Here is a 288,358-nt window from a genome sequence, read left to right as displayed (position 1 = left end):
AGTTTTCCAGGTCAATCTATGTTGGCTTAAAACCTTCCATATTTTCATAAATTATAATGGTCTGGTACCATGAAGTGAACTGGAGAACAAGGACTCTTGTTCTACGCAGGGAAGAGTTCATTTCAAGGGGACATTGACAAATACGGTGACATCTTGATTTTGTCAAATGTCACTATTTATTTTTCAACTATTTTAGCTCAGGAAAACCAAATCTCTCCCTTCCTGGACTTTTTATGACTTTACTGTGACTGTTCAATTTCATGTGTACTTTAGATGAAATATAACCTCTATGTTTCTACAACATTTGCACTTAATAAAACTGACTATTGTTTTCTTAATGTCCAAGAACACTTTCAAGAGATTTCAATAAGTCTCTTTTAAAAGGCTTTCTTCTGCCCAGGCCCCAAACCAGGGAACTATATTTTACTAAGGGTAAACAAAATTTTATCATTTCCAAAACTCAAGTGTAGCCTCCACACCAGGCACCCAACATGATTAAAGAGCCTGCTGAATTTGACAAAATGTGTTCTGTTCTCTTTGGTTCAAAAATGTGTGCATGTGAAACTCCCAAACAAGTTTATAACCACTAGATACATCCATATATATATATGTATATATATTAAATGATAAATATATTCTATAATTGCATTATATATCTCTATATCACCAACTTAATGCTTCCATTCAAGTTCTGATGCAAAGGTCTGTGAGTGGTTATTCAATCTGCATACAAGCACAATCAATAAAAGGTTTTATATTTAAATCAGGACATGCTCAACCTGGCATCGCCAGAAGCCTTCTCACATGGCATCTCTAGACCCTATTGCCTTCCCACTCGGAGGCTCTCTGTCTACCATCCTCTCCTCCACCCAAATGCCATCCTTGGGATTTTATAGCTAATTACTTCAGTATGTTACCTAAATTGGTCTCCAAGCTCTTAAAGAAGTTGCAAAAGCTCATTTGCAATATGACTGCTGTCCTCTTAAAACTGGTAAATACCACCATTACTTTCCCTCCCACTAGGCTGGGCTTGCAGCAGAATGTAAGCGGTATATGTGTGTTGCTTTAATGGGAGACACTCCTTTAGACCTTGAATGCTCAGAAGCTCAATGCTTTGTCTCTCTAATGATTTCAAAATTCTGCTAAACATGCTACAATTGCCCAGGACCCATGCATCTCAGACATCAAATTAACTGTCTTCATGTATAGATATGAAGATCTTGTCAAAATAGTTGACCCTATTTTCACCTTTCATGGTGTCACTGAAGAACATAAAAAGCACAATTATCAAAGGAAAGATGTATTATCACAGACAAAGACCTTGAGAAAATCTCTAAAGCATTCTGTTGAGTCTGAGGCTGTCTCTTGATGTTTCTTTGCTCCCTTAAATATGTGCCTTGAGATTTTTCTGTGCATTTTCTCCAAATGGGTGGGTGTCACTGTGAGCTCAAAAACCTGAAACCAACCTTTTCCCTTACTTAATAATTCAGATCACCATCTGGTTTATTCCCCCACAATTTATCTCTGCGCTACACATGATAGAGTGTCTTCAGTTCAGCCCAGTCGGAAGATTCTGGGGGTGCTCCAGGAATATACTTTCCTGCCATGATCACTTGGCTGCTAGGTTTGATCCTGGTCAATATGCTCCCTTTTGTGTGTGCCCACCACACACTTAGGAAAGGGTTCACACCTAATTCACATCCCTTGGTACTCTGCAAGTAGACACACGCACACATGCACACACTCATGAACACAGACATGCACATAGAGGCACACGGGACTTTCTTTATTCCTACATATCCCTGAATCCAACAAGCTTTCCACTCTCATCCCAAAACCAACTGTAAAATCCCAAGCCCCAATGTGCTGATATTAGGAGGTGTGTTTTGGGGAGGTGAAGCTTGTTAGATTCCCTGAATCCAACAAGCTTTCCACTCCAGGATCCAAAACCAACTTTAAAGCATAGCTTTTAGCACAGTTACTCCAGTCTTAAGCAAGAGGAATTTCAGTGTGTGACTAGGGACACAGGACTATTCCCAGGTGGCTTTGACTTGGTAACCTCAGAAGGATGCTTGTCCTGTAACCAGCTGTCTTTTGTGGTATGGCCAACAGCCAGGTCTCTACTCTCTGACGCAATTGGTAGAAAAGACAGGAGAGGCAAAGGCTGGAGGGGATGGTATTTGTTCACTGACTCAAAGGCAAATCATTCACGTTAATGCTTCTTTATTGGCATTTGTTTCCTGAATGCGTTGATTACTGGCTTTCCTGCCTCCCATGTTGTGTGTCCATGGCACTGCCCTGAACACAAACACCCTAGCTAGAAATTGGAAGAAATGAAAATATAGGAAGAGAGTGACTGATCCTGATGATTGCTATCTGAGGGTAGAAGAATGAAAGTGGAGGTTTACAATTTAAAAAGGAGGTAAACAACAAAACAGGAAATTCTGACACAAAGTACAGGAATAGCCAATTAAGATAAACTTTTTTTAATAAAAATTTCTTTTGTCCAACCCTAATCCTCAGAGTTGTTGGAGATCCAATGGCACATAGTTCCAGGGTTGTGGATCTTGGATTCAGTTTTCTTTAAAAGGCTTGCCCACCTGCTGCCTGACTTCTTTCAGTCCCAGCCTAATGTCATGCGGGTTATAGTTTATTGGCTGTTGGCACTTGAAGCATCTGTGTCGTGTGTGTAAATCAGTGACTATAGTCAGAGGAAGAAGTTCAAAGTCTGGAATTAATGACTCATGTTGCTGGGAGCCATTTGACCCAACTCTCTGATGTGCCCCAAACCCTAGTTTTACTTGGCCAGAGTTCTCATGAGTACTCAGTGAGAAACTGGAATTAGAAATCAGTTCTCCTCTTTGAAGTGCAAGCCTGATGGCAGTACAATGATGGAAAGAGACAGCATTATCCAAGCACAGAACCAAGGCTTGCCCTCTGGTTATTGAAATGTTGAAATACTTCCTTATTTCTTGGTAAAAGCAGCCTCACAAGCTCCCCCAGGCGGCCCCACTATGGCATGAAGATGCCTAAGTCCCCCCACACTCTACTGGACTGCTGCCTGTTCCAGCAACCTGATTGTTACCCCCGTACCTGCACAGCAGGAGGCCTCTGTGCCCACCTCCATTCCGATTGGCCAGCATCCCATCAGTAAAATTCTTTGAATGTTATTCCTGCACCAATCATCACTCATTTTCTCTTTGGGAAGTTCTGGTTGCCACAATTTTAAGAAGACTCAGTGGGACTGAAGTTAGGTAACTGAGACGTTGCCACAGAAAGTCAGAATACAGTTGAGAATTTTTTGTCAAGAGAGACAAAAGCCTGGAGAAGGCGATGGTTGAATAGGATGTTCCAGGTGAACCAGGGCTCAAGCTCAAACCCGAAGAGCACCTCTTACCAAAAGTATAAAACAGATGTGCTTAGACAAATGCAAGAAAGTACTACTTTGTTCAGCCTGTTATAAACTTAGGAACACTGCATAATATCCAAGATTGCTGAAGATGCAAACAGGTTCAAAATGCGTAATCAGTTTTTAAAACGTGAACGTCTGTTAGCTTGAATGTGCTCACTGTAACCTCGCCTCCCGGGTTCAAGCGATTCACCTGCCTCGGCCTCCTGGGTAGCTGGGATTACAGGTGCCCCCCACCACGCCTGGCTAATTTTTTGAATTTTTAGTAGAGACAGGGTTTCACCATGTTGGCCAGGATGGTCTCGAACTCCTGACCTCAGCTGATCCACTCGCCTCGGCCTCCCAAAGTGCTGGGATTACAGGCGTGAGCCACCATGCCTGGCCGAATGTGTATTCTTAAGGGGTAACTGGAATCTCTGCTGTAGGATTATAACTGTTTGAGGCTGCTGCCAAGGATGGTCATACCTCCAATTATTATCTTGGTGCTTCTATTAAAACAGAATTTTGAACTGAGAGTGATGTGTCCACTTGGACATCAGACACTTTTGTCACTGCTGTCATTGTTGACATGGTGGGGTTCAGAAGAGGATGTGGAAATTCTTCACAAATGGATGGGAGAGGAACCTGAGAACCTTCCTATTTCTTGCCAGGGAAGTCTCAGAAGTTTCTAATGGAGCATCCCCTGACTCCCACCATACTGCTACCCACGGACAGAATTTACAGTTTGGGATTGCTGGTGCAACGTACAGCGGCTGCACAACAAGGTGGGTGAGAAGAGATTAGACAGAGAATCCTGGAGGTAAAATTTTAGTTCCAGCTGAGTCCTTGAATCTTTGTGGAAATTTATTATTTGATTGAACATAACTTACCTTTTTTCTGACTAAAAATGATACATATTTGCTAGGTGAAGTGGCTCATGCCTGTAATCCCAGCACTTTGAGAGGCTGAGGTAGGATGATTGCTTGAGCCCATGAGTTTGAGACCAACCTGGGCAACATAGCGAGACCCTGTCTCTACAAAAAAATTAAAAATTAGCTGGGTGTGGTGGCATATGCCTGTGGTTCCAGTTACTCAGGAGGCTGAGACAGAAGGATAGCTTGAGCCCAGGAGTTTGAGGCTACAGTGAGCTGTGATCATGCCACTACACTCCAGCCTGAATGACAAAGCAAGACCCTTCCCCCCCGCAAAAAAAAGAAAAAAGAAAAAAGAAATATGTTTATTATCAAACATAGTAATCCAGAAAAGTATAAAGCATAAAATAAAAACCCAATTTTTCCCACTACCCACACATGAGCCACTGGATCTAATGTTAACATTGTACTAAATGTATTTCTGGATGGCTTTCTCCATAATATGCATATACGCACAAGTAATATGCCATTTACATCAGTTGAATCATACTATACATGACACTTGTGTTTTTTTTTTTGGGGTGCGGGGGGAACAAGTTTCGCTCTTGTTGCCCAGGACGGAGTGCAATGGGGCAATCTCAGCTCACTGCAACCTCTGCCTCCTGAGTTCAAGTGATTCTCGTGCCTCAGCCTCCCAAGTAGCTGGGATTACAGGCTTGTGCCACCACACTCGATTAATTTTTGTATTATTAGTAGAGACAGGGTTTCACCTTGTTGGCCAGGCTGGTCTCAAACTCCTGACCTCAAGTGATCCACCTGCCTCGGCCTCACAAACTGCTGGGATTACAGGCTTGAGCCACCACACCCGGCCTATAATACGCTTTTTAAACTCACTGTATAGTAAGTCAATAAATATAGCTCTATTTTCATCTCTTTTTTTTTTTTTTTTTTTGGAGTCAGGGTCTTACTCTGTTGCCCAGACTAGAGTGCTCGAGTGCTGCCATGTCTCACTGCAGCCTCAACCTCCTGGGCTCAAGAGATCCTCCCACTTCAGCTTCCTGAATACCTGAGGCCATAGGTACATACCACCATGACAGGCTAATTTAAAAATATATATATTTTCATAGAGATGCGGGTCTCACTATGTTGCCCAAGCTGGTCTTAAACTCCTGGGCTTAAGCAATCATCTGCCTTAGCCTCCCCTTACCATTACTTATAAAAATGGCAAAAACTGCAATTACTTTTGCACCAACCTAAAAAACTGTAGGAAAGCATTTAGTTTGTTTCCATTTTTTCTACTATATGTTCATGATGAAAATTCTTGCATCTTATCAAACATATTATTAGACCAGAGTTCTAGATATGGAATTTCTACATCAAATGGCATGCTTATTTTAAATTTTAACAAACATTGTTAAACTGCTCTTAGGGACCTCTAGATTTGTATGCATATATATATATATATATATATATACAGATATATGTATATACACACATATATAAATATGTATATGGAGAAAAAGAGAACAAGGGAAAAATGATAGATCTATTTACCTATATACAAAAAATGACAGAGAGATTTGTAAGGAATTGACTCATGCAGTTATGAAGGCTGATGTCTAGTTCTAGTTCAAACACCAGCAGTCTGCTGTACAGCCAAGAAGACCCAATGATTCACAGCTGATGAAGACCACCAGGGAGAAGGATTCTCTCTTACTTGGGGTAGGGCCAGCCTTTTGTTCTATTCACACCTTCAACTATTTGGACGAGGCCCTCCCATGTAGGGCATTCTTCTTTACTCTGTCCACTGATTCAAATACTAATCTCATCCAAAATCTCCCTCACAGAAGCACCCACAGTACTGTTTGACCAAATATCTGGACCCCTTATGGCCTAGTTAAGTTGACACAAAATTCACTATCATACTTGCCCTCCAGAAATCTGACCTAATATATACTCACACCGACAGTACACCAGAGTTGCTGTTTGCCTCCAGCGGCACCCGCATTGGCCTCTGCCAATTTCTAATTTTTACCAATGTGGTAGGAAAAAGTGATATCTTGATATTGCTGGGGTTTTTCACTTTGCACTTTTTTTTTTTTTTTTTTTTTGAGACTTTCTCCTCTGTGGCCCAGGCTAGAGTGCGGTGACACAATCATGGCTCTCTGCAGCTTTTACCTCCTGGGCTCCAGCAATCCTCCCACCTCAGCCTTTCCAGGAGCTGGGATCTCAGGAGTCCACCACCACTCCCGGATAATTTTTGTATTTTTTGTAGAAATGGGATTTCACCATGGTGCCCAGGCTGGTCTCAAACTTCTGAGCTCAAGTGATCTGCCCACCTTGGCATCCCAAAGTGCTGGGATTACAGGTGTGAGCTACTGTGCTGGGCCTGCACTTCTTTATAACTAGTGAGGTTAGGCACATTTTCATAAGGCCATTGGCGTCTTTTATTGTTGCTTGGTAAATTAACAGCTTTATGTACTTGACCAAATTTTCTGTTGGATTGATTACTTTTGTTATATTAATGTATAAAAACTCTGTATTAGTAATATTAATACTTCGTCATATATATTATAATATTTTCTCCAGTTTGTGTTTGGTTTTTAACCCTTGTATGTTATGTGTTATGTTATGCCATTTACTTTTTAGGTGGTCCAATTCAATGTCTTCCTGCATAGTTGCTATTATTGATGCCTTCCCTTATCTCAGGCTTCTGAAAATATTCCATTAGGTAAGTTTCAGCATCTGACAATTAGGAGGACATTCAGCTTCCACGTTCAAAAATCCTATGTGTTCTGCTTGTTAACACTCACCCTACTCTTTGCCTACAGAGCCAGTTTCTACCCCCTTTCCTAAATTCTCTTTATAGTGCCAAGATGATCAAAATCAACCCATCCCTCCCGCTGTAGTTATAGAAGCTCTCCATCAGCACTGGGCCAGCCCAGTGCCAGGGGTTAGGTTACCAGTTAGGTGCCAGGAGTAACTTTGACATGATCACAGAAAATACACATTAGTTAACACAGCAACAGCTGTGTGGCTGTGCTTCCAAGACACTTAGGTCCACATGTCTTCAATGGTGCCCATGTGCTGAGCACAAGCTAATGCCAGTGACTGCAGTCTGAAAAGTTAACCCCTTGTGGGACTTTAAAGCTCAGAGTGATTTTTGTTTGTTTGTTTTGTTTCTTAGCAATTTCATCTACAGAAGACAAGAGTTTTCAAACTGTACCAGCCTCAAACTTTTAATTCTATTACACAAAGCTAAAGAGTGGCTAAAGACAAAACAGGGACTGATTGAAAGTCAATTAGGGGGCCAGATATGGTGGTTCACACCTGTAATCCCAGCACGTTGGGATGCTGAGGCAGGAGGATCACCTGAGTTCAGGAATTCGAGACCAGCCTGATCAACATGGTGAAAACCCCTCTCTACTAAATACAAAAGATTACGGGCATGGTGGCGCATGCCTGTAATGCCAGCTACTTGGCAGGCTGAGGCAGGAGAATCGCTTGAACTCAGGAAGTGGAGGTTAAAGTGAGCTGAGATTGTGCCACTGAACTCCAGCCTGGGCAACAAGAGCAAAACTCCATCTAAGAAAAAAAAAAAATTTCAATTAGGGGATCAAGAATGAATCATTAAACATGAATTTTATTTGGACTTCTCCTCTTAATATGGCAGAAGCATTGGGTTTTAAAGGTAATAAGAAGCCATTACATTAAGGTAGTGTGAAATGAATACCCAAGGTTGTGTGCAATAGCACCTATCCCTTAAGCGGTAGTCTGTAGGGGTTTGTTGAATGAATGTATGAATGAATGAAACTCAAAATACATTATTGTTGGATCAACTATGGTTTAAATAATGTATCTATGGTAAACCATGATAAAGGAACATACAAAAATGATTCTGATCTCTAGTTTCTTCATATGCCATTAAGAGAGGATTGTTGCAAATATCTTTGAGGGTAACTCTCAGAGAGGTTGGAGGTGGAGGCAGGGATTCATTAGAACCATCTGAGCAGCTTTTCTAAGCTAAACATACCCCACTTCTTCCCACTATAATGGCATGCATGGCCCACCTCCCCATTCTTGGGCTCACTTGGAGTTTCATACTCTAAGTGGAACTCGCTCCTTTGGTGAAATGTGTTCCACTTACAACGTGAGACATGCCCGAAAGAGCCCATCCTTTGTTTGTAAGTTTCTCCACATGTCTTCTCCCGAGCCAGCACTAGCCATAATACCAAGGGCTGCTCCACCCCTCACCAATATCAACCTCCTTTGCTTGTTGATGACCTCACTGTGATACTTTAAAGGGCAGAGTAGCTGATAATGCACCGAGCTTCTGTCCTCAGGAAGTCTTGGGTGCTTAACATCTGTTGTATCTCTGGCTCAAGTGGGTGATAGTGCTGTAAATCAACAGGTGTTCATGAGTTCACTTTGCCTCACGTGCCTGGGGCCCTGGGTTCATGGAAGGAAGCCCTGGGGACTGGCCCAGGTGCTGTAGTCCTGCCCCTCCCAACCTTGCCCTCCGTGAACAGGCACCTGGGCAGGGCTCTGTTACACCCTCAGCTGCCCAGCCCAGCTCTTGGCTCTCCTGCTGTTGGATACACAGTCCCATGAACTCACTGATTTAATCCATTTTATTACCACTAATGAAATTTAAGACATTTTTTCCTCTAATACAATACATTTTTCTTCTAATTAAATACTCATCAAAGTGATTAATTAAATGAAAGGCTAGTGTATTTATGCTCCATTTTCCATGTCCACTTTGCTGCTACCCTTTGTAGTCTGGACTTTCCCGTTTTCTAGCTGTCAAAATCCCTTCTTCCCTAATTTGGAATGTATTTAGCTAATTCCCTCTGCAAAATCCTATTCACTGATGTAGGCTGGTTAAGGAATTCCCCTTCTCACATTCCGTCACTCTACTGATCTTAGAGGACACCGAGCTCACTTTAACATGAAAATATAAAATAGAGAGCCTCCGAGGATAGGATTATATTTCTAGTTAATTTGTTCAGAACTTCATATATAGTGACACTTTAATTTACATAAAATCTGTCAACCTCCAGAAATGGTTTAAAAGGTCTAAATAGGGCCACGCACAGTGGCTCACACCTGTAATCCCAGCACTTTGGGAGGCTGAAGCGGGTGGATCACCTTAGGTCAGGAGTTCAAGACCAGCCTGGCCAAGATGGTGAAATTCCATCTCTACAAAAAATACAAAAAAAGGTGGCAGGTGCCTGTAATCCCACCTACTCAGGAGGCTGAGGCAGGAGAATCGTCTGAACCTGGGAGGCAGAGATCGCGCCATTGCACTCCAGCCTGGGCAACAAGACCAAAACGCCATCTAAAAAAAAAAGGTCCAAATAGGGAAACAGAGTCTACTTCAAACAATTTCAACAGAGGGAATTTATGCTAGGAACCAGGTGCACGGATGATGGGGGTGTTGAGAGGCTGAATTGGGAGAGTGAGGAGGAGCCATTGCCAGTGGCCCAGGGTCACCCAAAGGAAGCTCAAACCATGGCAGGGGCCACAGCTGTGCCAGAGACACCAGCATAGGCACAGAGAGGGGACCACCCAGCTAAGCCCCAGAAGCTGGGAAAGGAGGCTCCAGGGCAATGTGCTCTGGCAACCCGGAGCAGAGCAGGCAGGAGAAGGGCTGAGAAGTGGACCGGAGGCAAAGGCCCAAGCTAGGGTCCCAGCCTTCCTTCTCCAGGCTCCAACACAGTCCACATGATGTGGGCAGCTGAGGCTACTCCATGGCTCCCTGACAGTGAGACGTGTGCCTCTGTCCAATGGGACCCACTGCATGTCCACAGGATTGAAGAAAATAACTGTCTCAACCCCCCTTCCAGCTGCTTACTCAGGCAGAATCTTAGCCATAGTGCCTCCCACGTTGCATCTTTTAACAGCCTGGCTTATGTTCCCAAAATGGTGTTGGACAACTAAGGAAATAAAGAGAGTGACGCTTCCTGCAAACTTACATTTCTAGGCTGGGATATGCACCTGCTTCATGAAACACCCACTCTTCTGACATTTCTCCTAACTGAGTCACACAGGCTGAATTTTTCTCATGCTTGAGTTATGTCTGTGCGAACTTATTCTGAAAGGTATTTGGTGATTTAATGAAGAAAGCAAATATTGACCTTGTACAATACAGGTGTCCATCCACGGGTAAAAGAATAAACAAAATGTTGTGGTCTATTCATATAATGGAGTATTATTCGTCCTGAAAAAGGAAGGAGATTCTGCCACGTGCTGCAACATGGATGAAACTTGAGGGCTGTATACTTACTAAAATAAGCCAGTCACAGAAGAATCAAATACTGTATGATGCCACTTAGAGGGGATATCTAGAGTGATCAAGTTTACAGAAACAGAAATTAGAGTGGGGGTCACCAGGTGCTGGGCTGGGGGGACAGGGAGTGGAGAGGTTTTTAATGGAGACAGAATTTTAGCTGTCTAAATGGAGACAGAATTTGGGGCAAGTGAAAAGAGTTCTGGAGATAGATGGTGGTGACAGTTGCACAGCAATTTGAATATACTTCATGTCACTGAACTGTATATTTTAAATGGTTAAAATGATCAATTTTATGTTTACCACAATAATACATTTTTAATTTTAAAAATACCTATTTATCTTGTGGTTTTGTCCTGAACTGGTATCCAGGGAAGACCTGGGCACCTGAGGACCTGACCTCACTCTTCTCCTGCATTTGGTCTCTGGCTGGTTCTACCCAATGGCTAAACCCAACCAGAAGCCAGACAGCAAAGGAGGCCTTTGATGCTTGTTCACATCAACCACCCTAGCACACAGCAAGGGTGTGTGGGGGAGCAGCAGAGTTGCCCAGGGCCCCTTCCACCCCAGCTTTTCCAATGATCCGCCACATGGTGGTTGTAGATGGCTCTAGAATTAGAGTCTTATTGACCAGATTACAGCCCATTATTTACAGTAATTGACAGGGCACATCTGGGAGTGGCTTCCTATGTAAACTCAGGGGCTAGCAAGGCATTTGGTCCACTCCATGTTCTACCTCAGCTCCTATTTGAGGCTTGGCATGTCACCAGTTCATGTTTCATCCCTCTAATTGAGGGTGTCGATGGCTGCTAGAGTACAAATAAGTTTAGCCAAGGGGTCACCAGCTGTCATCGATAATGTAAGTTGGTGTGGATGAAGACTCTACGCATAAATTTGAGAGAGATTTGAGGGAGACAAAACAAGGGTTCACAGTATCCGGAATGTGCAGAGTGATACTGACCTGTTGGTATACTGTTGTGTTCCATTTTTTGTGTATATTTTTAGCATGTGACTTGAGACAGAGTGAAGTCCTGAATTTAGCGGATATTTGAAAAGCCCAGCCCAGTCCTCAGCGTACAGTAAGCATGCTTACTTTCTTGCTGAAGATATGATAGCGTAACATGAGATGCTGATCATAGTCCTGGAAAGCATTACAGTCCTGAATGCTGTAATCCCAGATGCTGAAATCCCTAAAGATCAAAATTCCTAAAGCCTAGAACCGTAATGTTTAAAACAAGGTGACACACAGCGCTGTTGCTGTTTGATCACCAGTGTTGTTTCCGCCAAATTTGTGGTCTGTATAGGCGTGCGTGCAGAATAGATTTCCCTGTACCCAAACAACTTAGACGCATGGCACAGAAGATGGGAAAATTTAACAAGGAATGCTCATGTCAGTGTACACGGACTCGTAGAAGAATTTCGAAAAGAACAGCATCATATAAAAAATGGAGGTGAATGTATTCTCTGAGGAGGGCCATGTCCTAAAAGAAAATTTGTGATGCAAGACTTTAAAATAAAATTAATGATAGTGAAAGTCAGCCAGCTTTTGTGAACTATCTCTGTGCAATCACCCATAATCCGTCCCTGTAATACACTTTTTCACATGCTGATTTTTTTTTTTTAAGATGGAGTCTCACTCTGTTGCCCGGGCTGGATGAATTTTCTTTTTTAGTTTATTTGGGGGAGGGTTCTTTTTAAATGTGTTTCCCACTATTTTAAACTGGCAGCATTATTTTTTACAATTCTCTCTGCTATGTATTTCATTATTGCATCATTTCCAATACTGGAGGTTTAAATCGTGTAAAGACTTTGAGAGAGTTCTAATTTGTTTTACGCATTTTTTTTTTCAAATTTGACTCCATGAAAGTGCATTATCACAACGTTATTTTGTATGTAAGCATTATGTGTGTACCTTCTCAATAAGTGAAGACATGTCCTTTTTCTATAACCGGGTTTGTGAAAGACAAAGTTTCTCAAGGTCTTGATTCTTTGGGTGACTGCATATGTGGTAGTGACCATTATGTAGTTTTGTTTTGTTTTGTTCTGTTTTTTTGTTTTTTTGAGACAGAATCTTACTGTCACCCAGGCTGGAGTGTAGTGGTGCAATCTTGGCTCACTGCAACCTCTACCACCTCCTGGGTTCAGGTGATTCTCCTGCCTCAGCCTCCCAAGTAGCTGGGATTACAGGTGGCTGCCACCACGCCTGGCTAATTTTTGTATTTTTTTTTAGTAGAGACCAGGTTTCACTGTGTTGGTCAGGCTGGTCTTGAGCTCCTGACCTCATGATCCGCCCGCCTTGGCCTCCCAAAGTGCTGGGATTACAGGCATGAGCCACGCCACCCGGCATCATGTAGTTTTTGCTCAATCTCATCAAAAGGCAGGTTGCCCATGGTAGTTCACAAGACCACAGTTAGCAATCTGGCTCACCTGCTCATAACTGTTATACCTGTGCAACTATCATTAGTATACCTAGAGTAGTTATGCTTGTAAAAAGATGTATGTTATTATTGCCTATTTTATTGCATTTAGTGGCCTATGAAGGGATCTGTCATTTTTTTGATGTTTCTCTAATAAGTCCCCTTTTAAAAATGTAAATAAATGTCTTGTAAAGTATTTTCCATTATTTTTTCTAGAATTATATTTTGGGGATTTTGATCTTTAAGGATTGAGATTTTAGGGATTTAAACTTTAGGGAGTTTGGTCTTTTGGGAGCTCAACATTCAGGGTTATGGGCTTTGGGACTGTATCTTTCCAGGTTATGGCCCAAACTCCTTAACATCCTACTGAGATTATTATTGGGTCAGTTCTCTGATAGGATCACATGGTTCATTTCAACACCCAAACTAAGTCAGCATAAGCCAAGTTCAAAAAGAAGAGGTGCCTGGATTCTGTATACCAGCAAATGGTGGTGCTATTTTTCAGGTTGAAACTTCCCAGAGCTGATCATAAATGTATTTACACTTACTGGACATTTATGCAGCTGTTCCTGCCTGTTTATTGTTCTGGGAAGTGCAGAAGGAATGTTTATGCAGAGGTTTCAGGAATAGCAAATGGAGTGGTTAGGCAATGAAAAGTATTCACTTGAAAACGAGGCTGGGCTTGTCCTTCCAGATTCTGCAGACAGGCGCTTGGTAGGCAACGCGGTTCACAAACCACTCATCCTCTGCACCCCAACACACGCTGGTTCTGCATTTGAGGACTTTCCAGTCCAGAAAAACAACTTTCGTTGGTCTACACTCTTTTCAGCTTGCAAAAAATGATATCGGTCCACGCACTCCCTCCTAAAACCCTATTCTCTCTGCCCCAGAACTAAGTGCTTCTCCTCTTACCTCTCTGCTATCCTTCTCTGGCTCCTTGGCTAGCTGTCTTCCTCTGACATGCAAACCACCAAGCCAGCAAGGAAAAGCCTGCCCATGGTGAAAGGGATCCAGCTCCCTCCAGCCAGGGGCCAGGTGCATTACCCCCAACCCCATGGCTTCTCAGCTCAGGGAGGGAGAGGAGGGAAAGGCAGTCCCAGCAGCAGTCAAGCTGGGTGGGATACAGGAAATGGAGGGAAACGTGGGCCTGGCTGGCCCTTGTGACAGATAAGAAGCACAAATACCCTCCAGCAGGCTCAGCAGCACTAGGCTTACAGCAGTGGCCTGTGCAGCATGCAGGTGGCTGAGCTTTGTACCATCCTATGTACAAAGCTCCGCTCTGGCAGGCTCCAGGAGCCACAGAACCAGGTTCACAGAAAGATTAAGGCTGCCCACCCCAGAGCAAGAAGCTGTAGTGACAGTGACTCCCCCAAAGATGAGGGTGGTGGCAACAGTGGTAAATGGCATCTACAGTGACTATAAGGGAAAGGTGCTCCAGGTTCAAGGTGAGAGCCTCAGGCTATGGCAACAGTGCACAGTTAGTTCATTGCAAGCTCCTTGAGCTGAGGTTTTTCTCTTATGTTCAGGGCTGAGGCTCCAAGACCTAGCACAATGCTTGGCACATGGAGGAAGCTCCATGGACAGTTCTTGGAAAAAATGAATGAACAGCATTGATGGATGAACAAGAAGATTTTATGTCCCACGGGCAAAATGCCTTAGTGCATGGGCCTGGGGGTGCTGAGATTTTGCCCCCATGGTGGGGTGCCCTCACCCAGGCTGGTAGCTGGGGATAAACTGGAGGAGTTCATGGCCATCTGTGAGTCTCCGTCCTGTCGATCTTTGTGCCTGCCAGTATCTGGTTCCTAGTGGAGGGTCAGTACGTATTTCCCAAATTGAATAAAAAATGCTTGTTTCAGACCTATCTGTTTTGTAGTTTTGGTCTCCAAGTTTTTGAAAACATGACCAAAAAGTATCTGTCCACCTTTCCCCTATGATACCATAAAAGACAGGCAAGTGCCACATTCATGGGCAGTTCCCCTCCTTGGCACGCCCAGTCCTGACCACAGCCCCAAGTCCTGGCCATGGCGCTCCCTGTAGATATGGCTCCTTCCTACAGTGTGTGCTGTGGGTAGTGAATGTCAAGCAGGCACCCTCCCTCACATCTCACCCATCCCCAAGACTGTGAGAGTGAGTCAGTGTGGAGCGGGAAGAATGTCAAACAGGGCTGCGTAGAGGCAGAAGCGTACAATACCTTTCCTTGCCTTCAGCAGGATCACAGCCAACACTTCTCTAACAAAAGACAGGCCAACAAGAGAAAAGCATAATAAGCTTGGTGCAATGGCTCACATCTATAATCTCAGCACTTTGGGAGGCTGAGGCAAGAGGATCACTTGAGCACAGGAGTTTGAGGCCAGCCTGGGCAACATAGCAAGATCCCTGTCTCTACCAAAAAATAAAAAATAAAAATTAGCCAGGCATGGTGGTGCATGCCTGTGGTTCCAGCTACTCAGGAGGCTAAGGCAGGAGGACTGCTTGAACCCAGGAGTTTGAGACAGCATTTCGTGAGCTGTGATAATGCCATTGCACTCCAGCCTGAGTGACAGAAAGAAACCTGTCTAAAAAAAAGATTATTTCATCAAAGCTTTATGTGACATGGGAGCCTTCAGAATGAAGACCTAAAAGGCCCAAGGAAAGCTGTCCATTATTATGCTTAGATTTGACGAGGGATGGACAGTCACGTGGAAACATGATGAAAAGAGAGTGATCTAACTCTAACAGGCTGAGTGGGAAAACTCAGCAAGGCCTGTCTGCTCAGATTCTTTTTGGCCTCTCTGTGTGGCAATCCTTCCTCCCAGCTATAGAGCAGAGCCCTTCTGGAATGAAGATCTTATGATCTACTTTCAGACTTGGCAGCTCAGAGAATTTCTTTACAGCCAGCTCTTGCCCAGAAAGGTAGGAGAAGGGTAGAGTAAGACTTTCAGGTTTTATGGCTGGCTTTGCGGTAGAGTTCTGATTTCTGTGACTCACCTTGGGAAGAGGATTCTGGTTTCTTTGAAAGCTTCAGGGGAGGAAAAGAGGTGGAAGATAGGAAGGCTGGAAAAGGTCAGAGGGGCTTGCTGCTGAGGCTGCTGCTGAGGACTTCTGAGTAGTCAATTTGCCAAAGCATCATACTTAAGAGTATTGTTTCCTGAGTCCCAACAGATGCTGTTGTTAGAGACCAAAATACACCACCCCTAAATATGCTGGAAAAGTTACCCTTTTGAAGAGGATTTACATCTGTAAAGGAAATCTCCATTCCTGCACCAGGAAGAGAAGGATGACTAAATCCCTCGAGATGTATCTGTGGAGAAGGTGCCAACTTAACATGATCCACTTTGTTCATTTTCTGTGCTTTTCCTGGGCATTATTCTCCCCCATAACAGGGGTTTCCCACACCATTCTTTCTGTGTTTCAGAAAATGATATTTCAGCCCAAAGTTTCAACTCCCTCTTGGACCTACCTCAGGGATTTGCTCAGCTCGCTGTGTGACTCCCTTTGATATAGAAGGTATCCATGCTATTTAATATTCAACTTGTTTGTTTTTCTCCTGTTGATCTGTCTTGTGTTCCAGGGCATCCCAGCTAAGAACTCATGAAGGGTAGAGAGAAAACTGTTTTTCCTCTCGTTCATTTTGGGGGGGCTGTTCCCAGAGATCAAAGATGAGCCCTGCAGACTGGTGAGCCCTTTCAGAAGTCCTTTATTTGGGCACCGCAATTCCTTGTCCTCCAGCCCAGCTTCCTCCAAGAGAGGTCCTTCCTTAGGACTCTCAGTGCCATCTTTTCCTGATCTTGTCCTTCTCTTGAGAAACTCTACCTTACTCCAGAGGCTGACCTAAGACTGGAAGTCCCCCGTCTTCCCTGGACACCTGCAGGATGCATTCCATGGTTCAGCTGGCTAGTCTCTGAGGTAGGCAGCCAGCACTTACTCGAGAGGGACTTTGAATAGTCTAAGCAGGGCTTTGGCACCGCAAATTCAAATAACAGTCCAGAGGATGGGGCTCAGCCTGTAGGCTCTGCCCTGGGCTGTGTCTGTCATAGAGGCTCTTCTGGCAATAAGACCCAACACAAAAGCATTGAAACTACCCCGTGCTATGTCTTAGGCCAGGCCCTATTCATGCGAGAGGCAACCCCATGCTGGTGTCTGTAGATAGAAGAGGGAATTAAACGATTTTGGACCCTCTGTACTGCAGGAGCCAGGTCAGGAGAGGGGTCCCCTCTTCCATCATACATATCACTGAAAATGAGTTGGAAGTAAAAGAAGAATTCCTCTATATCACACAGTCAGATCAGGAGGTCATTACTTAAGTTAAAAACAATTTTTAAAAAACAAAATAATCATCAGAACATGCACCTCCTTTAAATGAAAGGCCCATTAAGTGCCTTTCTAATGTCCTGATTGGAGCATAAATTGGGGCATGTTAGGTCAGATAAAAGTGACCTGTGTGATAAAATTACACATTACGATTACGTATATTATATAAAGTTTATTTTCTGTTTCCTTCTTTTTCTCTTAGTGTTTTTTTTTTTTCTTTCCTTTCTCTCTTGCCTTGCCTTTGCCTTGACAGGGACACTTGGAGGATTCGACAGGTCCAGCTACATCAGATCATTGGAACTGGCATGAAAAAGAGCTTCTGGGCCTTACATAGATTTTTTCCAAAGAGTGGGGAAACCCCAAGGAATTCTGTAACCTTAAAATAAACTGAGATTCATTAATGCAGAAACACAGAAAGCTGTCTTCTGATTCTCAGAAACTAAGATTTTAGATGAAGTTAATTTTGTTATAAAAGGAATACAACATTATTGTAAATAATTTAGAGATTGCATATAAGACAAAGAAGAAAATAAAATCAGCTATATCCGTTCCTCCAGCCATCACCACCTTCCATATTTGTGGCACATCCTTTCAGGATGTATGTGTGTGGGGGGGAGGGGGGTGCTTACCTGTGTGTAGTAACTTCATATTATACATATGCCTTTTTCCCTCAAGGGTGACCACTATTTTTGCCTAGGCTGGAGTGCAATGGCGCGATCTTGACTCACTGCAACCTCCGCCTCCTGGATTCAAGCGATTCTGCTGCCTCAGCCTCCCAAGTAGCTGGGATTACAGGCACCCACTACCACGCCTGGCTAATTTTTTTGTATTTTTAATAGAAACAGGGTTTCACCATGTTGGCCAGGCTGGTCTTGAACTCCTGAACTCATGTGATCCGCGCCCCCCTCCCCGGGGCCTCCCAAAGTGCTGGGATTACAGGCATGAGCCATGACCTGCTTTTTATTATCAATATATTATTACATGTATTGTTCCTACACCATTAAATATTCTCCTTTGACATTTCTAAAGGTTGCAGCATGTTTTGCTTTGCTTTATTTTTTATTTTATTTTTAGAGACACGGTCTTTCTTTGTTGCCCAGGCTGGAGTGCAGTGACATGGTCATAACTCACTGCAGCCTTGAACTCCAGGGCTCAAGTGATCCTCCTGCCTCAGCCTCTCAAAATGCTGGGATTACAGGCACAAGCCACTGTGACTGGTCTGTTCTGCTTTTTTATATACTATTTCTCATTTAATCAGCCCCCTTTTTTTTAGCCATTTAGGTTGTTTCCAACTTTTCCTAATTCCAAGATAAAAAGAGCTTTGAGAAATGTCCTTGCAGCTATATCTCTGCCCACATCCACTATTCTTTCCTTGGGATAAATCTGCAGGCTTAGAATTGTTGTGGTAATGCAGACAGCTGTCACCAAATAGTCCTCGGAAGAAGCTGGCCCTCGCCGCGGGTGAGTGCCTTTTCAGCATACTCGTAAGTAAGACATTAAGGAAGAATCAGGAACTGTTGGTCCCCCAAATCAGTTTTCTCTTTCCTCTCCCAGCATATGGCTTTAAAAAGACTCTGGGAAGATTTCACTGTTTTAATTCTATAGAGAAAACAGTGTGTGGCTCAAGAAACCCTTATAATCATGCATGAGCAGGGAGGATAGGGAGGGAGAGAACTTTCTGCGAATGTATTCCACTCTATGGCTTCACAAATGCCTGGCATTTATTAAGCCGATTGTTTGATCTTCCCAACATCCTCTCACCCAAGCAAAAGCCCTTGTAAGCTAGAGAGAAGGTCAGCGAGCTTGTTCCAAAAGGCAGCACTAGAAATCCACATTTCCCAGCTCACAGAGGTGCTGTGTGGCCTGGGGGAAGTGTCCTTCTGCTCCTGGGCCTCCATGCCAGTCACCTAATCTAGCGGGTGCACAGAGGTGGAGCTGAGCAGCCTGTTGGAGGCTCTGCCTCTTGTATGACAAAGTGAGGTCCCTTTCTGGTGCTGGTAGCCTTCCCAGTTCAGCCACCCTTTGGATTCCTGGAAAATATGAGGCCTGGTGTGTCCTTGAAGCAGGCAGGACAAACGAGGACATGGCAGCCCCTTCCCATCTGGGAGCTGAGGATCCTTTAATCTGGAGACCTTAAAAGGCATGTGGGAGCCAGGGGCTGGGTTCTTATCTCCTGGGCCTGGCCAATGTCCAGACGTGCCTTATTTATAGTGCCACTGACAAGGGCAGCGCAGCTGGCTGGCAGCTGCACAGAAGGTTGGGGCCATCCAACCAGGCAGTCTGCCTGCACGGCCGCTGTCCCTGCTCATCAGGCTGGAGGACAGAAGACAGAACCCTAACACCGCAGGTAAGGGCCACTGGTTCCCCCGTGCCCTTCTCTCACCCTTGCCATCCTTCCCAGCCTGTCTCTGCAGCAGCTCTGTGGGCATCTTGTTCCATGCAGAGGGAGTGTCCCAGCCCTGGGAGGAAGCTCTCAGGCACTGGGAGCTCGCCGACCCCAGCAGAGATGCAGGTGGTGCTGGCAGCTGGCTCCCACCAATGGCAGAGCCCAAGAACAGAAGTCACCCTGCCCAGAGCTACGGGGGGTGTAAGCTTGAAGATAGAGAACCCCTGCTCATCAGGAATGAGGAGAGATTTAAATAAAATTGAACCTGTGCCCCCTCTCAGTGGGAATCTGTTTTGAACAACGGAAAACATTTTTTAAGGGGAAAGCAAAAGAAGAAATGTTATAAAATAAACATTGGAAAGGGAGAAAACCACAGTGCACTTGAACTTTTTCTCCCTGACAGAATTTCCGGAAAGCCTGGGCTGAAAAGGCAAATTACTGATGAGTCTGATTACTCTGGGAAAGTGTGTTTATACAACATGACTCTTCGCAGCTGATGGTTTGAAAGCCCAGAGAGCTATTGCATGCTTCAAAAAGGAAATGCATGAATATTTTACAATTTCCAGAGCAGGGCGAACTCCAAGATGCACAGTCCTGAGTACGCCCTGGCCAATTGTGTAATAATCTCAATATTGATAGGATGCCATATATATGATAATAGACATCATATATATAAACATCCTCTAGCCAGACTCCATGTAAGACACTTTATCAAGTCTAATCTAAAAAGAAAAACAAAGTTGTCCGTCCAGTTTTTTTTCTAAATTATTCTGAGATTCAAAGGTAGTGTTAATAAACACCTGCCTTACAGATTAATGCTATTGTAGCTCATATTTGCTGTATGCAAGTTTATTATAGTTGTTTTATTTGTTTCTTGGGGAATATTATTTGAATTTTATTTTATTGCTAGGCTTTTAAAATTTTATTGATACATAATATTTTACATACTTATGGGGTACATGTGAGTGTTCAGTACATACATAGAATGTGTAATGACCAAGTCAGGGTTTTGGGGTATCCAGGATGGGCTGGAATAAGGTCTATTATATGTTGAGATCCATCAGACCCTTTACACAAGTTTTTGTATTTAACCGAGTAGGTGACTAATCCACTCAAATGATTAAATTTTGGAGTCATTTTCTTATATTAAAAAATATTTTAATGCATAACTTCCATGAAAAGTTGCATATTTTCCAATACAGGGTTCCCTGACTCCTCACCCACCATCTTGCCTTTCAGTACATTTTGTACTTTTAGGTTTCATTGTTCTATTCAGGGCTTCCAGAGTTCTCCATTGATTTCAGATCCCCAAGGCCAGGCCAAGCCATGCCTCTCACTGCATTCCCACGACCTAAAGCACAGGGACCTGCACTCTTTCTACTGATCTCTAAAATATTTCATATTTACAAGATATGTCCCAGAGACTGATTCTAATTCATTCTCTCCCCACCAAAGAAAGAGGTAAAATTATATTGATTGTTTATATTTTTTTCACTCTACAAATAATCTATGTTTACTATAAAAATACAGACCAGCAAAAAGAAGAAAATGGAAAATCATATATAGTCTTACTACTCAAAGATAACTATTTTTGCAGTTTATTGTTTATCTTAATTATTTATTGATTCTAAGATATCTTTGATTGGTTATTAAGATAACCATTAACTTAATAGTAGTTTTTTAAAAAAAAATACCACTATGAGATATTTTAAGGTGAATCCAAAAACATTAAATTATGTGGGAAACTATAAACAATAATTAACAAAACATATATATATATATATATATAAAAATCAAGTTATTTGGTAATCTTCTTTCTTCCAATTTATGGCCAATGTCTTTTACTGTTGATTCAAAATCTAATTCCTTGAAAACTGGTTATCTCTATATATCATTATGACCAATTTGTTTAGTCAACATATTAAAATATTCATAATAGTTGGATAGATGAGAAGTAAAAAAGGATAAAGATTTAGATAAGACATTTTATTAGAATATAGCAATATAACATCAGTTCAAAGTATGATCTGGTAATTGACTTCTACACTATTACTGGTCCCTTTTGAATCATGAAAAACTCAACCACCTTGTGCCTTGATCTGCATGCCCTCCACGCCCCACAAAATCTAGTTTACTGATTTTTTTATTACCATTTTATATACCATTTTATTACCATTGATTTGTCAGCACCTCCTCACTTAGTCTCTAATACACTAAAATGTGGATGAAAAATAGAAAAGAACCCACATAAGTTCTGAGCAATTTAATGTTTTACAATTTGGTACTTCATTTGAATTTAATGGATACATTTTAGATAGAGAAAAGAGGAATAAAAATCCATTTTAACACAGGACTTTTGTTGTAGTTAAAAACTAATACTGAAAAATTAAACTGAACTAAAACCATATCAAGGCAACAATGCATAAAACATACTTGATCTGTTTTATTAAGGAGGAGCATATAATTAGATACTAAGAAGAAAGTGCAAGAATTTCATTCTAGTCTTTTTTTTATTGTTTGTTTATTTATTTATTTATGTTTTGAGAAGGAGTCTCACTCTGTCACCCAGGCTGGAGTGTAGTGGCACAATCTCGGCTCACTGCAACCTCCACCTCCTGGGTTCAAGTGATTCTTCTGCCTCAGCCTCCCGAGTAGCTGGGATTACAGGCGCCTGCCACCATGTCCGGCTAATTTTTGTATTTTAGTGAAGACAGTGTTTCGTCATGTTGGCCAGGCTGGTCATGAACTCCTGATCCCAGGTGATCCACCTGCCTCGGCCTCCCAAAGTGCTGTCATTCTGGTCTTTAAAGAGTAAGCATGTCTAGATGGTATCTGAAGCGGCTGTGGGAACCACCAATTTTCATGTTAAGTAGAAGCCATCATAGTGCTTTTTGCCTGGGCTTAGTTCTGTGCAGATAAATCTAGAGTAATTTCAACGTATCAGTTCATGGTTTCGTATGAACACAAAATAGAAAATGACATGATTTGAATATTCTACTCCAAGTCATATCCTTTGTAGGAAGATGAAATGGTTAAGATGAAGGCACAATGGGTTATATGAAAACATTATATATATGTAATAATATGTAATAACTAAAACCAATAAAAAGTGCAATAGCTCAAAAGTGAAGTATGGTTAAATAAAATATGATATAGCCATAGTATGAAATATATGCAACCATCAAAAATAAAGTTTGCATAGAACTTTTAATTTTTAAAACTCAAACTAGAAAGCAATATTCACAATATATGAACTGAAAAAATACACCAAAATATATAAAATTATTGATTCTGAAGGATAAGATTGGTAGTAATGTTACATTTTTCTCTACATTTTAAATAGTTTACTAAATTTTCTATACTAAGACTAATCATGAAAGTTTTGGTAATGCAAAATTCTATGCAAACATAAAACAGTCTAATTATTACCACCAATTATAAAAATCATAAATAACCAACCAGAATAATTTAGTCTATTAAAAATAATAGCTAGTTTTGGAGGCTGAGGTGAGAGGATTGGTTGAGCCCACGAGTTTGAAAACAGCCTGGGCAAGAGATCAAGACCCCATCTAAAAAAAAAAAGTTAAAATTTATTGAATGATCATTATATCCATTAACCATATTTTAGTTCATTTAACACAACAACACTATAAATAAACATTATTATTAATTTTATTATTATTCCTATTTTCAGAGAAGGAAACTGAAGCTTAGAACTGTGTTATTCATTGCCGAGGGTGCAACCAAGTTAAGATAATGTCTTTTTTGTTTGTTTGTTTGTTTGTTTTGTATTTTTCTGAGATGGAGTCTCACTCTGTTGCCCAAGCTGGAGTGCAGTGGCAAGATCTCAGCTCACTGCAATCTCCATCTCCCGGGTTCAAGTGATTCTAGTGCCTCAGCCTCCTGAGTAGCTGGGATTACAGGCACAGACTACCACTGCTAATTTTTGTATTTTTAGTAAAGGCAGTGTTTCACCATGTTTGCCAGGCTGGTCTCGAACTCCTGACCTCAGGCGATCTGCCCGCCTCAGCCTCCCAAAGTGCTAGGATTACAGGTGTGAGCCACTGTGCCCGGCCAATGTCTTTCTTTCCAGTACTTTCCAATCCAGGTGGCATTAGACTTGAATTGCAAAAGAGCAACCCTGTTGCCATATGCAAGGGACAGCATGGTTTGAATGACATAAATGAATGCTTCAGATATTGAGGGCAAAATCTATGAATGTTTTTAAATACTTGGGATAAAGTTTACAGAGAAAGGGACGTGGTGCCTTAAGGAAAGGAGAAATTGGCAGAGGCTGAGAACATTACAGGTGAGAAGGAATGTGAACAATATGGAGAAGGAAACTGATAGGATTCCTTCGAAGGTACCAGAAAATATGCTAAATGTGTTGAGGGGTGGGTAATGACTTAAGGACAAGGGCTACCTCACTTCTCTTTGTTCTCTTTTGGACATTTCGAAAACTCAACATTTTGTAAGATGAAATAAGAAAGTCTCTTGGCTCCCCAAAGTAAAAGGGGAAAAAAGAAAAAAATCATTTTCATAAAGAATCTGGAATAGGACTAATTTGGATTCCAGATTTAAAATAAAACAAAGCTCTGAATTAGGGAGATAATAGTTGTTGGCGTTCGAGTGCTCAAGGTGTGTGCAGCAGTGTTGTGTATGCTGCACACACACTCAGGATGTACAGGGTGTCTCTGTGAGGAGTGTTCCTGGTTTCCTTGTTTACAGGTGAGGATGCCAAGGCACTGAGACGCAAAGGGGCACAGAGGCAGTACAGGGGAAGCCGGATTTAAACACAAGCAGTGCAATGCCAGTTTCACACTAGTCCCACTAGAAATTTGGAAAAGTCCCCACAACAGAGAAAGGACCTCATCTTAAAAATGAAGCCGGGCGCGGTGGCTCACGCCTGTAATCCCAGCAATTTGGGAGGCCGAGGTGGGCAGATCACCTGAAGTCAGGAGTTCAAGACCAGTCTGGCCAGCATGGGGAAACCCTGCCTCTCCTAAAAAATACCAAAATTAGCTGGGCATGGTGGCGCGTGCCTGTAATCCCAGTTACTCAGGAGGCTGAGGCAGGAGAATTGCTTGAACTTGAGAGGTGGAGGTTGCAGTGAGCTGAGATTGTGCCACTGCACTCCAACCAGGGTGACAGAGAGAGACTCCTTCTCAAAAAAAAAAAAAAAAAAAAAAAAAGAAGAATGAGGACTTTGAACTTATTTTTATTTTTCATTTTTAATTCTCCCTTTAGTTTCAGCACCTTCTCAAGAGGCTGGGAAGGGTATTCATCCACCCTAGTTAAACCCCAAGAGCTAGCACTGTAACCTGCACACAGTGCACAGCTGCCTAATAAATATTTGCTGAACCAAACTGTTGTGTTTAATTCAGTTGAGTTCTAGGAGTGTTGAAATCCAAAGGAAAGAGCTAGAAGTTTTTCTTCTTGGCTAGTACTTTTCCCTTCTGCAATCCTGGCTGGGAACCAGGTTTCATATTCACTCCCTACCTTTCAATATGTAGCACAAGGACGTGTTTTTTAAATGGAATTTTTTGGAGGCAATAAGTATTAACATTTGATGACAATGTATGCTTAAGGAGTAGATTCTCTGACTTGGAAGCTTCCATTTACTAATTTATTAGTTTGTGTGGGTGTGTCTGTGTGTGCACACAGATCTCCGTTTGTGTACACATGTCTCTGCGTGTGTCCGTGTGTGCCTCTGTATGAGTCTGTGTGTGTTGGGGGAAGAGAAGAGGATGGAAATGCTGAAACAATTCTAAACTCTGTAAACTTCCTTTTTGAAAAGTGTCCAATTTTCTTCAGAATCTTTTAATTAACTTACTAGGAAACTGTAATATTTTGCTCTCTTTAAATATAATTTAGGAACCAAAAAAGCAGGTGAGAGAGAATAGTCTCTTTCCTTCAACTTTATTTACATTGAATAGAGAACCAATGGCCAAATGTTATGCCCTTCCAATCCCAAAATCAAAGACAGAGGTCAAACAAGACATTCAAATCAGTTAGGTTCAGAGAAAAAATAATAGCGAGTGTAAGACATAAAGCTGAGATGTGGAAAGTGCATGAGACAAACTCCTTTTAGGTCCCTGTTTCTCTACTCCTGCAAATTGAAAATGCAAAAATCTACGAGCAGGTGCAAATGTGTTGACACTCAAATTAACCAGCATGGGCGATCATCCAAGTGAGGGGAGAAATAAGCACACCCACAATTCCACGTCTACAAACACTCTCAGAAGGAAAAACTCTGCAGGCAGCAAGGAAAAGTGGGATGAGGACCTTCTAATTAAGACAGGGCTCTCCACAAGTCAGACAGTTTGGAAACTCATAGTGGCAAGTTCAACATTGTTTAAATAATGAAAGTTGGATAGGAGGACTGATAAACCCTTCAGCTACTTTTATTAAGCAGCAGCAGCAGCAGCACATCCTCCACTCTGGCTGCTGATGAGCTCCGGCAGGATCCTGGCATGCTGCCCCAAGCTGCTTCTACTTTTGTCTGCTGTGCTTCACTCTTTCCTGGGAAGTGTCAGCAAACCTCCGCCAGCCTCGGGCAGGAGCAGCCAGGCAACCCCAGAGGCCAATGTGAGCTCAATGTAACCACAGGTCTCTGTTTAAAATTTGCGATCATATTTGTAACTTAAATTAGACAGTGTGTCTCCTTTTCCCAAATGTTCCAATGGCTTCCCAAGACGAAATAAAATCCTAACTCCAACCATAGCCGACAGAGCCCTACATGATCCAGGCCCTAGGAATCTGACCTCATCTCTTCCTTCTCTCCCTGTCCATCTAGAGGGGCTCCAGTCACACTGCCCTGACCCAGCTGTGCCAAGCACTGCCCTGCCCCAGGGTCTTTGCACCTGCTGGCATCTCTGTCAGACTCTTCCCCAAGACAATCACATGCCTTCCTCCTTCCTTCATTCATACCCAATCTGAGAGCTACCCCTAAACACTTCATCTAAAATGACACTCCTTATCAATCTCTAGCTCCTTACCCTGGTTTACTTGCTATCTCACACATATACACATCTGCCTACATATGTATGTTTATCTCTCCTCCAATAAAATGTGAACTCCAATGAATGCAGAGACTCTATTTTGTTCACTGAGATATGCCCAATACTTACAACAGTGAGTGGTGTCTAGTAGGTGCTAAATAAATGTCTGTTGAAGGATGAAGGTGTGAATAATCTATTTTTGTATATTTAATTTGAGATCTTAGAAACTTTTTGACTGTAATTCATATTGTAGAGGTGGAATGTTATAAAACTCTTCCTCCCCATCATAAGGGTCATGGCTGGCATTCCTATTACAAAATCTAGATTAACAAGAGAAAAGCATAACTAATTTATTTCATGATATGGGAGGCTTGAGAAATGAAGACCCAAAGATCCAAGAGAAAACTGTCCATTTTTATGTTTAGAGTCTATGAAGAGTGTATAGTGGTGTAAAAATGTGATTGGACATAATGGGTATGGCCTAATGGCAACAGACTTAGTGGGGAACCCCAGCAAGGCCTGTCTGCTCTGATTCATCTTGGCATCTGTATGGGGCAGTCCTTCCTCCCAGACACAGGACAGGACCTCTGTGGAATGAGGTCTTAGGATCTCCTTTCAGACAAGGTAGGTTTGGGAATTTCTTTATAGCCAACTCCTACACAAAAGGGCTGGGGAAAGCTTCAAGTAATATGTCCAGGGTTTTGTTAGACGGAGTTTCACTCTTGTTGCCCAGGCTGGAGTACAATGGCACGATCTCAGCTCACTGCAACCTCTACCTCCCAGGGTCAAGCGATTCTCATGCCTCAGCCTCCGGAGTAGCTGGGACTACGGGCGCCCACCACCACGCCTGGCTAATTTTTTGTATTTTTAGTAGAGACGGGGTTACACCGTGTTGGCCCCACTGGTCTCGAACTCCTGACCTCAGGTGATCTGCCCACCTTGGCCTCCCGAAGTGCTGGGATTACAGGCATGAGCCACCTCGCCTGGCCTATTTGTAGGTTTTATTTTGGAGGAAGAGTGGTGCTGGCTTCTCTGACCTGCCTTAAGGGAGGAAAGGAAACAGGAGGAGGACAGGAGAAGATCAGACACAGACTTTGCTTCAGAGGCCTTTCCAGTGTACTTTGATTCAAAGCACTCAGCAAGCCACGGTGCCACACTTTGGGGTGTCATTTGCTAAGCCCCAACAATGCCTATCACTGGTCACAGTGTTCTTGTTAGGATCCAAGTCTAATGTCCCTTGTTCACCACTTAAACTTCATTTTAAAAATTTCCACTACACTTGCATTTTGTCAAGGAAGGGAGGTGGGAGCTGACGAATCAGGTTGCCAGGGCACAAGGTCCTAGTTCTGCTGCTCACACTGGGCCCAGGCAAGATTTTAACTTCCCAGAACCACGTCTGTAAAATGGGAATAATAACAGTAACCTTGTCCATCACTTGCAGGGATTCAAGGAGGCACTAACAGCCATGGCTACCGTCAACTGAGCCCACGTTGTATGGCAGAAAGTACCCCGTACGCTTGACTTGCTTTGCACTGCCCCATCTTCACAGCAGCCACCTGGTGCAGGGACAATTACAATTCTTAGGCTGCAGATGAGGGAACAAATCTAGAAAATTATCTGAACTAAGGAGCTATAGTTGCTGTACTAGTTTCCTATGGATGCCGTAGCAAATTACCATAAACTTACTGTCTTAAACAACACAAATTTACTGTCTTTCATTTTTGGAGGTCAGAAGTCTGAAATGGGTCTCACTAGGCCAGAGTCAAGGTATCAGCAGGGCTGCATTCTGGAGGCTCTAGGGGAAGAATGTTTCCCCACGTTTTCCAGCTTCTGGAAGCTATCTACATTCCTTGGCTCATGGCCCCTTCTTCTATCTTCAAAGCCCAGAGCACAGCATCTACACATTTCTCTTTCACCCTAGCTCTCCTGCCTCCATCTTTCATATATAAGGACACTGGTGACTACATTGGGGGCTGTCCAGATAATGTAGAATAATCCCCCTATCTCATGATCCTAAACTTAATCACATCTGCAAAACCCCTCTTGCCATGTAAGGTGTCATATTCATGGGTTCCAGGAATTCAGATGTGCACATTTTGGGAGACCATCATTTTGCTACCAATTACTAAGAGGCAGAACTGCGATTTGACTCCCAGCTGATTTCTTGACCATCATATTGTGGGGTAAAGTCTTTGGTGTTTATTAAATCCTTTTTCCCCCCTTGTGGCAGTGGAGGGAGGGTGGAAACCTCTGGACCCCAGATTCAGGTTTTCTATGCCACATTAAACAGGACAGGTCATCCCCTTCTGCCCTTCTCCTCTGCAGTATAGGATGCCAAGGCTCACAGTTAACTTTCAACATTGTTTTATCTTATGAAGGTAAGGTTTAAAACAATCCATTTCACCCTATCTCCAAATATATTATTGACTTTTAAGCAACCACAAACGTTTGATAAAAGTAGGTTACAAAGTAAAAATGAAATCCTAGCATGGGAATAGGCCATGACATGCCTCCCGTCCAACAGGGTGTCTGTACAGAGTACAGAGCAGCCGCCAAGGGCAGACCTGGAAGCAGGATCCCCACAGTAAGAGGAGCAGGTAAGGAAGAGCTGAGGCGCCTAGCTCAGAATGTTCCAGTGAGGGACACAGGGTCAGGCACACAGGTGACGAGGGAGAGGGTGGCGACCCAGGCCACAACAGATAGAAGCTCCCGGAACCAGCCTAGCAAGGTGGCAGAACAAGCTGACCCACATGAAGCCAAGGGACAGAACAAGCATGGTCATGGGGCAGCCATGGGCGGGCCTGTCCGCAGGAGGGGGTAGTAGACGGGCCTCCGAGTCAGGCTGGCGGCCTATGAGGAGCCCAGCCTCTCAGGGATGGAAAGATCCCGAAGGTAATTCCAAGGCCCAGCAAACCAGCCAGCTTTGATCCACCAGGGAGGGAGCAAACCAAGAGGACATGAGAATAATTTGGGTACACAAGAAGTGGGGTTGCAGGGAAACTAGAAGCTGGAGATGAGCTGTAGTTTGGGGAAAATGGGGTGTTCACAGCTCAGCAAGCCCCTGGCTCCCAAATCTGTGTCAGCTGAGCTATGTCTAGACCTCACCTATGGGTGGCACGGGCCACCCTTACACGGTATACACATACCTCCAACCACTTGGGGATGGCTCAGGGCCTCCAGGACTGGAATCTAAAAGGAGCTTTGTTTCTCCAGGTGGGAAAGACTAGGGGCCACCCTCGGCAGGTTTCTAGTTGACTGGGACCTTTTATGACCATGAGTTCTCATAACAGGATTACTTACCTGGTACCCGGTTGCTTTGATCCTTTCCTTAATGTGAGCATCACAGTGTTAGAAATCAGAGGTGAATTTACATGGGCTGTGTGTTTTTGTGACAAAGCAATAAGAATAAAGTAGATTGCATACTCTAGACATACTTTCCTCAGTTATTCATACTTAGGGTGACTTGAATTTATGGTCCAAACTGAGGCGCTTTTGAGAGCATTTTCAATAAGTATGTGAGGTCCACAGGTGTAACTGCAGGTTCTCGGGGCCCTGTCAGAGGGGGGTCCCTTCTCTGAGCCCAAAGCCTCACACTCAGGCACCCAGGGCCTAGTGAAGCTGCCTTAGCTGTAAGCACAATGGTTTAGAGGGATTAGTCAACATTTAAATACTTGCCTGCAACCTCAAACACTCTTATTCCTTTCACATGCAAGACAAGAAATGCCGAATAAAGTTTCTTACAAGGCAGACCAATGATGTAACTCCCTCACAAGGGCCTCTGTTTGAAAGTCAGGGACACGTTTCTCCTATTGATTATTGACATCTGAGAGTTGCACCTCCATCCCCCAAGCCCCGGAGCTCACTTTTCTTTTGTGACATTGTTCTAAATTGGGGTGCTTTTCTGCTGCCCTCTCCACATGTTCACGAGACACCCTCTCTTGTCCAGACTTCACTGAAACAGAAGTGTTTCAAGCTCGGGGTGAGTTTCATAATGCGTATCATGGGTCATGAAATCAGTTCAGTGGATTGAGCTCAGTATATTTTTAACAACAAAATGAAATTGACTAGAGCAGGAAAAAAATAGAATTAAAGGGAATAGAATGCTTTTCACATAGTAAGAAATTCCAGAATTTTTTCATGACAGTATATTTTTCTAGCATTAAATGTGAGGGTGTTTGATGTGGTTATGATGTAAAAAATGTACTTCCTGGTGTGGGCAGCCACCAAAATTTGCAGTCCCCTGCTATAAACCATGTTTGCAGGTTTTCTTTTTCCTTTCGCCTGGATTCTTACAGTGCCAAGGGCGGCTCTCTTACTCCTACACACCCCTCTCAGGCATCCTCCATTCTCTGCAGATGGCTTAGTTTGATCCTTTAGGCTAGAGCCAATGAAATGCCTTCCTATTTGATCAGTTCTATAAACATAAGTCTTTATCAAAAAAGGAAAAGAAAGAAAAAGCCAAAACCTTGCACCATTCACCAAGGAGTGATAGGGCCATGTGAGTAGAGATCTCTGAGAAGCTTCAAAGCAGCTCGGCTAATTCTCAGCAACCCCACACCTCCTCGGCAGCATCTGCACCCCAGCACTATTTGTGCCTAAGTGTGGGAGTGCCGGGTGTTGCTGTGTGTGTGTTCTCATGCACCTCCCTTCTGTGCCACAAAATAAGTGGAAAATACCTCCGCCTGAGTGCCTGGCCCCCCTTCTGCATTGTTTCGGGGTCTTTGCAGCAGCACAGGGGCTTCCAGCCTCTTCCTGTAATTTTGCAGAAGGTAGATGCAGGAGTGGGGAGCCCTCACATCAAAGATTGCCTTCCAGGACTGCTGGCTCAGGGAAGGGAGGAGGGTGACCCTGGTGCAGAGCAGAAGAGAGCGAGCCTAGGCAGGATGTCTGGAAGGAGAGATAAAAGCAAACTGCAAAGGTATTTTAATAGACCATGCTGTTTCCATTCTTTACCATGTGTTTTTCATTCCGCTTTTGGTTACTTTTGACTTGAATTATGGAGACTGGTTAAGGTAACTTAGATGCAATTACTTTTATACATCAAAAATGAATACTGACTTTTCCTGGTGGGGCTGGGGGTGATGGGAAGTGGCTAAGACAGAATGCACATTGCCTTTTAGAAAGCTGGAGAATTCTTTTCTTTTCACTTCCTTATGGGAGCAGAGAACCTGTTTTTCCAAGAGCTAAGAGCACTTTGACAAATGCACCGGGTAAAAACTTGCATCCAAGATAGAAAGACACCTCCGATGGTGACATGGTGTGGCCGTTACATTGCCGAAGAGGAAGCAAATACCAAATATCTATATATCGATATATAGATATATCGATATATATCTATATATCGATATATATCTATATATCTTTATATCGATATATAGATATATATCTATATATCGATATATATCGATATAAAGATATATATATATACTTTAAGTTCTGGGGTACATGTACAGAATGTGCAGGTTTGTTACATAGGTACACATGTGCCATGGTGGTTTGCTGCAACCATCAACCCGTCATCTACATTAGGTATTTCTCCTAATGCTATCCCTCTCCCAGGCCCCTACTACCTGACAGGCCCTGGTGTGTGATGTTCCCCTCCATGTGTCCATGTGTTCTCATTGTTCAACTCCCACTTATGAGTGAGAACATGTGGTATTTGGTTTTCTGTTCTTGTGTTAGTTTGCTGAGAATGTTCCAGCTTCATCCATGTCCCTGCAAAGGACATGAACTCATCCTTTTTTATGGCTGCATAGTATTCCATGGTGTATATGTGCCACATTTTCTTTATCCAGTCTATCATTGATGGACATTTGGGTTGGTTCCAAGTCTTTGCTATTGTGAACAGTGCCACAGTAAACATATGTGTGCATGTATCTTTATAGCAGAATGATTTATAATCCTTTGGGTATATACCTAGTAATGGGATTGCTGGGTGAAATGGTAATTCTAGTTCTAGATCCTTGAGGAATAGCCACCCTGTCTTCCACAATGGTTGAACTAATTTACACTCCCACCAACAATGTAAAAGTGTTCCTATTTCTCCACATCCTCTCTAGCATCTGTTGTTTCCTGACTTTTTAATGATCACCATTCTAACTGGCATGAGATGTTATCTCATTGTGGTTTTTATTTGCATTTCTCTGATGACCAGTGATGATGAGCATTTTTTCATGTGTCTGTTGGCTACATAAATGTCTTCTTTTGAGAAGTGTCTGTTCATATCCTTTGCCCACTTTTTGATGGAGTTGTTTGTTTTTTCTTGTAAATTTGTTTAAGTTCTTTGTAGATTCTGGATATTAGCCCTTTGTCAGATGGCTAGATTTTAAAAATTTTCTCCCATTCTGTAGGTTGCCTGTTCAACTCTGATTATAGTTTCTTTTACTGTTCAGAAGCTCTTTAGTTTAATTAGACCCCATTTGTCTATTTTGGCTTTTGTTGCCATTGCTTTTGGTGTTTTAGTCATGAAGTCTTTGCCCATGCCTATGTCCTGAATGGTATTGCTTAGGTTTTCTTCTAGAGTTTTTATGGTTTCAGGTCTTATGTTTAAGTCTTTAACCCACCTTGAGTTAATTTTTGTACAAGGTGTAAGGAAGGGATCCAGTTTCAGCTTTCTGCATATGGCTAGCCAGTTTTCCCAACATCATTTATATAATAGGGAATCCTTTCCCTATTTCTTGTTTTTGTCAGGTTTGTCAAAGATCAGATGGTTGTAGATGTGTGGTGTTGTTTCTGAGGTCTCTGTTGTGTTCCATTGGTCTATATATCTGTTTTGGTACCAGTACCATGCTGTTTTTGTTACTGTAGCCTTGTATTATAGTTTAAAGTCAGGTAGTGTAATGGAAGCAAATACCTTTAACCAGAAAGACAAGACACAGAGATAAACATTCTTCCTACTACAGAAATATGGTGGATTCCTCAATGGCTATGATCTTTAAAAGAGAAGCAATTGTTGTCCATCAAATAGCTAAAAATACTGTTAGAAGTATAAATATGTCCCCTGATTTTGTCAGAAGTTTCATCGAAGCCTCAGGCAAGCATAATGTGTCCTCTCTTTGTACCTCAATCTCTACTTCTGCAAAATGCAGATAATTATACCAGTAAAGGACTATTGTTAGAGTTGATGCAATAGGTTTATGAAATCTTCAAGTGGCTTGCAAATAATTCAAAATCAAACTGTAATTTCCAATCATTCTAAAAGCTGCATATTTCATTTTTTGGAGACTTTATTGCTCTGTTGGCTTTTTCTAACATATGGGTATCACTGACAGCCCCCATTCTGTACTAAAATCTGGAAGAATCTTCATTCCTCTGGGGGCAAACATCAGAGAGAGGAAGGGAAGAGCTGCCCCAGAGACCTGACGCTTGACACCACTTCCTGAGTCAGGCCCAATGCAAGCATCCTCAGCTTGCTTTCCACTATGAGGGAATTGTAATGGGTTCCCATGCCGTCTGAGCTGCAGGAAAAGGCAAGAAGCAGGAGAATAAATTAGTGTTCTGACATTATTGATGGAAGCCTTTACTCTGGTTTCCTAGTTATCTGAGAGGTACAGTGTCTATTGAGTAAAACTGTCAGAATGAAAAACAATGGTTCTGCAATGATTTTGGTATCTTGGCCAAAGCAACCTATAGTATAACTGATCCAGACAATCCTTTTCTCAATCAAGTAATCAATTGATAAAATAAACAGGACAAAAAATCAACCTAAAGATGCAATTTTGTGGCAGTATTAAACTGCAGACAGTATTTAATTTTGATTTCTTTCACCTGGAGCATTTTTTTTTTTTTTTGCCAGAGATGAATCACATCTGTCACAACAACAACAACAACAACAATAAATTAGCAGAAAATTGATTTTCATGGTCCTGTTGTCTCTAAGTGGCTTGTGGTTTGGTTTGTAGATCATGTCCCATCTAGAGCTATAATCCTATAATGAAAAAGTAAATTAAACCAAGAGGAAACAATAAATAAAAAAAAATTTCTCTTATATGTGATCCATTATTCCCATCACAGTTTTGCTTCCTAAGTAGGTTTGTCTTATCCGAGAAGCACCAAGGATCCATCCACATGGGGTCCCTGCAATCCCCATGCACATGACATGCACCTCCATATGCATCTTGCCACCAACTTGAGAATGCCAGGAGCTGATTTTTGTTCACAAGGCATAGGAGTTCTTGCCATTCTCACCAATAACACCAGCATCTTGAAAACCCAAAGCATAAAAGCAAACAAATTACAAACATAAGCAAACCAACACATCTTCAAGCCAAACAGCTGTTTCTTACTATGACTTTTCCTTTCTGGTCCACAAAGTGGCCAAGATTGCTGCTAGACATGCATGGTGTTAGAGGACTTGCATGTATGTGGGGAAGGACTGCCCTCCACTGTAATTCTTTCCTAGGGCAACTCCTCTGAACTACGCTGCCAATGCACGCAACAGGACCCCAAGAGGGGCAAAAAGCTGATGGGAACAAAAAGATGTACCAATGAACTCTGGTCTCAATATAAAAATAGCATGGTGGGAAATAGAAATATCTTTTCCATTAAATCAAAGAAACAAATCTGGAAAACTAAATCCTAGAATGTTGAGTCCCTGATGGCAGAGACTGTGCATTGCAAGCTCATGCATGGAACTGTGCCCTCTGCATCACAGAAGTGCCTCCATTTGACAGTTATGACATCAGTGTCATGAGGCTGGGATACCTCTCTTGGTCAATGCAAGCCATAGTATAACTGAGCTAGACAATCACTTTCTCAATCAAGCAGACTTTTGATAAAGAGGACACAAAAATCAACCTAAAGATGGAATTTAGTGGCAGTGTTAAACTGCAGACAGTATTTAATTTTGATTTCTTTCATCTGGAGCATTTTGTTGCCAGAGATCTGTCACAACAACAACAACAACAAAAAAAGGCAGAAAATTGATTTTCATCATCCTGATAGCATTTGTCCTAGAGACAGCATTTGTCTTAAGAGAATAGTGTTTGTCTTTTTGATCAGGAGAGTCGAGCTTATGGTCTTAACCTCAGGCATTGGGCCTTCTGTAGAGTGCTTGGGAATACTCCATCCAGCATCCACACTCCAGTGACCAGGCTTTTGGGTCGCTGGTCTTTGAACCTTGGCCTGTAACCTCAAGCAGGGCAGAACATTGCCACAAAGCCCCAGATCACTGACACCAAATCAAATTTGTGAGGACTCGGTCCCAGGCACTCCATGTGAAACTGGCTGTCCTTACAAGCCAGAGAGAACCCAGTGACGATGGGACTGGGGACAGTTCACTTTCTTCCCATTGGATTACCTTCTTTATCAAGGGAGGACTGGACCACATGGAGTCTGACCATAAACTGCATCTGTCTCATGAGCTGGATCCAGTATAGGACAGGGACACAGGGACACTGGGCCACCACTGGCTTTGTACAACCCCAGTGCCCCATTCTCGTGGTGTGGGTGGAGCCCCTTTTTCTCCTAAACCTTGCCCTACTAGTTCAGGGGTCCCCAATGCCCAGGCCATAGATCGGTACTTGGTCCGTGGCCTGTTAGGAACCCAGCCGCGCAGCAGGAGGTGAGCAGCAGGCGAGAAGCATTCCCACCTGAGCTCCGCCTCCTGTCAGATCAGTGGAGACATTAGATACTTATAGGAGCATGAACCCTAATGTGAGCTGCACATGTGAGGGATCTAGGTTATGTGCCCCTTGTGAGAATCTAATGCCTGATTATCTGAGTTGGAACAGTTTCATCCTGAAACTCTCTGCCCCCCACCTCCCAATTCATGGAAAAATTGTCTTCCACAAAATGGGTCCCTGGTGCCAAAAAGGTTAGGGATATCTGCACTAGTTCCTCCTCACCATCCCTCTCTCTGCCCCACATCTATTAGATTCTTCCTCATGTTACTATTAGTTATGAATAATTTGCTACTATTATTAGTGAAGGTGTTATGGGTTGAGTGTCTCTCCCTCAAATTGATATGCTGAAGCCCTAACTCCTAATAACTCTATGGCCTTATTTGGAAATGGGGTTGTTACAGAGTAATTAGTTAAGAGGAGGTCATTAGGGTATCCCTAATCCAATATGAGTGGTGTCCTTGTAAAAGGGGATATTAGGGGGACATTTGGGCAGACGCACACACAGGGAGATACTATGTCCACTTGAAGACAGAGATCAGGGAAGTGAGTCTACAAGCCAAGGGATGCCAAAGATTGCCAGCAAACCACCAGCAGCTAGGGAGAGGCATGGAGCAAATGCTCCCTCACAGCCCTCAAAAGGGACCAACCCTGCTGACACCTTGATCTTGGACTTCCAGCTTCCAAAACTTGGAGACAATAAATTTCTGTTGTTTAAGCCATCCAGTCTGTGATACTTTGTGATGACAGCCCTGGCAGACTAACACAATGGGGCATTGGGTGGCTTATCTTTGAGCAAATGAAGAACTGAATCCAAGCAGTCAATTCTCCTCTTGAAACCTTGGCCAATGCATCCCCTCCCACCCTCAACTGAACACTTTCCCTTAATGACAATGTGTGTTCAGTCATACTGGACTACGTACTATAGGGGAGGAAAATAAAACTTTTCCTCGACCTTCTTCTGTTCCTTAGCTGGGGTCTGTTAATTACACTGGCAAAAGTGAGACCATCAGGAGAAAAGACATACTAATCTTATTTTATGTTATTATTTTAATTTTTATGTGAAGGGACATTCATAGAAAAGAAGTGAAGAACCAAAGAGGCTGTTAGACCCAGGAGTTTATATACCATTTTAACAAAGGGTGATAAATTTGCAGAGAAGTAACAAAACAAGCAAAAAGCAACCTGGGCTTCTAGGAGTGGGAGAGTAAACATATAGGGGAACCTAATGAAAGGTAAGGGTGATATTGGTGAGGTTTGTTTGTGCAGACCTGTCTTGGTGCTGACTTTCTGTCTCCAGTGACAAGAGTTGGTCTCCTCTTGGTATGGAAGAGGGGAGGAGAAACGCCTTCACAAAGGGAAATTTATGTCCTGCTTTTTCTGCATTTGCTGCTTCTTAATTGCCTTCACCTCAAAACAATTCTTATACGAATGATATGATAGACTTTGGGGACTCTTGGAGAAAGGGTGGGAAGGGGGTGAGGGATAAAAGACTACAAATTGGGTGCAGTGTCTACTGCTTGGGTGATGGGTGCACCCAAATCTCACAAATCACCACTAAAGAACTTACTTATGTAACCAAACACCACCTGTTCCTGAAAAACCTATGAAAATAAAAAATTTTTAAAATATCCTCAGGCCAAAGTGGCATATTCTGGTGTGACATAATATTCTGATTCTCCAGTGGCCTTCTATAGATCTACATGTCTGTCTTTCTGATGTATGGATACAGGAAAGCCTACTTTGTGGACAGACATATACTAAAGAAAATACTCGTATACAAATATTACACAGTAGTCCCCCCTTATCTGGTGGGGATAAGTTCCAAGACTTGCAGTGCATGCCTGAAACTGTGGATAATCCCAAACCCTGCATATACTATGTTTTTTCCTGTGTATACATACATATGATAAATTTTAACTTATGAACTAGTCACGGTAAGAGATTAGCAATAAATAATAATAAAATAGAAGAATTATAACAATATGCTGTAATAAAAGATACGTGAATGTGTACTCTGTCAAAATATTGTATTGTACTGCACTTAATCTATTTTCAGCCCCGCAGTGGACCATGAGTAACTGAAAGCATGGAAACAGAAACTGCAGATAAGGCAGGGTGGGGGGAGGGCACTACTGTATGAATAAATATACTTTATAGAGAGATATATCCTTGAAGAAGAAATAGAATATTCTCTGTCTGCGCATACTTTATCCACAGTTGTATTCATAAAAATGTAAAGTGCAGAATGGAAACTGCTCACTAAATCAGCTCAACTGAAATATCTGGATAATTAGTGGTACCTGGTCTTTTGGACCCAATTCTCATGAAATGTGCAACTCTGACCTACTTATGAGATTAAAATGGGTTTTTTGTTTGTTTTTGTTGGTGTTGTTTGACCGCCTGGGTCTCTGAGGCTTATTTTCAGTAGGAAGAAAAGAAGTGGTTTCTGTTTGGGAGAGTGTTTCCCTGTGGCCCAGGTGACTTGCCCTGGTGCTTATCTGCCTGGCCCCCACATCTTTCAAACCAGAAGGCCCAGGAGTTAGGACATCCAGCTCAACAAGCCCAGCACCATCTCAATCATGAGCCCTTGGCAGCCTTGGGTGGCCATTCACAGAGTCAAAAATAAGGACAGATATGAAACACTAGCTATACAGACTGTGTCTGAATCTCCACCATTTACCCACATGGTGGAAAATACACTACCTCCAGTTCTATTACAAAACATAATGACTTCCCCAGCCTAAAGTGTTTTAATTCTGTGGTTCTCAATGTGTGGTCCCTACACCCCTGAGTCCCTTTCAAGGAGTTTGTGTGGTTAAAGCTATTTTCTTGATACTATTAAGATATTACTCGTCTTTTCACTGTGTTGACATTTATGCTGGTACAAAAGTTGTGGTGGGAAGACTCGTAGTGCCTTAGCAGGAATCAAGGTGGTGGCTCCAAACCAAACTAGTAATCATGATATTCTTCACCACCAAGCAGTAGGGGGAAAAAGAAAAGCCCAGTTGCATTCCAGAATGACCTTGATAAAACAACAGTAACAATTATTAATGTTATTAAATCTGGAACCTTAAACACACACATCCTCTTTTTTTTGTATTTATTAAATCTGGACCTGTAAACACACACATCCTCTTTTTTTTTCTTTCTTTTTTTTGGAAATGGAGTCTCACTGTATTGCCCAGGCTGGAGTGCAGTGACACAATCTTGACTCACTGCAGCCTCCACCTCCTGGGTTCAAGCAGTTCTCCTGCCTCAGCCTCCTGAGTATCTGGGACTACAGGCACACGCCACCACACCTGGTTAATTTTCTGTATTTTAGTAGAGACTGGGTTTCACCATGTTGCCCAGGCTGATTGCGAACTCCTGAGCTCAGACAATCTGCCCGCCTCAGCCTCCCGAATTGCTGGGATTACAGGCATGAGCCACCGTGCCCAGCAACACATTTTTTTTTCTTTTTTGAGATGGAGTCTAGCTCTGTCGCCAGGCTGGAGTGCAGTGGCAAGATCTTGGCTCACTACAACCTCACCTCCTCGGTTCAAGCGATTCTCCTGCCTCAACCTCCTGAGTAGCTGGGATTACAGGCACGTGCCACCATGCCCAGCTAATTTTTGTATTTTTAGTAGAGATGGGGTTTCACTGTGTTAACCAGGATGGTCTCAATCTCCTGACCTCGTGATCCACCCACCTTAGCCTCCCAAAGTGCTGGGATTACAGGCGTGAGCCACCGCGCCCAGCCGCAACACACATCTTTTTAATATTCAGGGTGATGAAAGGGAAGATACATGAAGCACTTCTGCTCATATCAAAGAACTGTGACTGTCTTGAGGAAAGGTAGTTGTGCAGTGGCCCAAGTCGTGAGTTCAACAAGATGTTTCTTCCATTTTCACTTGGAAGAACAACTGACAGACAAAGCATACTTAGATTTTGGCACTAGATATTTTCCCAAAAATGAAGAGCGGCCTGTCATTCTAAGGGAAACAACTGACAGTATTTGTTTTTGTTTTCAAGGATAAAATTTGAGTTTTCAGGTGAAAATTAGCATTTTGGGAAACTGTGAGTGTGGCAGCTTCCCAGTGTGTAAAAACTTTTCTGATTAGCTGGATGGTGATATCAATTACTGTAATTTGTTAATATTGTATAATGAAATGTATCAGCATTTGGAAGATCTACAGAAGCAATATTTTCTAAATCTAACAAAATAATGTTTAGGTTAAAGATCTGTTTAAAGCTGAAGATAGACCAAATGGGTTTTAATGTAATAGAATATGAAAAGTTTATTGATGTGATTTCAGATTCCACATTGCAATCTTTAAGCAGTAATTAAGAAACAACTCTTTGTCAAATTTTGGTGTAGAATCTGTCTATCTATTTATAGAGAGAGATGATGATCTGAGATGGCTATCAAGATATTTCTCTTTTCCAACGACATTTCTGTATAAGGTTGCATTTCCTTCATAAATTTCAACCAAAACCACATACTCAACAGATCGAATGCAGAAGCAGACATGAGAATTGAGCTTTCCAGCTGTCTTCTATTAAGCTCAATGTTAAAGAGATTTGCAAAAATTCAAAACCACACCACTCTTCTTACTAGTTGTTTTGTTTTGGAAAGTATAATTATTTTTCATGAAAACATTCTATGTTACATGTTATGGATTTAATGTTAATTTTAAATGAATTAATTTTTTAGCTTCTAAGTTTTATTTTCTAATGCAGTAAATATAATAGATATAACCCACATAAACAAAAGCCCTTTGGGATTCTTAATAATATTAAAGAGTAGATAGGGCTGTACTCTTTGAGGCACTCTTTAAGAACAGGGGTTAAGAGTAGCTGGCTTAATTAAACTTGAAATTGATTGAATATGGTTCCACACACAGTTTCAATTCTTGTTAATATTCCCCATCTATTCCTATTGTATAAAACACTGAGTCAAAGACGTATTTTTTGCTGAAATCATCTAGATAATTGTACCATATGGGCCATTTTCCCACCATGGGGTACCATTCGGTTCCAAGGAGTCCCTGGTGCTTAACTTGGGGTTACGGCCACAAAGAAATAACTTAAAAATGCAGGAATCCCGGTGCTTTTAAGAAATTTGCATTGCTTACTTTATTTGTTTATTTATTTATTGTTGGTTCTATTTGAGGAACAGTTTTTCTTCAGGCTGTTTCCCAACACATTTTAATGTGATTTTCACAGACACGGTTTTTGTTCTTGCAAACTGTGTCACATATTATTTCCCTGCCCATTGTGAAGCCACCTTCAATCTGTTTAAAAGTGTTATTGAATTTAATTGTTTAAAGACATTATTTAAACCACCTTTGGTGTGGTAAGAGATGCCGATTATTTATTTGTTTTATATTATTTTAGTTATTAACAGATAATCAATGCACACGGTGCAAAATTCAGAAGGAACAAAAAGAGAATAATTAAAAGTAATTTTCCCCCACCCTCCTTTCTCAAGTCTTCCTTAGTTCTCCCCAGAAGCAACTACTATTGCCAACTCCTTGTGCATCCTTCCAGATATTCCAAACATGTATAATAGCCACACATCCTTTTCTTACAAATGGTAGGATACTCCACACAATGACTTGCACTTTCCTCTTTCACTTAACACCCTGTCTTGGAGATTGTCCCAGAGAGTGAAATTTTGCCTATTTATAGCGGTGAAGTGCTTGCTCCATTGTATGGACGAATGACTTGACTTTGCCCCCACCTATAAACATTTAGATTGTTTCCCAACTTATGCTACCTTAAAGAATGTTCTAGTATATGTATACATCTGCGTTTGTGTACAACAAACATATAATAATATAACTTTCAGGATCAAAAGATATGTAAGCCAACATTACTTAGACAACAGTTGTATTAGAGAAAATTGTAAGTCATAGGTTACTGAGGAATTGTAAAGAAGCTGGTGATATTGTGAAACAGATATTTGGTCTTCTTTCAGTTTCCTGATGTACAGCTCCTAAAATCCTTTAAATCTGGCCAGGCACAGTGGCTCACACTTGTAATCCTAGCACTTTGAGAGGCCAAGGCAGGTGGATCACTTGAGGCCAGAAATTGGAGACCAGCCTGGCCAACATGGCAAAACCCCATCACTACTAAAAATACAAAAATTAGCTGGACATGGTAGCGTGTGCCTGTAACCCCAGCAACTCTAGAGGTGGAGGCAGGAGAATTGCTTGAACTTGGGAGGCGGAGGTTGCAGTGAGCTGAGATCCTGCTACTATACTCCAGCCTGGGTGACAGAGCGAGACTGTCTCAAAAACAAAACAAAACCAAACCAAACAAAAACCTTTAAATCTCTTGAGTGATAAGAGTACTTTTGTATGCTAATGAGATAATGGTGGCTGAGCGGGGTGGGGGTGGTCCTAGGTAGCTTCAGGATGGGGGTTGGTCACCGGAAAGAACGAGTCATGACTAGAGGGTTGGGACTTTCAGCCCCAACGCCAACCTCCCAGGGGGGCAGAGGGGCTCAAGGTTAAGTTGATCACTAGTAGCCAATGGTCTAATCAATCATGCCTATGCAATGAAGCCTCCATGAAAACCCTAAAGGACAGGGTTCAGATGGGTGTCCAGATGGCTGAACATAGGGAGGTTCCTGGAGGGTGGTGACCCCAAGGAGGAAACAGAAGCTCCACATGCCTTTCCCCCATGCTTTGTTCTGTATCCCTCATAATATCTTCACAATACATGGGTAAACATTAATAAAGTGCTTCCCTCAGTTCTGTAAGCTGCTCTACCAAATTAATGGAACCCAAGGAGGGGTTCTAGGACCCCCTCTCCAAATAATATCCTGTTGGTCAGAAGTATAGGTGACAACCTACTACTTGCAAGCGGCATCTGAAGTACAGAGTGGCAGTCTTGTGGGACTGAGCCCTCATCCTGTGGGATCTAACTCCAGGTAGATAGTGTTACAATTGAATTTGAGGACACCCAGCTGGTGTCTTCTGGAGAATTGTTTGCAGAATTGCTTGGTATGTGGAGGGAAAATTACACCCATTTGGGGTCACAGAAGTGTTCTGCGTTGTGAGCATCCAGTAGAAGAAAAACAGCTTGGGGTTGGGCGTGATGGCTCACACTTGTAATCCCAGGGCTTTGGGAAGCCAAGGCAAGACAATTGCTTGTGGCCAGGAGTTCAAGACTAGCCCGGGCAACATAGCAAGACCTTGTCTCTACAAAAACAAAAATTAAAAAAAGATTAGTTGGGTGTGGTGGAGCACCTGTGGTCCCAGCTTGTCGGGAGGCTGAGGTGGGAGGATCACCTGAGCCCAGGAATTTGAGGTTATAGTAAGCTGTGATCATGCCACTGTACTCCAGCCCAGGTGACAGAGCAAGACCCTGCCTCTAAAAAAATTTTTGTAAACTGTTTTTTTTTTTCTGATATCTTACAAAGTTCTATGGTAAGTAGCTCTTAGCTTTGTTGTTAACTGCTAGAGTAGCTCCAGGGAGAGGTGCTGTTCCTCTTTTCTTTAAAAGCGAGTGGAAAGAAAATAAATCGTTTCCTTAGTCTGACTAGAAAAAGAAATCAGGCTTTATGCTTCCTGATTTTGGAAATTTTTCAGTCCATTTTTGCCAGGAAAGTGAAGAAATAGGGAAGAGGGTTGCAGAGAGGCTTTGCCTTTCTGTTTTGACTATTTTATTTCTTGTGCTGGTTGAGAAGGAGATGCTGTAAGGATGGGTCATGAGAGCTCAGAAACTGATCACTGCCTTGCTTCAGGAGGCAGCCTGGTGGAACGGATGGAACCAGGAAACATGAGAAGTCACACCAGTCACACGCTGTCCTCATTTGCATCCTGTCCTTCTACACCATTAACTGACTTTGAGCACATTATTTGCCCTCTCTGGGCCTCAGTTTCCTTACTGAGCTACGTGGAATTTCTTCCTTTTTTTCCCATCAGACCTCTTACATCACCATCTCCACACCCTCCATTGTCACTGACCCTCAGCCCACTGCAATGTGCTGCTGTCCCCATCATGCCACTGATCACATTCAGACGTCACCAACAGCCACTGTGCTGCCACGTGCAACACACTCTCAGCACCCCCTGGCCACCACTCCTCGGCTGTGTCAGTCACTGGCTTCACTGCCCCCGCTTCTGGGTCTTTCTCCTCATCCTTCCTTGACGCTGCCTTCTCGGCCACCTCTGCAGATGCTGCCCCCTAAACCTTAGGCTCCCCTGGAGCTTGACCTTAGACCCACTCCTAACCATCCACGTGCTTTCTTGCATGACCTCACTCACTCTCCTGGTTTATTTATTTGCTCTTTTGCTCTACTGGTTTTTACCTACCATTTGGCTAATGGCCCCTATGTTCATACCATCAGCTCCAACCTTCTCCCTGAATCTCATCCTTCTACAAGTTTGGGAAATTTTTCTATTTGGATGGCTGTCCCCAAACTGCTTCTGTTTCAATAAGTCAAAATTGAATTCATCCTCCACCACCATTTTTTTTTTCTATTTTCCTGATGATTATACCTTTTGGTTATCCAAGCTACCTCTGCCTTCTGGGTTCAAGTAATTCTCATTCAAGCTTAGCATAATGACCTCAAGGTTCATCCATGTTGGAGCATGTGTCAGAATATCCTTCCTTTTTAAGTGTGAATAAGATTCCATTGTATGGATGTACTACATGTTGTTCACGCATTCACCTATCTATGGAAGCCTGGGTTGCATCCACCTGTTGGCTATTGTGAATAATGCTGCTATGAACATGAGTGTGCAAGTATTTCTTCCAAACCCTGCTTTCAATTCTTTTAGATATATACCCAGAAGTAGGGTATACTTTCATATCTTAACCTTGACCGGAACTTATTGGAGTTTCATCTTTACTCAGATGGCTCCCTCCCTTCTGGTCACACTGGACTTTAACCCTTAGAAGGGATGGAGTGAGATTTATTCATCTTGGTGGCATTGTGAGGATGAGTCACTTAGCAATCAACAAGTTTCTGCTCAATACTTTCTCTCGGGCTCTCCACTCAATCCAATTACTAGGAGAAGGATGCCACGTGAATTTTTTTTTTTTTTTTTTTTTTGAGATGGAGTCTTGCTTTGTTGCCCAGGCTGGAGTGCACTGGTGTGATCTCGGCTTACCACAACCTCTGCCTCCTGGGTTCAAGCCATTATCCTGTCTCAGCCTTCTGAGCTCACCACCATGTCCAGCTAATTTTTGTATTTTGAGTAGAGACAGGGTTTCACCATGTTGGTCAGGCTGGTCTTGAATTCCTGACCTCAAGTGATCCGCCCGCCTTGGCCTCCCAAAGTGCTGGGAACCATGAGAACTTTTAAAGTAAAAAAAAAAAAAAAAAAACCCTAAGTTCAGGACCATTTACAAATTCATCATTTCAAAGATGAGGATTCTGGGTGAGTAGGAAAAAAGAATTCCATCTAAAACCAGGAGTAAGAGACAAGGTTTATCAAGCTGTGCTTGAAAAAGAATGAGAAAAAAAAATTGTACATTATACTTTTTTTAAAATTTGCTTAGTATGTAACAGCATTGACAGTTCATAATATTCTTTCTAAAGCTATAATTTGTTTTTATCTTAAAAAGTAACATTTTAAAACAAACTCAAAGATAATACTAGGAAATTGTGCTAATAACCTTTTAATGCTTCTACAGTTTAGGACGCAGTGGGTGTCAGTCTGCCTTAATTTTAGAATCAGTTTTTTGACTGAAATGAGAAAGAATGAATCTAAGGATTAGAGCGATGGTGGTTATGCACACACCTGTGTCCACAGAGGCTCGCTGGTACTTCTCTTATGTTGGGTCATATTACTGTTTCCCTCTCCCCTTCAAATTTCACAAAGATTCAATAAGCAAGCTGTAGATTCAAGGTGGACGTTTTGTAAAGGATGAAATGGAACTGGAGAATCTTAAAAACCTTCTGTGTACTGGTGGTCCCAAGGCATCTCAACTGAGGTTGGCTCTATGTGCAGCACTTGGCTTCCTAAAATAACTAAGTCCATTTTCGAATGTTGGCAGCTGTAACTGCCACCTCCAAGGTCCAGCACTGCTAACTTCTACCTGAAAGGATTACTCATGCCATTGGTCCTCACCTTAAATCTGGCAGCATTTTTTTTCCACCAGTGCGGACACCTCAGGTCTCCAGCATAACAGAAACACAAGCTGATACAGGAAGACGCACGTACCACACACTTCCCTCTGCTTGCCTGTGCCAAGAATCCTTCTCATCTGAGAAAGACCAATGTGTTGGTTTTGGACACCACCACCAAATAATAGCATAGGATGTGACACGTTTCCCAGAGATTAGCAGTCAAAACTTTAGACTTCAAAAGGCATCACCCTGTTAAATCTGCTAGTAGGTAGCTTGGCACCATTCGAGTGATATCTACTGAGAGACTGGTGCTGTTAGAGACCCTCCATTAAAATGGGTCATGTCCCCTGACACAGGCTCACATTCAGTTTAACTCTCACCTCTCCAACTGCCAATAGAACGGTCATGGACCCTCTAGAAGCAGAGAAGAGAAAATAATTCATTCTGCAGCTGTGTGGGGTTATCTGCTTGGGGAAAGCTGGTGTGCAAGTGAGGCCACTAGAAGGTGAAGCAACTGCCAGTAACCTGCCTGGGTTTAAGACTGCTTAGGTGTTCTAGCTGGCAAGCTGCCTCTCTGGCCTCCGCCTGATTCCTTTTGGGTGACAAAACTGTCCTGCTGACCTCCTGCTCTGAATCTGAATCTGATTCTGGGTTGGACCTAGGTTAGCAAACTTCTCCTGTGTCCCGAACTCTGTCTGGGTCCTGCCTTCTGGATGGCAGACTCAGCTTCCAGCTCTGCTTGAGTGTGCACAGTAATCTCGGCATCCCCAGCTCAGCCTGGTAAGTGGGCTGAGCTCCTGGTATTCCTGATCCTCGGCAGTGTCCCTTCATTCCAGTGTACTTGGCACTGGCCCTCGTGTGGGAGTCCAGGCATGAGTCGGCTTGTTCTCCTGGCGGAGATGCTAGGGCAAGTTTCCCAGGCATGAACTGTGGCTTTGTTACCTACTTCATGGAAAAGTGCAGCCACGTGGTTTTCCAGTCTGATTCACACAGGCAGCTCCAGGTCTTCAGAGGAATCAAGAACAACCACCCCGAGATGGCTCCAAGGTGGATTTTATATCACCCCTTTGCGTCCTCTTTCTGGGACAAAGAGCCTAGATGGGCATGTGAACAATAATACCACATTATTTACTAACATATCAGAAATGGGACTCTCTCAAACAATAATCAAAATGGTAGCATTGATCCTGAGCACATACGCATATTTAAACTGGCACCAAGCTGTTAATTATGTTAATGCCTTTATTGCACAAAAATGTAAAATTTACTATTAACTTGGGAGCTGACCTAAAGAGCTGGCAAATCTCCCCTATCCTTCCCTATCTGGCTATCTTGCTGGGCTTGCAATGCCAGGGCCTACTTAGAATAGCCACAGCCACACATGAGCATCATGGGAGACTTCTGGGGGCAACTTCAGCTTCTTCCTCTGAAATGATTCCCGACTCCCATAAATCAGCAGGTGAATTACACCCAGCGCCCTTGTTTGCACATATAAATTGCACAGCTGCCAAGTAAAGACTCCTCGACTATTTCCTCAACAAAAACTTCCTTTGCCTTGCTCTCCCCATAGTCTCTTTCTTTCCCTCGCTTGCCCATTTTTCCTGCAGAGGGTCTCCTTTTGTTCTCACTGGGCCTGCTCCTCCCAGCTGGTCTATGAGGCTCCCTCTCTGTGAGCTACAGCCTCAAGGCATGAAGGCTTTCTCCTTCTTTGGGCCACAACACCCTCTCTCAGCCATTCCTACCCCCACCTCCTGCTGCTTTCTTGCACCCACAGAGAGGACACCATGACCTGGTGCTGCCTTGGCTCAGCCTGGTCTCCCTTCTGCCCTTGCTCTACTGCCTGCTACATCACGTTGGATGTAGGGTCCCTCTGAAACTGCCTGTCTTCTGAGAGCTACAGATGGAAAGGGGAAGAAAGTAATCTTTCAAGACTCTTAAGAGTAAGATCCACTCTGGGTCTCACCTTCCTATACCAAAAATGTCACCCTATCAGCAGTCAAAATATGCGAATAAATAAGATGAACATCATAGTGGCAATCATGGTGGTAGCAGTGATGACGAATGATTGCTCCTCCAAACTCTGCATCTAGGATCAGGGCTATCAGGTGTATGCTCACTAACTGTCTGCCTCATTAGTTCTGCTCCAGCCAGGAGCTGCTGTCCTTTCTCTGCATCCACGTGCCGGTTATAAATGAGGAAGAGTGACCTGTCCAGAATAAACGAATTCTTGATACAAAGCCAACCGGCTGGGTGAAGCCATACTTTCGTAAGGGAAGGCTGTGATTTTGCAAGTGCCAAAGTGCTGGTTCCAGTCTTGGTTGGAAAGTGTTCTAAGACAGCCTGTGGATGCTCAAGTCAACATTAGGATTACATGACTTGGAAATTCCCAGTCATCTCTGTGGGTTTGGATGGCGATAGTCAAGGAAAGTGTGCATGTATTAGTCGAACTTATCTTTTGAAAATATTTATACATGCAAAATATGTGCAAGTGTTGGGAAAATATCAGTTTCTCAATCCAAGTGAGTCCACCTTAAAATAGGTAGGGTTGAAAGGCAGTGGTCCTATGTGGGCCATCTCTGCCGGCTGCCTAGCAAAAGCACACAGCAACTGTGAGGGTACCTCTGCAAAGCCACAGAAGAGTTGTTGTCATGGCAAGTAGGCCTGCTTCCACAAATGACACATGCTCATGCTGGTAGAGAAAGAACCTTTACGGAATTTCTGTGGGAGACAGAATTTTTGTTTAACTTTGTATGTTACCATTTATACAGACAGAAATTTTTTAAAGCATTTGATAGAAAATCAACAAGCTTCAAGCAGAAACTAAAGACATGAATTCCCCAGATAGACTCCTAAAAATTAAGATGGTAGCTTCCGTTTGCAGGATGCAGATTTCAAGGAAGTCCCTCAATGAGTGACCTTCTCTGCGATTAAGGCCTAGGCTGGTGGTGGTGGTGGCAGCGGGGGGAGGATTGGGGCAGGAGAAGCAGCCCCTCACTAGCAAAGAAAAGACTCTGAGAAAGAAGCACCATCCCAAGAACGTCCACATGCACACTTCCCTGCAGCCTCATTTTCAGCTCTTCATTGTATCTGTGGATGCTATAACCTGGGGGTTACTTCCTTTAATTCAGGCAGAGACTCCCAAGTTTGCATCTGCTGATATCTGGAAAGCCAAGCTCTCGGCTTTGCTTTAATTCAAGTTATTTGCCAACTGGATCTCGGGGCAAAGCCCAAATAACTCGACTGCCTAAATGGGAAATGGGCCTGATGTGTTTGTTCTGAGCAGGGTCATATACAGCCATTGTATAGCAGCTTTATATTGGCTTAGGCATTTTCGTTTCTTCTTCTTTTTTTGAGACAGAGTCTCGCTCTGTCACCCAGGCTGGAGTGCAGTGGCGCGATCTTGGCTCACAGCAAGCTCCACCTCCTGGGTTCATGCTATTCTCCTGCCTCAGCCTCCTGAGTAGCTGGGACTACAGGCGCCCGCCACAACGCCCAGCTAATTTTTTGAATTTTTAGTACAGACAGGGTTTCACCGTGTTAGCCAGGATGGTCTCTATCTCTTGACCTTGTGATCCGCCTGCCTCGGCCTCCCAAAGTGCTGGGATTACAGGCCTGAGCCACCACGACCAGCAGCTTAGGCATTTTCAAGAAAAGTGAATTAAATTCAGTAATACTGATCAAGTTCCAAAGTGCTGTAAACACAGATTCAAATGTCTCAGTTCTTGCCCCTAAGGAGCTCACAGTCTTTCCTCTATTGTTATAAACATGGGAAAGGAGTGGACTGGTCAAAAATGAGGCTATGATGGCTACCCATGCAGCCTTCCTAGTGGGGATACCTTATTTGGTCTAAAGATAAACAGGAGTCCACCAGGCAGAAGAGAGTGAGGAAGGGAGTTCCAGGAGTCACAGGATGAAAGGCTCTCTCCCCTCACTGGCCGCAGGTAGAACATGTGAGGTGCAAAGAGAGTGAGCAGCGAGGGCTCTCAAAGACTCTCTCCTGCACAGGATCGCAGTGTCTGCTTTCCTGACCTCATCACTTTCCAAACATATTCTTAGAAAAAGAAAACCTCTCAAGCATTATTTCCATCTGCTTCTACCCTGACCTGGAAATTCAAGGGACAAGAAGCAATACGGCAATACAGGCAGACCCTCCATGCAAAGAGCGTGAGACAGAGAACTGAGCCCAGAAAGTGTTAGCAAGTCCGGGGAGCTAGATTACATTACAGCCACGTGCCAAATGGAAATTGAATTTCAAGTTATTAAAAGGAAGGCAAAAAAAAAAAAAAAGAGAAAAGAAAAAGCCCTCGAGTTTAAAGATGGCTACATGAATAGTTCAGATATCCGATGGTGATTCACCGCTGGAACCCCTCCGGCCCTTTGCGGAGACAATGACTCCTCTGGTCTTACTGAGGAGTAATTGCTCAGCATCTCTGACTGTACACACGATTCCAAGTATATTTATAGTGTTAGGATGGCCCAGAATTTCTGAAGGTTTTTTATTTTTGCCAAACAGTCCTGCCAGGAGATGCTGAAGGTCAGATATTTTAGAAAATCTGTTTCCGGTACTTCAGCAGTCAACTACTATTGCAGTGACGGAGAAAGATGCTTGGTTGTTCCAGGAAGCTCTGTCATGACTCCCAGGTCCAATTTTAAAGTACCTTCTGAAATAGGTGAAAGGTATTCCTAAACATGCTCTCTAGAACTTAAAGCATAGCTTTTCATCACACACAAATCTGCACCATGGGGCAGAATTAGCCACAGGAGACATTCTCAATTGTCAATTAGCCATAAAAGTGGCTTGAGGAAAAACTAGATAATGTGAAATAACTCTTTAAAGGAAGAAGAGAGGTGGTACATTCTTTATTTCACAGATAATGTAAAGAAGACACACAAAAGTGAAGGGTGTTACCTGTGGCCACATACACTGCTCCATAAGAGCTCCTGGACCTGGGGTTCACCCCCTGCCTCCTAGAGCCTGGCCAGCCCAGGCTCTTTCTAGTTAGACCATTTGGATTTTCTGTTAATGACCCTAATCAAAGTGGAAATAGCACAAAACGACCTTGGTGGCAGTGGAGAGAGAACTTGGGATTTCAAATTTTTAATGTTGACTCATAAAGTTAATTCACAAAGAATAACAGATCTTGGTGTGGTTTAAAGTAAATACTCTTGCCAGGCATGGTGGCTCACACCTGTAATCTTAGCACTTTGGGAGGCCATGGCAGGAGAATCGCTTGAATCAGGGAAGGCAGAGTTTACAGTGAGCAGAGATTGCTCCACTGCATTCCAGCCTGGGTGACAGAGTGAGACGCCGTCTCAAATAAAATAACATAAACATTCTGAGGAACAAGTGAGGCATGAGACTCCTCCATTTCAGAAACGCCTGGAAGAATCTCCCATTTCAGGTATTTTAGGGAAGCAAACCGTTCACTCAAAAGAGAATTTTGCCAGGTTTGCACAGACTTTAGACATTAATACTTCCTTTAAATGGATTTTGGAATCATTGACAGACGAAAAAAAGAGTAAAACTGCAAGAGAAGGCAGGCAGAGAAGTGAATGGATTGCTGCTGAAAAGGACTGAAATCAGAGACAAAGCGATCTCAAATAAGAAGCAAAGTTTTTCAGAGTCTACCTTACAAATACTTTTCATCTGAAACCATCCAGCAACATTTACTGGCCCAAATGAACTATGGGTGTGAATAGTTTCATTCTATTGGTCATTCATGTACCAAACAGAGTCTTTCTTAATGAGGTATCAAAGCTACAATGGAAACTGTATCCAATGCTCCAAATAAACTCTAACCAAGGATGGGAAACTCGGAATCATGGAGTTGTTTGTGGATTTGGCTCAAAGTCAGGCATGTTTTGAGGCTTTAAATACGGACTATTTGCATCCAATAAATCAGTCTGCAAAAAAGGAGAGAGGGAAGAAACGGGATATGGAAATTTTGGATCTCAAGAGAGAGCCAAGCATTTTCCCTCCTAACCAGAGCATGGCAGAAGGGAGAAGAAAAGGAAAAGAGCTTGCCCTTTGTGGAAAGCTGAGCTTTTCCTGAAAGTCTGACAGGCAAAGGAACAAAGTTTGGATCCTGCAAGAACGTTCCTGTAACCAGATCAAGTTCCTCCTGTTTGCTGGAGGCCCTTGGGTCTCCCGTCACAACTGCACCCAGCTCATGGGCACAGGCAGGTGCACACCCTGCCCGTAGAGTCATCTTCCACAGACTTTCCTGCTGGATCCGGGCAAATAGTGTTTTCAGAAAAAGTGAATCCAGCTTTCTGTGCCACCACCCTGGGATCTGGTACTGTGTCACGGGAAGGCATGCAGGGACTTGCCTCCTGACCCCACTGCCAGGAGGGGAGCTGGTTTGATCACTCCTGACCCCTTCCCGCCAGCATTTATGATCTTAGACACTTACTCACCTTCCAGCCATGTGAGGCAATTAAGAATGATTGCCTCTGAATCAAGGGCAAATCATCCACCAGTCTCCTAGCCAAAGTTTGAGTGGGAGGAACAGCTTGTGTGAAATCCTTTAACAGTGACAAAATGCTTAACAATCTTGATGGCAGTGGTCAGTTAGGGTAACGAACATGGGGGGGGTCTGACCTCCAGCTCATGTTTTCCTGTGTTCACTTTCTACCTGGTAATGGTGAGCTCATCCTAACCCCCCTGGGGTAGCCCCCATCCGGGTAGGAGGCTACTGTTGGCCCCTGCACCGATGGGTCCAGCCCACCAACCTCCCCCGCCACGACCCCACCACAGGGTGGCAGTTGCGAGCACACGCCTAGAAGTCCTGCCTTTCTTTGGCCTCTCCCAGAGAATGAAATTTCTGCATTTGTACAGCTCAGACCCACTGGCTGAAACTTTTCTACCTCCTGCTTCCCTGAGTAAAGTAACTGACAGAGGAAGTAATACTTCCAATTGGATTTTAGAGTTCCTGACTCTAGTCTATGTTTAGTCTATCTCTATTTCACTCTCCCTCCCCCACGCCCTAAACTGACATTTCGTAGGTTTCTGGTAAATTACCGAGCCCAGAGTTGGAAGCCCTAAGTGGTATTTATTTTACTTCAAATCACCTTTAGTCATCAGAATCACCTGGAGGGCGTGTTAAAGCAGGAGCTGGCCTGAGAATGTGCACTTCTAACAGGTTTGCAGGGGATCCTGCTGCACTCTGGGACAAGGCTTTGAGACCTGCTAGCCACAGGAAGTCTTTTCCTTTCTTTCCTCCCTTCCTAGCTGTGCCTCTCCCTGAAGCCCACCTACAGGAGAGACGGGAGACGTTATAGGCAGTGTTGTCTCAAGAAGGAATGTCAGGATAATTGGAATAAACAAAAGAAGAACTTGAATAACTGATCACAGTCACCGTTGATCCTTTCCCCAGGAAATAGTACTTCTTAATTTTTTTTTCTTCCATGAACTAGCCTTTTATCCATAGTAGAGAGGTTTTCTCTCAAGAAGATAACCTGTCATCTTTAGAACAGGATCTGAACCTTAATTCTTCTTCTGGTGGGAGTTCAGTCCATTTCCTTCTTATTCTGGATTAATTTCCCCTTTGCCGTTGAATAAAACAGAGGACTTTACTAAGGGCCTACTTCTTTACTAAGTGCTAAGTGGTTTATGTGCATCTCAAAGACCTTCGCCACAATTTCACAAACTATGTTATTAGCCCATTTTACAAACTAGCAAACTGAGGGTTAGGGAAGTTTTGTAGTTACTGGAGATCACAGTAGTCATAGGTAGAACAGAGATTCAAATCCTGGCTTGACTTCAAAGATCAAGCTGTGCTGCCATAGACAGCATCACACTTTCTATAGTGAAAGACTTGTCACAAACAATTCTATGATCTGTCACTTATTCAACACATATATTTATTAAGCACATACTATGTGCCATGCTCTATAATTAGGTCCTAGGAATATAATGATGTACAAGATGGATGGAACTTTTCAAAACACATTTTCCTAGATTGTCTCATGAAAATTTGTTTTTAATACTTTGTCCTTCGATGGAATTGCTCATGAAAGCATATATGTCATTAAACCCAGAAATTGCATTCCCCTCCTCTATTTCTTTCCAACCTCCTTTGACTTACTATTAATCTCAGTTTAACAGATTTGTTTCCTATTTTCCTTAAAGGGGTCTGTTGCTTTTATTTTTTAAATATATTTAGTTTTTGGGCCAGGCATGGTGGCCCACGCCTGTAATTTCAGCACTTTGGGAGGCCAAGGGGGGCGGATCACAAGATCAGGAGATCAAGACCATCCTGGCTAACATGATGAAACCTCGTCTCTACTAAAATTACAAAAAATTAGCCGGGTGTGGTGGCACATGCCTGTAGTCCCAGCTACTCAGCAGGCTGAGGCAGGAGAATCGCTTGCACCCGGGAGGCGGAGGTTGCAGTGAGCCAAGACAGCACCATTGCACTCCAGCATGGGCAAAACAGAGCGAGACTCCGTTTCAAATACGTATATATATATGTATGTATATTTAGTTTTTGAATGAGTACAACATTAACATAGCTCAAAATTTACAAGAAATAAAAATATGTACAGTAAAAATTAATCTCCTTTCCACCCCATGACCCCTAGCCACTCAGATCTCCCCAGAGGCAACTGCTTATAAGTATACATTGTCTTTCCCCGTCCTTTCTTTGTTCATGAACACAAATAGTTGGTTTCTACCTACAAAGTGTTCTCTACTTTTATTTTTCTCAGTTGATTTATCTTGGAAATCATGCCAAATAAGTAAATATAGTTACCTCATTCATTTTAACAGCCACATATGTAAATAATTCTAAAATGCACCATACTGTATTTAACTAAGCCCTTGTTGACGAACACATAACATGGCCCAGTATTTTTCTATTACAAACAATTCTACAATGACTACTCTTGTGTGTATATCGTTTTACACAGGAGCAAGTGTATCTACAAGATAATTTCCTATAAAGGGAAATGCTGGGTAAAGAGCAAATGGTATGTTCATCTGTAACTTAAAAATATTTTCATTATGGAATTTTTCAAGCATTACAAAAGGAGACAGACTAGTAAGATGAACTGCTGCGTATCCATCATCAAGCTTCAGCAATTATCCACAATCCATGGCTGATAGTATTTCATATATATATAGGCTGTATCCATTTCCCCACCCCAAATTATTTTGAAACAACTCCAGGCATAATGTTATTTCACTAGGAAATATTTTGGCACTGTTCTTGAAAAGCAAGGACTTAAGAAAAGAAAAATATGTGTGTGTGTGTAATCACATTATCACCCCTAAAATAAATTGTTCATTAATACTAGAAAATATCCTGTCAGTGTCATATTTTCCCAGGTTGTTTCATAAAAATTGATTTTCTACTAGTTTATTCTTTGATTAGAATCCAATAAGATCCAAAAAAGAAAAAAAGAATCCAATAAGATCCATACATGGCAGTTGGCTAAGTCTTTTTTTAATCTCTTGGTTCTGTCTCCATCTCTCTTGTTTTTCTTTGTGCATCGTTGTTGTAGAAACTGGGTATGTTTGTTTCCAGAGTCTGGATTTTACTGACCCTATCAAATGACCACAGGGTCATTTAAAATGTTCTGCTACCCATTAGGTCAAAAATTAAACACAAAATTAAATTGCAGAATTTCTTAATAATAAAACACAACATAGCTGAACCTATGTGACACAGCTAAAGCAGTTATTAGAAGAAAAATAACAGAACTAAATAACTCTATCAGTAAAAAAGCAAAGCTAAATGGATGACACCCATAAGTCAGAAAGCTAAAAAAAAAAAAAAAAATTAAAATGTAAGACAAAAGGAATCAGAAAGAAGATAAATGCAGAATTAATGTTTCATCATTTTAGGGCTTGTTTTCACAAACTGAAGCTTGAGGCTCACCATTTGAGAACTAGGAGACCATTTCCTAATTTGTAACGATATCGACAACACATCTAGGTAGCTGTCAGGGGCTGGGAGCCTGTTCTACACAAACTTTGCTCTGAATTTCAAAATACTAGCCTGCCTTGACACTTAGTGGAAATTCAGGTAGGGTGGCCTTAACTCAGGTTCTTCAGGAAAGCGTCCTGTTTCAGGGACACAGTGGGGTGGGGTCGGGGGAGGGCTGTATTCGGCACATCTAGTTCTGGCTGGGCTTATGGCAAGTCTCAGTCCTCTGGAGTCACCTGAGTGACTGAGGGATGAGAGGCATTTCTGATCCCGTAATATACTTACATGGCTTTGCCATCTACCAGACCCCAGTTCAAATCTCAGCTGGCAGAGTTACCATTCACGTGGCCTTGAGCAAATCTCTCTGAGCTGAACTTTCCTCACCATAAATCTGGTAAAAATCTTTACCTTAAAGGAGTATGGATCAAATGAGATACCAGGTAGAGCTAGTGCTCACCACGTGGAAGCTAAGGTGATGAAGCCCCTTTATTCTCAAGTTCTGTGATTCCATGATGGAGATCCATGAGGGCTACCAGACGGAGAGTATCAATTAAAAGAAAGCAATCACGGAGTTCTTCCCGCCTTCTCTGGAGGATGTATTCCTATGAGCTGCCCTGAATGTTAAAAATAATACACCTGCCCCCCAAAGTGCCTAGGACGCCTTTGTGGTCCACCTACTCATCGTCCACCGGTTTCCGCAAGTGGACTGGTTACCTGCTCAGGAGCAAATGTTTCCATCACGACCCACCCTCTCCCAGGGATGGGCTCAGCCTGTGCTCTCCCTGCGACAATGCTGAACAGTGCCATCTGTCCCTACCCAGCGTCAGCGTCACGCAGAGGGCCCGGGGTTGGAATGTGGGAGGCACGCTCCCAGCTCACTTTGGTTTTCCCGCCCTGGAAGGGAATCCAGGATGTCTAACTAGTTTTCTGGCCCCGAGAGGGACAGGTGGGGATAGGACCTTCCTTTAGTCCCCTCCCTAGTGGAACGAAGGATTCTTTAAGGTCATCTGCGGTGTTCATTTCGTAAAGAAGCATCTGCAGGGTAAGAAGGAAAAAGTCCACCGTGCAAATATGTCCCAGGCACATGCCTCCTGAGAAGTGACCCCCTTCTCCCTCCGCCGCCCCCGGCACGTCCTTGGGCTTCTCCAGCCTCCCGCTCCTGGGCGCAGGCAGAGATCCCGGTGTGGGCAGACCCCTGCCACTACGCCCAGGCCTCGTCCGAAACTCGCGCCCGAGAGCCCACGCCCGAGGCGACGCTCCCGATAACCACTGTGCTCCCAAGACCCGGAGGGCACGAAGAAAAGAGCCCTGGCAAACAAAGAGCACGGGCCGGGACCGCCGCAGCCCGGGGCGGGGGCACGGCAACCGCGAGGCCTGGGGGCGCCCGCCCCCCGCGCCCCACGCCCGGTGCCAGCGAGCCGAGGCGTGCATCTCCTTATATGGTCAAATGACACGGCGGGGGTTCTCGAGGGCGGGAGCCGCGCAGCGCTCCACTTGGCCGGCAGCGGAGCCGCAGCCACCAGCCGCCCGCGCCCGCCAGCCCCGTCCGGGAGTCCCCGGCCCGCTGCGGCGCCGTGAGTACCTCCAACCCCCTGCGCTCCGGAGGGAGGCCGAGGGGCTTAGCCACCAGGGCTCGGAAGAGGGGGCCGAATCCGGTGCGAGACCCAGGGAGAGGGGAGCAGAGCCGGAGTTGGGGAGACTGGTGAGAGGAGAGCAGAGCTGTGGGTCCGGGAAGACCACTGGGAGAGGGGAGCCGAACCGTGCGGGGAGAAGCCGGGAGAAAGGAGTTGAGCTGTGGGGTAGACCCGGGAGAGGACAGCCGATCCCTGGGGGTTGGGGGTGGGGAGACCACGGGGAGAGGGGAGCGGGGCAATGGGAGGGGTCTAGACCCTGGGGGCGCTGGAGCTCAGAGGAGCCCACCGACCCATCCCCAGAGGGAGGACTGCAGCCCGCGTCCTCACCAGGTGGGGCACCGCCATGCGGGCAGGGACCGGGCGAGCCTGGGTAAAGGCTGGCCGCGGGTCCTAGCCGGCGGCTGCGGGGAGGTGACGCTGTCCGCCTGCTTCCAGGCCCGATTCCCGAGCGGGCTGTCCTGGCACGGTGGTCTGCGCAGGGGTGTCCGGGCCATTTCTCTTTAGTAGAAATAAGTGGAGTTTGCAGTGTGACCTCGCTCCTTGACTCAGGTAGACATTTAATAACTGAGCCATTCGGTTAAAACAAAAATGGCTTATTTTTAATGAAAAAGATTCTAAGTGTTTCTTAAGTCGCACTCGTGTGATATCTTAGCATACCAGAAATTGAGGGAAGAAAATATTGACTGTTTTTCTGATTTTAAATGAATCAGTCATATTTATTTTCATATCCTCGGTCGGGTTTTAATTGGAAGTAGGCTAATCCGGTTAGCTGAAATGTGTAGCTGGCCTCCAAGCAGCAGTGTGCTTAGACATCCCTGAACTTAAGGCCCGCACTCCCTTCCACATATTTTGGAAGGTAATAAATCACAATTTGGGTTTAGAATCAGAACTGTCTTCAAAACACAACTCCCAATACATCTCACGTTTTTGCTGCTGACTCTACTAATGAGTGTTTTATAATAATATATTAAAGAAAAGAGGTTTTGCGCTATCCCAAAGATGTTTTAGACAAAAACAAAACAAAACAAAACAAAACAAAAACCATTTGCAGCAAGTCTTAGAAGTACAGGAATTCCTAGTCTATCAATTAAACTTTAATAAAACCAAACTCAAACAACATTTCATTGTGCATTTATATAAAATTTTTTCAAGTGTTACTGGATTTAGATCACCCCCCAGTTTAGAAGATCATCAGTTAATACATAGAATTGTGTTTCCATGGTGTTTATTAGCCTGCCATGGTTTAAAATGCGTTTACACCATCACATGTCGATGAAAGCTGATGATGGGCTTACTACAGACCAGGAACTGTTCTGGGCACAGAGGTTCTGTCTCATTTTAGCTCACCGTCTCGCAAATAGCCACAGGCAGATGCAGTAGGCTAGAGGATGCGGGGGACTGCATCTAGGCTGCCTAAATTTACATCCGGGTCCCTCAACTTGTGCAGCCTGGGCCGAGTCACTTAATCTCGTGGTGTCTCGATTTTCTCCACTGGGAAACACGGACAATGATATTGTCTTTTTGTTAGGGTTGTTAAAAAGCCTGGACATCATAGACAGTGTATACATGTTTGATAGCCTCATTTTTACAGGTAAAGACACTGAAAACAGAGATCAAAGTAACTTTAACTCAGGGTTTCCCAGGCTGTAAATGGTATCCCTGAGATCTGACCCCAGGCAGCTTAACTGGAGAACCTGAGTTCTAACCACTAAACGCACCACGGGAGGAACATTTGAATATTTATTTATTTTTTAACATTTGAATATTTCTATGAGGCCTTATGATGCATACTTTGACCCAAGATTGCGTGTTAAACCATTTCCAGTACTGAAAGATATTTAAATTGCAGTCAAAAACGCCCAATAGAATATTGCAAAAAAAAAAAAAAAAAAAAAAACCAGACTAGATATCAGGAGTAGTTTACTCCTGTCCTGTGCCGAGGGCCAGTTACTCAGCCTCTATGACTCAGGCAGCCTCCTTTGTCAGCACCGGGCCTGAGTTGCTAAGTGGCTCTCTGACTCAGATGCCCTGAGGTACAAAGTTCCTTGAGGTTGGGTGAATGGAAACATTAGACATTGGGTTCTTCTGTGCGGTTTTATTATGAGAATTTGATCAAAGCCACATTTATTAAGTGTCCATCTCAAGTTGCATTATACTGAGTTTGCTTCCTCAGGATGACCATCTGAAACAAAACACATGTGTTTTCTCTAGTGGATAGAACTGTGTCTTCCTGGAGACTAGGCTGGCATTTTGACTTTGGGGTGAGTCAAGTGAATTTCCTCTGTCATCCTAAATTGTGGATTTCAGTTTTAGCTCCTGTGATGGTTACTTTCATGTGTCAACTTGACTGGGCCATGTGGTGCCCAAACATTCAGTCATATGTTCTGGGTGTGTCTGGGAGGGTGTTTTTGGATGAGCTTGACATATGAATGGGTAGACTGAGTAAAGCAGGCTGCTCTCCATAATGTGAGTGGGCCTTGTCCAAACAGTTGAAGGCCTGAATAGAACAAAAAAACTGAGTAAGAGGGAAGCCCCCCTGCCGGACTGCTTGAGCTGGGACATTGGTCCTTTCCGCCTTTGGACTCACACTGAAACCTCGACTCTTCTTGGGTCTATAGAGTCTGCTCTTTTCAGACTGCAACTTGCACCATCGGCTCTCCTGGGTCTCCAGCCTGCTGACTGCAGGTCTTGGGACTTTTTCACCTTTGTAATTGTGTGAGCTAAATCACTGCAATAAATCTCTCTATGTACATCTCTTGTTGGTTCTATTTCTCTAGAAAACCCTGACTACTGCAGCTCTCTGGTAACATCTACTTAAAAAGTCTCCCCACCAACTGTCATTCTCCCTTTTTTTAAGATTTGATCACTACTTTGCTCCTGGGAGTCTTGGCTTTCCTCTTGCTGTAAAACATACTCTTTGCATGGGGATGTCACGAGGGGTCTGGAGCAGCATCTGGTCTCCCAGGTCCATCCCAGTGCTCGTGGGTGGTGTCTCGCCTGATGTGAACTTAGACTTCACACTCATCCTCAGCCTTCGTGACCCACGCCTTTACTACCCTGATTCTGTCTGCGGCTTCAAGATCCTCCAGGCATACGGTCTTGAGTGAGATGCGGGATGTCTGTGGCAGAAGCAGCTGCTCTGTTTTCATGGGTGAAAAGAATTAATGCCAGAATGACCTTGCAGTATGTAAATATGGAGCTTGTCAGTCAACAAGGAAATAGACCTGTCTGTTTGGGTTAATACAACTTTTGGAGCCAGTAAGAAGCAGGCAGTCAATGAATGAAGCAGAAGGAAGTGTGCAAGCCTCTCGGGACAGAGTCCTGTTGCAGTGTGCCGGAGAAACCCCACAGAGTGGCAGGACTGCAGGGAGAAGGAGGTGGCCAGTCATTCATGGAAGCTGCTGGACACCAAGGGAAAGGCCAGCATGGGGGTGGGGGTCATAGGCACCTCAGATGGGGGCTGGGAGAGTGAAGAATGAGCCGCACTTGGGAGGTGAGAAGAGACCCCTGCCATGAAGAAGAGTGGGTGGTTTTCGTTTTGTAGGTGTAGAAGTGTTCGTAACTTACTCAGGGAAGGCATGGTAGAGCCATAGCATACAGGATGGAGTCTCCCTTGGTCCCCACACTGGTGTGATTCATGGGCCCGAAGCCACCCGCCATTCTAGCCTGTGCAGCTATGGTTGTCCTGCATGGCTGCAATTGACGTGTTTTGAGATTAAATGACAAGATGGGATCTTAAAGGTGATTTAAATTATTTGGAGCTAGAACGAGACTGGAACTCCTTCATAGACTGTGTGTTTTATCTCAGCTTCCCAGTGCCTCACGTAGCACATGGAAAACAGTGGTTACTCAACACATTCTTGTCGGCTGGGTTCAAAAGGCTAAACGACATCAAAACAAATGTAACTCCTCTTGTAGTCATGGACTTCAGATCAGAAATTTGATATTTATTGTTTTCCCATTTATTTTTAGTATTCAATATTCAAAAGATAATTCAGAAGACAGCAGTTTACCTTATTCAAACATTGCCTCACACAGAACCACCAGAGATGAATGAAGATGTTTATTTTTTTTAAGTTGGAAGTTACCGGTTTATGTAAACTATAATACACCTCTGACACCTGCCTGTACATGCATGTAGTAAAGGCTCATTAAATTAATCCATAAATATATTATACAGTGGTAAGCATAGTCAGTTTTATACCTTACAAACTAAGATTGTTTAAAATCCAACAATTTAAAAATAGATTTCAAGTGGATGCTAGATACATTTTTTTTCTTTCTTTCTTTTTTCTCTTTCTTTCTTTCTTTCTTCTCTTTCTTTCTTTCTTTCCTTCTTTTCTTTTCTTTTTTTTCCAGGGTCTCACTCTATTGTGCAGGCTGGAGTGCAGTAGCTTTTCACAGGTGCCATCATAGCTCACTATAGCCTCAAACCCCTGGGCTCAAGCAGTCCTCCTGCCTCAGCCTCCCAGGTAGCTAGGACTGCAGGCACACATCACCATATCCAACTGATATAAATTTTTTTTTTTTTTAGAGACCGGGTCTTACACTGTGGTCCAAGCTGGAGTATAGTGGCAGCACTACAGCTCACTGCAGCCTCGAACTCTTGGGCTCAAGAGATCCTCTCTCTTTAGGAGCTCCAAGGCTTGATCCATTGTTCTAGTTTATAAAACAGCAACTTTCCTTGACATGATGGCCCTCTCCATTTTATCAGAATTTCTGTTTAAAACAAACCGTTTAGCTAGACAAATGAAGAGTGTTGGGGGTGAGCAGTTTTTGTGTGTAGATACTCCCATCCATAGGAAAACAAAATGGTGCAGAGTATTCTCTGAGCACATTTCCAGGTGTGAGAGTCCCGTGCCTTTGAGTGGAGGATCTTTGATTATAGGCACCACATGTCTGTAGAACATCAGGGCCTTCTGCTGACACCTGGAGACCGTGTTGGGGATCTGTGCATTCTTCCCAAAGCGGGCAGGACTCCCAGCTGGCTTTTTACTTTTTGACCTGGCCAGGCTGCATCCTGGACTGTGCAGCTGTGTGTTCGCATGGGATTGGAGTCCAAACACAATAAGAAGAGTTCTATCCGCTGCGGAAGCAGCAGCTTATCTGGAAGGAGGGACGAGGGCAGCCATGGAAGCTCATGATGTCGTATGCCAAACTACATTACATGTTGGGTTTGCTATGCAGAATGGATTGTTCACATAATATGTTTCTAATTTTTCATGCTTGATTTTTGCCTGTATGTTTGTACTCTGACATGCTTGTATTCATCCACCCGTCCATTTATTTGTTCATCCATTCCACAAGTATTCACAAACCCCTGGGTCCTGTGTGTGTTCCCTGCTGGTGAGGTCTCAGCGACAGGTAGTGGGCACCCTTCCCAATGCTTACGGTTGGTAGAGGACAGGGCAATTGCATGAAAACATTGCATTTTTATAATATATTTTTTAAAAGAGCCCACATAGACCAGTTTTCCTAATTGGCTCTGGAAAGCTCTGGTTGATTATTGATAAGCAATTGAACGTCCCACGTGGATCCCGGTGACATCTAAAGATCTAGGGACTGACTTACCGAAGCTGCTTTTGCATGTGTTGAAGGGCTGCATACAGGAAGGACTCGGGAACGTTCACAGATTTCTCCTTAGGAAATGACTATGTTAGAGGAGCCTCCTGCAGCGGGGTTGATAGGGAGAAGCACTTGGGGTTTCAAAGGGGGAGGAGAAAATGGGCCCATTGGGGTCAGATCAAAGTAGGTAGTCAATAAAAGGTGCACTGAAGAGGATGCTTAAATAGACTTCTTTTGCTAATCTGACCTCTTCAGGCTTTACCTGTAGGGATCTGCCAGGCTTCTGGAACTCCAAGGCCTGAGCCAGCAAGCCAAGGGAGGCTGTCTATCACGGCAGCCCCTCCTTTGATTGAAATCTTTCTGGTTAAAAAAAAAAAAATTAGCTGGGTGTGGTGACGCACGCCTGTAATACCAGCTACTTGGGAGGCTGAGACAGGAGAATCGCTTGAACCTGGGAGGTGGAGGTTGAAGTGAGCCAAGATCGGGCCACTGCACTGCAGCCTGGGTGATAGAGTGACACTGTCTCAAGAAAAAAAAAAAATGAGCTTCCTGGCATGTAGGGTCCTTGCCTCTCTTCTGCCTCATTTCATTTACCCTCCTCCTTCCTTTTTTTGTCCTGTCACCACCCCTCTCCCCTTCTCTTTACTCTTTCTGTTTCCTTTTCCCTTTATGTTCCTCCAGCTTTGACACTTTCCCCACTCATACTTTGTTTTATAGTTTTTGAATCTGAAAATTTAAAGATAGATCACATTGATAAGCTTGTGAACTTTTAAAATTAGTATGAATTGTGAGTAGTAGCTGTGCATTGTTGCTCCCTGGCCCTCTGAACCTTTATTCTTACATCCTTTTTATGTTGTTTTTTTTTTTCTTTGGAGACATGGTCTGTGTCGCCATGAGGCTGTTTCCTTGAGGCTGGAGAGCAGTGGTGCTATCATGGCTCACTGCAGCCTCGACCTCCTGGGCTCAAGGGATCCTCCCACCTCAGCCTCCTGAGTAGTGGGGACTACAAATGCATGCCACCACACCCAGCAAATTTTTTGTGTTTTTTGTAGAGATGGGGTTTCTCCATGTTGCCCAGGCTGGTCTTGAACTACTGGGCTCAAACGATATGCCTGCCTCGGTCTCCCAAAGTACTGGGACTACAGGCATGAGCCCCTGTACCCGACCTATTCTTCCATCTGAGTCAAAGCTGGGCTAGCGAGAGACTCAGAGATCAAAGCCTTCCCTGGGCCATCCCCAGACCTCCGAGCTGCACCTGGCACCTGCCTCACCCATTGCAGTTCCCTTGGCCTGGAGTCAAGCCTGTACCCTAAGATCCAGCTTTTTCAAATACCCTGTTCAGGGCCAAAGGGGTAATGACATCATGGAATGATTTAGCTTGGTGAGGAATAAGAACTCCAGGAAACTGTGATTTGGAATTTGATTCAATGAAATAACAAGGAGGGGTTGCGCCTTATGTTTGGGCATCTCCCTGCAAGCTGTTGCCTGATGCTTTCAGCATTCCTGTGTACCAACTAAGGAGCAGGAATTATTGATAACCTATCAGGAGGGATGTGGAGTTCAGAGAGAGTAAATGGATTGTACACAATTAGGTTAATAAGTCCTTGTAGAACCAAGATGTCCTACTTTTATTTGAAGAAATCATTCAGAAATGGACTCTGATACCCTGATACATTTTTTAGGAGTCATTGCCCCCCGTCTTGCATAGTAAAGGCAGGCTTCCATGCAGTAAACTTTGACTTGGCTGTCCATCTCCCCACTGCCTGCGAGGCACATCCAAGTCCATGAACAAGGCACGCAGGCCCTCATTGCCTTGGCTGTTGACTGGGTCTTCCATCTTCCTGGGCTCTCTGCCTACCCTACTCTGTCTCTCATTTCTCTGGCTTTGCCTACTCCACCCCTTGACCTGACCTGCCATATCACCTGGCTGACCTGTTCCTAGCACAGATAGCATCTCCTCTGGGATGCCTGCCTGCTCTCTCAGGGGCTCCTCCTCTGCGTGCCCATCATACCTGTGCACCTCCAGCACGCACTGAGTACGGGGCTTGGTAGTCTGTTTGGTATATATCTCTTTTCCTCACTAGATGACAAGTTCCTTGAGGGGAGGGGCCTGCATTTTATTCATCTTTGTATCTTCCGCACTTTTCATGACTTTAGACACATAGTTCCAGCTCAACCAATGTTTATTCAGTGAATGAATGAGCAATCAGGTATTTATGGGATTTAGAAAATGCAAGTGGCTCATGCCTGTAATCCTAGCACTTTAGGAGGCTACGGCAGGCGGCTCACCTGAGGTCAGGAGTTTTGAGACCAGTCTGGGCAACATGGTGAAACTCCGTCTCTACTAAAAAAAATATATATATATATGTATATATATATACACACACAAAAAATTAGCTGGGTGTGGTGGCGCATGCCTGTAATCCCAGCAACCCGGGAGGCTGAGGCAGGAGAATCACTGAAACCCGGGAGGTGGTGGCTGCAGTGAGCTGAGATCATGCCACTGTACTCCAGCCTGGGTGACACAGCAAGACTCTGTCTCAAAAAAAAAAAAATGCAAGTTATAGGAGATTTCTAATATAGGACAATAGGTATACTTTTAAACACGTTGTAATAGAAGGGAAGCTCTGAGCTTGCTTATTAGCTCATGGACTGTTTATTCTGATGCTCAGGGCTTGTGCAGTATGTAACTGTGTGGAACTCCTTCAGGGGCCTGCTTTCACACAGTGCATCCTGCTGTGCTCCTAGGTAGCAGCAGGTGCTCATTTTATGTTCTGCCCTGTTGGTTGGAGTAGAAATGCTCTCTGCTCATTGTAGAACTCTAGTGACTTCTTAGAAGATGAGGAACAAGGTAGAAGAGGGATCCACCACTCTCAGAAAGAATTCTGTAGAATTAGGAGCTGAACCACAGGGCCAAGTGCCTCCTCCCAGGTGGACCCACTGAGCAGATGGCAGCTGCTGCTGTTCCTGCTGGGAGCTGGTATCACTGATGATGATATTCATCATATCACTGATGATGACATTGGTCATGATGACATTCATAACCTTGGTCATACTTTGAGCAAATATGGAGCCCTACTTATTTTCAGAGTTTATTCTCTTAGGTTCTTTTTTATTTTTTTAGACGGAGTCTCGCTCTGTCACCCAGGCTGGAGTGCAGTGGCATGATCTCAGCTCACTGCAAGCTCTACCTCTAGGTTCACGCCATTCTTCTGCCCCAGCCTCCCAAGTAGCTGGGACTACAGGTGCCCGCCACCACGCCCGGCTAATATATATATTTTTTTTTTTTGTATTTTTAGTAGAGACGGGGTTTCACCGTGTTAGCCAGGATGGTCTCAATCTCCTGACCTCATGATTCGTCTGCCTCAGCCTTCCAAAGTGCTGGGATTACAGGCGTGAGCCACCGCACCTGGCCAGATTTTTTTGTTTTTGTTTTTTTCTGTCCTGGTCCTGTAGAATCAGAGGCAGTGGAAAACACACATCAGGTATATGAGCACCATGATCATGATTATTACCTCAGAGGAAAACAGGTCTACCCCTTTCACCAGCTGCCAACATAAATGGAGCTCTGCAGACATTAACAGAGGCTGTAGACTGTCTCCCTTCCCTAGCAGGGCTGGTGCTTGTCCTGACCCACACAGATGGCCTTTCAAGTTAGACTGGGAGTTCATTTTCTGTAAGTCAGATGGCTATTTGAGAAAGCTCAGTGGACCCACTTTTTCATAAATATGCCTGGGCTTCAGTTTTTCCATCCATAGAATGAGGATGTTGTCATAGATAATCTGGGGATTTGTTTCCAGCTTTTACAACTCCACGATTTATAGTTCTCTGTCCTTTCATGGTTCTTATTTCAAATTCCCAAATTATCATTCTTATGTTTGTGGGCACAGAATGGGCAGCGAGCCTCTTGTCCCATAGCTAAATCACACCCTTTATTGGAAAAAATATATATGTTGGAAAAACAGCTCTCAATTGTGATGAAATAAATGACAGCAACTTTCAAGGCCAATAACTGAACAATTACAGGAAAGCATTGAATCTTGTGCCAGCATGGCTGCTCCAACCCGAGATGGCTGCGTTACAAAGGATATTTATACGTTGGGTTTCAGAATAATAATTCAAGTGCTCAAGAGCCTCATCTTGTGATGTTATCACAAGAATGTCCAGACAATGTTTTCTTTAACTCCAGGAAGAGTGATTTAGAAGGACGGATCTTGCCACATGTGTCCAGCTGCATATTTATTGCTCTTGGAAGAGAATTATTCTGTAAACACAGAAATATCCAAGAATGAATTCTTGAAAGATGATCTTTTCCTTGCTTATAGTTGTCAGGATCATGTATACGCAATAGTACAAAATTACTGTAATCATAAACCAGGCGGCAATATTTTATTTGCATCAGAAGGTCTGATTCTGGGATTTTACTCTCCTATCTTTTGAAGACTGCAAATTGAACCAAGTTTTCTTAGAGCCTGTGAACTCTTGCTCAGAGTTACATAGCCAACCAGTGTACCTATTTTTTTTTTTTTTGAGACGGAGTCTCACTCTGTCGCCCAGGCTGGGGTGCAGTGGTGTCATCTCAGCTCACTGCAACCTCCACTTCCTGGGTTCAAATGATTCTCCTTCCTTAGCCTCCCGAGTAGCTGGGATTACAGGCATGTGCCACTACACCCGGCTAATTTTTTTTATTTTTGTATTTTTAGTAGAGACAGGGTTTCACCATGTTGGCCAGACTGGTCTCGAGCTCCCGACCTCAGGTGATCCACCTGTCTCAGCCTCCCAAAGTCCTGGGATTACAGGCGTGAGTGACTGCACCCAGCCCAGTGTACCTATTTAACAACAGAGAAAACTTTCCACTTTTAGCAAATGGAATATTGCCATTTATTCCTGAAGAAAATTGTCTGTGTTTTTATGGCTGTTTCTCCACACCAGCTATTCCTGTGGTAGGCTTTTTCTCTCCAGGATCATTCTAACATAATTTTATAGGAATGGTCATAAGAGGAGGGCCCGTCACTTGCTGCTTATGCACACCGCATATTCATCCTAGAAAAATGCAGTGTGCCGGGCATGGAGATGCCTTTTTTTAAACTTTTATTTCAGGTTTGGGGTACATATGCAGGTTTATTGTATAGGTAAACTCTTGTCACAGGGGCTCGTTGTACATATTATTTCATCACTCAGGTATTAAGCCTAGTACCCAAGTGTTGTCTTTTCTGCTCCTCTCTTTCCTGCCATCCTCCCTCCCCGCTCAAGTAGACCCCAGTGTCTCTTGTTCACCTCTTTGTGTTCATGTGTTCCCTCATTTAGCCCCCACTTACAAGTGAGAACATGCAGTATTTGGCTTTCTGTTCCTGCATTAGTTTGCTAAGGATAATAGCCTCCAGCTCCATCCATGTTCCCGCAAAAGACATGATCTCATTCTTTTTTGTGGCTGCATAGTATTTCATGATGTATATGTACCACATTTTCTTTATCCAATCTGTCATCGCTGGGCATTTAGGTTGATTCCATGTTGTCGGTATTGTGAAGAGTGCTGCAATGAACATTCATGTACATGTGTCTTTATGGTAGAATGATTTGTATTCCTCTGGGTGTATTCCCAGTAACGGGATTGCTGGACAAATGGTAGTTCTGTTTTTAGCTCTTGGAGGAATCACCATACTGCTTTCCACAATGGTTGAACTAATTTACACTCCCACCCACAGTGTATAAATGTTCCCTTTTCTCCGCAACCTCGCCAGTGTCCTGTTCCTGTTGGAAGGGCTTGAGGTATTGCCCAGGGAGCCACTGACTGCTGCCACTGCATTTCCGACTATTTGATATCGTCGTTTTGGGAAGTGAGTCTTTCCCTTTATCCTGCGCTCAGGGTACCTGGGCAGCTGCAGGATGATCTTACCCACAGGGAGCAATGATTCATCCTCAGGGACTTTGGCAGTTTTTCTTGTGCAAGGTCAGCTTGCACTCCCAGTGCAATACCGAGGTCAAGGGTAATAGTGCCCCCATTGCATCTAATCTCAGGTTTCCCAGGTCAGATCTCCCTCCCTTTTGCCACTGTGATTTCTTCCTATTCAAATCATGAATCATAAAGAGGAGCTCACGGAAAATCTTTTTATAGAAATGGACATATTATTTCTATGCCTGCCTTTCTATTTTGGAGGCAGGGAGAAGGGGAAGATGCAAGGCCGGGTCACAGCCGGACAGGATGGGGGCTCTGGTGCCAGCGCTTACCTGCATTTAAAACTGAGATAGCTTTTTCTGACACAGTAAAAAATAATTTGTGCTTTTCAAGAAGTGGAATGTGACCAGGTGTGGTGGCTCATGCCTGTAATCTCAGCAGTTTGGGAGGCTGAGGTGGGCAGATCACCCGAGGTCAGGAGTTTGAGACCAGCCTAGCCAACATGGTAAAACCCTGTCTCTACTAAAAATATAAAAATTAGCTGGGTGTGGTGGCAGGTGCCTGTAATCTCAGCTACTCGGGAGGCTGAGGCAGGAGAATCGCTTGAACCTGGGAGGTGGAGGTTGCAGTGAGCCGAGATCGCACCACTGCACTCCAGCCTGGGCAAAAGAACAAGACTCTGTCTCCAAAAAAAAAAAAAGAAAAAAAAGTGGAATGCATTCAAACACAAAACTGCCCTAGCTAATGAAAAAAAGGTGTTATCATTGAAAATTATGACCGATTAAAGGGTGAGTTTTAATTATTCATCCAGAGGAATTAGCCACCTTTTGGCTAAAGATGACAGACAGTGGGACAGTTAATGCCTTTGCCTGCACCTCTTTCAGAGAGTGCTTAATGGGACCTGGATTTTCTCTTCTTTTTGATAGGCTGCTGAAAAGCCAGGAGTCAAAATGACTGAGCGCTTTGACTGCCACCATTGCAACGAATCTCTCTTTGGCAAGAAGTACATCCTGCGGGAGGAGAGCCCCTACTGTGTGGTGTGCTTTGAGACCCTCTTCGCCAACACCTGCGAGGAGTGTGGGAAACCCATCGGCTGTGACTGCAAGGTACCTGCTGCGGGCCTCTGCTGGTCCCCAGCGCTCCCCTAGGAAACACGGGTTTCTCTGTGGTTTGTGCTGAAGCCCTGATCCACCATTGAAGTCTGTCTCTTGAGCCCCCTCTGAGGGGTGTGGACCCTGCATGTAGCCTTTCGGAAGCTTCTTCCCTCTAGCGAATGTGATCTCTGCCCACAAGCACTGGGTGAGGGCCTTGCCAGGACTTTTGTGTTTAGTGTCTCTAAGTACATTTTCTGTATTCTAGCAATTAGTGCCCTTATCTAACTACCCAGCTGCCTGCTAATACTGGAACTTTCTTAAGGGCAGTGCTCTCTTCCTCTTGTCTGTTTGCCCGTGGTGAGTAACGTGGAGCAGGTGCTGTGCTCAGTCAATATTTGATGAATGAATGTGTACATGAGAGAACCAGAGATGGTTCCTGGATAAATGGGTGCATAAAAGCACAAAGTCCTTGGAAGATTGTAGGCTCTTTTCCTTTAATGAGAGAAGGACAGGATTTGTATTGTTTTCTTTCAATGGGGAAATGTGTTCACGGCTCTCCTGGTATGGCACAGCGTTCAGCAGAGACCACTGGTCACTTGTACCAACTGCCCCATGGTTGAAGGTGGTGAACCCTCACCTGCACTTCTCAGCAGAACCTTGTTCCAACCTGGATTGCTGACGGACACCCTGGGGGACCCATCCGTAGCTCTGAGCTCTCTGATACCTTCACCTGCAAACGGCTTCTAAAACACACCAGTGAAACCCCTCACGTGGCTATCATCCTGAGTGCCATGAAACTGGCTACAAAATGGGGTTCCTTTGGCATCTCTAAAGGGATTCCCAACTGAATGGGCACCAAGTCAGTTCATGGCATTTTACTATCTCTTTTCTGGTCTCGTTGCTTTGTGCTCTGTAGGAATTTTTGCCGCTCTCCTCCCTGGTTGGTAATATCAGCACATTGCTGCTGACTGATTGACTTAGGCCATGCCTGCAGTTGGATCATTCTAGCACATCCCACATGTGTTCCTTCTATTTCCTTCTCTGATCACATCATTCTTAGGAAAGACAGGCATCAGAAGGCTGCACCATCACTTTCTGTTCCCAGGGATTTAGTGACAGTTGAGGGATGGTTTCCATCTTGTAGCTAAAGAGACCTCTGCCCTGAGCAGAGACGAAAGAGGTACAGCAGCAGCCCCCGAAACCAATGCTGCAGCCCTGTGTCTTTTGGCTTCAGGGCAGATGCTGTACTGAATGTAAAAGAAATGAAACTCAACAGTGGTATTGTGCCAAACCTTTGAAATACCATAAGCAAAAATAGCTGATCTGGCTACTCTAAAAGTTGTGTTATCTTCCTGTATCCCATCTTGCCTGCTGCGTGTCTCACTGTACCTGACGACCTTTCTCAGTCCCTTTTCGTGTATTTAACAGGCCAAGCATGAGAGCTCAGCCACCAGACTGCCCAGTTCCAGCCCAGGCTCTGTGTCTCACTTGCTATGTGGCCTTAGGTCAGTTACTTGACTCTTCCGTGTACATCTCCACATCTATAAAATGGGGAGAACCAGGCCAGGGGCATAGGCTCAAAGCCTATAATCCCAGCACTTTGGGAGGCCAAGGCGGGTGAATCACTTGAGGCCGGGAGTTCGAGACCAGCCTGGCCAACATGGCAAAACCCTGTCTCTACTGAAAATACAAAAATTAGCTGGGGGTGGTGGTGCATATCTGTAATCCCAGCTACTTGGGAGGCTGAGGCACGAGAATCACTTGAACCTGGGAGGCAGAGGTTACAGTGAGCCGAGATCATGCCACTGCACTCTAGCCTGGGACACAGAGTAAGACTCTGTCTCAAAAAAAAAAAAAAAAAAATACTGGGGAGAACCAGGGGTCTGCTTCATATGGTCTTTCTAATACGTAGATACAAGCCCTCGCACTCGCACGCGTACTCTTCTAGCAGCTGACAGGGTAAGCTCCAGACTGCCACCTTTCTGCTGACTACTTCCTTATTCTTTTTGTAACATGTCCCTTCCACACAGCTTTCAGAAGCTTCACCCTCTCTCTTTGTCGCTTTTCATTTTGGAAACATCAATAAACATGTCCAGTTTGAGGAAGAACTAGATAGCCCGAGAAAAATACAATTATAAAAGCTTTACCTGGAAAAGAAATACTTACGTAAGTGAGAGGTTCAGATATCATCTGGCAAAAGGTAAGTCTCACTTTCAAGGACAGATTTTGGATATTTGGGGCTAATCATCCCTGACCAGTGGCTGAAATAAAAACAAAACAAAAATCACTTGCTGTTTCTCCAGTGATTTAGTGGAAAGACCCTTAAAAGCCGTCATCCTTCTACGCATGTTTTATGAGCAAATAAACAAGAGTCTCCCAAATGGAGCCAAAATCATCAAGGCTGCTGTCAAGCCAGGAGTGAATTGTGCTGAACTTTTCAACCCGGATTAATGTTTTGAGATACGTGGGGTTACACTGTATGATTTTCTACATTTTGGAACAAAAAGAGACATTGAATTGAAGCGAGACCTTGGCATTTGGGGCTTTTGATGCTTTAGGCGTGCTTTTCTTGACTTTCAAAAATAATCAGGTAGTTGGGTTTGTAGTGGAAGCAATGATAGAAAAAAATGTTCCTGTTTTTTTCTGGAAGTAAAGCCCACAATCCTGGCAGGCGGGGAGATACCTGATAGAGGAATTGTGCTCTTAGGTCTGGTGGCCAATCTCTTCTCTTAAAATAGCACAGCCACCACAGGCCTCAGCTACTTCCCTCTGAAGGACGTGTTCATGTGTGTGAATTTTAAATGTTGGCATGCCTATGGGAATTAGGCTAATTTTGAGAGTCTTGACCTACTTAAATGAGACAGGCAAGACTTCAGAGCCTGTTCTATAGTTTGAACATCCTCTCTATGTAGCCACTGAATTGTAATCTTTATTTCTATTAAGTTACTCTGGGAAAATGCTGTGATCTCAAAGGGTAAAGATATTGATTTGTATGGCCAGTGTAATAGTGGAGAATAGGCAATGCTAATACAATTTTATGATCCTCTGGCATTACACACTTCCTGAACGTTTTCTTGGATACCTGTTAGTATTAACAAAATATTTTCGTAGACTGATTACAGAGTTTTTGGGGGATCTACCTACGTTCTGGGCTTCAAAAATTCAACAAACTAAAGAAAAAATAGGGCTGGGCACAGTGGCCCATGCCTGTAATTCCAGCACTTTGGGAGGCCGAGGCAGTTGGATCACTTGAGGCCAGGAGCTGGAGACCAGCCTGGCCAACATGGCGAAACCCCGTCTCTACTAAAAATACAAAAATAAGCTGGGTGTGGTGGCATGCACCTGTAATCCCAGCTACTTCAGAGGCTGAGGCAGGAGAATCATTTGAACCTGGAAGGTGGAGGTTGCAGTGAGCCTAGATTGCGCCACTGGACTCCAGCCTGGGTGACAGAGCGAGACTCCATCTTAAAAAAATAAAAGTAAAAAATAGGCTGGCCAATAACTCCAGAGATGGCTGCTAATACTGTGCATTTAACAAATTGGTGATTTTAAGCCCTGGGCGACACACGTAACCTAGACTTTGACTGTTCCATGGGTCTGCAAGCAATGCCATGAAATTGGACAGGCCACCGTACCCACCCATGTGCTTAGAGGGTGCTACGAAGAGAAAAAAATAACAATAAACAAGAACAAAAGATCTGCAGGTCAGAAACTAGCATTCAGGGTTTAGTTTCCAGTGGCAGTCATCGAAACCATTGTGTATCGCCTGATGACTTGTTCCAGGCACTTGTAAATGCCTAAACTGCATGATCTAAATTGCTCCTAACACCCTATAGGTAGGAACATTTTTCATTCCATTTTATGGGGTAGCCGCTGAGGCCTAGAGAGGATGAGGATCTTGCCAAGGGTTAAAGGGATTAGGAAGTATCCGAGGTATCATTTGAGCCCAGACCCGGAGGGTCTTCACCTAGCATGTGATGCCACCTGCCACCTGCAGCTTCGGGCAGGACCCTGTCTATGCGACTGTCGGGCCAGATGTGGTCAGTCCTTATGAGTAAGAGATGGTGACCACCTGGCCTCAATCAAGTGACCTTCAGTCAAAGGCCCCTACTCTTCTCATGGGCCCCTTTAGATGGTGATGATTACATTGCAGAATTGAGGCTCAAGTTGTTTCACAAACTCTTTTTCCAGCTTTTGCAGTTAACAGGAAACATTGAAGTGATGATCAAATTGGCTGTAAAAGTCTCAGTTAATGTTTGGTAATGGACAGAAATGTTCAGTGATATTTTGGCAGAAAGCAACCTGGCAGGGCTCTGAAATAGGAGACGAAGGTTTTCACACATACAGGTTAAATCTAGATGCCCCTGGTATATTTTGGAAGGTTTCTGACCAAGCCTGGTGAAAGGTGTAAGGTCAGGTTTGAAAAACCCACCCTTCTGTCCTCAGTGTGACACAGGCCTCCCTTGCTGGTCTTTCTGGACCCTTTTCTGGGAAGAGCGCCTACTCCAGTCACATTCTTGGGGTCCAGCCTGCCAACCTGGTGCTTTTTTATTTGTTGGGGTGGTTTTTAAGTTCTCAATGAGCAAATTACCTTTTTGGATCTTCTTCCATGTAGAATTTGTCCACAGAGTTTGTAACGAGCACTGAAAACGCATATTTATTTGGATTTCCTCCTACAAGAGAAAAATCTGTTTGTGAAGGGAATTTAATCAAGCAGGGTCCTAGGATCAGGAGCAAAGCTGTCTGGATGGATTCCATGAGAAGGGCCTGTCAGTGCATGAACTTGGCCTGTCAGTGCATGAAACCAAAAGTTCAGCCACAAGACATAGCAGCAGAGGTGCACAGCACTCAGCAGTGACCTCGCATGCACCGAGGCTGGACCCCGGAGCCAAATCTCCCTGGCTCCACCTTTGACAACCTGCGCGAAGGGGCAAGTCCTGCCACCTATAAGCCTCCGTTTCCATGTCTACAAACTGGGATTCCTAGCTCACAGGACTGTCGGGGTAATTGAGTGAGTTAACGTCTAGGGAGCACCTGTGACATGCCAACACAGAGCTGTCATTTCTGCTGTTGTCCATTTTTCTGCATTTTTATTTGTAAGGATTTGAAAGAATGTACAGTTAGAAACCTGATGATCTCAAGCAGAAAATATCTTTTCATAATGCTGAGCATGAATGACATGAGAATCCATGTCTGAAGTGAAATCGTATAGATCTGAAGAATGGTTGGTGCCAGCCCTGGTGGAATGGGGTGCGAAGGAGGGAGAATGAGAACCAGACATTTCAGTCTGGGTGACCCTGCCACCCAGAGCCACCTTCCATTAACTGAGGGGTCCAGGGCTCCCTCCAGGCCACTTGCCACTAAAGCTCAGCTAAAGTCTCAAAAAGGACACATTCGGAGCCAAGCAACAGGCACAGCCCATGTTAGGAATGTTTCTGAAATGGAAAAATACAAAACCAGAAAGGAAGTGTGTGGGCCTAATCTTACATGTTTATCAACATTTTACTGCAATGTATGACATTTCTGTGAGCACAAGATTAGCCTTGGTATTTTTTTCTGGGAAGTATAAAAGGCTTTTTTTTTCTTTCTTTTTGTTTTCAATTTCTCTCTAGAGGAATTTAAAACCGGATACTTCCATCTTAAAGTTCTTGAGCAAGTCTGTCAAAGTGTCCATATTTCTTACTGTGTTGCCTTTCAGCATCTAAGTGCTATCTCTGTTACACTCACGTTTGCTGTTCACAATGGAATACTAATGAAATAGCAAAATTAAGCTACTGGCATGGTGCTAATAACTGAAACTAAAAATCAGTTTGGAGCTTTTCTGTTTGGAAAGAGTCACTTAGCCGGGCATGGTGGCTCAAGGCTGTAATTCCAGCACTTTGGGAGGCTGAGGCAGGAGGATCACTTAAGGCCAAGAGTTTGAGACCAGCCTGGGCAATATAGCAAGACCCCTGTCTCTAAACAGATAGATGATAGATAGACAGACAGAACAGATAGACAGAAGAAAAGAAAAGGGTCACTTGGCACTAGGTCTTCGCAGGTAAAGATTCAGAGTGTGGTAGGAAGCACAGGCTCAGGAACCCGGGTCTAATCAATGACAATCTCGCTTCTAGGCCTTTTGGTGGCATTTTCTAGTCTACCTCTAAGCTCTAGCGAATCGTGTGGCTAAAATCTTCCCTCCTGCTGAGACTCAGAGAATACCATATTGGCCAAGATCTCTAAAACAATCAAACCTGGCAGTATTGAGTTACCTTCCTCTTATCATAAAGTCTTTCCTCACTTCCTCCTTACTGTGAACTTTCTTAAGAAGCGAGTCCAGGAGGAAATAGTGACATGAATTTATTAACTTGATTCAGACTTCTAAAGACAACACAAACCGGGCGCCCCATTCGGAGAGTGACAGGGAAACCCCATGGCATAATTAGTTACCTACGAGTTTCCAAATAGGATTTGGAAAGAGACATACAAGCTAGGTAGCCGGCGTGGCACATGGCTTCCCTGAAGCCAGCATTGCCCTGGCCAAGGAAGCTTTGCAGAACAGATGAGATTTCAGCTGGGACTTGCAGCCAAGTGGGATTTGGCCTTTTGGGGAGAAGGGAAAGGGCATTCAAAGGCCAAGGACAGAGTATGGTCAAAGGCATGGAGATGAGGAAGAGGGGACCAGAGCAGAGGGTCAGGTTGGAAAGTGAGTTGGGGTCAATCTGCAAAGGGGCTGACGTGCCAGGTAAAAAAACAGGAGCACAGTTTAGTTTTGTCGGATCATTTCAGGTGGAAGGGCAGTGGGAATGTTGGAGAAAACACTTTTTGGTGTCGTTACATTGAATCTACTCATCTATAAGAATAAAACTTTATTTCATAGAGTTATTGTATGGCTCAAAATAGGTATGAAGAATTAAGAAAAAGAATTTTAGATTTAAAAGGGCTGAGAAAATGAAAAAGCACCTACAAAAGTAGAGTGGTAGAGTTACCAACGTGGAGCTTTGAGGTGGCAGATATTCTCATTGTTAGGACTGTCTTCATAAGGAAATGTAGGTTCAGCAAGTGACACATTGAGGCAACTCTTCTCATTATTAGCTGTGGTCTAAATAGTGACTTATACTAACATCCATTGAGCAATTGTAATACATACCAGCAACTGTTATACATGCTTGTTACAGCCAGTAGTGGGTCCATTATTCCTGCTGTACAGGTCAGAAATCTGGTAAGAGAGGTTCAATTACTTGCCCATGGTGATGTACCTGGCATAGGGAGGAGCCAGGATTTAAGTTTAGTCGATCTGGCATTTGGGCCCTTGAATTGAACCCCTAGAGTGAAATAACCAAGCAATTTAATCACATATTCCTGGGATCCCAGAGGGGCAGGCGCTTGGCCCACAGTGATACAAGAGATGTGGACTGTGGGACCTCACGCTCTCCCATCCTGCTTGCATGCAGCAGGCATTCAGGCATTTCTCCCTGTACTACAGCAGGGAGGTGGGCCACTTCTGTTCCCACGGAGGACCCACCAACAACAGTGATGCATGCTTGTTTATAGAGTATTTTTAGTTATTGTACACCACAAAACTTAAGAACGTGAGCATAGGTTGATATTTATCTTCAGGGAAAAGAGCTTCCTTTAGAAGGTTTTAGAATTAGGAACTGCTGCATGCATATTCACTCAGGAATGCGTATGTGGGCAGTCATAAAGGTAGGCTGAGAGAAACATTGTGGAGCTGAGTGCAGATGGCCCCAGGGAATGATGCCGAGATAACGCAGCCCTGGGCAGGAAAAGGCACTTTGTGGAAGGCACTCTGTCTTCTGTTTCTTAGGACAAAACCTGGATCTCTGCATGCCCCAACCCGAATGGGATGGGGAGCACTTTCAGGTATCCACTCTACACCAGCCTGAAGGGAAAGGGCAGCATCTGGCAAGGAGCCAAGGCGAAATGGTTCCCAGGGGATATAGTAGACCAGGTTGTCCTGAGAGAATGCAGCCTGCACCTTGCGAGGTGGGATCCGATAGAGCAGGGTGTGGGGGGACAGGCTGCGCCTGCAGAAGGTCTCCAAGTCTTGCGTGGATGCTTAGTCGAGTAACATGTGGATAATATCCACATTTAGAGGGACAGTTTCAAGTGTCACATGTCAATGAATCAGTCTTAAACTGTAGCTATTGCATTTTTGTGCCATAAATATTAACTGTAGGAAAAATGGAATTCTGCAGTGCCTTGGACCCATGTGCATGTCTTAGCCGGCTTTTCCATGTCTGTCCAGGCACGCTGATGTGCTCTTTCCTCCATCTGGGGACTTAATGACCAGAGCACTGGCTGTGGTGACATCTAGTGGCTTCGTTTTCCTGTTGACCTTGGAGATTTCTCTCTCAGTTTTTCTTGAAGGTCAGTCCCAAAAGGCAAATTTTCTAGAAACTGTATTTCTTTTCCCTCTCTTGTCACTGATAACTTGCCACCCCTCTGTGCGTAATGCCTCCTCCCTGGGCAGGGCAGCCACCGTGTAAAAAGTAACTATCTTCCCAGAGAGAGGCCAAGGATCTCCTCCCCTCTCCCTGGCGCCTGCTCCTCCGGGTCTCTTGTCCCAGCCAGACAGTGACTCTTGGGTCATGGAAAACATTCTGCAGCTTTTCCCCAAACGAGCAGTCCTCTATGAGGTGGCTCGCCTGCACAGGGGGACAGAGATAACTTCTGAAAAGGTGTTTTTTACCTACTACATAACAATGAAAACTTACTTTTTTTTCTTTTGGAGACAGTTTCACTCTTGTTGCCCAGGCCTGAGTGCAATGGCGCAATCTTAGCTCACTGCAACCTCCACCCTCCACCTCCCGGGTTCAAGATTCTCCTGCCTCAGCCTCCTGAGTAGCTGGGATTACAGGCATGCACCACCACGCCTGGCTAATTTTTGTATTTTTAGTAGAGATGGGGTTTCACCATGTTGGCCAGGCTGGTCTCGAACTCATGACCTCAGGTGATCTGCCCGCCTCGGCCTCCCAAAGTGCTGGGATTACAGGCGTCAGCCACCTCGCCTGGCCAAAACTTACTTTTTTATTCTTTTAATTATGGTAAAATACACAGAACATCACACTTACCTTCTTAACCACTGTTAAGTGTACTGTTCAGTAGTAAGTGCATTCAGGTTGCTGTGCAACCAATCCCCAGAGCTTTTGCTTCTTGCAAATCTGAAATACTACCCCCATCAAACCCATTTACGCCTAGTATTCCATCAGTGGAACGCTAAAGCATGTGGGAGTTATGTATATCTTACTGCTCAAGATCATCGCCAAGGTCTGATGGCAGAAATTCAAAAAATTGCAACCTCAGGCATGAATGGGTTACAGAACGCATTGGGTTACAAAACACATTCTCACTCCCATTCCCCTCTCATCCCAGCCCCTGGCAACCACTCTTCTACTTTCTGTCTCCATGAACGTGACTTCCCTAAGTATCTCACATGTGTGAGATCATGCAGTATTTGTCCTTTTGTGACCGATTTGTCATTTCACTTAGCATCATGTCCTCAAGATTCATCCATGCTGTAGCATGAGTCAGAATTCCTTTCCTTTCTAAGGCTGAATAAAATTCCATTGTATGTACAGACCACATTTTGTTTACCCCTTCACCTATTGATAGACATCTGGCTTGCTCCCACCTTTTGGCTATGGTAAATAATTCTTCAATTAACGTGGATGTACAAATATGTCTTTGAGACCTTACTTTTAATTCTTTCGGGTATATATCCAAAAGTACAATTGCTGAATCATATGGTAATTCTACTTTTAATATCTGCCATGGTGTTTTCCATACAAAATTTATTCTTAATGCATTTCTTCCACAATCAGCATTCTAACAGTGATAACATGAATAAAATCTCCATCTCTTCTTAAATTAGGCTGATTACTGTTTTGGGTGGATAGGGCTTCTAATGATTTGTTCAATTTTATTCAAAGTCTAAACAAAGGCAATACTGAGCCACATTCATTTAGGTACAAAATACATTCTAGAAAGTTGCCAGAGTTTGGTTGTTTCTGGATTTTTTTTTAATGGACACACACACACATCTCCTCAAGGCTATCTGTTTTGAAAGCAAAGAGTAACACAGACCCGACCAGGATTTTGCCTGGGCTGGTTCAATGGAAATAACTTTTGCATCAGGAGGACTTGAGCTCGAAGCTTGGCTTAGCTCTGTGCCAAGTATGTGACTGGGCAAGTTACAGAACTTCTCTGACCTTCAGTAATAACATTTACCTTGCAAGGCTGTGCCATGCCTGGAGCTCACAGATGGGGTAATGACGGTCATCACTAGTGTTTCAGATGTCTTTTTGAAGCCGGGGCGTGTGCATGGAAAGAATGGAGACCATGCCTGTTCCTGAACGATGATGATGTCCATGTGGATTGTGGGCTTTGCTGTTTCTCATGAGTTCGCATGTGTAGACAGCAACTCAAATCAAAGCAGTTTGTCCTCTATTTCACTTGTCAAAAAATAACCAATAAAGCACAGGTGATTTTCCCCTCAGATTTCTGAAAATACTTTAAGCTAAAAATACAAAAGATAGGTTAGCCCTCTGCCCCCAACTCCCAGTGCATACCCAGTTTGGGTTCTCAAGGATGGAGAGGGCTTGGGCATTTCAGCAACCTGCCCCCGAGTCCCCCTGAGAGGCAGTGCCTATCCCAGGGGACCCACGATACCCAGAGGTGCTGGGCTCAGGTGAGAACTAATTTCACAGAAGCAAGGGCGTTTAGTCCGGCTTTGAGAGCACTCTATGCTCCTCTCACCTTCATTCCTTTTGTTTTGAGACAGAGTCTCCTTCTGTCACCCAGGCTGTGCAACCTCCACCTCCCAGGTTCAAGCGATTCTCCCGCCTCAGCTTCCCAAGTAGCTAGGACTAAAGGCATGCACCACCACACCCGGCTAATTTTTGTATTTTCAGTGGAGATAGGGTTTCGCCATGTTGGCCAGGCTGGTCTTGAACTCCTGACCTCAGGCGATCCTCCCGCCTCTGCCTCTCAAAGAGCTGGGACTATAGGCATGAGCCACTGTGCCCGACCTCTCCTTCATTCTTTATCATCTTGCGTCAGCAATAATCCTATTCCCAGATGTTCTAGGAAGCAAACTTCCAACAGGGATAGCACAAGAGGTCACCTCTCACAAAGGCCATAGTCATGACTGTCTTCAAAGTGCCTCAGCGTTCACATTTTTAAAATTCCTTGAACTAAAACAAAATGCGCAAAGAGATCACCAAATCAAATAACTTTAGTTTGGTTCCAGGTTCCGGGAAAACACACATACCCGCACACACGCGCGCGCGCACACACAGATACCTCAGCAAAAGAGAACTGTTTGTTCTAGTTTTGGTTCCGAGTTAGTTGGTGTTTTAGGACTTTCTAATCAAGGCCAAGATCCATGTCTTCACATCCTACATTCAGCATAACTCCAGCTTCGACTTCGGTTTCAGTAACAGAGACATCGTGGGCAGGCTCTTCTTCAGGGCCATCGTGTGAACAGCCCTCCTGCGCCCTGTTCAGGATACCTACCAACTGGAAGCCTGCCCAGGAAACCGTGCAGAGCCTAATATTCTGTTTCTGCCTCATGAATAAATGGATGATGATTTGGGGTCAGAGCTGGGAACACAAAAGACAGCAATAGAAACATATCCTTCCTAAGATAAAGCTGGGCATAAAGAGATTGTTATTTTAATTTTGTATTGGCACTTTAAAAATGCTGTATGTCATTTTTAAAAGGCAAATATGGAAGGTTCTCTTATTCCTCAGGCAAGATGAAGCCAAGTGTGGAGTCGAGTTTTCTGCAGGGCTCCTTTCTCTCTCATCTTTTACTCAAAACCACGCGTCTGTCTTCTCAGGGCCTCTCCCACGTGTGCTCAGTTTTTGTCTCACTTCTCCCACCCTCACCCTGCTCCACTCCCACATCCTTACCCATCCCCCAGTCTGAGCACTTCACCCTCCTGTTGAAAAGCAGCTGTCCACTGCCTTCAGGATCAGCGGAATCTCTACACAGACATAAAAGGCAAAAAGGCAGCCATATGTTCCGGTCCAGCCAGGCCGGGGGGCCCTCCCACCTCACCCCTGGCCTGTGGTCCCTCCAGTCTGACATGCCCCCCATCCCCAGATCTTCTGTGTCTGTGCTCTTTCTCTGCCTGAAATTCCCCTCCTCCCCCAGCTCACTGCCACCCACAAAGGTAGCACCCACACACGCAGTCTCTCCTGACCGTCTCCCACCAGTCTTTGGGCCTCCTTCTGTGAACATCCCGACACCCAGAGCCTCTCTGCCATGCCGGTGACCACATTGATCTGAGTTGGGCAGGGCTCCCTCAGCCAAGGACGTACTGCAGTATGTTTCTCTGTTGCCGGATGTGGTGTGAGATGGATTGATAGGTGTTCATGTTTTCTGTTTCTCTTTCTTGCAGGCAATACATAAGGGAAATCCCTTTGTTTTTTAGAAGCATCTCTCACACACAGACATGTACATACATGCACATCTGTCTAACCTGTTGCTCTAAAATGCAGCAAGAGAAAAGCAGCCTAGTCTTAATTGATTTCAGCAGTTAGGTGGTCCTGGGGCATGAATGTGGGTGCGCCAGCGTGCCTCGGCCCAACTTCTTTCCTTGTTTGCCCTGCAGATTCGCAAGGGGCCCCTATGCTGTGGGTCCAAGCCATCCTGTCCCGCCTCTGACTGTCTTGTGTGGTCTGGCCCCACAGGACTTGTCTTACAAGGACCGGCACTGGCATGAAGCCTGTTTCCACTGCTCGCAGTGCACAAACTCACTGGTGGACAAGCCCTTTGCTGCCAAGGAGGACCAGCTGCTCTGTACAGACTGCTATTCCAACGAGTACTCATCCAAGTGCCAGGAATGCAAGAAGACCATCATGCCAGGTCAGGAGACACTCCTTTCTCATGCGTGAGCCAGTCTAGCTTCAGGCCTTGTGCACGTTCCTCTGACCCCCCTGTTCACATTGACTTGGTTCCAGACACTCATGTTGACTTTCCAGTTTGACCTTGAACTACAGAGGAGTATTTAGAGTACTTACGAAGCAGGGACATACGGGTTCTATCATGGGCAGTAACGGGATCTTTTTGCTGTGCACATGGGGCAGTGTTATGCAGTCAAATTGTTAGAGTAAGTGAATGGTGGGCATCCCCCTTAAAAATACATCTCCTGCATCTGCCCCCACTTTACCACCACCAGAGATGGTTTCTCTTTTCTTCCCTTCTACCTGCTGAATTTGTACTCACTCAGTTATTTCACCAAGTGTGCATGGCGCCCGCGCCCTTGCATGCCAGGCACTGGGTTCGAGCTGAGCATTCGTAGGGTGTGAGCCGAGGTGCACCTGGTCCTCTGCCCTTGTAGAGTTGGTGTTCTAGACGGACAGTCAAAAAGGGCACAGCCACAACTGGGCCAGGTGCCAAGGATGGCAATAAAAGTACCTTGTGTGTTGATGGGACTGTGTCCCTCATGGTTTTTTTGTGTGTGTATGTTGGGGGGAGTTATTTGCTTGTTTTTTTTTTTTTATGTAGGAGAGCAGAATCTTTTATTTTAAAAAGCAAAGTGGACAAAAATATGTGGAATTTCAAAATACAGAAAGAAGCTGGGTGCGGTGGCTCACGCCTGTAATCCCAGTACTTTGGGAGGCTGAGGTGGGTGGATCACTTGAGGTCAGGAGTTTAAAATCAGCCTGGCCAACATGGTTCAGTGGTGCAATCTTGACTCACTGCAACCTCTGCCTCCCAGGTTCAAGAGATTCTTCTGCCTTAGCCTCCTAAGTAGCTGAGACTACAGGCGTGCACCACCACACCTGGCTAATTTTTGTATTTTTAGTAGAGACGGGGTTTCATCATGTTGGTTTGCTTTGTTTTTGATGATAAAGAAATACTGAAGAGACTGACATATAGGAAATAGTTTAGAAAGATGTAGGATGCCAGGTGTGGTGGCTCACCCCTGTAATCCCAGCACTTTGCAAGGCTGAGGAGGGCTGATCACGAGGTCAGGAGATCGAGACCATCCTGGCTAATACGGTGAAATCCCGTCTCTACTAAAAATACAAAAAATTAGCCGGGTGCGGTGGCGGGCGCCTGTAGTCCCAGCTACTCGGGAGGGTAAGGCAGGAGAATGGCCTGAACCCGGGAGGCGGAGCTTGCAGTGAGCCAAGATCGCGCCACTGCACTCTAGCCTGAGCGACAGAGCGAGACTCCATCTCAAAAAAAAAAAAAAAAAAAAAAAAAAAAGTTATGTAGGATAAGGAATAATCATTTTTTAAAAAGGCAAGGAGGTAATTTGACCTTTGGTAAGATGATTTCTTACTGCTACTACATTTCTCTGGTTAATATAACTTTAAAACAACTGTGACACACTATGACAGGGAAGAAAAATGCCCAGGCTGACACAGCCCCAGCCCTGTTGGCAGCTGTAAGGGAAGACAGCTGGAAGGGCTGCATGGTGACTTTAGATGGGGCAGCTCCAGGCAGGAAGGCCTCTTCTAAGGTCATGTGGATCCTGCAGAGACTGGAAACTCTGGCAGCAGTGCTGTGCGACAGTGCAAATGAGAACTGAAGCCCGTAGAAAGCCAGGCTGACCTGTGTCCTGCCCCACAGGGAGTCACTGCAGAGACACAACACTCTCAGTAACAATAAGAACCACAACATTAATTGAAAAACAAATTAAACCCTTACTAGTTTCCTGAACAAGGGCCCAAGGAAGCTTCCACTGGGGACTCTAGGGGCTGTTTAAAGACTTTTAACTGTTAGCACCAACCATGACATAAAAACTATGCATATTTCCCGGATTTTGAATTTTTCACCTGTCTTGACTTTCTGTGTTAGTCAGGTTCTCCAGAGAAACAGAATCAATCAAAGAAATGTATACACACAGATACATACATATGGAGAGAGAGAGAGAGAGAGAAAGATATATTTCAAGGGATTGGCTCATGAGATTGTGGAGGCGGTAAGTCTGGAATCTATAGAACAGGGCAGCAGGCTGGAGGCTCAGGGAAGAGATGATACTGCGGTTCCAAATGGGAGCATTTGAATTCCGTAGGGCAGTAGGCTGGAAACTCAGGCAGGGTGTGTCTATTGCAGTCTTGAGAAGAATTAGTTGCCCTTAGGGAAACCTTAGTCTTTGCTCCTAAGGCCTACTACCGATTAGATGAAGCCCAGCCCTGATACGTGGGTAATGTGCTGCACTCGAAGCTTACTGACTTAGATGTTAATCACATCTAAAAAACGCCTTCACGGCAACAAGTAAACCTGTTTTTTGACCAAACAACTGGGTACCAGAGCCCAGCCACGCTGACACATAAAATTAACCATCACACCTTCTCTTTCTCATGGTGTTTACTGGGGCGGGGGGAAAGAAAAGAAAAACATGATTAGATAAGAAGTAAAAACCTAATTTTCAGTGAGAGGTAACCCATACTGAATATTTGAGAATTAACTGGCCGGCAGCCTCTTCTACTAAGGAATGAGGGAAGTTGGAATTCAGGCTCTGTGGTAAGAAATGCTGTGTAGTAATAATAACAACACAGCTACAGCTTCCAGCCCCTGAGCACACACACAGGGGTCAGACACTCTGTTGCTTTACAGAATCCCATTGAATCTTCAGTGTTCCCTGGGTTGGATGGCTTCATCCCCATTTTACAGGTGCCTCTGCCAGAAGAAACCGACTGGGCACCAAAGGCAGGGCATCTAGAAGAATCCTGGTGTATGCAAAACAAACCAGCACCAACAAGACACTGAATCAAAGCACTTGCTTGCCTGGGTTTGATTTTTAAAAGTGTTAGAACCCATTCAAGATGAATATGGGTTACAGCGTCAGTGCACAGCTTTTGCGGTGAATTTACATTTAGAGGACAAGTGAAAAACTCACCCACCAGCTCCACACCCCCACACAAGTCAGTTTCCTGATGACTAATCAGGAAACTGGAATACCATCAGTAACCCCAGTGCTGGGGTTTACCAGCTCTCGCGCCCGTATTAGCAGACGTTGCTTACAGATGCACCACAGCCTCTGAGCAGACTCAAGTAGCGAAATTCTGTCTCCAACCCAGCAACCAAATTTCTGGCTCCTCATTTGACTCTTTTTTTGAGCCAGGATCTCGCTCTTTCGCTCAGGTGGGAGAGTAGTGGTACGATCACTGCTAACTGCAGCCTTGACCTCTCGGGCTCAAATGATCCTCCCACCTCAGCCTCCTACGTATCTAGGACCTCAGGCACACACCACCACACCTGGCTAATTTTTTTTTGGGGGGGGTAGAGACAGGGACTCCCCATGTTGCCCGGGCTGGTCGCCAACTCCTGGGCTCAAGAGATCTCCCACCTTAGCCTCCCAAAGTGCTGGGATTACAAGGCTGAGACACCACAGCCAGCCTCATTTGACTATTTGAATCAGATTAAGACATCCCTTCTTCAAGTCTGCGCTTCCGTCTGCGGGAGACTCGGTTCAGAGTGTGCGATTCAGTTAGGAGAAGGAACGCTCCTGCCACCTGCCGGTATTGCTGCATATGACCACGCAGGCTTACGGCCACTGCTGTCGCCATGCCTCAGAGGTGCACGTGCCATGTCCCTGAGGCTCCAGGTGCTCTGTGCATTCCCTGCACGTAGAGTTGCCCTCGAACTGGTGTTGATCTGATAATACTTATTTCAGAACTCGACAAGAATGCCATGAGAGTCATAATTGCCCCATATTCATTGGCAGAATCCTTTGGCTTCTGGGCTGCTTGATCAGAATGAAGGTCAGAGATCCAAAGAGCAAGTGACAAAAGTATGCATGGAGGTTGAAGAAAATCTTTGTGAAGTCAAAGTCCTTCCACTATTTTTACTTGAATTTCAATTGCTTCATGTAATGTTTGTTTTAGGATTCATCACCCCACAATTGAATTCCATAGATTGTACAGCTTAGTTTTCAATTATAAGATTGCCGTGTGTCACCATCCCAAATTCCCTCTCACACATTGCCCCCCAACACACACCCTGCTTATTTTATATAATCTCAAATGTCTGGTCTTGGAAGTACAGGAAGCTGAGAAAATGATCCTAAATAACAATCACGTGATAATTCCCAGCACATTCCTAATTACTGGAGGACAGACATTTCATGACCAACTTTCTAGCCACCTAAAATACAACCCCTAGCTTTGTCCTTGGGACCATAAGATTTTGGGGCTGAGAGCTACGGACTAGTCTATAGACTCCTGTAAGCCACCTGTGTTACTGCAGCTGCTTCCACCTGGTCTGAAGCGGGGCAGTCCCCCTGTCGGCTTGATTCCCCATCACTCCCTGACCCCCAGTTGAAGTCACACGTATGTGACCCTCATGCCACAGTCCCCAGGGATTGGCAACATTTTTCCTTCAAAAACCAGATAAATATTTGGGGTTTTGTGGACCATACAGTCTCTGTCACAACTACTCAACTACTACAACTACACAACAACTGCACAACTGCACACAGCTGCACACTACTAGGCCGTCTAGCGTGAAAGCGGATATAAACAATGGAAGTAAATTAATGGGTGTGGCTGTGTTCCAATAAAACTTTATTTGAAAAGCAGGCAGCAGTCTGGATTTGGTCTTACACAGTGGCCAGGCCCCTCAGCTAGTCCGGGCACTTACAACACTTTCCTGTTTCTTTGTCCCTGATACTCACTTCCCCAGATTATTCTTTACATTTGCTTTATGGGAAGGGTACTTGTTTACACGCCTATCTGGAATCATCTCTTGCTATAAATAGATACACTTCTTTCTGGCAAACAAAAATGAAAAAAATGTCAGTCAACAAACACCGAGCATTTGCAGTGAGTCCAGCTTGGTGGTGGCAGGGGTGACCCATAAGTGTTTCAGTTCTCTAGAGCTCCTCAGTTCACTTGGAGAAATGGTAGAAACATATCAAATGCTAATAGTTATTCAAAAGACAATGGATGGCTCAGGTTTAGGCAATTACTAAATGGGATGTACAAGTAACAAATGAAGATTTCAGCCAGGCATGGTGGTGCGCACCTGTAGTTCCAGCTACTCAAGTTGAGGCAGGAGTTTCCCTGGAGCCCAGATGTTCAAGGCTGCAGTGAGCCAGGATCACACCACTGCACTCCAGCCTGGGTGACAGCACGAGACCCTGTCTCGAGAACAAAAAAAAAACTACATGCAGGTTTTAATTATAGCACTTAGTACAGTGCGTAAAACTACCAAGATACATCACAACTTGGTTCAACAGGCAGTATGTAAAGTGAGTGTTGTAGAGGCTGCTCACTGAATCAGGTTTGAGGTTCCAGGTTCATTCACACTCCAGCCATTTCCATCCTGCTGCGAACCAGACAGGGTGTTCATTATCAGGTGTGCAGTAGGTGAATACAGTCCCCAGACTCCAAAAGTCATGCTCCATGGGAATTCATCAGAGCTATGCCACACTTCTCTTTATACTTTGCATTGCTGAGAGAGACTTAACTTTTTTTAGATTTAACATTCCTAACCAAGATATTCAATAAATAAATGTTAAGTACCTAAAATGTACACATGTTGTTCTAGGAGCTGGGTGTACAGTAGTGAACCAAAAGACAAAGTCCATGCCCTGCACAAAATAGGAATTACCTCCATTTAGAGGTGAGCCTTCAAGAGCTGAAGTGACTTGCCCTGGTCATAAAACTAGAGGGCAGCAAGCTCTGAAGGCAGATTGCTGGGACTCCACACCCCTCTAACCATAACTCTGCTGTGTTCCTCTTGACCCTGATGACAGGTACCCGCAAGATGGAGTACAAGGGCAGCAGCTGGCATGAGACCTGCTTCATCTGCCACCGCTGCCAGCAGCCAATTGGAACCAAGAGTTTCATCCCCAAAGACAATCAGAATTTCTGTGTGCCCTGCTATGAGAAACAACATGCCATGCAGTGCGTTCAGTGCAAAAAGGTATCTCAGATTCCCCCTTGGCCCTTGCACGTTCTGGCCGGTTTGCCTCCATGGTCCATGTCTGTCAGTTCTCTTTCCAAAACCAAGGATACCTGTGATACTTAAGTGGTGTGGGAGCTGTGCCTATCCTGCCTTAGATTCTGAGCATTCATCCGTTGGGTCTGGGTGTCCATCCTTCTTTCAAAGACATCAACTCTGTTGAGCGATGTGATCAAATCGTTTAACCCTGCCTTCTTCTAGACCATTTCTAAATATGTTCTCATGTCGATGACCTAAGGTTAGAGGGAAGGGGAGCCACTATCCCAAAGCTGTCTTGTTCAGCTTCTCTCCATGAATAAAACAAGAAAACAACAGCAAACTTGAGAGGGAGAGAAAGATGGAAGGAAGAGGGGGGAGAGGAAGGGAGGGAGCAGGGAGGAGAGAGAGACGGATGTGAGAAGAAAAGTAAAGGAGAAAAGTCTGCCCCCGTGGATATGGGACAGATCATTTATTAAATGTATCTACTCTGGCCGGGCATGGAGGCTTATGCCTGTAATCCCAGAACTGTGGGAGGCCAAGTCTGGTGGATTACCTTAGGTCAGGAGTTCAAGACCAGCCTGGGCAAAATGATGAAACTCCATCTCTACTAAAAATACACAACTTAGCTGGGCATGGTGGCACATGCCTGTAGTCCCAGCTACTCGGGAGACTGAGGCAGGAGAATCACTTGAACCCGGGAGGTGGAGGTTGCAGTGAGCCAAGTTCGCACCACTACACTCCAGCCTGGGCGACAGAGTGAGACTCCATCTCAAAAAATTAAAAAAATAAAAATAAACTTATCTACTCGATAATGTGCTATTCCAGTCATGGCTCTGTTAGGGTTAAAGAAAGAAAGGGAACTGCATATCCGTAGGAAGCCATCTGTCTGCCCAGTTGCCCCCGAACTGCGCCCTTCAGGGTGTAGCTTAGTTTTCTGCTGTGCCCTCTGACTCTTACACACACACAACTCTTATTATGCTGTAGCTTCCAGCGTCTCTGTGCTGTTAGGATTTGCGTCAGCCTGTTGAGTGGCACCCTCCCACTGCTCACTCACCCTGGGCAGTGCCAGCTGTGAAACTTATCACAGGTTCTGTTTGCTCTCATCCTCTTACTGACTTTGCTCACCCAGCTTCTGCTGTTTTGCCCTTGGGGCCTCTACCCTTGCGTCTGGGCCATGGAGAAACATCCCCGATGCTGTTACCTGTACCTGGCTGGCCTGGGCAAGAATGTCCCCACCTTGTCCGCACCTTTTCTAAGTGCTGAGTATTCTTGCCAATTTCCATTCAGCCTTTCTCTCTTGTTTTCCATTTTTTGTTGTTGTTTTTTTTTTTTTTTTTTTTTTGAGACAGAATCTCACACTGTCGCCTGGGCTGGAGTGCAGTGGCTCGATCTTGGCTCACTGCAACCTCCGCCTCTTGGGTTCGAGCAATTTCTCCTGCCTCAGCCTCCCAAGTAGGTGAGATTACAGGCGTGCATCACCGTGCCTGGCTGGTTTTTTTGTATTTTTAGTACAGACGGGGTTTCAACATGTTGGCCAGGCTGATCTTGGAACTCCTGACCTCAGGTGATCGACTTGCCTCCACCTCCCAAAGTGCTGGGATTACAGGTGTGAGCCACCACGCCTGGCCCCATTTGTTCTTTACTGTTATTTTAAATTTTATTTCTCTTTATTTCCTCTCCTTTTATGCTTCTGTTTTTTCTTTTTTTTGAGACAGTTTCACTCTGCCACCTGGGCTGTAGTACAGTGGCATGATCTCAACTCACTGCAACCTCTGCTTTCTTGGTTCAAGCGATTCTCCTGCCTCAGCCTCCTGAGCAGCTGGGATTACAGGCAGCTGCCACCACCAAACCCACTTAATTTTTGTATTTTTTTTTTTCTTTTTTTAGTAGAGACGGTGTCTCACTTTGTTGGCCAGACTGGTCACGAACTCCTGTTTTTTTCTTTATTCTTAGATTGAGCTCTCATTCCTGCTTTTATTTTAGGAACCCTCTTCCCTGTTCTCTCCCCTTTTTATTTTTATTTTGGTTTGTTTTTCTCATCAAGACCTAACGGAAGTTCATCCGAATTGCTCTTCCTCTGTCATCTTTCCAACGTGTGCTTTATTCATTTGCAGAAATGAAAGCAACACATCCTTCTGGGATGCATGCTTTTTATGTGCATGTTCATTAAATACACACAAAAACATTCATGCCAGAAGCATCCATTCCTCGACATGAACTTGGCCCTCTCAGGCACTGGGGATGTGATGCTGGACAAGATGCAGACACTTAACTGTAGTCTAGGTGGAAGTAAACTCCAGGGTCAAACCCATCAGTAGTTACTGAGCAGTGTGCTATGGAGGAGCAGAGTGTGGAATGGAGGGACCTCAACTAATCTGAGGAGTTGGGGGCCAGGGTGGTGTTTAGGGAAGGAGTCGCTGAGAAAGTCATGCTATGCTCAGAGGCATCGAGTTAGCTGATATGGATGGGAAGCATGGAATCCGGAGAAAGGGAGGACTGAGGATGTATGTTGCAGGCAGAGGAGACATCTGACACACACAGGCTACTGCATTCACATGGATACGTTGCAGCCAGGTGTGTTTTGTGTTCATTCTCTTGTGAAGTGGGGTGGGTTATAGGAAGATGCTTCATGATTTATGGTTTAATGAAAAGAATACAAGATAGAAGGGAGTCCGGAATTCTAGTTTCTGCTTTGTCATTAACCAGCTATGAATTCTTCGGCAAGTCACTTTTTAATTTCTCTGAGTCTCAGTTTACTCATCCATAAAATTAAGATAATATCTTTCTTACTTCACAAGCTTTATTTAAAAACCAAAGGAGTTACTGGATGATACCGAAATGTGCAAAAAATAAAATGCAAAAAAGTGTGATTGTGAGGTGCTTGCACTCCATCTTCCATGGCCTTCGTTTGCCAAGCTGAGGCCACCTACACTCCTCTGATCGCTTACTCAGCTCCACCAAGCACTCATTTTAAATAGAATGTGAGATGCAACATTTGGAGAAAAATACCAGGTAAAATTGAGGTACTGATGGCCAGTTCCACCTCGTGTGGCTTTGCAGCTTCACCTCACAGATGTTCTAAGACCACAATACAGGTGAGAATGAAGGCATCTGGCTTATTTTTCCCAAAACTTCCAAGATGCCCATCTCTTCTTGTGGCATCAGCAGATGCCAGTCCCAGCTGTCCTTTAAGTCTCTTCCTTCTTTCACCATAAGTGGCTGGAGAGACAGGCTTGTGAGTGGCATTGGAGAAGTTACCACTTGCCAGGATTTTTGTTTTGTTTTGTTTTGTTTTGTTTTTGAGACAGAGTCTCACTCTGTTGCCCAGGCTGGAGTGCAGTGGCATGATCTTGGCTTACTGCAACCTCCGTCTCCAGGGTTCAAGCGATTCTCCTGCCTTAGCCTCCTGAGTAGCTGGGAATACAGGCGTACCATCACACTCAGCTAATTTTTTGTATTTTTAGTAGAGATGGGGTTTCGCCATGTTGGCCAGACTGGTCTCGAACTCCTGACCTCCAGTGATCCACCTGCCTCAGCCTCCCAAAGTCCTGAGATTACAGGTGTGAGCCACCGGCCCTGCCAGGCTTCTAAGTAAGGACTCCTCATCACCTTGCCCATTTAACCTCATCACTCTCACTTCCTGGATGAGAAAACTGAAGTGCAGAGATCTTTATTATAACCTGCTCCCAGCCACAGGGCTGGTAAGGAGTAGGGTAATGATTCAAACCCAGGTCTCCTTGATGCTGTATTGAATCCCGACCCCTCCACTGTGCTGCTTCCCTGCTCAGGAAGGTGGCAACACTACTGAGGCATCCTATGCCTTAGATCCCCAGCATCCCTGGGAAGGGTTGAGGGCAACCCCCAAGCTCCAGTTTCACTAACGGGAAAGCCAGGGCCTATCACACTGGAATGAAAGCGTGTGGCGAGGGTAACGAGTGACTGTGAAGTTTGTAAAGCAGCTTCTTGGTGACTTAACAAACTGGACGTTTCTGGATGAGGATCTTGCATCGTCCAGTGGCAGTAGCTGAGACTGAAGATGTCTGCCAAGCACAGAGGCCACACTAACTCTCCCCCTCGTCCCTGCAGCCCATCACCACGGGAGGGGTCACTTACCGGGAGCAGCCCTGGCACAAGGAGTGCTTCGTGTGCACTGCCTGCAGGAAGCAGCTGTCTGGGCAGCGCTTCACGGCTCGCGATGACTTTGCCTACTGCCTGAACTGCTTCTGTGACTTGTATGCCAAGAAGTGTGCTGGGTGCACCAACCCCATCAGCGGTGAGTGTCCTGGGGTCCCCACTTCGAAGAACGACTGGAAACTTGAACAAGGCCTAGCATTTTAGCATGTGACCCTGTCTACATCCCTAAACTCCCCAGACCTCCCTAAGGCTCTGAACACAGCAGACTTTTCTGCCTATCTGCTTTCCTCTCCTTGGTGCACTGGCTATGCTTCAGCAAGTAATGATTACTTCCTCTGCAGCCCACCCAATCACAACCATATGGCCTGTGCTACGGTTTAGTTTCTGCTTTGGGTTGGATTATCTCTAAAACTGCAGTCTGTGAGCCTGTGACACCACAAAAGCACAATAAAAACTGGCCTTTTCAGGCTTAGCAGCCATGCTGTGTTCTTAGAAGTGTCCCCTACCATCTTACTGGGACGGTTGTACTCCAGAGCATCTGAGTGGGAAATTTCTACCACAAGGCCATAGCTATATGAGGGCAGAGGGTACATTCTAAGGAGTTTTTCATATTGTATTCCCCCAAAGAATCTGCCTGAGAGCCCAAAATCTGGCTGGCTGGCAGACCAGGCTTCTGGACTAGACTATTAAGCAGGCTGGAGAAATTCAGTGTGGAGAACAGATGACTTCACACTAAAGTCCTTTAAATGGTCACCACATATCACTACACAAATGAGTGACTGGGTGGGGAGAGAAAAGTGTGTATTCTATAATAACAAAGGAGAAGTTTTATGATGTGCGATTTGCAATCCCGTTGCATTCAGTTGACTGGTTCGTTCCTATCAGAGGAAGGTGGCAGACACTTGGAGTACCCTGTGGCCTGGCTTTCCTATGTGGCTTTTCAGTGTAACTACAGAAACACATCTATACACCCCGTGTGCTTGTCCTTGACTTTCTTTTCCCTTAGGCCTAGAACCAAGTTCACCTAACTCAGCTAACTCACCTTCCCAGGTCACTATAACAGTTCTCTCATGTGTAATGCAGAGCTCATTACATTTCCATGTGAAATTAAAATATGAAGAAAAGCATAGTATTTACACTTTACCTATGTTAAAATATCTGTTTCTGGTCATTTATATACCAGATTTCCCTTGGAATCATTTAGGGGGAAAATGTAATCTTTTGCCAGAACATATTCATCTTTAATGCTGTTTTCAGCAGTAACTTCTGTTGAGGTAAATGTTTATAACATTAACTTTTATAAAGTGATACAGTCTATATAAAGCACTTTTAAATGTAAAATGTTAGATATGAATGTGAATTGTGGTTATTGTAGCACTGAGAAAAAACACTAGGTAAAAACCAACTGTATTATAATCAGGGACCAATGTACCTTAAATATTTGATTCCATTCTATCTGTCTGCAGCTTTCTCAGGATCTTCCCGCTGCAACAATATCCCTCTCCCCTCATTCCCACCCACGTTGCACTTTATCTGTGAGGCCTTTCCTGGCCATCCCAGGGAGGATTAACCTTTTCCTCTTCTACACTCCCTTCAGTGCTTCAATCATTAAGTCATAAAAATTTGAGCACCAGGCAACATGAGGCACCTAGTGAAGGCATAAGAGAAATCTGCTCCCTCTTCTCACAGAGTTTCATTTTGTGGGAAAACACATAACAAATACACAGTCAGCATTCTTTGATGGCACTTACCACATCGTTTTGGAACCAGTTTATATATCTCTTCTGACATTCACGAGATCCTCCAGGCTGTGCATAGAATCTGATTTATATATGGATTCCCAACACCCAGTCACTAGAAATTCACACTATCCATATTACACAATCCAAACTTTGAAACGGATCAAACCAGAATTCCTTCTTCAGTCCCAGTAGCCTGATTCTAACTTTCTTCATCTGGTATTATTTTCTCTCTGTTAACAGGACTTGGCGGCACAAAATACATCTCCTTTGAGGAACGGCAGTGGCATAACGACTGCTTTAACTGTAAGAAGTGCTCCCTCTCACTGGTGGGGCGTGGCTTTCTCACAGAGAGGGACGACATCCTGTGCCCCGACTGTGGGAAAGACATCTGAAGTCAACAGAGAGAAGTTGCTGCTTGTGATCTCACACACAGATTTTTATGTTTTCTTTCTCACCCAGGCAATCTTGCCTTCTGGTTTCTTCCAGCCACATCGAGACTTTCTTCTAGTGCTTTTCAGTGATACTCACGTTTGCTTAAACCCTTTAGTGCTTTGTGCTAGTTCAGTCCCAGGGAAAGAGAAAACTCGCCCTAGGGCCTAGGTGGGAAGATGGTTTGAAATTTTTGTAATTGAGTAAGGCACACCCAAATGTAAAAATCCTTTTGAATGATGCCTTTATAAATCTTTCTCTCACTGCCTATTTAAGTGCAATTAACATATGTCACGAACTTGAAAGTTTTCTAAACTCAATAAGGTAATGACCAGTTGGTATTTACAGCTCTGTAACTTCCTGTTGCGTCAAGTCTAAACCAAGATTATGTGACTTGCAATAAAGTTATTCAGAACAGAATCTTTTGCCAGGCACAGTGTGTGAAATCATGATTAAAGGTTGAAGCACTGAGTCTAAGTAACACTTTATTGCATGGTCCCATGGTCACTGTATGAAGTGCAGTTCCAATGGCCTGGGGCATTGCCAACTGGAATAGCATCACCCCCTTTAAAGGAAGCCTTCGGCTGGGCGTGGTGGCTCATGCCTGTAATCCCAACACTTTGGGAGGCTGAGGCGGGTGGATCACGAGGTCAGGAGATCGAGACCATCCTGGCTAACACGGTGAAACCCCGACTCTACTAAAAATACAAAAAATTAGCCGGGCATTGGTGGCGGGCGCCTGTAGTCCCAGCTACTCGGGCTACTCGGGAGGCTGAGGCAGGAGAATGGTGTGAACCTGGGAGGCACAGCTTGCAGTGAGCCGAGATGGCACTACTGAACTCCAGCCTGGGAGACAAAGAGACTCTGTCTCAAAAAAAAAAGCCTTCAGTCAGCACCAGGCACCTCTTCCTTGCTACCTTCTTTTTTTTTTTTTTTTTTTGAGACAGAGTCTCGCTCTGTCACCCAGGCTAAAGTGCAATGGCATAATCTTAGCTCACTGCAACTTCCGCTTCCCGCGTTCAAGCGAGTCTCCTGCCTCAGTCTCCTGAGTAGCTGGGATTACAGGCGCCCACCACTATGCCCAGCTAATTTTTGTATTTTTAGTAGAGATGGGGTTTCACCATGTTAGGCTGGTCTCGAACTCCTGACCTCAGGTGATCCACCTGCCTCGGTCCCCCAAAGTGCTGGGATTATAGGCATGAGCCACCGCACCCGGCTACCTTCTCTGTCTTTCCCATACTCTTTCTCTTGGAATGGAATCCTCTACATTTGACACAGTAACATAAACTGACAGTGAAGCCAATTTTCAGGTCATTTTTCTTGGCAGAGCTTATCAGCTCTGTCCCAGTGTTAAGGATCCACATCTTACACCGACTTCCATAAAGTGAAAGATTGCACAAGGACATAAGCAACTTGAGGCCAGAGATGACATCCTGTTCATCTTTATGTTCTCAACACCCTCGCAATTGAGGGCACACTGGGAGCCTTCAGTGTTTCTGAAAAGGGCAGTAAAGCAGGAGAGACACACAGCACAGTCATTACAGTAAAAATAACATTCTGAGCTACTAGTGTGGCAGTAGTCTGTGAAATAATCTCAGATAGCAGTATACAGTTGGGAAGCATGGAGCCAATGTATGGGATAGAACATTGCACAGTTCTCTTTAGAATGGGAGCATCAGTGACCTTTTTGTCCTTAGTTTTCTAAGACAATGCAATATAATAAAATGATACGCTGAGCAACAGAAAAATTTGGTGGAAATCAAGTCTGATATATGCTGAGCATATGTGAAATCAGTTTCTTAATCTGAGTGGTAGTCACTGTTAGAATGTTTGATAATGTCTGGAATGAGTCTTTTGGATTTATAGTTGACTTGAGGTTTTGCTTAAAAAGAATAATTTCATCCCTTGTTAGTTGTTTTGCTGTTTTCTACTTCATAATATAAAAGTAAAAGCACTCCAAATTTCATTTTGGAACATCTTACTTGTTCCTCATTAAAACCACAGACTCTTCCAACCTTAAATTACCCATTCTAAAATTAATGGTTAGGGGGAATTCCACTTCTAGTAAATAGCTCCAATTGGACTAATTCTCCTCCAAATTAACAGTCATTCCGGACAAAATATTTATTTAATTGTTGAGAACACTGGAGCACAATCCAAAGCAGGCAGATATTGGAGGGGGGTAGATACTTGGAAGAAGAGAATGACACTGGGTGATTTTCCTGTTTCGGCCTTTTATCCAATGGCAGGCCCCAGCCAGGGATTTAAAACTGTTAGGAAACTGCAGTCTTACTGGCCTGAGGAACCAGAGGCCAGAGTTTGGGACAAACAGCCTCTGGAAAGTGAGGAAGAAAATCCTGAAAAGGAGAGCCCCAAGTTCGTTGCATGAACTTAGAAATTTCTGGCTGACAACTGAACCGTGTATATTTAGGCCAGACTCCAAGCAGCCCAGCCAAGGCTAAAAGCATTGATTGACAGGACTTTACGGATAGTGGTTTGCAGGGCTTAGCTGACTGACCCTCTTCCTACTGAAGGAAATTACTTGTATATAAACCACACAACACAAAGTCTCTGAAAATTTCCCCAGAAGCATACAACAAATAAACATTCATTCAGGAAAATCCACTACTAAATCTTAGAAAGAACAGTGATTCTGTGGCATTTGAGCCACAGCCTCATCTTATCCCATCTCCACTCCCCAGCTTCATGTGACAAACTCTACTCTGGACCAATGCAGCCAAAAATTAAGGGGTCTCTCTTCCTCCAGCTACCAGTCTAGGGCTTTGCCCCAGGTGTGACAGGCTGAGAATCATAGAGCTCCAATTGCCCCTACCCTAGCCTGCTTAGTGCGGAGGCTCCACATTGGGAGGGGCAATCTGAGAAGACCAGCGGCTATCAACCCACTCACAGAGAAGGGATGTCACTCCTGGAGAAGCAGGCCGCTGTCCAGCCCCCAGAGGAGATCCAGGCTCTGAGACTGGTAACTCAGCAGTTATGCCCAAGGGGACTGGTATTTGGTACGGAGAACGAGAAATCTTTGCCTAAGGGGATAGTCAAAAACACTAAGACATCTTGCCAGTGAGCCATTAAGGAAGGGGCTGGTAACTCCATGCTATTAGTAGCAAAAAGCAAAATGACAGACCAGCCAGAAGTTTAACACAGAAAACCAGAGAAAGAGATAGCCAAGAAGAGCCCTCCTGGAATCTGGTTTATCCTTGAGGTTCGGGAAATATGTATGGACTGGGCTGTATCCACTTAGGAGCAATCAGATGTGAAACAAACTTGAAAGCATTCTCTAAGGCATACACAGATCCATCAGCAAAGAGCAGAAATCTTATTAGCTCAAAGTGCTTAAGCAGAACCTCTGACCAAACACTGGCTGAACATATAAACATGTTTGTTCAAAGAACTAAAGGAAATCATATTTAAAAAAGGAAGGTAAGAGAACAATTACAGGTGGTCCTCCATATCCATGGATTCCTCATCTGTGGATTCAACCAACTGTGGATCAAAAGTATTTAGGAAAAAAAAAAGTTGACACAGTTCCAAAAAGCAAAACTTGGATTTTCTACATGCTGAGTACTATGTTGAATCCATGCAAATGAAGTGATGTGTAGGCATTGTATTAGGTATTATTATAAGTAATCTAGAGATTTATTTAAAGTATACAGAATGATGTGAATAGGTTATATGCAAATTCTATGCCATTTTATATAAGAGACTTGAGCATCCATGGAGTTTGGTATTTGTAGGGGGTCCTGGAATTAATCCCCCACAGATACCAAGAGATGACTTTACTCACCAAACAAACCAATAAAGAGATAAAAATTATTTTTAATAAATCAAATGGAATTCTGAAGTTGAAAAGTATACTAAATGAAATGAAAAATTCACTAGAGGGGCTCAATAGTAGATTTGAGTTGGGAGAAGAAAACCAGTGAACTTGAAGATGGAACAACAGAAATTATACTATCTGAAAAACAGAAAAAAGAGTGAAGAGAAATGAAAACAGGCTCAGAGAAATGTGAGAAACCATTAAGCATACCAACATATGTGTAATGGAAGGACTAGAAGGCTAGGAGAGAGAAAAAAGAACAGGAGAAAATATTTTTCAGAGTTCATGACTAGCCAGGTGCAGTGGCATGTGCCTGTTGTCCCAGCTACTCAGGAGGCTGAGGTGAGAGAATTGCTTGAGTCTAGGAGTTTGAGGCTGCAGTGTGAGAAAACAGCACCTGTGAACAGCCACTGCACTCCAGCCTGCACGACATAGTTAGACCTTCTTAGAAAAAGAAAAAAAGAGTTAATTGTTGAAAAAGGACCCAAATTTGATGAAAAATATTAATCTACATATTCAAGAAGCTCAATAAACTCAAAGTAAGATAAATGCAGAGACCATACCCAGACATATTACATTCAAAATGCTGAATGCCAAAGATAATGAAAAAACTCTGGCTAGATGTAAAATAATATAGCTATATGATTAAGACTTTTTATTAAATTGGGAAATTAAACATACCTATACAAAAGTACACAAAACAAATGTCAACAGGCAAAACTAAACCAATGAGATGTTGGAATATTCTGTATCAGGGTTGTAAACTATGGTCCCTGGGCTAAATTCTGCCAACTGCCTGTTTTCTTTCCTATTTTATTTTTTTAAGACAGGATCTCGCTCTGTTGCCCAGGCTGGAGTGCAGTGGCATGATCACAGCTCACCGTAACCTTGAACTTCTGGGCTCAAGTGATCTTCCCACCTCAGCCTCTCAGGTAGCTGGGGCTACAGGCATGCACCACCATGCGTGGCTGTGTGTGTGTGCCTGTGTGTTTTGTTGTCGTTTTGAGATGGAGTTTCGCTCTGTCACCCAGGCTGTAGTGCAGTGGCATGATCCTGGCTCACTGTAACCTCTGCCTCCTAGGTTCAAGTGATTCTCCTGCCTCAGCCTCCCGAGTAGCTGGGATTACAGGCGCCTGCCACCACGCCCAGCTCATTTTTGTATTTTTAGTAGAGACAGGGTTTCACCATGTTGGCCAGGCTCGTCTTGAACTCCTGACCTCAGGTGATCCACCCATCTCGACCTCCCAAAATTGCTGGGATTACAGGTGTGAGCCACCACACCTGGCTGATGCCTGACTATTTTTTAAATTTTTTTTTGTAGAGATGAGGTCTCACTATGTTGTCTAGGCTGGTCTCAAACTCCTGGGCTCAAGTGATTCCCCCCATGAGTCATCACACCTGGTCTGTTTTCTTAACAAAAAAATTTTATTCAAACACAGCCATGTATGTTCATTTATGCATTGGTTTGCTGGCAATTTTTTACTATCTGGACCTTTACACAAAAACCTGCCACCTGTGCTGTACTGTGTATCTTGATCTGGGTAGTGATACACACACACACACACACACACACACACACACACACATACATTTTTTCTCCTGAGCTATATAACTTAGAACTTTTCTAACTTTACAGCATTATAACTCAATAAAAATTTTAAAAGTTTAAAATATGTTACACTTTGAACTTGAGTTCACTTGAGTACACTTTGAGTTACTTTAAAGCTTGTCTTTTTTTTCATTAAACAGCAAGCCAACTTGTTTGATCTTTACTTGATTATTACAATATGTGAAACCGTTGGGGGTCAGTCTCTACTGCCTGATGTTTCTGTTGCAGCCCACACTGGGTCCACTGTTTTCTTGTATGCAAGGATAACTCTGACTTGTGTTAATCACTACCTTTAAAAAGTTATCTGGGGTGTTTCTTGAGACTTAGAATAAGGATGTCTTCCTGCAGAGACGATTGTCATTGTCTTTACCAGACACCTTCCCAGTCATTTCCAGAGTTACTTTCACCTTCCTGGGGATGTAAATCTTAGCTACAAGTCTGTATGAGAGTCGGCTTGCCTGCCTCCACCCCACTGTGTCCCTTCCCTTTCCTATTCTTCCTTCCTTCCTTCTCCTTCTTTTTCTTCCCTCCCTCCATCCATGAAAAGGAAAGACGTATTTCTAATTCACACTTATTTGTGGTGGTGTTTTTTGAGGTCATACCTATTAGGTTCCCCTCTTGGAGCACTTAGAGATTTGTCTTCTCTCTCCCTTACATTACAGTCACCTAAACTACAGCTGAGTTTCAACAGAGCATCAAACAAAATTGCCTGCTTCTCTGGGTTCTTGCTGGCTCTTAGCCTGTGAGCTCTTCTGTGCTTTTATGTTTAAAAAACCCATTTTTTTCCCCAGCACAATTGCTCCTTCCATTTAAGAAGGGCAAGCCTTTTTCTCTAATGTTTAGCAAATGAAAAACCTAATTAAAAATATTGTATTAGTTACTTCTACTTTGTTACACATTCTACAATGTTAAGATTTACATCGATTACCTCTATTTCATTGGCTTAAGCTTTAATTTAAATGCACAACTATCTTGTAGAATAAATTACATACTTAAACTTTGTAATAATATTTAATATTTAGGATATTATAAAATTCTTTTTAATTTTTTTTGAGATGGAGTTTTGCTGTTGTCGCCCAGGTTGGAGTGCAATGGTGCCATCAGGGTTCACTGCAACCTCTGCCTCCAGGGTTCAGTTGAGTCTCTTGCTTAAGCCTCCCGAATAGCTGGGATTACAGGCACCTGCCACCATTCCCGGCTGACCTTTTGTATTTTCAATAGTGATAGGGTTTCACCATGTTGGCCAGGCTGGTCTCGAACTCCTGACCTCAAGTTACCAGCCCACCTCGGCCTCCCACAGTGCTGGGATTACAGGCGTGAGCCACCACATCCGGCCAGGGTATTATAAAATGCTTAATAGAACTGGTCTACCCTCAACCAGAACAATGAAAATTTAGTCACTGAAGTAAGTGAAAGACACAGTTTCACTGATGAGGCAATCATTCTACATGAACCATAAACAAGGCAAGAAACTCATTAAATCTATCTGCTGTGGTGCAGTGTGCCCTGGAACTACAATGGTTACTACTCCCTCAATATTGCCCTTAGTGAAAGCTTTATCTCTGCAAAAACTTTAGAGAAATGCCTGCAAAAGAACTCAGTGGTGTTAGTAGAGCAGAACTTTAGAAACTAGCAAAGAAATCCTTGTGATCACAAAAACGAAGCCCGAGGTATATGTATTGAACGTCGTGGACTTGCTACAACTAGACACTATCCAATTTGTAAGCAGAGGGCTGCCCTCAAGTCTTTAAGTCAGCCCAATAAATAAACCCTAACTCCTTTGGACAAGACTTTGTAAAACTAGTTATATTAAAGCAAAATAAAAGTTATATTAACTTGCATATCACTTAATCATATTACTTTAGGAACTTAAAATATATACTCAATTCTCAATCATTTTTAGTGATGCCCATTCAGACTTGAGGGCACCTCTCATTTTCTGCCTAGTTATTAAATGACAGATTACAGAGGCTCAGGGATAAGCATAAGGTTAATTCTAGAAATATCAAGAAAGAAGATCTGGAAGAGTCTTAAGGATAAGAGTGAAATCCATCTGCTTTGCAAAGGAGGAAGTGGAAACCCAGAAGAATAAAGCTTACTCAAGACTGCAAAGAGGCCAACACACTAGAAATCAGAAATCTTGACTCCTAGCCCACTGTCCCCTAAAACATGAGCTTTTTTCTTACACATAGAGATGAAGATGGGGTAAGTGCCATCTCTAAATACATGAGTTTTTAAACACTTAGAAGGAAATGTCCAGGTGACATACATGCCAAAATGTATGTAGTGATCTTTCAGTGAAAAAGAAAAAAAAATTGAGACTAGAACTCCATTATAAAAATAAGAGCAGACTGACTTCATTCCTGACATCTATTAGCATTTATGCATTTTACTCACTACGTTCTGAGGGTGCTATGGTTTGAATGTCTCCCCCAAAAGTTCATGTGTTGAAAACTTAATTGCCATAGAAACAGTATTAAGAGATAGGGCCTTAAAGAAGAGATTAGGCCATGAGGACTCTGTCCTCATGAATGGATTAATACCATTATCACAAGGGCAGTTATTATGAAAGTGATTTCTTGATTAAAAAAAAGAAAGATGAGTTCAGTCCAAGTTCTTCTGTGCTTTGCATACTCGCTGCTGTCTTTCTGCCTTCTGCCATGGGATAACCCTCACCAGGTGCCAGTGCCATGCTCTTGGACCTCTAGAACTGTGAGCCAAATAAACTGGTCTTTATCAATTACCTAATCTGTGGTATTCTGTTATAGGGAGAGAAAATGGACTAAGACAGAGAGGATCGTCTACAAGAAAAATCCAGTCGTTTGTTTTTGATGGGTTTCTCTATGCTTCAAGGAATTAAAAAAATGTAACTAGTAAACTACCTAGTGCACAGAATACTGTGACTTTAATTGTTAAATGTTCTTCAGATTCCTTCTCAAATTTTTATCTAGATTGAACAACTGGGATTAAGAAGAAGAAAAGGCCCAGCCGGGCATGGTGGCTCACGCCTGTAATCCCAGCACTTTGGGAGGCCGAGGCGGGCAGATCACAAGGTCAGAAGATCGAGACCATTCTGACTAACATGGTGAAACTGTCTCCACTAAAAATACAAAAAATTAGCCGGGCGTGGTTGTGTGCGCCTATAGTCCCAGCTACTTGGGAGGCTGAGGCAGGAGAATCGCTTGAACCCGGGAGGCAGAGGTTGCAGTGGGCCGAGATCCTGCCACTGTACTCCAGCCTGGGCGACAGAGCGAGACTGCATCTCAAAAAAAAAAACGAAAACAACAACAACAACAACAACAAAACCCAAAGAAGAAAAGGCCTTTGAGGACAGGGACCATGTTTTATTTACTCCATTTCCTTATTTAGAGCCTAAGCACAGACACCTTAAAACTGTTGAATGGATGTTTGTCTAGGGATTTATTTTGTTGTTGTTAATAGAGAAAAGTCTATTTGACATTCTTTTTCATTAAAACAAAACTGTGAAATGATCTTAAATGATATGACTTAAGCAACATTAGAAATGAGTGGAGTCTGTAAGATTAAAGGCAAAAGGAATGAACATAATCACTCTCATCTAGCTGATAAAGTCGTTTTTCACATGGGTACAGGCTAACAATTCTGCAACCTCTATACATGTGTATTGGAATTGAACAATTAAGTAAATGGATGGTGGTTGGTAGGAGCCATGTTTCTCACTGTTGGAGTGGGAGGTTCCAGACATGCAAGGGAAGTCTGAAATGATCAATATGGTAATAGATTAGAGTCAGAGACATGGTATGAACTCATGTTTTAGTTACTATAGATACAGATGGCTAAATATAGAAATATCTATAGAAATGTACACCTATAGGGGTTAATATACGTACATATATTTCCTTGCTCTGTCAGTTGAGGAGGCCTAAAAACAATGACACCCCAGTAGCAATCAGCATACTTAGTACCCAGATCTCAGTTTTTAATAAAAGGAGCAAAGGCTCCTTAGAGAAATGGCTCATTCTAGAGCTTGGGCAAGAAATATACAAAATGACACTAGAGCATCCTATAGTACCAGAAAGGATGTGTTCAAAGAAAACGCAATGATGGGATAAGTCACAGGGAAACGGGAGAGAACTGAAAGAGCTTTCAATGGCCAAAGAAGAAAGAACTGGAGTTAAAAAACAAAACAAAACAAAAACACACATTAGACTTTAACCCAAAATATAAAATAAGTATCCATGAGTCATACTGACATAAATCATTGAATAAAATTAATGGTAGAGAATAGTTAAGTCTCCTGTGCAGAATTCCAAATACTTTAGGTACTTCACCAGCAAAGTAACTCTGCATTCCTTAAGTGAGTTTCTTCCAAAGAGCACAGTATGTATGAAAAGGGGAAACAGAAATAACCTTTTTTTTGGGGGGGGGGCAGTGGGCAAAAATGACATTTAGAAGGGAAAAGCAATAACTATAGTGGAAAAAAATGACAAACACTATGTCGGCCAAATGAGGTTAAGGTTAACCTCAAAAGTAGTATCATGTTTACAGCATGTGTCCTCAAAATAATGTGATGAAAATGGCAATTTACCTCTGTAGTCTTCCCCGCAAAACACATAGCCCCAGTCTAGTCATGAGAAAAACAGAAAAATCCCAATTGAGGAACATTCTCCAGGTATTTACCTGACCATTACTCTTCAAAACTGTCAAGTCATCAAAAACAAGGAAACTCTGAGAAACTGTCACACCCGAGAGAAGCCTAACATGACATGACAACTAAATAACATGGTATCCTGGGTAGGATCCTGGAACAGTAAAGGGTATTAGGGAAAAACTCAGAAAATCGAAAAAAATTAACAACTTTAGTCAACAATGAGTCATTTCAACAAACGTACCATACGAACGTATGTTAGCAGGGAAACAGTGTGGGGCATGTTAAAAATCTGTACTACTGTGGCACTTTCTCCAGAAATCTAACTGTCCTAGTTTATTTTTTAAAAGTTTATTTTAAAAACTTATATAGCAAGGCAGAACAGACATAAAAGAAGGCTTCGAAAGATAGGATGGTTTTATGTTTATGAAAAGCATTTGTCTTTCACCATAACTGGTAAAGCATTTTACAGTCTCCTAAAGGTTTAACTGTTAGTCAAAGAAGTAAGTTTTAAACTATTTATCTGAAGATTAAAAAAGAAAACAAAACTTGGCTAATTTTACTTGAGGATAAAAGATAGGGCTATTATAGACTTACTCAACTAGTCTATTTTTGATTAAACTGAATGCTTGGTTAAGTCTCAACAGAGTTAACAGACAGCTTCCAATTGGTATTAGAATCAAATCCAAAGTCCTACATTCATACATCATCTGGCTCCTGCCTACCTTCTTTGACTTCATTTTATACTACCACTGCCCCTGTTTTCATTCACTTGAGCCACACCAGTCTTTCTGTTCTAAGAACCTAGTAAGCCTTAGGGCTTTCATGTTTTGTCCTTGTCTGGGACCTGTTACCTACTGCTGGGTAGCAAACTACCCCCAACACTTAGTGGCTTTATGCAACTCTCATTTTATTCACTCATGATTCTGAGAGTCATCAATTTGGACTGATCCCACCAGGAAGCTCATCATGCAGCTTTAGTCAGCCGGCAGCTAGACCGGGGGGGATAGGTGATTAGTGGTCAATGTCTGGCAGTTAGTGCTGGCTGTTGGGTGTTGGGTGAGCCATGTATTTCCAGTGGGTATGCCTGGGCTTTTTCACATGCCTGCAAGCAGAGGTCCAAGTGTAAGAGTAGAAGCATTCACTTGATCAAAGCAAGTTACAAGGCCAGGTCCACATACAAGTAGTGGGAAGCTGACTCCAGCCTTGATGGGAGGAGTACGCAGCCGTCTAAAATTGGACACATGTAGAATGCTTCTCCTGAAAGCTTTCCATAGCTACGCCTTAGGCAAGCTCTCTTCAAAACATAGTATCTTCAGAGGCCTTTCCTAACCACTGTATTTAAACTAGCTTCTCATCCTACTTCCTTCATCCCTCACCATTTCTTGACCCTGTTTTATTTTCTACCATTACAATTACCCATGATTTCATGGTTCACTTGTCTGTTTTCTCTACGAAAGCAAGTACTTAATCTGCCTTGTTCATTCCCAAGAAAGAGCTAGCATAGTAGGTACTCAACAAATATACAGGCAATTCAAATCTCTATTTTTTATTCCACAATAAGATGATCAAGTTACTAAACAACTGAAAAAGTGATGCACTTTAGTTAGTAAAATGCACTTTAGTAAAAACAATCTAAGTGGAAATAAGATTTTTGTCTCTTCTGTCCAGACAAAAAAAAATGAAGAATCTACGTGTTAAGTACAAAGTAGAAGCTGGGTGTGGTGGTGCATGCCTGTAGTCCCAGCTACAGGAGGCTGAAGCAGGAGGGCCGCTTGAGCCAAGGAGTTCAAGGCTGCAGTGAGCTATCATCATGCCACTGCACTACACTCTGGGCGACAGAGCAAGACCTCATCTCTAAAACAAAACAAAAGACAAAGTAGAAAGTTACCTGAGTTTTTCCAAGTTATTTAATTTAGAGCATCAGTCTCCAAATATAATAACATTAAGATAGCAGTTTAGAAATTAACTTTTTTTCAGATCACTCTAACATAAAATCTCTCAACTGAATCTCTAGTTTGTCTCATTTTGTTAAGAGCTTTAATATTACATGGGAAGTTCGGAGACTTCTATTTCCATCCCTCAACATGTAGTGACAGTCAACATGTCAGGCTCTGTAGCACCGTCATATCCCAGCACCAGACCACTCCAGCCACCCTCTCATTCAAAGAAGGGCTACAAGATATGGCTGGACTACTCGAATCACATCTGATCTTAATCAATCCAGGTATAGAAAGTTGTACTATAAAGAATACTTTCCAAAATGGTTTACTCAAATAAAAACAGATCAAGTCATTGCAGAGCATTTTTCCATTTTAATAAGAATAACAGACCTACTCAAGGTAATTTTATTCTGTTTATTTAAATAAGGATAAGGCTACTTAAAAGACTTTTTACATACAAAAATGTACAAGGTTAAACTTTTCTGTACTGAATTACAAAACCTGCACAAGCATGTAATAAAAGAGCACACTTAAAAACATTCTGACCATTATTTAGCCTCTAAAAATTACTGAAGTTCAACAGTAGTAAATAGAGGAAGCTCTTACACACATATATATATATATGATTTAATCTACTGGCAGTTTTACTTAATGTAAGTTTTTAAAAGGTCACATTGCTATTGAATGAGTCTCTAGATCAATTTTAGAATTGTCTCTCAAAACTTAAGTCAACCAAAATATTATTTCAAATAGTAATTCCAATTCTGAAGAATTTTAATACTAGCAAATATATTATGGCCTCACAGTAGTAACTGAACCAACTTTCCAAAGTGCCTGGTAGCTGTCCAGATGAATTAAGCTACTTTGGAAAACTGTACTGTCTCTACAGCCATTGAGAAGCCATTCAGTGCCCTGGTGCTGTAGGGTCCTGAGACTTTCCAGAATTCACACAGCAGTCTATGATCCCTCAAATATAAGAGGACAGGGGGTCAGCCCATCTTCACCTCTCAGTGAATGAGGAGGGCCAAGCAATATGACTTGCAAACCTAAGCTAGAAGCTTGGGATCTACAGTAAGGAGGAAGGAGAATTAAAGTAGAGAAAGAAAATGTGTAAGGAGAAAGGGAAAAGAAGGAACAAAGAGGGAAAGGAAGAAAAAACAAAGATGCCTGCTAACGGCAGGAAGTGGTAAAGTGCCTATAACTACAACTTACAAGCCACCCACTAACTCTAATGCCATTCATTTGCCTACTCCAATAATAAGAAAAGCTGGCTTTACTGGAATATAGAATCAAGAGCAACATTACCCGCCTCATGTTAGTGAGTAACTAGTATTCTAAAGTTGTCTGCCATACATATCAAGTTCTTCTAACCTTTGAAGCAAACCAAAACACTTCAAAACATAGGGCTCCCAGGGCTGCTGCTCCAGATTCCCAGCATTCAGCATGCTTCATTATGTGGAGAAAGACATTTCAAGACAAGCTGTATCCATACACCTTCAGAAGGAACAAAGCTCTAAGAAGGTGGGATTATGTTAACACATAGTACATGGTTTAGCGTTTCTCCACATTTCAAACTCAAAATAGCTCAATAATATGCTGCTACATGAGCATTGATTCTGAATGTTCATAATATAAACTTCAATTTGAAGCAACAATGTTACACAGTTCAGCTGTTATTACCAACCTACTCTGTAAGTTAAAATACAAATAAAATATTAATTTTATTGAGTAACTAAAAATAAGTTCCCACTGACTTAAAATCGTCAAATGGCTAACTCTCTCTCAACTAAGAGAGAAACACAGATGGAAGCAGAAAGGACAACTGAATATAAAATAAAATTTGTCAATCTACTCTATAATCTGTACTTTTAAAATCTCCTTTTGCATATATTTATGTATAGGATTACAGTTGCCCACCAACATTATGTCTATCAGCCCTGCAGATAACAATTTACTGTAACGTTAACAATTTATGCAATACTTAGTATGTTTTATCTTATGTGTACAGATTTACAGTCTGGAATAAAGGCAGAATGATTAAAAACTATTGGGTTAAAGTCTTAGTATGGTACTTACCTGCAAGGCTGAATTAATTTTTTGGAAGGCTATTCAATAGCTGAACTAAAATGCTTGTTTAACAAATCAAAAGAGGAACAAGACTACTTTAAAACATATTGAAAAAGGTAAATCCCAATTTGAAGATCAATCATATAACGAAAAAAGTATGAAGTATCCTTTGTTCTTGCTTAGAAACACATAGCAGAACAGTAGAAATTAGAACTCATGAATATAAGGTAAACCCTATCTTCCCACTGATTTCCATTATACAATTGGAGTGAAAATACCACTCGAACAAAAATAAACAAAAAATCTTAGCAGGTAATTCTGTGTGGAACAGCCATGTGGGAATTGTCTATATTACAGCTGCAGGGAATCTCATGTAAGCTAGGAGTCCATCTTCCTATGTTGCACTCTGCAGTGACTTCCGACTCCAGTAGCTCCTCTATTGCCTACTCCATATTACACTAATTTTTGCCCCTGACTGCTATGCTTCCTGGACTCTTATAAATTCTAGAATTCTACCCCCACTCCTAATTCTCTAAACTTTCTTCCATCGAATACCACCTCTAACATGATTACTCTGCCTGAAGACTTTTTTAAATCAACTTCATTTTGAAAAGATTAAGCTCCCACGAGCGAGTAATAGCTGAACTCACAGAGTGAGATCACAGACTGCTCATGAAAAGAGTAGGTAGGACTGCTACATGACAAGAACATTCTAAAGGATGGGCCAGGTACAGAATCGACCAGTCAACTCAATATATATATCAATTGTTATGACTTCAAGGAAAGGAGCAATAGCAAGCACTGATTCCTTTTTGCTTTTTATGGGAAAAAGCAATGTAAGCAATTAAAGAACAGCATTTTTATCTGTATATTCTGAATCGTTTTCCAGCACTACTACAAACATGCTTTTCTTGGTGAACCTTTAAGGATGAATGTTGCAATATTTACTAAAATACTGTGATAAACTGTTATATGCTTCTGCTTTGTAAAAGAAATAAAAATGGCAGGCAAACTAGTAAAATATTTGAGTTTTTAAAAAAAATCTCAAAAATCTCAAATTTCCCCCAAAGACTCTGAACAAGGCTAATGAGAGTAACTCCGAAAATTCACTGAATGCTTTTTTTTTGAGATGGGGTTTCACTCTTGTTGCCCAGGCTGGAGTGCAATGGCGCGATCTTGGCTCACCGCAACCTCCGCCTCCCGGGTTCAAGCAATTCTCCTGTCTCAGCCTCCCGAATAGCTGGGATTACAGGCATGCACCACTATGCCCAGCTAATTTTGTATTTTTTAGTAGAGACGGGGTTTCTCCATGTTGGTCAGGCTGGTCTCAAACTCCTGACCTCAGGTGATCTGCCCACCTCAGTCTCTCAAAGTGCTGGGATTACAGGTGTGAGCCACTGCGCCTGGCCAATTCAATGGATGCTTTATAGCACACTTGTAGCTAATGATTTCAGTAGGGTCAATATAAATGATATATACTAAGCCATTGGTTTAAAAAGATATTCTTTCCTAATCAGGGCAAGACAGGCAAGAATTTTAAAAAAGGAAGGGAGGGAGGGAAGAAGGGAAGGAAAATAAATCCTTTATTTTTTTAAACCTATTTGAAACCTCTTAAGAAAATTCCACAATAATCAGGATTTCTGCAAATATTTTCAATATATATGAACATATTTGAAAAACTACAGTTACAGTATATTTACATTTTTGGAAACTTTTCTTCAGGGCCAAGTAACATGTTGTATCTTCCTTTTTGCTTGTGGGGGCTTCAGGTTATTCTGAAAGACATGAACAGAAATCAGTTTATACTTGCAGAAATACCAGAAAACAACTAAAATGAACATTTTAAACAACCAAGGTTTACTATTAATGTATTAATGGAAGATCACTGCTGCCATCTGGTGGGAATATATTTAAAGAAACGGGTGAGTTTTCTAGCTCTGTGGTTCTCAAAAGTGTGTAGTTTAGAATAACTCAAGAGCACTTAAAAACATGCCCCAGGCCTGGTCTTATCCCAGAACCAATTAAACCAGAATCCATAAAAGGTAGGGGGATAAGGCTCTGACTTCTTTTTGCTTTTTTTTGGAAGCTCCTCAAGTGATTTTAACATACAATCAGAGTTGAAAATCACTGACTGCTCCAGATCTGCTTTCTCCCTGTCCAGCCCATCTCCTCCATCAACTTTACAATTTAACAATCCAAAGTCAATGCAAATAGGCTGGGCAGGTGGCTCACGTCTGAAATCCCAGCTGAGTCAGGTGGATCACTTGAGGTCAGGAGTTTGAGACCAGCCTGGCCAACAGGTTTGGTGAAACCCTGTCTCTACAAAAAAAAAAAAAAAAATTAGCTGGGTGTGGTGGCAGGCGCCCATAATCCTAGCTACTCGGGAGGCTGAGGCAGGAGGATTGCTTGAACCTGGGAGGCAGAGGTTGCAGTAAGCCGATATCTCACCACTATACTCCAGCCTGGGAGACAGAGCGAGACTCTGTCTCAAAAAACAAACAACAACACAACAAAAACACAAAGTCAATGGGAAATGTTAATAAGAAGAAAAAGATTTATATGTGTGCATACATAAAAAAGAATCTTTTATCCTTAGTGTTTTACATATAGCTCTCTCACGCTCTCTCTCTCTCTATATATATCTCATATCTATAAAAGAGTAAAATTTTGTAGGGTAGAGAAATGCTGTTTAAGAGCTTGGAAAAAAAAAATTCTCTGAGGCTTACTCCTTATGGCAATATTTGAGATGTGGCTTTACTGTTCTAACTCTTATCCCACACCTTCCTCCTCTCTCCCACAAAGGTAGCTGAAAGGAGGATGGAGGAAGCATGGCCTCCGAAGTGTGTGCCCTGGGATCAAACAAACCTAAATTCAAATCGCAGCCTGGTGGCTTACTAATAACTCTGGAATTCTGGACAAACTTATTTAAATTTACTAAGTTTCTGTTTCCTTATCTGTGAAATAGGAATAACGAAGATGCCTACTTCATAGAGTTACTGAAAGGATTCAATGAACAAATAAAAGTAAAAAACTCATGACCAGTCAGGTGGTTTTCTTTTTCCAGTGTCTACTATTTTAGAATGTTTGAATTTTCTGAGTTTTAATCCCTTTGACACATGATTAGATGATAATAATAATAAAGCCAAAGTATTCTACAGGAATAATGGCTATTAAACTACTAGGTATTTAAAAGTAAAAGCACTTTTCTGAAGAGCCTATATATATTTTATATATAGATATATATATCATCTCACAAATTAAACTCTAATACATTGTGTTAACTGCACCAAATGTGCCAACAAGCATCCAAATGATTCAACATAGTGGAGCACAACATAATAGATTTCCTCAACTTCTGCTATCCCCACAAAGCTAGGTAAATTGAGCAGTACACGAGGCAAGTGGTAAATCTTAAAAAGATTCTGGCGTCTGGTGTGGTTTTAACGTATGCACAAACAGACAGACTTAAGGTCAGGCCCCAAATGCTACTTAATAAATGTGTGACCCTGGACAAATTACTTAATGTTCTAAACCTTGCTAATAAAGGAATATTTATCTGTTTTAGTTCCAAGACAGTTAAAGGAACTAAATGAGAAAAATCTAGGAAAACTGCCTAACAGATCCTCTCTCTACGTATTTTAAGAAGAAATAACTTGAGTGAACTTTTAAAAACATTAATCACCATGGATTTTAAAATTCCAGGATTCAAGTACTGGAGTAATAAGTTGTATTATACAAATCAGACAGACCATCAAAACGGTTCAAGAACAGAATGTAGCACAGTCGACCCACCTCCCGTCATGAGGCAGACTGCTCAGGTTTCATTCAGACCACTTACCAGCGTGGAAACCACCCCCACACTTACCATGGCCTCTGCTTCTTCTTTAGGAGCAGCTCGCTTTAACTTCACTGGAGTAGTTCCAACAGGGGACAATGGTGGCGACTTCACAGGGCCTGAAGGACTTTTCCTATGCGTTAAGTCATGGTTCTGTTTAGTGTCATTATTATTGTGTTCCGTTTTATTGTTCATAGGCAAATTGGAAGACAAAATTAGGGGTGAAACACTCGAAGAGGAATTTGATAATTTTCTAAAGGCATTACTGGTAAAGCTTGCCTGAGGGGGAGGCTTCAGTCGATCATTATCTCCATTCTCTGTCTTTTTCACTTTTATGCTTGTACTTGTTGAACTTCCATCAAATACGATGAGGGGTCTTTTCCTTAACCCATCTACAGTGCTACTCCTGAAATCAAAGAGATGCACTCTTGAAAAATACCATCTGGAATGGCAAACCAGTTCACTGGAATTCAAGTTAAAATAAGCAGTAAACAAAAAGATTTTCTGATAAGACTAATCTAAGTGAGACTATTAAAAATGAAATTTTCTATGTTCACTCGAAATGAAAGAATTTCCTAATGTTTAATTTCAAAGTTTAAAATATTTATGTACAAGAAATTCAAAGTTAGCTTTAACGTATACACAACATGCAGCTATTTTTAAAATATCAATTAACCATCTAGCCCTGGAACTTAAAATGAGATTTCCTAGTTAAAAAACAAACACCAGCTTATTGATAGGGTTATCTTAACCATGTAATCAGTTATTATTTTAAAAGGATAATAAACTATAAAACTATACCAAGACTACCACAGTAGCAATCTACAAATGAGGCACAGCATTCTACTCCATTCAGTAAAGGTCTCTAAAGCCAAGACATTTTCTAAACTAATTGTAACTATGACATTTGTAAAAGTTCAATTGTAAAATTTGGCAAGTGTCTCATATTTACCTTCTGGAAATCTAATTTCCACTCTTAATAGTAAAGGTTAATAATGCAAGCATTCATTTGCTTATTACTTATTATACCTCAGATAATATCTATATCACAGATTAATTGAAAAAAAAATTTTTTTTTGAGACAGAGTTGTACTCTTGTTGCCCAAGGTGGCGTACGATGGCACGATCTCGGCTCACTGCAACCTCTGTCTCCCAGGTTCAAGTGATTCTCCTGCCTCAGCCTCCCGAGTAGCTGGGATTACAGGTGCATGCCACCATGCCCAGCTAATTTTTGTATTTTTAGTAGAGACGGGGTTTCACCATGTTGGCCAGGCTGGTCTTGAACTCCTGACCTCAGGGTGATCCGCCCGCCTCGGCCTCCCAACATGCTGGAATTATAGGCGTGAGCCACTGCTCTCGGCCTAAAAAAAAACCCTTTTAGTTAAACATGTTAAAAGAATCTGAGATAGCCAGTTATCAGGAAGAACATTTTAGCCCTGCCACTCAAAGTGTGATCCAGGGACCAGCAGCACCAGCACAGCAACATCAGTATCTTAGGAGCTTGTAAGAAATGGAGAATCTGGGGCATCAACCTGAACTACTACATCAGAACCCACCTTTTAACCAGATTCCTAGGCAGTTGGCCAAACTCAACAATTCTTGGGTCATCACTGAACATCATTTGGTAGAAAATGAGAAGTAAGCTCACTGTATACCCACTGCCTTTGTAGAAGGGAAACAGGGACTGAGAGCAGGGCTTGACAGCTTGTTTAATCTAAGATTCAAGAGGCACATTAAAGTTTCAAAAGCACAGGGCTATGTTGCTATGGACCTGGTCCTAGCTCTGTGTGACCTTGGGCATGTTATAGCACTTCTCAGGATCTCAGTTCCTCCACAGATAAAATAATAAGTAATTCAACAATACAAGATGATCTCTTGGATCCTTCCAGTTTTTATGCTCTGATTCAATTGTGAATTTAAAAAACAGAGTCAAAGATCCTTTCCAAAATGATTTTGGGGGACTAATCAAGACAGTTGTACGAAGACTGCTTCAAAGGAAAGTATGACCGGCACATAAAGTTTTGCTTACTACAACAATATGCCTGAATGTGCTGGTGAAGAGGAAAATACTGGCTGAATAACAGCAAAAGTAAATTAAAAGCCATATGCAGTGTAACCCATATTTATGAAAGTTAACACCACTACATAGACTGTACTAGTAAGTAAAGTAACCATCAAGCTAAAATGGTCAATCTGAAATGCATTCTTGATCAAAGGTCAGACTGTGTGTGTGTTTTCCAAAAGACAATGAGCAGACATGTATTCTTCGACTATTCTTCATACTTGGAGAATAATCTCAGTCATTAAGTTTTTGTTTGTAAAACAGAGATTAAAACTCAGAGGAACATACTCCCCTTTACCCCTACCCTCCTACTCTGTCTTCTCTCACTGCTTCTAGTGGATTGCCTATGACAGTGCCTTACAAATAGAAGGCCCTAAAAAAATATTAATTGATCAATAGTATCCACTTGAGATATAATAGACACAGAAGAGTTCACTTAAGGATCTTAGGACACTTTGTACTTATTAACCAATCAACAACACTGATTAATCAAATGTAATTTTCTTTAAAAAAGAAAAAATCACTTGCTTGTGGTTTTATAAAACTTTTTTTGAAATTAAATAATTTTAAATAGCATAACTTAAGCTAGCTAACAGGCCCTTCATTTGTGTATTATTCAAAGACCTTAGAGTTTTACCTGACTTGACTTTTTTCTCAAAATTCAGGAAATCCTATTGGCTCTATCTTCAAAATACATGCATGCTCCAACCCACCAAATTTACTATTGTAGTCAAAGCTGCCACCATCTATTGCCTGGATTACAGTACAGGCTTCTAATTTGTTTCCCTGCTTCCACTCTTATACACACCCCTTCCCTTCCCCACACACCTTAAATCACTTCTTAGGACAGCAGCCAGAGTCATCTTGTCAAAATGTACATCTAATGATGTCACCACTCTGCTTAAAACCTTCTAGTGGCTTCTCATCTGAGTACAGCCAAAGTCCTTACAATGACTTACAAAGCTTTACATGATCTGACAATCTCTCCCGTTTGCCCCCAGTACAACTCGTTCTTCCTACTTCTCCATCCAGCCCTGATAGCTGCTTTGTTGTTCCTGGTATATGATGGGCACATTGCAGATCCAGACTCTTGTATTCTGCCTGGAATGCTAGCTTGTTCTCTTCTTCCTACAGCTCTCTACTAAAGTGTCATTTTTCACTAAGATCTTCCTGGACAATTTACCAAAAATTGTAATCTTTCTCCCTGGCCTTTATTACTATATAACAATACCATATCTTAACTGTTGTTATGGTTCTCCCATCAAAAATATGAGCAGGGAATTTTGTCAGTTTTATTCACTGCTATACGCACAGTGCCTGGTGCTCAATAGATAGTTATTGAGTAAATAAATTTTTTACTTAAGTTTATCTCAGGAAAAATCAATAACTTATATATAACTTTAGTTATATAAGATAAATTGAAAGCTAGAACCACCAAAAAGTACCTTTTAGTCTCATTTTTAATCTCATGTTGTTCTCTTTTCTTTTCCATCATTTTCCCCCATCTATTCTTCGGCAAATCCCTCTGAGGCAATGGTATTGCATGTTGGACATAAAGGTCAGTAAGACTGTCTTTGTTTACTCTTACATCAGTTTCAACAGCTATGTTCTTCTGCGGGAAAGGAAACAAAAGTAATTTCAAAACAACGTTTTTAATTTTAATAAGTAACCACCTTACCTAACATGGTAAAACATTACTGCTTAAATAACAAATTATAAAAAACCATTTTCACAATAACACGCGCACTTAGAGACAGTGTTAAAGGTTAAATTCTGTAGATACTAGGTTCAGCCTCATCTTAAAAACAATGGTCATATTTTCTCAGTGTGACAGGGATTGCTGTCCACAACTGCTCAGACAACACACCAAGCATGAAAGATCATTTCCAGTAAAATTATCTTAATATACAAAGGGGATTGAAAATGGGAGACTGCCCGTTGACAAAAGAAAGCTAACAATGATTAACAATCACCACATTCTGTCAATAAGCTACCTTGAGTGTTACTATCATGATCAGATTAGTGGGATGAAGGTCTCAGTCTGTCTTATATTTCTCGTGCTTCTCTAATCTGGTGCTTCCTAAATTGAAGTTAACCACCAAGATTTCAAATAATACCACAAATAGAAACTGTTATTCCCGTACTGACGACAGTAGCAGTACATCATTAGAAAAGCCTGCACCCCATTTTCACTGGTCCTTTCAAGTAAGCTTCCAGTCATTGTCCAACCATCTCTATCTAAATCACCAAATTCTTCCTCATTTTCCAATTTGTTCTTGACATCATGAAAAACACAGCATAAGCACAGGAGTAGTCATGAAGACAGAGTTTGGATTTAAGAAGGAGAAATGAGAATGGAAATGAGATCACAGGCTCTTCAATTTCAACTCAGGCTTGAAAACATTTGTGTTTAGTACCACTGACAAGCCTATATCCTCTAACAAAAACTAATAAAAGCACATTTTACTTTTCTTTCGTATAGTGGACTAATCTATTTTTACCCCGTACTCGCTCAGAAGTTGGGGAAACTCCCAGGATTCTCTTGGACAACATTCCCAGAGAATTCATAGGCCCATTACTTTGGAAAGTATTGCCTTAGGACAGTGGTTCTCAAAGCGTGCTCTCTGGGCCAGCAACAAGCTGGTTAAAAATGCAAAATTTCAGGCCATACTCCGGAACTACTGAACGAGAAACTGGGGACGGAGCCCAACAATCTGTGTTTTAGCAAGCCCTCGACTCATTCTTAAGTACCTAAAAAGTTTGAGAACCACAGGTAAAAACTTACTGACATAATTAAGCTCTACTTGGCAAGAGGACTTGAAATTCAACAAACATAGGGTATTAAGGGGAAAACCATAGGGAAAACAACAAAATACGCTACATAAACCCCAAGGAAACTTTCAGTAATTCTCTATCACTTAAAACATCACTTTTTTCCTTTCTCATTTTTCTCCTATTATCAGAGGCCACACCAGCTGGAAAAGAGCACTCACTACATGGACAGCCAGGAGCCCTGAATTCTCCTCCTGGAAGTACCATTTACAGATGTTGTGACCTTAAACAAGTCACTTCATCTCTCTGGAACTGTTTTTATCATCTTTAAACGATTAGAGAGGGTGTGGAATGGACGGTTTCTCAGATGCTTTCCAGTCCTGACAGTCCATGATTTCTACATTCCATGTCTATTTCACGCTCCTTCCCCACTTCTTTCTTCCTCAGGTCGGGGCTTACACACAGGCAGGGGGTGTCGCCTGGGACTCCTCTTTACAAGCCATCGGGACTCAGATAGATAAGCCCTATTTCCCAAGCATTCCTGATATTCTACGGACGTCTCATTTTTGGAGAAGGGGCGAGGAGCGGGAGCGAGGGGACAGCTGCCTGGTCTGTGTGGGTGGAGAGTGACACAAACCCGGCGCGAGTGTCCGTGGTTGCCGAGGGCTACTTAAGGTAAGCTCGGGTGTCAGCGCCTCACCTGGGAAGGCCCACCCGCCCGCCCTCCGATCCGGCGCGCCCAACCTGCTCCAGAGTGAGGAGAAGGAACTCCTGGGACAGCAGCTCCGGGTGCAGCAGCAGTTCCGAGTCCGTGCAGCTGCGACCGCCCACATCCCCCGCCATCGTCGTCGCCAGGAGACCCCAGTCGGCTACCCACAAAGCCCCGCGAAGGAAGCGTTGCGGAAGTGACGTACTCGGGCGGAGACTCGCGTGTGTCGTCACTCTGAGTGCGCCGCATGCCAGGCTCCTTCTCTCGCTGCTGGTTCGGGTGTTGGGGCCTGGTCCCGCTTGCAAAAGCTCCCTCGGACCAAAGAAAAGACGAGGATGTCAAACGTAGAAACAAATGGCGTGTCAAGTTTCGCAGGAAGAGAGGAAGAGCGAAGTTCCGGGAGCCAGCCACGATTGGTCGCGCCTTCTGTGACGTCCAACGGCAGAGGTCAAAGGGATTCCTGGGGCAACTTCAAGGGACAGAATTCTGGCTCGGAGGGCCGGTGTACAGTACTTTAAATATGGCAGTAGTTGTGTCTGAAATTATCGTGTTTTTCTGTTTAACCTGTTTCTTGTCTCTTCATCGCCTTTCTATATAATGTAAGACCAGAGGCTTTATGTAGTGAATTCCCTGTAACCCCGGCTCCTTGGACAAATAGGTATTCAAGTATTTGTTTCTTGAAGTAATCCTCTGAATTAACCTGCTCACATGTAAAAAATAATAAGCGGCTGGGAAACGCCAGTAATAACCGACAAACGTTTGTTAGACATTTACAGTGTGCCAAGGACTGCATTTTACGTGTATTATCACATTCCTCAGAACAGCCTAATGAGGTATGTATTACTAGAATGCCTATTTTTCAAATGAGGAAACTGATGATAGAAAGGATAATTTACTCAAGAGCGAGGAAGTAGCAAGCATAAAATCCAAGTACATTTTTTCTGCATGTGTTAATAGGTACAGTGAAGTAAGTTTTTAAATTGCTGTAGGTATCAATTATAGTCTTAATTCCCAGTAATTCACTTACTAAGAAATATTTTCTGCTTCTCTTTCATCATTCATATGAGAGATACATATCCCTAAATATTTTGCACATTTAAAACTTAAACTTGTTGGGTGTGGTGGCTTATGCCTGTAATCACGCCGTTTTGGGAGGCTCAGGTGGGAGGATTGCTTGAGTCCAGGAGTTCCAGGCCAGCCTGGGCCGCATAGTAAGACCCCGTATCTACAAAAAATAAAAAAAATTAGCCAGGCATGGTAGTGCCTCTGTAGTACTAGCTACTCGGGAGGCTGAGGTTGTAGGATCACTGGCGCCCAGCAATTCCAGCCTGCAATTAGGTAGGATTACCACACTGCACTTCAGCCTGAGTGACAGAATGGGACCATGTCTGAAAAAAATAAATAAAAAATAAAACTTGCAGATATGTTCTGAATGTTTATTGTATGCATCCTCTATGATGTATCATTTTATTGGAAATTATTGCATTGTCTACAAGAATGTAAGAAACTCTGAAGATGCCGAAAGATAAACCGTGAAAGAGTACTAGAAGTGAGCTCCTCAAAAAGATAAAGCTGAGTAGTGTTTCCCAAGGTTTTCTTACTCATTTAGGTATGCAATACTTTATGTGTAAAAACTGAATTTCAGAGCTGGGAGGAAACTTAACAGTTAGTCCAGTTCTTTCATGTTAGTGCCAAGAAAGCTGATCAAAAAGAGATTAAATGACTTGCCCAAAATTGAATAGTCTTAAATCTGAGCTGAGGCAGGCATCTGAATGTCTTAAATTGGAGTTAAATGTATTAGCGTCATAGTATTAACATCATCATATTCCATATCTCTCAAATCTGATTTGATTTTCATTACAATAGAGAAATAAGTGTGATTAGTATTATCCCCATTTCCTTCACCTGGAGGCACATTGTTTTAGTATCAAAAGCAGCTACCTTGGGAGAATCCGGGGCTAGAAACCTGACCTCATTTCAAGTTTTACTCTTGTTGCACCAAAACCTTGGGTGAGTTAGTTTCTCAACCTCAGTCCCCTCATCAGGAAAATGCTGTGTTAGCACTTTCTGTGAAGAATGATCAAAGGAGTGGAGATTATAGAGATTAGAAACACACTTGATACAGAGTAAGTGTTTAAGAACTGGTAGCTGATTTTTACAAAGTTATGGGTCATAGAAGGCAGTTTAGAGAAAAAGGCAGGCTTTGGAGTGGCTCAGAGTTGTTTTATAACCTTGGCTTCTTTACTCACCTAGGACATATACTCTCTCTTTAGCTGTAGCTTCCTCCCCTCTGAGATGGAAATTATAAGCCATCTCGCAGTGTTGTGAGGATTGGAGCTCAAGTGTGTAAAATGCCTCCTCTGTGGGCTCTCCTTGGAGAGTTCTTGTATCCTGTTGATTGTCATCAAAGGAAAAAAGTGGCAGGATGATGGCATAAGTGGGAAGAACCTTGAGTTTAATAGTCTGAAAAAGTGGTTACAGGTTCTTGCTGTGCTTTTCCTCTCTGTGGTTTTCTGAACCCATCGCCTAACCTGAAGCCTTAAACTTCATCTGCAAAAATGTTTTGTGGCAGGTAAGATGTCTTTTTTTTCTTCCAGTACTTCCCAGTTTAAAACTAAGAGTACTTCCTTGCTTATAACTAATTCTATTAATATTATTCTAGGTGCCTCTGAAGCAGAACTCTTGAGATGGAAGGATTGTCATCTGAGGAAAAAAAATCAAGATTAAGAGAGGAGGAACTAGAATGAGATTCACATACCCTCTCTCCTCCAAGGGAAGGAGAGAGTGGTGATGCCTGCCCACTCCTTCCTGGGCAGAACGTTTGTAGCATGGAACATTGGAGAATTTGCAGTCTGCTGACTTTCTGATTTAGGAGGTTGATGGGGAGGCCTTATAATTTGCATTTCTAACAAGTTCTGAGGTGATGCTTCAAGTATGTCCAGGCAGAAGGGCCACCTCACAGAGATTTCTGCCATACCACATGGGAATTGAAGTCACAGACATTTCCAACCCTCAAGCCTGAAACCAAAAGACTGAAAACCAACACTACAGTGGACAAAGAACATCTCAGAACTTCTGTGGGGACCAGTGACACAAGGACCTAAGGTGTCTCTCTTCTCATCTTGGCACTTCAGAAGTCTCCCCAGTCTTGACAAAGCCCTGGAGAAAGGGCCGGGCCTCCCGTTGATAAGATTATCACTACAGATAAATGGAGGTTTCAAATTGAAAGAAAGGAGGAGGGCCTCCTGTTGATAAGATTATTGCCACTGCAGGTAAATGGAGGCTTCAAATAGAAATACGTTTCCGTTACAGAAAAAAAATTATCTTTGTTACACATTTGAGTTTGCAGGCCTAAGGTTACTCCCGCTACACTATCATCTGTAACCATAAGGCACTCAACATTTTAAGCTAACTGTAAGGATTTTTACTTCACTCAAAGATCCTGAAGTTTTATTCACTAACATTTTTATTTGGTGACTATAGTTGACAAGAACAAAGCTGTGGGGAACCAACAATCACTGCAATGCCTGGCATTGTCACCTCACTAGATTGTGGGTTCCTCTGGGACAGGGTCCATACATTTTCTTCAAATCCCTCACTTAGCCATTAGCCTGTACAGTGCTTGTACTTAGTAAGTGCTCAGTAAATGTATGTGGAATGAATGCATGATGAACAAAATATATACTGAGGACTCTGGTGTTGATTCTTGTTGATAATGTAATAGTTAAGATATGTTATAAATATGTTATAAATATTGTATCAAAATATTGTGTCAAAAATATACTTGAGCAGGCTGGGCGGGGTGGCTCACACTTGTAATCCCAGCCCTTTGGGAGGCTGAGGCAGGTGGATCACTTGAGGTCAGGAGTTCGAGACCAGACTGGCCAACATGGTAAAACCCCATCTCCACTAAAAAAAAACAAAAGTTAGCTGGGCATGGTTGTGGGTGACTGTAATCCCAGCTACTTGGGAGGCTGAGGCAGGAGAATCACTTGAACCCGGGAGGTAGAGGTTGCAGTGAACCAAGATCGCACCACTGCACTCCAGTCTAGGGGACAGAGCAAGACTCCTTCTCACAAAAAAAAAAAAAAAAAAAATATATATATATATATATATATATATATATATGTATAGTATATACATACACACGAGCATAAAGGAGCTTCAATGTGAAGGTAATAATTTAAGCAACATTTCACATTTTGGACCTGTGTTGTTAGCTATTTAGAGCAGTTAAACTACTGGCTTGCTTTTAAATCCATTGTCTTAGTCATTTCAAGTTGTTATAACAAAATACCATATACTGAGTAGTTTATAAACAACAGAATGCATTTCTCTCAATTCTGGAAGCTGGGAAGTCCAAGATCAAGGTGCTGGCAGATTGGGTGTAGTGAAGACCCATTCATCAGAGATGGCACCTTCTCGCTGTGTCCTCACATGGTGGATGGGGCAACAGGCTCTCTTAGGCTTCTTTTATAAGGGCAATAATTCATGAAGTTTCCACACTTATGACAGAATTACCTCCTAGAGGCCCCACTTCCAAATACCATCACCTTGAGGATTAGGTTTCAACATACAAATTTTGGAGGTACACATTCAGATGATGACAGCACTCATAGGTTACCTTTCATCTTTGGGTTCTCAGTGCCTGCTACAATAGCACAAGAACAGTAAGTGTGTGCTGAATGAATACAGATGAATGAACCTTTCCCCATCCTCAGATATTTCCCAACTGAGCTCCACTGTCACCAAACTTCTAGAGCACATTATTTTTTGCCTTATGATCTCATTAGGTGGGTTTTTCTTGCACATATCACACTAATCCAGTGGTCCTCAAAATTGTGTGCCCATTAGAATCCTCTGGAGGGGTTGTAAAAAGAGTTTGCTGGGTCCTAACCCCAGAGTTTCTGATTTAGGAGGTTTGGGATGGGGACACCAAAATTTGCATTTCTAACAAGTCCAGAGGTGATGTTGATACTGCTGGCTACCAACTCTACCTTATAAACCATTGCACGTTAAACTCTTGAGGGTAGAGACTGTCTTCCTCATTTCAGTATCTGCTGAAGTCTCTGGCATAGTACCTGGCACATAGGAGCTGCTAAAGAAATAGTTGATTGAACAATAGTTCAAAAAAGTTTATTTTACTGAAGCTAGATTACAAGTATATGAATGTGTGTGTATATGTGATTAAATGAGCTATTACATGTAAAAGCTCTTAAAACATGGCACATAGTAAGCTGTTGCTTTAAAAAAATCAAAAATGTAACCTTTCTTTGCTTATCTTCTAAAATGACACCAACCATCCTACATGTGTGCTCCTAAACAGCTTATATATTAGAATAATGGAATCTTAGTACTAAAGGCCAGATGTGGTTGCTCATGCCTGTAATCCCAGCACCTTGGGAAGCCGAGGTGGGTGGATCACTTGAGGTCAGGAGTTCAAGACCAGCCTGTTCAATATGGTAAAACCATGTCTCTACTAAAAATACAAAAATTAGCCCTGCGTGGTGGTGCATGCCTGTAGTCGCAGATACTTAGGAGGCTGAGGCAGGAGAATTGCTTGAACCTGGGAGGTAGAGGTTGCCGTGAGCTGAGAAGATTGTACCACTGCACTCCAGCCTGGGCAAAAGAGTGTCTAAAAAAAGAAAAAGGTAATCTGGTTAATATTTCAATATTGAGCATCAAGAATTTTTAAAAATTGGTTGAGTGTTTTCTACATGCAGAAAGCTATAGCAGAGAGCATAGACACAATCCTTGCCCTCCCAAGCGTATACCCAGTGAGAAAGTGAGAAGCACAGAGTATGTGTAAGCATAAAAATACTGTTTTGAGAGTAAACAGCAACTATGAAAATATTCAGTTATATCGATGCAACTCAGTCTTCATTAATCGTTCTCATTGGAGCATATCTTTTTCACATTCTGTAAAGTAACGCTTGGTATGGGCCCAAGGAATATTTAATAAATATTAAAAAAATGAAGTTAATAATTGTTTTGAAAGCCATATGGTTGATACTTCTTCTTAAATGTAACCAATAGAAACAACATAAGGAATTTGGCCTGTGCACATATTTGCGCATTTATGGTACAGGCATTTACATGGAGGTGCCTGTCATTTGTGACACAGACTTCTCATCAAGTTTCAGAAAGAACAGATGTTTCTAGATGGAATAATATGGAGCTTGCCATTGTAAGAATCCTGTGATAAATCCTTTCATAAATTTTATCTGAATTATCTCTTGTTATACATTTTCACTCCTGGATCATCTAAAGTAGAACACAAAAGATTGTTCATAAACTATTCATTCAAAACAACTTTATATAAAAATAATCACTGTTGCTGAATTCTGGATTCTTATTGTTGCTCTTTCTTACTAGCATGGAGTTTGGGACAAGTCACCTTTTTAAATTTTTTTATTTATATTTTCCTAAGTGAATTAACACAGGAAGTCATTCATCTTTCTTTGCCTTAAAGAATTAAATTAATTCTTTGACGCTATTAAGTAAATTAATAGCGTCTACTTCATTGCTCAGTCACTAGCAGTTTCTGAAGTCACTGTCTGGCAGTCAGTAGATATCACCTCTGTAACTAGTCTTGTGCAGCTCTCTGTGATGTGATCTGCTAGAGGACTAAGATGCAAAACAAAAGCACAAGGGTGAATTCTAGGCCCACCTGAGCCAGTAATTAGTTGATGACAAGTCACATAGTCTCTGTGAGCCTGGGTAAAATGAGGAGACTGGATTTGCTCTTGTACCTTCCCAATCCCTGGCTCCACTAGCTGTTGGCCACCTTAGACTTGAAGGTCCATTCACTGCTGCTTGCCCTTGAAGCTCAATTGCTGGTCAGAGCTTTACACTCCTGGGAAGCCAGTCCCCTACCTGGAGGCTGAGCCGGTGACACTGGTTCCACTGGGTCAGAGCTGAAGCACCACTGGGGATGGGGCATTTATGTGGCCATGAGTCACACTAGGGTAAGGGTGGAGGACAAGTCACAGGAAGATTGTTGGTTTTTTTTTTTTTTTTTTTTTTTGGCCAGTTTCTTTTCTTTTTTTATCCCTTTGAAACAGAAGACCATGGCGTACAATCTGGTATCTGCCTTCAGGGTTGGGATAATATCTTTGTTTTACAATACTCAGAGTGGCTGGAAGAAAGCTGAGGCCACAGGTCACTAGCACGTTCTAAAGTCTGAAAATCACTGGGAAAATTTGACTTTTTATATGCTAATAATTGAATACTGACAACTCTGGAGGGAGCTTTCCAATTCTTTCGTCATGAAATTGGACTTTGTATACTGAAGAGGGGTTCATGGATTCATGTAACCTACAATTCTTCATTGCGGCCTGAACCAAAGGAAGAGCAGCTACAGTTGGGTTTTCCTAAAAGGAGTAAGATAGTCCCAGGCCTCCCTTCTCAAATAAGTGTATCAAGCAGGTGGACTCTGCCAGTCAGGGGTCCCAGTGAATCCCTAGGGCCCTGGGGCGCTATGGGCCTCGTGGGAGAGCTGCGCATCCCAACCGTGCCTTCGGCTCCTGGTGGGGCACGTCTGATCCTCCAGCCCGCGTGGTCAGGCGGCCGCGGGCCCAAGCATTTCCCAGGATTCATTCACTCATTCATTTATTCATTCATTCATTCAGCAGGTATTTCCCAAGCGCCCTCCTCCTCCTGTGTAGGTGACAGAAACTGGGTGGCGAGCGATCCAGGCAAAGCCCGGCTTCCCTGACGCTCCCCGCAGCGGCGGGGGCGGAGAAGCGACCTCAGCCCCACGGCTTGCACAGCTGGCGCAGACCACGCTCTCGCCCAGGTCCGGCGGCCTCAGCGCCCCCCGAATGAACACCTTCCGCCCGCCGGCCGCCCCGCGAGGCGGGCCGTGTCGTGGCCCCGGTACACGGAGGGGGACGCCGAGGCCCGGAGCAGGGCCCGTCTCGGCCTGTGCTCGGAGCCAGGCGGCAGGGCCCGCGGGCCGGCGGGCGGCGCGGGGACCGCTGCGCTCCCGCCCTCCGCCAGCGCCTGGCGGCCGCCCCACGTGACGGGAAGCAGCGGCTGCGGGGTCGGGCCAACCCAGGAGCCGCGGGCCGGAGCGGGGCGGCGGGGCCCCAGGCCGCGGGGCGGCGCGGGACGGCGGGCGCCGGCGCCGGTGAGTGAGGAGGGCGGCGGGGCGCGGGGTGCGGGGCTCAGGGCGCGTGGGGCAGGAGAGCGGGGAGCAGGAGTTGGGGGTAGGCGGCGGGGCGGGGTGGAGGGCGAGCCCGAGCCTGTGCGCTGGGGCAGGTGTAGTGGGGGCTGGAACGCGGGGTGGGGGGAGCAAGTGGCTATACACTTGGGGGCAGGTGTGCAGGTGTGCGACTTGGTAGTTGTCCCTTGTGGGGGCCGGCTAGCCTGCTGGGGTGAGCAAATAAGTGTTCACGTGTGTATGGGATGAAGTGTGCACGGGTGTGGGGTCAGCAAGTGTGTATGTTGTGTGTGAGGAGTGCGTGTGTGTTTAGGGCAAGGGAAGACCTGAGAGACCTCGTCCTTTATTTGGGTTTTCCGGGGAGAAGGGCCAGGAAGGACTTGCGCCTCCATCCCTGGTATGGAATGGTTTTGGCGCTGTGAGTGAGGTTTCTCGGAGCTCTTTGGATTTGAGAGCTCAAATTCGGGTCACACTCAGGCCTGAATTGTCCTCATCTGGAGAATAGGCAGGAGTGTGTTGGGGAGTAGGGAAAGTGCTGTGCTGGGCTTCCTGGCCCCTGTTTTTAGCACCAGGTCAAGGGCTGGAAGCTGTCATCCCGGTGGAATTGTTTTCTTTCCATTGCCTTCTGGAGGTGCAGGTGCAAGTTAGTCCGCCTGCCTCCCTGTGTTAAGTGCTGATATCCTTAAACACGGAAGCTGTCCAGTTGTCTGCACCTGCCGTGGCTTCTACCCAAGGACTGTTGAGTGACCCTCAGGAAGCCTCCTACCTGGCTGCTAAAAATGGGGGCTCACAGATCACACAGCAGGCCTCACTGCACGTGGACTGCACGCACAGCTGTGGTCAAAACATGTCTGAGCAGAGTTTAATCACTGATGAGAAGTGCTCATGGGCAAGCACCTTGTCTATCAGGAAGGAAGGCAGCTGCGGGTGTGATTGTGGTGGCAAGTTAAGGCACTGAGAAGGTGTGCAGGGAATATCCTACTGCATTGTGTGTGTCGGCTTGCTTGGTAGTCAGGATGAACGAGTGTAGAGGGACTGTGTGTTGGCTGCTACTCTCTCGTGGTGGACATGCTTCTCTCTGTTGGCCAGCCGGAAGCTGGCAGACAACTGAGAGCTCGCAGCTCCATGGTCAGTCAGAAGGAACATTTGGTCAGCTGCTTCGTTTTCTTTTTCCTTCCATTTCTGCCAGCCAAGCAGCCTCAACAGTCATTGCAGCTGCTTCTGTGATGTGTAGCAAAACGCTGCCTGGGGTACTAGAAAGTCTACTGGCTGGACTCTGCTGGAACCTATCCATAACTAGCCTGCCCCAGGTCATCTATGAAATGGGAGTGGTGCTCTGTGGTGGTAATGAATGTGGAGTGTGGGTTCAAATCCTGCCTCTGCCATTTCCGGTGACCTTTGGGCAATTTGCTGGACATTCTGAGTCTCAAATTCCTCCATCAAAATAGGAATAATATTAGAAAAGGCACATGAATTCTAATAAGAAATTGTGCCTGGAAAGGATCCGGCACAGGGTCTGGCATTTAGTAGGTGCTCAATAAGTTATTGCTGACAAATATAAATGAGGGTGTAGAGCCAGGTCTCCCTCACCTCTGAAAATATGTAGTTTTATGTTTTGAGTAATTGTTAACCTAACAAATGATTGACTCTGGAGTTAGACTTGTGGGTTCTGAATTCCAATTTGCTATGTGCATCAAGGTTTGCATTACACAATTGAGTTGGGTGAGAGGTGAGGTGCCACTCTTAGCCTTCATTCACTCTGCCTTTTCTTCTCCACTCATGACTGTGCATGGCAGTCCTCTTGTCGTAGCATTGGAGGCAGAGCGTTTTCACTACTGCAGGAATCCCAGGACCAATCTAACCTCAGCTTAAACTCTCCAGAGACAGGGATTTGTAAAGGGCCTATTCTTCATTTAGGCAGCTCCAGTTGAGGAGTTTTAAAAGCATAGAGCTCACTATTTTAAAAATGCTGTATTTTCTTTTTGTTATTGTCTTCTGGGTGGTTTTTTTGCTGTTGTTTTTAAGACAGGGGCTTGCTGTGTCACCCAGGCTGGAGTGCAGTGGTGTGACCATGGCTCACTGCAGTCTTGATCTCCCAGACTCAAGGGATCCTCCCACCTCAGCCTCTCAAGTAGCTGGGACCACAGGCTCGCACTACCACACCCAGATAATTTTAACATTTTTTTTGTAGAGATAGGGGTCTCCCTATGTTGCCCAGGCTGTTCTCAAACTCCTGGCCTCAAGCAATCCTCCTGTCTTGGCCTCCCAAAGTGCTGGGATTACAGACCTGAGCCACTGCGCCCAGCCAAAAAACTTGCTGTATTTTCTGGGTCTGATCTGCAGCTAACATTTCTGTTAGAAAAAAAATGAAGTTATTTGGCTTATTCCTTCATGCTAATATTACAAATTTGTGATCTTTTAAGAAAACTTGAAGAAACTTTACTTAATGGGTTAAGTGTCTTCATCTTGGTCTGAATCCAGCCCTCATTAGAAATACGTTAAAGTAGTCATTTGTGGCGGCCAGGTGTTTGGATACTGCCGAATAATTTGGCTCAGACTTTACAACTCATCTCTGTAGCAAACCTGACTCGTTTTCCTTTATTTAAAAAAATAAATACCTACTAAATGAATGTAGAGTAACAACTTAATTTGGTGCTACCCCAAATGACTTTAAGTGCCTCATGAAAAGTGAATTATGAAATCTTGCAGATGATTTGAAATCAAGATGTTTTCTTGATAGTCAAGTAGCTGCTGTTGAAAAAGTTAAAGATTTAAGGAAAAAATCACATATTTAAAGATGACAGCTGACTGGATATTATGGACTATCAAGTTCTGTAGGTACTCAAGTCCTGTAGGTACTCAATAATTTTTTTTTTTTTGAGACAGGGTCTCACCCCGTCACCCAGGCTAGAGTGCAGTGGCGTGTTCTCGGCTCACTGCAACCTCCACCTTCCAGGCTCAAGTGATCCTTCCACTTTAGCTTCCCAAGTAGTTGGGGCTATAGGCGCATGCCACCCTGCCCAGCTAATTTTTGTATTCTTCTATAGAGACAGAGTTTCACCATGTTGCCCAGGCTGGTTTTGAACTCCTAAGCTCAAGCAATCCATCTGCCTCGGCCTCCCAAAGTGCTGGAATTATAGGCGTGAGCCACTGCTCCTGGCCAGTACTCGATAATTTTTTGTGGCTGTTTGAAGGTTCGGTATTGAGGAAGATGTTATGAAGTAAATGCCATATTTCTATTCTGCTCTTCTTCTACCTCCCACTTCTCTTCCTAAACCCTTTTAATTCTAACTGCTGATGGTACTCTTATAGGATGTATATTATATATATATATATGTACATACACACACATACACCCTTATGCATATGTATGTATACACACACCATATATAGTGTGTGTATATATGTGTGTGTATATAAATATCTGTTTATATGTATTTAAATAATTTTGGTTAGTATTGCCAGTAAAAAGGATACTATGAATAGTTACATATATTAAATCTACATCGTGATAATATTAAGATGACAAGTTAGATATTAGACCTTAACTGTCTTTTTTTTAATCCTCTTTTTTTAGATACTCTTTCAGATTATCAGAACAGGTTCATTGCACGATAACTAGTCTTGCTGTCTCTGTTGCATGAGTGCAAAAGATAACATAAAATGGTTGTCAAGCAGTGTCTTCATTTTCAAAGGGGGGAAAAGTTGACTTTTGTACAAGCTATTAAATTTATTGTTGATTCCTGACAAATTTCAAGATTGAGTCATTCAACAGATGGCTGTGGGACTTAGAGAAGAACATGGGACCAGCATGGGGTGCAGCTCAGGAAAAGCAGTTGCTGTCACATAAATGTGTATCCTGTTTTGGTAGATTACTATGTTAGTAGAGAAGTGTGTCAACATACTATTCTGTGTCTGAATTTCAGCAAGCAGATAGAGCCACAGGATTCCTCTTCTAGACTCATGGTGGGGAAGCAATAGCAAAGATTCCTCAGGAGGAACTGCAGCAGCCTGCCAGTCTGAGTACCATAGTGGCCTCCTGCTGAGAGTTGTTGCTTTGTTCAGAACTGAATTCTAGGAGAGGATCTGAAATCATACTTGTTCCCCTCAATCAATAAGAATATGGCCTTGGAGTCACGAACAAAAACTAGGGTCAAAGCCCTGTTTCATCACCTTGTATCTAGGTAACCTTGAGCAAGCCACCTAAGATCTCTGTATCTCCATAATAATGTCCACCTCTCAGCGTCAAGGTAAGAACGAAAGGATAATGGTATATTGAGTGTGCAGTATCCCACCAAACCCAGTTTTGGGGTTCTCATGAGGGGGCAGTCAGGGTGTCAGCCAGGGCTGCAGCCTATGGGTGCCATCCATCATCCAGGCTTGGGGCAGCATTGGCCTTGGGAGCCGGTGTGGCATCTGATTAAGGATGTGTGCTTTGGAGCTGACTACCTGGGTTGGAATGCCAGCTCTCTACTTACCAGCGTGTCTCTTCCACTTTTCAAGACCTCCATTCCCTTCCTCTTCATCCAGAAGTAGCTGGAGAACAGTATAGGGGAAGCACACAGCCCAGTCCAAATTTCTGTTTTATAGAGGAGAACACAGGTCCAGACAAAGCTTCTTAGTGAGTTGCCTGAGATCATCAGGAAGTGACCAAGCAACAAGCAGAGCTCAGGATTCCCAGATTAATGTCAGGAATGTCTGCTATGCAGCGTGCCCACATTTACCACAGTTCACTGCCCGGGTGGCCCAGTTTCACTCTGGGGCCTTGATCCTTATTACTGAGGGGCTGTGCTCCTTCCCAGCCTGAGTGCCCACCCTCAGAGCCCCCCACCTAACTGCTTCTCCCAAAGCTCACGGTATATCCAATTCTGAACACAGCAGGAGTCAGCTCACATTCACCCCAATCCAATCTCAGCCCCTCTGTTGGGGGAAATACTCCAAATGAGCAAAACTCCCAAACTCTCCTCTGAAATGCATTTTCAGAAGGAAGAAAAACTTTTAATTTATGGATATTATTCATGCTTGTAATTTTAAGCTAGGACACTTGGCTGGAGAAAAATCACCTCTAAAAGTGGCTCAATAAAAAAGGCTCCAGTAGCCCAGAGTGTGCTAGCGGAGTCCTGGGCTGGACTGATGGGCATTGGTTCATGTTTGTCCTTTTTAGTCACTGACACTCACAGTCTTATGACTGTTTCCTTCCCTGCTAGAAAAGGAGATTCCCAGGTTTCTTTTCTCTTTCTTGATCACTCTAAGGTGAGATAATTATCCAATATACCACGATTACATTTTCATTTTAAAATTTGAAGTAATTTTGGGCTTACCTAAAAGTTGCAAAATAGTACAGAATTCATGAATACACTTTACCCAGCTTCCTCTTTTGTTAACATCTTGTATGGCTGTAGTATAATGATCAAAATGAATCAATTAGTGCTAGTACACCACTATAAAGTGCACACAGTATTTGAATTTCACCCGTTTTTCTGCTTAATGTCTTTTTTCTGTTCCAGGATCCTTTTTCTGATCCAGTTTCCCCACTTTGCATTTAATTGTCACTTATTCTTGGCTTCTAATCTGTGACAGTTCCTCAGCCTTTCCTCTTTTTTCATGACCTTGACACTCTTAAAAGGATGTCAGAGATTTTGTAGACCATCCCTCAGTTTGGATTTATCTAAACTCCTCCAATTCCCATGGGGGATTCGAGATGCTCTCTGACAATCACCTTCACAATCTATAGAAACAACACATTTCAGAAAACCACATCAGTATCTCAAGACTTTAAGTCAACCCGTAAACCTACCAAAATGCATTTTTCAGATGGGACTTCAGTGATTGTCAGAGAGCCTATCAAACCCCCCATGGGAATTGGAGGTGTTTGGCAGTTTGTTTTCTAGTAGGGACTTTTGTTGACATCTCATTTCACTCATTTAGCACAAACACTGCATCTGAAGGTAGCTTGCAGTGGGAGAATATTGCTGGCAAGGTTTGCCTTTTCTCACCCAATATAGAATTTTGAGGCTGTGATTTGGCTCTTCATTCAGTCAGGAATGCAGCATGGGAAATAGAGGTTTTCAAGCCTTCACTCCCTGCTGCCTGCAAAAAAAGTGTCCAGTCATACCTGCCTGTCCTGCTCAACACCCACGATATGATGGTCAGGAGAGGAAGAATGGGCATGAGGTTGGTGCCTGTGCCAAAGGGAGATAGGAAGGTCTGAGTGCACCGAGTCCCAAGGGGTCGTGGAGATAGAGGCTGAGCGGCAGGCCCCTTGGCAGCTGCCCACACCGTTTCTGTTTCAGGAAGCTGACAAAGCCAGAGGCGGGTGTCAGCACATCCCCCCGCCCCCTTGACTGAAGTCACCACCTGACTTTTCCAGGCTTTCCCTCCCCATCCAGGCATCACAAGAGCCACCATCGCTGGGACCATAAGAAAACTGGCCTCCAATGCATGCTTCTGAGTCTTTCTCTCTTAAACTTCTCAGGACCAGCCTCAAAAAACATGGAGAATAAGGCAAGGTGTCCCACTGTGTTGCACACCACCCCTTTCCTTCACCTTCCTCCTCACCACCATGGTTTGCTTTTGGCTGAGTCCTTGGTGATTTAGCTTTCTCTCCTAATTATATGGCACCAGCATCCTAACTGGTTGATTGGGAGCTGTGAACGGCTGAAGTGTGCCAAGTTCTGTCTGCCCCCCATCCCTCTCAAAGGCTGTCAGGATCTATGGCAACTTTTGTCAATTCACTTACAGGTTTGGTTTTTAGAGCTAATGTATGATATACAGTCATGCATCAGTTAACGACTAGGATATGTTCTGAGAAATCTCCCATTGGGCAATTTTGTCGTCGTATGAACATCATAGAGTGATTACACAAACCTGGGTGGTACAGTGTATTATACACCTGTATAGCTTCATACCCTAAGCTATATGGGTATGGCCTGTTGTTCCTAGGCTGCAAACCTATACAGCATGCTACTGTACTGAATCTCTAGGCGTAAGAGAATCTTGTAACAGAAAAGTATGTGTGTATCTGAACACATCTAAACACAGAAAAGGGATGGTAGAAATACTGTATAAAATACTAAAAAAAGGGTCCACCTGTGTGGGGCACTTACCATGAATGGAGCTCGCAGGACTGGAAGTTTCTCTGGGTGAGTCAGTGAGTAAGTGGCAAGTAAAAGTGAAGGCCTAAAACATTACTGTACAGTACTATAGACTTTGTAAATATTGTACACTTAGGCTACACTAAATTTATTCTAAAAATACTTCAGTAATAAATTAACTTTAGCTTACTGTAACTTTTTTACTTTATAAACTTTTTTAAAGTTTTTCACTCTTTGTAATAACGTGTAGCTGAAAACATGTTGTATAGCTGTACAAAAATATTTTCTTTATATCCTTATTCTATAAGTTTTCTCTTTTTTTTTTTTTTCTTTAAACTTTTTGGTTAAAAATGAAGACACAAACACACACACATTAGCCTTGGGCTGCACAGGGTCAGGATCATCCTTATCCCTGTCATCCACCTCCACATCTTGTCCCACCGGAAGGGCTTCGGGGGCAGTAACATGCATGGAGCTGTTGTCTATGATAACAATTCCTTCTTCTGGAGTCCTCCTGAAGGACTGTTTTACAATTAACTTATTTTTTTTCTGCATAAGTAGGTGTACACTCTAAAATAATGATAAAAAGGGTAGTGGAGTAAATACATAAACCAGTAACATAGTCATTTATTATTATATCAAGTACTACATACTGTATGTAATTGAATGTGCTAGACTTTTCTACGACTGGCACTGCAATAGGTTAGTATACGCCAGCAACACCACATGCAAGTGATGCATTGTGCTACAACGTTCCAACAGTTAGATTGTCACTAGGTGATAGGAATTGTTCAACTCCATTATAACCTTATGGGACCACTGTTGCAGATGCTGTCTGTTGTTAATGGAAATGTCATTATGCAGCACCACTGTGTTCAATTTTCCCCTGTGACGGACATTGCTATCTGTTTATGGCTTCATGGTCTTAGTAGATATGTTTATCCAGGTTAATTGAGAAACTGCTTCTCAGAGAAACATTTTTTTTCTATAAAAGTTATATATTAAAATGGCAAAATAGAAACTTTAAAAAAATCATTGTAGGCCAGGCATGGTGGCTCATGCCTGTAATTCCAGCACTTTGGAAGGCCGAGGTGGGCAGATCACCTGAGGTCAGGAGTTCGAGACCAGCCTGGCCAACACAGTGAAACCCCATCTCTACTAAAAATACAAAAAATTAGCCAGGCATGATGGCAGCTGCCTGTAATCACAGCTACTCAGGAGGCTGAGACAGGAGAATCACTTGAGCCTGGGAGGCAGAGGTTGCAGTGAGCCGAGACCGCGCCACTGTACTCCAGCCTGGGCGACAAAGCATGAGACTCCATCTCAAAAAAATAAATAAATAAATAAATAAGTCATTGTATTTATTCAAAAACTGTAAATTGTAGGAAGATGCAAAGAAAGAAAGATACTCATGCCTAAAGCCAGGATCCCTGCCATCAGCCAGTCAGAGGAAGTCCAGTGTGTGGGAATCTGTGCCGTCCCCCAGAGCCCATTCTGAGGCTGCCCTTGTCTGCCAGATGTTGCTACTTTTCATATGGACAAGCGACAGATGAGAAGGAGGCAGTGTGTTTTCCTTTAGGGATTATTACGTTGTTAAATTCGATCCCACCACTGTAGTTAATGGTAACTATTTTCTGACTCATAGTGTTAATCCTTTGGAAAGGTATCTGTCTAGAGAGTAGTGTTTACTGAAATCCCTTTTGACAACTGCTTGGTTTGTGGAGTGCCTTGGACACTTACATGCTCTTTGGAACTCAGCAGCAATTCCGAACTGATTGTAGCTTATACAAGAGACTGATATTATGGAACAATAAGAATAGGTTAATAGCTATAATTTTTCTTACTAAATAAAGGAGGAAAGGTTGGCTGAGGTTAAAATTTTAAGGGCTGTGCATCTTAAGCTGAGTCTGGAGTTTATCTTTTGGGCAGGGAACTACCTTCTGGTGTGTTATAAGGAGGATAATGACCTAGTGTTTCAGGTGTGTGGCCCACATTCCTGCCTCCTTTCTGCATTGCCTTCAGATCTGACCTGGCTTTGGTCCAAATGTTAGAATGACCACTTGGTCTCTATTCATTTTTGATGGACTATCATAAAGAAAAAAAAAAAACTTCTTGCTGTAAAATGAGAAAATAACAAATCTTACTTGAGGTAGTGTGTCCTTTTTAAAATGCAGATACAGAATTAATTTTTAGCTTATTCATAGGACAGTGCCTTCTATTATAGGGCTGAGTTTTTGTGGTTCCTCCCCCAGGGTGATGAAGTTCTGGTGCACATATAGCTGCATAGGTTTCTGAAGAGTCTGTTTCATTTATAAGCTGTGAAGTAATTAGAAAACATGAGGGTTTTTTGCAGACACGTAGGACACCAGGCCAAGCTTAAAGTTGGCTCTCAGGTGGACATTATTTGGTAGAGCAGATAATAAAGTGTCATTCTTTGGTTCAAGAATAATTACTGGTAAAGAGCCTATCTTAATAAATGCCAGTTTGTCACAGCATTCTGTTTGGCAGAATATATTTACCTCTGTACCAGATTAGGAGTTTCCTATTGTGTGTGTGTGTGTATGTATGTGTGTATATAACATGTATGTATGTGTGTATATAACATGTATGTATGTGTGTATATAACAGATATATATATTTCAATATATAACAAATATATACACACATACATATATGTATATATGCGTTAAACATATATATACCTGTATATGTTTAACATATATATACCTATATATGTTAAACATATATATTAAAATCTTATGTATGTATTATGGTGATATTTATATAGTTAATGTTGGAGCTACAAGCCTCTTTTTTTTTCTTTCCTTTTTTTTTTTTTTTGAGAGAGTTTTGCTCTTGTTGCCCAGGCTGGAGTGCAGTGGCATGATCTCAGCTCACTGCAACCTCCGCTTCCTGGGTTCAAGTGATTCTCCTGCCTCAGCCTCCCAAGTAGCTGGGATTACAGGCACCTGCCACCACACCCAGCTAATTTTTGTATTTTTGGTAGAAATGGGGTTTCACCATGTTGGCCAGGCTGGTCTCAAACTCCTGACCTCAGGTAATCCACCCACCTTGACCTCCCAAAGTGCTGGGATTACAGGCGTGAGCCACTGCACCCGGCCTACAAGCCTCTTTTTATGTCTAGATTATCTACTTAAAAAATTGCTCTTGGCCAGGCGCAGTGGCTCACGCCTGTAATTGCAACACTTTGGGAGGCTGAAGCAGGCAGATCACTTGAGGTCGGGAGTTCAAGACCAGCCTGACCAACATGGTGAGATTCCTGTCTCTACTAAAAATGCAAAAATTAGCTGGACAAAATGATGCACGCCTGTAATCCCAGGTACTCAGGAGGCTGAGGCACGAGAATTGCTTGAACTTAGGAGGCAGATGTTGCAGTGAGCCAAGATTGTGCCACTGCACTCCAGCCTGTGTGATGGAGTGAGACTCTGTCTCACCAAAAAAAAAAAAAAAAAAAAAAGGCTCTCATTCCACGTTTATTCTTCCTGCTGTGACTTTTTTTTAATGAGGCCTGTCCTTGGTGAGTTTTAGTACAGAGGAAATGGAAAGAAGAGTAAGATAGTAAAACCAGTTTTGAACTGGTTGAAACTGAGAGTGGAGATACTTATGTGGCCCTGGAAGTGGAAGGGAGAGGGACAGAGGCCTATGAGGTAAGAGGCTAGCCTCACAGAAGCTGCTGCCCCAGACGGTATACACGCCCACGGGGCAGGGTGTTCGCCCCCTGAGCCATCTACCACATGCTGGTCTTTCCCTTTACCTTCTAGGGTATATTTATGGGAAATGATGGATGGAATGCCCCAAATTGGACTTTGATATCCTGAGAAATGGCCATTAAATATGGATACAAAATAAACTAAGCACTGCATTTAGAGAAACTAAGAAATTATAAATCACTTATTTGTTTGATAAATGTGCTTCCATGCAAGAAATTCTTAACAAGGAACATACAGTTTGTGAATTCTACCAGGTTTATTAAACAGATTCTTTCTCTATTTCCAGGGTAAGCTGGTTTGGGGAAATGAGTAGAATTTTATACATTCTACATGTACATGTATATTTTTAATTAATATTTAATGCCTATAAAAAGATATTTGTAATCTGTATAAGATATAGAGAGTCATAATAAAAGCAACCCCCAGCTTCAGAAATAAAACATTACTGACCCTTGGGAATCTCATGCACACCCATACCCAGTCCCATCCTCCCCGGATTTGTGTTCATCATTCCCTGAAGATTTTCTTAAGATTCATCCTTGTGGGTGGCTCTAGTTCATTCTCTTGCAGCTGTACAGTATTTCAGCCTTTGGAGGAAACATGAGGTGTTTCTGGTTTTCCTCTGTCTCAAACAGGATTGCTGTGACTTTCTTTGCACTGGTAAGCACAAAACAGACTCAGTAAGGCAGATGCCTAGGAGTAGAGTCATGGCTTACTCAGTCATGGCAGGGGCTTCCTAGGTAATGATAACCTGTCCTTACCAGCTCCAAACCTTCCCCTGGCATGGTGGAGCCTCCTCATTGTGCTGTGTTCTTAGGAACACCTCGTGTTGTCAGACTTCAAATATTTGTCAGTTTAATGGGTAGAAAATGAAATATCATTGCAGTTGTAATTTGCAAATTCCAAGTGCTAATCAGGTTGTGTTCTTTCGTGTTTATTGGATATTCATGTTTCCTCTCCATTGAAAGGCCTGTTTGTGTATTTCGCCCATCCTTCTGTTAGATCCTTGACTTTCTTGCTGCAGCAGTTCCCACATCATCCAGATGTTTCTGGTCAGATACATGATGTCAGTGTCTTCTCCCCAGCCCCCTTTTCCCCTTAGCTTTTCACTTTCTTCATGGTGTCTTTTGAAGAACAGAAACAGTACATTTTCACATGGGAGAATTTATCATTTTTCCTTAGGGTTTGTGCTTTTTTATATCTTATTTTAGAAATTCTCCCTTACCCTAAGAAGGTCATGAGAATACTTTTTCATGCTTTTTTTTCCCAGTGTTTCAAAGTTATGTCTTTTATACTTAAGAATATTAATCACCTGGAATAATTTTGATGTGTGGTGTGAGGTAGGAATCTAGCTTTCTTTTTTTTTTGTTTTGAGATGAGTCTCGCTCTGTCACCAGGCTGGAGTGCAGTGGCACGATCTTGGCTCACTGCAGTCTCCCAGGTTCAAGCGATTCTCCTGCCTTAGCCTCCTGAGTAGCTGGGACTACAGGCATGCACCACCACGCCCGGCTAATTTTTGTATTTTTAGTGTAGACAGGGTTTCACCATGTTGGCCAGGATGGTCTCCATCTCTTGACCTCGTGATCCTCCCGCCTCGGCCTCCCAAAGTGCTGGGATTACAGGCATGAGCCACTATGCCTGGCAGAATCTAGCTTTCTTATATTTTCTATGGACATCTAGTACATACAAATACTGTACTTGTATTTCTATGGACATACAAGTACTGTTTACTGTACATTGTATACACGGTATATGCCCCACATGTACAGTGCCAACCTAGTCAGGTTTCAAGTTTCCACATATGCATGGCCTGTTTCTGGGCACCCAGATGTGTTCTCTAGGTCTGTCCTTGTGCTAGTCCAACATTATCTTAATTACCATGGTTTTTGATTATATTTTGTCTGTTGAGTCAAGTCTCCTGACCTTTTTTCAGAAGTGTCTAACTTTTTCTGGCCCTTTCTGCCATGTGAATTTTTTTTTTTTGAGACGGAGTCTCAGTCTGTCACTCAGGCTGGAGTGCAGTGGCATAATCTCAGCTCACTGCAACCTCCGCCTCCCAGGTTCAAACGATTCTCCTGCATCAGCCTTCTGAGTAGCTGGGACTACAGGTGTGCACAGCCACGCCCAGATAATTTTTGTATTTTTAGTAGAGATGGAGTTTCACCATGTTGTCTAGGCTGGTCTCGAACTCCTGACCTCAGGTGATCCACTTGCCTCGGCCTCCCAAAGTGCTGGGATTACAGGATTACAGGCATGAGCCACTGCTCCCAGTCTGCCATGTGAATTTTAGAATCTGCTTTTTGAGTTACACGCGCACACACACACACACACACACACACACACACACACACACACACACACACACACACACACACACACACACACACACACACACACACACACATTCCCCGTACCTGTAAGAGTTTGTATTGGAATGGCTTTTTTTTTTCCTCTGGATCAGGTAGGGGATTTTTTTTTTTTTTTTTTTTTTGTAAAAACATAATTTGCATACAGTAAAATACACAGAACATAAATGCACAAGTCAATGAATTTTGATAACTCCATACACTTGCATAGCTAATACCTTAAATAAGATACAGACTATGTCTGTCACCCAGAAAGTTTGCTGTGTCCCTTTCCACTTAGTCATCCAGTTCCTTCCAAAGTAAACACTGTTCTGATTTCTGTCGCTGTAGATTAGCGTTGCCTACTTTTGAACTTCAGATAATTGGAAATATACAATATAAGCATGATTTCTTCCACTCAGTGTTTTTGAGGGTCATCTATTTGTTGCCTTTGTCAGTAGTTTATTTCTTTTTATTTCTAAGTAGTATTCCACTGTATAAATATGCCACAATTAAATGGGGGTAAGTGGGGAAAACTGAGCCGTTCCCTTTTTTTGGGTAATATGAATAAGTTTGCTGTGCATCTCTTATATCTTATACAGGTCTTTTTGTGGATATAGATATATACCCAACAGAAATGGAAATATTAAACATGGTGTAACTGGACAAATGCATGTTTAAGTTTATAAAAAACTGCTGAACAGATCTCCAAAGTTTACCCTTTTAAACTCCTTCCAGCAACATATGAGATTTCCAGTTGTTCTACCTCCTCATTAACATTTGGTGTTGTCGATCTTTTTAATGGTAGCTCTTCTAGTAGGTGTGAAGTGATAGCTCATTGTGGCTTAAAATAAATATCTCGGTTAAAGATGGGGAGCATTTTTTCATGTTCTTATTGGTCATTCATATGCCTTTTGTGAAGGGTTTGAGTCATTTGCCCATTTTAAAAATGTTTGTCTTCTTGTTATTCATTTGTAGGAGTTTTTCTATATTCTGGATATGAGTCCTTTGCCAGATACATGCATTACAAATTTTTCTCCCAATCTCGGGCTTGACCTGTTTGTCTATCCTCATGTCTTAATTATTGTAGTAGTAGAGCAATTTCTGAAATCAGTTAATGTAGGTCCTTCAGTTTTGTTCTTCATTTTCAAGACTGTTTTGACTATGCTATATTCTGTGCTTTCCATTTAAAATTTAAAACCAGCTTTTCAATTTCTGCAGAAAAGCCTTCTAAGATGATAATTTAGGTCTTCCTTAATGTCTAACAATTAAATTTTATTATTTTATCCATAAAGATCTTAAATATCACTGTTAGATAATTATTTCATACCTTATATTTTCTACTATTGCAAGTTTTTTTTAAGTTTCTAATTTTGGGGCTAGAAATACAAACTACTTTGGTTTTTAAAAAAATTAAACTATAAAGTCATTAATTCTAATAGCTTTTTTGTGGGTTTCTATGTAAACAGTAATGTCATTTGTGAATAATTATAATTTTATGTTTTTGTTTTCAATTCTTCTTTTTTTTTTTTTTTGAGACAGAGTCTTGCTCTGTTGCCCAGGCTGGAGTGCAGTGGTGTGATCTTGGCTCACTGCAAGCTCTGCCTCCCAGGTCCAAGCGATTCTCCTGCCTCAGCCTCCCAAGTAGCTGGGATTACAGGTGTCTGCCACCACGCCAGGCTAATTTTTCTATTTTTAGTAGAGACGGGGTTTCACCATGTTGGCTAGACTGGTCTCGAACTCCTGACCTCAGGTGATCCACCTGCCCTGGCCTCCCAAAGTACTGGGATTACAGGCATGAGCCACCAAGCCCGGCCTGTTTTCAATTCTTTGTAACTATTCTTGTTTTATGGTACTGGCAAAGACTCCTAATACAGTGCTGAACTGAGATCGTGTATTAGTTTCTAGGGCTGCTGTAAGAAAGTACTACAGGCTGGGTGCCTTAAACAACAGAAACTTATTACTTCAGAGTTTTGGAGGGTAGAAATCTGAGAGCAAGGTCTGGTAACTTCAGACATTCCTTAGCTTACAGATCTCCTTCCTCTTCCTGTGTGTTCACTTATCTTTTCTCTGTATGTATCTGTCTCTGTGTACAAATTTCCCCTTTTTATAAGTACGCAGTCACATTGGATTAGAGCTCACCCTAAATGACTCTGATCATCTTTTTCCACATAAGGTCCCATTCACGGGTACTGGGGGTTAGGACTTCAGCATGATTGGGGGAGAGTCATTTCAACCCATAACAGATGGCAATAGTAGACATTCTTGTCTTGTTGCTTGTTCCAAAAGGAAAGATTTTAAAATTTAATTTAATTTAATTTAATTTAATTTATTTAACGCTTTTTCTGCATCTTTTGAAATAGTTTTTTTCTTTTAATTTATAAATGTGGTGAGCTAAACAAACAGATTTTATTACCTTAAACCAATATTGCATCCCAACTTAGCCATATTGTATTTTTAATATATATTTGTCGATTTCATGTGCTAATATTTAGTGTTTTTGCAGGCTTATTTGTGAGTAAGAATGAGCTGTGATTTTTCCTTTTTCCTTATATGGTTTGAATATCAAAGTTTTACTTTCTGCTACTTTCATAAAATAAAGTAAGGATATGTTCCATCTTTTATTTATCTTTTTATCCTTAGGAACATTTATTATGTGAAATTGGAATTAGGTGATTCCTAAGTGTTTAGTGGAACTTGCTAGGAGATCCATCTGGACCTGGCACTTGCTTTGTAGGATAGACAGTGTCTATTAAATCAGGATGTAGCCAGTGCTCTGTGCTGCCCATAAACTCATCCCAGTCAGCTCTGCTGGCCTTGGCCTTGTGCTGTGAAAAGAAGTGGGGCCTCTAGAAGCCTACATAGCTTTTGTAACAGGTCTCCAAGTAAAGAACACAGAAACTTCCTTTGAAACTTATGGGTAATATAAAATCTGTGGTGCCCAGCCCCATGTGTAGCCAGAAAGAACAGAATTGTCATTTTTGAACTGAGGTTTAGGAATCTTCCTAAGGAGTAAGGGAAGATACCAAAAGTTATCAGTTCTTTTTTTTTTTTTTTTTTTTTTAAGAGACGGAGTTTCACTCTTGATGCCCAGGCTGGAGTGCAGTGGCGCAATCTCTGCTCACTGTAACCTCTGCCTCCAGGGTTCAAGTGATTCTCCTGCCTCAGCCTCTCAAGTAGCTGGAATTATAGGCATGTGCCATCACACCTGGCTAATTTTTGTATTTTTAGTAGAAACGAGGTTTCACCATGTTGGCCAGGCTGGTCTTGAACTCCTGACCTCAGGTGGTCCACCTGCCTCGGCCTCCCAAAGTGCTGGGATTACAGGCGTAAGCCACCATGCCTGGCCAAAAGTCATCAGTTCTTTTAAAGTGATGCCAGATACTGACTAAAAGATAATGTTTCTGTGTACATTTGTAGAAAAAGATTCGTATTTTTACATTAGCATCTTTAAAGATGCTGACTAAGATTCTGACTATCACCAGTGGCAGAATCTTTAAAATGACAATGTGCATATTCTTAACCTGGTAGGAAATAATTACTAATATTTTTATTTTGACCCTTAGCATGTATTACTTTATACTATTACTGATTTATTTTTCTAGTCCTATTTCCTTAATAGGACAGGGAGACTCTTAGGAAGTGGGATTGTGTCTTATAATTGTTTAGTTTAGTTTTTTGCAAACTTAGAGGTGCTTGCTGCATATGCAATGTTAGCTTTAATTAAATTATGGTCCTTGAGCGTCCTAGCATTTTCCAATCTCTTCCCTTCCTGGGTATGTATTTTGAAATTTTAAGAAAACATTAAAATGTTGATCTTTTAAATTATTATAATCATACTTTTAAAGTGAATTTTTAAAATTTAATATTCTTATTTTTTAAAAAAATAGAGACCAAGTCTCAATATTTTGCCCAGGCTGGTCTTGAACTCTTGGGCACAAGTGATCTTCCTGCCTGGGCCTCTCAAAGTGTTAGGATTATAGGTAAGCCTTAAAGTGAAGTTCTAACAAAAAGTTTAAATTTTAGATCATTTTGAGATCACACAGTGAAGTATGAATTTTATACCTTAGAGAAATGTTTCCTTTTATTACCATGTTGAAACTTCTCTGATTCAGAACCCCAGCAAGTTATATTTAATAGAGGTGTGGCCTAAAGTTTATCTTTTTATGATTCATATTTTATCTAAGTAAATATATCATGTGAATTAGATCATGGAGAGAATTTTCCCACTGCTTAAAAGAAATAGTTTTTTAAATTAATTTTTTTTTTTTTTTTTTTTGAGATGGAGTTTTGCTCTTGTCACCCAGGCTGGAGTGCAGTGGTGCAATCTCGGCTTACTGCAACCTCTGCCTCCCAGTTCAAGCGATTCTCCTGCCTCAGCCTCCTGAATAGCTGGAATTACAGGTGCCCGCCACCATGCCTGGCTAACTTTTTTGTGTGTGTATTTTTAGTAGAGACAGGGTTTTGCCATGTTGGGCAGGCTGGTCTTGAACTCCTAACCTCAGGTGATCTGCCTGCTTCAGCCTCCCAAAATGCTGGGATTAGAGGTGTGAGCCACCACTCCTAGCCAATTTTTTTTTTCTTTTTTCTTTTTTTTTCTGTGTGAAAGCATCTCACACTGTTTCCCAGGCTGGAGAGCAGTGGTGCGATCATGGCTCACTGAAGCCGCAAACCACTGGGCTCAAGCAACCCTCCTGCCTCAGCCTCCTGAGGAGGAGGGAATACAGGTGTGCCCCACCAGGCCTGGCTAAGTTTTTATATTTTTTTTATAGAGACAGGGTTAAGTATAAGTTATTTTTAAGTACTAGCATGTTACTTCTTCAGCTTTCATTTACCTCCATGTAATTCTGCATTATTACCATTTAATTACCAAAGCAAGTCCTTAATTTAAAGGCCTATAATAGGAAGCTTATCTTTAGCAAGGCTTGAGTAACAGTTTACTAGATAATGAAACAATATTGCATTTCTTTTTAAATATTATAGAGTTATGACTTTTTAGTAAACCATATATATATTTTTTTAACAGCTCTCTCTCCCTCTCCCCTTCTCTATCTACCCCAGGATTTAGACTAAACATGAAGAGTTTGATTCTTTCTATAATATTCTTTACTGCAGATGTGTTTAGTTTATCCCTTATGCTAACTGAAGACTGGGGCTGGAATTATGAATAATATACTTTTAAGAAGCTAAATAAAAGAAGTTTGATTGTAGGTGCCCAGAGTTCGTTTCTCTATTCCTTCCGCAAAAGGAGACACAATTTATATTTTAAATGGCGGAACTGTTTACTCCTGCCATTTAAAAAAGACAACCCTGATTGATTAATCAATGAAGGAAGAAGTATCTTATATTACTTCACTTTCACTAACTTAGATGTCTGGAAGCCGACATTTCAATATCTGGGTTTTACTCATTAGCTCTTAAATGGAGAAAAAAATGTTGTCTAGGTGAGTTTTGGTGGTTATGTTTGGTTGGGACAAATACACGATGTTGTTTAAGAGCTGTTTGTGCCAGAGACTATTTGTAGAAGCCTGCAAGAGTTCTGCACCCGGTCTTACCTGGGATTCTGGGGATGTTCCCACAGCCCCGAGGTAGATGGACATGATTCCTTCTCTATGGTGCCTTTAGAACGTCCCTCTACACTTCCCCCAGCTCTTTTCCATAGTTTCTCTGAAGATGAGCTCCCATAAATGAGTGTGAAGATGTCTTGGGGTGGGGCAGGTGTGCGAGTGTGTGTTCTGGCTTATGATGCAGGCTGTCTTTTGGCGGAGGTGAACAGGTTACCCATATCTGAGGACAGAAGACAGCATAGTCTAATCTCTTGGTGCCCAGCTTGGGAAATAAACACCTGAAGCAAGCTGGTAGTTTGAGAGAGGAGTGAGAGCTGATCCAGACTGGGAGGGAATCATAGTATTTATGATGAGATCCAAAAGTTTGAGTGCTGTGTGCCAGCTGTCAGCATTTTATATGAGCTCACTTACTTAATCGTGCAACAGTCCTATGAAGTAGGTACCGTTATTCTCATTTCACAGATGAGGTAGTTGAGGCTGGAATAGCCAAGTGTCCATTCCAGCTGCTGTAACAAACTACCATACACTAGGTAATTAATAGCCAATGGAAATGTATTCCTTACCGTTCTGGAGGCTGGGAAGTCCAAGATTGAGGCATGGTAGGCTCAGTGTTTGGTGAGGGCCCATCCCTCAGGGGTGGTGCCTTCCAGCTGCCTCCTCACACAGTGGATGGAAGGAACAAATAAGCTCTCTGGGGCCTCTTTGATAAGGGCACTAATGCCATTCATACGGGCTCCACCCTCATGACCTAATCACCTCCCCACCTCCCAACACTACCACTCTGGGGATTAAGTTCCAACATATGAATTTTAGGGGGACACAGACATTCTGACCATAGCACCAAGTAATTTGCTCAAGTGATGGGAAGAAAACAGGAAGGACTGATGTGTCTACAGACAAGCCTCCTCCTCAACCCTGGGGTACCCTCCCTCCTGGGGGTTTTGTTGAGCTAAGGAAGGGGGCTGGAGTCTCACTTGTGTGTAGCTGTCATTGCCCCCATGGATGGGGGCAGACACGAAATTGTAGAATTCCAAAATTTTCTATTTGAAAGGCACCAAAGAAGTTCTCTGATTCCTTCCCTTCCCTGATGCGTGAGCCTTTCTTGAATATTTCTGAGAGATCTTCCCCGCTTTGCTGGAAGGCCTCCAAGTATTAGGAACTTAAGCTCTCATGAAGCAGCACTGTTCCATGTTCAGAGAACTTGAGGTGAGGAAGTGATAGTGATAGGGAGCCTTTCACTTCAAGCTCTCCGAACATGCAGCAGTGCTGACGCAAGCCCAGCCAGCTGCCCTGCAGCTCCCGTCATTCTCTGCAGTCCTCTTTCCAGCTCTCTGATCCCCTGCCCTGCTCCCGATCACAGGGACTGTGCCTTTGAGTTTGCTTCTGGCTGCTGAGAAGTCGGAAAGGCCACCTTGCCTGATCTTCTCCCTCTGACTTTGTGGAGTGTGAAGCCACAGTTCTTTGCAGAAGATAAAGTAGGAGGCCACGGGCTAGTGTGTGGGAAAGTCTTACTTCCAGTAGGAGCAAGGGACCGGTCCACACATCCACTAAATAGCTCCACTCACCATCTGAAAACCTTTCAAGATCCGAGGCACACCTTTACTCTCCACATGAATACATTTACTCCGGAGCTGGGGCTGATGCGCCCGCCTTGTTGGGAAGAACACAAAGGAATCCAAGGCCTGACGTCTGCCTCGGTGTTCCTGGCAGGATCCTGTCACTGTGGTTGTGTTCATTGACTAAAGTGCATATTCAAGTAGCTGTAGAAACTCGGGGAAGATCAGTGAGGATCATTTCTGCCTTTTTCAGAAATCCTTTTTTTTTTTTTTTTTTTTTAATGGGGTCTCATTATATTGCCCAGGCTGGCCTCCAGTTCCTGGGGTCAAGCCATCCTCCTGCCTCACAGAAATCCTTTTGTTATGTTGCCTGTGGGTGAATGCATGCATTTGTCTTCTGCCTGCAAGCATGTCTGCCAGGAGCAATGTGAGGAGGCTCCAGGTGACTCTGTGGGGACTGAGCAGGATGGCACGTGATCACAAGCACATACATATGTGTGTATGGGTGTGTGTGTGTGTGTATGTGGTTTACTTCTTGGGTCTCTTGCTGTCTGATGGGGAAGGTTAGTGGGGAAATGGTTTCTTTCCATTTTTTGATAGCGTGGAATGATTTTCTTTAATGAAAATGATAACTAGGGAATCCACATATCATTATTGCAGCCTCTGTTTCTGCTTCTTCCTTGTTCCTCTAAAATTAGTTTTCCTCTTTCTCTTCCGGCAGATCAGCCAGTAGACATGATGAGCATCAAAGCCTTTACGCTTGTCTCTGCTGTGGAGCGGGAGCTGCTAATGGGCGACAAGGAGCGCGTCAACATAGAGTGCGTGGAGTGCTGCGGCAGGGACCTCTACGTGGGCACCAACGACTGCTTCGTCTACCACTTCCTGTTGGAGGAGAGGCCAGTGCCTGCTGGGCCAGCCACGTTCACTGCCACCAAACAGCTGCAGAGACACCTGGGCTTCAAGAAGCCCGTGAACGAGCTGCGCGCGGCCTCAGCACTCAACAGGCTGCTGGTGCTGTGTGACAACTCCATCAGCCTGGTCAACATGCTGAACCTCGAGCCAGTGCCTTCAGGGGCCCGCATCAAGGGGGCAGCCACGTTTGCACTGAACGAGAACCCTGTGAGTGGGGACCCGTTCTGTGTAGAAGTTTGCATCATCTCTGTCAAACGCAGAACCATCCAGATGTTTCTGGTGTACGAGGACCGGGTGCAGATCGTCAAGGAGGTGTCGACTGCCGAGCAGCCCCTCGCTGTGGCTGTGGACGGCCACTTCCTGTGTCTGGCTCTGACCACTCAGTACATCATCCACAATTACAGCACAGGCGTCTCCCAGGACCTGTTTCCCTACTGCAGCGAGGAGAGGCCGCCGATCGTCAAGAGGATAGGGAGACAGGAGTTCCTGCTGGCGGGCCCCGGAGGGCTGGGTGAGGAGGATGCATTTGTGCGCCTGGTCTTTTTGGGTTAGCCTCGGTGACTGCGTGTTGAAACTGGATAGTGAGATTGGTGCTGTGCAGAATAAATCCTCAGTGACATTGGGCGTGTGTGGCAAGACAGAGGTAGCAGTGCTTGACCAGTGCTTGATGAAATCCAGTTCGATTGTTCTGTGAACATGGGGTTGGAGTCATAAAACCAGTTTCTTTCACATTGAAGTGGAGCTTGAAGACAGCTCTGGTGGTGTTACCGGGAATGGGGGATGTTCTCAGCCCTTAGTCATCTTGGGAGAAAGATTTTGGCCAAGAGACAATTCAGAGATAGCAGAGAGCTTTCTGAAGGGAAATAGAGAACAGAGAGTTTATATGGAGAGAGACAGTACGTTCTGAAAGATGAGGGAGAGTGGGATGCTGAGAGAGTGAGCCAGCAGCCCTGAGAGTTCTGCATCAGGTTTTTATGATGCTGGATTTTTTCTTGGAGTTCCCACCTGTCTTAAGTTTCTGCCTTTTTCCTTTGTCTGGTTTTCCTGCTTCTGCCTTAAGTCCCCACCTTTTCCTCCCACCTAATTTCTACTCTAAGCTTGTGGGACCCTCTCCTACTATTAGTTGGTGCACATGTAGAGCTGGTGTTGGATGTGAATCCCACCTAATGGCTGCATTGCTCATTACCTCCACCCCAGGAAGGTTGTACACTGGTTAGGTCCATACTTACTACACCTGCATGTCTCTTTGGAATTTCTCCTTTACCCTCTTTCCCTCCTCTCTGCTCATATCTAGCATGCATGTTTTGTTTGTTTGTTTGTTTTGAGACAGAGTCTCGCTTTATTGCCCAGGCTGGCACAGTATCAGCTTACTGCAACCTCTACCTCCCAGGTTCAAGCGATTCTCCCTGCCTCAACCTCCCAAATAGCTGAGATTTCAGGCATGCACCACCACGCCCGGCTAATTTTTGTATTTTTAGTAGAGATGGGGTTTCACCATGTTGGCCAGGTTGGTCTTGAACTCCTGACCTCAAAGGATCCACCCACCTCGGCCTCCCAAAGTGCTGGGATTACAAGCATCAGCCACCATGCCTGGCCAGCATGCATCTTTTTGATGGTCTCTGGGATGTGGGATTTTCCAGACCTCCCTTTTCTCAGGGGCTCTTCCCTCCCATTCATGTCTAGCTAGCTATCTACCCACTGTAACAGTGGGAAAATTCTTTTAAGTAAATAACTACAGAAATAACTCTGGGCCAGGTGCAGTGGCTCACTTCTAAAATCCCAGCACTTTGGGAGGCCAAAGCAGGTGGATCACCTGTGGTCGGGAGTTCGAGACCATCCTGACCAAAGTGGAGAAACCCTGTCTCTACTAAAAATACAAAATTAGCCGGGCATGGTGGTGCATGCCTGTAATCCCAGCTACTCAGAAAGCTGAGGCAGGAGAATTGCTTGAACCCAGGAGGCAGCGGTTGCGGTGAGCCGAGATCACGCCATTGCATTCCAGCCTGGGCAACAAGAGCGAAACTCTGTCTCAAAAAAAAAAAAAAAAAAACCCAGGAAACTCCGTAAGGTTCCTGGTAAGATTTTCCCACAAGAGTGGGTTGTCATTTGATTGTTTTTGCTCCTCATTCTAAAAAGTTGTTGAGGCTGGGTGAGGTGGCTCACGCCTGTAATCCCAGCACTTTGGGAGACCTCACCTGAGGTCAGTAGTTCGAGACCAGCCTGGCCAAAAGGTGAAACCCTATCTCTACTAAAAATACAAAAATTAGCCTGGTGTGGTGGCGGGCACCTGTAATCCCAGCTACTCAGGAGGCTGAGGCAGGAGAATCGCTTGAACCTGGGAGGTGGAGTTTACAGTGAGCTGAGATCATGCCACTGCACTCCAGCCTGGGTGACAGAGTGAGACTCTGTCTAAAAAAAAAACAAAATTAATTAATTAATAAAAATAAAAAGGATTTGAGGTAGCTCACGAAGTATTTTCAATGTCATGTCCATAACATTTTCTCTTTTATGTCCTGTCGTTTCATCCCACCAAAAAGTTTTTTGTAGCTAGCTCCTCAAAAGGGGCTTTAGCAGTGCTCTTATGGCCTTAACTAATTCTCTGGACAGCCTTATCAAAATTAAGAATCAGTGCTTTAACCTTAGTGATGTCTCCTGGTATTTTCTTCCAGCCAGGGGTGGCTCATATTAGAGTTAATGTATATGTTTATGGTACAGGGATGCTGGTGAGAGTGCGTTCCTTTTAACACTGGTATTTTTTAATCCTTGGTGAGGTTCTGTGTAGACACCTCATTTCAAAGTGCTGAGTGCAAACACATTTTCTTGTGATAACAAGAATTCCTGTCATGAACTATTTCATGTATATGTCTTGTTTTTCACTTTTTAAAAAAATAGACTTAATTTTTTAGAGCAGTTTTAGGTTCACAGCAAAACTGAGGGGAAAGTACACAGAGTTCCCGTAGACTTCCTGCCCTCCTGTTATCCACATGACAGTGGTACGGGGGCACATCATTAGCACCCGAAGCCCATAGTTTATATTAGGGGCCATGCTCAACAAATGTGTAATGTGTAATGACATGATTCCACCATTGTAGTGTCATTCACAATCCTTACACCACCTTAAAAGTCCTTTGTGCTCCACCTGTTCATCCCTCCCTTCCCCTAAGCCCCAGCAACGGCTGATCTTTTTGCTGTTTCCATGAGTTTTCTTCTTTCTTTTCCAGAGTGTGATCTAGTTGGGACCATACAGTATGTAGCCTTTTCAGATTGGCTTCTTTCGCTTAGTCATAGGGTTTTCTCTTTTTCCACCTCCAGAACGGAGTCTCGCTCTGTCGCCCAGGCTGGAGTGCAGTGGTGCAATCTCGTCTCACTGCAACCTCTGCCTCCTGGGTTCAAGCGATTCTCCTGCCTTAACCTCCCGAGTAGCTGGGACCACAGGCACGTGCCACCGTGCCCAGCTAATTTTTGTGTTTTTAGTAAAAATGGGGTTTGACCATGTTGGCCAGGCTGGTCTCGAGCTCCTGACCTCAAGGGATCCACTGGCCTCAGCCTCCCAAAGTGCTGGGATTACAGGCGTGAGCCACCGCGCCCAGCCAGTAATATGCATTTAAGTTTCCTCCATGTCTTTTTATGGCTTCACACCATAGATTCTTACTTTTTGAAGAAAAAGTTCTTTAGCCCAGCCACATTTTTTTCAAAAACTTATATAATAAAGAGAATAGCATAATGAACCTGGTAGAGACATCACCCAGCATCAGGCACTCTCAGTTTATACACATCATGCCCTCTGTTTATTTTGAGGCAAATCCCAGACATCATAGCCTTTCATCTGTAAACATTTTAGTACATATTTCTAAGTTACAGATACCTAAGAAAACCACAATTCCTAAAAAACCTGACAGTAATTCCTTAATATCAAATATATCTAGATGTGTCATGTTTCCCCTATTAGCATACATCATAATAGACGTAAATATATATATACACTTATGTTTAAGTAGTATTTGTATGTTTATTTTTCAGTTTGTTTGAATCAGTTTCATACAAGGCCCATACATTGCAATTGATTGATCTGTTACTTTGTTTTAATCTTCAGTTTTCTGCTTCATCTCTTTTTTGCTTTTCTTTAATTTTTTTTGGTGAAGAAATTGGATGGTTTCGTGTATGGTGTCCCATAATCTGGATTTTAATGATTTCATTCCCATAGTATTGTTTAACATGCCTCTCTGACCTCTGTGTTTTCTTCATATAGTAATTAGGAGATTCAGGGTTTTTAAAAATTTGCTTGTTTTGTAGGGAGGCAAGACTACTTCGTAGTGGTGGAGTACCTCTGTCAGGGTTACATAATGCCTTCATTGCTCTGTAATGTTAACAGCTGTTGACAGTTACTGCCCAGATCAATTCAGTTATTCAGTTTTCAATATGGGGATCTCTTCTGTCTTACAAAAATGGCTTTCTGAAAAGTATCATTATAAACTCATGGACGCAAATGTATGTGATGTGCTTGGTTTCATCCATGCCTGGTGGGAGTTTATTCAGGTGGACTTGTCAGTCCCTTTTTCATGCCACTAGAAATCTGATCGCTTCCTTGACTTTCAGGATATTCCTAGCTCACCTTGTACATTTCTTGCCCTGGGTCTGGTTTCAGCCATTTCTCCAAAAAGCCCTGATATTTATAGACCACAGTCTGGGAGCTAGAGGTGCTTACTGCTCATTGCTTCTAGGCCCTTCTTTCAGTAGACAGTGCTGGGAAGTATGTCTTTTTTATTTTATTTTATTCTTTTAGAAACGAGGTCTTGCTATGTTGCCGAGGCTGGCCTTGAACTCCTGGGCTCAAGTAAGCCTCCCACCTCAGCTTCCCAGGTAGCCGGGACTATAGGCATGCACTACTGCACCTGGGTAAGTATATGTTTGTAAAGATAATTTCATTGTGAAATCATGTTGATAGAACCAATCCATCATTGTACCTGTATCTCCTTTCAACCACACCAAAGATCTGACTTCTCTACTACCTCAACATAATTACTCCTTTGATTTATCCCACAGTACGTACAACAGAGTAACAGGACCAACACTACCACTCCCACAGTATAATTATTGGAAACTTTGATGGTTTGTGGTTCTTTCTGTCCTTAGGGTATTAGAAATATAGTCAAATTACTGTGTTTTAAAGTCACTTGGAGTAGTTCTCCTCTGTGTGGTTATGCCATCAACTAGATTTATAGTTAGATTTGTTTGTTTCATTTTACTTTTGATTTTTAGAAATTGCTTTGGTTGTTTTTTATTATATAAATGTTTACAAAGTTCCAAGACAGATGGATACAGCAAGATATCATCAAAGAGGTCTAAGCTTACAGCCAGTTTTTTACCAAGTCTCCCTCTCCCATAGGTAACCTTTATTTTTAGGGTTTATTCTTTCATTTTAAAATACAACATAAATATGTAAATATTTGTATCTCCTCCTTCTTGGCTAAATGGTAGAGTACTTTTCCTCACCTTGCTTTTTTTTACTTAATATACTAAAGTGATCACTTCAGAATATAGAGGTATTCCTCCTTCGTTTTTGTAGCTGCGCACTATTCTGCTGTGTGGAGGTACCATAATGCGTTCCATCTATTGATGGACATTTGGGGTCTTTTTTAGTCTTTAGCTATTCCTAGGGACTTATATTTGTGTGTATGTGTATGTGTTTTCAGTGTATCTGTTGGAAAGCTTTCTAGAGATGAGATAGCGGACTCAAAGTGTAAATGCGAGGTATTGCCATAGTCTCCCTTGATAAAGGTTGCACCATTTTATTTCTCCCCAGCAACCTATGAAAGTACCTGTTTCCCTCCAGCTTTGCCAACAGAGAATGTTGTCCAAATTTGTGTGTTTTTGCTGGTCTAGTATATGAGAAATGGTTTCTCAGTGTAGTTTTAATTTCCATTTCCCTTGTTTATGTGCATGGTTGAACATTTTTCACATGTTTAAAAGCCATTTACATTTCTTCTGATGGGAATTATCTCTTCTTATCTCTAGCTCTTTTTTTTTTTTTTTTTTTTTTTTTTTTAGTATTCTTTATATATTTGAGATACCAACTTCTCTGTTATATAAGTTTCAGGTATTTGTTTCCATATTTTACTGTGCAAAAGCTTTTTTAGAAATTTCGATATGATCTCACCAGGTGTGGTGGCATGTGCTTGTGGTCCCAGCTACAGGAAGCTGAGGCAGGAGGACCGCTTGAGCCCAGGAGTTCGAGGCTGTGTTGCTCTGTAATTGTGCCTGTGACTAGGCACTGCACTCCAGCCTGTGCAACACAGAAAGACCCCATCTCAAAAAGAAAGAGAAAATTCTGTATAATCAAATGTATCAATATTTTCAGGTATTGCTTCTTGAGTTTGAGTTATAATTAGGAAGATTTCTCTGTCTTCCAGGTTAAAGACAAATTCACCTGTGTTTTCTTCTAGTACTTGTGTGGTTTTTTTTCTTTTTTTTGAGAGAGTCTAGCTCTGTTGCCCAAGCTGGAGTGCGGTGGCACAATCTCGGCTCACTGCAACCTCCACCTCCCAGGTTCAAATGATTCTGCTGCCTTACCTTCCCTAGTAGCTGGGATTACAGGTGGGTGCCATCATTCCTGGCTAATTTTTTGTATTTTTTGTAGAGACAGGGTTTCAGCATGTTGGCCAGGCTGGTCTCAAACTCCTGACCTCAAGTGATCCCCCCGCCTTGGCCTCCCAAAGTGCTGGGCTTACAGGCCTGAGCCATCGCACCTGACCAGTTTCATTTCTTATAGTGAAGAGTGTAAGGAATACATTCAATTTTATCTTTTTAATTAATTATTTTTAATTAATAATAATTAATTAAATTATTAAATAATAATAATTAATTAAAATAATTATTATTTATAATAATATATTATTATTATATATTATAATATAATATAATAATATATAATATAATAATATAATATAATAATATATAATAATAATATAATATAATAATATATATTATATATAATATATATAATATTATATATTAATATTAATATATAATTATTAATATATAATTATATTATATAATTATATATTATATATTATTAATATATAATATATATTAATAATATATAATATAATAATATAATATAATAATATATAATATAATATAATAATAATAAATATTATTAAAATTAATAATAATTTTTAATTAATTAATTTTTGAGACAGGGTATTTCTCTGTCACCAAGGCCAGAGTGCAGTGGCACAATCTCAGTTCACTGCAACCTCTGCCTCCCCGGTTCAAGTGATTCTCCTGCCTCATTCCTCTTAGTAGCTGGGACTGCAGGTACCCACCACCACGGCTGGCTAATTTTTGTGTTTTTTGTAGCGACTGGGTTTCACCACATGGCCCAGGCTGGTCTTGAACTCCTGGACTGGAGTGATCTGCCTGCCTTGGCCTCCCAAAGTGTTGAGGTTACAGGTGTGAGCCACTGCGGCCAACCTCAATTTTATCTTTTTTATATAGCTGTCCAGTTATCCTAACAAACTGATTAAGGAGTCTATCTTTTCCTCACTGATGATGGCCTTTAATGTACACTAAATTTCCTAATGTATTGGGTCTGTCTCTGGATTTTCTGTTTTATTCTGTCAGTTCATTTGCCTATTCATGTGCCAATACCTAACTGTTTTAGTTATAAAGATTTGATAGGCTGGGCGCAGTGACTCATGCCAGTAATCCCAACACTTCGGGAGGCCGAGGCAGGCAGATCACCTGAGGTCAGGAGTTTGAGACCAGCCTGGCCAACGTGGTGAAACCCCATCTCTACTAAAAATACAAAAATTAGCCAGGCATGATGGTGCATGTCTGTAATCCCAGCTACTCGGGAGGCTGAGGCAGGAGAATCGCTTGAACCTGAGAGGCAGAGGTTGCAGTGAGCCGAGATGGTGCCACTGCACTCCAGCCTGGGCAACAGAGCGAGACTGTCTCAAAAAAAAAAAAAAAAAGATTTTACTCCATTATCCTTTATTGGTTGTAGTGTTAGGATTGATGGGAAATAATAGTCAATAATCTTTATGATGCACTGTGTCTCAGCTACATGGGCATCTGGCTAAATGAACCAACCTTCTTAAGTTTTGTTCTGCTTGTAACTGGCACAATTATAAGCAAATTGAAAGATTACTTGTAACACCTCTCACACAGTACCTGTATACAGATTCTATCTTCAGCATAGTAACCACCAGACTTTAAACCACAGGTTTAAAGTCTTAAACCCTGTCCTATGACAGTGCTTCTTGAAGAAGGTAAATAATTCAGCTACTCTTCACCACACATGGTTCCCTCTCCTTCTCCCAGCTTAGATAAGGGGGTGGATGAAACGTAGAGGGTACACAATTGAAAATAATGGTTTTAAAAGGTGTGCCATTTACACATTTGTTACATGTGCCTGTTGACAGCAGTCGCACTCCTGCGGCAGTACAGAAACAATAGACTTTATCACCTATTTGGCAAGAATAGAATTAGTTTGTGGGTATTGATCACAGTCCCCTCTGTTCCTAAGTGGGGCTTCGAGGCTTCTCCTAGTGCTTGTCTTGGACTCCTCTTTTGCCAGTTACTGCTTGCTTTTTTATTCTAGTGAAAGCTTTGCTTTGCTTTTTGCATGAATGCCTTTGCTCTTGACTCCTCATCCTTTGCCCTTTATTTATTTATTTTGAGATGGTGTCTCACTAAGTTGCCCAGGCTGGTTTTGAGCTTCTAGGCTCAAGCAATCTTCCTGTGTCAGCCTCCCAAGTAGCTGGGATTATAGACATGCACCACTGCCCCAGGCCCTTGCCCTTTTTATTTTGAAAACATTCATCTGGGCCTCTGTGCTGCATAGTTCCCTGGTTGGGCGATGTTCAGCCTTAAGCAGGTAAATGCAGTGACCCTGTTTGACCTCCAGGGTGAGGCTGGGCGATGTTATTGGTGTCCATGTGACCATGAGAGCTGTGCTGTCTAGAGCATGTTACTTGAGCAGAAATTCAGCAGAATCCTCAGGATTACGCCCTATTTGAAAGTCACTTTGTCCTCACATGAGGACACATGCTTTATCAATCTTCATGTGGCTTATATGGAAATGTATTTTTAACCTCATTTTTATTTTATTTTACTTATTTATTTTTAGACAGGTTCTCGCTCTGTCGCCCAGGCTGGAGTACAGTGGCGTGATCACGGCTCACTGCAGCCTTGACCTTCAGGGCTCAAGTGATCTTTCCACCTTAGCCTCCCGAGTAGCTGGGACTACAGATGCGCACCACCACACCTGGCTAATTTTTATATTTTTTGTAGGGGTGAGGTTTCGCCATGTTGCCCAGGCTAGTCTTGAACTCCTGAGCTCAAGCACCACCTGCCCGCCTCTGTCTCCCAACATGTTGGGATTACAGGCGTGAGCCACCACGTCCAGCCTATTTTATTTTTTATTTTGTTAAGTTTGTGGTAATATTATTACAACTTCGTTTTTAATTGGAAGTAAATATCAGATATACATTCTGGGTAAGGTAGTTCTCTTCACGAAAATAAATTCCTGTAGGGCTCTTCACACATACAGCGTATTATATTGTTTTTCCTTTCTTGAAATATAAGACTGTACAGGAAAATTGCTGGTGGGCAGGGGTCATTCTGCATCCAGACATAGCTACAGGAAAATGACACCATGCTTATTTGGAAGCCCACCTAACTCTTTCTTCTTACTTCTAGGCATGTTTGCCACAGTCGCAGGGATATCCCAGCGCGCCCCCGTGCACTGGTCGGAGAACGTGATTGGGGCAGCTGTGTCCTTTCCATACGTCATAGCGCTTGATGATGAATTCATCACAGTCCACAGCATGTTGGATCAGCAACAGAAGCAGACCCTGCCCTTTAAGGAGGGCCACATCCTACAGGACTTTGAAGGTACTCATTCACATAGAAGTCTTAGTGAAATTTACTTAACTCTTTTATGATATTTCTTCAGTAAATATCATTTAGGAACTGGGCCTTGCGCTAACCATAAAAGATATACAGATGACTCCAATACAGTCTCTGTGCTTCAGGGGCTGCACGGTTAGTGGGGAGACGACATTTAAACAAATAGCTATGGCAGTATAAAAGCTTGATCACAATGGAATAAGGCCCATTGTGAGAGCAGAGGAGAAAGTATTTCCTAGAGATATCAGGGAGGGCTTCCTGAAGGAGGTGCTGTTTTAGCCAAACCTTTAAGGATGCATAGGAGTCAGCCAAGCAGATATTGTGTGTAAGAACCTTCTGGTAGAGAGAAAGGTGTATGCGAATCTGTTTGAGAGGGTATATGGGCTTCAGGCCACACAAGCAGTTCACTGTGACTGTAATGCATGGTGTGTGTGAAGGGGCAGCGTGAGCTGAGGCTGCAGCAGACCAGGGTAGTCAGGGTGGCAGAGGCAGGAGGGACTTCATTTCGTGTGTATGGTGAGCCACTTGAAGGATTTACTCTACTTTTCCTGAGTTTTATTTTGAACACTTTGAAGCAGACCAAAAAGTGGTAAGAGAGACAAAGTAAACCACCAGAAACCTTTCACCTAGATTCAACGCTTGTTAACATTTTGCTGAGCCATTTGAAAGTACGACGAAGATATCATGATATTTAATCCCAAAATTCTTCCACACATATCTCCCAAGAATAAGGGCATTTTCCTACAAAACCACAATGCCATTTTCACACCTGAAAAAAATTCACATTAATTTACAATACCATCTCATGTACTGCCAATATTCAGATTTCCCCAATTGACCTAAGAATGGCTTTTATCATATTTTCTTCCAACCAGGAACGAATCTAGATTTATGCGTTGCATTTGCCACTTAAGGATTTTCGTTCACCAAACATTACCCTTGCTGTGCCAAGTGCTGTCTTATAGATGCTTATAGGAGATAAGAAGACTCACAGTTCCTGCCATTAAGTGGGTTAATTCCAGTGGGGCTCTGGCGCACGCGCTGGGGTCGCACACAGAGCAGTATTGTGATGCGGTGCCTGTTGAGTGGTAGAGGCGGGCTCAGGGTGTGGTGGACACACAGAGAAGGATGATGTAACCGGCCCAGGGTGAGAACACAGGGAGGCTTCCTGGGAAAAGTGACTCCAGGCAGAGCAGGGACAGAATGTCATTTGAGAATAAGAAAAACCGCCTTAGTTGTGATACAGAAGACAGAAAGAGTTAGATTGTTTCCTATAAACAGGTGGTGCTTAGCTGAAAGTTTCTGCAGAAGGGAGCCAGATTTAATTTGGAAGCTTAGTAGTAGGAGCTAGTCTTGGACTGCAGTTCTGACTCTTCCACAGACTACCTGTGGAGGGGCTCACAGGTAAAATGAGGATGGCAGTGTTGGCCGTGGGCAGGTTAACTTGCAGGATTGTGGGGAGATGAATACATTAATGGCAAGACTTTGGAGGTATTTTTGGTTGGCAGTGAGCGTGAAATATTATCTCATGCTTCAAAATATCACATTAAAATTTTAATTTTATATAAACTAACTTGGAGGGAAAAGAATGTTTTAAAAATGTTGTGTATTCTTATTGATAATGTTCCCTGATTGAACTCTGCATCTTCATTGGACTATGTATTATGCATTTACTACACTGATTTTACATTTACCAGCATTTCTCAATTAAAAAAAAAAGGCAAAAAAAAAAAAAGCAAGATATTATTCTTTGGAAATGTCATAGTAAGAGTTTGCACTTTTCTGACAGTTGACCGTGTGGGAAAAAGAAAAGCATTATAATTTATAATTTTTGTAGGAATTCCTTTGAGAAAACTATGGTGAAATTGTTGAACAAATCAGGTAATGATCCAGTTTGGGGAAAGCAGTGTGTTTTTTTGCAGGCAGTATGTTTTTTCTCTTTCCGACAATGCTGAATTTCTTCCCAGGAAGAGTGATCGTTGCCACAAGTAAAGGAGTTTACATCTTGGTTCCATTACCTTTGGAAAAACAAATACAGGATCTTCTAGCAAGCCGCAGAGTAGAAGAGGCTTTGGTTTTAGCAAAAGGAGCCCGGAGGAACATTCCAAAGGAAAAATTTCAGGTTTGTAATTAACTGGTCACAGAAATATGCCTCTAAGTCACCAGTTAGAGGACATTCAGATTTATCTAACATGCATCGCCCCTTCCCGTGTACCGGGCTGTACACACTGCTTTTATATCTGTTGTTTAATTTTCTCAACAAATCCACATTGTATAGATAAGGCAACAGGCTTTAGGGCGGTCGAACAGCTTGTGACTGAGAAGGCACTGCCAAGAGTGGAGAAGTCAGGCTTCTAACTTCGGACTTAATTCTGCTACTTTAGATATGGGCTTGTATTTCTAATCAACTATCCTCTTCCGTGGACCTTCAGAGAAGGATCAGTAACATAGTTCTTATAAAGCAAAAGAGTGAGGTCAGGTTAATTTGTCTCCGAATTTAGAATTTGTATTTGTCAGGAAGGGGTTGAATTAAAGTTTAGATTTTTATCATCTATAGGAAAAGCTTTACTAAACATATTGATAACCATTTTGCTAACTAAATTGATATTGTAGGAACCCCATCTAGTTGATTTCCTTAGGAGAACTTTTTTTTTTTTTTTTTTTGAGACTGAGTCTCGCTCTGTCGACAGGCTGGAGTGCAGTGGCACGATCTCGGCTCACTGCAACCTCTGCCTCCCGAGTTCAGGCGATTCTCCTGCCTCAGCCTCCCGAGTAGCTGGGAATATAGGCGCCTGCCACCACACCCAGAAAATTTTTGTATTTTTAATAGAGACGGGGTTTCACCATGTTGGCCAGGATGGTCTCGATCCCTTGACCTCGTGATCCACCCGCCTCGGCCTCCCAAAGTGCTGGAATTAAGGCATGAGCCACCGCGCCCGGCCAGGAGAACATTTTTAATGCACTTGAGGAACACTCATTTTAAATATAATTTGGTATAATAAATGCAATTGATATAAATTGGGTCTCTAAAAACTATTACTTGATGAGTTATTAGGTTGTACAGGTTATTCCATATTTGAGGGGAACAAAACATAATATTGCTATGTATGTGTGCTTCGTATGAATATCTAAATTAGTAATGAAAAGTTCTTAATATTGGTCAGATTTTAGAGAAGACAGTGGAATTGTTGTGGAATGAAATGTTCTTTGGCCTCTGGCGTTTTATGCAGAAAAGGGTAGATTCTGAAAATGAAAGAAGACAGGATGTGTGATTTATGGTTGTGGGCTGCGAAGGTGGGCAGGACCTCTTTTCTACATTTAAATGTTGATAAAGTTTTCATCTTTGTTCCTAACTTTTGAGTAAGACTGATCTACTAGCATTCAGCAGGGGGCAGCAAAGGCAAAAAGAAGAAAGCTGCTGAGCTTCTTGTGCCCTGGAGGGGAGGGTGCAGACCAGAGGCAGATTGCCAGTCCCAGGCCTGCCACTGCTGCGCGTGCTCTCAGCCCCTTCTCCTCTCCTGTGAGCTGCCCTTGGTGGATGTGTGGAAGTCCAGGGGGGCCACATTCCAAGGTTTTCCAGCTGCCACTGTGGAGTATTCCCTCCTTGCACACACACCATGTGCACATTTTAAGCGTGTAGCATTTTCTTACAGAGGCTTTCAATGCTGTTTATCTGATTTTTGCTCTTTTCTTCCCTATGCTTTTTGCCAAGGTAGAGCTACACAGTCAGTATTAGATAATATTAGTCATCTTGTTCTCCAATCTGGTATCTCAGGGTTTTTTTGTTTTTGTTTGTTTGTTTCTTTCTTTTCTAACCTGCTTCCCACTTCTCCCTGTATTACTGCAAGCTCCTATCTCCAGCCCTGGAAATACACCCTCAGAATTATCTCGAGTTCACCCATTATTCTCAGTTCCCACTGTTACTGCTGGTGTTCAGACCATGCTCACTTTTCCCGCGTTTTTAACAGCCTCTGTGTGTGATTGCAGTCCATCTTCCATGCAACTACATGGAAATGATCTTTCTCCATTACGGACCGAGTCCTTTGCTTAAAATACTTTAGGGGGCATCTCGTTGCCCAGGTCAAGTCCACAGCCTTGAAGCGTGGCTGACCCCACCCTCTTCTGTGGCCTCCTTGTCTTTTACACACACACACACACACACACTCCTATGAAGCACATGCCTACATTCTACATTTCTGCCTCAAAGGGTGGAAGACAAAGAACAACCAGTGAGCCGGATGGTATGTCAGGAACCCTGCAAGGCATTTAAAAACATTTGTTGTTTTAACCCTCAAAAGAATTTGGTAATGACTGGTACCATTGTCCTCATTTCACAGACAAGACATGGCAGCGGCAGATCAGCCATGCCTCTGGGCATCAGGCTGGCTAAGTCAGGCTGGCGCTTCCCGTAGGGCCCTTTACCCTGCAATTACTGGAGTGTACTTCTCTACTGGAAAAAATAGTTTTGATACCTCGCTTAAATATCTCCTGTTCACTAAGCCTTCCCTTTCCTCTGGGCAGAGCTAAGGACTTCTTACCCCATGCACCTGCAATTTGTGGCCCATACCAGTTATCGTGTCACCCCTCAGCTCCGTACTTCTCCCTCCCCTAGGTCCTGGGTAGGTTCTTCCCTTTTAATACCAACGAAAGAATGAATGAGTAATTCAGAGCTTCCAACTGGCCTTCCAGCAGAGCTGTGATATAATGGATTGGCAGCACGGGGTTTTTGTTTGAAATAGAAACTCTTAAACAATAAAACAATACTGATGCAAAAAAAAGGTTTAGAAATGACTTTTCATAAATGTGTATGTTTTAAAGGATTATATTCAGCTCATATGGTTAACTACATTGCTTCTTTTAGTCTTAGAGTGTTTGTGACCACATGCTAGACCCTAAGCTTAGAGAAACCGGGAAGGGACAGGATGAGAAGCTTGAGCTCAGTACACTTCTTCCCCACTGCACTCCTTTCCCTTCATTTAAAGCAAGGGCTGGTTTCGCTTCTCTGAGTTCTGAATTAGCAAGGGGTTTGTCAAGAAGTTTGACTGTGGGGCTGGGATTAACGATCGTTTCTTCAGGAGATCCAAAAGGGTTGTTCAGAACTTTAGAAAGCAAGCCTTAAATTATATTACAGTTCAGAATGCTGTATTTAAAATAAGAGACAGTAAAGAGATATCTTGCTTTATAGACAAAGATTTGTGTCACACACAAAATATTACCTGATTTCTATCACATAATATGGATAGTGTTTATATTTAAGCTTGAGCTCCGATAGATTTTTTTTTTCCATTTCATCTAAAAACATTTCAATACATGGCTCTAAAAGCACGGATGCCCCCTTTGAAATGTAACCACAGTACCATTGTCATCACTCCCCCAAATCGGCACTGATTCCTTTGTGTGCTGGGTATCTGGTCAGTGCTCGTATTTCCACACTCGTCCAATGAATGTTTTTGCTTTTTTTTTTTTTTAATCCTTAGGGAAAATCTCGCTAGCCTGTACGCTCAAATTACTGTTTTAATGTCACGTGGGATAGTTCTCCTCTGTGTGGTTCTGCCACCAACTCTTACATATGTAGTTAGGTTCATTTGTTTCATTTGACTTTTGATTTTTTTGGGATTGCTTTTTAAAATTTAATTTGTTTTATAATTTTATAAAATATTTACATAGCTCAAAAGTCAAATCAGTGAAACAAAGTATATTCAAAGAAGTCTAAACTCAGTGTCTCTCCTTCACTCTGTTCACTGCCTCCCCCTTTTTACTGTGTGGTCTGTTTCATTTGCATATATTCTTTCTCTCTCTCTCTCTCTCTCCTTCCCTCTCCCTCTCCCCCTCCCACCTTTCTACCCACCTCGTTCTTTCTTTCCCTTCCTTTTTCCCACTGTCCCTCTGTGTCTCTCTCTCTTCCTCCCTTCTTCTCTGCCTTTTGATGTGAATGTTTGTGTTCTATTTTTTGTTCTCATGGTTACCTTGATATTATTCATCTTATAAAATTCCTTTATGTTCTCTTTTTTGGGAGGGTTTCTATTGTCTGTTGCTTCCCCACTTGGAGCTGTGTTTGAAATTAGCCAGTAACATCTTCATCACTCTTCCCCTGTGTTCCTCAGCATCTGCTTTGGAGGAATAGGCCTCAATTCCCAGCTGATACCCGGAAGGCAGTCAGCAAGCATCTTGTCTTTTTTGTATAATCTCTCATTCTTCCCTATTTTTTGATAGTTATATTGTCTGTACTTTTTCAGAGCATCAAGCCTTTCACATGCTATTTGGTTTCTTAGTTCTGTGGACAAATACGTGTGGAATGCTCACCATCGAATTTTCTGTTGATGTCTTTCCAGTCATTTTGGTTTTCTAAAGCAGTCCTCTGGTAGATATTTCACAATGGGAATATGGGGACACTGTCTCTTGAGTTTGTGCTTGCTGATGACAGTGACAGTTCATTGCAGCCTTTATACTTGAGGGCCAGTTTGGCTGGAGACAAAATCCTCCACTCATCTTTCAGTGAGGAACTTAAATATGTTCTACCATGATAGAGTTGCAGTGAAAAATCTGATGACAATCTGGATTTCTTTCCCTTGTAGCGACTTGATCTTTTTGCTTAGAGGCTCAAAGCATACAAATTTCTTTTATGTCAGATTTCTCCATGTTGGCACACATGGCAAATTGGAGCCTGCAAAACCACCTCCCACTTCCCACTGTATGCCCACCCATACCCTCTGCACCCGGCCCAGGCAATCCCCACTTCTGCTTCTGTCTCTATGAATTTGACTACTCTAGGAATCTCACATGAGTGAAGTCATACAATATTTGTCCTTCTGTGACTGGCTTATTTCTCTTAGCATAATGTCCTCAGGCTTCATCCATGTTGCAGCATGGAAGAATCTTCTTCCTTTTTAAGGCTGAATAATATTCCATTGTATGTACCTACCACATTTTGTTTACTTATTCATCTGTCGATGAATAAGTTGCTGCCACCTTAGGCTGTGGTGAATAGTGCTGTTATGAACCAATCATTCTCTCTCTTTTCAGAGGAGACTGAGAGATTAAAAAAACTACACCCCTACTTTCTTAGTCATCTCGGATTGCTAGAACAGAATACTATAAACTGGGTGACCTCAACAAGGAACATTTATTTCTCAGTTCTGGAGGCCAAGATCCAGGTGTCTGCAGGTTTAGAGTCTGGGGATGGCCAGCTTCCTGATTCATAGATGGCTGTCTTCTCTGTCTTCACATGGCAGAGACAGAAGCAAGCTCTCTCAGGATTCGTATAAGGGCACTACTCAGATCCCATTCATGAGGGCTCCACCCTCATGACCTCATGTAATCCTAATTACCTCCCCAAGACTACACCTCCTAATACCCTCGGGGGAATAGTTTCAACATAGGAATTTTAGGGAGACACAGACACAAGCGTTCCGTCCGTAACAGCCACCACCTTCCCAGATACCTTGGTGTTAGAACATTTTATTTATTTATTTTTTTGAGATGGAGTCTCACTCTGTCACCCAGGCTGGAGTGCAGTGGCACAATCTCGCAATCACTGCAACCTCTACCTCCCACGTTCAAGGGATTCTCCTGCCTCAGCCTACCAAGTAGCTGAGATTACAGGCACGTGCCATGACACCTGGCTAATTTTTTGTATTTTCAGTAGAGATGAGGTTTCACCATGTTGGCTAGGCTGGTCTCGAACTCCTGACCTCAGGTGGTCTGCCCATCCTGGCCTCCCAAAGTGCTAGGACTACAGGTGTGAGCCACCATGCCCAGCTGGTTTTGGAACATTTTAAAATAATTTATTTGAAAACCCAGAATCCACAAAGAAAAAATTAAATTCACACACACACACACACACACAGTCTCTCTCTCTATCTCTCTTTCTCTGTCTCTGTCTCTCTCTCATATACACATCCTGCATGGCAAAACCTATAAACAAATTCAAGAGAAATAGCAAATTAGGAAAAATATTTATAGTTTGCAGCACAAAAAGAGGGCTAATTTCTCTAATATCTGAAGAATTCCTTGGGCTATATGAAAGAAATATGAATAGCCCAATAGAAAAATGAATATGAACACATTTTATAGAAAATGAAATTGCTGGCTAGGTGCAGCGACTCACGCCTGTAATCCCAGCACTTGGGAGGCTGAGACAGGAGGATCACTTGAGGTCATGAGTTCCAGACTAGCCTGACCAGCATGGTGAAACCCCATCTCTACTAAAAATACAAAAATTAGTTCGAGCATGATGGCATGCACCTGTAATTCCAGCTACGCAGAAGGCTGTGGCACAAGAATCACTTGAACCCGTGAGGCGGAGGTTGTAGTGAGCCGAGATTGTGCCACTGCACCACTGCACTCCAGCCTGGGCAACAGAGCAAGACTGTCTCAACAACAACAAAAAAAGAATTGCTTATCTAATAAATGTATGAAAAGATGCTTTGTCTCTCATATAGAGGTAAGCACAATAAGAATACACCAATACATTTTTCATTCATTAGATTATCAGAGATCAGAGAGTTTGATAATACCGTATTGGTGAAAGTGGGGAAATGGGCCCTTTCAGGTGTCCTGTAATAATTTAAATTGATACAGCCTCTTGGGAGGGCAATTTAAGAATATCTGTCAACATTAAAACTTACAATTCTATACTCAGAAGTGTATTTTACAGATCTGATCACTGAAATTCGAAATAACAAATGTAGAAAACTTTTCACTCGATTATTGTTTGTTAAAAAGCAACAACCACAACACCTAGAGGTTGCCAGTGGGGCATGATTAAATGTATTATGGCCCAGAGGGGTGCTGCAGCACTGTGCAGCCAGGAAGAGTGTCAAGGCCTTTAGGGCTTAACACATAACATTAAGGTAGAATAAGTTACACAAAGTACAAGTGAGCCTGCATGACATGCTACCGCTATTAAAATGGCATAAAAGTATTTGCTCGTCAATACATCACATATCTCTGGAAGGCTACCCAAGAAATTAATAGCACTGATTCCTTCTGGAGGGCATCTGCTGGCTGGGACAGGAATGAGAGGGCTCACTGTATCCGTTTTCAATGCCTCAAAATTTGAGCCATATTGAATATATTACTTAGGAATTTTGAAAAGTACAGAAGAAAAAAATACATCCATGTGGTTAAAAGAAAAATCAAATGGCAAGTCTCCTTCTCTTCCTTAGCACATCATTTTTCTCTCTAAGTCACCAGTGTTGCAATTTTTTGTGTATATCCTTCCCAAGAGAGTTTGGACCTTTTTTTTTTTTTTTTTTTTTTTTAATTTTGCTTATGTGTGCTCTCCCTCTTTTCTTGCCACCACCCCGCTGCCTCCCTTCCCCATTCCCATGTTTGGAATTGACCACCGTTTGTGCTTTGCATGTGTCCATTGCAGGCTTCCTTCTGAATCAAGGCTTCCCAGTTTGTTTCACCAAACACTTGTGCAGGGACAGTAACAGGTGCAGGGTGGGAAGAAGATTCTATTTTGGAAGGTTAAGTTAATTGGGTTTCTTAATTGAAGGTTTTTTCAGAGCCTCTAATATTCTAACACTTACTGTGATTCCCCAAGAGGGTATATATCATATAGTATTATATTTTTATTATCTTTCTGTGCACCCTCACAAAGGGATATATATATATATCCCTTTTATACATCATTTTATACATTTTATATATCATTTTATAAATGATACAGTTGTATATTTTATGTCTACACCAGTAAGTGCGTTTCAGTTTATATATTTTATATAACAACATTTACATATATAGATACATATACATGCACACGTGTTTACAAATTTATTCAATCAGGACACATTGCCTTTTTAACAAGGAGAATGCCATGGTCCTCGTGTTCCACCTAATATATTTTGGGAAAGATGTTTCTGTTTAGACAATAACTTACATGGTTTTTTAATAAGTTAAAAAAAGGGGTTGGTATGAATATAGTTAAAATGGTAACACTCATGCCAATTTTTGTTTAGAATTTGGCTGTACTTACAAGAATGATACTTATGTCTCATATATTCCTGTTATATTCTCCATGTTATGGGGCATTATAACATGAATCTCAGTGGTCTGCCCCATGCCAGGAGTAGACTGTCCTCTGCGCTTTGGTAGCTGGCTGGCAACAACTGTGTTTGCCAGTTTCCCTTCTCCAGGTCTGCAGTCGATCGTATAATTTAGCTAGGGTGACCCACTGCCTCTTAGCCCCATCCTGTCCCTGAATTAGAGAACCAGCCATAGCCGAGAGCCCTGGAGAGCTGAGAGCTCAGAAAGGGGAGAGGCAGCCTGCTCGTGCTGTCCTCAGCACTGGCTCAGGGGTCTGTGTCGTCCCCGTGTGCCTGTTCATCTTCTCTCAGCTCCGGGGTTTACATGGTGTGTGTCCTGCTGTGGTATTTGGTTGTGGTTGTCATCTTTCTCAAAAAATTCTTACTATAGCTATGAAAAATATTCTAGTCTGAGCTCACATTTGACCTACCCAGTTTTTACAGACTTGAAAGAAAATATTTTTCTGAGTTGCAGTAAATGACTCCATTATATTCCTTATCCACGCCTCACCACTTGATGCGTTTTTGTATCACATTTGGCCTAGGAGTTGGTGTAGCCACCTGAGGCGCCATGTTTGAGAAACTGGCTTTTGTCACGTGAAGGTGTTGGTGCTGCCATCGTGTGGTTGTTCCAGCTGCTTGTAGGAAGTTTCCTTTTAAAATCTGATTTTCTTCAAGTCTTTCTTTCATTAAAAAAGGATTTATCCACCTCCCTCCATTACTCACAGAGATGTGATAGAATCAAGCAGACAGACCTGGAAGGTGATGGAAAAAGTTAAAGCCTGGGATTAGTTAGGAGTGCTAATTACAGGCTCAGCCTGAAGAGAGAGACAACATTTATTGTATGCTTACTGCATGCCAGGCACTGTTGTGATGTCCACACCCAACTGCACTCTCTTAATCCTCACCCCAACTCTAAGGTTGCACGGTTCTGCTCCCTGTATAAAGATGAAGATGCAGCATGGAGGGACAGAATAACCCACCCAGGGCCACACAGCTAATGATGGGCAGAGCCTGCACTCAGACCCACACATTCTGATTTTAGAGCGTTTCACCTCAGCCTCCGCCACAGATCACCACAGACATGAGAAGCCTTCGGCTACTACCAAAATTCAGTAAAGGAAAAAAATCTACCTGGAGAAGTTATTTAAAAAAAAAAATGTGGTAAAATATACTTAACATAAATTTTACCATTTTAACTATTTTTAAGTGTGTAGTTCTGTGGCATTGAGTGTATTCACCATGCTGTGTAGCCGTCACCACCTTCCATCTCCAGACCTTTCATCTTCCCAGGCAGAAACGCTGTACTACTGAACACTAACTCCCCACCTCCCCACCCTACACCCCCATCAGCCCTTGGCAGCTCCCATTCTGCTTTCTGTCTCTATGAATCTCACTGCTCTAGGGACCTTGCATCTGGGGAATCATACAGTGTTTGTCTTGTGACTGGCTGACTTCACTGAGCACGTTGTCCTCAAGGTTCATCTGTGTGGCAGCCTGTGTTGAAATTCCCTTCCTTTTTAAGACTGAGTAACATTCCATTGGTTAGAAATGTTGTGTATTCTGTTATGCAGTGCATAGTAAGGAGCCATGAGAGAAGCTGCCCTTTGAATTAAGTACTTAGAAGAACTGTTCTCTCCAGAAGCGCTTGCGTGATATTTAACTTGGACAATGCAGCCTTGGAAACAGGTTTAGAAATCTTTAGATTAGAATCTTCTTCCAATTCCCCAATCACAAATGTTAGAAATCTCAGTTCAGAAATATAATACTGATAATAAGGATTTTGACTTCAGTTTCAACTTGCTTCCAGAATCCATGCAGCCTCTTAAGCCTGGCCTAAAGCCAGGTGTTTGGCCTGCAGCTTCTGTACAGAGTAGACATAGAGTGGCTCTTTAGAGGGCTAGTTTGCTGACTTACTCTCTTCACCTGGCAATTTGCACCACTGCCTTGTAATGAAGGATGAGTTGGTAACAAAAAAAGAAACTTGGAGCTTCCACTGATGAGTTAGCTCTGGAGATAAATGGACTTTCTTGTTCTCTGTCCATCGTATGTACTCATCCTTTTCGTCTTTTCCCTGACAGCCTACCTGGCTCCAGGTTTTATAGCTCAGGATCATCTGAGCAGAGGGCAGGAGGAGGCATCGATCGTAGTAGACAGTTTGGAAATGAGATCGTCACCTTCAGAGAACCAAGAACTGGCTTGGTAAAGTTTCTGATCAAGCATTTTTAGGTGGAATCCGACGGTGTTCTCTGTATCATCCTGGGCTTCAGCATCCGTGATGCTTACATCCAGGATGAAGAACCTCTTTGCATTCCCTTTCCAAGTGTGCATGTAGCATTCCCAGACTAGATTATAGAAAATAACCCCTTATTCTTGCAGATTTGGAATGTCCACAGGAGTAATTTCCATTTCCCTGCAGATAGAGGAAGAGTGGATGCCATTTGAATCCTACCTCCATACGGAATAAATTGCCGTTCAGCTGATTTCTCCTCAACAAGCCTGGGTGTGATTGAGAATTCTTCTACTGCAGCTGATGGGTCCTTTGCATCCCTTTTGCTAAGTGGCTGGCCTCTAGTATTTCTGCTTTCAGAAATGTTACTGGCATTCCCAGGCAACAGAACGTTGCCTCGCTCCCTTTTGCTTATTGTTGGGTGGCATAATTGGTTCAGTCTTTAGGTCAGAAATGGCTGGTTTCAGGGAAGGAAAATAAAGACTGATGGTAAAGAGAAAACTGAAAGGTTTAAGCAGCCTGCTTTTTCTGACGTCTCTAAAGGGATTTCTACTGGAAGTAGGTGAGGAATGGTTGGTATGCTTCTGAGAGTCCTTTAAAACTACTGTGTAGTGAAAGCTTTTTTTTTCTTCCACCCTGTCTTATGGTGCTGAGTGAAAGCCCTTTGAAAGGTAATTTGAGAGAACAGGGTTGATAGCATTTCAGCACCAAGGCTCCACTTCCGTTGTACCTTCAGTGGGTAACACACCAACTGCCTGCTGTGTACCTGGAAGAATCAGTGAGTGGAAAGATCTGGCCTCTAGAATCAGAAAGGCCTGGTTTTAAATCATGATCCAACCAATTCTTACTTTAGTAAGTTGGGGCTAAAACCATAACATCTCTGGGCAGAGTTTTTGTACCTGTAAGATGGGGATAGTGAGTGACAATGGAAGTGGAGTTTCATACAAATGGATCAGAGAGTTGATCAGTAAGCACCAACTGAATGGCAGACACATGGCTAGTAGTGGGAGACGCTAGGTGAGTGATGTATTTGCTGTGCCTTCACAAAATGTGTGGCTGTCAAATGGAAGGATGAGTTAGAAGGAGGAGGTGTCAAAGTCAGAGAGAGTAATTAAAACACAGTCTTTACTCATGAGGCAATTAGAGCCTGGACTATGGTGTTGGCATCTGTAGGAACAGAGTGAAGAAACATGTCCAGGAGCCATTTCATATAGACGATGGCAGGACTCGGACACCAGCCATGCTGGACAGGGACAGAGTGGGGCGTGGGATCAGAGACACCACACAGCAGGTTCCTAATTTGCATTTTGCTATTGCTGGATGTAACAAGAACAAAGCGGTCATGGAAATGTGGGTCGTAGTGGAGTAAACAAGATAAACTGGCCCCTTTATTGCAGGAGTGTCGGATGTTGGTGTGTTCCTGTGGGTTGGACATCACCAGCAGGAGACGGAACATGCAGCATTTCTGCATCTCTGACTAAGAAAGCCTGGGTGTTTGTCTGTTTCGTTATGAAATGAGTCGGCCCTGTGCTCTGAGGGATGCTCTGAAAGGTAGTACTGTGAGTTCAATTCCAGAAGAGTGGAAGAAGGCCAGGCGGTTCCTGGACTGCCAGAAACACCAGGGTTGTTGATATCCATCTCAGCAATCACAAGTACAGGGACTCATTGAAGCCCTGTGAGTTAATGAGTAGGAGTATTGGAGATCAAGAAGTGCATTTGGGAAGGATTGGGGAATTACAAAAATAAAACCTTAAAGAGACAGATACATATAATTTCATATACACCTTGTTTTTTCCTCATCTTGTAATTTTATATTTCTATGTTATAACAAACATTTATATAGGGTTAGGCGAATTTAACCCTGCCGTGATGGTTTCAAGATTCGCTAAGAGATTACCTGTCTTTTCTTGCAGGTAATGTACAGAAGGATTCTGCAGCAGGCAGGATTTATACAGTTTGCACAGCTTCAGTTCCTGGAAGCTAAAGAGCTCTTCAGGTAATTTGTGGTGCTGGTAGCAAGACTGCCACCACAGTGTCCCTCTGTGGCCAGAACCTGCGTTTCCAGTGTGACGTCGTGGTGGGATGTGTTGCATGGTTAGATTGTGCTTCAGGTGGATACGGTGGGGGTTGCTCGTGACAGCAGACCCCGCCAATGCTGGTTCCTCAGCGTCACCCCTCACCCGGAGCCTTAATTTAACTGGCCTATGTCTTAGAGTGGGAGCAGACAAAGGGCACAGACGCTAGTCCTGTGGAGGCATCGAGATTGTTTTGCCAGGAGAAAATTCTAAAGAGCAGATCTGAGAGCACGCAAAGGACCCCTAGGAAAGTGCTGTGGTTCATTCTTGCTTCTCTCCAGTGTTTTTACAAGAAGCTATGAGCTTAGCGCAGGGGGGAAAGAACAGTGCTTCTGGGAAGACTTATGAAGCTTTCTGTCATCCTCTAAAGACCTTCTAAATGTTCTATTCCTGGTCAGCTCTCAGAAAGTTGAGTTTCTCTTAAGGAGGTCCCTTCTGGCACTGTGATTACTCCTGTGCTTGTCGGACGCGCTTGTGGGCTGTCGAGTGTGTTCTCCCCTTTCCCCTGCCCGCCCATGCCTGCCTTATAGGCACGCCTCGCTGTCACGCCACCTCCGGCTGCCCTTGCCCCACAGGCTAGTGCTCAGTGAGGCAGGAGTTAGCCATCCCAGGCCTTGCTCAGCACTCTTTGCAGAAGATTAAGTTAGACCTGCTATGAGAGTCTTGAAATATCGTACTCAGGTACTGCCTTTAGAATAAGTTCCCAAAATGTCTCTCCAGAATAGATTCTGCACAGTTTACAGCTATCTAAGAAATAACATGTATGGGAAGCCCCTGAATAGATATTTTCATCTAAGTAGTGACTTGAGCAGAATGCCTCCCTTGCTTGTTCTGTAGGAGGTCTGCCCATGACCAGCCACGTCCTTACATCCACGGTAGCTCTAATCTTTCGCTCTATGCTGGATATTTGAGGAATGGCATTACTGAAAATGATTACAGTTACACAATCGGATGTAGAGAATGAATTTCTAAGTAAAGAAGGAATCATTCCTTGAATAATGATACCCCATATAACTTTCTTATACAACTCTTACATGCTGTTCTCTGTTCTTGGAAAGACCTGTGGCTTCGGGGTTTAAGTCAATTTTTTGCCCCTTTGGAGCTAGGCTCTTTTCTGCCATATCTTGTGTTAGCCCTACAGTGTTGAAGACCTCCTCACTGGGGTCATGGGTGTATCCCAAGGTGTCTTCTTTCTCTCATGGGTTAATCGGAAACATTAGGTGATTGTTCGCAGATGGATTCCTAGAAGAGTCCTCGGATTTTGTAAGAGAATAGATGTGGGGCCTGTTATTAGGATGACATTCCTGTACTTCCGCACCTCACTCTCTCAATGGCTTAACTTTAAATTGCTGCTCGTCTTTGGTCCAAAGTGTGAGAGAACGGATTTTTTTTTTTTTTCGTTTTGAAGCAGCATCTCATTCTGTCTCCCAGGCTGGAGTGCAGTGGTGCAATCATAGCTCACCGCAGCCTCGACCTCCTGGGCTCAATGATCTTCCTGCCTCAGACCCCTGAGTAGCTAGGACTTCAGGTGTATGCCACCACGGGACCTGGCTAATTTTTTATTTTTTGTAGAGACGGGATCTTGTTGTGTTGCCCAGGCTGGTCTCAAACTCGTGGCCTCAAGTCGTCCTCTTGCCCCAGCCTCCCAAAGTGGTGAGATCACAGCCATGAGCCACTATGCCCAGCCTGAGAATTGATATTTGAAGAAGATAATTCTGAGACAAAGATGATTCCAATTCCTTTTCTGTGCTCACAGCAAATGTTGCTAATAAATTGTGATTTTCTTTTCCTCGTTGAACTGGACCCGTCCTCTGACTCCTTCTCAGTGCCGTGTCGGAGGCCACAGTTACCAGCTACTTATGGTTGATATTTAAGAGCAAATTGATCATACATAACCTGGGGATGTGGGCCCTGTGTCTCTTCCTTTAGACAACCTGCAGCCTGTCGTTGTATCAGCTAGGTTCAGCTCTTCTTTCATTCAGCAAACGTGGCCTGAGCATCTGCGCAATGGATGGAAGGGTAACCCAGTGCCTGCTTCTCTAGCTTGGAAACTGGATGTGTGCCTTTCCTGCAGCACAGGTGCTGCTCTGCTGTGGGAGCGTTGCATGAGCTCACATCAGCCAGTGGAGGAATCTTCACTGGATTCATCCTGGATCTTAAACAATGAGCAGAAATTTCTCAAATCAAGAATTGTACTTTAGGTCAGGGATTCTCAGCTGTGTTACTGTAGACGTTTTGAGCCAGATAATTCTTCGGGCAGGGGGTTACTGTCTTGTGCATTACAGGGTGTTTAATGGCAGCAGCCCTGGCCTCTACCTACTAGATGCCATAGCACACCCCCACCCCAGTCATGATAAAATTGTCTCCAGGCATTGCCACATGTTCCCCAGGGAGCAAAATTGCTTTTCACCAAGAACCACAGCAAAGGCTGAGAGTCATGAAATGTACAAACTGGCAACATAAGTTGGTCTAGTAGAAGTGTTGGGGTGTGGGAGGGATGCTTGAGGCTGAAGTTGTAGGGTAGCTTGAGATCAGTTTGGGAAGGGCCTTGAATGCCATACTAAGAGGTTTGAAATTTATCCTGTGGGTTGTACAAATCATGGGAGGTGAGGACAGGCTAAGTGAAGTGGAAGGAAGGGCAGCCAGAGGTGGAAGCCAGTAGAGGAGGACAGCTGATCAGAGCTTGGGTGAAGGAGGATGCTCTGAACATCGCAGGCAGCGTGGATCCTGGGTCCTTCCTCGCCGTTCCGTGTGTCTGGGGTGGGGTGGCCACTGCTTCTGTTCCCTCAGGAGGTTTTCCACAGCTGGGTCTGACACTGGGCCAGGTTTGAGATCCACAGCTCCTGCTCTGATTGTAGCCAGGACGAGTAGGTTCGGGAGAGGAGATGGGAAAGGAACTGTTTGTTGCATCCCAGTGTTAGGCTCTGAAATTCTACGAGAGTCCCCACAGAAATGGCCACATGAATATTTCTGTGTCTTCTGTTGTGAGATGTTGGTGAGGAAGTTGTAAGTTAATGTTTTTATAAAGTCCCTTCTTCAAGGACCATTCAACAAATCTGTTTGTAATTTAGTGCCAGGAAAATGCTGGTTTCAGCAGAGCTGTGTTGCTGCCTTTGCGCAGACACTGATAGCATTTTATCCTGGGTGTTGCTTTTTCTGCCTTGGTTTCCAGGCTCAGCTGGGTATTCTCTTCATCATAGGCATTTTGATGTTCCACTCTCACAGCAGTTGTGTCTGTGTCTTTCACCTTTGTCCTTTCTGGTCTTTTTTTGGAGACAAGTGGCAGCACCCAGTTGGATGGTGCTTTGCCGCACTTGCAGATTAGAACGGTCGCTCTCACGTGATTACCCTGTCCCCAGCTCCCCAGCCCCCTGTGAACGTGTGCCACCGTGCACTCCCCTTCAGTGCTGTTTTGTGTGCCTATGTGTACTCTTCTCTCTTTTTGCTTCATTTAGTTTGACACTGTAATTGCAGAAGCGGCCAGCTTGATGTCCGGGAGCTGATTTCTCTCTACCCCTTCCTGTTGCCCACCTCCTCCTCCTTCACCCGGTCCCACCCTCCTCTTCATGAGTATGCAGACCTGAACCAGCTGACCCAGGGGGACCAGGAGAAGATGGCCAAGTGCAAATGCTTCCTCATGAGCTACCTGAACGAGGTCCGCAGCACAGAGGTAGCAAATGGCTACAAGGAGGACATTGACACAGCCTTGCTCAAACTGTACGCAGAGGCCGACCACGACAGCCTGCTGGACCTCCTGGTCACTGAGAACTTCTGTCTTCTGACGGACAGTGCTGCCTGGCTAGAGAAGCATAAAAAGTGAGTGTTCCCCTCCCGATATGATCAGGGTTTCCCGCCCTGCACCCTTACTGAGACCCTTTGCTGGGGAGATCCTTGTGAAGTGACTTAGCCAGTGTGATGTTTGCGTTCCCAAGGACCTATAGGTGACTGCCACGAAATCATAATGACAGCAGATGCATGTGCTCCTCAGATGCCCTCTCTGTCACCACCATCTGCAGACCCCTTGAAGAGGTCTTGGAGGGCGTTTGTTCTCACTCCCATTCTTTAATAATTTGGAGTATAGTTTGGAACTAGTAATGCGCTTTGTGAGTAAATGAAGTTACTTTTCTTTTTTTTTTTTTTAATGACTATTTTTTTTTTTTGAGATGGAGTCTCGCTCTGTCACCCAGGCTGGAGTACAGTGGTGTGATCTCGGCTCACTGCAACCTCCACCTCCTGGGTTCAAGCAATTCTCCTGCCTCAGCCTCCCAAGTAGCTGGGACTACAGGTGTGTGCCACCACACCCAGGTAATTTTTGTATTTTTAGTAGAGACGGGGTTTTGCCATGTTGGCCAGGCTGGTCTAGAACTCCTGACCTCAGGTGATCTGCTCGCCTCGGCCTTCCAAAGTGCCGGGATTACAGGGGTGAGCCACCGCGCCCGGCCATGAAGTTATTTTTCAATTTCCTTTGTAGTCAGCCTCGTATTCACTTGTGGGAGATGCCACATGTTTATTGGTAAAATTTACAGTGCATTTTAGTTATTGACAACTGAATTGAATAGACAGCTAGATAAACAGATTCAAAGGGAGGCTTCTTGGTCTTGTTGATACATGGTATGGTTTTAAACTCTGCCTTCCTTGGCTGGACATGGGGGTTCATGCCTGTAATCCCAGCATTTTGGGAAGCTGAGGTGGGCATAATGCTTGAGCCCAGGAGTTTGAGGCCAGCTTGGGTAACACAGTTAAGATCTTGTCTCTACTAAAAATTAAGAAGAAATTAGCTGGGTGTGGTGGTTCACGCCTGTGGTCCCAGCTACTCAGAAGGCTGAAGCAGGAAGATTGCATGAGCCCAGGAGGTTGAAGCTTCAGTGAGCAGTGATTGCACCATTGCATTCCAGCCTGGAGACAGAGCTAGACCCTGTCTCAAAAAAACAAAAAACTCTGCCTTCCTTATGTGCATGAGTTAGTAGATGGCCTTATGTATCATGGACTGTTAATGCATAGTGCCTGGCTTAGTTGGGGCCAGCAGCTTCTCCATTCTGGGCAGCTAATACATAGCCCAACCATTCTAGGCCTCAGTTTTCTTATCTTTAAAAATGAGAGAGGTTGGGTGATCCCTCAGCTCCATTTACAGAATAAGATTTTTTTGGTCTATGATTTTTGTTAAGGATTTGAAATGACAAAAGTGTGGATGAACTCCCACAGAGTCCCTGGGGTCACTGTGCTAGTGCCTGAGATGTCAGAGCCTTCCACGTGGGTATTGGCCTTTTCAGCAGTTTCCATCAGCCACTCGGATATGCTATGGAATCAGTGTTAGTTTTTTCAGGAGTCAGAAAACACACTGCCGCCTCATGGTAGTGACAAGGGATGGTGGGATCCGTAGAGTCAGCATGACTTTCCAAAAGGTTAAGGAAAAGAGGATTCAAGCAGCTGCCTCAATATCTTGAGAGTGTGCCCTTGGAGGGAAGAAGCCTGACCTCTCGCTGGTCAACTTACTCCAGTTTCCTGCTGGGGAGGAGGACCAGGAGGGTGGCACCCTTGCACACTTTGGGAGGGTGCTAAGGCAAATGCCAATGCTATTGCCGATCTTTTCCATTTATAGGTAAGGAGTTAGAGGCTGGGGAAGTTAACCTACTTGCTCAAGGTCACGTAGGTTATAAGTAATGAAGCTGGACTTAAAACCCAGGTTCTTGAACTCTGGGCACACTCCCCCAGGACGCTCCCTGACTCTGTGGTCTGTGAGTCCCGGACACTAGCACTTCCTGCTGTTCCTCATGTTCAGAGCCCCTGCCCTCCCTCTCAGTCACTGCTTAGGCAGAGTAGCTTCTGCATATTCTTCTAGTACCTCATGTGGGTTAATAGTAGTAGACCAAAGACATATGAAATTATATTAATATTTGAAGCAAATTGTAAGGCAACTCCAGATGTGATTTTTCCATAGTTTACTTTTTCAGCTCATCTTAGATTGGAATCAGATTCTTTTTGGAAGTTGATAGAGCATGTATTTTTAGTACCATAAGTAAATATACAGCAGTGAGAATCCTTTGGTTGTTTGTTTGTTGTTGTTGAACTACACACTCACACACACACACACACACACACGTATATTTTTTGAGACAGGGTCTCACTCCGTCACTCAGGCTGGAGTGCAGTGGCACAATCAGGGCTCACTGCAGCCTCAACTTTCTGGGCTCAAGTGATCCTTCTACCTCAGCACCCCAAGTAGCTGGGACTACAGATGTGTACCCCACACCTGGCTAATTTTTTAAAATATTTTAATAAAGACAAAATCTCACTATGTTGTTGCCCAGGCTGGTCTTGAACTCCTGAGCTCAAGCCATCCACCCACCTTGGCCTTCCAAAGCGTTGGGATTACAGGCATGAACCACTGCACCCAGCCTGAACTCGAGTTGAACAGAATATGGGGAGCTTGGACTGGGGGTGTCACTGTGTGAAGGTCGCCTCCCAGAGCTGATGGGGAGAGGTTGTATTTACCATGTTGTTCTGTTTCAGGTATTTTGCACTTGGACTGCTCTACCATTATAATAACCAAGATGCTGCTGCAGTTCAGGTGAGTCTAGAAGGGTTTCCACATGATTTAAACAGCACCATGTAAGTAATATTTAGTGTTACTTAAAAAAAATTCACAAGTTGATAGAGACCACTTTTGCCTGATCTACACCCTTTTATACAGAACAAAAATGATTCTGTTTTAGAAAGTGAATTCCTGGAGAAATGTTGGCCAAGAGTTTTCTTCTCATTGTCTTTCCATCTCCTTAAAGAACATTATCAAGACTGAGTTTTTGAAAACTTAAGAAATGAAAATATGATTTCTCACAGTCACAAGTCATAATATATCACTGCCCTTATCAGAAAATTTAGGCAGTGAATGACAGTCGGATTTATCATTTCCACTGTTAGTGACGATCACTGTTGCCAGTTAGCTGGGTACGTTATTATCCTTGTGTCACCTGTGACAAAACCAAAGCTGATGCATGCCAGTTGCTTGCCCAAGGCCATGCGTCCATGGTAGATCTGGGATCTGAACCGTGCTCCATTGGCCCAGCAGGGGTCCTCCACCCTAATCAAAATGGCATCGATTTATTAGCATTGTCACATTTTGTATCTTACATCTTGCTACTGATCTTGAGAAAAACCTCATCTCACAGTCTCAGGAGACTTTCTCCCCTTCGTTATTAGTTATGCATTTGTACTGCACTGTGTTGTTTCCTGATGTGCCTTTTTGCTTTATTTTGTGAGGGGCCAAGAGCATCAGCCATATTTCCCAAGCTAAAGTCAACCTTATGACTCTGGCAAGACTGAACATGTATTTAGTGTTTGATTGCTTTGTGAGACTATTGTGGTAACCTGATTGCAGAGCAGAACAACAACAACAACAAAAAATGGGGTCAGGTGAATTAACACATACCCAATGGCCAAGAGTAGATTTGGGTGTCAGTGATAAAATTTTCATTTTCAAAAACCTGGTGTTCTCAGTTACAGCTTTATATAAGTATAGTAATAACTTTAGCAGAGCTGTAGAGAGATAGATTTGCAAACTGAAACGATATGGGATAAATCTCCATATGTGGTAGAATTTTATATAAAATGGCATATTTCAAGGTATGTGTGATTATTTGGTTTCGGCAATTCTGTGTTGAAGAAACTAGTATCATAAAAAGTGTTCATATGCTGACATCAGAATTCCAGAATTCATATGCCACCCGTTTCTGGGCTCCTTCCTGGTGCTATGGCTTGGAGGGGTGGTGCTGTGTGCGGGTAGGTGAGGCACGCCATGCAGGTAGTGCAGAAGGAACCTACGCAACCATCATCCTTTCCACCCGCAAATGATGCTGCCTCATTCTGGGGTCCTGAAAGTAGGCTTCACTTTGCATAGTAGGGAAGTTTCTGGCTGAAAAAGCAAAAGGCTTTTATCACTGGAGTCTATCCTGAGTCCCCTGTGCAAAAGAGTGTGAACTCAGGGGACAGAATCACTGAAGCTTTTTTAAAAGCACAACATCTGCCTATCACGGTCCAAAGGGGACTTCAAAATCAAGAATGTCTGTGACAGAGAAGATGGAAACAGAGCCTGGCTGATGCTTGAGGTGAATCTTCTCTGTGTCAAGATGTTATCAGTGACCGTGTTGTTTATTTCACGAAGAAACATTTTTAATATATTCACCTCCCTGCATATATTCTGTTTACTGTGTTATTGTTAAAAAAAAAAAAAAAAAAGAGAACCTGGAGCTAAATTTTTTTTTTTTAATTTCTTGGACTATGTCTTTTTACATTTCTTTATTTCTCCAAAAAAACTAAAATTTAAACATTTACAGTTTTTCCAACTACTTTAAAAGGTATTAAAAAGCCAAATAAGTAAACATATGCCATTTCTCAACTAATTCTAAGATACGTGCCTTTATGATTGTTTTTTCTTTTCTTTTTCTTTTTTTCTTTTTCATTCCTTTCCAGTTGTGGGTGAACATTGTGAATGGCAATGTCCAGGACTCCACACGCTCAGACCTGTATGAATACATCGTGGATTTTCTTACCTACTGCTTAGACGAGGAGCTAGTGTGGGCCTATGCTGATTGGGTCCTGCAGAAAAGTGAAGAGGTTTGTGCTTCATAAAAATGCATTCTCTTTGGTTGGGGGAGGTGGTAAAAACAGACCCCAAAAGCTTTGATTTTAGGAGGGGAAAAGAAAGCTACGTTTCAACCTCCTCCTCTGTTTTTTGTTGTTGTTATTATTCCCCTTTTAGTACCTTCCCTTGAGCTCTCTGGATTCTAGCTCTAGGGCAGTTCTGCATCTTGCTGCTGAGACATTCCATTGAGAATCCCCTTGCTGGGGCAAGTCACTTGTATAGGAAAGCAAGACACATAGCCAGCTTGCATTTTTAGCGTCTTCTTAAGAACTTGTGTCTGTGAACCCCGCTCCTCGACCCCTCAGAAGTCTGACACTGCTGTTTTCTGGAGGAGGATTAGGTGGTTGCCCTGCAGGACTTGATCTTTGGGAGGAGGAAGCACCCAGACCTGGGCCACACTGGGCAGCCTGTTGCCCTCATGCTTGCTCCCACCACTGCCAACATGGAGCTTGTGGGCCTGGAGGAGGGAGGGGAGCCATGAGCAAGACTTGGCCTGTCTTGGAGGCTGAGAAATGCTGGCAGTGAAAAAGCACCTGTTGGCTAGAGGGGAGGTAGCAGGCTCAGGACAGTATCCTTAGTAAAACCCCACAGGTGACCACAGGTGACTGGGAAGAAGACAGCAAGCATTTCAGTTCTCATCGTGAAAAATGTATACACGTCCATGGCTCCCGTCAGAGACAAAATGAGCTTTCTGATGCAGGACGTTGGTCCTGAATGGAGAGTTTCTGCGTGCTGCATCTGCCTTTCTAAAACCTGAGTTGGAATATATTCTCATATACTCCGTGGTGCTGGCTTCCCTGGAAAATCAGAGCCAGGCACTTGCACTTTGCATACTTGTTTCTCCATCTTTACTTTGCCTCTGTGCACATGCCTGCAGAGCACATCCTGACCCGCTCACACACACCTACAACATGGATCTCAGTGCCGTTGCAAGGTTTAGGCCTCTCTCAATGCTTATGGATGATAACAGCAGGACATACATGGAATTCAGTGTACTGCACGGTGGACAATCCCCTGACAAAGGTCATCGCTTAAACATCACAGCAACCCCTCAGTGGGCATTAGCTACAGATGAGGAAACTGAGGCTATAGTTGGTAGAGCTGGAACACAAATCCAGGCTTATAGAATCCAAAATTCATACCATAATACATTATACATGAATGTATTGGCCTTGGAGGGGGGAGGTGCGTGTGTACGTGCACACGATAGAACCTCCACACGTAAGTGCTCGGGGAGGTGCAGTGGAGAGCTGCTTTCCTGCCTGCCGCACTGTCCTTTCCTTGAACCAGAGGATTGGACCAGTGCCTCCACTTGATAGACACAGGAAGGCAGCCTGGAAACTTGCTCAGGGACTGGAGGCTCAGATCTCAGATTAACCATCTATCATAAATAACCCAGAGTAGATAATCCATGTTCAGAGAAGTGAGTTTACTGTACAGAAATTTCAGCACTTTTGATATCTTTTCACATACTGTTCGGCAACTGGCTATCCGTGTTCTTGGATGATCTTAATGTTATTATTATGGGTTGTCAAAATCTGTCACCAATAAATGCTTTGTTCTTCAGTTTCCAATTTGCACGGGGTGTGTGAGGAGGGCTTCAGGCTGGCTTTTCTATCTTGATTTTTTGCCCTCTGGCATTTGACAGTGCTTCATGCTGGGCTGTTTTTCTCCATAATTGTATTTTTTAAACCACTGTATTGAGATATGATTGACATACGAAAAGCTGTGCATATTTAATGTATTATGTCATCATATTTTAAGTGATTATTTCATCCAAAGCTTGAATGTGCAGTGACCAAAATAAAGATGAAGGAAAGGTGGGTTTGAGAAGCACAGTAACTGTATTGTCACTCCTTTTTCAGGTCGGAGTTCAGGTTTTCACCAAGAGACCTTTGGATGAACAGCAGAAGAACAGTTTTAATCCAGATGACATTATCAATTGCCTTAAAAAATACCCTAAAGCCCTTGTGAAGTATCTGGAACATCTTGTGATAGACAAGAGACTGCAGGTGAGCACTGCAGAACTTAGACTAAAGAGTGTGGGCTGGAGAGACGGAATTGAACTAGAACACTTTTTGGCATGTGATTTTGTGTAATGTCTGCTCCCCGGGTGATCCATCCGTACTTGTTGATGGTCTGATGGGGGTCTCGAGGCTTGCAGAAAGAGACCTGGAGCAATAGGTAGCTTTATTTTTTTCTCCTTCCGTCTCACACCCACTCAGCTTTTATTTTTCCTCTCTTTTCCTTCTTTGTTATTATCCTTAAAGGAAATAAAGGGAGCTATACCTTTTTGTAGGTTATCTAAATTCTGTGGCCCTTACTTCTCAAAATAAGAGGTGACATTTTGTTCTATTCCCCATAGATGGTAAACTCATCTCAGTACCGTGGTTTCTGAGAGGGTTTCGATCCAGCAAGTGAGCGTCTGCCCAGCTCATGTCAGTGCAGCCCCGGTCTCCAAGCCCTGGCTGACGGGGGAGAGCTTTGACTTTCCCACTTGAAAACACTGTCTGTCTGCTTGGCTCCCCCTGTTTCCTGCAGAAAGAAGAGTATCACACCCACTTAGCTGTGCTGTACCTGGAAGAGGTGCTGCAGCAGAGGGCCTCCGCCAGCGGCAAGGGTGCAGAGGCCACCGAGACGCAGGCCAAGCTGCGGCGGCTGCTCCAGAAGTCTGATTTATACCGAGTCCACTTTCTCCTCGGTGAGGATGATCTCAGTATTGTCTCCCTTTGGAAAAAAACTCATATCAAGGGGGTGGGAGGAAGCAGAGAGAAGGGCTTCAGCACAGCTCCTGGTTGATTCCACAGGGTGATTCTTTGAGCCTCTTTTTTTAATAAGATTTTTTTAAATGAAGACAGGGTGTCGCTTTGTCACCCAGGCTGGTCTCAAACTCATGGCCTCAAGTGATCTTCCTGCTTCTGCCTCCTAAGGTGCTGGGATTACAGGCGTGAGCCACCACACTCAGCCCTTGAGCCTCTTTTGACAGAGTCAGCCTCCCTGCAGGGAGAAATGAGGCTTCTTGTGCCTCTAGAGATGGACTGTGCCTCTAGATGGACAGTGCGCTTTGATTGATGATGTTGGCGCTGCCCTGGTAGACTTTAGACGTCTGTGTGTCTCTTGAGTGTCTTTATTCAATGTCAAAGCACTGAGTCATAGTTCCCTCTGATGACTTCAGTCTCTGATCAAGGCTTTGCAGTAGGCACTGCCCCCAGCGGCCCACTCCCGGGCTGCTCAAGGCTCAGGTCCCTTGAGCTCTAAGCAAGAAGGTTGTGCAGGTAAGTTTTGGAGGGCATTTGGGTTTCCGTTCCTCAGGGGTACAAAGACCACAGTTTCTATATTGTGTAAAGTTCCACAGCACAGCATGGTGCTTGCAACTGGTAGAATTAACTAGTTTCTTGCCACATTAAGAATTTCTGGATTTGTGCTCACTGGGGTTAGTGATGTATTTTTCTTTAATGGCCTTTAATACCATTTTTTGACCAATAACAAAGTATATCTAACACACGTGTTGTCTCCATAAAGCACATCACAACCTTCCAGAGCTTAGGAGCTCCAGGCAGCACTTCAGCACTACACTGAAATCACCAACAAAAAGAACCAAAATGCAAAAAAGCATGGCAATAAATAGCCCGTGAAAAGGAAATGTGTAGGTAGTACGACAGCTGAAGCAAGGAGGGAGGGCGCTCCTTCTTTGGCCTCAGCTCTGCGTCAGGCTGTGTGCTTGTCGTAAATGTGACCTTGAAGTTGCTGCGAGTGTTGATTGGGAGGTTACAAATAAATTTCAGCGAGTAGATGACTGTAAATACAGAATCCACAAATAATGAGGATTGACTAGATATGCCAGGCATAGGTTGAAACGGCTGAGGCTGCCTTATGACACAGTTTCCACAACAACCCTGTGAAGTGAGGCCTGTTTTTCCTCCATTTTTACGGAAGAGTGCTGTGAAGCCCAGAGAGGTTACCCCGCTTGCCACAGGTCACACAGCCCATGAGCAGCAGAGCCAGAACACAGATGTGGGTTGGTATTTCATGAAACCAGCAAACACTAGTTCTGGCTTGCACCTGCACCTACATTAGGACTTTCTGTGGCAATCCGCCGTGCGATCTCTGTTCACTCACAGCCACCGTCCCTGACTGATCAGTGCCAGGGTGTCCCAGCTATTGAATATTTTTACTCACTCCTGACTTATCCTTTTTGCTTTACAAATCTCCTTATAAAACTCTCAGGCCAGCCACTTGTGTGTGGTTCAATGTTTGCATTCCGCCAGCTTTTCTGAGTATGTAGAGTGTGTCACTGTGCATTGAGGATACGAAGATGGATGAGACTTGGTCCTGGTCCTCGGAGACTCAGAGTTTAATTGGAATGCAGTTAAGGGCAGGTACAGTTCTAGAAGGGCTGAGGAACCCACGAGCTGTGCCTTGGGGTGGAGGGGTCAGAGGCAGCCTCCCGGAAGAGGCCCTATATGAGCAGTCATTAGGTATAAGCCTGGGCTTGCAGGTAGCACGGGGGAGCTTTCAGGCAATGGGGGTGTCCTCCGCAGCACTGTGGGAGGAGCACTGGAAATCCAAACACTAATTTTGTATCCCTTCTTAGTTAGATGACTTGGGGAGATGTCAGTCTAGGGAAGTTGTAAAAACAATTCCAGCCCAACCTATCCACTTGGGGTGCCTGTGGGAGTCAAATATAAATGAGATGATAGATGTGCAAGTATAAATCACCACAATGATCTTTTCTTAACTGTCTTTGTACCTCACCCAGGGCCTTAACTATGGCAGCCACTTAGTAATTATTTGTTGGCCTTCCACTGTGAGGATGAAGGCGTTGCCTATTGTGGCTTCTGTGTCTAGTGCTATAAGGGATGTACCTTGTAGGACCAGCCCTTGGCTACACAGGTAGCAGTGTCTGCCATGTTCTTCAGGCCTAAGCGACAGCCAAGATTCAAATGCCTATAATTTGATTATTAGTCTTGACCCTAAACTAAGGGTTGTCCTCATAATATTTCTTCACAGTAGGAAGAGATCTTATAATCTCTTGAGGATGTAAAAACAGATGAGCCTCACTTATGGTCCTTAGAGACTCAGAGTTTAATTGCAATGCAGATAAGGGCTGGTGCAGTTCTAGACGGGCTGGGGTGGGAAGTTACAGATGGGGTTACAGATGGGGAAGGAAGCAAGGTGACTTTGCCAGTGAGACACAGCCCACTAAGGGTGGGGCCTTGGTCGGGAATGACGCTTTGGGTTATGTCATTTTCCTTAGGACCTGGAAGCTTCATTGCAGGTGAAACAAACAAAAAATCCTATTATTGGCAACCTTCTGTTGAATAATGTAGAGATGGATTTTGAATAATATGAGCTCATATTCCGTTCAATGAAATCTACTTTAAATTGGAATGAAGGGGTTCAGCACATCTTTTGGGGGGAAGTAGTGTTTGTTAGGAGTTTAGGGGACATAGTGTCCTTCTGTTTTAGTCAAAAGATACTGTCCTGGGAGGATAGGAGTGATGATGGAGTGACTGGAGACCCGGAAGGCTGATACTCACTGAGCCACTGGGCCTTTCTGAGGTTGTGGTTCATTTGTTCTTTTCATCCTCTGAACACCGGAGAAAGGGATTATTCTGTGGTCCGGCTATACTTTTGAGTAGAGTCTGCCTTCTGTTTTACTAACACCTGGATTCACAGTGTGAAAATGCAAGAAAACCTTCCCTCAGTCATCTGGGTGGCAGCATTTGGCATTGTGAGGGAACCAGGTTGACTTTTCCCCGCCTGAAGCCCAGAGCAGCAAGGAGGCCAGTCGCTGGGCGGGTGGCCGGCAGGCCCCTTTCTTTCTGAGCTACGGGTTCTGTCTTGCAGAGAGGCTGCAGGGAGCTGGCCTGCCCATGGAGAGCGCCATCCTGCACGGGAAGCTGGGCGAGCACGAGAAGGCACTGCATATCCTGGTGCACGAGCTGCAGGACTTCGCAGCTGCCGAGGACTACTGCCTGTGGTGCTCCGAAGGCCGAGACCCACCCCACCGCCAGCACCTCTTTCACACGCTGCTGGCCATCTACCTGCGTGCTGGCCCCGCCGCCCACGACCTGGCCGTGGCTGCTGTGGACCTGCTGAACCGCCACGCCACCGAATTTGATGCGGCCCAAGTGCTGCAGATGCTGCCTGACACCTGGTCAGTGCAGCTCCTCTGCCCATTCCTGATGGGGGCCATGAGGGACAGCATCCATGCCAGGAGGACCATGCAGGTGGCTCTCGGCCTGGCCAGGTCCGAAAACTTAATCTACACCTACGATAAGGTAAGCGCCAGCCCCCACGAGCTGCTTCCTGGTCAGTCAACATTGTATTGAAGGTAGATTTTACTGATGGAAAAATAGTCTTTGTCGGTTTTTCTTTTTTCTGTCTCTATGACTACGACACATCAATATCTGATCCTACTCATAGAAACTGAGGTCTGTGTGAGCAGAGGCAGAGGCTGGGCTGGTAGGTGTAACATCGGTGTAGTTTTTCTCCCCTTTTGGACGCTGGTGATTAAGGGAGTCTGTAGGGAGGAAAGCAGCATCAGAATATCAGGTGCTTACCCAGCACGTGCTGTGTGCCAGGCACTGACCTAGGCATTTTACATCATGCTAACATTTTGTCATCATGACAGTTTTATGCAGTATTTACTGTCAGCATCTCCATTTCACAGGAGAGGAAACTGAGGCAGAGAGCAGTTGCATGCTCAGGAAATGGGCGTGCCCAGAGCTGCCTCCCAGGCCAGTTGAGAACCCCACATTCTTCGTCCCCACACTGTACTCCCCTTCTGGAGACTTCTTTTTTGTGGGCCTAAATTCCACATGGCTGGCAGAGTCTTCTTTCCAGAGCGGGAATCCGACGTGTTACCCTCCCACTTAGAAGCCTTCACTGACGCCACCTGTCCTGGAGGATGCAGTCCCACCTCCTTCAGCCAATCCCTCCCCACCTCTCTCTGCTTCCCAGCTCATGTCCTGGCTTTAGCACAACCTTGCAGACATGCTTTGGTATTTCATACTTTGTTGCTTTTGTAAATGCTGTACCCACTGCCTGAGATATTCTTACCTTTTTCTTTGTCCCCAGCAAATGCCCAGTCAAAATTTAGCCTTTATTGTTTTCCCTTGGTGAAGCCATCTCATACCTCTTAAATAGAGTAATCACCTTCTCTTTCACCCACTTTTACTTTGTGTTCGCATTCACAGCTGTCACCCTGTACTATTAGAGTTTGGGTTCTTTGAGGACAGGGAACTTCATTTCTTTATCTCAGTGTCTGTAGGGCTAAGCCTGCCATGTTGAAGGCATCTAATCCGTGTTTGTGGAATGACTGATGCAACTAAGGAATGCAGGATGAATTGCTAAGTTGCTGCTTGATCCTGCCAGCAGACCAACCTGCCTCGGTTGACACGAGTGAATTGTGTAGAAAAACTTTATAACTTTCAGAACTCAAGTCCTGTTGATCAGACAGGGACCGATGGCATTAAGACTCAGTTTCACCAGTTACCTCTAAGGAAACAGAAGGGTGTCTCCCAGGACCAGCCAGGAATATGCCACTTGTTAGCTGTGTAACTTTGACTACATCCCTTATTTGTTTGTGCTTTACTTTTCTTATTTGCAAATGAGAGAACCCTGGAGTTACACTATTATATGGTCTCATTCAGCATTAACATTCATGACTTTCTAACAGGCCTTGCTTGAAATGATCAGAGCCCAGAGAATGTTGGAGAGAGGATCTTGGGTAGAAATGCCTCAGCCAGACAAGCAGTAATTACTTTTGTGAAATAAGAAAAGCAATTGTGTAGCTTTCTTCCTTCTCCAGTTACTAAGGATGGTTTTATTTACACCTTTAGCATTTTGTTTCAAGAAGTTGATATTAAAGAAATCCTTATCATAATAATAACCCATGGAGTAATGCATGTTAACTCTTCAAAACTAGAACGTAGCCACTTTAAGTATACTTAACACATGACAGCATTCTCAGTCTTGGTTTCTTCTTGCAGATGAAGTTGAAAGGAAGCTCAATCCGACTCTCAGACAAAAAGCTTTGTCAGATATGCCAAAATCCCTTTTGTGAGCCTGTGTTTGTTAGATACCCAAATGGTGGTCTTGTGCACACCCACTGTGCTGTCAGCAGACACACAAACCCCAGCTCATCCAGTCCTGGCACTCGGACTTGAAAAGCTTGGCCCAAGGGTGCGAGGGGAACTCCGAGTTCTTTCTGAGCCTGCTGGACATGAAGAGCAGATGACCACCATGCTCTGTGTCAGCCAGGACAAAGGGAGACATCTGGGTGCCAGGGAGCCTTCCGTCCATACGCAACAAGGACTCCTCACTGCTGACCAGGCTCTATGAATGTACATGGAAAACCCCTAAAAATCCCCAAAACAGATACATACAAGAGTTCACCTGTCCAGGTACATAGTAATCCAAGACAGAGGTCTACTTTGAAAAAAAAAAAAAAGGGAGTCTTCTTCATGCAGTCCAGACCCAGGTGGGGGATCCCCCACCACCCCCACACTCCAACCTTTAGACTCATGTTTGCACTGGAAACGTGGCTTCAGCGTGGCTGACGACAAAGCCCTCTCTTGCCTGGGTGAGTGGCGAGGACACAGAGCCTCATGGGGGTCAGCCTTGCCCTCCTGCAGAGACACGTTCTCCATCCATGCCGCTCACTCGTGGGCCCGTTTCCCAGGGTTACCTCGTGGGCTCTGCATTTGCCCTCAGAAACGGCTGACCCTGGAGAAGTACCTTTGTTCCTTCTTTCTTCCTCTCTGGCTGTCAGCTCCCAAAAGATTTTGCCTTGTGTACCCAAGCATTCACTCTTGGGTGAACTCATGCTTCTGGCTGCCTAGCAAGTGAAGATCTGTTGAGAAACTGAGAACACTCCAAGAGAGAAGCTGCTCTCCCTGCCTTGAAGAAGCCACGGACACGGGAAGCCCACGGTGGGCAAGGGCCCAGCTGTGTGCTCCTTTCCTGTCATGGCATCTGCTGATTTGAAACTCCATGATGAACACGTTGAACTAAACATTTTTATTTAAATTTGTATCATGTTCGTAGTTGCTCTCTTGTTGAGAGAGTCATCTGTCCTGTTTGTTAGGGATATTTTTTCTTGTTAAAATGTACCTCCTGTTGAATACTCGGGAAATTCAAAGGGAAGTGTGGTCAGCACACACTGAGCATTCTTTTCTGGAGAGGCCGGTTTTAGCCTCGCACCTTTAGCAGGACCGACAGCGGGTGGAAGGCCCCGTGTGCTGGACGGGGGTGTCGCCTCCTGGATGGCACACCCTCCCGAGGACATCCAGACAGGCTGTGTCACCTTCCAGCACTTTATGTGCCTGCTCTGAGGTGTCCTGAACACACAGCAACGGCCTGTCCTTCATCACAGGCCGGGGATTCCTTTTGTGTTTCTGTATAACATCGATGACGAGCTGAAGCTGTTGTCACTTCACTGCCCTCTTTGGAATTTCTTCATTGTGCTGACTGATTCTATTAGGGGCTAACAATAAAGGCAGTCTGCCTACTACTATCATGCTTGGGAAACAAGCGTCAGCTTGTACATATAACAAGAGAGGACCCTGAATACACCCTCTCTTCATCAGCCCAAGCCTTACTGAGGTGGGATGAAGACCTCATTCTCTGTTCTTTAAAACATATTTCGTGAACTAATATTGGTCCATGTATTTTTTGTCCTTTTGGGACTCTAAGTGGGTCAAGAAGCAAAAACATCCATGTGTTGTTTGGGGGGAATTGGCACCATTGTTTCCTGACTGTGTTTCAATTAACTAAAGAATAAATGATGAAGAAATTCTCCTTGTAGCACAACTGTATGCTGTGTAAATTGGTGTGAGCTCAAAGCCCAGTCATGTGTTTTACCTGTGGGAGACTCTGTTGTAGAATGGTCATATTACTGCGTATGTTATCATGACAACTTGTGAGTTTGAGTTTATATTTCTCAAAGAACAAGTTACCCGTATATACAACATTGCGCCATTAAAAGCTCTATTTCTCTGTACACAAAATGGGTAGAATCTTGAAAAAGCTTAGCAATTTCTCATTCCTAACACGGAGACAGAGTCTCACTCTGTCACCCAGGCTGGAGTGCAGTGGCGCAATCTCAGCTCATTGCAACCTCCACCTCCTGGGTTCAAGTGATTCTCCTGCCTCAGCCTCCCGAGTAGCTGGGACTACAGCTAATTTTTGTATTTTTAGTAGAGATGGGGTCCACGCCCAGCTAATTTTTGTATTTTTAGTAGAGATGGGGTTTCACCATGTTGGCCAGGATGGGCTCGGTCTCCTGACCTCGTGATCTGCCTGCCTCGGCCTCCCAAAGTGCTGAGATTATAGGCGTGAGCCACTGTGCCCAGCCAACACTAGTCATTTTTATTTTTTCACTGAACATTGATCAATACTCTAAAATGTTTGCCATCCTTTAGAATAATGGGAATTAAAGTTGAGCAGTTTTCCATCTCTACCAAATCCTTAACCACAAGCAGCATTCTATTACAGTATGAAGAATTGTCTCATATCTTAAAACTGTACTTTTCTCTAACCTTTCTCTCACTCCTACAAGGTCCTTTTCTCAAATCATATTTCTGAGAGAAATGTATGGTTCTTTCTCACAGGCCTGCTGATTTGTAACTGTGCCATCAAATAGAGCAATTAGATCCATCAGACCTTTTTCCCCTCATTAGGTTCAGTGGAACCATTCTGGTTAAAACAGCATGAACTGAACTCAGTTTACATTCATATTCTATGGGCAATACCATTTGGTTTTTGGAACCGTTTATTTGCTGTTCCCTATCAAGTATTAATGTAGGGATGTCACTCAGGCTGCGTTGTACTGGGCTGAGTTCAGCTGCGACGCTCCCACTGACGCGTGCTTACATGTGCTTCTCACTTCCGGAGCACAGGCAGGTGGCTGCAGGGTCCCAGCTCTGAATGGATGCCCGTGATACAACTGGGGCAGCCCTTGCTTTTTGCTTGCTCTCTCACAGAAACCTTTGTCCTTGCAACTTTATCCTTTGCCCCTGATTGGGTCCCAAATACACACACTGTACACACAATGTACAAATATACACACAATATACACACAATGTACACACAATGTACAAATGTAAACTTGCTCATTTTATTAAAATTCTTTTAGTTCTTTGTTCTTTCTGTAATTTTTTAAAATAAAAATTGCCTTGATGGAGTGATGGTTTTCACTCGCACCATACCTAGTCTAAAGAGTTCTAGAATCTGTACCTTCTTGCTTTTCCTAGCACCTACAGAGGACTTGAGTTGCCAACCCCTTAAATTCTGCTATTGTTTTACCAAATTTTAACGTGTCTGCTTCTGAATTTACCCAATGCATATTTTAGGGTGCTCCTTGACATTGGTTGCCTTCAGATTAATCATGCACTGAGGAATTCAACCGGAGAGATTTCTGATTACTTCTTATCTACTTTACCTTTTAGCCAGATACTCTTAAATAAGCCTGCTACTCTTGGATTTCTAACCCTGAGCATATTCAAAGAACATAACTCTTACAAAATCTTACCTTTTAAATTTTGCTTCATCCCCTACACTGTTGTTGATGGCAGGTCTTTCAGCCATCCTGGTGAATTTCAGAGCACTTTCTCATGTTCTTTAATTCCAGGTGCTGTTCCCGCCCTGAAGAAAGGGGTATGTTCACACACATGATAATCCTCTGAGTTGTTTTGTTTTGTTTTTTATGAGATGGAATTTCGCTCTTGTTGCCTATGCTGGAGTGCCATGGTGTGATCTCGGCTCACTGCAACCTCCACTTCCCAGGTCCAAGTGATTCTCCTGCCTCAGCCTCCCGAGTAGCTGGGATTACAGGTGCCCGTCCACCACACCCAGCTAATTTTAAAAATATATATTTTTAATAGCAACAGGGTTTCACCATGTTGGCCAGGCTGGTCTTGAACTCCTGACCTTGGGTGATCCACCTGCCTTGGCCTCCTAAAGTGCTGGGATTACAGGCGTGAGCCGCCACGCCTGGCCCCCCGAGTATTCTGACCCTATTTCATGTCAGTGGATTGGGGTGAATCCCAAATACGTGTGAATAGAGGTGAGATGTCATGAACTCACGCATATTTGAAATTGAAGAAGCTGAGGCGCAGTGTGTCAAGGGTGTTTTCTTGGAGTTGGAGGAGGTGCCAAGCTAGATCTGTGGCTCCCACGTGCAGGTCCTCCCACCTGGGGCTTCACCAACCATGAGGAGATAACCAGAACACAGCCCAGGGTGGACTCGCATTGGCCTTTAGATTCCAACCATCACATTGCGGTTTTTAGAAAATCATAAAGCAGCAGGTGCAATATTCTTTTCTCATTTTTACCTCGTTGGTATCTGAAGGTCCATTAGCATATTAGAGAATAAGTAAGAGGGGGCCTTTAGACGTATAAACCTGACTGGAAAGGAAGACATGTAGATTCACACTAACTGCATTATAAGAATGTTACAACAGCAGATTAGGCTAAATGGTTGGAGACAGAGTGTGTAAATTGATGTCCTAAATGTGTCTGTCAGTGAAAGCAAAGACTGGTGTCTGACTCAGTTAAATGGGCTGTGACTCGTGTTAGAGTAATTAGATATTAACTAACACCCCATTTGCTCTTAGCAGATCTGTCACCCTTCGCGTTTGAAATGAAAATGTACAAGAATCTAGACCATATGGACTAGAGGCCCTTTCACCTTCTCAAAAAAGCTAACTGGCTGGAGCACCGTCCAAGGCTTGTTAACAGTTGTTGGGAGATAAGCACTTGAATTAATGAAGCCTACTTTTCCTTAGCTTGCAACTGGGGGAGGGAAACAAATAGCTATCATTCAGCCTGCAGTCCAGAGTTGTAAATTAGTTAAATGAGATCACGTGGCAAGAAGGGCTTGGAAAGCAATGCACGTAACTCAACAGGACAAGCACGACTTGAGAAGTCAAATGTCAGGTGTCGGGAGCGTGGGCCTCTTGGGGCTCTGACACACCTGGCTGTGGTCCTTGGCGGGTCAGCTTACCCAGACCTCTGTGCCTGCATCAGTCCATTTTTGCATTGCTCTCAATAAATATTCGAGACTGGATAGTTTATAAAGAAAAGGTTTGTTTGGCTCATTGTTCTACAGGCTGTACAGGAAGCGTGGTGCTGGCATCTGCTTCTGGGAAGGCCTCAGGAAGCTTCCAGCCATGGCGGGAGGCCAAGGGGGAGCAGATGCATCACATGGTGAGAGCTGGAGAGAGAGAGTGAGGAGGAGGTGCCAGACTCCCTTAAACAGCCAGCTGTCACGTGAACTAACAGAGTGAGAACTCACTCTTTACCACGGGGAAGTAATTCGTGAGGGATTCGTCCCCAGGTTCCAATACCTCCCACTAGGCCCCACCTCCAACACTGGAGGTTAATTTCCACATGAGATTTGGAGGGCGACACGCATCCAAACCCTATCAGTGGCATCGTCCATAAGCAGGGGAAGGAGCTGGGCAGTATCTGAGTTCCCTTCTCATGTTAACCTTCTGTTCCAAGCAATGGAAGTCAGGGCAGTGTAGCAGTATGGTCTCAGCCTTCATTACCAAAAGATGTCCTCTAGGACCCCGGGTCTCAGGTGGCCCTTGAAAGCACCCAGCACAGGGACTCATGCACACATCCCACAGATGTGCCCCTACAGGTGTGTCTGAGCACTCCAGAATCTCATTGCATGGTTCCTTGATTCGGAAAGTGACTCTAGCCCACTCCACCCCTCAATCCCAGTTCCAGCTGGACCTAGGAGAGGAGTTGGTCTACACATACCTTTTTTTCAAGTGGTTTTCAGTTGCGCCTTTTCCTCCAGCCTCTGCCTTGCCTTACCTTGCCTGTCCTGTCCTGTCCTGTCCTTTTTTGAGATGGAGTCTTGCTCTGTCACCCAGGCTGGAGTGCAGTGGCATGATCTCGGCTCACTGTAACCTCCACCTCCCGGGTTCAAGCGATTCTCCTGCCTCAGCCTCCCGAGTAGCTGGGACTACTGGTTCATGCCATCATGCCCAGCTAATTTTTGTATTTTTAGTAGAGATAGGGTTTCACTATGTTGGCCAGGTTGGTCTTGAACTCCTGACCTTAAGTGATCCTCCTACCTCGGCCTCCCCAGGTGCTGAGATTACAGGCTTGAGCCACTGTGCCCGGCTCCCCTTGCCTTTCCTCATGCACTGTAGCTTTCACAAGTCCTTACTTTTTCTCTAGAGGACATTTTCCATTTGTCTTACTTGAAATATCAGTTTTTCTCTTTCAGATTCCATGTGTGTGCAACTAAGCTGAGGAGGCCAATCCCCAACCTGACCTCAACAGGAATGTGAGCTAAGATGACGTGATGTGCTTTGAGCTGACTCACCCAGCCCCTGCCTCTGGTCGCCCACACATATTTATGATTTACCTCCACAGCAATGTGCATGATAGAACTGGGGTGGTCAGTTGGCTCACCCTCCCTCACTCCCGCCTCTGCAGCCAGCACATTATGGTAAAACCTCACCAACTATTTCCAAACTATTTTTTAATATGTTGATGACTTACAGCTATTGACTGAAGCTCATAAACATATATAACTGAAATCCTAAACTTACTTTCTTAAGAATTAGAGTACAAGAGAGCATTTCTCAGTTGTTTACAAGACATAATGATGTACACCTCAAAAGAGATTCAGTTTCTTTGACTTCAGTCGGTTTACAAGAATGTATTCCCTTTGTATGAGTAAACATAGTCAGAAACTCAAATTTTATGCCCTCCCCAAAAAAGACAAGTTATCATATTACTGGCCTGGCTATATTTAAGTGCATTTTGCATGTATTTTAATATTCTTGCCATTTTCATAGTGTATTTTTTTATTCTGGTAAAATATACATAACATTAAGTTTATCATTCTAACAGTTTTTAAGTGTATAGTTCTGTGGCATAAATACATTTACATTGTTATGTAATCATCATCACCATCCATCTCCAAAACTTTTTGTATCATCCCAAACAGAAACCCTGTACCCATTAAACATTAACTCCCTGTTTCTCCCTCCCCAGCCCCTGACACCCGCCATTCTACTTTCTATCTCTATGAACTTGACTATTCTAGGTATCTCATAGAAGTGGAATCACACAGTATGTGTCCTTTTGTGACTGGCTTATTTCACTTGGCATAATGTCCTCAAGGTTCACCCATATTGTAGCATATGTCAGAATTTTCTTCCTTTTTTATGGAGACAGAATCTCACTCTGTCACCCAGGTTGGAGGCAGTGACAAGATCTCAGTTCACTGCAACCTCCGCCTCCCGGGTTCAAGGGATCCTCCTGCCTCAGCCTCGAAGTAGCTAGGATTACAGGCGCACGCCACCATCGCCACCATGCCTGGCTAATTTTTTGTATTTGTAGTAGAGACAAGGTTTCACCACATTGGCCAGGCTGGTCTCGATCTCCTGACCTCAAATGATCTGTCTGCCTCAGCCTCCCAAAGTACTGGGATTACAGGCATAAGCCACCACGCCCAGCCATGAATTTTCTTCCTTTTTAACACTGAATAATATTCCATTTCATGATTTTAAAATAGTATAGTTACCAAGAGTGTATGTGCATAGACTATTTGCATGTATTTTATATAAAATTAGAATTGCTATTTTGTATATTCGTATCAACATAGAAAAATATAACCCTATATCCGCCCATCTAAAGGCCATCTGGTTATTGTCCTAATCCCTTCAATTGGGTCCAAACAGACCAACAAGCAGAGCTCATGAATGGTCTAAGGTGGGCCCTTGAAAATGGGTTCAAAATCAGCACAAGGTCTTTGCCAACAAGGAAAGGCACAAAGGTTTCTCCATCCATAATGTGACACTTGTTCATCTGCAGAGGTCTGCATAAAGCTGATTCAGAACGAGATCCAGACTAACTTACAGGAAAATGTGGCCAGAGCCAGGGCAGCTGCTGCCCTGTAGGTCAGAGCAGATGACAGGGTGGCCATCTGCCCTGTGTGTTTCATTAGCAGGTCTCCTAATGAAGGTTTGCATGTTTTCCATCTTTTTTCCCAACCCCTCTTCATATAAACCTCTACAACATCTTTTGGGAAGGGAAGGAGGTGTGCCGTGTGCCCAGATCTCTAGTCATGCTCCTTCTTGGATGGTTGCTCCAGCTAGTAGGGTTCCAATTCCTGTTTTTGAGAGGGTCACCACTGCATGACATCTGGAAGTGCAGAGAGCTGCTGAAGCTGATCACAGGACAGTAAGGGGACATTTATCCTCACTTTCCTGGGAGGGCAAGAGGTGACTTTGCAGGCAGTAGAGACAGCATGCGTGTTTGTGTCTGGGCTTGGGAGCGGAAGGGCTGGTATTCACTTCTCCCTGTGTATCTATCAGTCGGGGCGCAGTGCCTCAGCAAATTAGAACCAGCCTGTTTCTTTGGTCAGGCTCCTTCTCCCACCGCTGTGGTGTCTTGATGCTGTAGATTTCCTAACATATTTCCACACCTGCATTGCAGGCCCGTGTCCTGGGTGATTCCGTGTGGAATAGACCACAGCAAAGGTTATGCAATTATAGAGGGAAGGTTGGCTGTCACATCACATCAAACTTGAGAGCCTCCTGTAAACCCATCATTATCTCTGCTCCCATAACTGTAATTTCATGCAACTCAACGTTGGAAACATGCAGCGGCAGTGACAGTTTCCTATCTGTGCTCAATTTGTGCCTACTGGTGTAATTTTCAGGTATCTTGTGTTTACACAAATGCTGGAAAACAAGCTGCTTCTTAAGCAGCAACCGACAGGGAAAGTCAGCTGTTCCCCACCGCCATGGCCGTGCCAGGATGCACATTGCAACAGGCAGGGTTCTCCAGAGAAAGAGAACCAACAGGAGAGAGAGAGAGAGACTGTGTGTGTGTGTGTGTGTGTGTGTGTGTGTGTGTGTGTGTGTAGGGGTGGGGAGAGAGAGATGGCGTGTGATTGAGAGACTGATTTATTATGAGGAATTGGTTCAGGCCATTCTGGAGGCTGAGAAGGTTTTATGTTCTGTCATCAGCTTCTGGAGACCCAGGAAGGCCTGTGACATAATTCAGTCCAAGTCTGAAGGCCTGAGAACCAGGGAGCTGATGGTCTAAATCCCAGTCTAAGGGCAGGAGAAGATGAGAGGAGATATCCCAGCTCAAGCACTGAGCCAAGTTAAAAAAAAAAAAGGCAAATTCCTCCTTCCTCCGCCTTCTGTTCTATTCAGGCCCTCAATGGATTGGATGATGCCCACACATAGGGAAGGGTAGATCTTTCCTGAGGCCACCAACTCCAAAGCTAATCTCATCTGGAAACACCCTCACAGAGGCACCCAGAAAGAATGTTTAATCTGGGCATCCCGTGGCCCAGTCACATTGACACATGAAATTGAGCATCACATTCATCCAGTGGGCCAGGAAGATGGAAGGATCTTTCTGTCTGGGAAGCATCTGGGGCTGTTGAGCTGGCGAGTGGCCTTGTTTCCTCCTGGGGCAGAGCCTCAGCAGCAATGACTTACTCCAAGTTTATGATCATGTTCATGCAACTGCAGAATTAGCAATAACCTGGTCATAGAGAGAGGCAGCTCAGGGACTGAAGGACTCACTAAGAACTGTATTTCATGCAAAGGGGGCAGTTTTTCCCTTTTCCATTGATAGATAGATTGATTGATTGATTCATTCGTTCATTCATGTGTTCAATTATTCATTCATTCCACAAGTATATGTTGGGAGACTGCAGTGTGCCAGGCATTGTGCAAAGTTCTGTAGATAAAATGATGAAAAAACCAACAGGTCTTGGCAAAGACCTTGTGCTGATTTTGAACCCATTTTCAAGGGCCCACCTTAGACCATTCAGGAGCTTTGCTTGTTGATCTGTTTGGACCCAGTGGAAGGGATTAGGGCAATAAGCAGATGACTTTTAGATGGTCTGATATAGGGTTGTATTTTTTATGTTGATATGAATATATAAAATAGCAATTCTAATTTTGTATAAAATGCATCCAAATAGTCTATGCACATAACACTTTTGTAACTAAATATGCGATTTAAAACCCATGAAATGGAATATTATTCAGTGTGAAAAAGGAAGAAAATTCTGACACACACTACAATATGGATGAATCTTGAGGACATTATGCCAAGTGAAATAAGCAAGTCACAAAAGGACACATACGTGTGATTCCACTTCTGTGAGACACCCAGAATAGTCAAGTTCATAGAGATGGGAAGTAGAATGGTGGGTGCCAGGGGCTGGGAAGGGAGAAAGGGGAAATTAGTGTTTAATGGGGACAGAGTTTCTGTTCTGATGGTGGTGATGTTTGCATAACCATGTAAATGTATTTATGCCACAGAACTATACACTTAAAAACTGTTAGAAGGATAATGTTATGTATATTTTACCACCATAAAAAAATACAGTATGAAAATGGCAAGAATACTAATGTTACCAGAAAGGGGTCCGGATCCAGACCCCAAGAGAGGGTTCTTGGATTTCGCACAAGAAATAATTCAGGGCGAGTCCATAGAATAAAGTGAAAGCAAGTTTATTAAGAAAGTAAAGGAATAAGAGAATGGTTACTCCATGGAGCAGCCCCAAGGGCTGCTGGTTGCCCATTTTTATAGTTATTTCTTGATTACATGCTAAACAAGGGGTGGTTTATTCATGCCTCCCCTTTTTAGACCATGTAGGGTAACTTCCTGATGTTGCCATGGCATTTGTAAACTCTCATGGCACTGGCGGGAGTGTAGCATTGAGGACAACCAGAGGTCACTCTCTTCGCCATCTTGGTTTTCGTGAGATTTAGCTGCTTCTTTACTGCAACCTGTTTTGTCGGCAAGGTCTTTATGACCTGTACCTTGTGCCGACCTCCTATCTCATCCTGTGATGAGAATGTCTAACCGTCTGGGAATGCAGCCCAGTAGGTTTCAGCCTTATTTTACCCAGCTCCTATTCAAGATGGAGTGCTCTGGTTCAGACGCCTCTGACACTAACATACATGGAAAATGCACTTAAATATAGCCAGACCAGTAATATGATAACCTGTCTTTTGGGCGGGGCAGGCTTAAAATTGAGTTTTTGACTGTGTACTCATATAAGGGGGATACCTTCTTGTAAACTGACTAAAATCAAAGAAATGGAATCTCTTTAGACGTGTACATTGTTTTGTCTTGTAAACAATCAGGGACAGTTACAACAGAGTGGGACAAATGCTAGAGTGGGCAGTGCAGGTAAGCCGGAAGCCCAGGAGGGGAGCCTTAAGTCAGGGAAAAGTGCCCCAGGCAGAAGGAGCAGCAGGACGAACCCTAGAAGTGAGCGAGGTGATGGCCCCTTGGAAATGGGAGAAAGGGGTCAGTCTGAGTAACCAGGAGCCCAGGAAGTAACAGAGGAATGGTGAGAGATAAGGCTGGAGGGGGAGGCTTTCTCCTGGTTCTAAGCAAAATAATACAAGTATTTGAGCTATGGAAAGAGCAACAGTTCTACCACCCAAGAGAGCCACTGCCAACATTTCCTTCTGGTATTCTCCCTGTTCATCTTGAGCTTTGCATAGTCAAAGTTTTTTAAAACATAAGAAAGGGAGGGGGTGCAGAACGCAAATTGTTTTTAGCCAATCAGCTCATCGTAGAATACTTTGCTTTAAAATAGAGAGTATTAATAGAAAATGTGAGGTATGGTGAGGCCAACAGATCAGGAGATGACTGCTGCTGAACAGGTTGGTTGTTTCCACAGCTCCCACGAGAAGGGGCACAGCATCCCATGCAGGGCCACATGGAGAGGCACCAGGTTGGTCAGGAGGCAGAGGGAGGGGTGGGGAATGTAGACAGGAGCCTTCGTTGTGGCTTCCACGGGAAGGGATGGGAGAGACAGGGTGAGCAGGCTTAGGATTGGCTGGTTTGATTTCAATGGGCTCTGGGGTGCAGGGGCTTCCCTAATTGTTTGGTACCTGGCTCTGGGGTGATTGGCACAGGTGGATGGCGACCCCATGGGTGAGAGCTCCATAAAGGAGGTGGTTGGGGTGTAAGCCCTGGATTGGTTGTTTTGCATTTGAAAAGCATTCTTTGGTGGGGTGGCTCATATCTGTAATCTCACCACTTTGGGAGGCCAAGGGAGGAGGACTGCTTGAGGCCAGGAGTTCGAAACCAGCCTGGACAACATAGTGAGACCTCATCTTTACAAAAAATAAAACATTAGTCAGGCGTGGTGGCACATGCCTTTATCCCCAGCTACTCAGGAGGCTGAGGCAGGAGGATCACTTGAGCCCAGGAGTTTGGGGCTGCAGTGAGCTATGATTGCACTACTGCACTCCATTGCACTGTGGGCAACACAGTGAGACCCTGTCATTGAAAAAAAAAGGAAGAAAGGAGAGCATGCTTGTGGGAGAGCTGTTTACTGCCTCTAGGAATTGGCTGATGCTGGGAGGGGCTGTCTGTCCTCTAGGGTCAGCAAGGGCCCAGTTATCAAAGCATCAGTTACAGAAAATAAAAAATATGGTTACTATATCTTTTTGATTAGGTCACTGGGACAGCTGAAAATGTATTCTGCTTCTCAGGACAGAGAATAGAACATTAAAATTTTCATATACTTCTCACAGCAAGGCAGAAAAGTTTGCCTCTGAGTATCTGTCTTAGTCAGCTTGGTCTGCTATAACAAAATACCACAGACTGCAGACTTGACAACAGAAACTTAGTTCTCACAGTTCTGGAGGCTAGAAGTCCAAGACCAAGATGCCGGCAGATTCAGTTCCTGGAGAGGGCTCTCTTCCTGGCTTCAGATGGCCACTTTCATGCTGCGTCCTCACATGGCAGAGAGAGGAATCTCTGGGGTCTCTACCTCTTTTCCTAATTCATCATGGGGGCCCCACCCTCATGACCTAATCACTTCCCAAAGGCCTCACCTCCTAAGGCCATCACATTGTGGGTGAGGATTTCAACATATGAATTTGGTAAGGGAGACACAATTCATACCATAAGTAGTAGGAAGGGGCCAGAAACAGGACATGAGTCTGGAAACCCTTCCTAGGCCAGCCTGGCAGGCAGAAAACATACTTACTTCTGCTTGTTCAAAGGGTTTCTTGAGTCTAGGTGACTCAAATGGGCCTGAAGTGGCCACGAGCAATTCTTTCAGCCCAAATTGGTTTCTGGGAGGTGCAAAATACTTTCAATAGTTGTTTCTCTTATACTCTCCTATATATAATTAGTGAATATATATTAATTGGTCTTAGCTTTTGTAAAACTGCAAAGTTCTTGAATAATGCCTCCTAAGTCAAAAAGGCTGTGTTTGCTCTCCCCAGTACCTTCTTAACCTGATTCATAATCCAACCTGTGGCCCAAAGGAGCCTGACACAGCCTGCCTGTGAGGGCCGGGCGGTGGCTGATGGTAAGTACTTTGTGACCTCCCCAAGACTTTCCCATGGTTCTGGGAATTCTCCAGCTCAGCTGGTGAGAGAATAACTTGACACTCACTTTCTGAAAAGCGATTTTATTATGGCACCAGAAACCACCATTTCCACTTTTAGAAGTTTATTTTAGGAAAATGATCAGCAGCTAGGCAGAAAAATTTATGTCAAGGATGCTCATTATAGCATTTTTTAAATGGTGAAAAATAGAAGAAGAAAAAAACTTGAATATCCAAAATAGGGAGCCTTAAATATCAGAGGCATATCACCACAATGGAGAACTCCTGGCCACCAGAAATCCCTGCCAAAAATGGGACAAAAGCAAACAAAACCAAAACAAAGATAAAAACAAGGCCACAAAGTGGTGATGCTGTATGATCTGAATTTTGCAAAAGAAAAAGCATATTTTTATACATAATAATAAAACTGGTTTTAAAAACCCTCCAATAAACACACTGGTTGTTTGGTTTTTGTTTTGTTTTTACAAGGAACACATTACTTTTATAATTTTAAAGAATCAGGAGATAAAATTTTTTAAAACTAGGAGGTCAGGTACATCGGCTAATACCTGTAATCCCAGTGCTTTGGGAGGCTGAGGTGGGAGGATTGCTTGAGCCCAGGAGTTCCAGATGAGCCTGGGCAACATAGTGAGACCCTCTTTCTGCAAAAAACATTTTAAAATTTAGCCAGGCATGGTGGCACACGCCTGTAGTCCCAGCTACTCAGGAGGCTGAGCCGGGAGGATTACTTGAGCCCAGGAGTTTAAGGCTGCAGTAATCTATGATTACGCCACTGTACCCCAGCCTGGGAGGAAGAGTGAGACCCCGTTCTTTAAAAAAAAAAAAAAAAAAAAAAACAAGGCCAGACATAGTGGCTCACACCTGTAATCCCAGCACTTTGAGAGGCCGAGGCAGGCAAATCACCTGAGATCAGGAGTTTAAGCCCAACCTGGCCAATATGGTGAAACTCTGTCTCTACTAAAATACAAAAAATTAGCCAGGTGTCATGGCACATGCCTGTAATCCCACCTACTCGGGAGGCTGAGGCAGGAGAATCGCTTGAACCTGGGAGGTGGAGGTTGCAGTGAGCCGAGATCGCACCACTGCACTCCAGCCAGGGCAACAGAGCTAGTCTCCATCACAAAAAACAAACAAAACTAAGGAGCATTTATTCATATATGTCATTCTTGTACACGATTTATAACCTAAGTTTTAAAATGTTAGTATCATCTTGGCCGGGCGTGGTGGCTCACGCCTGTAATCCCAGCACTTTGGGAGGCTGAGGCAGGCGGATCACGAGGTCAGGAGATCGAGACCAACCTGGATAACACGGTGAAACCCCGTCGCTACTAAAAATACAAAAAAATTTAGCCGGGCATGGTGGCGGACGCCTGTAGTCCCAGCTACTTGGGAGGCTGAGGCAGGAGAATGGCGTGAACCTGGGAGGCGGAGGTTGCAGTGAGCTGAGATCACGCCACTGCACTCCAGCTTGGACGACAGAGCAAGACTCTGTCTCAAAAAAAAAAAAAGATGTTAGTATCATCTCACATCACGGGAAGAGCTGGTATCTGCTTATTGCATGGTTTAAGGAGAAGGAAAGATTCAAGGAAACCAGAGAAGAAGGTAGGGGGATGAAGAGGACATGCAGGCAAAAGGATGCTCCCATGAAGTATAACAGAGATTTAGAGATGAGTGGGACAAAAAATCATGGATCATCATCCTGGGGAATGTGGGAAGCAGCCAGGGGCCCCACCTGGGCTTGGCTTGAGGGAAACCACATGGTGCCCATAGCCACCTGTGCGGGTCTGAAGGGAATGCATTCCGGCAGTCCCCAGAACCCCCTGCAAGGGGGAAAGGACTTTCTAGTGGCCTAGACTGGCTGCTTCCCAAGAGCCCCTTCAAATTCCAGAGAGAATTCCAAGGCTTTGGGGAAAAAGAGCCTCCTGTTTCAGATAGTTTCAAAGCAAATTAAGCTTCCCATTGTTCCTTGTGCATTTTTAAAATCATTCAGTCTTGTTTATCTTGTACAGTGAGCTTAGTGACCCTCTCGTTATGGTGTAATAAAGCATCTAAAGTCTTCATGAGACCACCGCAAGAATGCCAAACGGAGGAAATACGGCAGCAGTATTTTAATGAGAGAGGAAAAGAGAAATATATTCCTCCAAAGGACCGTGAATAAAGAACAGTAGGACTTTCTTTTAAAAAATGCTTCCGAAAATGAGCTTGGTTATTTTTCCTAGGCAGGAATAGCTGGCAGAGGGACAGCAGATGCCAGAGGCAGCAGGAGAGAGAACAGAGATGGAACATAGAGACCCAGGGCGAGTAATTTGTTCTCATCAACTGGGCCTTGGGGATCTTCAGGAGTTTACCTGAACACCCAGGAGGCTGAACTTGCATATCAGTGCCCTCAGACTGGTGGATGCAGAAGGTAAAGTTCTGGTCTCATCTAAGTTTTTCTCACACAGATAAGTTCTTTCCGTTCTTATCAGACTAACTAAGAGAAGTCTGTGCTGCAGCTCCTACTGGTTCCATCTTTGACCATGGCAATCTCTGGCACCTCTCCTATTCCTAGAACACCTTGTTCTCTGCTCCTCCCAGATGAAGGGGGCAAGAGAGCAGAAAGGAAACTGGAACTCTCTGCTAAAGTAACCTTGGACACCAGCCCATAATAATGCACACACCTGTGCACGCACGCACACACATGCACACACCATGCTTTTGCGTGCAAACATCCTTCTATTCTTACAGAATCCAGATGCTGACCTCCCAGCGAGGGTTCCCAAGCCCTCCGTCCCCTGGAATAGTTAAATTATGGTGCCCTGGCCTGAACCCCGCCCATACTCTGTGGTGCTCCCTCTGTGCCGTGGCCACCAGCCTCCACCTTTCAACAGCCAAAGCATTGAAACTACCTTCCTTCCTTTAATGTAATCAAATTCTTGGGCAGAGTTGATCGTAATCAGTGTTGACTGTTTGTTATTTTAAATAGTAATTTTTTTTCTTATCCTGGCAAAGTTCGTCTCCTTGTGGCTCCAGATTTTCAGTCTAGTTATTTTATGTCTCCCATCGTTTGTGTCTGAAAGGTTAAATGTGGTGCCTTTTTTTCCTTACCGCAGGCATAAATGCATGCATTTCCTGTATTTGGACGTAGAACTCTGCATGTTAGGGGCTGGGATAAAGAGAGAGGCAACCATCTTTGGCTGATGTGTTAGAGATATGCTTACTTTACAATAAACAAAGGCTTGTTTGTGAAATTTGTTGTTTGTATGTGTTGCTAGGATCTCCTGTTTTTAAAAATTGTGTAATGTTTTGGCAGACACTGCCAGGTGTCCACCAAATCCTTCCCATCTTTTTTTTTTTTTTTTTTTTTTTGATAGAGTTTCTCTCTGTTGCCCAGGCTGGAGTGCAATGGCACCATCATAGCTCACTGCAGCCTTGACCTCTTAGGCTCAAGTGATCCTCCCGCCTCAGCCTCCTGAGTAGCTGGGACTGCAGGTGTGAAGCACCAAGTTTGTCTAATTTTTGTATTTTTTTTGTAGAGACAAGGTCTGCACTATGTTGCTTAGGCTGATCTTTAACTGAACTCTTGGGCTTAAGCTATCCTCCTGCCTAGGACTCCCAAAGTGCTGTCCTTATAGATGTGAGCCACTGCACCCAGCTCCCATCTTCTTCCACAGTAGGTTGCAGCTGGGCAGACGTTCTCCTGATGAGGGACTCCATTTCCCAGGCTCCTTTGCAGCTAGGTGTGTCTAGGAGCCTCTGCTCTTGGTGGTGGAAGACCAGGGTGGAGTGTGGGGTGTCTTATTGCACATGCTCCCCGATCCTGTTCCCCCTCCTCATGAGCCGGAACATGGAAGTGGCTGCAGCCCAGAGTGACCATAAAGATAAGGACAGTGCCCCGGGGACAGTGGGAAACTAGATGGAAGGAAACTGCATCCTAAACAACCATACAGAGCAGAGCACCCGCCTGGCTGCCTGGGCTATTAATCGGAGGGAAACAAAGTTTGTCTGTTTCAGGCCCTTAGTGTTGGCTGTCTTTGTGACAGCAGCCTTTTACCCAATCTGCCTCCACCCTCCTCTTGCCTCTCTGCATTCCCAGACAGGCTCCACAGTGCCCTGGGGACCTCAGAACAGTGATGTGAGAGCAGCGATGTGCACCAGAGGCTGTGTTTTCTAGGCATGGCAATGGGTTGCATCACACATCATCTCATCCCTCTGTGCAGCCCTGTGAGACCAGCTTACAAGCTAGGGAGAGTTTTGAATGGAGTGAAGTGGTGTGGTTGAGGCCAGCAAGCAGAATTTTGCTATTTAAAGCCAAACTAATGCTCCTGGCTTCTGTGGATGTGGTGTTAGTGTCAACTGAACCCTGAAATCCTAGACCGCATGAGGATGAGGAACGAGTCTGTGATATTGTGATATAAAATATTATATATTTGGTCTCTACCCCTGGTTCCTGGCCTTAGTATCTCCAGAGTGGTAAGAGTGTCTGTTGTATGCTGATGAGATGACTGGTGGCTGGGGGCCCCTAGGTGGCTTCAGGAGGAGAGCTGATCACTAGAAAGACTGTGGCAGGATTAGAGAGTTGGGACTTTCACTCCACCCCCAAAATCTCATGAGAAGGGAGAGGGGAGAGGGGCTAAGGTTGGGTTAATCAACAATGGCCAGTTATGTAATCAGTCATGCCTATGGAATAAATCCTCCATAAAAACTGAAAAGGTCTAGGTTCAGATGGGCTTCTGAGTAGCTGAACGTGTGGAGGTCCCTGGTGGTGATCTGGGAGAGGGCGTGGAAGCTCTGCACCCCTTCCCATATGCCTTGCCCTGTATCCCTTGTAATATCTTTGTAATTGATATGGTTTGGCTTTGTCCTCACCCAAATCTCACCTTGAATTGTAATAATCTCCACATGTCAAGGGTAGGGCCAGGTGGAGATAATTGAATCATGGGGATGGTTTCCCCCATACTAATGAATAAGTCTCATGAGATCTGATGGTTTTATAAAGTCGAGTTCCCCTGCACAAGCTCTTTGCCTGCCACCATGTAAGACGTGACTTTACTCCTCATTCACCTTTCGCCATGATTGTGAGGCCTCCCTACACATGTGAAACTGTGAGTCAATTAAACCTCTTTCCTTTATAAATTACCCAGTCTTGGGTATGTCTTTATTAGCAGCATGAGAACAGAGTAATACAGTAATACATGGGTAAACATAAATAAAGTTCTACTCTGAGTTCTATGAGCAAATTTAGCAAATTAATCAAACCTGAGAAGAGGTTGTAAGAAAATACCATTTATAGTCTGTGGGCCAGAAGCACAGGTGACCACCTATTTGTGATTGGCATCTGAAATGGGGGTGATAGTCTTGTGGGACCAAGCCCTCAACCTGTGGGATCTGAATCTAACTCCAGGTAGGTAGTGTCAGTATTGAATTTAATTACAGGACACCCAGCTGCTTTCCACTAGAGAGTTGCTTGCTTTTTTGTTGTTTTTTGTTTTTTTCCAGAATGACCAAATAGCCATTTTCTCAAAGAACTTTCCGCCTTAGCCCAAAAAGAACAAACCCTGGCTCTCAGTATGTTGACAGTGCAACTCTAACGCCTCCGTGTCTTCAGCATCTACCATGGACTCAGCCTTGGACTAGATCCTTTACATGTATGATTTTGTTTATTCCTCACTGTGGTCTTCTGGCTGGGAATATTTCTGCCATTTCAGAGATGAGGCAGGTGGGGTACAGGAATGCCGTGTCACTTGCCCAGAAACCCACAGAGAGTGAGGTACCCTGGGGTTCAGATTGTCCTGTTTCAAGCACATACTCCACATCCCCTGTGTTTCCATAAGAGCAGAAACTGAGCACTGGGTACTCCTGCAACTGTGAGGGCTCTGGGGCCAAAGTTCCCAACTACATGAATAAGGGAGCTGAGCAATGTTGAAAATACTTAACGCAGAAGGTTTTTTTAGTCCAAAAAAAAAAAAAAAAAAAGCACTCACCATGACTTGTGTGCAGGGAAAATACATCCAGGGCTCAGAATGGCAAAGTAAGAATTGATCTAGGTATTCGCTGCTCATCTTGATCATCAGAACATCCTAGGGAACCTTTGATTTTGTTTTACCCTGACCTTGGGGACTACAATTCAAGATGAAAAGGTGGCAGATTTGCAGGCGTAGTTACAAGTAGGAGGACACTTCTGAGACTTCCTTGTGTCTCATTTTTAAGGCAAGAATCTCCCAATGATCCCCAGTGTCTGCCTCCAGGGTTATTATCATGGTCAGCCAGTTTCTAGCTCTTGCCCAAGGCCCTATGAAGACAATTTAGCTGTGAAGCTGCCCAGACTTCACACAGAGTTCAGGGTTTGGGTGAACCACAGGACTAGAGAGAAGATGCAAAAAAATAATAATAATAATAATAAATCAATGGGTTGGGCATGGTGGCTCACACCTGTGATCCCAGCACTTTGGGAGGCTGAGGCGGGCAAATCACCTGAGGTCAGGAGGTCAATATGGTGAAACCCCATCTCTACTAAAAATACAAAAATTAGCCAGGTTTGGTGGCACACCCCTGTAATCCCAGCTACTCAGGAGGCTGAAGCAGAAGAATCACTTGAATCCAGGAGGTGGAGGTTGCAATGAGCCAAGATCACGCCACTACACTCCAGCCTGGGTGACAGAGTGAGACTGCATCTCAAAAAAATAAAATAAAACAATGAAGCAGTGCTTATCCTGCGAGTCTCAGAGAAGGAGACCAGAACCAGATATCTTGGTATCTTAGGAAATCAAAGTTCGTTAAAGGTTCAAGCAAGGCCAGATAGGATTATGAAAGTGGCACACTGCAAGTCAGAGAAGACTAACTGGCTGGAGTCATTTAGCAGCACCATAATAAAAACAAAACAAAACACCTGGGCACCCAGCTGTGACCCATGTTGTTGCATCAGTCTCCCAGCTGTCATCTTATCTTTAGTCTTTCCAGCTTTGCTAGTAACTTTCAGGCTCTAGACTTCCTGAAGTCTTGTCTTATTCAGGCATCACTATGGCCTGAATATTGGTGTCTCCAAAGCTCATGTGTTGGAAACTAATACTCAATGTGATAGTATTAAGAGATGGGGACTTTGGGAGGTGAATGAGATTGGTGCCCCTGAAAAGAGGCTTGAGGGAGTGCCCCTTCCCTTTCTGCCATGCGAGGACACAGCAACAAGGCGTCACCTAAGAAGCAGAGCAGGAACCCTCACCAGACACTGAATCTACCTATACCTTTATCCTGGACTTCCCAGCATCCAGAACTGGAAGAAATAAGTTTCTGTTGTTTATAAATTACCCAATCTAAGGCATTTTGTTACAGCAGTCTGAACAAACTGATATAGAGGTATTGGGTATTGGATCCCGGGCTTAATATGTATGGTCTTGGTGCAAATTTTGGCAAGAACATAGGCTTATACACCGAAAGAGCAATAATACTTTATTTAAAATATATACAAAATTATTACTTTGAAACATATATATTACTGTCCAACATACATCATATAACACTGATTGATGTAAATTTTGGTACCTTCATTTATTCAGTTGTGATTTCTCTTTTGTTCAAGGCTCCTGAAGAAAATTATCTGAAATGCCCACCAGAGGGGAGGTGCCCACGGGCTTGGTCCCCTTGGTGGCTTGGCTGTGCTGTTGGGCACTGCTGGGGCCCTACAGCCCTGCTCCATGGAGCTGAAGGCAAATCCCCACCTTGCTGGGGGACCTGGGAACACAGAATCGATGGAACCCACCTCCGTCAGTCACACATCAATTGCTCATCTTCTCCCTCTCTCTCCATCTGGGTATAAACAGGGAGGGAGGTGAGGGGGAACAAGTGTCAATTATCTTCTTAACCCTCCTATGGGCTGAAGAGGAGGGTTAAGGGAAATTATGTTTTTCCTTTCACCCACCTTTCTTCTCTGCCCACGTTACCACTATTGCGGGAAGAAAGTATGAGAAGGAGGAGCTGGCTCTTAATGCAGGTTAGAAAGAAATGGGAAGTGAAGCAAAAATGGGGCTTCTGTGCTCTTAGGCTGAATTTGAGTTACCATAATCCTGAGATAAATCAGACAACTGCTTTTGGGCATGGCCCATGCCTCATTCATCACTTTCTCCCCCACAGTGCCTTACACCTAGTAGGCACTTAATGCATGCTCTTTGCATGGATGAATAAATGAAAGTAGGGGATCTGATGACTGCAGACGGAAAACACACATTTCAGAATCAGAGTGTTTGAGAGATGAAAGAGGACATTGGAAATCATCTAGATCTGCTTCCTCATTTGGCATATGGGGAAACTGAGGCCCAGAGAAATGAGGAGAAACGAACAAGGTCACATGACTAGTTCCTGATAGAGTCAGACCTGGAATCAGATTTTCTAAATCTCTCCTTAAATTTCCCACCCTCTTCAGATCTGGAACAATAAAGAGAGCTCAGTGGGCTCAGTGCTATGCCCTGGACTCAGGACCCTCATATGCCAGCGTGGGGACCCCTGGTGGTGGCCGAATAGGGCACAAGCAGAGAAGCCCCCTTTGGGCAACTTCATTTCTGGGATCTGGTCCCAGTAGGTAAACAGGATGGCAGCAGTGGATCTGAATGAGGTAGGAGGAACACAGAGACCAGTGGGGACCCCGAGAATTGGGCTTGTTGGTGCGGCGCCTGCAGCGGGTCCAGTGCTGAAGTGGATTTGGTGGCTCGAAGGGCTCTGGAGCTCCAGGGTGTCCAAAGGAAATGTGTAAACTAAGCCCAGGCTGCTCACTGCTGACACTGAAAGCAGGTCAATACATATGCTTGCTCAGCGGGTGAGCTATGGCACACTGGAAACGGATGGGAGGAAAACGAAAGGAGGCAGGGAGATGGGTGGAGGGAAAGAGAGAAGGGCCAAGGGGCTCTCCAGTAGACAGGGAGGCCTAGTGGCCTCAGGGTGCAGGGATGGGGTGGGCCCAGCAGGTGGGGGGCGCTGGGGACATGCAGGAGTTCCCGGATGTGCTTCTCACTTCAGCTGGGCTGCCCAGGACCTTCTCTGGGCTTCAAGCCTCTGAGGCCTCCCATGTGTCATTCCAGGGAGCTCAAAGCACAGAGGCTCACTCCGCTTCCCCGTGTGATTTTGGTTTCTTTCTAGAAAAGATACTTAGGCATGGGAAGAAATGCATATCTGATCAACATAAAGAACCTCATGTGAGTCCCCACACACCACAATCATCAATAGCTGAAGAGCCCTGGTGTCAAACAAAATGAATGAACACCCAGGAGCTCACACCTACTGGAGTTTCTCAGGGTTTCTCTTGAGCAGGTGCAGAGAGGGCTCTCAGGGCAGGTTGAAGCTCTTGTGACTGACCGGTCCTGCTGCCCCACAGTCAGCCAGCTTCATTCCCTGTTGCCCTCCTCCTCCCTTTCTGCCCAACTTCTGCACTCCCCAGCCCACTCTATTTTTGCCTTAATGACTTTGCAGTTCCCATCAGCCCCATATTTGGCTCTTCTGCAAAGAGAAACAAAAATAATTCATCTTGCCAAAATTTGAAATTTGGGAGCTGCAGCTCGTCTGATGACAAATGAGTACCTTGTGCTTAAATAGCCACCACAAAGTGCAGACTATGACCAACATGCCAGGGAACAGAGCAGGACAGACCCACCCTGGGACTGGGGCTCAGCTGCCCCTTCTCTGTGGCCCCCTGACCCCCTAGACCGCAGACTGGTTTTCATTGCACACGTAGACTGTGCTCGGCTGGATTCTCCTTCGGATCCGCTCAGGCACTTTGGGGAGGATTTGGAAGGTCTGGGGCAGCAACTCTATGCAGGCCTCGCGGAATTTTTTGATTCTCCAGCAGTAGACGATGGGGTTGAAGACGGACTTGAGGTAACTGAGCCACAGGACGCAGGTGCTGGTGGCGTAGAAGGAGGAACCGCAGTAAAAGCGCTGGCTGAACACAGACAGGAGGCTGTAGACGGAGTGGGGCAGCCAGCAGAGGGAGAAGCCCACGAAGAGGATCAGGATGGTGGTGAAGGCCTTGGTCTTGAAACTCAAGTCCACGCTGACCTGTTGCTGCCGCTGCAGGCGCCGCAGACCCGCCCTGGTGAGCTGCCGCAGGTCCAGGCTGTCCGACTGGTTGTGCACGCGCACGGCGTTCTTGCGGACCGTGTTGAGGATGCACATATAGGCGCACAGCATGGCGCCAAAGGGCGCGAAGAACACGGCCACCACCAAGGTGACCACGTAGGCGCGGTCAGCGGGGAGCTCCGTGTAGCCCAGCACGCACTGTGGGGCCCGCGCCGGCACCTCCACCAATGTCCAGCCCGTGAGCGAGGGCCCCGCGATGCAGAAGGACAGCACCCAGGAGACCGCGATGATCACCTTGGCCCTGCGCGGGTTCAGCTTGTCCTGGCGCTGGACGATGATGAGGAAGCGGTCCACGCTGATGATGAGCAGGATGGCCACGCCCTCCAGGACAAAAAACCAGTAGAGAGTGGCTGAGAGGCGGCAGAAGTGGTCCCCAAAGTGCCAGCGCACGGTGATGAGGGTGACGGCGGTGAAGGGCATGCAGCAGAGGGACAGCATGATGTCAGAGAAGGCCAGAGTGGCCAGCAGCAGGTTGATGGCCGAGCGCATAGCCGGCCTCTGGTACACGATGATGCAGACCACAGTGTTGCCCAGGAACCCCACCACGGTCATCAGCAGCATCACTATGGCCAAGGAGATCCTGAGGGGTGCGGGCAACCGGGTGGACCCGGAGTCCGAGGCGTTGCTGGTGTTCAGCAGCAGGTATGGGTAAGCCTCAAGGGACGTGCTGTTGCAGGCCATCGTGGAGAGACCCTTGGAGCTGGGACAGAAATGGCCGGGAGGGCTCCCCTCAGCGCTTCGGTGGCTGCCATTCTTTGTCTGCTGGCTGCATCTTCCTGGATGTCTGTGGACCTCTGGGGCACTGGAATGGTCTTGGGGAGAAATGTCCGTCTTTGTGAGCACTAGCTGGGATTTGCGATTCATGGATCACATCCTGAGCATCTCTGCGGGGAGCGACTGTGTGCACAGCTTCGTGCTTGGACACTCTGTAGTGGACAGCAAGCAAAAGTACAAAAGAGAAGGGAGTTAGAGTTTCCAAACGCGTTGAAGAAAGCACGCGTTTAAGCTTTACAGGTGTTTCTAAACAAGTTTATTTATTACTTGGGACAAAGCTTGGTATTCACAAATACTGTCTGAGTCTTGTCAAGCAGCCCAGAAAAACCTAATCAGCTCTCTTCTGAGGAAACTGAGGAAGTAAACTTTGTAGTTAGTGTTTATGTAATAACTTGAGTTTTCAGCAACCTGTGGGAATGAAGCCTTGGTCTAGCCAACTAACGTTAGAATCCTGCTCCACAAGAGAAAGGTTTTACTTGTTTCATTCTCTGCTGTCTCCCAGTACTGACCACAGTAGTGGCTGGCATGCAGCAAGTGTCCAATGGATACTTGTTGAGTAGAAGAATAAGTGATAGTTGATGCTGCTGCTATAATATTTGTTTAGCTTTAAAAAAAACCCACTTCATCGAGGAATGACTGACATGTCAAAAGCTGTACAAATTTACATCTCAATATACCAGAAACCCATCACCACCAAGGCCAAAAACATATCCAGCTCCCCCTGCCAAAGCTCCCTCCTGCCGCTTTTCTAGTATTATCATTTTGTTTTGGTGGTAAGAACACTTCACCTAAGATCTCCTCTCTTAGCAAATTTTAAGTATACATTTTTAAGTTTTAATTATTTAAAAGAAATGTAAGTCTGTTTGTTTAACTTTATCTGATAAGTGTAAATTCACATGGATAAGTGTAAATTCACATGGAGTTATAATAATAAATACTATGGTGAAATTCTGTGTGCCCTTCACCCAGTTTTCCCTAATGGTAACATCTTGGATAACTGTGGAGCTGCTATACTATTACTGCTGGAAGCACAGACTGGGAGAAGGGAACTTTCCCCAAAGGTAAGGCCTTTTAAAATACAATGTTAGCTGAGTGCAGTGGCTCACGCCTATAATCCCAGCACTTTGAGAGGCAGAGACAGGAGGATTGCTTGAGGCCAGGAGTTCAAGACCTGCCTGGGCAACATAGAGAGATCCTATCTCTACCAAAAAAAAAAAAAAAAAAAAAATGAGCCAGACTTGCATCTATAGTCCCTGCTACTCAGGAGGCCGAGGCAGGAGGATTGCTTGAGCACAGAAGTTCGAGGCTGTCGTGAGCTAAGAAGGTGTCACTGTACTCCAGCCTGGGTAACAGAGTGAGACCCTGTCTCTTAAAAAAAAAAAAAAGTAAATGAAATGAGATTTTATTCCTTACATTCTTGATAAACTTGCTTTCACTTTCAAAAATATAAATATAATGTTAATTTTAATTTTGTCTCACTGATGTGGCAAGAGTGTGTTCAGTAGCTCAGGTCTGAAGTCACATCGCCTGGGCTGGGGAAAATCCAGCCTGCACCATTTATCCACCCTGGACATCTGGCTGTTAGATACACCTCTTCTTGTAAGAAACTTCTCTTTTCTAAATTCCTTGTGGTCATTGTTACAGATAACTCACACTGAGAGGGACGTGGGCAATGTAAGAAGCCAGGAGGCCTCAGACCAGGCTTAGAGGACCTGGGAGTGGCAGTGTCTTGGTGATGCTATACTTCAGTTTAGACCCAACCAATCCTCGGTCTTCCTTCCCAAACACACCCACAATGGGTTCATCTCTCAGAGGTGGGCACCGGTATCCAAACTTTTTCTGAGCTATAGAAATCAGAAACCTGGTGTGTTAATTTATGAGTGGGAATTGTCTCTCATTCAGACCAAAATTATGACCCTTCTTCATCTCAATTTTCTGATCTGTGAAATGGAGGTAATCACATATTTACCCCCAGAGTTGGTAAATGTCATGTGCAATGTCTGGTAAAAGAAGGGCATTAATAAATTAACTCCATCTCCCTCACTGTTTCAAGCTTAGGGGTTTCTGTCTCTTGGATTAAATTGCAAATTTGTTGATGGCAGGAACCATGACATGCATGTAGGAAGCCCTAGTGGATTAAGCTCCTCTTGGAGCCCTAATGGATTAAGCTCCTCTTGGAGCACAGAATAAAGGACCACTGAGAAAAAACACAGTATTGTGCATCCATGTGCCTGTCAATCTTAGCCAATAGTGAATCCTTCATCTGCACTCTTCTCTATGCTATAAACTTAGATTTTCCCCACAATGATAATTACAGAGAGTGATTTCATGCTTAACTAAAGGAACAAATAGTGCAAGATATTTTTTTTAATGTATATGTCTTGTGGTTGAATCTGATTAAAATTATTTGGCTTCTGGACAACAACCTGTCTTAGGTATTTTAATTTAGCATTTTGGTCACAGTCCTGTTGTTAGTATCTGAATCAACAGTGCTTTTATTACAAGGGACTAGGGCACTAAGATCTAAGTAAAAGGTAACAAGTGAACAAGAAATATTCTGCTGGTGTTCTTGGAGTAACAGCACTCACCATCTCCAGCGATTTTCACGGTGAGAAATGGGTGCCACAATATGAATTTAAAGCTGCGAAAGAAGCGAGCTGGGAACTGAACCGTTTCAAGGTATTTGTTTTAGTTCCTTTCCAAATGATCTCACCCTGGAACTGGGAGGCTGTGCAAGTGTCAGGAGGTAAATCTTCATCTCTAACTGAAGTGTGATTAATCAACTAAGGAAAGTGTGACCAGGCTGTGTGCTGCTGTGCACCATGGTGTGGCTAGCTGTGCACTGGCAGAGGCTTCAGTGAGCTGTGTCCAGGCAAAAGATAGAAGGCGCTTTCAGCAAAGCGGAAATGTGGCCACCCATGCATTGTGTTTACTGCAAGGTTTTCTAAAGCCTTCCCTCAGCATCCTCACGCCTGGCAAGAAGGCAGGGAAATTATGAAAGGGAAGCTCAGATACAGTCACGACAAGCTCCAGTTCAGCAAAGTAGTGACCAGTGGAGCCGAGACTGGAAGCTGAGACTCCCAGGGAAAGATGGTTCTGTGGTGAGGACGGTGGCTTGGGGAGGATGACTTCACGTCTGTGACACTGACAAGCATAGGGAAAAGAAAAACAATCCTCCCACCCCCAAGCTACACCAGTTGAGGTACAGACAAATTTCAAACACAATCCCACTCTGTTCTTTCCCTGTAGATAAAGAATGGGCTTCTAAAAACTGACCTTCAGCCGGGCGCGGTGGCTCACGCCTGTAATCCCAACATGTTAGGAGGCCGAGGCAGGCGGATCACGAGGTCAGGAGATCTTTACCATCCTGGCTAACACAGTGAAACCCCGTCTCTACTAAAAATACAAAAAATTAGCCAGCCGTGGTGGCGGGTGCCTGTAGTCCCAGGTACTCGGGAGGCTGAGGCAGAATGGCGTGAACCTGGGAGGCGGAGCTTGCAGTGAGCCGAGAATGCGCCACTGCACTCCAGCCTGGGCGACGGAGCGAGACTCCGTCTCAAAAAAAAAAAAAAAAAAAACAAAACAAAAAAAATGAACTTCGTGAGGATGAGGGAAAGAACCTTTGTCTCTGCTCTCCAAATAGGACAACTCTATGTGCGACCACCAGGGGGCGCGCTGGGGCAGCCTCAGGAGGCTGGGAAGTATCAGTGTCTGGCCTGCCAAAGCCTTTCTTCCCCCTCCCTCCCTCCCTTCCTGCCTCTCTCCCTTCCTTCCTTCCTTTTTTCCTTCCTTCCTTCTCTCTTTTTTCCTTCCTTCTTTTTCTCTCTCATTTCTTTTATCTTTCTTTGTTCTCTTCCCCTTTTTCTTTGGCAACTTTAAAGGTCTTTTTATTATGTTAAATTTCAAACATGCAAAAATAGATAACATAGTATAGCAAAGCACCATTTGGCTAAGCTTTTGAACTGTGTTCCCTCCATTTCCTTCCATTTAAGCTGGCACTTCCTGGTCCCCATACACCTCCCGTCCAGGCTTTTGTTTCCAGTACAGTGGGGAGATCCTGCCAGGTTTTCTTGAGGAGAGGAGGCCAGGCTGTGTGTGGCCTCGTGAGACAGACATGAGAGGGGAAAATGCGGCCCAGGAGAGCTTTGAGGGACTGGGGGACACAGCAGAGGTCCCTGTAGCGGCGCCAGGGCAGCTCTCCAGGACTGCACCGTCCTCCTAAGGCCTGGTCAAGCGGGGATTCGAGTGGCCTTCTGCTCGCAAACTTGCGTTTCAGGTAGCAACTCTCATCTTCGGCTGGGAGTATGTTTGGGTTTAAGTGGTCAGGAAGCAGAAGGTGAGAAATGCCTGTCTCCCTTTCCCATCCTCAAGAGCAGGCGTGAAGACGATCCGCCGGACCCTGATTGAAGCGGGGAGGGATAATGCCTGGCGAGGGGACAAAGGCGGGCAGAACCAGAGAGACCTGCGGAGGCACAGTCGGGGCAGCCGCGTGGCAGGGAGCCAAGGAGCAGCGACGATTGCCACGTGGAGGAGGTAGACTTCCTGACAACCGGACGGTGAGCCCCGCGCGACCTTCAGCAAGAGCGCATGCCTCTCCTTCCTCCCAGCGCTGAAACTGAATGGTCAAAAGGCACTGCGTGGCGACGGCGGAATGGATTATTGTGTCTAAGGTCCCGTCCCGTCCAGAAAGCCTGCAGCATCACTGTTAGGTGTTGAGGAAAATGACGGAATCTTCCCCACCTTCAAATCCCACATGATATCATATCTTCCCCAGCAACTCCACTCGCCCCCTGTGACACTGCCCCTGTCCCTCCAGCAAAAGCTGCCCTGGGCTCGTCCTTGTTTCCACGTGGCTTCGTCTGTCGGAGCATCCATTCCTATTGGCCCCTTCCCCAGCTCTGCGTCGAAAGGTGTTGCGTGCATCCCGGTGCCTCTGCACCTGGACCCTGCGGGATCGAGGCTGCGCCCAGGTGCGTTCCGGGGGTAAGGCTGCCAACCTCTGATCCGCGAAGGAAACGCTCATATGCGCAGTGGGAGTAGGCGGTTCTTTTGGAACTGTTTTTCACCAACATTAAGAAAAAAGTCAGGTACACACTACACACAGGTACATCTACATTTTAATTATCAGATTTGGAATTATATACATATGTATTTACATATATATGTACATCTGATAGAATTTGCTTTCTCTCTGCTGGTTCTATTTCAGCCAAATGGTGGGAAATTTGTTGGGCTCTTTCTCCATAGTCTTTAATATTGCTGCAGGTAAAACCAATTGGTTTTGTGATATTGGATTTTTAATCCCTGCTCCAGAAGAACATATTGGTTCAAAAATGCCAAATCTAAGAAATGAAGTCAATTTTGGCAGATGGGGAAGCTAGGAACAGCCCTTTGCTGTGAGAACAGCTTGACTCTGTCATTACCTGCAACCTTGTCACCTGTCTTTTTGATAAAATTCTCAAACAGATGGTATATTTCAATTTCAATAACTTTATTGGCGGTGAAAAAATATGCAAGAGCTGCCAAAAGTAATACATCAAGTAGCTGTGTTTAGAAACAGGTGTCGTGCCACGTGTCTTAACTTCAAAGAAAAGTGAGCTGAAAGGAACCAGATTTTTTATTCCTCGACTTGAACAAGATTCTTGGGGAGAAATTTTCAAATAGAACACAACTTGGAAGTCTTTTAATGAGGCAAGTCTTCATTGCCTATTCTTCTTAGTAATGGCTAACATTTCTCGTGTGCTGATAGCACGCCAGGCTAAGCCCCTTACATAGCTCAGTGGTCATGAAGGTCGGCCCCTGCGTCTTCGGCATCCGCATCACCTAGGAACTTGAGAAAGGAAAATTCTCAGGGTCACTCCCGACCTACTGAATTAGAATCCCTGGGACGCCAGGGGGCGCAAACTGCATTTTAATAAGCCATCCAGGGTAAACGTTCTCAGTTGTAGGAACTACCGACATGGTTTCTCTCAATTAACCCTCACATTGACTCCTCTTTACAGAAGAAGAACTGGATGCACAGTTATTTACCTAGAAAGTATAGTAGTAGGGTCCTACATTAGAATCAGACGGTCTGACTCCAGGACCCATGCCTTAACCCCTAGGCTATGCAAAGAGAGGCCACTCAGATGATGATGTAACTAGCAGTTCCTATCAGACTTTTATATCAGAAATGAGTCAGCATTGTGAGCCACAGCAAGGATGTCTTTTAGCAGGAAAGGTAAGATGTGAAGGCCGTGGGTACAGGGCCTGTGTGTGGGAGTGTCACAGGGCTACGGGTGTCTTGGCAGGCACTCAGGAGGACACAGGCTGCCCTCGGGCCTGTAGGAACGTGTGTGCATCAGATGCAGGAGCTCTTGAAGATGCTTCTCAAGCAAATGTGGATGAGACCTATTTGTCTCCTCAAATTTAAAATCTGCTGGCTGTCAAGAATGTAGGATTTAACGCCAGACCCATGGGAGATGCAGGGTGGCTGTGAGGATTCAGACACTATCTCATCTCTTTGTTCAACCCTTGATGCTTCCCCACCCTTCTAAAGTCAAGACTCATATAGAAAATGTTATTTGTAGGGCACACTAGACCGCAGGCCTGTGCTGCTGCTGGCAGGGCTAAGAGGTTACTGCCTCAGACGCCCCAGCAACCCATTCATAGCTCCAGAGGCTTGCACACCAGCTGGTGGCTGGGAGACTCTAATCTTAGAGTCCAGCTTGAAGATTTCAGGCCTCTACATATCCCCAATATAATGATGACTGAATTGTTGCTCTGACCAAAGAAACAGTAATAGGTAGTATTAGAATAAGACTTTAAATATACAAAGTGCTTCTCAAATGTGCTTTTACTTCTTTCTCACAGCCACTGGGATGAAACATGACTATTCCCATTTACATATGAGGAAACTCAATCAATGCAATGAGATGATTTGCTTAAGCAGACACAAATGGAAGAATGGAAAATCGAGTCATATCTTCTCTTTTACTCTTTGACTCTTCCCTCCTTCCCTCTGTCCTGGGTAAGCCCCATGTTAGTGGTACCTACTCAGTGTACGTGAGGGTTTCATTGTGTGGACAAATTTATTTCTACAGATTCAGATAGATTATGACTCAGACTGACCGCCTATGCTTGCTCTGGTTATGAGAAAGAACAATTGATTATTTAAGAACTTCTGAAAAGTCCAAAATAACCCACAGGATGGCCATAAAATACTCATTTTTAAGTATCTTTGTGCTACCACCTTTCTTTAGAGCAGAGTTCTTAACCCCTGGGACCACAGACCAGCACCTTTCCCTGGCCTGTTAGGAACCAGGCCACACAGGAGGAGGTGAGTGGAGGGTTAGCAAAGCTTCATCTGTATTTACAGTTGCTCCACATCGCTCACATTACCACCTGAGCACCGCCTCTGGTCAGATCAGCAGCGTTATTCGAGTCTCATAGGAGTGGAACCCTATTGTGAACTGTGCACATGCGGGATCTAGGTTGCGCACTCCTTATGTGAATCTAATGTCTGATGATCTAATGCCTGATGATCTGCTGAGATGGAACAGTTTCATCCCAAAACCATCCGCTCCTGGTCCTGTGGAAAAATTGTCTCCCAAGAAATGGATCCCTGGTGCCAAAAGGTTGGGGACCACTGCTTTAGGGGAGGCCAAAGCATATAATTCACTTAGGGTCACCAGCTTCCAAATTAATCCTTGAGAATTTTGTTTGTGCATTTTACTATTAAAAGCCAACTTATTCACTTCCTTTCTTAACTGATTTAGAGGTGTTGCATCTAAGGTAGGGTTTTAAAAGTCCCCGAACCATGTAGGAAGATTTTGCTAGAGGCACAAAGCATATGGCACTTGTTTAAAAATGGATCTTTATATTTTAACAGAATCTGAGACAATTAGCACTTTTTCAAGATGCTAAAAAAATAATACCTGCCAATGTTGTGTTTCTCCAGGTAGAACATGTGACATCTCAAGTAGCCTATACCCAGGGGTTCCCGGGACAGGTGCGGCTTACACAGGAGAAAATCCCAGTACTGACACATCAAATTTCACAGGGCTGCTTTATAAAACCTGTTTCCTTCTCAAAAATTACATCTGCAGGGCCCTCTACTACTCTTTCACCTGGCTTTCTCAAAAACTAATTTTAAACTTATTTGTGCATTTTTTTCTGACATTTTATGCCCTAATTCTAAAAAAACAAACAAAACCCCTAAGCCTGGAAAAAATATACTGTTTCATTTGTAATGTAAAGAAAACAGACATGGCTTACGTACTCTAGTAAAATTATTTTTGATATTTGAATTTTTTTTTTTGAGACAGAGTTTCGCTCTTGTCGCCCAGACTGGAGTACAGTAACACGATCTCGGCTCACTGCAACCTTCAACTCCCAGGTTCAAGCTATTCTGCTGCCTCAGCCTCATGAGTAGCTGGGATTACAGGAGCCCACCACCACGCCCGGCTAATTTTTGTCCTTTTGGTAGAGATGGGGTTTCACCATGTTGGCCAGGCTTGTCTCGAACTCCTTACCTCAGGGGATCCGCCCGGCTCAGCCTCCCAAAGTGCTGGGATTACAGGCGTGAGCCACTGCACTCGGATGATATTTGAATGTTTTTAACAGCTTCATTGAGATCTAGTTTATGTATCATGACATTTGCCCACTGCACATGGACAATTAAATGATTTTTAGCCAATTTAAAATGTTGCACAACTATCACCACAGTCTGCTTTGAGGACATTTTCATCACCTCCAAAAAGATCCTTCATGTCTGTTTGCGGTCAACTGATTGTACTTTTTATAATAGCTCCAATTTATTTTTGAAAAAAGGGTTCTTAATATAACCCAAGAACTTGACAATTCCGGTTTTTTTTTGTTTGTTTGTTTTTTTGAGACAGAGTCTAGCTCTGTTGCCCAGGCTCAAGTGCAGTGGCAAGATCTAGGCTCACTGCAACGTCCATCTCGCGGGTTCAAGCGATTCTTCTGCCTTAGCCTCCTGAGTAGCTGGGATTACAGGTGCCCACCACCATGCCTGGCTACTTTTTGTATTTTTAGTAGAGACTGGGTTTCACCATGTTGGCCAGGCTGGTCTTCAACTCCTGATCTCAGGTGATCCGCCTGCCTTGGCCTCCCAAACTGCTGGGATTGAAGGAGTGAGCCACAGCCTCCAGCCATAACTTGACAATTCTAATTGACAGCTGGGTAACTCTAGCAGCACCTCTGCCCTTCCTACCTAGGCCCATGACATGTGGAGGAGCAAGGTTAGAACATCATTTAAATCACTGAGCCCTTGTGCCCTGTCCCATGTTAATATCCATGATCTGAATTAGCAAGTATTAGTGGGGCAGGAGGTGGGACAAGCTAAACTTATTTGCCCATGTAAAACCACCAAAGTACCAACCAAGATAAAGTCATGATGAACCAATGAAATACAGGAGGAAAGAGGGCCTCTGTAATAAAGTCCCAGTCAAGGCTTGGACTCAGAAGATCAAAATTATAGTCCTGGTTCTGCCTTATAGCCTGGGAAAAATTCCCAACTCTTCAGTTTCTTCTTTTGTAAAATGGTATGATGGTACCTACCTCACAGGGTTGTTGTGAAGATTCAATAGGTAGAAAAGCACACTGCATATCACAAAACACTAGACAGGGGTAGGGAAGGGTCTTGTGCTTTTTGTGGTTGTGGTTTTTGGGGTGGGGGTGGGGAGGACAAAGTCTCGCTCTGTCACCCAGGCTGGAATGCAGTGGTGTGATCTTGGCTCACCACCACCTCCGCCTCCCAAGTTCAAGAGATTCTTGTGTCTCAGCCTCCTGACTAGCTGGGACTACAGGCGTGCATCACCACGGCCAGCTAATTTTTGTATTTTTAGTAGAGACGGGGTTCCTGCCATGTTGGCCAGGCTAGTCTCGAACTCCCGACCTCAAGTGATCCGCTTGCCTCAGCCTCCCAAAGTGCTGGGATTACAGGCATGAGCCACCATCCCCGGCCTGGGAAGGGTCTTTATTGGGACAGTTGGTAAGTTCTGTCCCAAGCACACAGCATGCCAGCTTTTGGGGGCTGTCTGAACCAACTGTGGGTATGTGGGTCCCCTGGGGTGGAGTCCCGAGTTCTTCCTGAACGTTTTGCTTCATAATAAAGTCAACTTTAAATGTTTTAAATGTATGGGGTCTAATGCTTTGTACAACTTTTCATGATCTCATTACCTGAGCTGTTTTACTCCCATGAGGTCACACAGCATTGCATAGAGAGGCTGAAGCTTGTCACCTGGGTTATCCTTTTGAAATTTCTCCAAGCTGGACTTTTGCCATTCTTCTCTAACAGCAGGTTAGAGCCCTCCAGCTGGCAGAAAGCACATATCCAGAATCCCAAGGAGTGCCAGACCCTTCCTTCCCCAGCACGGTCAGCAGACTTAACACACTATGCCATTTTCCTTTTCTGTCATGTCCAAAAAAAAAAAAAAAAAAAAAAACTTGGATGTAAAATCCTCCTAACTTTCTAAGACACTGGACAAGAAATTAATGTATTAATTTGTTCAGTTAATATTTCCTGAGTAGCGTTACCATGGGGCAGGCATGAGAGAGTCAATGGTGAGCTCTGCCTTTTAGAACTTTATAGTCTGATTTGCTTTTCTCCAGATGTGATCTGCAGATAGCTGCATAAAGATGACACGCGCTGCTTATTAAGATGGCAGATTCTGGGGCCCCATGGCAGACTCACTGGATTAAAATCCCTGGTTAAGGGGCCAGGACTCTGGTCTCAGAGGACTCTTAGTGCCCCAACCTTTGAGACTGGCAGTGGATGGTAACAGCATAGAGAAGTGAAAGAGGCTGATCTCTGCTGCCTTGTGCTGCAAAGAAAATTTATCATCTACACTTAACAATTGTGGGCCAGGCACCATGGCTCACACCTGTAATCCCAGCACTTTGGGAGGCCGAGGTGGGAGGATTGCTTAAGGCCAGGAGTTGAAGACCAGCCTGGGCAACACGGCAAGAGAAAAAAATAATAAATAAATAAATAAATAAATAAATAAATAAATAAATAAAATAATTGTGTCAGACTCCTGATGAAATGAGAAGGTATAAAAGATTGTGATGGTTGTGCTGGGTGGTTGGCGGGGGTTTCATATGAACCTGCCTGCACTGAGATCTAGTTCTACCTCCCACCCCATAACATTTTTTTTTTATAATTGTTTTTGGAGCAGCTTTAGGTTCACGGCAAAATGGAGAGAAAGTACAGAGATTTCCCATCCACCCACTGCCCCACATATACACAGCCTCCTCCATTATCAACATCTCCCACTGGAGTGGTCCATTTGTTACAGCCATGAACCTGCACTGACACATCATAATCACCCTTGGTTCACTCTTGGTGTTGTATGTTCTATGAGTTTTGACAAATGTATAATTTCCAGGGTTGTAGTGTCACAGAGAATAGTTTTACTGTCTTTAACCACCCCCATGCTCTGCCTGTTCATCCCTCCCTACTCCTCAATCCTTGGCACCTAACTGATCTATTCCTGTCTTCATAGATTTGCCTTGTCCGGAATGTCATATACAGTCAGCCCTGTAGCCCTGAGCACCACAACTGTGGATTCAACCAACTTCAGATTGAAAATATTGGGGAAAAAAATTGCATCTGTACTGAATATGTTTGGGTATTTTTTCCTTGTCATTATTCCCTAAACAATACAGTACAGCAACTATTTACACAGCATTTACATTATATTAGGTATTATAAATAGCCTAGAGATGATTTAAAGTATGTGGGAGGATGTGGTTAGGTTATATGCAAATACTATGCCATTTTATATCACAGAATTGAGCATTCACAGATTTTTGGTATCTGAAGGAATTTCTGGAACCAATCCACCATGGATATTGAGGAAAAGACTGTAGTTGGAATCATATTGTATGTAGACTTTTCAGACTGGCTTCTTTCACTTAGTAATACACATTTAAGTTTCCTCCATGTCTTTTCATGGCTTGATATCACTGAATAATATTCCATTGTCTAGAGGGACCACAATTTATTTATCCATTCACCTACTGAAGGGCAGTGTTATGGTCTGAATGTTTCTGTCCCTCCAGGATTCATACGTTGAAATTCTGATCCCCAAGGTAATGATATTAGGAGGTAGAGTCTTTGAGAAGTGATTAGGCTAGGGGGTAGAGGACTCATGAACGGGATTAGCGTCCTTTTCAAAGAGGCCCAAAAGGGATCCCTTGCCTCTTCCTTCATGTAAAGATGCAGTGAAGGTGCCATTCTATGAACAGGGAAAAAGGCCCTCACCAGATGCTGAATCTGCTGACATCTTGATCTTGAACCTCCCAGTTGCCAGAACAGCAAGAAATAAATTTCTGTTGTTTGTAACCTACCCAGTCTGTGGTATTTTGTTACAGCAATCTGAACAGACTAAGACAGAAATCATGGTTGCTTCCAAGTTTTGGTGATTATGAACAAAGCTGCTATAAACATCCATATGCAAGGTTTTGTGTGGACCTACGTTTTCAACTCCTTTGGGTAAGTACCAAGGAGTGTGATTGCTGGATACTATAAGAGTATGTTTAGCTTTGTAAGAGACTGCCAAACTATCTTCCAAAGTGGCTATACCATTTTGCATTCCCATCAATAATGAATGAGAGTTTCTGTTGTTCTACATCCATCTCAGCATTTGGCATTGTCAATGTTCTGGAGTTTGGCCATTCTAATCGGCATTTAGAAGTATCTCATTGTTGTTTTAATTTGCAATTCCCTAATGACATAGGCTTTTGGACTATCTTTTCATATGTTTGTTTGCCATTAGTCTATCCTCTTCCATGTCTTTTGCCCATGTTTTTGATCAGATGTTTCATTTTTATTGTTGAATTTTAAGAGCTTTTTACATATTTTGGATAACAGTCCTTTATCAGATATGTCTTTTGCAAATATTTTTCTCCCAGTCTGTGGGTTGTCTTTTCATTCTCCTGATTATGTCTTTGTGGAGCAAAAATTTTTAATTTTAATGGAGTCTGGAGTCCCTCTTATCAATTCTTTCTTTCACAGATCATGCCTTTGGTGTTGTATCTAAAACAAATCTCCGATCTCCATATATCTTCTAGGAATTTTATAGTTTTACATTTTACACTGTGATTTATTTTAAGTTAACTTTTGTGAAGGACATAGGTCTGTGTCTAGATTCATTTCTCTTGCACATGGATGTCCAGTTGTCCCAGCACCATTTGTTGAAAAGACTCTCTTTGTCTTGTCTCCATTGTATTATTGCCTTTGCTCTTTTGTAAAAGATCAGTGGACTCCACCCTCACTTTTTAAGCATCCATCATTTTAAATAGAAAGTGCTCACATTAGGCTGAGGGAGGGGTGATATTTGCATGTTTGCTAGCAAAGGGAAGAGGACATCAGCCGTGGAGTCCCTCCATCCTTCTTGACTATCCAGATACATCCCAGAGAGAGTGGTATGCCTAATGCATTACTAATTAAATGGTTATCTAAGTTACCCAGAAGCCACCCTTGTGATAATGTTTGCTGCTCAAAAGGTTAACATTGGAAGGCTGCTTTGGAAACCCCAATCCAGGAAGACCTGTGCTGTGAGAGGAGACACTGCAGAATGGTTAGTGCTGGGGCTTTGGAGTTGGTTCTTACAACCTGTGTGACTGGAGGGAAACCCTTTAGCCCTCTCAATTAATTTTCCTGACATATAAAATATAGACAATAATATTGATTACCCAGGGTTGGTGTAAGAAATACATAATGCACTCTGCACAGTGCTTAATACAGTGACTGTTATTATTACTGAAATTGTTACTAAGATATTATTTCCTTTTCCTCCATCCCATTGCCCTCTTTCTCCTCCCCACAATTCCAGGCTCTGTCATCCCTAAAGACTTGATGTTATTAATCTATTATTAATCTATGAGGCCAGGAGGGGGCTGCTTCATCTTGTAGCATCTACTGATCTGGCCTGAGTGAGGCCCAATGAATGCTAGCCTCTTTGGCTGGAATCTACCTAGGGTTACCATAACAGATTACCACAAGCTTAAGGAGCCTAAAACAACAAATTTTATTCTCTTACAGTTCTGGCGGGTGAAAGTTCAAAATCAAGGTGTCGGCAGGGCCACACTCTCTCTGAAGGCTCTAGGGGAGCATCCTTTCTTGCCTTTGCCAGCTCCTGGTGGCTCCTGGCAATCCCTGGCACTCGGCTTGTAGCTGCATCCCACCCGTCTCTGCCTCTGCCTTCACCTGGCATTCTTTTGTGTCTCTGCCCCTTCTCTCCTTTTCTTGTAACGGCACCAGTCATTGCATTTAGGTTGCACCCTAATCCAGTATGACTTCATCTTAGCTTGGTTACATTTGTAAAGACCCTATTTCCAAATAAGGTCGTATTCTGAGGTTCCTGGTAGATGTGAATTTTGGTGGGGACAATACCCAACCCAGTGCAGGGCCATTTAGGTTCAGCACAGCAGGTTTTAAATATCAATAAGAACAAGTTGGTCTGTTCTGCTCCCAGATCCTATCCCCAGAGGCCCCTTCTAGACAGGGGTAGCATGGAGGGACCAGCTGAAGTCCAGATATCATCTTTACCCAAACCAGAACTCCAAGACCATTCAAAAACTCCCCCAGTGACTGACTGTGCAAACTGATTTGGGAAAAAAAAGCCCTTCTGGACTTATTATATATTGTTTGTTTTTCTTTTTTAAGAACTGTTTCTGAAGCTGTTCTTGAAATAAATAACATAAAACAGTGCCCTTGAATCCATGAATTGAAAAGAGCCCAAATGGATAAAACCTAATTTTGGCAACAGATAGTTCATAATAATATAGAAGAAGGTATCTAAAAACTCCCTGGGCTGGGCGTGGTGGCTCATACCTATAATCCCAGCACTTTAGGAGGCCGAGGCAAGTGGATCACCTGAGGTCGGGAGTTTAAGACCAGTCTAACCAATATAGTGAAACCCCATCTCTACTAAAAACACAAAAATTAGCCGAGCATGGTGGCATGCGCCTGTAGTCCCAGCTACTCTACTCAGGAGGCTGAAAGAGGAGAACTGCTTGAACCCAGGAGGCAGGGGTTGCAGTGAGCCGAGATCGCTCCACTGCACTCCAGCCTGGGCAACAGAGCAAGACTCCATCTCAAAAAACAAATAATAATAATAATAAAAGCTCTCTGATTTAGAATATTACTATTTGGAGAAAATTGCTCTTAATTAAGAGAAAAGTGATATTTTAGTTTTCATTTCCTAAAAAAAGTTCTTCTTTCCTTTCAGCCTTTCTCTCTGTCTCTCTCCCCTTCCTCTCTGTCCATTCTTTTACAACCTCAGGAGTTAATGGCAATACATTAGTTTGCTTGAAAGATTAAAAAAAATTAGAAAAAATTAATACAAAACAATATTTTTCCTACAACTTTTTACAGAATATTTATATTTATTTGTTTGTTTGTTTGTTGAGACAGAATCTGGCTCTGTTGCCCAGACTGGAGTGCAGTGGTGCAATTTGGGCTCACTGCAACCTCACCTCCTGGGCTCAAGCGATCCTCACACCTCAGTGTCCCGAGTAGCTGGGACTACAGGGCGCATGCCACCACACCCGGCTAATTTTTGTGAGGTGTTTTTTTTTTTTTGTATTTTTTTTTTTTTTTTGTAGAGGAGCGGTTTTGTCATGTTGCCCAGGCTGGTCTTGAATGCCTGAGCTCAAGCGATCTGCCTGCCTTGGCCTCCCAAATTGCTGGGATTACAGGCGTGAGTCACTGCGCCTGGCCAAGAAAATTTATTATAATAAAATGAATTTGGGCTTTGGAGTCTAGCCATGATTTGAGGTAGATCCGACAGCCAAACTTTTGAAGGCTATTTTAATTCTGACTGATGTGACTGTAGTTGAAAGGAATAATGAAAAACATTTGCATCAAGAAGGAGAGCGGCACATGGCCTGCATCTGAGGACATATTTCCTCTGTATGTGTGAAGGTGGATAATCACCGCAGTCCCCTGACCACCTCCCCAGTGTGTCCTCACTAGGTATGGAAACCCCGGGGCCAGGTTGGTGTGTTTCTCATCTTGAGAATGGGAGTGGGGTTTTTTGATGTTTCCAAGAGTTCCACCATGTGGAGGTACCCCGCTGGCTCCTTCAATTTCCCGGTCAGGCCTTTCTTCTCCACTGGCCACAGATGATCAGGGGGAAGTCCGAAAGCTGACTGTGTACACAAAAGAGCCCTTCTCAGTTGAAGCAAAGCAATCATACTTTACTGCCCTTTAAGTTTTTCTACTTTAATGCACCTCATTTTATTGTTACAAAATTCCAAAATACTGTGAAATGCAAAAAAAGAAAAAGGAAAGAAGAGCAAATAAACTTTTAGAACTAGATCAGTCTTCAGGACGTGTTTTGAAATACGTAGTTGCCCCATTTGGGACCCAAGCTTCTGTAGTCTTCGCAACTACTGATAAGCATTTCTTCACCTATTTTACATGACGATCTTCTCAGTGCAATATTTTCTATTTTATAAAGTTGTTAGCAAAACATTGATCTCTTGTGGGTACTTGATTCAGTAAGGAAGAAAGCAGAAAGCATGCCACAGAATGGGGAAAACGTGGGAAAAACTGGGTGCTTCTCAGCAGAGCAGATTCCCACCAGAATAACACTTTGTGGGTGAGCCTTAGGAAATGCACCCCCAGCACCCACCTGAGTGATTCTCCAATGCCCCACGACAGAGAACCCCTGGGCTGCGTCATTGCCACAGTTCCCTTTGTTTAGCTTATTTGCAGTCTGTGCTGGCTGGGACTGGACGCTCCGCGTCTGAGAAAGAACAGCCTGAGTGATGGGAAAACAGCAGCACGAGGAGGAGGAGGGTTTTGGGAATGAGGTATTTTTTCCTAAGGAGGAGTGAAAAAGGGGGTTAAATCCAGCGTCAGCTGCACTTTGGAATCATCAGGAACCCTAAAGCTGCCTGGCCCTTGTGCCTCTCCCTGGAGTGGCACAATTGGTGGGAGGCGAGGCCAGGGCATTCAGATCTTTATATCCCCTCTAGCAATTCCTCTGGACAGCCAGGGATGAGAACCTGTGATACAGGATATAATGCGGTGAAGGGCGAAGCCTTGGAAGAAAAGAGCGGACTTAGCAGTTACGAAGAGAGGAGATTCAGGGCAGTGGGGAGGGGCTAGAGGGGGCATATTAGCTTGATGTTCTGACATTTGAGGCTTTACTGGTCCTAGAAGGAGTGCCCTTCCCAGGGCTAGTCAATTCTTAGCAATAGCAAACACAGGATGCACCCATGAGTGTGCCTTTCTTTTTCTTTATTTTTTCTTTTTGTTTTTTTCTTGTTTTTGAGACGGAGTTTCGCTCTTGTTGCCCAGGCTGGAATGCAATGGCACAATCTTGGATCACTGCAACGTCGGCCTCCCGGGCTCAAGGATTCTTCTTCCTCAGCCTTCCGAGTAGCTGGGATTACCGGCGCGCACCACCACGCCCAGCTATTTTTTTTTTTTTTTTTGTATTTTGAGTAAAGACGGGGTTTCACCATGTTGACCAGGCTGATCTCCAACTCCTGACCTCAGGTGATCCGCCCTCCTCCTCCTCCTCCCAAAGTGCTGAGATTACAGGCGTGAGCCACCGCGCCCGGCCGGGTATGCCTTTCATCTGCAAACCAAACAATCCAGCACCCACACTCCAAGCACCTCCGCTATAGGGCTCTCACGCTCCCGGCCACTATCCTCCACCCCAATCACTCCAAGGCAGATACCAGACAACCTTGGGCGTACGCGCCCCAGCTCACAGAAATTCAAACTAGCCTATCCTAGCCTGCCTCGCCTTTCTCAAGGAAACCACAATGAAGGCTCCTGCCATGTTTTTCCCCTTCCCCCTTTCCCCGGATTGGCCCTGGTGCTCCCCCGTGTGGCCCTGTGTGGCGTGGCATGCCCCCTTGTTTTGGGAGCTGTTAGTAACAAACTCTTTTCAATGGCAGTCATTCCCTGATCTGTCGGCCTCACCATACCTGAATAATAATAAAACCTGATTTTTAAAACAGGGAGATGCAAGCCGAGGTGGAAGAGGAGACGTCGAAAAGTAAAGTATTTTTGAAAGGTGGAGGGTGTGGGTGGGAGAAATGCAGCAGGCTGGCTAGGGGCAGAGAGTCAAGGGAAGGTTTTGTGTTTTCTAAAGTCATAATACCTGTTTCACAGGGATATCGAAGACTTGGATTTACATTTACATTAAACAAAAAACAAACAAAAAAACACAACAAGACTTCATTAAAAGAGATCTTACCCCGCCAGGAATGTGTTCACCCTGCCACCCGGCTGTGGTTTCCATGGGCTGCATGGGGCAGGGAAGTGGAAGAGGAGAGTCTGAGACAAGGGCAGGGGCCCAGCTCACTGTACAGGAGCTTTGGAAATGATAACCAGAAAGCATAAAGTGTACCCTTGCCTTGACCCACCAAGATTAATGAGAATATGTGGTGTAAGCACATTATTTCCTGAACAAAAGTTTTTTTTAACTTAAAAAAAACTGTGGTAAAAGGCATATAATATAAAATTTAGTGCATTACCCACCTGTAAGTATACAGTCCAGTAGTAAGTACATCCACACTGGTGTGCAAACGATCTCCAGAGCTTTTTCATCTTGCAAAACAGAAATTGTACCTATTAAACTCGAATTCCCTGTTCTGCCCTCCTCCAGTCCCTAGTAACCACCAGTCTACTTTGTTTCCATGAATTTGACTACTCTAAGTCTCTCATATAAGCACATTCTTTTCTCTTAGCACATATTTATATTCTGGTAGCAGAGGGCTGGGAGGGGGAAGGGAAGCATGAGAAGAGGAGGGAGGACACACGATGGTAAATCTGAATGAAGCTGATGATGGTATTAGCCACGGTTTGCTGAAAGCCTCATCTAGGCCAAATATTAGCATAACAGACTGTCAAATTTTAACTTTTACAACAAACCCAGAGGTAGGGGTTATTTCTACTTAGAGATTGCATAGCTCGTCTGCCCAGGATGGCGGGGTGGCTATGGGGCAGTCCTTGAAGATCTAACTCTAATACTGTTCCTTCCTTTCATTCCTCAGCTGGGGCGGGGGCCGGAGGGACATCTAGAATGTGACAATGCCTCTCTGCCCTGGCGTACTGTCATGGTGCAGCATAGCTATTCAGGAGGCATCTGCCTGAATCTTTGAGGGGTGGGATCTGGTGTGGGTGTCTGCTGTAGGGTATTGCCACCAACCTGTCTTGGGGCACATGGAGCCAAGGGCTGGAGCTAGAGAAATGCCTGCTTTTGCTCGGTCAAGTTCTTGTTCAGGAGAAACTATGTAAATAGGAAGTTACATTTCAAAAAAACCCCATCAGACCAATGGTAATTACTGCTTGTAAATCAATTGTCAATTATCATGTTCAATAAATATGTGGTTCCTCTAAGCATCTGAAACAATTTGTTCATAATTGTTTAATTTACAAAACAAATATCATTTCTTTGTCACCTTAAATGAATTGACTTAGAAATTCCATTCTAGAAATTGGTTCTAGGAAAACAATTATTGACATTTACAAAGATTTAGCTACAGGGATGCTTTATGCCTATAAAAGAGAGAAGTTGCAAACTCATTCAAAATTCAATGACAGCAAGTTGGTTAGGAGGAGAGGTGATATAGCACTTGGGATAAATGTTGACTCTGCTCTTTGTGAGTCTTTATGAACCTGGGCCAGTTCCTTACCCTTGGTCCCTCATCCGAAAATGGGCATCTTGAGATTCCCTTTCTCAGCGTTATGAGGAAGAGCCCTGCAGTGCCTAGAATATGGTGAGCACTAGGTACAGGCTAGATTTTTAATCCTTCTGCCTGGCCATACAATGTCTGAAACAAAATTGTCTTAGGCACCAGAAACCACACTGTAGGCAAATATTTAATGGCATGGAAAGATGTTCATGAATAAACAAGTACAAAATGAAGGTTCAAGAAGAGTGTATAGAGCTTGACACATTTATACATGTGCGGGTGTTAAAAACAAGATTGGAAGTAAGTGTGCATGTGCGATGGTTGTCTTGGGCTGACCCCGTTGATCTCCTTGCCTCTCACCTCCCCCTCCTGAAGTCCCTCATCAGCACAGCAGCCAGGGTGCTCCTGGTCAGATGCAAATCACTCTTGTGCATCAGTTTTTCCATTGGCCCCAAACTCATTTGGAAATGGGAGGGAAAGCCAAAGTTATTACTTACAAATCTAGAAAGCTTTCTATACTCTTTCCCTCAGCTCCACCTTTCCTCTCTGATCCCCATATTCTCTCCTTCCCCCACCCCCCACTCTGCTCCTCCACACTGATTTCCTTACTGTGCCTCCAACATATGGGGCATGTTCCAGCCTCAGGACAATTGCATGTGCCCTTCCCTCTGCCCAGAATATTCTTCCTCCAGCTCTCCACATGTCTCCTTCCCCCACTGCCTGCAAGTCTTATTTCAGAAGTCACCTTTCAGTGCATCCTTCCCTGTTCATCATAGTGACCATGTTAACAACCAACCCACTGCTAGTTCATGCCCCTGTCCTCTTCTTAGCGCTTATTGCTAATATGCATGATAGACAGGGATTCCTATTGGTTCTGTCCACTATTGTGTCTCCGGCACCTTTAACAGTCTCTGGAGCAGAGTGGCCACTAAGTAAACATTTACGAGATGGATGAATCATTTTACTTTCTTCTATTGCTAACTTATATGTTCTAAGATTTCTGCAGTTAACATATTTTGCTAATAAGGAAAAGGCCAATTGAAAAAATGAGTAGCATTTTATCTATATGTTTCTTCTTTATGCCATTTCTGTTTTGACTCAAGATACTTGGATGTGATGGGCAGGAATGGAAAACAGAGGCAGTGAGATGAAGGGAGAGAGAGGGAGACAGACAGAACCTGCTATTTCAGGCCGCATCCTGGATAGCAGCCAAGTCCTTTGCCAAATTTGGGGGCTGGAATTTAATACTACTGCTTATCAAGGAAGCCAACTTACTCATTGAAACCTAGGACTAGAATATTTCAATACCAGCTGCTCCAATTTCTAGTAATTTCCAACATATTTTAATTGTTCAGGTTTCTAATAACATCAAACACATGTTTTCTCCAGCATGAGGAACACATTCAGTTCAAAAACAGCCAAGATGGAAAACATTGGAAGTACATGGCCAAGCCACAGGAATGAACCAGCCCCCAGGTTAGCAATTTGCATGTGGCTTCCCCTGTATTCAGCCAGGAGAAGAGGTTTATTTGCCATAATGGAGGCTCAGGTTAGGTTTCTTGAGACACTCTTTAACAATCAGGTCAAACACAAGCCTGTTCTGTGTTAACCTCCTCTGAGTAATATTATCCGAGGCCTGGAGTGCATTGGAGTTGATAACTTGATTCTTACTCGGATTCAAAGATCACTCTGGAGAAGGACTGTGAGTGTCCCAAGTCTGTCCTTGCTTTTCTCACATATCCTCTCTAGGATACCTCCTCTATTCTAAGTTCTGGAATGCTGCTCGGCCCAATTCCACACACCAAACCCAGCTCCCTCTCTTGAGTACCAAAGTCCATGGGACATCGGCTCTTGGATGTTTCATACTCAATCTGCCCAACATGGAACTCAGTACCTTCACCCTCACAGGGGGCTCTCCCCATGCTCTGTATCTCAACAGACAGCCCATTTTCCTTGCAATTACCAAAGCAGAATCCTGGAGTTACACTTGACTTCTCCCTCCTCTCACCTCATGCTTCCAGCCAACCATCTATTCTCTGTTTTAAGAATCTCAAAAATCAATCTACTTTTTACCATCAATGCTTGTGTTTGGGGTGTGCTCCTCTCTCAACTGGATCACAGCAACCAGCAGGCCCCAGGGTGGCCCTCCTCACATCCACCACAATCCACCCTCTGCAGTGGCCACAATCCACCCTCTGCAGTGTCATCCCACCAAGGAAGCTAGACCACATCACTCCCCGGTTTAAAACCCATCAACGGCTCCCTCCTAACCTTGGGATAAAGTCCAGACTCCCTCCCATGACTTACAAAGTTGTGTGCAGGGTCATTAGAAAGTTGTAAAATCAATAACCAGCACTTAAAAAGTAGAATAGAATAGAGATACTGTAGATTGGTTTGTGCATGATGAGGGCCCGTGTTGTTTGTGACTGTTGATTCATGCCTGGGTGTGTGCCCTGAGTGTAACTGTAAGATGTATTATTATTAATATTTTTTACCATGGATTGCAGTCAAGACAAGTTTGAAAAATACTAGTAGACAAGACCTTTTGGGATCTGGCCCAGCTCTCCAGGATCCTCTTTTACTTCTCCTGCTTTGCAACATTCTCTGGTCACAATGTAGAATCTGCAGTATCTAGACATGTGCAGTATCTCAAACACACAGCTCCCACTACCTCCAGCCCTTTGTGCATGATGTTCTCTTTTCTTGCAGTTCCTTGCTTGCCCTTCATCCACTGAGCCCTGCCACAGCCTTCCTTGAGCCCCAGGCAGGGGTGGGTCACCTGCCCTATGTCACACTTACACTGTTATGCATCCCCTGATTTGTGTCTATCTTTTCAGGGCAGGAATCATGTCTATCTTTTCACCTGTGTACCCAGCACATTGCAGAGGGGCCAACATACCAGAGGTACTCGACAACCTTGTGTTGGATGAACAAACAAATAAGCCTATTCATTAACTCAAGAGTAGTTCACCGAGGATTTCTTGAGCCTCTCTGATGTGCCAGACCCTGTGGACACATAGAAACTAATGAGACTGCATTCCTGACTCAGATTCAAAGAGAATATGTCCCTGACCTCTGCTGCAGAGTGGCTTCTCCCCCAGAGAATGGCTCTCAGGCGAGTTCATGAGCAAAGCATGCTACAGAGCGATGCCTCCTAGAGGATAAAGGAAGGTTCTTTTGTGCTCCCACAAACAGAAATTAAACAAAACCTCCCCTAGCCACATGACTTTACCCAAAATTTCATTACTAGATATGAGCCCCCTGGTTCATGCAGAACTGTAATGTTTTGGGGCGATGAGAAGTGTCATTTCTTGGGCCTCAGCCAGAAATAAAGACTGCCAAGCTCCCCTACTGCCCCGGGGAGAAGGAATACATCATCAACCTCAGTTATTCACTCTTCATGATGGATAACTTTATTAATCTGTTCTGAAATAAAGTGATGTTGGGCAGAAGTGGAGAAGCTGGAGAGTTCCAGCTCCTGAGACCAGGCATCTCACAGAGAAGGAGAGAGACAGAGGAACTGGAAGGACACACTCCACTTCTGCCTTAGTGTGCCGGAGACCAGAGGGCTTTGGGATCAGCCAACCTGAGTCCTGATCTTGCCCTGGCCCTGCCTGCTTGGGTAGCTGTGGCCAAGGCACCTAAACTTTCAGAATCAGTTTACTTACCTATAAGAGGGGAGGAAATATCTATGCCCAAGCTTGTTGGAAGGATGAAAACAAAATTTGGAGGCTAACTCTCCATGTGGGCTTTCCATACAGAGTGCCCACAGTTATGAGGGCAGCTGGGGCAACAATCGAAATGGTCATAAGGGAGAAAATGTGAGCTCTTAAAATAGAGAGGGGGACCCTGGGTGAGGCTGGGAAACAGGCTCAGGCAACTGTCACACACCCTGGAGCAAAGAGTGGGTCACAGACCAGTTCTAAGAATGAAAAGTACCATGGTCCGTGATTAAGGAAGTAAAGAGGGACTTTTGCAAACCATTAAGCCTCAAGGCACTTTTTGCATGAGTTTCATTTGATCTTTCCTTTACATATGTTATGAGCTTCTGTGTCCGGCAAACCCACCACCAGCAATGGAAAGCTTTCCGCAGTGACCACGTCAATTTGAGGAAATAGTTAAAGGAGTGAATATGCCTGCCTATTATCCCTTCGGGCCTTGCAGTCCTTCTGCTTATCTGATGTGAACACGCCTCGGGAGCATCCCAGGATGGCGTGTTCTCTATTTCCTGACCTGCTGGAAGACAGGAAGGAAATGAGAGGGTAGGCGAGGCCAGCTGGGCCCAGGGAAATGGAATACCCAATGTCTTTGTTCAAAATAACTTCCACTGATACCTTTGAGAAGCTAATATAAACCATGTGAGGGCGTCTTTTTGTTCCTGCAAATATTTAATATAAAACATGCACAAAACAGTCATTAGACTTTGAAGGAAAGGTGGTTTGTGTTCCCCAGAGAAATTCTAGAGTCAGATTTTCATGGAGTTTCTATAAGAAATTTGTAAAAATGAGGAAAATGAGAGGCCCACTTGGCTCTTCCCACATTGGGGTGAAGCGTAGAGAAAAGTGGAGTGCCCTTTACAGCCAGGACTAGCCGGAGGCTCACCAAGGTGGATGTGTTGGTAAGTTTATGTGTCAGCTTGGCTAGGCCATAATACCTACTGGGTCCAACATCAATCAGGATGTTGCTGTGAAGGTATATTTTGGATGAGATGAACACTTAATGCAGTAAACTTTGAGTAAAACAGATGTCCCTTCATAATGTGAGGGGATCTCATCCAGTCAGTGGGAAGGAAAAAGACTGAGGTGCCCTGAGAAAGAGAGAATTCTGCTTTTTCAGATCGCCTTCCAGTTAGCCGCAACATCCACCCTTCCTGGGAGCTCCAGGCTGCTGGCCTGCCCTCCAGATTTCAGACTTACAGCCTGTACAATTTCACAAGCCAGTTCCTTAAAATAAATGTATCTCTTTATATACTCACATCCCATTGGTTCTGTTTCCCTGGAGAACCTTGACTAATACAGGGCTGAACACCACACTCCCACTCCAGGTAGGAAGCCAGGTGGTCAGGGTGACAAGGGGGCCAGGGAGGAGGGTATTTATTGATGAGGGGGAGTGGAGTCAGGCTAACATCAGGGCAGTAAGAATCATAAATGGTTCTTGTGTCCCCACCAAGCTAGGAAATAGCAAGCTGGTTCTAAGAGGTTCAGGGTCACACATCTATCTGTTCATTCCTTCTTTCATGTAACAAAATCCTGATTCTAAGGCTCTCTCTAGGCGCTGTGGGGCAGCAGTGAGCAAAGCAGGCCCTGCCTTCCTAGAGCTTAAGGTCTAGCAGGGAAGTGACGATACACTGGTAAGTCAGGATTTGGAGAGGAGGAAAGTAAAAGGATAGAGATAAATGGACTGCTTATCTTAAGGCCTCCTTTTTTGGTGGCACACACTGTGCTAGGTCAATAGGAAAGAGACAACCCTTCCTTCAAGGAGGTTTTCTGAGGGAGGCCAGTGAGTTACTAGGCAGCTAAAATTCAAACTCTGTATAGGGGCAACACAGCATCCTGTGAGGCCACTGAGTTCTTAGGAATGCCCAGCACTTAGACTCATTCCTGGAGGAAGTGTCTTCAGAGCTTCCGAGCAGCTGCAGCCCTCCTCAGGTCTCCCCCTTAGGGAAGATATGCACAGCAGCAGACTTATGCACCTGCGAAGCCCTACAGGTGGGCTCCCAGGGGCTCGGTCTCACTCAGGCACTCTTCCCCCGGGTGCTGCTTCCTGAGTCTTTGCTTATTGAGTTGGTCCAGACCAGAAGGCTGCCTCCTCCCTTGATTCAGATTCATGCAGGTCTGCATGGTTTCTAGTCTAGGACATAAGTAATGTCTCCATCCTCCTACATAGAAAAGCCCCAGTCAGCCAAGGGGGCAGGAAAGAGAGAGGGCCTAAAACTGCAGTTCAGATGGGAGGGAAAAACAGGCTGGGGTTTCCAACCACACAAACTAGGGCCTCCATGAGCTGTGGTCTCTTTGGTCAGGCAGACTCCAGAAATCAACAGAGGGGACGTGCCTAGGGCTGGCTTGGTGGCAGTGGGGGCTCTGAGCTGAAAGAGCTGAAAGAGTTTTTCCTTGCCAATGGCAAGTTGTAGACTGCACACACTGAGCGGGGGCGGATGACCCTTCTCTGTTGTTAGTAACCCTTCCTGAAGGCAAGGGTTGACCACAGCATTAGCAACATTTGCAACGTGTGTGTCTTCTCCAGAGCCCTTTCATTTTGCTTGAATGCCTGAGGGAAATGTCCCCTTAATTGCTAGAGATGTGGTGGCACCTCTCTCTTGTATTTTGCACACATGGTGATGGAGGAAGTCCAGTTGGAAACAAGCAAAGTATTAATGACAACTGCAAATGGAAAGAATGATTGCACCCCAGTAAGAGCAGAGGCTGCAAGGAAGCAAAGAGGTGGCATTGAGAACACACAAGACTAATATTTTATCTCGTGGATTAGGCTTTAGTTAAGAGAAAGGATCACGTCTTTCTATTTATTTTATATTCCTTCTACTGAGGATATTAGAGAGATTTATGTGAGTGAACACAGTCACTATTTATTACGTTAAAATGTACGACAGTAAGCTCTTAATTTTCTGCATCAATGGCAGGAGGCATTTCTGGGTGGCAGAAGTAGTAATAATAATGATAATGATATTAATACTAACTACTACCTAAAGACTTAAACCTTCAGACCTGAAACTATGAAACTCCTAAAAGATAGCATAGGGGAAAGTTCCATGACATTGAATTTGGTAATGATATCTTGGATATGACACCAGAAGCAGGGGCAGCAAAAAGAAAAGTAGATAAATGGAACTACATCAAACTTAAAAACTTCTGTCTGGCAAAGAAAACAGTCAATAGTGTGGAAAGCCAACCTATGAAATGGGAGAAAATATTTGCAAATCTTATATCAAATAAGGGGTTAATATCCAGAATATATGAATAAATCACCACTCCACAGCAACAAAAGAATCAAATTACCTAATTTAAAAATGAGCAAAGAATTTGAAAAGATATCTCTACAAAGAAGATATGTAAGTAGCCAATAAGCCGATAGAACAATGTTCAACACCACTAGAAAGCCAGGAAATGCAAATCAAAACCACAATAAAGTTGGGCACGGTGGCTCGCGCCTGTAATTCTAGCACTTTGGAAGGCCTAGGCAGGCAGATCGCTTGAGTCCAGGAGTTCAAGACCAGTCTGGGCCACATGGTGAAACCCCATTGCTACAAAAAATACAAAAATTAGCTGGGCCTGGTGGCTCGCACCTGTGGTCCCAGCTACTAAGCGGGCTAAGGCAGGAGGATCGCTTGAACCTGGGAGGTGGAGGTTGCAGTGAGCAGAGACTGTGCCACTGCATTCCAGCCTGGGTGACAAGAAAGACCCTGTCTCAAAATAAATAAATAAAATGAAATAAAATAAAAATAAATTTAAAAAAAATTAAGAAAAATAAAATTGAATGCATTCCTTACACTCTTCACTATAAGAAATGAAACTGGCCAGGTGCAGTGGCTCACACCTGTAATCCTAGCACTTTGGGAGGCCGAGGCAGGCAGATCACTTGAGATCAGGAGTTCGAGACCAGCCTGGCCAACACAGAGAACCCCTTCTCTACTAAAAATACAAAAATTAACCGGGTGTGGTGGCGTGTGCCTGCAGTCTCAGCTACTTGGAGGCTGAGGCAGGAGAATCACTCGAACCCGGGAGGCGGAGGTTGCAGTGAGCTGAGATTGAGCCACTACTTTCCAATCTGAGCAACAGAGCAAGACTTCATCTAAAAACAAAAACAAACCACAGTAAGGTATCATCTCACACCCATTTGGATGACCACTACAAACAACAACTAGAAAATAGCAAGAGTCGTTGAGGGTGTAGGGAACTGGAACCCTTGTGCACTGTTGGTGGGGGTGTAAAATGATGCAGAAGACAGTATGGCGGTCCCTCAAAACATTAAAAATAGGATTACCATATGATCCAACAATTCTACTTCTGAGTATATACCCAAAGAAGCGAAAGGAAGATCTTGAACAGATATTTGTACACCCATGCTCATAGCAGCATTTTTCATAATAGCCAAGAGGTGGAAACAACTTGTGTACATTGATGGATAAATGGATAAAGAAAATGTGGTCTGTCTATACAATAGAATATTATTCAGTCTTAAAAAGGAAGAAAATTCCAACATATGTTACAACTTCAGTGAACTTTGAGATATTATGCTGAGTGAAATAATCCAGTCACAAAAAGAAAAGTATAGTATGATTTCACTTATATGAGGTAACTATATTAGTCAAATTTACTGAAAAAGTAAAAGGATGGTTACCAGAGGCTGGGGGAATTAGAAAATAGAGAATTATTGTTTAATTGGTATAGAATTACAGTTTTACAAAACAAAAAGAGTTCCGGAGATTGGTTGTACAACAATGTGAATGTACTTAATGCCACTGAACTGTACATTTTAAAATGGTTAAGATGGCAAATTTTAGATTATGTGTTTTCTTTTTAAATACAATGAAAAATGCATTAATTCAATTTTTTTGAAGAAAGAAATGACTACCGTTTATGATTACTATGTGTCAGGGACAGAACAAGGCTTCTTACTTATAACATTATATGTGATCGTTACGGTGACTACAAAGCATCCTTCAAGAGTAGTGACTATTAGTTAACCCATTTTGCAGAGGAAGTAACTAAAGCTTAGAGGGCAAATAACGTACCCAGGGTCACACACTGGTCAGTGGACTGGAGCATACAAGGTTGACTAAATTATACAACTAGTAAGGGCTGAGCTGGAATTAGACCTCACTCCAAGCCCAGTATCATATTTCGGGCAGTCAGAGAGGGTAGGGTGAGGTGGCATTTTTTGACCTTCACATGGGACTAAGCCATCTTTTTCTCCCAATGAGGAGTGCTTCCTGATCAGGGAGGGAGGCTACATGGCTAGTTATTTTGGAACCAGGGATGGGTGATGGCTATTGTGGACCATTAGGGGATATATTTCTAAGTCAATGCAGAGGGTTTGGGGAAGGTAGTGTGGACTGAGGGACCCGGTTTCCAGAAGCAACAAATGGGTTAGTTTCTAGTGATGCCAAATGTCTGTGAGACCCATGCACCAAAGAGAAGGAAAAGTAAAGCAGCATTCATTTGAGTGAGATCCTGTGTTATGGTGTTTACTGATTTAATTCTCAGAGGAAAATTCATTAATCAGGGTTCTCATCACCATGAAACAGATGAGGAAATCGAGGCTCATAGCGGTTCAGGAACTCACCCCAGGTGCTGCGCTTGGTATGCAGTAGAACTGGGACTACATCCCAGGTGTTGGGAGTGCTGGCTGTGCTCCCTAAAATCCATGCACAGAACCGCTGACTATCACAGCTGTCTACACTTTTCTGGTCAACTTGGCCTCCCTCTCTCCTAGAAGGTCCCTTCCATATCTTCTCCTCTCTCTTCAATCCTTGTCATCTCCCACATACCCCTGTGTTGTGTGACTTGCTTCCAGCCTAACAGAACCAGCAGAAGCACCAAGAATAGTGTCGCCACAGGCTGTGCCGAAACCCAGCACAATAATTGCATCTGCCCTCTCCCAGCCACAGCTGAACTGTCATTAGGAGGCCATCCCCTCCCAACAAGGACACTCTTCCAGTACATCTCCTTTCTGTCTCTTGTATTGTTCATTTCCCTTCACTATTGGCTCCCTCCCATCAAAGCACAAATATACAACAGCATCTCACTTTTTTTTTTTTTTTTTTAACAGAGTCAGGATCTTGCTCTGTCACCCAGGTTGGAGTGCCGTGGCATGATCATAACTCACTGCATCCTTGACTTCCTGGGCTGAAGCGATCCTCCTGCTTCAGCCTCCCAAGTAGCTAGGACTTCAGGTGTGTTCCACCATGCCCAGCTATTATTTTTCATTTTTGTAGAGACAGTGTTTTGCTATGTTGCCCAGGCTGGTCTTGAACTGCTAGGCTCAAGCAATTCTCCCACCTCAGCCTTTCAAGTAGCTGGGACTAAAGGTAAATGCCATCATGCCTGGCTATTTTTTGTAGAGACAAGGTCTTGCTGTGTTGCTCAGAATAGCATCTCACATTTTTGAAAGCCCTCCGTGGATTTCACAGTACCCGCTACCCACTGTACAGCAAAGCTTCTTGAAAGAGTTGTCTCTGCTCCTTGTTTCCTCTTCCTCTTTTTCCATTCTCTCTCAACCCCTATCGTGTTCTCTTCCCACCACTTTCACAAAACTGCTCTGTTTGATGTTACCCCATGACCTCCAAAGAAGACATCCCTAGCATATTTCACACTCATCCAGGTCATTTTCAACAGCCTCTCCTCTACACAGCACGATTACAGTCAGCAATAAACTTTGTTTTCTTGATTCATTGTCTAGTTTAAACACAACTAAAGAAGAATAAATTTCCATTTCAAAGCTATTCAAATTTAGTATATTTCACGATGAAAATTTGCCCTTATGCAGCCAAAACATTGCACCTTGCAGTTTGCACTCTATTTTACTGTCCTAAATTTGAAACACAAATAAAAATGTCAGTTGGTTACACAAAATGACAGGATTGAAGTAACTCAAGTTCTGTTTGTTTGTTTAGAGACAGGATTTCACTCTGTCACTGATATGGTTTGACTCTGTGTCCCTACTCAAATCTTATGCTGAATTGTAATCCCCACATGTCAGGGGAGGGGCCTGGCTGGGGGTGATTGGCTCATGGGGGTCGATTTCCTCTTTGCTGTTCTCCTGATAGTGAGTGAGTTCTCATAAGATCTGATGGTTTAATAGTGTGGGCATTCCCCCTTCACTCATGCTTTCTCTCCCTCTCTCTCTTTCTCTCTCTCTCTCTCTCTCTCCTGCTTCACCATGGTAACACATGTGGGCTTCCCCTTTGCCTTCCTCCATGATTGTAAGTTTCCTGAGGCCTCCCAGCCGTGCTTCTGTACAGCCTGCAGAACTGTGAGTCAGTTAAACCCCTTTTCTTCATAAATAACCAGTCTCAGGCAGTTCTTTATAGAAGTGTAAAAGTGGATTAACTCACCCAGGCTGGAATGCAGTGGTGTCATTATGGCTTAGTGCAGGCTTGAACTCCTGTGCTCAAGCAATCCTCCCACCTCAGCCTCCCTAGTAGCCAGGACTACAGGCAGGCATCACCATGTCTGGCTAATTTAAAATTTTTTTTTTGGTAGAGATGGAGTCTTACTATGTTGTGCAGGCTGGTCTGTGTTTGTTTGGACCATCTCTCTGCTGTCATTGTCCATGGCAAATCTGTTTAAATGTAGGAATATGGTCTCACGGGGGCTGGAGATGGTGAACTGGGCTCAAACCGTTTTAGACTGTTGCAAATGACTCTAGAAGCAAAAAATGTAGTTGAGTATGCATCTGGAGGGCTGACTATATGCCGGTCATTCTCTCGAGGTATCATTTTATTAAGAGAAAGTAACACAAATGTGCTAATTTGAAGCTTTCACATGTGTTATTTAAAGCCAATAACAACTGCAACAATGTTTAGAACTTAGACCAATTAAGGATTTTTTTTCACTTACATTGTTCAGAATTGCCACTGCATGGTGAGGATAAAAAGAATGCTCATTTTTAGTCAGTTAATTGTTATTTTTAAATTCTGTCCAGACAACATACCCTGTTATTGCCTACTCCTGGGAAAGACCCCCTCCTGGCCCACCTTCCACATTGCCAAACCCAATGGTCACTTCTCAGCCCTCATCCTGGCTGAACTGGCCACAGCATTGAACACAATTCCTTCTTCCTAAAACATTTTCTTCACGCGGCCTCTGATCCCCCAATGCCTCTGGATTTTCCTTCCGTTTCTCGAGCTGCTCCTTCTCAGTCTCTGTATTGGATCCTCCTCATTTTCACAGCGTCTAAATACTGAAATCACAAGATTCAGTCCTCAGATGTCTCACTCTGTAGGTGATCTCCTAAAGTCCCAAGGCTTACTAACTAGTAATTCTCTGGAGATGATAATCTCCAGACACTTAAGGGCATCTGTGTGCTGAACACTTGAAAATTTGTATCTCCCAGTTGAGACTTCCTCTCTGTACTCAAATATTTTTATTTTTAAGAGATGAGAATCTCACTCTTTCACCCAGACTAGAGTGCAGTGGTGTGATCACAGCTCACTGCAGCCTCCAACTCCTGAGCTCAAGCAGTCCTCCCACCTCTGCCTCCTGAGTAGCTGGGACTACAGGCATGTGCCACCATGTCTGGCTAATTTTTAAAATTTTTTATTTGTAGAGATGGAGTCTCACTTTGTTGCCCAAACTAGTCTCAAATTACTGGCCCCAAGTGATCCTCCCACCTTGGCCTCCCAAAGCACTGGGATTACAGGTGTGAGCCATTGTGGTGGCTGCAGATACTTAATATTTAACAAATATGTTCTCAAACACCTCCACCAGGATGTCTTGCTGGTGCCTCAAATTCACTCCTCGCCCCATCCAAATCCAGCTCTGCATCCAGTCCTTTCTCTGGGCAGATGGCAACTTTAGTTTTCTTGTGGCTTAAATCAAATCTTAGAATTAGTCCTTTGCTCCTCTTTCTTTTATACCCCACATCTAATCCGTTGGCAAATCCTGTTCACTTCACCTTCAAAATATATCCAGAACCACCTGATTCTTACCCCTGCGCTCTTGTTCAAGCCACCATCATACCTGCTTGGACTATTGCAGTAGCCTCCTGTTTCTACTCCTGCTCCTCTACATGAGAGCAAGGGTGGTCATTTCAAAACGTAAGGGAGATCACTTATTCCTTTGCTCAAAACCCTCTTTCCATCTCACTCAGAACAAATTCCAATACCTTCACCAACGTTTTTAAGGTCCATTAATAATAATCCAGCACTATCCAAACCTCCGGCCACTATGTACTCTTATCCACTATCATTCTCTAGCCTGCTCACTCTCTGCAGCAACACTGCTTCCTTAATGCTTCTCAAAACTCTCAGTTACATTATTGTCTCAGGGCCTTTACACCAGCTTTCCCTCTTTCCTGGATAGAAACTGTTTCCCCTGATACCTACAAAGTTCACTCCATCATTTTTTTACTTAACAATCATGTGACCAGAAAGGTCCATCTTTTTTTAACATTTTTTATTTTTGTGGGTACATAGTAGGCATATATATTTATGGGTTACATGAGATGTTTTGATACAGACATGCAACCCATAATAATAACATCATTGAAAATGGGGTACCCATCTCCTCAAGCATTTATCGTTTGTGTTAGTGTTACAAACAATCCAATTATACTCTTTTATTTTAGAATGTACAATTAAATTATTATTGACTATAGTCACTGTACTAGTCCATTTTAATGTTGCTGGAAAAGACATACCGAGACTGGGCAATTTACATAAGAAAGAATTTTATTGGATTTACAGTTACACGTGGCTGGGGAGGTCTCACAATCATGGTGGAAGGTGAAAGGCACGTCTCACATGGCGGCAGACAGGAGAAGAGAGCTTGTGCAGGGAAACTCCCATTTTTAAGACCATCAGATCTCATGAGACTTATTCACCATCATGAGAACAGCATGAGAAAGACTTGACCCCATGATTCAATTACCTCCCACTGGGTCTTTCCCACAACATGTGGGAATTCAAGATGAGAGTGGGTGGGGACACAGCCAACCATATCAGTCGCCCTGTTGTGCTATCAAATACTAGGGCTTATTCATTCTTTTTATTTTTATATTTTTTATACCCATTAACCATCCCTGTCTCCCCACTAACCTTACCAGCCTCTGATAACCATATTCTTACTTTCTAACTCCATGAGTTCAATTGCTTTGATTTTTAGCTCCCACAGATAAGTGAGCACATGTGATGTTTGTCTTTCTGTGCCTGGCTTATTTCACTTAACATAATGACCTTCAGTTCCATCCATGCTTTTGCAAATGATTCAGTCTCATTCTTCCTTATGGCTGAATACTCCATTGTGTATATGTACCATATTTTATTTATCCATTCATCTGTTGATGGACACTTAAGGTTGCTTCCAAATCTTGGCTATTGTGAACAGTGTTGCAACAAACATGAGAGTGTGGATGTCTGTTTGATACACTGATTTCCTTTCTTTTGGGTATATATCCAGCAGTGGGATCACTGCATTGTATGGTAACTCTATTTTTAGTTTTTTGAGGAACCTCCAAACTGTTCTGTGTAGTGGTTGTACTAATTTACATTTCCATGAACAGCGTAGGAGGAGGGTTCCCTTTTCTTTACATCCTCGCCAGCCTTTGTTATTGCTTGTCTTTTGGATAAAAGCCATTTTAACTGGAGTGAAATGATATCTCATTGTAATTTTGATTTGCATTTCTCTGATGATAAGTGATGTTGAGCACCTTTTTGTATACCTGTGTGCCATTTGTGTGTCTTCTTTTGAGAATTGTTTATTGAAATCTTTTGTCATTTTTTTAAATTGGATTATTAGTTTTTTCTTATAGTGTTGTTTGTGTTCCTTATATATTCTGGCTATTAATCTCTTGTCAGATGGGTGGTTTGCAAATATTTTCTCCCATTCTGTGAGTTGTCTCTTCACTTTGTTGATTGTTTCTTTGCTGTGGAAAACCTTTTTAAATTGATGTGATCCCATTTGTTCATTTTTGCTTTGGTTGCCGGTGGAGTACCGCTTGTGGGGTAGTGCTCAAGAAATGTTTGCCCAGACCAGTGTCCTGGAGAGCTTCCCCAATGGTTTCTCATAGTAGTTTCATAGTTTGAGGTCTTAGATTTAAGTCTTCAATCAATTTTGGTTTGACTTTTTGATATGGCAAGAGACGGATCTAGTTTCATTCTGCACATGGATGTCCAGTTTTCCCAGCACCATTTATTGAAGAGACTGTCCTTTCCCCGATGTCTGTTCTTGGCACCTTTGTCAAAAATGAGTCCACTGCAGGTGTGTGGATTTGTTTCTGGTTTCTCTATTCTGTTTTATTGTTTTATATGTCTGTTTTTTGTGCCAGTACCATGCTGCTTTGGTTACTATAGCTCTGTAGTATAAGGTCAGATTATGTGATTCCTCCAGTTTTGTTCTTTTTGCTTAAGATAGCTTTGGCTATTCTGCATCTTTTGTGGTTCCATAGAAACTTTAGGATGGTTTTTTCTATTTATGTGAAGAATGCCACTGGTATTTTGATAGGGATTGCATTGAATCTATAGATTACTTTGGGAAGTATGGACATTAACAATATTGATTCTTCCAATCCATGAATACGGAATATCTTTGCATTTTTTTGTGTCTTCTTCAATATCTTTCATCAATGTATTATAGTTTTCTTTGTAGAGGTCTTTCACTTCCTTGGGTAAGTTTATTCCTTGGTATTTAATTTTATTTGTGGCTATGAAAAATGGATTACTTTGTATTTCTTTTTCAGATCATTCACTGTTGGCATACAGAAATTCTAGTGATTTTTGTATGTTGATTTTGTATCCTGCAACTTTACTGAATTTATCAATTCTAGTAGTTTTTGGTGGTGGTTTTAGGTTTTCCTAAATATAAAATCATATCATCTGAAAACAAGGATCATTTGACTTCTTCCAGAAAGGATTTTGTTGACCAGCATCTGCCTCATCACTCTCTATCTCCTTATCTAGCTTTATTTTTCTTCTTAGCCCATGCCACTATGTGATGTCTTAAATATCCATTATTATGCTGCTCACTTTAATTATGGAAAGTGGCCTAGGCATGAGCTTGATTGCTTGGCTGAAGACCTCCTGCAAGGCTTAGGTCCAAGGGCATTCTGAGGTGTCAGCAGACACTGCCAATTGGCCATAGCCCTGGGTGTGGTCTCCAAAGTGTTTGTGATTCACAGGCAGGACGGAATCCCAATGCAGTAAGCCATCTCTGTAGGGGGTAGTTTAGGAGGCCAGGAGCTATCATCTTCCTTCATCCCAACCCATCTTAGCCTCTGGATCAACCCATCAGGCAAATTTCAAACTACAGCATCAGCATTGAGCATGGGAACAAGATGTATACATTGGATTAGTTTCTTTTTTTTTTTTTTGACAGAGCCTTGCTCTGTCACCTAGGCTGGAGTGCAGTGGCGTGATCTCGGCTCATTGCAAGCTCTGCCTCCTGGGTTCACGCCATTCTCTTGCCTCAGCCTCCTAAGTAGCTGGGACTGCAGGCATGTGCCACCATGCCTGGCTAGTTTTTTGTATTTTCAGTAGAGACGAGGTTTCACCGTGTTAGCCAGGATGGTTTTGATCTCCTGACCTTGTGATCCACCCACCTAGGCCTCCCAAAGTGCTGGGATTACAGGCATGAGCCACCGTGCCCGGCCACATTGGACTAGTTTTAAACTAGGGATGGCGCAAGAAATGCCATCTCACATGCCAATGCTCTCCGTCATGCCTGTGAATCACAAACACTTTGGAGACCACACCCAGGGCTAGCAGGAGCTAGCGGCTGATGGAGGGCCTGTTTGTCTGGGAGACTGTGTGGGTGGGTTGGTTGGGGTGGGAGAGGCTGCGGCAGGGGCATGGTGATACCTTCTTAAGGACACAGGAGGCTGGGGGAGGCCAGATGGAGGGTGGCTGCTATGGAAACAGGGTGAAGTTTCAGATTTGACTTTTTAATAATCTTTAGTTGGTATCAGTAATGGCATCTTCTGTCTCTTTTGTAAATAGGCAAATTCCAGGCAGGACTATGTAAAGAAAGAATCACATGCTAAAACAAATTCAGATAGACTTAAATCATCGTCTGTGACTTCTGTGATCTGAATATTTGTGACCCTGCCCCTCCCACCCCATAATGCATATGTTGAAATCCTAACCCCAAGGCGATGGTATTAGGAGGTGGGGCTTTAGGGAGGTGATTAGGTCACGAAAGCAGAGCCCTCATGAATGTGATTAGTGCCCTTATGAGACAAGACCCCAGAGAGCTTGTTCACACTTCCCGTCATGTGAGGACACAGCAAGATGGTGCTGTCTATGAACCAGGAAGAGGGCTCTCATCAAGAACCAAGTTTACTATGCCTTGATCTTGGGACTTCCAGCCTCCAGAATGGTGAGAGATATATTTCTGTTATTTATAAGCCACCCAGTCTATACTATTCTATTATAGCAGCCAGAATAGACTAACACAATGCCTATATATGTGTATTTTTTAAAAATGTGTATTTCATCTTTGAATTTAAATACAGAAAACACTCCTTGGAGATAGACTTCTAATTTAAGATTGCTTTGAAAGACATGCAGGCTTAGTGGATGACTAGTCTCACCACACAGACTCAGACTGCAAGGCAGACATTCTCCAGTGCCGTCATGGCCGGAAGACAGTCTCTCATTTCACCTGAGCTGTCCTCACAACTTGGTAGTGCTTCCCAACACAGGCAGTCACCAGATTACAGACAAAATCGTGAACTTCAGGAAAGACAGTGCCTGGGGCAATTTGGATACTCCAGTAGCCGCTGTGCATGGAGACAGAGGAGTGGTTAGGTGGGAAGGAGGTTTTGCAAAAAATTTTTCAAGTGCTAGTGGACTTGGGTCCTAACTCTTCCCTCTAGGTTCACCCCCTTTGGGTAGATTTCCCTTACCATCCCAGTTCTTGACACCAGCCTCCTTCTCTAAAATCCTAGGTCTTCTCTGTCTACCCGCTCATTTGGCACTTTTCCATATCAAATACACATTTCCCATATCAAATGTCCTTCGCTGCATGGGTGTAGAGTCAAGTCTCTCAAACTTTCCTCAGGACCACCTGGGGTCGAGTTACAATGGAGAATCTAATTCAGTAGGTCTGGGTGAGGCCAAGCCTCAGGTGAAATCTGTGCCACAAGGCGGGATCCATGCTCTGAATAAAGAGGCATAATAAGATTGTGGCATGCAAACAGACATAACTAGGCTCAAATTCTGCTTTGCTCTTAACTAACTTTAACTCTGCAGCTTTAAGATCTTTAAGCCTCAGTTTTCTCTTTTCTTTTTCTTTTTTTTTTTTTGCTTTTTGCTCTGTCACTCAGGCTGAGTGCAGTGGCGCAAACATGGCTCACTGCAGCCTCTATCTCCTGGGCCGAAGCAATCCTGCCTCCTCAGCCTGCTGAGTAGCTGGGACGACAGGTGTGTGACACCACATCAGACTGTTTGTTTGTATGTTTGGTAGAGATGGGGTCTCATTTGTGGCCAAAGCTGGTCTTGAACTCCTGGGCTCAAGTGATACTCCCGCCTCATCCTCCCAAAATGCTGGGATTACAGATGTCAGCCACCATGCCCAGCTAAGCCTCAGTTTTCTTAACTTCAAATGGGCATAAATACATTGTAAGCTGGTGGATAAAGGATACTGTCCACACCCATAGAACTTCTAGTTTATGAGTTCTTCACAACTTTCTTAATTTTCTTTTTTCACGCTCATACTGGAGGCCAATCTGTCATCTCCTGACTGCTCCCAGGGTTTGCTGGGCTGCTTGGGTGACAAGACAGATGTGCATGTTTAGCACACAGCCTGGTGTAGAGTACATGGCTGCGGTTGTGGTGATTATTTTTATTATTTTTGCTCAAAACTTCCCCAAACCCATATGATTAACATAAAATAACTACTTCCATAATCTGCATCACTATTAATTTCCAGAGAAAAACACTGAAGAACTGTGTGGGCTGCCTTTGAGGATGAAGCAGATGTCTGCCACGATCTGTTTCCATTCTGAGGAGCACAAGCTAAACACCAGCCTCTTCACTCCTCATTTACACCCCTACCCTGAGTCAATCCATGAAGACCCTCCACTGAGAGGAACAAATTATAATGATCTTTGTATGAAGCAGTTTGAACTTGCCTTCCTGTTGCTTGTAAACTAAGTCGCAACCCAAACTGCTGAGAAATCTCTGCACATCAGATATTTTTCTCCTAATTGATAAGAAAGTGCTCAAAAATAGAACTGTCATCTGACAAATCCTGGAACTAATTGCCTTACATGTAGCAGGCTGCTAAATGTGACCGGCATTCTTCCCTCCATTTGGCGGTTCCCAAGGAAACAAGGTTAATGCATTCATGACTAACGTTTGCCTTGTCAATCCCAGTTCACTGCAGTAGGCATAGCGCGTGAGGGGAAAGTGCTGAGAACGTCGTTTCATGCTTTTTTTCCTCTTCTGCTCAAAGTACAAACGTCTCAACCAAAGGTTAAACACATGCTCAGCCAACCATCAAAAATCAGTCAGCATCTGCACTTGTCCCCTGCTTCTAAAGGTTTGCCTGAGTATCCTACTGGTACCAGAAAGTTGAGGCATTCAAACTCCTCAACCACAAAGTTTTAACAGGAGTTAACTCTTTAGCAATGACTGGTTAGAGTTTTCTTTGCGTGTATTTTCACAATTTATTAATTTTCTTCCACAGATACGTGTCACCTTATTTTTAAAAAAAAAAAACATAAAATATTTCTAACTATAGAAAATTGCGGAGTTTTTTTTCCACATTAAAATTTAAAAAACTTTCTTTTTTTTTTTTTTTTTTTGGGATGGAGTCTCCCTCTGTCATCCAGGCTGGAGTGCAGTGGCGTGATCTCGGCTCACTGCAAGCTCCACCTCCCGGGTTCACGCCATTCTCCTGCCTCAGCCTCCCGAGTAGCTGGGACTACAGGCGCCCACCACCACGCCCGACTAATTTTTTGTATTTTTAGTAGAGACGGGGTTTCACCGTGTTAGCCAGGATGGTCTTGATCTCCTGATCTCGTGATCCACCCGTCTCAGCCTCCCAAAGTGCTGGGATTACAGGCATGAGCCACCGCGCCCAGCCTAAAAAACTTTTTTATATATTGAAGGAGTACAAGGGCAGGTTTCTTACATGCATATATTCATCATGGTGAAGTCTGGGGTTTTAGTGAACCCATCACCCAGATAGTGAACATTGTACCCAGTAGGTAATCTTTCAACCCTCCTCCCTCCCTCCCGCCTTTAGTAGGCTCTAATGTCTATTATTACATTCTCTGTGTGTGTATACACACACACACATACACACACACACTCATATATATCCATGTGTGTCCATTGTTTAACTCCCACTTATAATTGAGAATATGCAGTATTTGACCTTCTGTTTCTGAGTTATTTCACTCAGGATAATGGCATCTATTTCCTTCCATGTTGCTGCAAAAGACATGATTTCATTCTTTTTTATGGCTACATAGTATTTCATGGTATATATTTAGACCACATTTTCTTTATCCAATCCACCACTGATGGACACTTATGTTGATTCCATATCTTTGCTACTGTGAATAGTGCTGTGATAAACATACAAGTGCATGTAGCTTTTTGATATAATGATTTCTTTCCCTTTGGGTGTATACCCAGTAGTGGGATTGCTAGGTCAAATGGTAGTTCTACTTTTAGCTCTTTGAGAAATCTCCATACTGTTTTCCATAAAGGTTGTACTAATTTACATTCCCACCAACAGTGTATAAATGTTCCCTTTTCTCTATATCCTCACCAGCATCTGTTTTTTGTTTCTTTGTTGTTTTTTTTAAATTTTGAGATGGAGCCTTGCTCTGTTGCCCAGGCTGGAGTGCAGTGGCACAATCTCGGCTCACTGCAATCTCCACCTCCCAGGTCCAAGTGATTCTCCTGCCTCAGCTTCCTGAGTAGCTGGGATTACAGGCGTCTGCCACCACACCCAGCTAATTTTTGTATTTTTAGTAGAGACTGGGTTTCACCATGTTGGCCAGACTGGTCTTGAACTCCTGGCCTCAGTTGATCTGCCCACCTTGACCTCTCAAAGTGCTAGGATTACAGGCGTGAGCCATTGTGCCCAGCCCAATATCTGTTGTTTTTAGACTTTGTAACAATAGCCATTCTGACCGATATAAGGTTGTATCTCATTGTGGTTTTAATTATCATTTATCAGATGACAAAATCAAAGAGATTATTAAAATAAATATTTATGTATGTGTCATGTTTCACACTTATAATCAGAAATGACAATAGTAATAACAACAACAGAATCCCTATTTCATCATCTTTTTCTCCAATTCACTCCTTTCTGACTTCCAACTTTTGAGTATGATGGCAACACAGTACTCAAGACAATCAGCATGAAACCCTTAGAGTTGTGATTGAAGGTTACCTATTCTTTAACCCACAAACCCAATTGATGGCACCTCCAAGTTTCTTTAAAAATTTTTTATTTTTCTGGTTCCCATTTCCACTTTATTTTAAAAGCCTCAGTTACCATCCTTTACCCATTCTAGTCCTTTCTAAGTTAGCAGTTTTCATCATTTGAAGACATCATTCCACTATCTCCTTGCTTCACTGTAGGTTGAGAAATCAGCTGTCAGTCTTGTAATTCCTTTGTGTTTAATCTGGCTGGGGTTTTTTTTTCTCCTCTCTGGATGACTTTAAAAATTCTATTTTTGGTGTTCTATAATTTCTCTATGTTATGCTCAGTTGCAGATGTCTTTTTTATTTTTAATCTTTGTTTTGTTTTTGCTATTTTAATTAATCAATGAAGTAGAGACAGGCTCTGTTACCCAGCCTGGTCCTGAACTCCTGTGCTCAAGTAATCCTCCCACCTTAGCCTCCTAAAGTGCTGAGATCACAGGTGGGAGTCACATCTGGCCCTATTTTTACTTTTGAGTGCCATTAAAGAAATACTTTATTTTGTCTGTATAATTGTGGATGCTACTACTGTTATCTTAGTAATACAAAACTACCACATTCTCTTCTCTATTTAAAAAGTCTTTGGGAAAGCTCTGGAGAATTTTTATAGGCACATTCTTCTGTGTGGGCTGGATCAGCAATACTTCAATAAAATCTATTTCCAGGAAGAATAGACTGTGTACTTTATCAGCCACAGTGAATCCTATAGGAGAGACCTTGTCTAGCAGAAGCTGGTACTTGCATCCCAAATTCTTCCATAATTAGAGAAAAAGAAAGTTTGGAAAAAAGGAATATTTACTGGTTAATTATAAAGAATATTTCAAAGGATACAGATGAACAGCCAGATGGAAGAGATGTGTAGGGTGAGGTGTGGGAGAGAGGATATGAGTTTCTATGCCCTCTCAGGGCACACTACCCTCCAGGAACCTCCATGTGTTCAATTATCTAGAAGCTCCAGATTTTTAAAAAATATTCTACATGACATTAGTTAGGCTACCTAAAGCTGAGGAAGCTGAAGTTTTCCCATCATTTCTAGAAATTCTTAACCATTATGTCATCCAATTTTGCTTCTTTCATTCTTCCTTTTTCTCCTTTTGTCACGCTATGTAGACATTTGAGGGAAGTTCTCACTTTATTCTCTGTATCTTCAAACCTCTCTATTTTCCATTTCATCATCTTTTGGTTGTGCATTCTGGGTGATTTCTTTAGGGTTTTCTTCCAATTTACAAAGTTTTTCTTTGCTGAATCAATTCTGCTATTTAATCTGTTTAGGGAGTTTCCATTTCCACATTTTTTGTTTGCATGTTCATGGCACAGAGCTTTAAAACTCTTGAAATTTATGATAGAGACGTCTTTCTCCTGCTAATGAGACAACTCATGGTGGGACCCTAGATAGCTTCAGGATGAGACTGATCACCAGAAAAACCAACCACATGATTAGAAGGTTGGAACTTTCAGCCACCTGACCTCCAGGGAGGGGATAGGGGCTAGATATTGAGTCCATTATGGGATCAATGATTCAATCAATAATGTACAAAATGAACCCCAATAAAAACTCTGAACACTGAAGCTCAGGACCAGCTTCCTGGTTAGTGAACAGATCGATGTCCCAGGAAAGTGCTGTGCCCCGATTTCATGAGCAGAGGGCATGGAAACTCTGTGCTCCTTAGAGCTCACTCTATGTCTTTCATTTGGTTGTTTCTCCTCATTTTATCCTTTATACTAAAACTGTAATTGGACCAGGCACAGTGGCTCAGGCCTATAATCCCAGTGCTTTGGTAGACCAAGGTGGAAGTATTACTTGAGCCCAGGAGTTTGAGACCAGCCTGGACAAAATGGAGAAACCCTGTTTCTACAAGCAAGCAAACAACAACAACAAAAAAGAAAGAAAAAAAAACAAAATACAAAAATTATCCAGGTATGGTGGTGTGTGCCTGTAGTCCTACCTACTTGGGAGGCTGAGATGGGAGGATTGCTTGATCCCAGGAGGTCAAAACTGCAGTGAGCCATGATCGTGTCACTGCACTCCAGCCTGGGTGAGAGGGAGACCCTGTCTCAAAAAAAAAGAAAAGAAAAGAAAAAAAACCCACAAAATTGTCATTGTAAGTATAGTGCTTTCCTGAGTTCTGCAAGTTATTCTAGTAAATTATTGAACCTGGGTTGCAGAGGAATTGTGGGAACCCTTGAATTTGAATTATGAAAAGTGTCATAACTGTGAGTAGTCTGATGACCCTTGAAGTGCAGCTGGCATCTGAAGTAAGGGAGGTCTTGTTTGGAGACCACACTCTTGGTCTTGTGGAGACTATGCTAACTCTGGATGGTTAGTACCAGAAGTGCATTGCTGTACATCCAGTTGGGGTTGAGACAGAAGAGAATCCCAACCTTTCTATTTACTATATGTGAGACTTTGGGCAAATCACAAAAACCTCTCTGCAACTCAATTTCTTTATCTTAGAAATGACAATATTAGCAGCATGTATCACATTAAATGTACGAAAAATAAATGAGATAACTCAGTGTCTGGCATATAGCAACTGCTCAACAATGGTGGTGAGTGTTATAGTTTTTGCTCAAATGTCACCATATCCAAAGAGCCTGCTCTGCCATTCACAAGAAAATAGTTCTCCTTTTTCCTTGGAATGAGTACTTTCTGTTCCTTACTTTGCTTTATTTTTCCTTTAGCCTGTACTATCACCTCCATTACTCAGCTCTTCCTATGATAATGCTTCATAACAAATGACTCCTAAAGCTCAGTTGCTTGCAGTAGCAAGCCTTTATTCTCAGGCTCATGGACCTATAGGCCTACTGGATTGGCTGATTCAGGCTGGGTTCAGCTGAGTGGTTCTTCTTCCTTCTTCAGGTCTGCTGGGCTTGTCTCCAGGCTGCATGCTGAGTCCAAGTTGGCTCCGCAAGTATCTCATTATTCTGGGACCAGAGACCACCCAGGGCATGTTCTCATGGCAATATGTATTTGCAGAAGTACAAGAAGCAGGCCAAACCCTACAAGCACATTTCAAGCCTCTGCTCACATTATGCTCGCAAATATCCCACAGGCCAAAGGGAGTCACACAGCCAAGTCCAAAGACAAGGGGCAGGAAAATGTATTCTGTCTCCCAGGGGAGAAACTCCACTGTTACATGGTAAAGTGTGATGCATAATGCTAATATGAGCAGGGTGTAAAGAGTTGGGGAACCAACCCACCATACCATTTGACAGATTATATTTTCATTTGTTTTTAGCTAGAGTACATTTCCTGCCATGGTAATATAAACTCTACGAGAAGAGGAACATTTGTTAGTTTGTACACAGTTCTATCCTCAGCTCCTAAAATAGTAGCCCTTCAGCAGATATTTGCTGACTGAATGAATGAACAACTGAGTCAAGTGAGAATAATAGTAATAGTCATGCCCCTCACCATTCTATGAAATAGCTTCTAATAAGCTGCAAAATGGCCAAGAAGAAGGAGAGGTGAGTAGATGGGGCTCCCTTGATGTTGAAAGTAAGGGCACTGCAGCAGCAGCTGTGGGCTGATTGCCTGCTTATATCAGAAACCCACAGTGGTATGGTGGAGTCACAGATTCTGAGCCAGGCCACCATTTATCCATGTGGTTAGCTTTATATTAATCTTCAAAGCAAGATTCTATAGCAGGAGTTACACTGAAAGTACCAAAAGTGGATGATGAAACATTCAGTATCTCAATTCCCCTGGTTTTCAACCATTCATTGTAAGAAAAGGCTCTAGTACCAAGCTGACTTTGTTAAAGTAACGCTCGCAAGCTGGCTGACAACAGAATCAACCAGCTTCAATTCCGTATGTAGGATTCTTCTACACCTGGAGCTGGAAACACTGAGCAAAGCCAACTTTTTAATATTTCTTTGGCTTTCCTCAAGGAATGACACCATGAATGGAGAGAATCCTAAAAATACAACTTCTCTGCAATTTAGCAAATAAAGGAACAATGAAAAGTCTAATAATAAACTTGAGACAGACTAAATACTACATAATTAGCACACTTGAACCAAAGGCAGAAGAAAAACATGTAATTAAATATGAATACTTTAGGAAGAAATCAAAATGGTCTAATAATAGCTAAATCAACCAGAATGAGAAAGCTTATAAAAAGCAACCTCTGACTGATTTCCTCAATAAGAAGATGACACGGGTCCAAATAGAAAAGGCTGGAGGGAAAGGGGAGAAATACACTGGTACAGAAAAGGGAAGATTATATCGTATCTGAAGAGAAAATAGCTGCTTCTCCAGGAAGACCCAGGAGGCTAAGTTCTCTTACGGTTGGTAAAAACAAATAAATCAAAATCTGTGAAATGTCATTTACATGCGTTCATTAAATCCTTACTATGGACAAGTCCAAGGCTAGGAGGTCTTCCGAGGAGGGAATGTGACTCAAGTGTAAGGAATTTGCTCTCCATGCTGGTACACTTAGAACCCACAGGGGAAGACCTTTATCAGTGCAAAAAAAAGTCCAAACTAGAGAAGTCTTCTAGTTCTTTGTATCACAGGAGATTCAGTGGCATCTGTGCTTTTGCCGAGTCAGGAGTTCACCCCAAAGTCCGACTGAGGGCAATAAAAGGTGTTCCTGGTGGGAAACTGCTGCCCCCTGCTCCATTTCAGCCCGCAGTTTCTTCACAAGCCCTTTCTTCAAATTCAGTGGTAGACTCCAGTTAGGTACAGATCTGCCTTGATTTCAGTTACACTAATTGTAATCTGATTTAAATACGCACAAATGTGCATGTCGGTGTTGACAAAGAGTCTCTGCTTGACCAAACTTTAGTCAGGCTTTTCAATCTTCTGCTAAGCCCATCTGTACACTTCCTTGTAAAATCCAGTCCTAGCAAAGAATCCTGCTAAGTCAGTTTGGCAAGAACCTCCTATCCTTGACATCTAATCATCCTCTATACTTGATCAGGGTCCTTAGCCCCCACCATCCCCAGGGGATATCCGGTCACCCTGGCCTGTTTTCAGGCATGTTAGGTTTGTTTTGCCAGAATCCCCCATATGCTTGATGTTTCCTCTCAGTAATTTCCATCCATTAACCCTGACCCTGCTCCCATTTGCCCCTGCTGGATTCGGAGTTGAGCCCAATCTCTCCCCCACTGCAAAACGCCATTGTAATTGTCCCTACACCTATCAAGATGGTCCTGAATAAAGTAAGCTCTATTGTGCTTTATTAAGTGTCATTGAATATTTTTTTCTTTAGCACTGTAAGCTCTTTATTTGTGTGGCTCCTACACTGCCAGAAAACTCAACAAAAATATCAATTCAATATAGATCCAATAATATTTTTTTTAAAAAAATCAAATGAACAGCAAGCAATAAACATTCTGGAATGAATCTCCACAGACTGAAGAGTAATTTTTTTTTTCTTTTTCCTTTCCTTTTCCTTTATCTTTTTCTTTTTCTTTTCTTTTTTTTGAGATGGAATCTCGCTCTGTTGCCCAGGCTGGAGTGCAGTGGTGTGATCCCGGCTCACCGCAACCTCTGCCTCCCGGGTTCAAGTGATTCTCCTGCCTCAGCCTCTGGAGTAGTTGGGACTACAGGTGCACGCCACCACGCCTGGCTAAGTTTTGTATTTTTAGTAGAGACTGGGTTTCACCCTGTTTGCCAGGATGGTCTCCATCTCTTGACCTCGTGATCCACCCGCCTCAGCCTCCCAAAGTGCTGGGATTACAGGTGTGAGCCACCACGCCCGGCCCTGAAGAGTGATTTTAGCATGACTGATGTTTTTTAACTGACTTTATAAAGGCTAAGATGAGAAGTGGGGAAGACTGCAGCCAGAGCCATTGGTAGAGCAGTTTTGATCCCTGAGTCGTGACAGCAGAAACTTTACTTGGGAAGGAAGGGGCAGCTCAGCTGGAGGAGCTGTCTCCCCCTGGCCAGTCAGCCCCCAAAGGCTGGGTCCTTGGCCTGTTTCGTTAGCTGTGTCCCTTGAGCACCTGGGATAGTCTGATTGTCTTTGGCACACAGTGGGAGCTGCACATGTACCTGCTGGATGTTCTCCTACCTCCTCTGCTGTGGGTTCCAGCCCTCCTTCCTGACCTGCACACAGGAGGGCCTCCCAAGATGCTACACCCACTTCCCCAAAGCCTGGCTGCAGCCTCACCTGGTTTAACCTGGGTGCCTGCTGTGAAGTACACAGACCGGTAAATAGCAGCAAGCTGAGCATTTATTTCAGGCTGGAAAAAAGCCCAGCACTGACTGAGGCCAGAAGGTCCTGGCCATATGAGAGTGCTCAGTCGCTATCAAGCCCCCAGCTGGAAGGAGGGACATCCTGTCCACCAGAGCTCAGGCACCCAAGGAAGTGAACACTTTGAACCCTGAGGTTATTTCAAGAAGCCATTCACAGGTGCAAAAATTCTGCTTCTAACTCCTCTGGCCTTCTTGTCTTTCTTTCTACAGAGAGAATGGAAGAATTGCTGGGAGCGACAGAGTAGTGGTAGCCCTCAGTAGCAAGGCCATGAGAGCTGGGGGTCACTGTGAAGGCCCAGGGCACCAAGGGCTGCTCCTGGAACCCCGTCTTGCAGGAGTGTGCCCACCCCTGGGACTTAGGCAGGGTTCAGGAAGTGTTCTCAGGGAGGGTTTGCTCTCTGGGCAGGTAGAAGGTTCCCATGGCAGGCAAAGCCCCGTATCCCCTCACTGGAGGCCTCTACAGCAGCCGTTCCCCCACTGCCCCACGTGGCTAATGCATTAGGATTTATTAGACTCTTTTATCTCTTGATAACATGTATAAAAAGTGATCAAGCCATACTACAGTCTCCCCATTCAAACCTTCCCACGGCTTCCCATCGCATTCAGAATATGAACCCAGAACCCAATCCCTTCCCCTCCCGCCAGGCTCCAACCTCTCCCATTTCACTGCAGCAGTGTGGGCCCCCTATGGTTCCTGGAAGAGCCAGGAGTGTTTCTACCCAGGGCCTTTGCACTATGCTTCCTCCAGATGAAGTCATGGCTCACTCCTCTACCTCATTCATGGCTGTGCCCTACTGCCCCCCAGTTCCTGGCTTACATAGCACCCTCAGGCTCTCTCTGTCCTTCTATCCCACTTTATTCTTCAAAGCACATTCCTCTACTTCACACTGAATGATACATTTGCCTGTTCTTCAACTTATTCTGTCTCTCCATAAGCACTACAAGGGGAGAGGCTTGGTCTTTTATTTTCCCCCATCCTGGCCCTAGTGCCTAGAAGAGTGCCTAGTTCTCAGTGGGTAAATAATAAATATTTATTCCCAGACTAAATGAACATAGGTTCCCAGAGGAAAGCACAGTGAATCTACCCGACGCACCTACAGAATCTGTCCACTCGGCTAAAGGAATACATATATTCACCTTCAGTGCCGTTATTATGAAGTTTAAGTTAGTTAAGTATTAACAGTGGTAACAATGGCTGCCCTTTGCTGAGGCCTTAGCACATTCCAGGCACCGTGGACGGCATTTGCTTTGAGTTTGCTTCTCACAATCCCCTTATGAAGGAATATGCTGTTTCTGAGGGGGAAGGTGATGCTGTATCCTGGTGATGCCTAATGACCTGCCATGACAGGCAACGCAGGATTCAGGACCGTCAGCTGGAGAGCGAGCAGGTGAGCCAGGAGTGAGCCACCAGTCTGCAGCTGCAAGGGCTCTCCAGGAACCTATAAATCTGGGCTTGGCAGAAAGATTCCTGACTTTTGGCTTTTCTCCAGTTTCTATGCAGGAAAAATAAAAGTATAATTACTTGCTTCCGCCTCTCTCTGCCCCAGAGGAGGGGTGGCTGGCTTTCTAGTGGTCCTCCAGACTCCGGCAGCGACTGTTATTAACCTAAGTATGGCAGCGTTTTAACTGGGGGATTCTCAGTCCAGACTGTGCCACAGAATCACCTAGGGATGCTCAGATCCCACCCCTGACATTCTCTTTGCAGTGACTTCTGGTGGATGGAGCCCAGCCACCTGCATTTTCTTAAAAGAGGAATGATTGATTTCAATGTGCAGGTGAGTCTGGAGGAGGCTGTGGAGGCCAGGCCCAGGCTGAGGGAAGTGGGGAGCTTTATTTTCTACCTAAAGATAGGGGCAGAATTCAGATCTTTCCTTTTGCCTCTGGCTCCAATAGGGTGAGGTACTGTCAATGATGCTGTCTTTTAAAAAAAATTTTAATATTTTGTTCATCATGAATTTTTTTGGCACTAATTTCGGTTTTTAAAAATATTTTGCATTAACATATTATTTATCTTGATTATTTAGTGTTTTGGCACCACCTTAAGTTTTGCACCCAAAGCAAGTAGCACGCTGACCTCTCTCTAGTCCCAGACCTGGGAGGGACTAGACGATCTTGAGACTGAGAACCATCTTTGTTTTCAGGATCTGAGATGTGGGTGTGGCCACGTGGGGTAAGGAGTGGAAAAAGAGGCTTGGCAGAGAGGAAATGAAAATTTTTCTATCTCCAGGTCTAGGCAGACAATGGTCATGATTGCAGCTGAAATGGCATCTAACTCCAACAGCAGAGCCTCCCTCCAGGTTCTTCACTCCCTTGGGCTCAACCCAGGGCTCATTCAGACTTTGGCTGTAAATCCCATCTTAGTGCGGATGGTACCTTCAGCCCGCATCATTCCCTGAAGCCCCTGACTCCTCGACCCACCTTCCTGCTTGACAGCCTCACTTGGGTATCTAAGCACATTTCAAGCTTGTTCAAAGCAGGCCTCATGGTTCCAAATCCCTCCTTGCCAAGAGCAAAACAATAGTAACAAGGAACCCAGGTGTTCCTAGACTTCCCATCTCAGTATCAATGGCACTGCTGTCTACAGCTCCAGCGCATACCCTATCCATAGGCGATCTCACCAGCCCTTTGAGAGGCTGAGGTGGGCGGATCACCTGAGCCCAGGAGTTCAACACCAGCAACATGGCGAGAGTTTGTCTCCACAAAAAAAAAATGCAAAAAATTAGCCAGGTGTGGTGGCATGTGCCTGTGGTCCCAACTATTCAGGAGGCTGAGATGGGGCATCAGTTGAGCCTAGGAGGTCGAGGCTGCAGTGAGCCATGGTCACATCACTGCACTCCACCCTGGGGAACAGAGAGAGACCCTTTCTCAAAAAAAAAAGGGAAGAGCAAAAGACCTGGATAGATATTTCTCAAAAGAAGACATACAAATGGCAAACAGCCATATAAAAAGTGCTCAACATCACCGATTATTAGAGAAATGCAAATCAAAACTACAATGAGATATCATCTCACCCCTGTTAAAATGGCTTTCAGATAATAACAAATGCTGGTGAAGATGTGGAGAAAAGGGAACTCTCATACACTGCTGGTGGGAATGTAAATTAGTACAACCACTATAGAGAACAATTTGGAGGTTCCTCAAAAAACTAAAAATGGAGCTACCATATGATCCAACAATCCCACTGCTGGATATATACCCACAAGAAAGGAAATCAGGGTATCTAAGAGAGATCTGCACTCCCATGTTTTATTGCAGCACTGTTCACAATAGCCAAGATTTGGAAGCAACCTAAACGTCCATCAACAGATGAATGGATAAAGGTAGTACATATACACAATGGAGTGCTACTCAGCCATAAAAAAGAATGAGATCGAGTCATATGCAACAACATGGATGGAATGGAGGCCATTATGTTAAGTGAAATAAGCCAGGCACAGAAAGGCAAACATCACATATTCTCACTTACTATGTAAGAGCTAAAATTAAAACAATCGGACTCATGGAGATAGAGAGTAGAAGGACAGTTATCAGAGGCTGGGAAGGGTGGTGGGAGGTAGCGGGGAGGTGTGAATGGTTAATGGATACAAAAATATAGTTAGAAAAATGAATAAGACCTAGTATTTGATAGCATGACAGGGTAACTATAGTCAATGATAATTTAATTGTACATTCTAAAATAATTAAAAGAGTATAAATTGGATTGCTTGTAAGACAAAGGTTAAGTACGTAAGTGGACGGTTACCCCATTCACTCTGATGTGATTATTATGCATTGCATACCTGTATCAAAACATCTCATGCAGCTCATAAATATATACACCTACTATATACCCACAAAAATAAATATTTAAAACAGAATAGCTTCTCTAATTTTTACAAGGCAGATGGCATTAGCCCATTCTACAGACTCTCAGAGAGGTTTGCTGGTGACCTGCCAATGGCCCCAGAGAGGGGAAGCAGCAGGACAGGATGTAGCTGAGGTCTCACTGGCCCTAAGGCGTATGCTCTTTCAGTGACATTAAGCTGTATCTCAAGACAGAAAACGTTTCCGTCATTTTAATAATCACATGCCCAATGTTTCAATGACAGTATCCGCACTGCTCACAGCAGCCTTGTGTAGAAGGCATTGCTACCTCCATTTCACAGATAAGGAAACTGAGGCTCCCAAAATCACACAGCTAATACATGTCAGAGCCAGGGTTATTGGTCTCCAAATCCCATGCTTGGTCCACACGGCAGACAGCCTTGTGGCAGAGCCCTCTGCCTTAATTCTATCTTTTTAAAAACACCATCTCCACCTCTGCCATTCATTCGTATCTTTCCTCTCCAGGAGACTGTCACGCAGCGTTTCACCCCTCCTCTTCCTCCCCTGGACGTCTCATGCCACATGCCTGGGTTCTGGAGTCAATACTGGGCTAGTGGTGGGGAAATTGTTTTCACCAGGAAATCAGGATGAGCAGCTGAAGTCTTTGAGAAAACGCAGTGAAAACAGGAAGCAGCTTCTGTCAGAGGCCAGCTCCAGGCCAAGGAGCCAGGGTGGATGCTTTTCTGTGGGGGTGACCACAGTGCAGAATCCTTGGGGTTTCTATGGAGACACCTCTGTGGATTTCTCTGTCTCGCTCACCTGTGGCAGAGCTCAGGACACCAGCACTGAAGTGGGCAGAGGCTCCTCACAAAGGGAGGGGCGTTGGTGGCCCCGTCTTCCCCCTGGGTCGTGACAAAACCTACCCTGGGCTCTGTCAAAACAGGATTCCTAACAAGGTGCCCCTTGCTAGCAGAGGGAGTAAAATAGAGGCAAGCCCTACATTTTGCCAGTGGAATTTTCCAGAAGTGGCGTTGTAAAGCAGATTGTCATTTTCTTTTCCATGGCAATAACACTGTTATTAATGCCATGATTCTGACCTGAGAAGCTCAGAGAAGCCGTGGATGGGGCTGGCTTGGCGAACAGGCTGCCTGCTCAACAGGAGTCTCTCTTCCTGCTGCCAACAGAGCTCAGCTTTGGTCTGGACACACCTGGATATCCAGGCAGGTGGGCAGGCCCCAGTTCTGGCCATTGTGATGTAAGGGGAGCCAGCCCGGGTGCTCCTGGGAAAGATTTTTGCTCCTGTATAAAGCGCAACAGTGTAGGAGGGGGCCCAGCCATTTGGCACCTAGGAAGCCACACATGGCTGAAAACCAGCGGCAGCTGCACTGCGGAGCCGGCGGCCCTGAATCGGGAGCCTGCACCTTTGGTTCCCCTTGTTGACCAAGCATCTTTATTGCTAAAGCCACCATTCACTCAGTTTTCTCTCCCTTGAAGCCCAACTTAACAGGCAGGCCAACACTCAGCTGTAAAAGCAGACAGCCGTTTCTCTGGCCTGGGTGAGTGCTGCTCTAGTTAGTGATGTCACGGACGGAGGGATCCTGAAGGCGCCTCTGCACTGTCCAGCCCAACACCCTCCTTCAACATGGAAGGAAGCCGAGTTCAGGGAGGCAGAATGCCTTGCCTAGCAGAAGAACCGGGAATAAGAACTACACTTCCAAGATTTGGAGAGCTGGGAGGACCTACACCCAATCCTGCAGCCAGCCGCATTGATCTTGTGCTTTAGCCAACCCCACCAGAGCCCGCAGGGACAAGGCAGCCTCTAGGGACCCCTTCTTTGCCTCCCTCATGCCTGCCTGCCATCCGGGCCCTCCAGTCCTGGAGGGACTCTAATGAGTTAACTGTCTCCAGGGTGGTGGGAACCAATTGGGTTACTGCGTATATTTTGGAAGATGCAAATTCAAAGCTCACGAGACAAGGACTAATTTTCCTATGGCAGAATTTCAGAACGCTTGTTTAGAATCCCACCCCCACACTCCTAAAGCACACTTCATCGGGCCCTGCTCTTCTGTCCCCCACACATCAAGGGGTGGCTTCTCAAGCTAGGACATTTTCTGCTTGGACTTAGAGAAGATGGGACCCATTTCATGCTTTTCCAGCACAGACTCGCAGCTGTTTCACCACTTGGAGGAGCTCAAGAGACTCAGCAACCTGGGTTCTCTTCCCACTTTGGTCACTCAAAGCGGAAGCAATGCTCCAAACTGCTGGCCATCAGCCCAGTTGTTCTCATGAGCCATCTCATTTACTTCCACAATAGTACCTTAGAGTATAAAGGGTTAATCTTATTAAAAAGACGATAACTAAAAAACAACAACCGAGTAAACAAACCTCTGACAGAAGAATCAACTCCCCCAAACCCACATGCACTGGCTAAAACGGGGGGTTCCACAACATCCCTGGGTCACTGACTTCTCTTGTCTGGGTCCAGGCAATGATTACTTCTATTGGGCTGTAACACCTTCCACCAAGAGGGAAACCACAATGATAAGCCCAGTACTGTTGACAGTCTTTTATTTTTATTATGTACAAAATAATAATTCCATGTGTGACTAGAATCTCTAAAAGCCTCAAGAAGGATGAGAAGCAATGCATGAGAGGAAAAGCATACACCAAATCTCCAACTTAAAACAGAGTGCTCCCTGGCCAGGCACGGTGGCTCACACCTGTCATCCCAGCACTTTGGGAGGCCGAGGTGGGTGGATCACCTGAGGTCAGGAGTTTGAGACCAGCCTGGCCAACATGGTGAAACCCCGTCTCTACTAAAAATACAAAAATTATCCGGGCATGATGGTGCGTGCCTGTAATCCCAGCTACTCAGTGGGCTGAGGCAGGAGAATCGCTTGAACCCGGAAAGTGGAGGTTGCAGTTAGCTGAGATGGTGCCATTGCACTCCAGCCTGGGCGTTGCAGTGAGACTCTCTCTTAAAAAAAAAAAAAAAAAAAGAGTGCTCTTGGATGCTGTGTTCATTTCCCAGGGCCTCTGTAACACGTCCCACAAACTGGATGTCTTAAAACAACAGGAACTGAGTCTCTGACAGTTCTGGAGGTTAAAAGTTCGAAATCAAGGTATGAGCAGGGTTGGTTCCTTCTAGAGGCAGTGAGAGAGAATCTGTTCTAGGCCCCTCTCCCAGCCTCTGCAATTTGACCAATCCCGTGCTGGAAAAGGATGAAATGGGTCCCATCTTCTCTAAGTCCTAGCAGAGAAGGTCCTAGCTTGAGAAGCAACCCCTTGATGTGTGGGGGACAGTCCCAGTTGCTGCAATTCTTGGGGTTCCTTGACTTGTAGATGCATCAGCACAATCTCTGCCTCCATCCTCATGTGGCCTCCTCTCTTTGTGTCTGTGGGTCTCTCTGCCCATCAGTCATTGATTATGTCTACCCTAATCCCGTGTAACCCCATCTGAACTTCATTACGTCAGTAAAGATCTTATTTCCCAATAAGGTCACATTCACAGGTACTGGGCGTTAGGACTTTGACATATCTTTTTGGGGCCCCAATTCAACCAACAACAGATGGTGCTGTGTTTTTATACGTATGTGTCTATATGTATAGACATATATATGTGATACATACTTATAATCACCTTTTTAGATAAATGCTGGAATATGTATAGATGAAACGATATAATGAAACATATGAGATTTGCTTCAAAATAATATAAAGTAGAGCCACTGTGTGGGTTTAGATGTAACAAGATTGGCCTTTAGCTGATAACTGTTGAAGCTGCCGGGTGGCCACATGGGTACATGGGGTTCATCAGATGTGTTCTGGTTACCTGCAGCTGTGCAACATATCACATTTAAGATGTTGAGGCTTAAATCTACTGCTGTCATCTTATTATTCTCTCTCAAGCTCCTAGGGATTTAACAAACACTGCTAGGTGGTTCTTGCTTTGGTGTTTTTGTTATGGACTAAATGTTTATGTCCCCCCACCCAAATTCGTATGTTAAAACACCACTCCCCAGTGCGATGGGATTAGGGGTGGGCCTTTGGCGGGTGATAAGGATGAGAGTCCTGAGAGAGCTTGCTGCCTGCCGCTGGCTGACACCTGAGGACCCAAGGAGGAGTCAGCAGCTTGCAGCCAGGCAGAGGCCCTCACCATACCCTGGCCATGCTGGCATTCTGACCTCCTACTGCCCAGCCTTCAGATCTGTGAGACATAAGTTTCTGTTGTTTACAAGCTGCCCAGTCTGCGGTGATTTGTTATAGCAGCCTGAAGGGACTAAGACCATCTCTCGTGTAGTTACAGTCGGCTGGGCTGAAATCAGCTCAGGACTCACTCAGGCACATGCCTGGCATGTGGGCTGGGGAGACTCCCACATCAAAGACTCCCCGGGCTCCTGTGTGTGTGATTCTCCAGTGTGACAGCTCTTTCAGACTCCTTACACGGTGGCCCTAGCCTCCCAAGGTGTAGGTCCCTGTGCTGCCCTCTCTCACCTGTGTCAGAATCTCCAGCAGGATTTCTGTCACATTCTTTGGCCAAGGTAGTCACAAGGTCCATTCAGCTATAAGGGGAGAGGGACATAGACTCCACTGCTTGATGAGAGATGTGTCAAAGGACTCACGAACACATTTTAAAACAACCATGTACTATGCGCTCTACATTTGCCTATGTTTAAAATGCTTCCATAATGATATACACCCACATACAATTTATAAAATACTATTTAGGAACTCTCTTTACTTCCTTAAATTAATTTCAAATTAAAGTAATATAAAAGTTCTGCATACAGTTTGGAGGCAAAAGAAAGGAAGCAGGGAAGGGAGGAAAGAGGGAAGGAAGGAGAGAAGGAGGAAGGAAGGAGGGAGGGAGAGTAGCAAAGGAAAAAAGGAAGGGAAGGAAGGAGAGAGGGAAGGAAGGAAGGAAAGAAAGGAAAGAAAGAAAGAAATAAAGAGAGAGAGAGAAAGAAAAAGAGAGAAAGAAAGAAAAGAAAAGAAAGAGAGAAAGAGAGTCTAGAAAAGAATTCCTTTCCAGTGTTATGCAGAAAATAAACACTGATGTCAAGAATCTGGGGAAACCCGAATGCTATTTTATTAGACTTTGTAGCCTGTAATTTCAGTTATCCTTTTATATCATCTTTCAGGTCTATGGTCTGTAAATGTCTGCCGACATATATATGCAGTTGCCATAGGAGAAACAATAAAGATTTTGGGATTTTTTAGCCAGGCAGAGGGAGATAATGGGGAAAGCAGAGTGATGTACAGGGAGGGGTGGGGGCTCTGCCATCCAAGGATCATCTCAGTGCTTCTCTGAGGGCCAGGAGGGGCAGGAGAAAAAGTGTGGTGGTGATCCCATCGCAATGCCCACCAGGTATTTCCTGCGTGTTTCTCAGTCACGCAGCAAACTTGCCCTCTCCCCTCCCTTGAGGATGGGTGTGGCAAGTGGTTTGTGTGCCCGGTGAACTGTGAAGTGTGTGCTTCTGGGCATATGTTTACAAGCCAGCACAGCGTAAGTCACTCTCTTCCTTCTCCTCTCCTGGCACTTAAGAGGTGGCACCTCCCCCGTCTAGGTCCCTCGTGTATTCCTATGTGAAGGTGACAGCAGAGAAAAGAGCCCCTGCCAATCCATGGTGCACATAGAGCATGAGCTATAGACAGCCCTTTGTCACTCTATAGGCTGTTTCTGCAGCATCACCTTGCGCCTCCCGATGGATGCAGCAGGCGCGGACTTGGGGTTTGGGCCAAAGCTCTGCCAATAACTGGCCATGGAGGTTTGCTTTCACTGACTGAGCTATGCATATTAATGCTTCCAACAAGCTACAGAAAATATTTATGAGGCTTCTCTGCAGGACATATGAAGGAGCAGCTAGCACTGGCCAGGCACAGAGTGGGTACTCATTGGAACTTACTCTCTGCCCAACCCATCGCCCTGACAGCCTCAGTTTCCTTATCATTAAGATGAGAGCATGCGGTTGGAGTGGATGGCCTCTCTCTTGGTCCATTTGAGGTGTGATAGCAAAGTACCATAAACTGGGCAGCTTATAAACAGCAGAAATCTATTTCTCACAGCTATGGAGGCTGGAAGTCCGAGATTGGGAAGTCAGCAATAGTCAAATTCTGGTCAGGGTTCTCTTTGGGGCTGCAGGCAGCCACCTTCTCACTGTATCCTCACATGGCAGAAAGAGCTCTCCAGGACCTCTTTTATGAAGGCATTAATTCCATTTGTGAGGGCCCCATCCTCATGACCTGTTCCCCTCCCACTGGCCCTGCCTTGTAACACTGTCACACCGGGGCTTAGGTTTCAACATGTGAACCTGTGAACTCAGGGGCACCAACTTGCAGCCCTCCATGATGCCTAGGAGCCCTTTCTGCTCTCGCTCGGTGGTGGAGTCACAGCTGGAGAGCCGGAAGCTGGGGCGTCCACCCTTGCTTTGACAATGATGGATTATTTGGAGGAGGACACTGAGTGCCCAACTGTGCCTTCCTCCTTCTTGGAAGAGAAGCAGGATCATTTCTCTGCCCTCAGAGTCATTTATTATGTTTGTAAAATACTTGGCAGTCCTTTGCAAATAAATAAGTGCTCGGAGTTATTGGATGTCCCCCTGAGGCTTCGTGGATAAGCACCAGGAAGATGACCAGCAGACCTTGAGGAAAGCCACAAATGTGTGTGTTTTTGGCTTCTAATCAGCCATTCCCTACATTGGCTGCATATTTTTCACTGGCTTATGTGATCAGATCCACTTGGCTGACCGCATTTCCTCCTCAGCAAAACCGTTTTAACACTTAATAAGCCTTAGGGTGGAGCACAGCTGCTGTAAGTCGTGGGCAGTGCTGGCAATATTAACCCTCCCTTCTCCCCTCAACATCATCCTAATGTTTTCTTCTCCATGAAATTCTGTTTGGCACACAAATATTTGTAGACTCCCCCAACCCTCATGAAAATCCTCCCCCTTCCCCTGGCACCTGGTTCCTTCAGACAACAAAAAATTACTGAGCACCTACTCTGTGTGGGGCTTGGCATGATCCCACGGCGTCTAAGAGAGATGGGCTTTTCCATCAATCAGCTGAATGATGGAGTGGGAGATGCTGGTAGGAGCTGGGAAAGTGAGAGATCTATGGTACAGAGACCATGCCTGGTGGGGGAGGGTCGGGGAGTCCCCCCTAACATGTGCATGCTCCCCAGGCATGTGCTGCCACTTGCCAGCTCCCACTCTGGGCATCTTTCACGCTCCCACCTCCGTGCCGAAATTCCCATATCTTTACCTCTAACCCCTGCCTGGAGTTACTGGCTTATTTCTCCAACTGCCAGTGACACAACTTACTATCATCCCTTGTAATCATAAAATCAAACATATCTAGCACCTACTCCATGCCTGTTTTACACGCATGTACACAATCCTTATTATTCCTGTTTTACCCAGGAGGACTCTGAAGTGCAGAGGTGTTAAACACTTGCCTGAGGTCACATGGCTAAGAAGTGGCAGAACCTGCGTTTGAGCTCTGACACTGAGTCTAAGCTCTCCACCAGCCTTTATCTCATTGCCACCTGGCTGGCTCTTGGCACCTCATGTTAAAATATCTAAAACTAAGCTAATCTTCCTCCTTTCCTCCCAGCCCCCATCCACCATGGTGTGAGAGAGCTGTTCCTCCTTCTGACTGTCTTTTTCTGTAAACTGCATCTTCACCTGCCAAGGTGCTCAGGCAGAGCACCTCGAGTCACCTTGGACTCCCCCCTCTGCCTCTTCCATCCTATCTAACCAGTTGCTAAGTCCTGTGGCCATTTCCCTGCAAAGTCTTCAAGATCATGATAGCAGCTCTTAAATGATCCAGTTTCAGCCCTGGCTTTTCCCAACTGATCTCGCAAAAGACATGCATGCAATGTTTGCCTTCGTAGATTCCAGGTCAGTTGGGTTCCTCCCTTGATCAAACATTGGTGACTTCCTAATGACAATCATAATTCCTAAGTCCAACATTCTCCCTGAGACTTCTCTTTTGGGTTGCGCATATCTCCACTGGAAATTACCATGGTCATCTGAAACTCAATGTGTCCCAAACTTTACCACACCTTCTGTCGCAAAGACTTCCCCACCCCATCTATTAACCCTTTCTTCCTTTACTGTGAAACCACAGTCTTAGCTGAGCATAAGCCATTTCCCATTTCCCCTGCAGCTATGTATGGACATGTGACCAAGTTCTAGGCAAAGGGATGTGAGCTACTTGTGGGTGATAACTTTCAAGGGGAGAGGCATACTCTTCTTCTGTTTCACTTGGGCCACGTGTACCTGGTGGTGAGCTGTGCTGGACCAGTAGATAGTGGAACAAGGTAGTTGATATGGTTTGGCTGTGTCCCCACACAAATTTCCACTTGAATTGTATCTCCTAGAACTCCCACATGTTGTGGGAAGGACCCAGGGGGAGATAATTCAATCATGGGGGCCGGTCTTTTCCATGATATTCTTGTGATAGTGAATAAGTCTCATGAAATCTGGTGAATTTATCAGGGGTTTCTCCTTTTGCTTTTTCCTCTTTTTCTCTTGCCACCACCATATACAAAGTGCCTTTCACCTCCTGCCATGATTCTGAGGCCTCCCCAGCCATATGGAACTGTAGGTCCAATTAAACCTCTTTTTCTTCCCAGTCTCAGGTATGTCTGTATCAGCAGTGTGAAAACGGACTAATACAGTAAATTGGTACAAATAGAGTGGAGTATTGCTAAAAAGATACCCAAAAATGTGGAAATGACTTTGGATCTGGGTAACAGGCAAAGGTTGGAAAAGTTTGGAGGGCTCAGAAGAAGACAGGAAAATATAGGAAAGTTTGGAACTTCCTAGAGACTTGTTGAATGGCTTTGGCAAAAATACTGATAATGATATAGACAATGAAATCCAGGTTGAGATGGTCTGAGATGGAGATGAGGAACTTGTTGGGAACTGGAGCAAAGGTGACTCTTGTTATGTTTTAGCAAAGATACTGGCAGCATTTTGCCCCTGCCCTAGAGATTTATGAAACTTTGAACTTGAGAGAGATGATTTAGGATATCTAGTGGAAGAAATTTCTAAGCAGCAAAGCATTCAAGAGGTGACTTGGTTACTGTTAAAGGCATTCAGTTTTATAAGGGAAGCAGGGCTTAAAAGTTTGGAAAATTTGCAGCCTATGTGATAGAAAAGAAAAACCCATTTTCTGGGGAGAAATTCAAGCTGGCTGCAGAAATTTGCATAAGTAGCAAGGCCTAATGTTAATCCCCAAGACTCTGGGGAAAATGTCTCCAGGCCACGTTGGAGACCTTGATGGCAGCCCCTCCCATCACAGGTCCAGAGGCCCAGGAGGAAAAAGTGGTTTCATAGGCTGGGCCCAAGGTCTCTGTGCTGTGTGTAGCCTAGGGACTTGATGCCCTGTGTCTCAGCCACTTGGGCCATGGCTGAAGGGGGCCAATGTACAGCTTGGGCTGTGGCTTCAGAGGGTAGAATCCCTAAGCCTTGGCAGCTTCCACATGGTGTTGAGCCTGCAGGTGCACAGAAGTCAAGAACTGAGGTTTGGGAACTTCCGCTTAGATTTCAGAAGATGTATGGAAATGTCTGGATATTCAGGCAAAAGTTTGCTGCAGGGGTGGGGCCTTCATGGAGAACCTCTGCTAGGGTAGCACAGAAGGGAAATGTGGGGTTGGAGCCCCCACACAGAGTCCCTACTGGGGCACTGCCTAGTGGAGCTGTGAGAAGAAGGCCACCGTCCTCCAGACCCCAGAATGGTAGATCCACTGACACCTTTTACCATGTGCCTGGAAAAGCTGCAGGCACTCAACAAAAGCCCATGAAAGCAGCTGAGAGGGAGGCTGTACCCTGCAAAGCCACAGGGGCAGAGCTGCCCAAGACCATGGGAACCCACCTCTTACATCAGTGTGATCTGGATGTGAGACCTGGAGTCAAAGGAGATAATTTTGGAGCTTTAAAATTTGACTGCCCTGTTGGATTTCGGACTTGCATAGGTCCTGTAACCCCCCTTTTTTGGGCCAATTTCTCCCATTTGGAACAGCTGTATTTACCCAATACCTATACCCCCATTGCATCTAGGAAGTAACTAGCTTGCTTTTGATTTTACAGGCTCGTAGGCAGAAGGGACTTGCCTTGTCTCAGATGAGACTTAGGACTGTGGACTTTTGGGATAATGCTGAAATGAGTTAAGACTTTGGGGGACTGTTAGGAAGGCATGCTTGATTTTGAAATGTGAGGACATGAGATTTGGAGGGGCCAGGGGTGGATTAATATGATTTGACTGTGTCCCTACCCAAATCTCAATTCGAATTGTATCTCCCAGAATTCCCACATGTTGTGAGAGGGATCCAGGAGACAATTAAGTCATGGGGGCTGGTTTTCCCATGCTATTCTCATGATAGTGAATAAGTCTTGTGAAATCTGATGGATTTTTCAGGGGTTTCCACTTTTGCTTCTTCCTCATTCTCTCTTGCTGCTGCCATGTAAGAAGTGTCTTTCACCTCCTGCCATGATTCTGAGGCCTCCCCAGCCACATGGAACTGTAAATCCAATTAAACCTCTTTTTCTTCCCAGTTTCAGGTATGTCTTTATCAGCAGCATGAAAACAGACTAATATAGTAGCACAAGGTGCTGGCATCCCAAAACCATGGAGCCACCACCTTGGTTGTAAGCTGCTTAAGCTTTAACATTTAGGCAGAAAATAATGTTGTCTAAGTCACTTCGTGCATATGTGTGTTGTGTGTGTGCGTGTGTGTATGTGTATGTTTTGTTTTGGTCTTTGTTTAAACAACCAAATCTGTATCCCAATAATACTTTGCTCCTCCCCCTACCCCAACTCCCTCCTTCTAGTTAATAACACCCTGTACCCTGACTGCTTAAATCAGAAAGCTGCGTACCACTAGCTGACTCCTCTTGCTCACCCTGTCCCTTCAATCAGTTGCTGATTGTTCCAGTTTCACTTTAACTATTTCTCAGACGTGGGTGCCCTCCTTTCCATCTTTACTGCCTTGTCCTTGCACACTTTTCCTTTTCCAACCATGTTTCTGGGTCACCTGGCCCTGTTCTGTATACCCTCCCCAGGGGATTGTTCTAGCCAGGACCCCCGGTCCATGACACACCTGCTCAAATCCTCTCCATGACCAAACGAAAGAAGTGTGCATGGTCTTTGAGGTGGGGCAGGTGGTAGTGAGGAGTGGAGGAATGGTTATTATCTAACAAGAATTCAGAGACTTTCCAGCCACATGCAATGAGTGGATCTTGTCTGGATCCAACACACCACTGTACAAAAACACTCTGAGCCAAGTGGGGAAACTTGAAAACTGGCTGATTATTACATGACATTATAGAATGATTGTTCATTTTTAAGGTGCAACAATGAGATTATGGTGCTTTAAAAAATAGTGTTTTTCTCTTACAGATACATCCTGAACTCCTGACAAATGAAATAATATAGTGTCTTGGGGTTGAATTAATTAAAATAAGTCATCGGGGGAGGGGAGCAATGGAAAATAGAAATGAAACAAGATTGACCATGTACTGATCATTATTGCACCTGGATAACAGGTATGAAGAGGTTGTTTATACTATTCTACTTCTGTGTCTGTTTTAACATTTCCATGGTAAAATATTTTTTTCAAAGCCAAAAAATACAAAAATCCAGTGTGCAAGTAAACCTGGATGAATTCTGCTGTCTTCAGAGTCAAGCACCAAGTCCTTCAAGTAAGGCAGGACATGCAACCGCCGACCTCTGTCCTCTGAACTCCTGTCCCTCTCCCTCCCCATTGGGATCTCCAGCCCTGCCAGGCCCTTTGCTGCTGCCATGTGTGCCTCCTTACAGCCCTGAGCCTCACAAACCTCACACCTGCTGTCAGCATTCCATCCCCATCAGTCCCCCTTGCTCACTACATGGCCCTTCCGAAGTCTGTGCCTTCCCATGACCCTGCCTTACACCCCCACCCTGCAGGGAGGAAAAGCAGTTTTTTCTCAACCATCCTCAATTCATGGCTGAGACCCTTATATCAAAAGACGGATTAACAAGAGGAAAGCATGCAAATATGTTTAATGTAAGTTTTCCATGACACAGGAGCCCTCATGAGGAAACGAAGACCTGAAGAAACGGTTACACATATATTTTTATGCTTGGTTTGATGAAGAAGTGGATAGTTGTAGAAAAATAAGTTTGGACAAAGGGCATCTGATCTAATGGCAATAAAATGGGGAGAATTTAACAAGGCCTGGTTGTTCACATTCTTCTCTGTGTCCCTGTGTCTTCAGAGATAAGGATGTTCTTTGCCTCTGGATACAGAAAGGACAGATCTCACATGAGTGTCTCATGACCTACCTCTGCGGGGAAGGTGAGAGAGACCTTCCTGCTTCTGCTGTTTTCTCAAATGCCAAGGTGTTGGGGTAGCAGATCTTGAACCCCATCAACCCCCACAGTGCTTAGGGCTCCATTGAAGACAGCGCCCTCCAAACAGTTCTGAATCCATTTGCTTTCTTCTGCATCCCCCTGTAGAGCCTGAGCTCCTTGGAGATGGCAAGTGTGACCCCTGAATATTGTCTCCAGAGGCAGGGCACTGTTCTGGGCCACAGTGAGTGTTCAATGAGTGAGCAGAATGACTTCAGGACAAGAAGGCTAAGCCTAATGACGATGCTTCTGCCGTGGACCAGGTGCAAGCATGTGCTCACTCTGAAGTGATGTGGGATCACACAGATGGAGGAGGACTTCCTGGTTGTCAACAAATCCCCCCGGTCAGCCCAGAGAGGGGGGGACTTTTCCAACCTAGGGGCAATATTAGAAAAATACCAATCTTGGCTGCCACCCTTCTTTAAAAGTGAAGGGAACAGATGATGATGTCTCTGCTGAGAATGTGTTTTTCCAAAAGAAAAATTGGAAGACACTCCTCCTGGAAATCCCAGGCGACCCTCTGCCCTCTTGCATGTGGTCCTGCAGACACAGGGTCAGTGCCTCCACTGTGCTCTGTGAGCAGAAGATAACTTTTGAGCAGCAGGGATGGGGGCTTCCTTCCTCTGGGAGTCTGAACTATAAATATCTGCGGAGACAGATTTCTCCATAGGGAACAAAAACGGAGAAATTTGTGATAACAAATAAGGAAGCGCCTCCTATCTCTTTAATGAAGAGGATTCCAATTCTCCTCACTTGCCTCTGGGCTCCGTGGTACAGTCTGTTTACAATTTCTTATAAATCCTTTAACCCTGCAAGTTTCTTTTCACGCATTGCTGTTTCCCTTTGCTCTTTCCTGGGGGCAGAAATAGCACCTGGAGGAAGCCATTCCATTCACTTCCTGCTCCGATGAAATGAAATAGATAAAAACCAAACCATCAACTCTCCCATGGCCTGCCTCAGTCTCTTTTCTCATGTGGGCCTCAGGAATGAGGAAATCATATTGCATTAGATGAGGCCCAAAAAACGGCTGTTTGCTGGATGCAGGTGAGTGGTCCTTGCGATTGCTGAGGGCTCTCCTGGGGGAGCGCTGGGCGCTGAGATGCAGCCATGAATGAATGAAAGAAATCCAAAGCATCCTTCCGTGCAGTTCATACCACGTGGGGAAATCTGACATTGGTCAACGCCGCCATCACAACTCACTCAAACCAACCCAAATATCTGGGGCAATTTGGAAACAAGTCATGGAAATAAAGCAAACTACAAACCAGACCACGCTTCCAGACACAAACCCAGTTTTTAATCCTTCACTACCACAGCTCCTTTCTCCAGGGACTCACAAATGTTTGATGAAGGAATCAGTAGATAATTAGTAATCACCTAACAAGTAATTCATCCCTGGACTGCTGTGTCCATGACAAATGCCACATACAGCAGAAGGGGGAGGTTAGGGGCTGATATTTACGCAGTGTATGTGACATGCTTTACAAATGCTGTTTCATTGAATCTTACAGCAGCTCTATAAGGCATTGTTCATTATCCCTATTTTACAGATAAGCAAATGGAAACTGAAGCTGGTTATATAACGTGCAAGATCATAAGAGGGAAGTGGAGAAGTATTGTAAGGACTGAAATCCAGCTTTGCCTAAGTTCAAAGCCCTGCTCTTACTGAAGCTGGTTATATAACATGTGCAAGATCATAAGAGGGAAGTGGAGAAGTATTGTAAGGACTGAAATCCAGCTTTGCCTAAGTTCAAAGCCCTGCTCTTTCTAGAATGTCATGACTTTTCAAGCTTGCTCCAGCAGGACAAAAATGGCTTATAAGCTTGATTGGGATGTTCTGCTGCTAAAATTAAATAATGATTTATAATGATAGCCTTATCCCAATTTGCACAAAAGTTAACTAAGAGAATTTTCTTAATTTCATGTTTTTGCTTCTATTATTTTTTCCTAGGCTGTGGTGCCTGCCACCCCTTATCTGATAGGGACACCAGAAGTCCCAAAAGGAATGAAAAATTAGGAAAGGATAATTAACAACCATTCGTGCTCTATTCAGTAGGTGTTCTTTTATTGTGGAATGAATGCTCCCAATTTTGATTTCATATTGAATTTGTGTTCCAAGATTCTCAGGGGCTCATGAGGGAGCTATATACACAAAGTTCACTAAAAAGGTGTCTGGACTGGCTGTCCTGAGACCAGCCATCTGAGTGAAACCAGCTCATGGTGGAACCAGCTCCAAATTAGCGAGGACACACCAGGGTATGAAATTAATTTCCTATTCTGGAGTAGCTGGTCATGTTCCTTCCTCACCTTCAGCAACTAACTTGTCTGTACTGGTTTCTATTATGGACAGAAACAGTCCTTGGTCACTCAATAAATCACTGATTTCCCACAGAAGGCATGTACCTTTTATTAAAGGAGAGAAATTAGGCCACTGCCTGAGAGCTATAGAGCAGTATTGTTACGCTGCAAACAATTATATAAAAGCCAGGTCCCACTGAGAAGCGACCTCCCAGGACAATGAGGAAAGAAAGAAAGAGATTTGCAAACAACCAGGGCTGAAGCTTTGCAGCCCTGCTGAGAGACCAATTTCTTCCTTCCTGGAGCCATTTATTCAGTTACCCCTTCATTTACTTCTCACTATTTACACAGTCCCACTCTGTGCTGTGCCAGACCTCTCGCCAGGACCCCTGATGGACAGGAAAGTGAGACTTTCTGCGTCTGGGAGCTTCCAGTCTGGTGGGAAACAGAGTAATAAATAGAATTTATATGACACTGTGCTTCACCTGCTCTGCTGGGTGTGTGAAGGGGTCTGAGTGGGGGCCACCCAGGAGTACAGGCTCTGGGAGGAAAGAATATTGTATTTTCGCACTGTAATGATGCCCCAAAGAATCTCCAAATCTGATAAAGGCAACAAAAGAAAAGATATATTGGACTTCATCAACATTAAAAATTTGTGTGCATCTAAAAACACTATTAACAAGTGAAAAGGTGGCCAGGTCTGGTGACTTATGCCTATAATCCCAGCACTTTGGGAGGCTTGGTGGGTGGATAGCCTGAGGTCAGGAGTTCGAGACCAGCCTGGCCAACATGGTCTACCAAAAATACAAAAAAAAAAAAAAAATTAGCTGAATGTGGTGGCGGGCACCTGTAATCCCAATCCCAGCTGCTTGGGAGGCTGAGGCAGGAAAATCACTTGAGCTCAGAAGGTGGAGGTTGCAGTAAACCAAGATGGTGCCACTGCATTCCAGCCTGGAAGACAGAGCAAGACTGTGTATTAAAAACAAACAAACAAAAAACCAACAAACAAAAACATAAATAAGTAAATAAATAAATAAAGTGAAAAGGCAAACCATAGAAAATATTTGCAATGCATATATCCAACATGAGATACTACCCAGAATATACGAAGAGCTTCTGCAATCAATAACAACAAGCAACCCAATTTAAAATGGGCAGAGGACTTGAATAGGCATTTCTCTAAAGAAGATATACAAGAGGCTAATGAGTACACAGAAATATACTCAACATCATTAATCATTAGGAGAACACAAATCAAAACCACAATGAGACACCCCTCAGGCCTATAGGGCGGTTACTGTTTAAAAAAACACAGAAAATAAAAAGTATTGGTGAGGATGTGGAGAAACTGCAACCCTTGCACATTGCTGGTAGGAATGTAAAATGGTACCACTGCTGTGGAGAACAGGGCGGCAGCTCCTCAAAAAGTTCAATGTAGAACTACCGTATGATCCAACAATTCCACTTGTGGGTATATACCCAAAAGAACTGAAAGCAGGATTGTTTTCAAACAGCTCCCTGTACACCCATGTTCATAGCAGTATTGTTCACAGTAGCCGAAAGATGGCAGCAGCCCAAATGTCCATCAATTGGTAAATGGATATACCAAATGTGGGCTATTCATGCAATAAATATTATTCAGTCTTAAAAAGGAAGAAAATTCTGGCACACGCTATAATGTGTTCAAGTTTTGAGGACATTAATCTGAGTGAAAGAAGCCTGTCACAGAGAGAAAGATACCGTATGATTCCATATATATGAAGTATCTAGAATAGTTAAATTCACAGCAGCAGAAAGGAGAAGAGTGGTACCAGGGGATGGTGGGAGGGGGGATGGAGAGTGAGTGTTTAATGCAGACAGGGTTTTAGTTTTGGAAGATGAAGAAGTTCTGGAGATGGACAGTGGTGATGGTTTCCTAACTGTGTGAATGTACCACTAAACTGTACACTTAAAAATGGCTAAGATGGAAAATTTTATGTTAGGTCTATTTTACCACGATTTAAAAACATCTCCAAGTCAGAGATAGTGCTCCCTTAGTTACTTCAGTTATTTTAGCCTTTTCTATAATAAAGAACACAGTATTCTTTTCTCCCTCAAACAAAGGCAAACAAGCTCTGGGTGAGAAGTAGTGTTCATTTATCTTCATCAATTCAAGAATTATTTAAATATTTGTTGGACTTCTCTTGTGTGCCAGTGCTTGCTTGAGCACTGGGGTTATAGCGACAAATGTGAATTGAAACTAGTAGAAATCTATGCACCTCTGACTTCTTCCTGGTGTTATCATGCTAGGGGAAACTAAGAACAATTATACACACACATATACTATATATGTGTGTATGTGTGTGTGCATACATATATATGTATGTATAAAATATATAACTGGAATATAGTAACAAAGGGCCTATATATCAAGGTCCTTTCCTTGATTTTCTATGGACCAATCTGAAATCTAAGGTTGTGTCAATCAAGGTCCCAGCAGGAAATAGATGGTACACTCAAATTAGGGCAATTGAGGAGGGTTCGTTTATTTGTTTATTATTTTTATAGAGACAGGGTCTCACTCTGTTGCTCAGGCTGGAGTGCAGTGGTCCGATCACAGCTCACTGCAACCTTAGTCTCAGGCTCAAGTGATCCTCCTGCCTCAGCCTCCAGAGCATGCCACCACGCCCAGCAATTTTTTTTTTTGTAGAGACAGGGTCTTGCTATGTTGCCCAGGCTAGTCTCAAACTCCTGACCTCAAGCGATCTTCTCTTCTTGGCCTTCCAAAGCGCTGGGATGACAGGTGTGAGCCACAGTGCCTGGCCTTGAGGAGGGCTTAATAAAGGATCTCTTTAGGAAGATGTGGACTGGCTGTAGGGAAACCTCACAGGGAGTACTTCAGAAACCCACACTAGTAACAGTGGAGCTGCTACCACCACAGGTTGTATGGCTAAAGGAAGGAAGTAGATGCTGGTACTTGGGAAGATAAAATAGTAAGAAAGGCTGTCATGAGAGGAGCAGTGACTTTGGTGGAGGGACACAGTCAGCCCAAGGCTACCCCACAGTCAGCTCAAAGCTACCCTACAGGTGGCCCAAAGGTACCCCACAGTCAGTCCAAGGCTACCCCACGGTCAGCCCAAGGCTACCCCCATAGTCAGTCCAAGGATACCCCACTGTTAATCCAAGGCTACCCACAGTCAGCTCAAGGTTACCCTACAGTCAGTCCAAGGCTACCCCACAGTCAGTCCAAGGCTACCCTGCAGTCAGCTCAAGCCTATCCCACAGTCAGCTCAAGGCTACCCCATGGTCAGACCAAGGTTACCCCACAGTCAGTCCAAGGCTACCCCACAGTCAGTCCAAGGCTATCCTACAGGCAGCTAAAGGCTACCCCACAGTTAGACCAAGGGGAACATATATTCAACCTCACTTTCCTCCCTACTACAATTTTCTGCTAGTTCTTTAGTGATTCTTCAAATCCAAGCAGATAAGTCCATATAACTCAGAAGGGTAGGAAGTGGCAAAATGGTGGGAGGTGGGAATGAGGATGGGGACTTGGAGAGGCAGATAAAATATGTTTCGCACCATGAAGAAAACATCAGGTAGGTGACCATCCTGAGCCTAGCTCCAGGAAGCTGACTCAAGGCAAGGCCATCTTCTAGGAAGTAGGCAGTGCCAATGCAAGGGGAATCTGAACATTGTTCCAGCTTTGAGCCATCCCAGGGAATCAGGCTTAGCTCACTGCAGCCTGAGATTTGATGAGGAGGCCAAGACAATTTTACCTTCAAGCTGAATAGGTGAGATTAGACTGTTCCAAGCATCTTGAACCAAAGTTTGACCTAAACTAAAGCCCAAACCACATCAAGATTGGATTCTTGTTGAGCAAATGTTCACTTCTCACCATCATCTCCTGTGGTTGGGACAGGTTTCCCTACCCTACATATTACTTGTTGCTTGCACTGCAAGGGAATGTTAACAGACACAAGCAAGCTGAAACATACTGCAGAGATCTGCCTTGAGAACATGTGCCCTGGGTAGCTGCAGCCCTCAGTCTGGCCCCCAGATAAAGGGAGGTGTAGCAGATCCAAACCCAATCTGAAGTCAGAAGCCAGGCCCTGCTGATCCACAGCATAAAGAAAAGTCCCACATCTGAGCCCATCCTAGGTCAGCTGAACCACAGTGGACCTGCAAATCCATGAGCATGAGAATAAATGTTTGCTGTTGTCAGCCACTGTGTTCTAGGCTTATTTGTTACACAGCACTATTGTGACAATTGCTGATTGATAATAATATGGCAATAGACACTTGCATCAAGATCAAGAAAAGCCTGAAGCCAATCCATGCATCACAGGCCTATCTCAGGCTGCAGAGGATGCCAATGCCCTTTTTCTACTGGGCCCACAGCAGCAGGCTAATCTTATAGAATGACATGATATCACATGTATTGCACTCTTCAGTTCCAGTGGATTTTCATGTAGAGGGACTCATTTAACCTCCCTTCTTCTGCCTATTTAACAGATGAGAAAACTGAGGACTAGAGGTGTTAAATGATTTGCCCTGATCGCATCTGGTGAGCTGGAGTCGGAATGATTTGTTCCCAGGAGTTTTAGCTCCATGCCACTGCAGAGCATACTCCTGTCCACTCATTTTTTTTTTTTTTTTTGAGACGGAGTCTCCCTCTGTCATCCAGGCTGGAGTGCAGTGGCGCGATCTCGGCTCACTGCAAGCTCCGCCTCCCGGGTTCACGCCATTCTCCTGCCTCAGCCTCCCGAGTAGCTGGGACTACAGGAGCCGCCACCACGCCCGGCTTTTTTTTTTTTTTTTTTTTTTTTGTATTTTTAGTAGAGACGGGGTTTCACCGTGTTAGCCAGGATGGTCTCGATCTCCTGAACTCGTGATCCGCCCACCTCGGCCTCCCAAAGTGCTGGGATTACAGGCGTGAGCCACGGCGCCCGGCCTCTGTCCACTCATTTTAGTTGCATCAGCTACCTGGGAGATGTGAACCAGTTGCCCATGGTTTAGAGAAGGGGAACTGTATCAGTCCAAATGAACAAAAACTAGAGTTACTAGAGTTAACACGTAAAAATACAGGGAGTCCAGTTAAATTTGAATTTAAGATAAGCAACACGTAATTTTTTAGTATATCTCATGAAATAATTAGGACATATCTGTACTAAACAATTATTCAATGTTCATCTGAAATCCCATATTTCATGTTATGGATATACCACAGTTTATTTAACCATTTATCTGTTAAAAGATGTTTCCAGTTTTTGGCTGTTGCAAAGCTGCTATGAACAATGGTGTATATAAGGTATTTGTGTGCCCATATGTTTTCATTACTCTGGGACAAATGCCCAGGCATGAGGTAGTTGGGTGGCAATGCAAGCATATGTTTAGTTTCTTTTCTTTTCTTTTTTTTGGAGAAACTGCCAGATGATTTTCCAAAAATGACTGTAACATTTTAAATTCCCACCGGCAATGTATGAGATGTTTCTTCACATCCCTGCCAGTATTTGCTATTGTCAGTACATTTTATTTATGTGCTTTGATAGGTGTATGGTGGCATCTCACTGTGGTCTCAATTTGCATTTCCCTGATGGTTGATGATGCTATTTTTTCATCTGCTTATTTGCCCTCCATATATCCTTTTCAATGACATGGCTCTTCATGTATGTAGCCCATTTTAATATTAGATTTTTTTTTTTTTTACTATCAACATTGGAGAGTTCTTGATGTATTCTAGATAAGAATCCTTTGTTAGACATGTGGGTTGCAAATATTTTCTCCCAGTCTATTGCTTGTCTGTTAGTCTTTTTAACAAAATCTTTTACAGAACAAATATTTTAAATTTTGATGAAGTCTAATTTTTGAGTTTTTTCTTTTATGGATTGTGCTTTCAAGTGTCATCTCTGAGAACTCTACACCAAGCCCTACTATGTTTTCTTCTAAAAGTTTTACAGTTTTATACTTTATATTGTAATCTATGATTCATATTAAGTTAACATTTGTATAAAGTGAAAGGTTATTTAAACCTTGATTTTTTCCCTGTGGATGTCCAATTGCTCCAGCACCATTTGTTGGAAAGATGATCCTTCCATTGAATTGTTTTTGCACTTTTGTGTTTGATTTTGGAATCAGTTGCTGAACTTGTGTGGGTTTCTATATGGGTTCTCTGTTTTGTTCCATTGATCCAAGTGTTTATCTTCCACCAATACTATGCAGGCTTTAATACTGTAGCTATATAATAAGACTTGAAATTGGGTAGATTAATTAATTCCATTTTATCTTTTTTAAAAAACAAAATTACTTTAGCTATTCTAGTTCCTTTACCTTTTAAAATAAATTTTAGGACAATCTTGTTTATATAGACAAAAAAACTTCCTGGGATTTTGATAGAAATTACATTAAACATGCACATCGACTTGAATAGAATTGCCATCTTCATTATGTTGAGTATTCCAATCCATGAACATTGCATGTTTCTCCATTTATTTAGATTTTCTTTGATTTATTTCATCAATGTTTTACAATTTTCAGCATTTTTATACACGTTTAAAAAAATTTTACACCTATTTCAATTTTTAATTACTACAAATAGTGTTGTATTTTAGTTTCCAAGTATTTATGGCCATTTTACAGAAATATAATTTATTTTGGTTAATTAATCTTTTATACTATAATGTCACATATTTCTAGGAGAGTTTTTAGAGATTCTTTGGGATTTTCTACATAGACAATCATGTAATTCTCCATCTGAGCACTTTGTATCTCCCTTGCTTACCTTATTACACTGGCTCGAACTCCAAGTATTATGCTGAATGGGAGTGGTGAGAGTGGACATCCTTGTTTCTGATCTTAGAAAGCATCCAGTCTTGGCCGGGCGCGGTGGCTCAAGCCTGTAATCCCAGCACTTTGGGAGGCCGAGGCGGGCGGATCACGAGGTCAGGAGATCGAGACCATCCTGGCTAACACTTTGAAACCCCGTCTCTACTAAAAATACAAAAAAATTAGTCGGGCGTGGTGGTGGGCGCCTGTAGTCCCAGCTACTCGGGAGGCTGAGGCAGGAGAATGGCGTGAACCCGGGAGGCGGAGCTTGCAGTGAGCCGAGATCGCGCCACTGCACTCTAACCTGGGCGACAGAGAGAGACTCCGTTTCAAAAAAAAAAAAAAAGCATCCAGTCTTTCACCATTTAAGTGTCATGTCAGCTCTAGGATTTTTGTAGATTTCTTTGTCAAGTTGAGGAAATTTTCGTCTATTTCTTGTTTTCTGATAGTTTTAATTATGAATGGCACTGGATTTTGTCAAATGCTTTTTCCGCATCAATTGATATGATTGTGTGATTTTTCTTTTTTAGCTTGTTATTATAGTGGATTACATTGATTAGTTTTCGTATATTTAACCAGCTTTGCATACCTGGAATAAACCCCACTAAGTTATAATGTGGCATTCCTTTTATATCTTGCTGAATTCTATTTGCTAATATTTTATAAAGGAATTTGCAACTATATTCATAGTGTTTCTTTTTTTTGTATTGGTTGGTATTGTCTGGTTTGGGTATAGGATAATAATGGCTTCATAAGAAGGATTGAGAAGTGTTCTGTCCTCTTCTGTTTTCTGGAAGGCATTGGGTAGAACTGGTGTCAATTCCTTTGTAAACTTTTAGTGGAATTCTACAGTGAAACCATCTTGACCTGAAGATTTCTTTTTCAAGAGATTTTAAATTAGGAATTCAATTTTCTTAAAAATTATAGGGCTATTCAAATTATCAGTTTCATATTGGGGCAGTTGTGGTACTTTGTGCTTCTTAAGTAATTGGTTCATTTCATCTAAGTTGTTAGATTTATGTGTATGGGGTTGCTCATAACATTCTTTTATATCCTTTTGATATCTGTGTGATCTGTAGTGATATGCTATTCATTCCTGGTAACAGAAATTGTGTCTTCTCTTTGTCAGTCTTGCTAAAGGTTTCTCAATTTCTTTTAATCTTTTTGAAGAATCACCTTCTAGTTTCATTAATTTGCCCTCTTTTTTGTTTCCTAATTCACAGATTTCTTTATTTTTTATTTTTAAATTATTTATTATTATTATTTTTAAGATGAAGTCTCTCTCTGTTGTCCAGGCTGGAGTGCAGTGGCAGGATCCTAGCTCAATGCAGCCTTCCACTCCTGGGCTCAAGCAATCCTCCTGCCTCAGCTTCCCAAAATGCTGGGAGTACAGTCATGAGTCACTGTGCCTGGCTCTAATTCACAGATTTCTGATTGTATTTTTATAATTCTCTTCCTTCTGCTTGCTTTGAGTTTATTTTGCTTTTTTTTTTTTTTTTTTAGTTCCTTGACGTGGGGGCTCAGATCATTGATCTGAGATTTTTCCAAATTTTCTAATGTAAGCATTTAATGCTATAAATTTCCCTCTGAGTATTGGTTTAACTGTGTCCCACAAATTTTGATATGCTGTATCTTCACTTTGATTCAATTTAATGTATTTTTATTTCCCCTGAAGCTTCCTTTTTGACCCATGAATTACTTAGAAGTGTGCTGCTTTGTTTTGTTTCCAAGTATTTAAAGATTTTCCTCTTATCTTTCTGTTATTGATTTCTAGTTTGATTTCACTGTGGTCAGAGAATATCACATTGTATGATTTTAATTCCTTTAAATTTGTTGAGGCTTGTTTTATGACTCAAGTATAGTCTATCTTGGTACATGTTCCACGAGTGCTTGAAAATAATATGTATTCTGCTGCTGTTGGATGGACTGTTTTATAAATGTTGATTAGGGCCCATGATTGATGGTGTTATTAAGCTCAATATTCTTATCGATTTTCTTTCTAGTTGTTTTTTCTGTTGTTAAGAGAGTGTTGAAAGCTCCAACTATGATTGTGAATTTGTCCATTTCTCTATCAGTTTTTGTTCAGCTTTATCAGTATTTGCTTTACATTTATACACTCTGTTGTTTGGTGTATGCACATTTAGGTTTGCTATATATTCTTGGAGTATTAACTCTTTTATCATAATGTAATGTCCCTATGTCCCTAGGAATAGTCTTTGCTCTGCATTCCACTTTTTCTGATACTAATGTAGCAGTTTCTGCTTTTTAAAATATTACCATGGTATAACTTTTCCCATCATTTTATTTTCAATCTACTTATATGGTTATATTTGAAGTGAGTTTCTCATAGGCAACATATAGGAGAATCATGTTTATTAATCCTCTTTGTGGAATCTTTTATTTGGCATATTTAGACCATT

The 288,358-nt window shown here is 43.7% G+C and overlaps 4 protein-coding genes and 2 long non-coding RNA genes across 13 annotated transcripts; 3 read left to right on the top strand and 3 right to left on the bottom strand.

The window, feature by feature from the left end:
- The first annotated feature begins 57,710 nt into the window (after positions 1 to 57,710).
- FHL2 (four and a half LIM domains 2) lies at positions 57,711 to 96,088 on the top strand. Of its 3 annotated transcripts, XM_063713536.1 has the most exons (7): positions 57,743 to 57,838; positions 60,110 to 60,159; positions 70,286 to 70,465; positions 83,153 to 83,327; positions 89,176 to 89,345; positions 93,450 to 93,636; positions 95,480 to 96,088. In XM_063713536.1, the coding sequence occupies exons 3-7, from the start codon at positions 70,310 to 70,312 to the stop codon at positions 95,629 to 95,631; spliced, it is 840 nt and encodes a 279-aa protein (XP_063569606.1). In that variant the 5' UTR covers positions 57,743 to 57,838; positions 60,110 to 60,159; positions 70,286 to 70,309; the 3' UTR covers positions 95,632 to 96,088. The 3 variants fall into 3 exon arrangements, with proteins under 3 accessions (XP_002811775.4, XP_009235086.2, XP_063569606.1); XM_002811729.5 differs by lacking the exon at positions 60,110 to 60,159 and having other exon boundaries at positions 57,711 to 57,966; XM_009236811.4 differs by lacking the exon at positions 60,110 to 60,159 and having other exon boundaries at positions 57,716 to 57,838.
- On the bottom strand, positions 72,605 to 77,821 carry LOC129057635 (uncharacterized). Its single transcript, XR_008522264.1, has 3 exons — positions 77,583 to 77,821; positions 75,045 to 75,126; positions 72,605 to 72,714 (listed from the first exon to the last, which is right to left on the bottom strand). It is a non-coding gene; the product is annotated as an uncharacterized LOC129057635 (long non-coding RNA).
- On the bottom strand, positions 95,748 to 119,348 carry C12H2orf49 (chromosome 12 C2orf49 homolog). 6 transcript variants are annotated; one of them, XM_054547841.1, is made up of 6 exons: positions 119,163 to 119,348; positions 117,092 to 117,258; positions 113,864 to 113,990; positions 113,615 to 113,737; positions 111,450 to 111,524; positions 95,748 to 107,596 (listed from the first exon to the last, which is right to left on the bottom strand). In XM_054547841.1, exons 1-5 carry the CDS (start codon positions 119,259 to 119,261, stop codon positions 111,468 to 111,470), a joined length of 573 nt encoding a protein of 190 aa, XP_054403816.1. In that variant the 5' UTR covers positions 119,262 to 119,348; the 3' UTR covers positions 95,748 to 107,596; positions 111,450 to 111,467. The 6 variants fall into 6 exon arrangements, with proteins under 6 accessions (XP_054403816.1, XP_054403814.1, XP_024098514.1 ...); XM_024242746.3 differs by lacking the exon at positions 95,748 to 107,596 and adding an exon at positions 108,083 to 109,176; XM_054547839.1 differs by having other exon boundaries at positions 113,615 to 113,990; positions 119,163 to 119,330.
- Positions 119,349 to 120,349: 1,001 nt separating this feature from the next.
- LOC134759688 (uncharacterized) lies at positions 120,350 to 122,879 on the top strand. Its single transcript, XR_010136251.1, has 2 exons — positions 120,350 to 121,699; positions 121,790 to 122,879. It is a non-coding gene; the product is annotated as an uncharacterized LOC134759688 (long non-coding RNA).
- Positions 122,880 to 127,130: 4,251 nt separating this feature from the next.
- Positions 127,131 to 191,198, top strand: TGFBRAP1 (transforming growth factor beta receptor associated protein 1). The gene is made up of 12 exons (XM_024242690.3): positions 127,131 to 127,258; positions 148,306 to 149,007; positions 158,202 to 158,396; positions 160,379 to 160,533; positions 172,586 to 172,668; positions 176,222 to 176,563; positions 179,258 to 179,315; positions 181,214 to 181,357; positions 183,251 to 183,397; positions 183,927 to 184,086; positions 187,236 to 187,669; positions 189,383 to 191,198. The coding sequence occupies exons 2-12, from the start codon at positions 148,320 to 148,322 to the stop codon at positions 189,557 to 189,559; spliced, it is 2,583 nt and encodes an 860-aa protein (XP_024098458.2). The 5' UTR covers positions 127,131 to 127,258; positions 148,306 to 148,319; the 3' UTR covers positions 189,560 to 191,198.
- Positions 191,199 to 210,153: 18,955 nt separating this feature from the next.
- On the bottom strand, positions 210,154 to 213,904 carry GPR45 (G protein-coupled receptor 45). The gene has a single exon (XM_002811723.4). The coding sequence runs from the start codon at positions 213,736 to 213,738 to the stop codon at positions 212,437 to 212,439; it is 1,302 nt and encodes a 433-aa protein (XP_002811769.3). The 5' UTR covers positions 213,739 to 213,904; the 3' UTR covers positions 210,154 to 212,436.
- Positions 213,905 to 288,358: the final 74,454 nt, after the last annotated feature.

This window comes from Pongo abelii, chromosome 12 (assembly GCF_028885655.2).
Source record: "Pongo abelii isolate AG06213 chromosome 12, NHGRI_mPonAbe1-v2.0_pri, whole genome shotgun sequence".
Taxonomy (NCBI): Eukaryota; Metazoa; Chordata; class Mammalia; order Primates; family Hominidae; genus Pongo; species Pongo abelii.
The sequence above is the reverse complement of the archived record's forward strand: the minus strand, read 5'-3'. Positions and strand labels throughout refer to the sequence as shown.

Coding starts and splice junctions, on each gene's coding strand:
- FHL2 (XM_002811729.5), top strand. CDS start 57,712: ATGACACGGCGGGGGTTCTCGAGGGCGGGAGCCGCGCAGCGCTCCACT. Junction 57,967..70,285: donor AGCCGGAGTTGGGGAGACTG/GTGAGAGGAGAG, acceptor TCTTTTTGATAG/GCTGCTGAAAAGCCAGGAGT. Junction 89,346..93,449: donor AGTGCGTTCAGTGCAAAAAG/GTATCTCAGATT, acceptor TCGTCCCTGCAG/CCCATCACCACGGGAGGGGT.
- C12H2orf49 (XM_054547839.1), bottom strand. CDS start 119,261: ATGGCGGGGGATGTGGGCGGTCGCAGCTGCACGGACTCGGAACTGCTG. Junction 117,259..119,162: donor TTCTCCTCACTCTGGAGCAG/GTTGGGCGCGCC, acceptor CCTTTCCCGCAG/AAGAACATAGCTGTTGAAAC. Junction 113,991..117,091: donor ATTAAAAATGAGACTAAAAG/GTACTTTTTGGT, acceptor CTTTGATTTCAG/GAGTAGCACTGTAGATGGGT.
- TGFBRAP1 (XM_024242690.3), top strand. CDS start 148,320: ATGATGAGCATCAAAGCCTTTACGCTTGTCTCTGCTGTGGAGCGGGAG. Junction 183,398..183,926: donor TGATAGACAAGAGACTGCAG/GTGAGCACTGCA, acceptor TGTTTCCTGCAG/AAAGAAGAGTATCACACCCA. Junction 187,670..189,382: donor TAATCTACACCTACGATAAG/GTAAGCGCCAGC, acceptor TTCTTCTTGCAG/ATGAAGTTGAAAGGAAGCTC.
- GPR45 (XM_002811723.4), bottom strand. CDS start 213,738: ATGAATCGCAAATCCCAGCTAGTGCTCACAAAGACGGACATTTCTCCC.